This window comes from Notechis scutatus, chromosome Z, assembly GCF_049901735.1.
Source record: "Notechis scutatus isolate UNSWTSFEM ecotype Mainland chromosome Z, rNotScu1.2, whole genome shotgun sequence".
NCBI lineage: Eukaryota > Metazoa > Chordata > Lepidosauria > Squamata > Elapidae > Notechis > Notechis scutatus.
This window is the reverse complement of record NC_142025.1, coordinates 88,390,353-88,678,710: the sequence shown is the minus strand read 5'-3', so window position 1 is coordinate 88,678,710 and position 288,358 is coordinate 88,390,353. Positions and strand designations below refer to the sequence as shown.

Below are 288,358 nucleotides of genomic sequence, written 5' to 3'. Positions count from 1 at the left end.
TTTATTTTTAATTTTTAAATTTTTTTGTTTGTCTGAAACAAAAAAATAATGAATCAAAAAAAAGATCAATTTAAATTAAAAGGTAATTGAAAATATCTAAAAAGAAAAAAATGAACCAATATTTCAAATGAACGCTGGGACCAAGCAAAAAAGATCCAAAAAGGAATAAAAATATATATAACTATACAAAAGGATAAAGGTCCCCTGAGACAGCCTCCCAACACAATGGGAGGTAAGTGCCTCTCCTCCACCTCTGACTCGCTGCGATAATAGAAATTCAAACCAAATAATCAAGGCCAAACAAACACAGGAAGCACAGGGCACGGAGCCACGGACCCCTTAAATCAAAAGGAACTTCAAACAGGCCAGCCGGTCCTGTTCTAAGCCTTCTTCAAGAGTCGCAGCAGGAAAAATTCAAACGGAAAACTTTTACAAAAAAAAAAAAAACAAAATGGCGACCGGCCACGAGGTGGCGCCAAAAAAAAAAATTGCCGCCGGAGTCAACAGATACACAGAGGGGAGGAAAGCCCCTCGAAAAAGAAAGAAAAAACAGGCCAAAAGTAAAAGGCAGTCGAGGGGCCTGAGAGAGCAGAGCTCGCCCTCTCTCTTGCGTTCGCTGGGGGGAAAAGCCACGACGCGCTATACCGCGCGCTAAAACAAGCCGCTGCGAACGATGTGGCTATGGAAAAACAAGGCAGGCACCAGAGTGAGGGGAGTGGGGGGGGCGAAGGGCCCTAACCCCCCCGATCTCCCCTTGAGGGGTGTAAATGCACGACCCCTTCTATCCCAAACACCCCAAATGCGCAGGGACTGGAGGAAGGAAACAAAGAAAACTCAAACCTGGAATTTAATCAAGAAAAATCCCAAATCGGCCAAGGAACAAAGTGAAAAGCTGCCTGCTCTGTCGAGGCTGAGCTAAAAACTGGGGGAACAGCGTGGAGATGTCACGTGGAGGAGGAGGAGCGTTCCTTCAATCAAGCTCAGCCTGACAGAGCGAAGACTAGAGCACCTCCCACTATCTGGATGCTCGCAGCAGCTCAACGGAGAACAGCAGAATACCTTGAACTATTGTGGATTATAAAATACAACTAGCAAAGTAAAGCAGAGGTCTGGGTTAGTTTTGAGACTAAGTGGATGATTTTTTAAATTCTCTTTTCCTTTTTTGAGGTTGGCTTTGGATTATAAATACTTAACAGTGAACTGAGATCTAAAACATCTTGGGAATTTGGTGGGCTAAATACCAACTACTGAGAGAAGAAGAACATCTGTAAATTGTTTACATTGAAGCTTTGGAGATATACAGCGAAAACACTGAAATCCTTTGTTTTGAGATTAAGTGGATTATTTTTCTTTTTCTTTCTTTTTTTCATTTTCTGGTTCCTGGTTTGGCTAGACATTGCAAATAGGGTATTTTGTTCTTTCTCCAAATTCAACACTTTAGGATTATAAGTATAACTAACAGTGAATTGAGTGAATTGAGAACTACAACTCATGGGGAATTGGTGGGCCTTGTGGATTGCAAATATTAATTACTGATAGAAGAAAAACAATCAGTTGCAAAGAATTGGATGGATTGGATGGATTATAAAAGTTATAAGTCTGTGAAATTGGTGGGAAATTGGAAGGAAATGATGTGCTTTCTCTTTGGTTTATCAAAATAGTGGGAACGGGATTAGTGTGGTGTATTTTGCTAAACTAAGTTTTAAATCCACTTGATTATTAGATATAAGCAGAAATGGCAAGTAATCCAAATCTAACTAGGAAAGAAAAGATCTGCACCATCTTCTACTACATCATCTGCAGCATCAAGCCCATAAAATTAAAGGTCCATAGAACATATGCTGCAATTAGAAAAATCAAATTCATTTCAAAAAGACATGAAGATGATGTTCCAATCCCTACAGGAGGCCATAATAAAATATTACAATGAGGTGAAAAGTGAGTTGGGAGAGGTGAAAGAAAAAATACATAATATGGAAAAATACATAACATGGATAAAAGAGTAGGGAATTTCAACAAATGATAGCAAAAATGAGCAAAAGATTCAGATAATAGAAGAAAAATCAGAGCAAGCAGAAGAAAAAAATGAAGGAAATGAATCAAAGCCTCACACAGGAAAATAAAGAGTTGAAGGAAAATGCGGTTTCATTGCAAATGGGAAAAGCTGCCTACTTTCTGAGATTTCAAAACATAGAAGAGAAAAAAGGAGAAGACCTACCTGATATAATGACAGAATTGTTGGCAAACAAATTACAAAACAGAAAATTTAAGCAGAAATTGATGAAATATTTCAAATACACACAAAGTATGTGAGAAGACACAATCACCCAAGACAAGTTCATGTCAGATTTGACAAGAAGATGATCAGAGTTGAAACACTCAAAAAAGTGAGAGATAAACCACTGTAATATAAAGGCAAAGAAATTGTGGTGTTGAAACAGGTGTCAAGAAGAGTAAGAAACCTAAGGAGATAATACCAATTTCTGACAACTGATTAAATACAATCTAAATTTCAGATGGTTGATACCAGAGGAAATTTTAGTAACTTGGAATGAAAAAAATCATAGAATTGACTCATTAGACAAAGCACATGAATTCTATGAATACCAATTTGGCACCATTGAAAAACAGGAAGGGGGGGGAGGGAATAGAACGTAAAAGTCAAAGAGAATCAGTACATGAGGAAAAGACTATATGGCAAGAAGAAAGTAAGGCAGAGAAAATAGAATGAGTAGAACGAGAAGGAGAAAAAGCAAAAGAACAGAAAGAATTAAGATCAACTAGGACAACATGACTTATATATAAATGAGAAGATGGAAGAAGAATTACAGATGTTATTAGTTAACATAAATGGACTAAATTCACCAAAGAAAACGGGGGGAAAACCTTCGCAAAATTACAAAAACTAACGATTTAATTTGTCTATAAGAAGTTCATATCAAAAAACAACATAGTAAGCTTTTAGAATACCCTATAATTGGAAAAGCATATTTTTCATTAGCACAACAAAAGAAAATGGGGGTGGTTTTATATATATATAAAGGAAACAATAAATGCCAAGCAAATTTATACAGATGAAGAAGGAAGAATATTGATGGTGGAGGTAATAAATAAAAACAAGTATTGTTGATAGCAATATATGTGCCGAATAACAAACAAGAATAATTTTATAAAAAACTTCATATGAAAACAATTGAAATGGACTATGAAAACATTTGTATGTTAGGATACTTTAATGCAGTAGTGGATGCAAAACTGGACTATAAAAGCAGGAAAATAGATTAAAAGGCAAGGAAAACACTACCAAGGACTTTTTTTTTAAATGACAGAAGAATTTTCACTCCAAAATACATGGAGAGAAATGAACTTAGAGAAAAGTCAATATACATTTTATTCAGATAGACATCAATCATGGTTGAGAATTGATATGATATAGTGGACACTGGAATTAAGAGCAAACATACAAGAGATAGAAATTGAAACAAACACATGGGCAGGTCATAATCCAATAAAAATAAAATGGAAAGGCCAAAGGAAAAAAACAGATGAATGTTGAATTAAGCAATAGTAAAAGATAAATAATTTATTCAAATAATGGAAAAAGAAATGGATTTCTTTTTTTAAGGAGAACAGAAAAGAAGAGACTTCACTACAAAACATATGGGATACAGCAAAAGCATTCATTCGGGGATTAGTTATAACCTACACAGCAAAAAAAGAACAAGGAAAAGAGGCAAACACAAAAGAAATTGACAGAAGAATATAAAAGACTGGAAACAGATATACAGAAAGAACTGCAAAAAAGAAATTTAAAAAAGCAAATAGAGTTAATAAAATACAAACGTAACTTAATGGAAACAGAAGAATTAGCACAAAAGATTAAAGGAGCAAAACAAAATTACTTTGAAAATGCCAATAAACCAGGAAGATGGTTACCATATAAATTGAAAAAAGGATAAAGAGAAGTTAATCCATAGTTTTTTAGATGAAAAGGGAACCCTTCACTACCAAAATGAAAATAAAAAGAAAATAATTCAGAACTATTATGAAAAATTATATAATCAAGAGAAAATGTCAGAAGAAAAAATAAAACAATGTTTGGAGAAATCTGAAATAGTGAAGGTTATGTTAAATGAAAAGATAACGATGATAGAATTAATAGAGGCGATTAAGAGGTAAAAAATAATAATAAAACACCAGGACCAGATGGATTACTAGCAGAACTTTATAAATACCTACAGGACACTTTAGGTATGACAATGTTGGAAGTTTATAATTAAATATTGTTAGAGGCTAAAATACCAAATACGTGGAGGGAAGCAAATATAACTTATTCTCATATAATTTTTAATTTGCCTTTTCGGTAAAAATCCATTCTGGTCTGGATGTATAAATTCATTCAAGAATCTTTTCAATCTCTCTGCAAATACCGAAAGAAGAATCAGATAGTACACAGATAAAAAATTACAGATATCATTAAAATTACAATATCATTATCAAATGCAGACTACAAGATATATGCTTCAATAATTGCAGAGAGATTGAAAAGATTCTTGAATGAATTATCCTGAACACGTTGGAGTATTATGAAGTACATTTTGAAAAACAAACGGCATTGATATTTTTAGATACACAGAAAGCATTTGATTACATAAATTGGCAATTAATGTTACTACAATTAAAGTACATGGATTTGGAGAAGAAATTTATTATTATGATAAAGGCAATGTACTCTAAACAAACTGTAAAAGTGATGGCCAATGGGGACATGACAGATAACTTTAACATAAGGAAAGGCATGAGGCAAAGATGCCCTCTGTCCCTTTTACTATTTATATTAACATTGGAAGTATTAAATAGAAGTATTAGAAAACACCCAGAAATAAAAGGAATGGAATTAAACACAGAAAAATACAAATTAGAGGCATTTGCAGATGACCTGGTATTCATTTTAGAAGAACCACAGGAAACGACCCAAGCTAATAAAAATGATAACAGAATCTGGTGAAGTGGCAGGACTGAAAATGAATAAAGGCTGGATAAAGCCCCTAGTCAGGTTTTTAACCATGTAGTCTCTCAACTCCCCCATCTCCTTTGGGGTCTTTGAGTACATCTTGAACTTTGGGAGTTTTGCCCCTTGAACTTGATTGCACAGTCTATGGGACATGAGGGTGGGTAGAATGTCACATTCCTTTACACTGAACACTTCCGCTAAGTCCTGGTATGCTTTGGAGATGGTTTACGATTTTGGTGCCAGTTCAGATGCCATTTTTGTGCACCCGAGTCCTCCAGTCTCTTCCCTCTGCTGGTTGGGCTTGCTCTGCTTCCTTTTCTGCTTCCTTTTTTGACCCCACTCTGTAATTGCTATCCATCTCTCTCCCATTCCCCAACACACAAGGGGTTGGTGTTCTATATTAGCATACTTGTAATGCTGCCTTCTGATTGGTCCACCGATACTGCCTACTGATTGGTCCATTTGCCCTATTCTGATTGGCCCATATGGCTACCTTGTGATTGGTCCGCCTGGACGGTGGGAGATCCAAGGAGCTGTGATTGGCCACGAGCCGCGAGCAGCTGCTATAAAAGAGGCTTCTGCGGCTCCACGGTTTGAGCAGATTCTAAGAACTAAATAAAGAGCTGAAAGTCACACTGGTCTCCAGTCTCTTTTTCCCGCGACATAACACTGGCGACGAGAATGGGATACTGAGACAACGGAGACCAGTCGAGCATGTGGCAACGAGTACCGAGCAACCAACGAAATGGCCGGCAGCAACTCGCCACCCGCACCATTCGACCCAACGGCAGAGGACTGGGAATTGTACATCGACCGATTCCTCATGTTCCTCGAGAGCAACGAGCTACAGGTGATAACCGATCAAAGAAAGAGCCGTGTTCCTGATGCACTGTGGGCCCGCCGTCTTCAAAACGGTCAAGGCGTTGGCCAAACCCCTGGATGTTAAACAGATGACATGGCCAGATTTGAACCAGCTACTGAGAGCCCATTATGCGCTGATTGTCTCCAACCTTATCCGGAGACACGAATTCTATAAACGAGACCAGAAAGAAGGTGAGAGCGTCGGGGATTTTGTAACGGCTCTAAGGAACATTGGAGATGCTTGTGAATTCCTCAACCTGGATAAAGCCATGAGAGACCGCGTGGTCCTCGGACTGAGAGATCTCACTTTGCAGAGCTGACTGTTGACCCGACCAAACATCACAGTCACCAAAGCCATCGCTGAAGCCACTGCCGCTGAAGCTGCAAAAAAATCAGCAGCCACCATGCGTCTAATGAATACGGCAGCCCCGGCAACACTGGCAGAGACAAGCCAAACCCAAGAGAAGAAGCCAGAGGGCAACCACAAGACCACCACCACTTCCACGCACCATGAGGACGTCGAATCCCTGTCCGAGACCGACGACGAGGTAGAAGAAATACACAGACTCCTGTCGGAACGAAACAGACAGGAGAGGAAAGAACGTAAGTCGGGGTTCCAGTGCGCTGGGTGCGGAGGAGACCACCCCCGTTCCGAGTGTCATTTCCTTGACGCTGTTTGCAGGCACTGCGAGTGACGGGGACATATAGCAAGGGTCTGCCGGAACCGAAAGAGCTACAGCCCCAGACAACGAGACAGCACTCCCCCCAGGACGAGAGAAAGACAAGCGGGGAGCCGTTGGAGCCGCGAAAACAGAAGCAAGCAGCTCAACAAAACCTACCGGAAGGAAGAGACCCACCAAATGATAACCATTGGTCATTCAAGCGCGACTGATGCCCGAAAGGTACACGTGAAAGTCAACATCGAAGGCCAACAATGCGAGATGGAGGTGGACTCCGGCTCGTACCTGTCTATGGTATCATGGAACACACTTAAAAACCTGATACCAAGCATACGAAGGAAGGAACTAGAGAGCCAAAGACTGACCTTGAAGGACTACCAGGGGAACAGGATCCCTGTAGTTGGACTCGGACACTTCCAAGTTAACTTCAGAGAACACATGGAAATCCTCCCATTAACAATTGTAGACCGGGATCGCCCAAGCCTATTGGGACTCGAATGGTTCACGCCTCTGGGAATCCGAGTGACCGGAATCAACAGAGTCACTGAGACAGACTGGGAGGAGAACCTGATGAGGGATTTCCAGGACGTGTTCGACGGCAAACTAGGCAAGTACCGAGGGTCCCCTATTTCATTTCATTTAAAACCGAACATAGCCCCAATCAGGTTAAAGGCAAGGTGAGTCCCTTTTGCACTAAAACCGAAGATCGATGAGCAATTGGATAAGCTCATCGCGCAGGGGGTATTGGAACAAATAGACCACGCACGATGGGAAACCCCAATTGTGACTCCGATAAAGCCAGATGGGTCCGTGCGCATCTGCAGAGACTATAAGGCCACCCTCAACCACGCGCTACAACAAAGCGCATACCCCGTTCCGGTGGTACAACACCTTCTTCATTCATTGGGGGGAGGAAAAGTCTTCGCGAAGCTCGACCTTGCCCAAGCGTACCAGCAATTGTCATTCGACCCCGAAACAGCAGAGGCACAAACCATTGTGACTCACAGGGGGGCATTCAGATGCAAAAGGCTGCAATTTAGAGTCAGCGTGGCCCCAGGGGTGTTCCAAAGCTTGATGGAGCGCCTATTACAGGGAATCAAAGGGGTGGTGCCATACTTCGACGACATGCTGGTATCAGCTAAGGACAAAAACCAATTGGAAAGCCGCCTCAGGGAAGTTTTACAGAGATTTAAAGAGGCGGGACTCAAAGTAAAAAAGGAAAAATGCCAGCTAGCCACCGAGAAAGTTGAATTCCTGGGGTACCTAATAGATAAAGAAGGAATCCACCCCACTGAAAAGAAAGTCAAAGCTATCAAAGAAGCCCCCAAACCCAAAAACAAAACAGCTACAAGCATTCTTGGGACTCATTAACTTTTATAATGTCTTTTTGCCGCAGAAGGCAATGACGGCAGAACCATTACACAGATTGCTGGATAAGACAGCTACCTGGACCTGGGGGCGACGAGAAGAAGCCGTATTCCAGGGAATTAAAGACTTGCTGACATCCCAATCTGTGCTAATGCAATACAGCGACACCCTGCCTCTGACAGTCACATGCGACGCATCACCATTCGGCGTCGGGGCCATACTCAGCCACATGCTACCCAATGGGAGAGAAGCACCGGTCGCGTTCTCCAAAACGCTGTCCAAGGCAGAGAGAAACTACAGCCAGTTGGACAGAGAGGCGCTGGCAGCGATCACGGGGGTCAAAAGATTCCACGAGTACCTTTACAGTAGGACTTTCTCACTCATTACAGATCACAAACCACTCTTGGGGATACTCGCAGGGGACAAGGCCACCCCAAACATATTGTCACCACGGATGACAAGGTGGTCCGAGTTCCTTGCTGCCTATAGCTACAAATTAATCCACAGGCCAGGGAAGAGCATATCACACGCCGACGCCTTGAGCCGCTCCCCACTACCTGAACTGGAAGACGACCCGGCACCAACCACATCCACACTACAAATTGAGACTCTACCAAACCTACCCATAACCACGGCGGACATTACGAAAGAAACCGCAAGAGAAAAAAGGCTGGTGCGGGTTTTAAACTGGGTAGGTAAAGGGTGTCCAGAAAACAATACGGACGAGACTTGTAAACTGTTCCGAATCAGACAGACAGGACTCTCAATGTTAAAAGGTTGCATACTGTGGGGGGATCGGGTAATCATACTGGAAATACTTCAGGAACAAGTACTGAATATATTGCATGAGGGACACCCGGATATCGTAAGGATGAAAGCCCTGGCCAGGAGTTATGTATGGTGGCCAGGGATGGACAAGGATATTGAGAAATGGGTGGGAACATGCACACAATGCCAAAAATCCAGACCTACACCCCCTGCCGCACCTGTGCTCGACTGGGAAATGCCAAGAGGGCCCTGGTCGAGAATACACATAGATTTCGCAGGGCCGACAAAAGGACACACATTTTTAATAACAGTTGACGCTTACTGAAATTGGTTGGAGGTAAGCGCTATGAACTCCACAACAACAGAGGCCGTCATCAGACAGCTGAGGAAGCTGTTCGCCACACATGGGTTGCTGGATCTATTGGTTTCAGACAACGGGCCACAATTCACGGCATTGACATTTGAAAAGTTCCTCGCCAAACAGGGCATAAGGCATGCCCTGACAGCGCCGGGTCAACCGGCTACGAACGGTCGGGTGGAACGCATGGTTCGGTATACGAAGAGACCATAGAGAAACTAGATACGGGGGACATCCAAGAAAAAAATCTGCAAAATGCTAACCATACAACACATCACACCTAACACCACGACAAATAAAAGCCCAGCAGAACTATTGATGGGCAGAAAATTAAGATCGCACCTAGATAGGTTACACCCCACATACAGCCCTGAAAAACCACCAGACTCTTCCAGTAAGCACCGCACATTTGGAACAGGGGACCTCGTCTACGCAAAAAATCTCATGGGAGACCCACTTTGGATACCGGCTAAAATAACATAGATAACAGGACCCCGATCATACAGACTAGAGACTGAGGACGGAAAAAACTGGAGGAGACACATAGATCAACTGAGATCACGAACACTAGAAAGAAACACTAACAAACCTAGGTGCGAAGGAGAAGAACACACACACCACAGAACCACAGCAAACATTAAAAAATAGTAATAACCAAACCAGGGGGGGGAGACCCCTCAAACGCAAATAAAAGGGGAGGGGGAAACCCTCCACTAACACAAGAAACAACACAACAAACTCCAACAAAAAAACCGCCAACCAACACCACCAGTAGCCCCAGTAAGAAACCACAACTAGTTACCAGGAGATGACTTCAGTAGAAAGGACCAGGCAGCGGAAAGCCAACACGAAGCCATTCTGGAAGGGAACAGCCAAGCTGACTCAACCAGCCCGGGTAGACCAGGCGGGAGCGGCATGGCCGACTCAATCAGCCCGGGTAGACCAGGCAGGAGCGGCATGGCTGATTCACCCTTCCAGGAGGTTCCACGGAGAAGGACAGGAGAAACAGCGATCCCATCCGAACCGGCCGAAGACAACAATGCAACTGAGCTGCGCAGGTCAAGTAGACACCATAAAAGCCCCGCCTAATTACGTGACTACGTAACGTAGGTTGGACTAAACCAAGAGGGGAGGGGTGTTCTATATTAGCATACTTGTAATACTGCCTTCTGATTGGTCCACCGATACTGCCTACTGATTGGTCTGTTTGCCCTATTCTGATTGGCCCGTATGGCTACCTTGTGATTGGTCCGCCTGGACGGCGGGAAATCAAGGAGCCGTCATTGGCCGCGAGCCGCAAGCAGCCGCTATAAAAGAGGCTGCCACGGCTCCGCGGTTTGAGCAGATTCTAAGAACTAAATAAAGAGCTGAAAGTCACACTGGTCTCCAGTCTCTTTTTCCCGCGACATAACAGTTCTCATTTGATAAGCCAAGCTAACCCCAATATTATAGCTTCTGCCATCTTTGGGGCAACCACAAACTGAATGGTCTCTTGGTGGATTCCTAAATTAAGGTGCACCGGTTCTGTTAGGTAGGAGGTGGGCAAGCCCCCTACAATGAAGCTGTCAACCTGTTTGAATATCATGGGTTGGCGTAGCTTTCTCACTCACAATCCCAACTTCCACATTGTCTGCAGGCTGACTGAGCATCAGGTGCACCCTGAGTCCATTAGGGCTTTTATGACCCTCCCCCCCCCTTTGCCCCCAAATGGGATACTACAATCTCCACTTGGGCCGACAAAGGGTGATGGTTTCACTTACCATCGGGTCTTCTTCCACCTTGCAGTCTGTGCTGCCCCAGTGTGGTTGGGGCAGTGTGGTTTCACACTCGGTATGGTTTATGGAGGATTTATTTGTCTTCCCCCAGCAGTTCTTTTCACCTGACTTTAGAATTGTCCCAATCCTAAACCAGCCATGAGAAGCCCAGATTAAATCCCCAGGCAATAGCTAATTAGTCCATAACACAAATAGCCAGCTGCGCAAAGTTCAATTACAAACATAAAGCCCACAAGCAAACTTAAAGTATATCCACATTAGCTCACAGGTTATAGTAATTCAGAGTTTTGGGAAATACAAATGAGCATACAGCCACAATCCACACACGTTGCTTCCAGCAATGCCTCCCTCTGCCTGCTGTGCTAAATAGCTCGTGGTGCAGCCGATCAAGAGGAGCAGGGCCTTTTCTCCAGCAATCTGGCAGACCTCTGTTTTTCTGCCTTGCATGCTCTGAGATAGATCTGGCAGTTCTTCCCATGGCTGGCAGTTCTTCCCATCCTCTTTTTTTCAATTTGTTTTATTTTTAAAAACAAACATACACATACAAAACATAAAAACATAAAACCATCTTCCATTTTACACTGCTCAAAAAAATAAAGGGAATACTTAAACAACACAATGTAACTCCAAGTCAATCACACTTCTGTGAAATCAAACTGTCCACTTAGGTAGCAGCACTGATTGACAATCAATTTCACATGCTGTTGTGAAATAGACAACAGGTGGAAAGCATAGGCAGTTAGCAAGACATCCCCAATAAAGGAGTGGTTCCTATGCTTTCTGGCTGATGGTTTGGTCACTTTTGAATGCTGGCGGTGCTTTCACTCTAGTGGTAGCATGAGACGGAGTCTACAACCCACACAAGTGGCTCAGGTAGTGCAGCTCATCCAGGATGGCACATAATGTGAGCTGTGGCAAGAAGGTTTGCTGTGTCTGTCAGCGTAGTGTGCAGAGCATGGGAGCGCTACCAGAAGACAGGCCAGTACATCAGGAGACATGAAGGAGGCCGTAGGAGGGCAACAACCCAGCATCAGGACCGCTACCTCCGCCTTTGTGCAAGGAGGGACAGGAGGAGCACTGCCAGAGCCCTGCAAAATGACCTCCAGCGGGCCACAAATGTCCATGTGGCTGCTCAAACGGTCAGAAACAGACTCCATGAGGGTGGTATGAGGGCCCGACATCCACAGGTGGGGGTTGTGCTTACAGCCCAACACCGTGCAGGACGTTTGGCATTTGCCAGAGAACACCAAGATTGGCAAATTCACCACTGGCACCCTGTGCTCTTCACAGATAAAAGCAGGTTCACACTCAGCACATGTGACAGGCATGACAGGGTCTGGAGACGCCGTGGAGAACGTTCTGCTGCCTGCAACATCCTCCAGCGTGACCGGTTTGGCAGTGGGTCAGTAATGGTGTGGGGTGGCATTTCTTTAGAGGGCTGCACAGCCCTCCATGTGCTTGCCAGAGGTAGCCTGACTGCCATTAGGTACCGAGATGAGATCCTCAGACCCCTTGTGAGACCATATGCTGGTGCGGTTGGCCCTGGGTTCCTCCTAATGCACGACAATGCTAGACTTCATGTGGCTGGAGTGTATCAGCAGTTCCTGCAAGACGAAAGCATTGATGCTATGGACTGGCCTGCCTGTTCTGCAGACCTGAATCCAATTGAGCACATCTGGGACATCATGTCTCGCTCCATCCACCAACGCCATGTTGCACCGCAGACTATCCAGGAGTTGGGGGATGCTTTAGTCCAGGTGTGGGAGGAGATCCTTCAGGAGACCATCTGGCCACCTCATCAGGAGCATGCCCAGGTGTTGTAGGGAGGACATACAGACATGTGGAGGCCACACGCACTACTGCGCCTCATTTTGACTTGTTTTAAGGACATTACATCAAAGTTGGATCAGCCTGTAGTGTTTTTTTCCACTTTAATTTTGAGTGTAACTCCAAATCCAGACCTCCATAGGTTGCTAAATTTGATTTCCATTGATAATTTTTGTGTGATTTTGTTGTCAGCACATTCAACTATGTAATGAACAAAGTATTTAATAAGAATATTTCATTCATGCAGATCTAGGATGTCTTATTTTTGTGCTCCCTTTATTTTTTTTGAGCAGTGTATATACATACAGTGTGTCAGTTGGTTACATATCTTTTGTGCTATCCTTTTGTAGTCATTTACTCACAAGTTATATCAGTCTTCACATTGTCGAACTAACATATGCTTATATATTTAGCAGTTATTAATCATCCATGACTAAACTATTTATTCCATCATTTTATACGAGATGTTCCAAGTTTTATCTTAAAATTTGTGTTATACTTGCAACCAGTGGTTATATATATCTATATTATGTTTTATATCAATCTATTACATTTCTGTCACAATATTATCTGGTCTATTAGATTACCCTGCCTTTTTATCCAACCATTGATCTTCCCATCCTCTTCAATGGCCTGAAAGCTGTTCCCAGGCGAAGCCTGTTCTGCTGGCACTTCAGGGTCAATGCTTCGTGATGTGCCAGGAATCATCTCATTCTCTTCTGAACCAGCCTCTGAGGAAGCATCGGAGGAGTCGTCCAAAGGAGACACCACACTGTCACTCTCATAGAGAGTCAGCTGGAGATCAACCTCAGTCAGAGGTCCCTGTCCTTCACTGCTTTTGGGGCGGGGGGAGAGGAATCTCTACAACTTGATGTGTCACTTGCAACTTCTCCTTCCCATTTAATCATGTGATTAAAATTCAGATGCTTGGCAACTGGTTCATATTTATGACCGTTGCTGTGTCCCAAGGTCATAGGATCCCCTCTTGCGACCTTCTGACAAGCAAAGTCAATGGGGAAGCCAGATTCACTCAACAACTGGGCTGCAAACTTATAATCTGCAGTCAGTGGTGGGATTCAGCCAGTTCGCAGTTCGCAGGATGCAAGCTTGACACTGATTTTTTTTTTTTTACTGTCTTTCTGGGGACTTTCTGTCTTTCCTTAAATGTGGATGATTTCTTTAAGATGTTTTGTGAGATGAGTGAGACCAGCTTTAAGGAATGGATCTAAGGATTGCTTCTGCTGGGTGGGAAAGTGCTTTGTCAGTTCACTGAGCACAGGAGTCTCTTTATGGAGATTCTTCAGTCATCCAGGTCATGGTTGTCCCAAAGGTGCTTTTTTCAAGAGGCAACTGGATCTCTTAGTTTCCAGAAAGTCCAGTTGCTTGTTTAAAAAGCATCTTTGGGACAGGAGTCTCTTGCATTGCTTTGGAGTGTCCAAGGCACATGATTGCTCACTGATTTAAAGATTCAAAAAAATAGGAGGTAGGGGTGTGGATCCTCCCTCTAATTCAGTTTACCTTTGTCTTATAATAATAAGGCTTAGTAACATGGCACCAAGGTTGGGATTTATTTAGATATCTGTGGCATGTACTAATTTTACTGTGATCCTGACAAATTTGGGAGGGCAGAGACTTGAATTTGGGTCCCCTATATACTTTGTTAATTTGTCTCTTTAGCTCAGCATTTTGTAGTCCAAGTATACCCACCCACTTTCCGGAGAGCTTAAATAAACTCCCTGGTAAAGGGTTTTACTTTATGAGCAAGGTTGGCTGATGATAATTTTATCATTTCATTCCTCAAGGTGCTCAGGCATCCTGCCTGATTTGTAACTCTGTGTTACAGGTATTGCTGATGAAAAGGAAGGTATTCAGAGGGAATGGTTTAGGTTTCCATGATGGCTGTGACTGTCATTGATCTTCAGTGTGTATTCCCCCATTTCTAATCTAATGATTGGTATTTAGGACAGCTTTTTGCAAGCAGAGAAGCTTTTTGTATTTTTGTGCAGGTAATCCTTGACTTACAACAGTTCATTTAGTGACCTTTTAAAGTTACAATGGGATTGAAAAAAGTGACTTATGATCATTTTTCACACTTATGACAATTGCAGCATCCCCACAGTCACGAGAGGCCAGGTGAGGAGAAGCGCCCCTCAACGTAAGTGAAGCCCAGTTGACCACACCCACCCAGTCACATGACCACCCAGCCATGCCTATCTAGCCAGTCTTTAGGGCAGAGAATCAGTTATTAAATTATTTGAATCCCACCAATGACTGCAGTGATTCACTTAGCAAATGAGGCGAGAAAAGTTGTAAAATTGTGTAAAACTCACTTAACAAACAGAAATTTTGGGCTCAGTTGTCATCATAAGTCAAGGACTACCTGTATTTTATGTATGCTCACAAGTCTGTTACTTGTCTCTGCATTTGGAAAATTTGCTTTACCAGAATGGTCTTTATATGAACAAAAATAATAAGCCATAAAGTGCTTGTAGTAAGCAGACTGTTATGTGAAAAAAAAACATGAAGGTGGAAAAATATATTAGATCCCACTGAATCCCATTAAAATAATTTTGTTGCCTTAAGTGGAAATCAGCGTAAGTTGAAAGAACATTACCTTCATTATGAACTGGGATTGTGCCAGCACTTTTGCCCACTTACAATATATTTACAGGGCTGAAAAAAATTCTGATTGTCTTTGGAAAATAATTCCCAAATAAACTTAACATGAAACAGGCTTTCCAAAATACAATACTGAAAGACAAAATTGTTAGTATGTGTTTGTACAATTTTTCAGTGGAATTTTTCAGTGGGGAAAAAAAAATGCAAGGTGATTAAAATACCCTTGTTGCTTTCCTCGTATTATGGAGAACATACTATGGAGAATATAGAGTGGTTCAGAATGAATTATTGCAGCTTGACTCTGCCTAATGCTAGGGGTTACAATGGGTGGCAAGTTGGAGGGGTGTGTGCAGGCCACAGTCCCTTGAGCACACACCACTGAAGTAGTAATAGGTGAGAAAAAGAAAACAAGCACTCCAAAAAAATCAGCTTTCATTAGTTTTCAGCCTGCCATCGCAGATGGTGTCTGTTGAGGGCGTGGGGCTGCAAGAGGTGAAACCCCACCCCACACGTGCACATACACAAACAAACAAAGGTGTGGGTCTGGGAGAGGGCTGTCTGCTGAGAACCACACAGAGGCCTGTCAGGCCAGAGTCCAGGCGCAGAACAACAACAGGGGGAGCTGGCTATGAACTGGTTCGCTCCGATGAGCATGTGGGCCTGCCCACCCGTCCCTGCTCTTTCCTGTGCTTTATGTCTTTTTGTTAGAGCACAGCTGATTCACGCGGAAGAGCAGCTTGTGGCACCTTATCTGTTTTCTTCAGCTGCAGTTGAAGGTAAGTATTAGCTAAAGTAAGTCCATAACAACTTCATAGATCTGGTTCATCATGCCCTTTTGTGCCTCCCTGCAGGAACCAAGAGGGCCAAAGGTTGAACCCACAAGTGATAGGATCATGTTAGATAGAAAACATCTTTTTCACAGGTCAAAAGGAATCCCAGACAATATGGCCAGACGCTGCTCCAATCACCTTCATGGACTCCACCCATCAAGAATCTGAGAAAGTTTATTGTGGAATCTAGCAAATAGACCCGGTTCCATTAATCAGAATCAGAATATTTTAAACCTCACTGATACTGCCTGACTTCAGCAGAGGTTACGCAAACTGTGATTAATAATTAGTATGGATTAAATATTTTCCTTTTTGATTGGTTTCAGACAGAGGTGATATTCAGCAAGTTCTGACCAGTTCTGGAGAACCAGTAGCGGAAATTTTGAGTAGTTTGGAGAACTGACAAATACCACCTCTGACTGGAGGTTTTACAGTCTCCTTCCCCTGCCACGCCCAGCAAGCCACACCCACAGAACCGGTAGTAAAAAAAAATTGAATCCCACCACTGGTTTCAGGTGGCAAAGGTCTCTCTAGTTCAGTGTTTCCTGAAGTTTTGTTTCAGGACCTGTTTCTACTTTTAAGCTTTTTGTTTATATGGGTTATGTTTATCTGAATTCATTATATTTTTAAAAAATCATATTTACAAGTCTGCTCTAAGCATTACTAAGCCAATAGTGCTCCCTTATCTGTCTTTCAGTTGGCATAAAACAGGCTCTGGGTTTGGCTGGTTCAGGACAACTTAAGTTCTCACAGACTGGAAGAAAAAGTGGGACATTGACTTTTAAACGGAGCTGAATTTGAATCCCAGCTTTGAGATTCATTACAAATTGAAAAATACTGAGAGGTAGAAGCAGACTAGAAAAGGCACAGTAGGCAGAACTGAAACTGAATTATGAAAATTAACTTTTCGACTCTCTGGTTTTGTCTGTTCATGAAGCTGCTTCCCCCAGTCCCTCTGCTTCACACATCCATTTTTTTCTTCTGAGAAGAGGAGGTATTTAGCTATGCTTTGTGAAAAAACAGGAAGTAAATGGTTCCAGTCAGTAATTTGCAGAAAAATATGCCCAAAGAGTATGAAATTGAGCATCCCTGAAACAGTTAAAAGGACCTTTGGGGCAATGTCTTATTAATAACTGGATACATTTTTTATATGTGGAATGTGGGTTCGAATTGCCACTTTCTTGATGTGAAGAGTATTGAGTGGCAGGGTAACCTTAGCAAGTATGAAAAGATAATACAGGGTTAGTTATTGTTTTCTTATGGACTTTATCAGGTCAAGTAATGGAAAAATCTCTTGCAGTATCTTCTGCTTCAAACATTCAATGGAAACACTTGATCTGGATTAGGAAAGAACAGACACATATTGTTTCGGAGGAAGGGTTAAATCTGCAAAACAACACAACACAAATTCTGGCCCTTAGTACAAAAGATGGAGCTTGTGTTATGACTTCACAATAAGCCTTTCACTATTTTTGTATTGGAAATAGATGTCTATGCAAACATGGTTCCATTTTGGGCAGCAAAATACCTCTGCCCAGGTCAGTTTTTAGCAGATCCATTTTGAGCAACAAAATACTTCTGCCCAGGTTGGTTTTTAGCAAAGCCCCTGTGCTTGCCAACAGTGACTAGGTCTCTATTTCAAATGTCTATGGAGATTCTCAGTCATCCAGTTCATGGTTATCTCAAAGGTGCTTTTTCAAGAGGCACCTGGATTTTCTAACTTTTCTTTGAAGATGTTTCACTTCTCATCTAAGAAGCTTCTTCAGCTCTGAGAGCTGAAGAAGCTTCTGGATGAAAGTGAAACATCTTCAAAAAATACCAGAAAAGATTAGTTGCCTCTTGAAAAAGAACCTTTGGGTCTCTACTTCAAAAAGGGTTTAAAAAAAATACTTTGGTTTTTGAAATGCAACCTCTGAAGGTTTTCCCACGGACACATGTGTTCACCTAGGAATAAAAACCTCTGCAGCCCTTACCATCCATAATATATCATTCTTCCAACCTGGTGCTTTCCAGATGTGTTTGAATTAAACTCTTGTGAGATTCACCCAGATTTGGCAACTGAAAATGCTGATTGTTTAAAATCAACCCAGCAGGAGGGCACTTGGAGCTGCCATAGACCCAAAACATAATTATTTACAAATAGTTCTGTTGTTCACTGCCCAGGTGGGAAATGTGGTTTCTAAGAAATTGCTTGTGCATATTAAGCTAAAAATATTTCCTCTTCAGAGTTCTGTACTGAAGAAATTTGAAAACACAATTTTTTAATGTTTCTGGAACAAAGAAGTAATATGCTACCTCAAAGTTTGGAAAAAAAGATTACTAGTAAACATTTTTTTATTATTTTGAAAAGTTCAGCATATATGTTTGAAATTCTTTCATAAGGATGCTAGAGACTTTTTTAAAAACATGAGCCTAAAAATCCTAACTGCAAAACTGTAAATCTCAGCAGGAAAGATTGTGTCCTATATAGCTAATATATTCCAGATATTCTCACCATAGCCATCTTGGGAAGGAATTCTGGGAGTATTCTGGAGGGTCCTGGGTTAAAGAAGCTGAAGTAATGGGATGTTAGATATTAGTTTATCAGATTCAATCCTCTTTGCCTAGGCAGTTGGGAATGAGAGCAGGAAACTGCTCTATTAATTAAAAAGATGCCATTTGGGGAAGGGAATGCCAAGCAAACTCAAGTCCAAAAGCCCATCTAGTCACAAATTCATTCATCTTCTCAGCTCTTTTTGCTTCCATTTTTATGGTGTGCTCAAATTGTCTCTGTCTCCCTTCTCCCCGTTTGAATGACTTTGATTCAACTGTCCCAAGGAATCTGGTGGATACTGCTTTTTAGTAGTTTATAGCAGATCGGCTGCAAGCAAGAGATACGCACATTTTTAAAGCTTCTCTAGAGTGGAATTTTTACAGGGGATCCTGGTTGCCCCAAGAATGGGTGTCCCTTTGGTTAAAGTCAGCTGCTGGCTTTTCATTCTTCACACGGATGTTCCCCCAAATCCCACTTCTCTGGTCTGTCTTGGTAAACACCAATGTCTTCATACGTATCGACTAGTTCAACCGTCAGCCCCTGTAGAAGAAGAAAAATGGAACCAGCCAATGAACGGAAAGTGTGCAAGCCAGGGCAACAAAGCGCTTTGTTTGTGGTGGGGAGAGTTAGAATCATGCTGTCCAACTCAATTTTGTTCTTTCTGCACGCCAGTAAAAGAACTGCCCCAAAAATGTCCTACAGGGACATAAAAGGAATCCTCCTTAATGAGACAAAAGGCCCATCCAGTCCAGTTCTTGACTTAGCAGATTGTTCAGCCAGACGTCAAGAATGAAAGAAACTGACTTCTGAACTAGATCCATAATCCATTCAAGGCAGAATTATTTGTTAAACTGGCAGTGGTTCCCCAGAGTTCCAGATAGGGTTTTTCTGGAGAAGAAGGGAATTCAAGATTTCTACGTATAAATAGAGACTCCAGTTCTCTGGCCTGAAGATGACTATCAAGCATGGAATATGAAGAGAAATGCCTACAATTTTAGTGTAGTTAAGGCTAAGAATATCTCACTCTGTTGCTTACCTCGTAAGTATGTTCCTCCCCAGAGGCATCTTTTCTGTCACCCTAAAGTGATAGAGAGAGAGATATAATCAAACTTGAATTAGCTTGACATTTCTTCTGATAATCATTTGAGACCCATTGGCTATGCATTCCTGATCCTTTTCTTTTTAAATTCTTGCTGAACTTATTTATCCAGTAATTGTAATGTTTAATTAAATATACCATATTTAGAAAACACATTATTAATAGACAACAGAAAATGCTGACTAATTGGAGAAGATCCTTTCAGATGAAATGTGATGATTTGGAAGAGAAGTTGCTTCTTGGTCTCTGTGCTCACTTTAGGGTAATGTCTGGTTTTGAAATATTTGAGATTGTTTCTGAAGTCCATTTGATTATGGGCAAACCCAGGAAAACATTATGTTCACCATCTGCTTTGTAAGGTCCTCTTACCCTACCTTCCAGCTTGGGCTTTGTGTTCATATTTTTCACAGAATATATGCTTCATCCTAAGAAATGTACCTGATTTTACCTCAGCCCATTATCTCAGCTTCTGTTTTGATTTGTTTCAGTGTCTGTTCATGATGGGAACTGTAGTCCAGTTACTCTAGAGGATCAGGCTATGGCATCCATAAGCGTGAGTGAGGTGAGGTGAGGTGGGGGGAATCCATGGCTAGAAAAAAGCAAGCTCAAAAGCAGGAGTTTTCTCAGCCTTCATTGATTTAAGCCAAGGGTCTTCAAACTTGGCAAGTTTAAGACTCATGGACTTCAACTCCCAGAATTCCTGAGCTAACATGACTGGAGGAGGAATTCTGGGAGCTGAAGTCTGCAAACCTTAAAGCTGTCAAGTTTGAAGACCCCTGATTTAAGCAGATTTGAGTTTGCTCAATTTGTTGCTTCTGGAGGCAACAATCTTCAAATAATCATTTGCCAGTTTGTATGTTACTGAAATATTTCAAGTGTTTTCTCATTTATTTGTTCATATTTTATATTTGCTCATTTATATAGCAGAACATGAAACAAGAATCAAAATCATGCCGGATATATTATTGTGCTGGTGCTATGTACCAGTGAAACATCCCCAAACATCCTCCAGAAGAGCCAAACCTTAGTAGCTCTCCAGAATGAAAATAAGGAAGAGCCCATCCTTGTATCTGGAGTCAACCGTTCTAGAGGAAAGGATTTGAGAATAAGAAGGTGCACCCTCAGACACTTGCTAGTGGCATTTCCTTGGGGTTAAGTTTGCAAGAAAGCCCACCCCCACTCCTAGATTGCACCTTGAGAAAGCAATCCCACCATCTTGAATTACGTATATTCCTGTAGCGCTTCAAAATGCCCAAAGGTCCCTCCCTTATTCAGGAAGAAGCCACCCACATGCACTCATATCAGAAATCGCTGTTATAGTCTTGTGGTCAGTCAAGGCCCCAACTGAACTGCTATTATGAATGTTTGTTCCACTCACTTACCTTCCCTTGGGTTAGGAACACAGGTATGCTCACAAAAAGGACAAGAAGAATTGTCTGGATTAAGATGATAGCATCTTTCACGTTGTGATGACTCTGCACTTGTTCGTAGGTCCTGATACCTTCAAAACAACAAGATGAGCAAGCAGTGTGATTCAGCCAGTTCTCAACAGTTTACCTGAACTGTTATCTAATTGCTTGTGCAGTTTGGAGAACTGGCTGAAAATAAAGGGCAAGGTTTTTTTTCCCCCTCTCTCCCTTCAGTTAATAGCTCTGGGCAGACAGCCAAGAACCACTTAACAGCTACTTAAGCTACTTAGTTGTGATAACAGCCAACACAGCCTTGGATAAAATCAATAAACAACAGAAACTGACTGGATTAGGGTGGGAAAACACCCAGGAAACCCATCAATCACTCATCTAGGGATGGGATTAACCTCTTCCCTTCAGAAGAAGGACAAGATAGCAAACATTTTCATTATAAAGAGTATTAAGTAATACTTCTGTGATCAGCTGATACTCCTTGGAGTTCCCCAAGACCTTTTATAGTTGCTGTAGTGTTGGTTACTTATTGTTTCTTCCTGGGGGGAAAGATACAGGAGGGGAGAATGATGTAACTTGATCATACAGCTGTGAATTTAATGCATGTGTGATCCAGCCAGCTGTATTGCTTCTGCTGTGAAGCACCCAATTTAGAACATTGAGAACATAGAATAATAGAGTTGGAGGGGTTAATGTCTTTTGGCAGCACACTTTCAACTAGCCTGAGTGGTTGCTCTTAGTTTCCCTCTCAGCTGTGCTTTTGCTTTGGGATTTTGATTTTTTTTTTTTTTGAGGGGAATGGCTGTTTTAAGTTTTCTGCATTGTTTTAGTGGTTCCTGGCACTGTCCTTTTGGGGTGTTCTTCCCTCATTCTTTTTGAAAGCCTCTAGTGATGGAACACCCACAACTTCTGAAGACAAGCTATTCCATTGTTTGGTTGATCTCACCCTTAGGAAATTTCTCCTTAGTCCTAGGTTAGTTAATTTCCATCCATCGTTTCTTGTCATGCCTTTTGGTGCTTTGGAAAATAGATGGACTCCCTCATTTTTGTAAGAGCCCCTCTAATATTGGAACAGTGCTATTTTATTGTGAGTTGTGAACACTATTTTATTGTGAATTGAGATGTTTGGCTAAATTGATTAAATGGAAAAAAGGGCATGGTTTGCTTTTTAAATCCTGTCATCTAGATAAAAAGTGAAAGATCATTGAAAATATCAGCAGTGTTGAGGGACGTCTGGCTGTGTATAGTGGAGTTCAACGTATGGCAAAAGGAGTGGTGCAAAAGGGAAGGCTTTGGTTATATTAATCACAATGTCTGCCGCTAGTCCAATGAAAAACTGTACAAAAGAGATGTTTCACATCCATCAAAGAAAGGGACTGAGTTCCTTGACATTGAATTCACAGATTTTCTGGAGAAACATTTAAATTAAATAACGGGGACAGAGAATTCATTGATATAGAACATTTCTGTCTCCAGCAATCTAGAACTAATAGGGTTATCAATGCATGTAACATAGATACCTGTGTAGGCAAGAGCAGCGGCGTCAGCTTTAGCCGGCCCAGCCAGTGTCTCTGGGCGGAGAGAAAGTTGCACATATCCCCATATTCCACTCGCCACCTCCATGGCCTGCTCACTGCTCTTGCAGCACCTTGCGCAGCACACTTAAACTTAGCGCACTTCAGAATGGGGGAGATGGCATCCCCTCCTTCTCCCGGAGCCTATTACAATGTGGAGCATCAGCTGCAGCTGGCCCAGCCAGTGTCTCGGGGCCGAGCAACCGAGGTGCACACAGCTCCAAGAAGGGCCAGAAGAAGATGCAAGTAAAGGGGTGCTTTCCTCCCACTCTGGAATATGGGGCGAGTCTCCATCCACTGCCGTTGCCCTTCTCTTCTCAGGGCAGGTGAGAAATGAGTGGCAGGGGAGGGCAAGGGGCAGGGCCAGCCAGTGATGGGATCATCCTACAGGAAGCCACAGCAGGGGGATGAAAGAGCCTCATTTATTTTGGAACTTGAAATGACTCTTGATTTATATAGTATGGTAAAAAGCACCCAAAGAAAAAGAAAGAACATCAGCTAAAAAACAACAACCCAATCCTCGCCTGGTTTTGGAAATGGTTCAAGAGGAAACACACACACACATGAGATAGAGACGGAGACAGAGACAGACAGAGACAGAGAGACAGAGACAGACAGAGATACCTGTTTCCCAGAAAAATAATACCAATACCGGGAGCCACGAAACCTGGGTAGGCATTGGTGGGGGGAGGTGATGTGACTGGGTGGGATGTCGAGTTGGCCATGCCCACCCAGGTTTTGTGGTTCCCTGTGTTTTATTTCTCTGGGAAACAGGTCCAAATGGCTGTTTGAGTACTTAAGGTTGCAGACCTGGTCTAGTTTAATGAAAAGAAGGACTCGGGGTGACATGATAAAAATGTTCCAATATCTCAGGGGTTGCCACAAAGAAGGGGGAGTCAAGCTATTCTCCAAAGCACCTAAGGGCAGGACACAAAGAAATGGATGAAAACTAATCAAGGAGAGAAGAACCCTAGAACTAAAGAAAACAATCAGTCGAACATCTTGCCTCCTGAAGTTGTGAATGCTCCAACACTGGAAGGTTTTAAGAAGAAACCATTTGGACAACCATTTGTCTGAAATGGTGTAGGATTTCCTGCCTAAGCAGGGGGTTGGACTAGAAGACCTCCCAAGGTACCTTTCAACTATTCTATTCTATTCTATTCTATTCTATTCTATTCTATTCTATTCATTGCATCTCTAGCTACAACAGGCTGCCAGTATGAACAGAGTCCCAGATATTAGCTGGTACATTATTCTCTGGGAACAGAATGTGTGGCTTTGTGCCAAGAAGTATTGTCCATACATAGTGATACCCAAACATGTAGCATCAGAGAGGGCAATATTTAGAAGATTAAAAATTTACCCATGACTTTGAGTTCAGTACCACATGATGGCTTCAGTAAGTCCCGGTTCATACAATGGTAGATACCATTGTCAGTGTGCTGGAGTTTGTTGATCTGCATCATTACCACTGAATTATTTCTGGTCACATGGACTCTGGAGCTGTTCCTAATCTCCTGGTATTTGTCCTTCTCACTCTCTTTATACCAACTTGCCAGAGAGCCAAAAGAACAGCTAAGAGAAATTCGGGCTCCCCCTCTTGCAGCAATGAAACGTGTATTGATCACATTAATGAAACGGGTTGTATCTGTGCAAAAGAAAAAAAGCCCACAGTAAGGAGAGAAAGGCGGAGAGCAGATGGAAAAGAAGGGTAAATATCTTTACTGGACTTTCTACCAATGTTCTCCAGCCAGGTCCCCTCTAGAAATGCTGCATTTCTGGGCTCATTACACGCAGCCAGTACCTTTGAAAAGTTCCATGGGGGGGGAGAGCTAGTTTTGATTGGGATACATATTTCATTTGTGCCTTCATTCATCTATAGAGCACAGTAGATTGGGACTCTTAACCTATTTTGCTTTGTCTTCACCCTGGAGTGAGACTGACAGGTAGAGCAGGGAACCGGATAGAGTCAGGCATGGTCCTTTCTCAGTTCAGGCTGGCTTTGGGGGATTTGAAGGACTCATCCTCTTACAGAGTCCGTCTCTTTGGATGAAAAGGTAGCCAGATGTGGAAGAGAAGGTATTGGCAAGGCTTTTTAACCAAACACAATACAGGTGGAAATACAGTCCTTAGTTTGGTCCACCGACAAAGAGCCAAAGGTCCACAAGGGCACCCAGTGACCTGAAATAAATTGAACATTGGATTCTTTTACAAAAGCTAAATTGTTCCAAAAATAGCAGCTCTGGTTGCACTCAAAATCAGGCAATCATTTTACAAGTAACAAATAACACAACCTTGGAAAAAAGGATGCTTCAAGAATTAGGAACTGGAAGAGAATATTATCTTGAAAGTACACATATACCTTGTTTTTGAGAAACATTTCTTTCCGTAGAAGCTTTGGTGATTGTCATACCTGGGGAAAGAGGAAAAATGCTCTGGAAAACAGCTACTTTAACCATTCAACTAAAATTGAAATTAGTGCTGTTTGATTTTTTTTTCTGTCTTCTGTGCCTTCAAGGAAAATGATCTAAACAAACGGAGAGAAAGAATGAAGCAACATTCTCCTGGTTTCATTTCCATGACCCTCACAGAGCATTATTATTGCTTAATAATAGTCAAGGTTAGGTGACCTCAAGTTTTTCTGAACCACCAAAGCTGAAGTGGGATTTCCCCATGTTCTCTGAAATAAGCTTTGCTATCAGCACAATGTCGCATACGTACCTTAATGACAATTAAGCTGACCATTCAGAAATGGGGGTGAAGGTCAGGTGTCTATCTGGGCACATTGTCTGAAGTGGCTGATGGGGATGTGTGTCATATGATGAGGACAGAGTGCTTGAAATCATAGTTCCTCTTTCATCCCAGGTCCCCTGCATGGTGTGTTGGCAGCCCAGTTAACAGAACATACACATGGTGGGTGCTAAAACGAGTGATCGACCGTCAGCAGGTCAAACATAATAGTGTGCTGGCTGATAGTCCTCCAGTTTTTCCACTTCAGTGCTTGCTACCTCAACCTTCATGGTCATGAAGAGGGGAACTGGGTCAGCAAGTCTGCAGGGGTGGCAGCAGGTTTTTCATGGATATGGGAGATGTCCTCCCTGTAGCTCAGATACTGCAGGCAACCCAGAAAATTGGCAGGTGCTGAAGAGGGGGAAGGCTCAGTAGAACTGAATAGTACTTCTTATGAACCCACAGAGGTTTCAGCATCAAAATCACTATACTGAATGGCCTGCCTCTCGGCGCCCACTGATAGGCACTGCAGAACAGCAAAAGTACTCCTCAGGGCAATTTTATTGCTCAAGCCCACATCAACCTCTATCCATTCCATGGACACTTGCACCATCTAATGCATGGGATAAAGTGATAGTTTGAGACAATGGTGGGATTCAAATTTTTTTACTACCGGTTCTGTGGGCATGGCTTGATGGGCGTGGCAGGGGAAGGATACTGTAAAATCTCCAGTCAGAGGTGGTATTTGCCGGTTCTCCAAACTACTCAAAATTTTCACTACCAGTTCTCCAGAACTGATCACAACCTGCTGAATACCACCTCTGGTCCTAGTTATATCTAGAGGATTTAAGGACAGCTGGAAAGGAGACTCTCTCTTACTCAATTGATCAACGCCCAATCAACTTCTGACAGACAGCTAAGTCTTCCTCTCTAATCCATTTGTCAGAACCTGCCTCTTCTCTTGGCCCCAGAAGGGCAATTGGATGTTTTTCTCTTAGTCAACATGCAGTGTGGAAATTCTAGTGCTAGCGTCTGAATGGCATCAATTTAGAAAAGCCAATGAATGTAGTTTCTATCTATCTATTTGCTGATTTAGGCCCTACCATTCAATCCAAAAGACAACCAAATTAGACTCATGAGAGAGAGGGGGGAATACATAAAAAAGTGAACTAACATCATTAAGCTGCCTAGGACTTTAAGCCATCTTAAGCAATGGATGTGGCTGCAGGAGATGGAAGAAACCATACCTGTGACTATGAACAAGAGCCCCAGGATGGCCCCAAAGTCCCTGCAAATCCAGAAGGAAGATGCTGCCATAGCTGAGCAAAAGCTGAGATGGAAGGAAGGTATCTTGGATTGGATTCAATCGGAGGTTTGCGAAAACACCTTCAGCCCTCTATTTCTTCTTTCTTTTGACAAAGGGCTGAGGCTCCTGGGCTGTTTCCTGTCCATGTAAATTCAGCTGTCACGGGACAGTCCCTTGGGTGACTTGTGGGCAAGGGAGAGCTTTCAACAGGGTGCAGTCGGTCACGTGCTGAGCAGTTTGATTGGCAAGAGCTGCACTTAGTGACTGTGTGGAAAGTGGAGGAAGTTATTCTGGTTCACCACCATTTCTCTTCATCTTCTTCTCTTTCTCTTGAATTGTCTTATTTTATTTATATCATGCTGTTCCTTTCCAAAGACTCCAGAAAAATATATGGAAGCAAATCACAACTAAGAACAATAAGCAACAGAAAGAAGAACAGTAATTGAGTACAAAAGTTGAAAATAATTAATTATGGCTAACACACAGTGATCCTTTCGACCATTTAAAGGCTTTTCCTTCCCCAGGAGAAAATCTATATTTGCTGAACTGAATTCATGCTGACCATTGAATATAGCATTGAATGCATTTATCCAGCTAGACAGATCCCAGCAGCTGTCCACTGGATGGACTCCTGGGCATGAAAACAAACCTTTTGAATCAGAGAATGAGTGCTGCCTAACTCCTTCTTTGAGTGCCAGAAATATTTTTCTCTTTTTTTGTACAAATTTTATTTCAGTTTTCCACATTTTAAAAACATCTTTTTTTAGTGAACAGCATGATTCCAGGTTTTCACATTTCCATACAAACATGACTTTGATTACATATTCATCTTTCACATTTAGATTCATATCTTAGCATTACTTTATATATTTTCTATTGATTTTCTCAAATATTTTCCTCAAGCTTATTTTATAAATTTTCAATCCATTTCTTGACCTATTTCTTTTAACTTTAAATAATTCTTGTGCTGTCCAGCCAGAGGATGGGAATTGGATAGTTAGGTAGCAATTGTGAGCTGTCCCTTTAAGGGAATGCATCATGGTAAATGTAGTCAATATCACATGACCACATCTGTAATCCTGATTGGTCACTAAATTGACCCTCGAGGGGTTGGGCGAGGTTTTCCTCACTCTTGGCTGAACTCATGGACTCATGGTAACTCTTCTACTTCTATCGCTACAACATGGGGGAAAAAGGATAGAAGATAAATCATCTTTTTACCTACAAGACAGATATACAAAGGATTGGTCATTGTCACAAATGTGAGTTATGAGGATACCTGATGAACCAATAAAAGTACTTTGTTATGGATGTTTTGTGGGGTTTATCTATCTGCATCTGTACAGGATACAGAACAAATTCACCACTGTACAGGATAAAGAATAGTAAAAAGATGATTTGAGGTCCTGAAGCCCATCAGTATAAAGACTGTTAATTTGGATTTGTGATAAAGCAAAGTAATGTTGATGATAAAGCAAAGTAAATGTAGAAGCTAAGCTCTGTGCCTCACTTTGAATTGCAGGGAGGGGCAAGAATCCCCCTCCTTTTCTCTTCAGCGAAAGAACTGCTGTGTCTCAAATTACAACTCCTAACTGGGAAGAGCCAATTTGTAAAACAAAGGGAGGAGCCAGGTTTTACCCATCTACCCTGCTTCTCCCCAGTTACTACCTACAACCTTTTATTTTCTTCAAATGCAGATGAAGGAACTCTAAGTAATCTCTTCTTGTGGTCTAAGAAAATAAGAAACTGCAGCTACAATTCTCAGCAGTTGGAGAGGGTTTGCTTTTTTTCTCTCCCTCCTTCTCTTTCTGTTCCTATGTACAGCAGGAAGTGAGCAATTAAGATACCTTGCATTCCTCATCACCATAGAAACGACCTGCCACAGGGCAGATCCCTTTGTCCCAAAGCTCTTTACAACTGCAGATTTCCCTCCCTCCCAAGATACAGAGCCTTTTGGCTTAAAAAACCTGAAGTATCAACGTAAACTTTAAAAAGCCCGCTTGGCTGCTGGGAGGAATTCCCCCCACCTTTCTCTATCCAACCACAGAGTCTCAGGAAGGCTTGCTCCATTTAAAGTATACAGTCTGTTTGGATTACAGAGAGGGATCCTTTCTTTCTTGAGTTCTACGTTATCTCTGCTGACTTGTTAATGCTTACATTCCAGAAAGGGAATTTTAGCAGGACTCTGTAAGATTTTTTGAAATCAGCAGCCCACAGCAATATCTGGGGGTCAAAGAAAAATCTCCCTGAGTTTTCCAATATGCATTGGCATCGATAATCCCTTTTTGAAACTATTGTGGACAATTTATTCAATTTAATTCAAATGTTCCAAGATTAATTGCAACCTATCCAATGACAATCCCTTTTTGAAACTATTGTGGACCATTTAATTAATTTAATTCAAATGTTCCAAGGTTAATTGCAACTTATCCAATGACAATCCCTTTTTGCAACTATTGTGACAATTTAATCAATTAATTCAAAGGTCCCAAGAGTAACTGCAACCTAACATGGGTGTAGCAACAGCGTCTTCCAGACCCTCTAGTGCCCTCTTGTGGAGCAAGCAACACTAACAGACATATTTCTGCGTTCAGCCCTCAAGTCTTCAGACTCCGCTACGCATATTTTTGCGTTCAGCCCTCTAGTCTTCAGACTTCGCTACGCAACCTCTAGTGCTCCCTTGTGTTGCAAGCTCACAATGCATCCTAGAAACAGCCCTACTGTGTGCTGTGCAAGCATCGCCCAGACTCTGCAGCTCCACCTACGTGCTCAAGTATTAAATCCAGCAGCAATTCAACTTTCTGCTACCAGCTTGCAACGCAACCTAGTACAAAACAGGGAATTGCATGGAAAATCACTAAAAATTTCCAAAGTCACCTTTTACCAATTTGGAGCATGGCAACTGCTTCAGCCATGATGGATGTCCCTGCAGTACCAGAGGACTTGAACACTCCACCCCCCTTTATGTAAACATGGAGCCTGGTTCCCAACAACCGCCTTTAGATGTCCAACCCTCTGGAGAAGCTGCGATACCTCAGAAGGCCTACAACCTCAGACAGCATAGGAAGCTTACCTTAGCCACAGTGACATGCTTCAGAGAGGATTGGGAAAGGCAGTATCTCCATCATGCAGACACATGGACGGAGCTGTTCAAGCTTTGTGACACCCCCAAAAGCAAGTTGCCCCTCGAGAGCCTCTTCCTGATGCAGAAAGAGTTAGAGGAGCACCTCAGATGGTGGAGAGACATTGAAAATAAGCTTAAATACATACAGTCGAACCTGGAAGACCCAGAGTTCCAGGAACACATTCATTGCTTTGAGGAGGAGAACAAAGAACGCGAAGACAGCGTTCGGGAAGGCAGAAACTCCCTTCAGTCCATGATCTTCAATGCACTTCAAAAGGAACAAGAGGCGAGGGAGAAGTCCACATCCAACAGAGATCTTCAATCACGAGCAGCTTCTTCCCAGCAGTCAAAGAAAGCCTCCTCCCTCCATCCCAAATCGGCTACATCGCAGGCAGGTTCTAGTGTCTCGCACCAATTCTCTGCTGCTGGCTCTCACCATCCTTCCAGAACATCCTCCTGTCGTAGCGGTGCATCTAAGGCCTCCAAAGCAGCAAGCTACGCTGAACGGGCTGCAGAAGCTGAAGTAGAAGCTGCAGTAGCAGATGCAGAGCTACACACCACAGAGGAAATAACACAGCAGAAGGCAGCAATAGCAGCTCAGCAGGCTGAAATAGCGGCTCAACAGGGTGAAATAGCGGCTCAACAAGTCAAAGCCCAGGCCAGTCAACAGGCTGAAATGGCCAAATTGCAGGCCAAATTGGAATTGGCCAAATGGCAAAGAGACACTGCAACAAAGATGGCACGTGCCACAGCATGGCGGAAGATGGCCGACAACACCTCCCTCCAATTCAACCTCAAAGAGTTGGGAGAAGAGAGCCCAGATACATGGGTCAAGGCCTACATGGATGAGCAGCACTCACTACAAAATGAGCAGCTGGAACCACCTCAGTTACCTAGCAGTCTCCTACAACCAGGGAAGCACAGGGATGAATCTCAACCACAGACTCTACATGTCAGTTACGCAACTGACATTGTATGACCTAAAGTACGAGATTCACTTCCCACCAACAGCAAACCTTCCCAACTGATGTTGTACATACTAAGGTCTGAGATTCTCTTCCCAACACTAGTATCCCTACTCCAATGTCTCATGGCCTGCCAGGTAAGCAAATTAGCCTACCAGTGCTCTCAACAACTTCTCAACAAGTTGACATGCAACCAATCACAATTGCCACACTCAATCCTCAGGCTAAAGAGTTCTCACCACAACCGCTAAACAATTCTGACGCACAGCGTGGAACCTACACCCAACCTCAAGAGGTACTACCTACATATGTGGGGGAGGATACCGACTTCCTCATAAAATACTCTCTGGCGAATCATGTACCGCCCACAACACATGCCTTCGAGCCAGAATGCCACGCCTCCGATGATGTCATACAAAGAGATGACTTGCCCTCACAAAGAAGTAACAGAGAACTATCACTAAGGTGTGGACGGTTAGACTTAGCAGCCAGCGGTATGTACAAATTCAACGACAAGCCAGGCAGAGAATACCTACTATGGAAGTCTATTTTCACGAGCACTGCCCAAAGCGAACAGCTGCTTCCCAGTGAAGAACTTAAATTTCTGTTGGTGTGGCTAGGACCATGGTCTAGCTACATGGTGAAACATATTTACACAGGCTTACTTAACGACCCAGACACCACTCTATAATGAGCGTGGGATGCTTTGAATCGGAAATATGGCCAAGACACATTGATGGAATATTCACTCCTAGAAAGACTATTGTTTCCCATGTATCGCCATCCACGAAACCTGAAAACTAGAGGACTTTTCCAACATCCCATAAAGTACTCTGTGGCAAACCACGTACCATCCACAACACATGCCCTCGAGCCAAAACGCTATGCCTACGAGGACGTCGTATGAAGAGATGACCTGCCCTCAGAAGTAACAGAGAACCGTCACTAAGGTGTGGAAGGTTAGACTTAGCAGCTAGTGGTGTGTACAAATTCAACGACAAGCCAGGCAGAGAATACCTACTGTGGAAAAACATTTTCACAAGTACCATTCAATGTGAACAGCTGCTTTCCGGTGAAGATCTTAAATTTCTGTTGGCATGGTTAAAACCATGGTCTAGTTACATAGTGAAACACATTTACATAGGCATACTTAACGACACAGGCATAAAAATGAACGTGGGATGCTTTGGACCGGAAATATGGCGAGGACACATTGATGGAATACTCGCTCCTAGAATGACTTAACAGTTTCCCATGCATCGCCATCCACGAAACCCGAAGACTAGAGAACTTTTCCAACATCCTTATGGAGCTGCAAACAGCCAAAGAATGTTCTGACTTACCAGGACTGGCTTGCTTTGATCTCTTCATAATGCAAGAAGCAATCATCGCCAAACTCCCAAAAGAAATATTAGAACAATGGATTGTTTTGTCCTACGCCTTTCTGGCCACGAACCGCAGATGAGACCCACCCTTTGCCTTTCTCCAAGAATTTGTCTTCTGGCAAACAGAGTCCTTCGCCTCAGATGCAGAGTTTACCAACCTAACTGAGACCGCTAACGCAACTCTGGACCTCTCCAGCCTCTACTGCACATCTCTACAGATCATCACCAAACGTCCACACATAACACTGAGATCGACTCCACATCCACACACAGTTGGGGAGAGAACTCATCAGATACAACCCAATTTAGATCTCTGAATACAAGGAGAATACAGTTTTGTCCTAGGCACCACATTCGTCACCTGCTGAACAGCTGCACTAGGTTTGCAGCGAAATCACTGACCCAACGAAGAGTTGCTAAGGGAGTACCAATACTGCTAAAAGTGTTGCAAATCCAAACACCCATCCAAGTACTGCACAGCCAAGGTGCAGTGCGATTTATGCCATAGTGACTAACACCCAACCGCGCTGCATCCAGACTCCGAGCCTCCACTGCAGATATCTCATCGTAACCCTCCTTCAGACAAGGAGCCTCAACGTAACACAGAAGCATGCAGGGGTCCTCGGCAGACTGACAAACCGCAACCAAAACCAAGGATAAGTGTCAACTGCACAGCACTGTGTGCCCTCGTTCGTGTCTTCCCATCTGTTTAGCCAAAGTGTACCCTGAAGGACGCCCTGAAGATGCTGTGAAAATGTACATGCGGATAGACACTCAAAGCACCTGCACCCTGGCCAGACCTGCATTCTTCGACCTCTTTGAGGTGCAACAGGATGAATTTCTCTTCACTGTATCAACGTGCCATGGACCAAGAAGCACGGTGGGGAGGAGAGCTACTGGACTCTGCATAGAGTCATTGGATGGAAGTTCCCAGTTCCCACTGCCGCCCATGTTTGAATGCGATAGGGTACCGAACGATCGCAGTCAGATTGCAACACCTGAGATCATAAGCAGCATGCCAAACCTACAGCACCTGCCTAATCACTTTCCTGCTCTAGATCTGGAGGCTGAGATCCTACTCTTGCTGGGAAATAATGCCCCATGCACCTTTCTCTTCTCTGAGTCAGTCAGTGGCCCTGTAGACGGCCCAGTGGCCATCATCTCCACTAGGATGGGGGATCATAGGAATTATCAGTGACGATCGGGCTCCAACCCAGGCAAATGCCTTAGCACTATCCATTCCAACAGCCTTCCGATGCCCTTTAGCACCATTTGAAAACAAGAATGATGTTCCAGCCTAAAGGCCGCTGGTGATCAGTACACTTTCTCTAGGACACCCTAAACAGCTGCCAACAACCACCAGACGTCCACTAAGATGCTCTACACGGGCATATGCCTCTGCAACACCCTTTCCAACAGCTTCCTGACACCCTTTGACACTGCAGAAGCAAGAATACCATTCCAACCCTAAAAGGCTGCCAGAAGCAACCTCCAGACTTTCACGATTGGTACCAAGAATACCTGTCAACCCTAAAAGGCCACCAGAAGTGACCACCAGACTTTCACCTTTGCCACCAAGAGTACCTGTACCCCCTAAAAGGCCGCCCAAGGTGACCAGCAGACTTGCACCAAGAGGCTGAACTTGAAGATTGAATCTCAAGCTTTGCATGCTTTGCTTTGTTTGATGCTTTATTAATGTCTACTGTTTTTCTTAGTTATATAGCCAACTGTTTATCTTAGTTATATAATTATCTGCTATTCAGTTAGTATTACTGTCTACTGCTTATCTTAGTTTATAGTTAATTTTTTTTCTTCTTTTAATAGTGGAATTTACAATTCCAGGCAGGGAGTGTGCTGTCCAGCCAGTGTATGGGAATTGGATAGTTAGGTAGCAATTGTGAGCTGTCCCCTTAAGGGAATGCATCATGGTAAATGTAGTCCATATCAAGTGACCACATCTGTAATCCTGATTGGTCACTAAATTGACCTCGAGGCATTGGGGGAGGTTTTCCTCACTCTTGGCTGAACTCATGGACTCGTGGGAACTCTTCTACGTCTATCGCTACAACATGGGGGGGAAAGGATAGAAGATAAATCATCTTCTTACCTACAAGACAGATATACAAAGGATTGGTCATTAAAGAAGAACTTTGTCACAAATGTGAGTTATGAGGGTACCTGATGAACCAATAAAAGTACTTTGTTATGGATGTTTTGTATCTATCTGCATCTGTACAGGATACAGAACAAATCCATCACTATACAGGATACAGAATAATTCTCCTATCTTCATATTTGTTGTGCTTTATACTTTTTTTATCTGTCAGGTTTGCAGTTTCATCACATATTCTTATTTCATCATTTCAAAAATTCCATCTCAATTTAAACATTTCAAAAAGTTTCCCCCACAATTACAATTAGAGTGTGCCATCCCTACACCTTATATAACATTTAATTAGTTCCCCTTTAGATCCCTATAATCATTTAACTTTTTAATTATCACCTTAAAGTTAATAACAATAATCTCCTAGCAACTACATAACATATATACCTTTTAAGTCAGATTCTGCATGGTACTTTCCCCTTCCCTTACCTCAAAAACATTTATAATTTAAAAAAGAAAAATTAGTCTATTAAAATCATCATAAAAACTGATATTAGTCTCATTACAACAATCCTCATAATTCATTTCAACTATATTCTATAAATTCATTAAACATAGTCAATAAATTTATCCTAATTTCCCTTTTTTCACATTCCATTTATCTCTATATATAGTTTAACAAAAACAAGTATTCCAATAACAAAAAAATATCAGTTCCAATCGTTCATTTTAATAATCTATATTTCCCTACTTTCTAAATAATTTGTTACTACTAATACATTTATTCTATACCTCATCACTTTGCAGAATCCCTTTTACATTTATAATTTCAAAAAGAAAAATGTATCTATTCAATTCATTATAAAAACTGATACTAATCTCATTACAACAATCCTCATAATTCATTTCAACCATATTCTATAAATTCATTAAACATAGTCAATAAACTTATCATAATTTCTCTTTTTTCACATTTATTCCATTTATCTCTATATATAGTTTGACAAAAAGCAAGCATTCCAATAACAAAAAAATATCAGTTCCAATCGTTCATTTTAATAATCTATAATTTCCTACTTTCTAAATAATTTGTTACTCCCAATGCATTTATTCTACATCTCATCACCTTGCACAATCCTCTTTCTTAATTTTGAATTAACCATTATCTCTATGTCTTTTGAATAAACAATTTCTTTTCATTTTTGTTCGATTTCCATATTTCTTTATTTCCTGGTTCCATTTTTTTTACTTCTTTTTACTTCATTTTTCCCTTTCTTTTCTTGCTCCAGTATTTATTCCCCTCCCTCTTTAAAGCTACCTCTGTAATTCTCTTTTTTGCTGTTTCCTTTTACTTTGTTTTGTTTTCAAAATATTCCCCTTTTTGGTTGCCTCCTCGAATCTCCAGTTTTTAATTTCCATTCTTCTCCCCCTTCACTTTAATATTTGTTGCTCCAATTGTTCATTAAAGATGGCCTCTTCTTCAATCAGCTCCTCCTCTTCTGGCACTCCTCGTTGTTCTTCATGCTCTAAAATCACCATTTCTAAAAATTGTAAGGCAAAACCAAACAACTTGTCTCTTTCTTGTAGCATTTCTTTCATATTTCTTAGTTCCATTTTTAGTTCCAAAAAAAGTTCTGCCATTTTTCAACATTTCTGTTGTGTGTGTGTGTGTGTGTGTGTGTGTGTGTGTGTGTGTGTGTATTCACAATTATCCACTAATTTGATTCAGCCAATATCTATAAAGTTTATTTCCAATGATCAGCTTTTATTAATTCCTCTTCAGGTTTTCCCAGATTCATCAAATAGTCCAATGTCCATAAATTTAAATTTATGCCAAAAATACCAAACAATCCCAAGTTAATTTCTTCCTGCTTCTTTCTTTGTTTTAATGTTCAATATTCCACTTTCGTTTTCCAGGGTCTCTATTTTCTTGTAACAAAGATTCACTTACTTAGTATCAAATCCAACTTTTGAAAAACATGGAGCCAGGTTATAAAAAGTCATAAATAATTTCTTTTGCTACTATATGGCACTCTCTGTTATATCCAAATTCCACCCTTTTTTCCCCTCGCCTTTTCTCTCTATTTTGGGCTTTTAAGATTCAAGATTCCAATAAGTCCAAATATCAATTAATATTTTTTATTTTTTCATTGGCACATTCAAGTTCAGCTTTAGTTATGCCTGTTTAGTGCCAAGATCATATATTTATCCAATTTAAACAGATATCTTTTTCTGGCTTCCTCTAAAAGGAGGAAGTTCAAAGCCACTTTCAGTTGTCAAAAAATGTTTTTCTTCACTTTCTCTGGCCGCCGCTTTAATTATCTTTCTTAAAAATGCCTTAAAATTTTAATTCCGGGGTACCTTGTGTTTAATTGTTGCACGTAGTTAGCCCAGTTTTCATGCTGTCCTCTTCTTCACCACTCCTGCACAATCATGTTCAGGTTAGTTCTTCCTCTTCAGGGTGGCCATATTTGACCACCGCTACAGCCTAGACAGGGAGGGGAAATCTGTCTCCCCTTGACCCAGCTGGCGGTCTCCCCCTTCTTCATCACCCCTACAGGGTGGTTCTGGCCCCAGATGCAGGTGGTCGGGGCCCTCCGACGGGAGAGCATGGATCAAAGCCGCGGACAATCGCGGTCTCCAATCTGTCATTGAGGAAAACATCACCAGAAGTCCCTGGGTGCCAGAAATATTTCTGAAAACTTCCCAAAAGGAGATGTCTGGCTATTCTTCATGAATGCAGCTATCATTTATGAAGTTGTTCCAGTAAAAGAGAGTTGTCATGGATGTTGTGGCAGATGGATGGAAAAGATTCCATTATTTGTTTCTTTCTATAAACTTCAGATTGGTGGCTTCTTCCTTCCTGCATAGAATTCACAGAATGGGAATTTCCCTCCCTCCTGGCTGTTCCTATGGCCATCCCATAGTGGTAGCTGGGCCTCTGCATTTTACTAGGGAGAAGTAAACCAGTCCCTGCAAGGCAACTCTTATCCATACCTGATGCTGATCAAGGCTGCCTGCAAAAGGGTCAGCTTGACATGGCACCTGCTTCCAGTGGGACATCCAGGAGGGTTGGGCTTTGATTCCAAACATCCCTCTACAAAAGATGGAGTTAGATCTGAAGCACATTTCTGGACATGAGGATAAAACAGGTGACTTGGATCGGTGTCTCCTTAAAGCAGCCTTTTCTAATCAGCCTTTTCCAACCTGAAGCTAAATAGAATAATAGACAAAAACACAAATTACATAGAACTGTAAGATATGCTTTACACATTTGGCTCAATATATATTTAATTACAAACAAATCAGCTTTTTCTTTCAAGCTTTATGAATCCAGCCATTGTGATTTATTCCATAAATAATTTTTTGGTCATCCAGAATTTGCCACAATGTGGGAACTATGTCATAAAAAAATCTACCAAGATGGTTCAAAACACTTCTTTCTAAATATATTTGGACATTTCAAATTGTAAGTCATCTAGAAATCACAGGTGTAGGACAGGCTGGGCTCCTGGCCATTGGCTGTTACAACAGGCTTCTTCTCATTCTACACAGAGAAGCTACAGTGGTTCTGAATTGCTTCTATGTGAGCAGAAAATAAGGGTGCCTCTTGGGACTTCTGGTTTGCAAGGCTTCGGTGGCGGCAGGAATCCACGATCGTGCGCGGTTTCTGCTGCGCTCGCCGCTGGAGTGCCCCTGATCCAGCCGGATTTGAGGGCTAATAGTTACCACGTAGAGGTAACTGAAGACAGGGGAGATCCAGCAGGGGTCCGGGGGAATTGCAACCCCCCTCCTCAGCTGGCCTAACTCCCTTTTCCGAAGGCGGTGGAGCGGCGGTCAGCAATGGCCGCCACAAAGAAACTTTCATCTGGATAAGAATGTGCAGGAGGAAGCTGAGAAAGTGAAAGTTCTGGCTGACTGGGATAATAAGTAGCATTTAAATACCCTGGAATTTTAATTTCGTCAAAGATACATTGTTCCCAAAGAAGATTGGGAAAAGCGGCGGATGAAAGTTAAAAGGGAAAGTTTGTTTTTTCTCACTCTCCTTCCTTACGGTGATAGCAGATGGAAATCGGAAAAACCCGTTCTGGCATCAGCAGGTAATTAAATTTGAAAGTTAAAGCCAAGGGGACATTAAAGATTTCTGAACATTGAAAAAAATTTTTTTTTTTTGCTATAAGTGGGAAGGGAGAGGAAAAGAATTAATATTAAGATTTTGCTGGAGGAGGCTGCTTGGAACTTATAAGACTAGAGTTAAATTGTAACAAGACTTCTAAAAGATACATTTTGGAACTTTGCAATTGAACTGTACCCCAGGAAGAGAAAGTATAAAAAGAAGAAAGTGCTAAATGAAACAGACTGTGTGTATTTGGATTGCTTGGTGACTTTGGGACCTTTGGAAATTATTATTTGAAAGACTAAAAACTTTTGGGTTGTTTAAAAAACTTCTTCACAATGGCATTACCTGTTGATGAACTGAAAATGGAATTTAAAAAGCTAAAAGAAGAGGAACAAGAAGGGAAGGGCTCTTCTGGATCTGTTTTTCATTTTTTAGAAATGGCGATTTCTACCTATCAGCAATTACAAGAACAAGAAGGTTGGGATGAAGAAGAAGAAGCCATCTTTAATGAACAAACAACTTTAGTTGGGGAAGAAAAGGAAAGAGGGGAAAGAGAACGGAGAATTTAAGACTTAAAAAACAACCAAAAAAGGGAAAAAAATAGGTGAAAAATCGATACAATGTCAGAAAGCAGCAGAAAAGAGGAATACAGAAGAGGGGGAGATTAAGAGGGTGGAATCAAGAGATGGGGGTAAAAAGGCTAGATTGGAGAAGAAAGGAGGGGAAAAAAGGAAGAGAAGTTACAAAGGTTTGAAACAAGATGTAAAGAAACAGGATTTATTCAGAGATAATGGGTAAAAATATAATTAAAAAAGAGATTCTGCAAAAGTACATAACACTGTATTGTTGTATTTGTATTTGAAGTAATGTTAGAAAACTGGAACACTATATGATTATAAAATGGGATAAAATATTTTTAAAAATGTGTAAAATGCTTAAGATTTAATGATAGAGTTTAATTTGCTATGGATTATTGTTTTAATTATATTATAAACTTATTATTTCCCTATTTTAAAATAAAGTACGTAGCTTTAGAATGTACTAAGCAGAATCAGAATGAAAATTATATATTATTTTAAGTGTTAAATTTAGGGGAAAGATATAAAGGCGTCATACTTCAATCAGTGATTACAGGAGAAATTTTGTGCTAATGAGAAAAGATAATAGATAATTGAAATAGAACAGACAAATGATACAAGCATAATGATTTAAACTGAGAGGAGATAAATAAGATAGAATTAAGAGAGTGAAAAGAGGGGAGAAGCTATATAGAAAATGTAGAATGGTAAATAAGATATGAAATGGTATATAAAGTGAGCATGAATTTGATTTATGTCTGTACAAAAAGATGTAACCCGGGACTAAGCCGCTTTCCAAAAAGAAGTTTTGTTTGTATATGTTTATTGAAAATTAATAAAAAAATTATTTAAAAAAAAGAAAAGAAAATAAGGGTGCCTCCTATTCCTGAAGGCACTGATTGGCTTACAGGATCCAGAAGAAATGGCGAGAAGCGGGGGAATGGATAAATATATGGATAAATATACAGAGGCATTAGACAGCACTGTGAAAATTAGGTGTTCAACAAAATGATGTCATGAAAAAAAACGCTGTCCCTTTATCTAGTTGTTTTGCCATGCAGTGCTCTGTAGCACCATCTCAAGGGGGGGGGGTTTGAAAAAGTTTATGTCCAGGATGTCAGGGGCCTGCAGATATTTTCTTAGCCCTCTTTCTGACCTATGCGATATACAAGTCTTGTATGGAAGGCAGGCTGGTTGCAATTGTTTTTTATGCAGTCTTATCTATCTGCTGGAGTATGTTACCTGTCCTGTTTGGTTGCTGTACCAAACCAGACAGTTCTAGAAGTACAAATGTTAGACTCAATAATTCCTCTGTGAAACTTTATCAACAGCTCCTGTGGCTGTGTGAACTTCCTGAGTTCACACAAGAAGAACATTCTCTTTTGTGCCTTTTTAATGATGCTTCTGAAGGGACGTGGTGGAAAGGTTGGCAGTTTGGCAGTTCGAATCCCTAGCATCATGTAATGGAGTGAGCTCCCGTTACTTGTCCCAGCTTCTTCCAACCTAGCAGTTCGAAAGCATGTAAAAATGCAAGGAGAAAAATAGGGACCACTTTGGTTGGAAGATAACAGTGTTCCATGTGCCCTCAGCATTTAGTCTTGCTGGCCACATGACCACGGAGATGTCTTCAGACAGCGCTGGGTCTTTGGCTTTGTAACGGAGAAGAGCACCACCCCCTAGAGCCAGAAACGACTAACATGTATGTGCAAGGGGAACCTTTACCTTTTAATGATGGTTCTAATGTTAAGCGTCTCTTTTCAAGCCCTGGGAGATTATAAAAACCCAAAGCTTGAAGGATTCTACTGCTGATACTGTGCTGTTCAATATAGTAAGAGATGGTAAAATAGAAGGGCTCCTCCTAAAATCCGCTTTCATCTCTACACTTTAAGCATGCTCAGCTCTAGATTGTCTTGGTTGCACCACAAGGCCTATTATTCAACCTCCTGTCTATATGTAGACTCATCACCATTTCAAATGAGGCCAATGACAATCGTATCATCTGCAAACCCCAGTACTGAGGGGCACAGGACCTGTATTTTGTAATTGGTTAACATAGTTACTTTGCATTTTAATTTGACTTATTTTCTCTCTTTTAAAATGATCTTCAGGCTTGTTACAGACTGGAATGTAGAGAAACTTTTTATCCTTTCACTGTATGGATTGATTGATAGCCTTTAACATTGCTAAACTGAAAATATAAACTGGCTGGAGGCCTGATAAGATGGGTGTTTGGTTTGTATCATTGTGAACTTCAAAAAACCCACCATTTTTCTTACAATTTACAGCCTTTTTGATGTCAGACCTCATTTTAATGAACGTGTGATATTATGGGATGCAAACATGTAATATGTTTGACTACATGTAACTGATTTCCTATGCAAACGGGAAGCTATTTTTGTCCTATTCAGTCAACTTTTCTTTTGGATTTTCTTTGTTGCATTAACTATAAAAATGAATGTAAGATGGGCCTTAAGGCTCATCCTTTTCCTAGGGAGATTCCAATTGATCAGGGTACCCTAATAAACTGCTTTTAAATTATCTTCCGTCTCATTTGCTTATTGGGAAAGTAAACCAAGGCAAAACCCAGGATCAGATTTGGCTATCAGTTGGCAAAATGTCTTAATCTCGCCCGGTTATTTCTTGGACTACAGATCACTATCAATAAAAAAATTAACTTCAAAAGAATTTCTTTTGACGTTGATTTTTATCTGAGGTTTAGGACATTGCTGTTAGTGACGCAAAAGACCTTTGTAGGTAAGATCATGAATTATAAAGGGGCACTAAAAGCAGGAGCAGGAGTCTATCTAGATGAAGTTTATTCAAAAGAAATTTGGTGTCTGTGGATTTGTTGACTTTTCTTTCAGTTCTCTGGTGCGCAATGGCAAGTTCATTAGCTAACCTTGAAGAGATGGAAATCTTCTGAGAAACTATTGTAAAACTATTGGTATTCTAATAAGCAAAAGAAAGTTCATTAGTTGATCCTGGAGAGACAGAAATCTGCATCATAAAACAATTAGGAGCCCCTTGGCGTGGACAGCCATGAAGAAAGAAAAGGTTTGTTCTTCCCCTGCAGGTTTTAGCAGGTAATGAAAAGTTAGAGCCTGTGAAAATGGGAAGTTATAATACAAAACACTCTGATAATTTGGATATGACTTCTGTTCAAAATTATTTGATGTGCCTATAATAATTTTCTTGAAGCCAACAAGACTGAACTGAATTAAATTAAACTGAATCGAAAAAGAGACAGGGCTTGTTAAAATTGGGTACACGTGTATGGTCAGTTGTGAAGGTACCTTTGAATAACAAATTATATTCGCTCTCATAATTGTTTTATAGCATTGTGGAAAATTTAAAGAACATTGGTATGTTCAGCTATTTTTAATTATTAGTAGCAATCCAAAATAATTGCAACATTGCCATCAAGTTGTGTACAGTGGCAACAAAAGACATTCTCTTTTTGTAAATACATCTTAGAGAACAGCTATAACATGTTCAAATCACTTGAATGTTTTACGTGATGTTTCTGTAAAAATTCATTTATCCATGTATAACCCAAATTGGGCAGCTGCAGCTCAAAACAAAAAGAAAAAAAGAAAAAAAAATTGTGTACATGTTTATCCAACCAACAGATTAAGTGAGGTTTTCAGCTTGGCTTAAAACAGTGGGGAACCACCACCACCCCAAAACACACACACCCCTGATTACATTTTGTCTGAATCACTCCTTGCATTTTTACCACTGTCTGGAGAACAATCCATGGGAAATAAAAAGTGGAAATTTAAAGGGACAAAACCTCCATAGATCTGGAAATGATGTTAAATCATGTGTATGTGTCTCTGTGTGTCAATGTTGAGTCTTTTCTAAAGCCTCTAATAATAATAAACAAAACTACAAGGCCTAATTCAAAAACAAAAAAAGAATTGGAAAATGGAGCTCATTGACTTATGGAAAAGCTTCCTGAAAATACTGGTAATAATGATTCTTTTGCCTGGAGAAAGCATTGGTGAGGTATTGGCAATGGTGTGATTCAGCCAATTCTCACCAGTTCAGGAAAATCAGTAGGTAACTTTTGGAGAAATTCAGCAAACTGGCTGTTGGAAGAACTCTCCTTCCAACAGCTTTTTGTTTTTCCCACTTTACGGGGCTATTCTTGTCAGGAAGGAGGCATTCTGGTGTGCTTCTGTGTGTTGTTTCTAGCCTAACCCTGATTATCTTTATTGCTCTGCTTAAGTGTTTCCCAAAACTGCCTCTGTAGTTAAATCTTTTACTTTGTAACAGCTGCTAATGGTTCTTGGCAGCACACCCAGACTTTCTACAGCCTAAGCGATTTCTCTGGAGTTTTTTTTTCCCTTTGCTGATACTCTTATTCTGGGGCTTGACTTTCTTAAAGGGGAAGGGTTGTTTTAAGCTTTTTATTTTGCTTTAGTGGTTCCTGGCACTGTCCTTTTGGGGTGTACTTCCAACATGTCTGAATCCTCTCCCAGCCACTCCTTGCCTCCTCTGTTTCAAATTAAGGATGGGAGGGGGTGATCATGGACCTCTTTCTTCCCTTGATCCATAATATTTTCTAAATGGAGCGATCTGGCTAGTCTTTGGCTTCTTTGTTTGTTTCTTATAAAAAAAGGGGGCTTCAGGAGGTCTTTCCCCCTCCCCCGATGGGAAAGTGATGAGGCAACCTTTTCAGATCGCGCCTGCCTGCCTAATCGAGTTAAGCAATGGCTGAGAGGCAGGATGCAAGTTTGGCAATCTATCTGATTTTTTTACTGCTTTTCTGGGGCCATGTGATCTTTCCTTAAATCTGGATGATTTCCTTAGAATATCTTATGAGGTGAGTGAGATGAGCTGGTATCTTTATGTGGTGCAAATGGATCTAAGGATTGCTTCTCTTGGGTGGGAAAAGTGCTTTGTCAGTTCACTGAGTACAGGAGTCTCTTGTCTATGGGGATTCTTCAGTTATCCACATCATGGTTGTCCCAAAGGTACTTTTTTCAAGAGGCAACTGGACTTTCTTGATTTCCAGATCTTTTGTTTTGTCTGAGAGACTTAATGAGTTAAGTTGATAGTTGATCTATAGAAAACTCATGGAAAGCTATACATTTCTTTAGGTTCCTATAGTTTGGAAGGTAAGAAAAGAGGGAAAACCTCTTTTGATTGTTACACCTCTCCAAAAGAAAAGAAAAGTAAGAGAAGAGAAGAGAAGAGAAGAGAAAAGAAGAGAAAAGAAAAGAAAAGAAAAATGCATTCAGTGTCCCCAACCTTTTCTAATTGAAATGTGTGTGACAAAGGTGGAATGAAAACAAATTAAGAAATTGGTATTAGTGCACAAATTTTGTTTTGAAAAAATTTGTATGTCTGTTAGTCACAAATGGTGCAAATGGATCAAGCAAAAAGGGAATGGAAAAAAGTTTCTGTCCCTATTACTTGTTTTGTTCAATAGGATCAAGCCAAGATAGGATCTAGAAAGGAAGTGGGAAACATCTCACCACAGGCCTTAAACATTAATACCAACTCAGTTCTGCCCTTACGTTTGAATGGCATGTTTGAATGACCTTGGGAGGCAGAGCAAAAAGATGCAGCCAAAAACGGTAAGTTAGCCTGCAGCAGGAATGTGGGTAGGACAAGAGGCTTGGAAGCCATGCTCCCTAGTTTCTTGGGCTATAAAGTGGGTAGGCTTTCAGATGTGCAAGATTCTGACAACTCCTCTGGCCATGTTTCCTATTTGGTCTATCTTGCTAGGTTAACAGGAAACAGAGCAAGGCTGGCAGGAAACTCTGTGGTGGGAAGAAAAATATGGAAAATGTGGGAGATTTAGAACAATGTGTATTGCAATGTTTTGGACCAAATGGTGGTTGTATGGAGGATATAAGGAGACTTTTCCAGGAACTATTGGAGCATTAGCAGTAGTACAGTACACCCATGCCCAATTTAGCAAAGGGGGGAAAAGGCCTGAAACATCACGTGACGCCGTCATGACAATGAGAGTTTGACACGCCTGTTTTAAGGGACATGTTCTTTATATCCTATTCAAGTGCTATGAGGTTGTAAGGATATGGATAGGAAGGAACAACCAGAAGTTGTAGGAATGGGTAATTATCCCTGATGGTTTCCACCTGCTCCACCAGATTTGTGAGATATTTTAATCTGAGATTTTATAATTATTTTACTAAAATTGTTGATGATATAGTGAATGTTTTGAATGTTTGCTCTATTAAAATATATAAGCCAGAACTCAACTGTCAGATTGCAGTGATATATAGACGATAAATAATGTAAACGTTCCTGAACAATTGCCAAGTGTTAAAGGATGATCAATGACTATCCTTTATTCACATACAATGGGAAAATATAACCTAAAAGTTAACATCAAGAAAGGGATAAAATCAGGAAGTAGTGGAGTGATATAATAAGATGATAAATAAGATCTTGGTGACCTGGGAATAGACAAAAGGCAAAAGTAATAAAATAAGAACAAATGATCAGGAGGAAGAGAGATAAAATTGGGAAGTAGTGGAGTGACAGAATAAGATGATAAATAAGATCTGGGTGACCTGGGAAAAGACAAAGTTTACAGATAATAAAATAAGAACAAAGGATCAGAAGGAAAAGGAGTGGCTGGAAAACACTGAAGAACGTTGTTAACTTTGACATGGAAATTAGCAGCACTCTCATCTGTTACACAAAACATCCTCCTCCTGATAATGAGTCATTGGGTGAAAACAACAGACCTGAGGGGGGGGGAACCACAGCAAAATGGGGGGGAGAGATTACTTTGATTTAGGAAGGAAATGATAATAACTTGAAAATGTAGAGTCCAATAAAGAAGCAGATGTTTTGTAAATATTGTTTTCCCCATTTTTGTTTCACTTTTGTCCTAGCTTCCCAAAGTTCCAGAAAGAACCAAAGGTGGGGAAGACAAGAATGTATAATTAATACTGGTGAATTAATAAGATTCACAATCCTCCAAGTAGACAATCAAATAGTTCTATCATATTGCTCACTGAATAATTATCCTGAATTGCTTCCACTCACTTTGTAGAAGCAAGCAAGAATATGGAAACTCATGATTCATATCTCTTCTCTGTGGTGGAGCCAGAGAGTAATAAAAGGAAAGGGATATAAAATTTTGGTTAGAATAATTTGAATTTGAAGGATCTTTTCTTGCTTCCCAGTTTTTGACGCCAATTATCTCAAGTCTTTCAACATAAAAGAATAAGGAAGAGTTCCATTATTTAGGGGAGCAACACAAGAAGAGAGTGGCATATTTACACAATCCTGCTTTAATTGTATCTGAAATGCTTAAATGGTCGCTATTTTATTTGTGGAATACTAGGGAATTGTATTGACACTATTTAATAGTACTCTGAAAAGGGATCAGTATGTATCTTTAACTTTAGATGTAGCAACAGCCATGCTTTTCAAAACTGCAACATCATTTATTTATTTATTTATTTATTTGATTTGATTTGTCAATCGCTTATAAGATAATAGGTATATATATATATACATAGTTATGAATACATGAAATGGGTACATATAAGAAAAATAAAGGAAACAATAGGACAGGGACGGTAGGCACGCTGGTGCACTTATGCACACCCCCTACAGACCTCTTAGGAAAGGGGTGAGGTCAATAGTAGATAGTCTAAGGTTAAAGTTTGTGGGGTTTGAGGAAGAAACCACAGAGTCAGGTAGAGTATTCCAGACATTGACCACTCTGTTGCTGAAGTCGTATTTCCTGCAATCAAGTTTGCAATTAACCTTGAGTTTGTATCTATTGTGTGCTCTTGTGTTGTTATGGTTGAAGCTGAAGTGTTCATTGACAGGTAAGTCATTGCAATGTATGATTTTATATACCATCCTTAGATCAGACCGAACACGGCGTAATTCAAGGTTTTCTAGGTCTAGAATTTCATGTCTGGTGGCATAAGGTATTCTACAACGAGTAGAGGAGTGGAGAACTCTTCTTGTGAAATATTTCTGGACTTTCTCAACTGTGCTAATATCAGATACGTAATGTGGGTTCCAGACTGATGAGCTGTATTCGAGTATTGGTCTAGCAAATGTTTTGTATGCTCTAGTTAGTAGTGTGATATTACCAGAGAAAAAGCTACGTAGGATTAGGTGAACAACTCTTAATGTCTTTTTGGCTATGTAGTTACAGTGGGCTCTAGCACTTAGATCATTAGAGATGAGTATTCCAAGGTCCTTTACAGAGCTTGGATCATCAACAAGGTCTTGACTATTCAGCTTGTATTTTATTTTCTGATTTTTTTTTTGCCAATATGTAAAACAGAGCATTTATTTGTTGAGATTTGAAGTTGCCATTTGTTTGACCATTCTGATACATAGTCAAGATCTTTTTGAAGGGTAGCAGTATTGTCTGTGGTATTGAACAGCTTTACATCATCAGCGAAAAGAACGCAGTTGCTCTTAATATGATCACAGAGGTCATTTATGTAGAGTATGAAAATAATTGGTCCTAGAACACTGCCTTGGGGGACACCACTATTGACAGGTACAGAATTTGATAGGACGCTCCCAATTTTGACCATTTGTTGTCCGCTTGACAGGATTGCTTTTATCCATTTATGCAGGTGTCCAGAGATACCATAAGATTTTAGTTTTAGGAGTAGTTTGTTGTGTACCACTGAATCAAAGGCTTTACAGAAGTCTATGTAGATTGCGTCTATTGTTTTGCCCTGATTAAGTTGTGTAGTCCATATATTTTTGCAGTGTAAGAGTTGCAGATTACAGGATAGTTTTTTCCTGAAACCAAATTATTTATTGGAGAGTAGGTTGTTTGTCTCTAGGTGGAGGATAATGGATTGGTTAATAATTGATTTCATGACTTTATAGATTACGCAGCATAAGGAGATTGGTCTGTAATTTTCAACTAGGCTGGAGTCTCCCTTTTTGAAGATGGGGATGACCGTGGCTTGTGACCATAGGTTAGGCAAGGAGCTGGTCCCGAAGATTTTTCAAAGATTATGCTTAGAGGTTCTGCTATGGCAGTGGATAGCTTTTTAAAGAAGTAGGCACATATTCTGTCTGGTCCAATAGATAGCGATGGTTTTAGATTGCGTAGTGCTTTTTCAACATTGTCTTCTGTAAAATCGATATGTATTAGATCATTGTAGTTTTCTGTAGTTTTCTGTAGTTTTTGGCTAGGAAATACTGGGCATGATCCATTGCTGTTTACAAATACTAAGCCAAAGAATGTGTTAAAGATGTTGGCTTAATGGTGTCGTCGTTGCAGTCTTTACCATTAGGTAAACAAGGGATGTTGAATTTGAAGACAAAACTTTTTTGCCAGTTTCCTTACACTTGTCAATTCTAATCACTTTCTTTCCCCCCAGAAGCTAATTAATATTATTTCCTCTCCCCTAAGAAAAAGTTTCACAGTAAGATTTGACTATCACCTTTCTGGAACTATTTCTGATTTGATTTTTCTCTATTTTTCTTTCATGTTATTTTAACTGGAAAAATGCTGGGTGGGATGTAGAAAGATTTGACTGGCTGCTTATGTGCCATCAAATTATTGACGACTCTCAGAAACCACACAGATCACGGGTGTCAAACTCACAGCATCATGTTGCTGTTACGTGACATATTGTGACTTTTTCCCCTTCGCATTCCCTCCCCATTCCTTGGGGAGGCTTACTGCAAAATCCCACTTCCCCTTCCCATCCCACTAACCTGCTTTCCAGCTCCGTTCTCCTTTGCAGGGCAATAAAAGAAGACCCAGCCAAACAGCTGGGACTCGGGAGGCAGAGAATAGATGGGGGTGGGGCCAGTCAGAGGTGGTATTTGCTGGTTCTCCGAACTACTCAAAATTTCCACTACCGGTTCTCCAGAACTGGTCAGAACCTGCTGAATACCACCTCTGAACTGGCAGTTGGAACAGTTCTTTTCAGGTGGGGAGGGGGTGTAGACTCAGTGTGTGTTAGTTACTGTATAAGAAACACTAATGATCTGATGGACATTTCAAAAAATCCTTTCTTAGTGAGCACCTAGAAGCCAAGAGGAACATATGTGCCAAATTTCAAGTTTGTAGGCTTTACGGCTCTGGAGATTTCATGATGTGTGAGTGGTACTTGGCTTATATATATATATATATAGATTAAATGCTAAGAACGAACAGTTCTGGTCTTGTTTTAGTTATTATTTTTTCTTTTCCTCTCATTGAATAGAATAAAATAACAGAGTTGTGAAGGACCTTGGAGGTCTTCTAATCCAAGGTCAAGTAGGAGATCCTATACCGTTCTAGACATCTGGCTGTCCAATCCCTTCTTCAAAATGTCCAGTGAGGGAGCTCACATACAACTTCTGTAGGCCAGCTGTTCTACTGATTAGTTGTTCTCACTATCAGGAAATGTCTAGGTTAGATCTCTCCTTGATAGGTTTCTATTTGTTATTTCTTGTCCTGCTCTCAATTGCTTTGAAGAATAGGTTGACCCCCCCTTTTTTTCTCTGTGACAGGTTCTCAAATATTGGAAAACTGCTAGCATGCCACCCTTAGTCTTTTACTTTGTTTGTTATGCATACCCATTTTTAACCATTCATTGCGTGTTTTAGCCTCTGGTCCCCTAATTATCTTTGTTGCTCTTCTGTACACTCTAATTTCTAGAGTCTCAACATCTTTTCTTCTATCATGGTGACCAAAACTGGATGCAGTACTCCAAGTATAGTGTTATCAATACAGTACAAAACAGTACAAATACTTCACATGAACTTGCTACTATATCCCTCCTGCTTTTTTGGCAGCTGCAAGACACTGCTGGCTTATGTTTAAGTAGTTGTCCAGTAGGACTCCTAGAGCCTTCTTTGTGCTGTTTTTTTTATATTGTAAACTCAAAGACAGGAACATCTGAATGTTTCTGTTCTGTAAGCCATTCTGTAAGTTTTTCAAGCTAAAGAGTGATGTATAAATTATAAAAAAGCTACAATGGCTGATTATGAGATTTATATTTTAAAAATAGAAATTTTCAACAAGGAGACAGTTTACCTATTGTGCAAGAGCTCTCTTAAATCTTTTAAAGAAAATCCTTTGTTTCCTTTTCTCTCCACCCCATTTTTAAACCATTGTGACTGAATAAACCAAAGATTTCACCAATTGGCCTAATAAAAATATTAGTTTAATGTGTATTATGATCTGTTTTTTCTCTTTTCTGGTTTCCATTGCACCCTGACTCTCTGTTTCTGAGCAATCAGAAATAACCAGCTATTATTACTTAATCAGAATAATAATATTGTACAACTTTTAATATTTATCAGAACTCAATCCAATGACAATCAACTTCTGGGCTAATAGGGCTAATTATCTGGCCTTATTATCTGGTGTCCAGACATTTCATTAGCAACTGTGCCTGGGATTTTCAAAGGTAAACTGATCTGCCATCTAGTGGCCATGTTAAAAAAGTTCTCAAATACAAGAACTTGCATCACTTCAGCAGGAAGTAATAAGAGTTCTTGTATTTGAAACAAATCTAACTAATTGGAACATGTCATCAAAAATCTGGAAAGTCAGTTTATGTTTTGTTCATCCAGGTAAATTTGTAACTGGTCTAATCTGAAGAAGTTCCAAAGGAGCTATTTTTTATTGTCTGCTGTTTAATATTCTTTCAGGCAATGCTACTATAGATTTTATATGGTGTTAATTAATTAAGAATTATTTTACGTCAGCATGACATGCAGCTAGAAATCAGGCTTTATTAAGAGTTTATATTTTTCTTGTTAAAGTTTTTGGGATGTGCAGATTATTTGAAATTACTAGCAATTGTTTGTCTTTGAGTTGAATGTTATACCCATTATGTAGGTATATACATGTTTACCTACCACTGATTGTTCAAGTTGTTTTAGCTAGCAATATCTTTCATCTTCTTTTAGCTAAACATTAGTTTTCCAATATAAAATGTAACTATTGGCAAAGTCTTTTGAAAAGATTTCCTTAATATATATATAACAATCCCTCTTCAGTCAGCACTTTGGTTAAAAGGAAAATCACATCAAAACTGATTAACCTATTATCTAGTAGAAATCTGAGGCTAAGTTTCTCAATGAAGTAGTTGAATCCTGAATATATTATATATGTCAATAAAAGTTTTACAAAATATTTAAAAGTATACACCTAAATGTTTGGTAATGTGATACATAGGAGAACCAATGGCATTCAGGATCAGACATAATGGAAAGATATTTATGGATCTTTGGTGACCCATACAAACCTGAAAAGAAAATTTAATTCTAGTGGCCAATCAAAAAAGGAAAAAGACTTTCCTGGATTCTTTTGTCTATACTCCCATCCACCCACAGGCTTGGCTTGGCTTGGCTTGGCTTCTAATATCTGCTATTACTGCTGCTATGTGCAATTCAATGCAGTAACGGTACTAGACTACTAGTTCAGTTTTCCTTTTATCTTCCTTAAGGCTTCTGTTAGAGCTCATATTTGGGCTACAAAAATTCAGATAATGCTACATATGGTAGCTAGGTGATCTTAAAAATCCTAACTTTTTGCTGCCAGATAGAAATTGATGAGATTTTTGCATGCCTTGGATGTTAATCCTAATTCCGTACATGAGACAGAGGGAGAGAGCAGGATACTTTCATATATTGATGTTGCTGGCTTCATAATTGTGTGTCCCTTTTATATCAAAGAGTCAAAAAAAAAGACAAGCTTATTTTGTTAGCTGTTGATTGATTGGGTTAACTATGCTTCTATGATTTTATTGTATAACAGCTTGTAATTTCTGGTTGCTTTTGAAATTAGAACGTTTAAATTACCTTGTTATTGCCTTGTTGAAAGATATTCCTCCTTTTCTTTCACTAAATTCACTGTAGTAAAAAAGGTTTGTTTTGTTTACTTTAGGGCAATGAATAATCCAGCCATGTTAATCTTCAAATTGATTTATATCTTTCTTTGTTGTGGGAACCTATCCAACTGTACTTTTCCCCCCTTATGCCTTCAAGTTAATGTTGATTTCTGAAAACTGCTTGGATGAACCTCTGCAGTTTTCATGGCAAGGTTTCAGAAACGCTTTATTTTATTTATATATTTCTTTCTTCTTTTATTAAGAAAACTCAAGGTGGCAAACATTATCTAATATTTCTTCCTCCTCCTATTTTTTCCCACAACAGATGAGGTGAGTTGGGCTGAGAAAGAGTGACTGTTTCAAGGTCAACCAGCTGGCTTTTTAGCCTGATGCCTTAACCACTACATTAACAACTACATCAAGCTCTTTGTGGTTTATTAGTGTTATGATATACAGGCTGCAAAATACAAGCACTAAATAGCACACATTAGAATTTTCTGTATTTTGTTCCTGTCCTATAGTTGTCACCCAAATTGTTGCAGTTGAGATGAATCAAGGTTAAGATCATATTCATATCCTCTATTCTTATATCTGAACCTTGCAAGAATAGGGATTTGATATATATAACAAGTAGGAATTGAAACACATGGCCAAAGATAATCAAATCAAATGTTTATTGTCAATGTACAACAAGCGTACAATGAAACTGTAGGGGGCGTGCATAAGCGCACCAACGTGCCTACCGTCCCTGTCCTATTGTTTCTCTTATTCTTCTTTTATTTTTCTTATATGTACCCATTTCATGTATTCACAACTATGTATACACTTATACTTATTATCTTGTAAACAATTGGCAAATCAAATAAATAAAAATAAAATAAATAAATAAATTGAAAAGCTGGTAATTCTCGGGTTTAGTGTGCACCTATTTTTGACACTTTAAAAGAAGAAAAAATCGTGATGCAGCCTGACACAAGGTAGATCCTGAGTTAATAGATTACATGAGCGATACTACGGAAATAATAATAATAATAATAATAATAAAAACTTCTGAACTTTATACGGCATACAATGAGTGCACGGACCTAGCTAGGCCGCCAGGTGGCGGTACAACTGTTCAGAGGTCGCAACAGCCTGGGCGTAGCTTCTGTATGATGGGGGAGTCAACCCCGCCCAATTCCCCTCCTTCAAGATTGACGTGCCTCCAGTAGCAAGGCGGCCGCTCAGGTGTGGGCGTGGCTGCTGTGGAAACCTTCCCTCTCGCTTTTGCTGAGGCTGCCGGTGGTTGCGGTGACCGGTTCGATTTTACACCGCCCGTCTTTCCTGGTCGTCGAGAAGAGTGGCTGCCCGTCCCGCTGGCTTTCTGGCAGCGCCATGGCAGAGCTGGAGAGCCTGGAGTTCGGCAAAGCAGATTTCGTGCTTCTCGACACCGTGTCTATGCCGGAGTTCATGGCCAATCTCCGGTTGAGGTACAGAGTGGATGACGGGGGCGAGAAGCGGGGGGAGAGTTGCCCCTTCCTGCCCCCCATTCCAGGGAGGAGCGGGCGGCAGTGGCAGGTGTTCCTCCCTTTGCTTTCGTCTCTCGTGGAAAGTGAATCGGTTTCATTTCCCATCGCCAGTTAAATGAACCCTACTAAAACGAATGTCCCCTAGCCAGGTGTGACTGGATTGGGAGAAACGCAAAGCAGGGAGAAAAGCTATTTATTATTTGGGTGGGAGATCATCATGAAATCCTACAGCTGCTAGGTAGACCAGGACATTAAGAACCCCAAAAAGGCAAACTACGTCTGTATTACTGCCAAAAAAAAAAATACCTGGATGTGGCTGGGAAATCATTGGTCATAAAGTTCAATCTAACTTTTTTTAAAGGTCTTAACTTAAACATTTGGACCCATGTGATCATTGTTTGTCATAAAAGTAATCTAGCTGAATCAAAAGCAGTGGGATTGCTTCTTGGGACTGTTAAATCCCAGCTGCTACAACTAATGATCAGGAATCCTGGAAATAGTTGTAATCTCTGAAGCAGCCTCCCTCAATTCGTTGCTTTCCAGAACTAGTTAAAGTTGGAGGAAAGGAGGGAGGGAGAGGAGGGTTATGGGTTTGGGAAGAAAGTTAGCATCATCCCTCATTTAAAAGAGTTGCAAGGGTTGAGAGAGAGTTGTTTACCTATGACTTCATTGGGAGCAGAGTTGAAAAATTTGAATTAAAGACTTCCTGATTCATGCCTTAGTTTTTATTCAGTGTGTTAAATCCACTTGGGGAGGTATTTATATCTTTACTAGATTGGGTTTGAATGTGGAAGCCTTGCTTTTAAACAGAGGATATTGACTAATATGGCTACTGTATATTACTCTATTAATTCTTGTAATAACATCACTCACAAAAAAATTTGTTGGCTCACTTTTATAATGTAATCTTCAAGCCTTCCAGAAGTCTATTCATAGAATGTAACTGGAATATCTGCTTTTTATAGGATTGAATTTTGGGGTTGAATCTTGAGTAGCACAACACCTTACCTCAGCTTGATATCTGCCTCAATAAAATCATTCAAATAATGGGTAAAATATCTACAGTGATTTTACTTCTTAGGAGTAGAAATAAGTTTTTATAGTATACACAGAGTCCATTAAGGGCAAGAGGGACGTTGATTTTTTTAATCCCATCATATATTAGAGTCATAAAATTGTCTAAAATTTTCATCTCCAACAGTTTACATAATCCAGATGGACATCACACAGGATAGGTAGATTGCAGAAAAGATCCCAAAGACACCGCCTCCCGTTAGCATGCAACTGTAAATTGGAAAATTAAAATAAATTGGAAAATTAAAATAAAGCCTATTTTTGTTATGAAATGTTTCTATAGAGCACATTTCTACATTTCTACATCTGACATTCTTGATGATTTCTGAGTTTGGAAACTGAATGTATAACCCAGTTTATAAACTGAGTGGGTGAAGAATCCCTGGCCTCCAAATGTTACAAAATGATAAACCAAAGAATGTGACCGTGCTAGCTGGGATTGTTGGGAACAATAGTTTAGCAATGTATGGGCAGCATAGGTTGCTTACTCCTGGTGAAAATCTGTTTGGTCTTCTGTTGATTTCAGTACAATTTTCAAAACAGTAACTTTGTTTTGGATGACATATGAATTCACTTTGATAAATAGCACACATTATAATCTTATTCCTCTTATGCCCTGTCTCATTACGGTTATGGTGCTTTTTTAATTATTTGCCTAAATTTAAGTATGTCACCTGGATATGGAATAGTCATTATGTGGCATGATTTAATGTTCATTCTGGAGGAACTCCATGTATATAATGGCACAAATTATTCAATTAATCAACACAGAATGAATGTTTGTGACATAAATATGCTTGGGTTATATAGGCCTTTAGCCTAATTTATATGAAGTAACCTACAGTTCAGATTTAATACATCTGTTTGCACCATTGTGTTGGTTTGTCTGGGATACGTGTGTTTCAGCTTGCTTTCAATAATCTCTCAACAATCTGTTTCCCATAGACACTACAAAACCAATGTCTTGTCTTTCAGAACCCTAGAAAACCATTTGAAATTCCAAGAGAAATTCTGTCTCTGAAGTCAAGCAAGTACTGTCTCTCTCATGGACCAGTTTGAAGGGGAGGACAAGCCATCCCTACCTACCCACCAGACTCAGCTATTGTGCTGCAAAGCTTTTATAGCTCCTCTTTGCTAGGCAGCTGAGCTGGCTGAGGAGAGGTCTTGAAGGGGCAGGGCACCATCAGCCCAGGTACAAGTTACTTTTAGGCAACCTGCCCTCTCACACTAGAATTGACCAGCACCTGAATAGAAAGCATTTTAATAATGATTGCAATTGCCAGTCCCAAATTCAGAAATCAAATCCACAGGAAGGCTAAAAAAAGCTTTTATTGAAATTAGCTACAATAATGGAATCCTGAAAGTCTGATTATGTTGTACCTCTTCCTTATTGTTCAGTAAATGGGAAGGTGTGCGTTTGAACTAGTTCTGTTATCTTGTTGTTCTGGAGTTTAAAAGTGTGTCAGATCTTTTTATTTAGACAACAGCTTCTGCATACAGATAGTCCTTGACTTACAACTCACAATTCATTAAGCAATTGTTGTAAGTTACAAGAACACTAAGAAAAGAGACTTAACAACCAGTCTTTGCACTTCAGACATTCCCATGGTCCATTATCACAATCTGGGCATTTGACAACCTGCTTGTAGTTACAATCGCAGCAGCATCCCAGGGTCATGTAATTGCCATTTATAATCTTCCCAGCCTTCTGACAAGCGAAGTCAGTGGGGGAAGCCAGATTCATTTCACAACTGCATGATTCACTTAACAACTGCAGTGGTTTGCTTAAGCATTATGGCCAAAAAGATTGTAAAATCAGGCATGACTCATTTAACAATCACTTTTTTTAGCAATGGAAATTCAATTGTGGTCATAAATCAAGAATTACCTGTATCTCTATCAAAAATTTTAAATGCTTAAAATGTAAACCTTTATTACCTGTTGTGCTTACACTACCTGACTTCTCCATGGCAAACAGTTGTGTTGGAGTTATTTCTTGACACAGTAGGTTAGATGAGAATAAAGACAAGATTTCTAGCAGCTTTAGTGCAACAGTATTTTCTTCTTCTTTTGCCTTAACAAAGAAAATACTGTTTTCCATAAGAAGGCCAGATCGTGAAGGTCTGTTAGTGATATTAGCTATGATAAATAGGTAAAGTCTTCCTGTTCAGAAACAAGACTGTTAGGTGCTAAAGGCCAAATGAAAGATCTATTTATTTCATATTTTATTTGAAAATTTTCTTGCTTAAAAATTAAAGCAGGTAACTGAACTCCCTTTCAGTTTACCCAGTATAGCCACATGGAAAGGACATGGTAATGTTGCAATCCAACATCAGGAATGACATGTCACTGATCCTGTCTTAAAGCCATATTTTATTCTTGTGCATAATAGTTGAATTCATGTACATCTGTAAATGTCACTGTATTGGCTACTTGTTCTTCCTACTTGTTATATTTCTAGGTAGTTTTAAATGAAAAGGCTGTTTTTATGGTGAGATTTGACAAGAGCTTATGTTAAAGAAAAGCGTAGGAAATTGCATTTTTAATCATATTTACTTAGCTAGCCTCTTGGTTGGAAGTAAAGTCTATTGGCAAAGTAAGTTCCTTGCTATTTCCTTGAAGGGTGTATTTCACTGAACGCTGCTAGGTCAACATTCAATGTGTGACTCAGAGATGGAAAGGAAAAGGCAACCTTTAAATAGAGCTCTTAACCAGGACAGTTGAGAATTGTATATCATCTTGGATTCTAGAGAGTTCAACAAAATAAATGAATAAAAGTGGATTAACACAAAAAGGTATCAGTAGAATAAATTGATGCATGACTATGAACACTAGGAAAAGTGAATTTCTGCAAGAATTGTCCAAAGTAGGTTTCCCTGTATTGATTTTATTGTGTATCATTCTTTCTACTGCCTCTAAGGTGAAACGGCACCTACTTTCATTGCCTCACTTAATTTGACTTGGGCCTGGGTTCCTGGGATTTTTGTCAAGGGATATCTGGAGGTTGGTTTGTTTATAGTTTTTGCTATTTTATCAATGGTTAAAGTAACAGCTATCACTTTCCCCAACTGCTAGTACAATAACTGTTGTCCTTCTACCCCAACTCACACATATGAACCTATGACCTAATATGATACTTCATTCAGGGCATTTAAGAAAATAGAAAATGGGGTTCAGCAACTGTTTTAGAGGCAAAATTGTGTTTGTGTTATCCCAAACAGTGTCATGGCCATTTAACAATGGGAGGGGAAAAAAGTATTGGGACTCAGGCAGCATACACATTTGATTTTTAAATGTAACTACTTGCTGCCACTATGAAACTAAAATCTCTCATTTTTTCTCTTACACCTGATTATTTAGCTAGAACTCAGTAGTAACCTTGGCATCTACAGTGCTGGTAGGACAGAACATAGCAACCTAACATCTATTCCATTTCCCCACCATGATTGTGGCTGTTATGTTTCAGAACTTTAAAATTGCTTTTATGCACAATGCAAATATACAACCACATCAGCACATAATTACTTTGATTGATCAGTGTTTGATTAAATTTGCTTTTACCTTTTAAAAAACAAAAATGAAGATCTGCCTAAAGCTTGTAGTTACAATCAAGTTTTCACAGTTTTTTTTTAAAAAAATACTGATTGTTGTCTATTTGCTTTTTAAAATGTGGAAAACATACTACTTTTGATGACCAGGTAAAATACTGGAAGAAAAATTATTTGTGATGCTGTTGCTTTTTTAACTGGAACCCCTGGAACATTAGCAGCTAAGTCTCCTGAAAACTGTTTTGTGCCTATGAGGAGAGAGATTTCTGAGGCAGCAAGGAGGGAATTCATTGTACTATTGCCAGTGAAAAGCCAAATTCACCACAAGAATGTCCCTACAACCCCCGTAATTCCAAACATATCACTTCCTTTATGGAAGCATAGACAAATTAGACAGGGAGTTGTCTTAAGATCAGTTAGGCACAAAATTTGCTTTTCCACCCTCTTTTTCTGCCTGGGAGAACAGACCAGCATAAGATGATTTAAATTTTAAAATAATCTAAGGTATCATTTTCTACAAGATTTACAATCCTCCACTTTTGTGTACCTAGGCTTTTCTTCATTTATTAGCAATAGCTTCAACTATCTTCATTTCAGTTAGACTTGTAATGCCTTTATTAATAAAAATGCTTCTATATATCATTATTCCAAACAGCTAACCCCAAATCTAATATATGTTTATGTTTTCCATTGGAGCCACAAAAGTAACCAATTTACACTATAAATTGGTTACTTTTATGGATAGAATAGAAAGCATAGATATATTTTAGACTTTGGGTTAGCTGTTTGGAATAATGATATGATGATTCTCAACTAATCAATTAAAATAATTGTATAATTACCTCAGATCTCTAACAAAGATATAGTTGTCAAATGTGTTAAATCCAATTAAAGGTATCTGGTAGACTATGTGTAAATAGCAATAGTTATAGAATCCCAGCTATTGGGGTAATTTGAGAGTATTTCCAGCAGCGCCAACACAATTTTCTGAGCCTAATCTGTGGATTGGCCTCTCTGTTCTTTTTTGCAAAAGCCAATTGTATAGAACAATTTCAATATGTTGATCCATATTTAGAAACCACTGTAATTTAGATAAAAATAACATATATGCCACACTTGTGGTCAAGTGATTTTTTAAAATCCTTATTTGCATAATGTAGTATCTAGTGAATTCCTAATAGAATATCAACTAGTTACAATTTTCCCATAATATTATTTTTAATGGGTAAAGGGATTAGGTCGGGTTCTAAATTTTGTTCCTGTACTAATTAAAACACACATGTCCTCTTCATTAATCTGAAGATCCTTTTCTGGATGATAGGTGCATGTGTGACCACAACATTTTATTGCACACTTTCATTAATATTACAGTGATCTTAATCACTGGCTAAAGAATTGAAAAATAGGAATGGGCACTGTAATAAGAAAATTAGAATGCTGTAATAGATGCTTATTTTGCTTTGGGCTGAAATTTACTCCTATTTCGTCTAACAAATTGTTTTAACCATATGGACTGATTCACTTTGCTTTGGTGATAAAACTCCATCATAGTCTAGAGAGCAATAATGAAAAAGAAACTTCATTCACTAAGGTACCTTGGCAAGTTCTTTACGTATTTACAGTGCTTATGTTCAGGCAGCAAACAATAAACTCACACATACTGAACACAAAGACTTTTTAATAATTTTCTAATGCTGAATTTTTAAAAGTAACCCTGGTTCTATTTGGAAAATGGCAAGCTATTTTAAATTTCTTTCACTAAGGATTGAAGGAAAATCACCCAGTGCTATAAAACCTGTTGATCCAAAGGTTTCTAATAATCGAAAAACATCAAGCAAGCAATTTTTGAAAGTGATTAGAAAAAGAAGTAATGCAAACTCCATGCCCTTTAAGGCGGTGATCTAGGTGGTGATCTAGGATTGAGCAAGATAGCTATTTCCTCATCTCTCGGAGGTCTAAATCCATTGGACATCACTGTCTCCTCGTGAGAAGCAACTGCCAAGAGCATTTGTGGGCTATCTCAAGTCCTCTCCTCAACCAAAGAGGAATTATGAAAAGTCAGACTTCTTGGCTGGCTCTTCATTCCACCACAGTGGTCGATTGTACTTTTAGTGGAATCATCTTCACTAAAGTCTTTACTTGGAACAATGCTTAACTATGTCCTTGTGACTCAAATGCAGTGGAATCTTTGTCATATTTCATTATATTGCCTTTTTAAAGACATATCAAAAAAACCTTTTGACCAAATTTTCTAGGTCATACAGAACTTTTCTACATCCAACTATCACTGACTGACCAGCATGATTCTATATTTTTGGCAGTGGCCAAAATCTCTTAACAGTGTGCTGCTTTCAATGTTAGAGGCCACATTTTAACCCAGTAAGATAAATACTCTATTCCTGATAAGGAGTTTAGTTTTTCTTTCTGTTTGATTTTATTGGTTTTATCTGTAAAGCACATTTTTCTCATTGTATATATGATCTACAATAATAAGTTGAATAATCAAACAATACAGGTAATCCAATTATGAAAAAAACAGGATTGGAAATGTAAAGGTTAAGTGCACACATGATTTTACCATTTTTTTGCTGCAATCATTAAATGAATCACACACAATTAACCAAATCCAGCTTCCCTCATAGACTGCTTTTAGGAAGTCAGCTAGGAAAGTTGCAAGTGGTATCCCATGGCTATGGGATGCTGTTATCATTGAAATAGTGCAATGATTGCTGAATGCCCAAACCATGATCCCACAACCACAGAGATATTACAACTATCCTAAGTGGAAGGGCCAATTATAAATTACTTTTTTCAGTGGCATTTGTAATTTTCAGTGATTGCTACATGGATAGTTGCAAATCAAGGACTACCTTGAGGAGAGTTTGTACTTAATATTAGGTATACCCTAACTGGGCTGCAAAATCCAGACCTCTCGATGCAAATTTTCTATTATCTCTTTGCAAATTACAGTAAATACATCTATTTCCTGCCTTCAATAATAGCCTGGATTTTCCCATCCTAGGTATATGTCTAATAACTGGGTCAATTTTTTTGTTTCAAAATCTGTTTGTCTTTCCAATCTGTTTGCACTTTCTGTTGCTATTGCTGACGTTTTATGCATGGGTTGTCCTAGGTGCTGATACTGAAGAACTTAGCGGTTTTATAATTGCAGCTTATAGTTGTTGCAATTAGTAACTTTGAACAGGTACTGTCATAAAAGACTAATAATTAACTTTTGAAGCAATTTAATACATTGAAAGGCCTTATATCCTTGAAGCAACCTTTTTATCTTTGGTAAAAGGTGTTCTTCCAACTTACTAAATACAAATCACATGTTAAGGTGTTTTGGTCTTAAAAGGGCCATCCATTTAAGAAACCAATCAGTTTTGAGAAATATTTATGATGTGTAATTAGTATTTTATTTCTCTAAAGTTTCTGTGGGGAGGATGTAACTACAGGAGATGACTCTTTACTTGGCAGGCTTAGTCTATTCTTGACCTCGCCCTCCAAACAGTATCAGTGTTGCAAAAGCAGAACAACTATTTTGCTTTGGGTGTATTCCTTGTCAGTAGTAGTGCTTGTATCTTGTGTATAGTTTTGCAGTTTGTCAATTATTTTTGTGAATCCTTTCCATGTTTGTACACTGCTTTTCAGAATGTACTCTGTTATTCTTAGCCAATGAATTTGTATATATACAGTAACTCAATATATCTGGGGGGCACCACTTGAAGAAACAGTGGCACCTAGACGTGAGATATTGCTTTTTGCTAACTACAAATATCAGGGGTGGGATTCTACTAGTTCACACCTATTCGCTAGAACTGGTTGTTAACATTCTAAGCAGTTCAGAGAACAGGTTGTTAGAAGAAATTACTGGCCTAATCCTGTAAGGAAGGCAGGAAGGAAACATTCTGGTGTTGCTTACAGAAACTGCCTCTCCGTTAACCCTTATTACATTCTTGGCAGTACTAGACTTCCTGTCTCAGGAACTTCTCTGGAGTTTTTTCCCCCTCCTTTGCTGGTACTTTGCTTGTGCGGAGTGACCATTCAAAGTTACAATGGCACTGAAAAAAGTGACTTATGACCATTTTTCACACTTAACAACTGTTGCAGCATCCCCACAGTCATGAGAGGCCAGGCGAGGAGATGCATGCCTTGATGTGAGTGATATTGAGTTGGCCACGCCCAGCCAATAACATGGCCACCAAGCCACGCCCACCAACTAAGCCACACCCACAGAACCAGTTGTTTAAAAATTTGAATCCCACCCCTGACAAACGTACAGTATATTGTTTTGGGATTAGGCTATATTATTCTTAATATAACAACAACAATGCATTTCCCTCCATAACCAACTTTCCTGTGGTGTTTGTAGGTAGCATTCCCTGAGAACAAATGATTCCTTCATATATCTTGCTCGCTATTTTATTACAAAAGCTGTATAGAACTCTATCTCAGATTAATACATTAAAAAATAATGGCGTTGATTTGCTTACTTGAGCAACTGTTTCCACCTAGACAGAAAATGCAGCAATTTATCCCCTGAGGTGTTAAGAGAGGGCAATGCCATGATAAATAGTTTTCTGTAATTAAAAAAAATCAGATCTTAAAGATGAACATAGCTTCTATGGCTACTTTTAGCTTATCCTGGATTCTGAAAAACAGAAATTGATTTTCTTCTGTATGACAGCCTTTCAGATACTGGAGCAGTTCTAGCATTTATTTAAGAAAATTATGGAAATCAAGAGAGCCTTTTATGCCAAGATAAAAAGACAAGAAAGATACATATTTACAGGAAAAATGACACAATTGTATAGAAGAACTACATTTATAAAAGAATGCCAGATTGATGATAACTCTGAAGTCTAGATCAATAAACTAGTCAGACATTCTGGAAAGTGGAAAGTATTGCTAACCACAAAACTGCAGCTATAACGTGGTTTGTATGCAGACTATGGACACAAAGCAGTGGCCAAGGGACTAGAATAGATCAGTTCATATTTCAACATAAAAAGAAAAGCAGTGTCAAAATTTTTGTAAACGATTTCAAACAATTGCATTTATTTCATGTGCTAATATGATAATGCTTCAGATTTTGCAGTCCAGACTTCAACAATACTTAGAATGAGAATTGCCAGATGTACATACAAACTGGATTCGTGAGAGAAAGGGAGAGATCACTTTTTAACATCCAGTGAATATTTTTTTAAAAAAAATAAGGGAATTCCAAAATAAGTATTTACAAAGGCTTTTAATTGTGTAGCCCAAATACATTGGAACTAGCTCTTTAAATCTGGGTGTAACCCAAGTGAATTAGTTACCATATTATTTCATATGCCTATTGAATAATATAGTGACCAAGAAGGAACACCTTAAGAGTGAACAAGTTAGAATGCAGTTTGTAACAAATAAATGGTGAAGGAATGTGGTAAGTCATCTTATTTTAACTTCTTATGAGAAACAATGGACTAAAAAAAATAAAAACTGGAAATAAAGTTTAGGGATGAAATATTAACAATCTCAGATGTGATATTATTTTGATGGTTGAAAGCAAAGAAGACCTGAAGAATCTCAGGCTGAAAAGCACAAAAGCTACTTTGCTTGAAAAACTAAGAACATGAACAGGCAGTTCCAAATCAATTCGGTTCGATAGAAGTGTAGTAACAATATTTCTCTTCGTAAGCTCAAAAATACTAGATGAAATTGAATCAGATTGAACACTGAAAACACCAACAGTGAAACTAAAACCTAGTATCTTGGATATTTAATGTCCATTAAATATGGACATTAAAAAGAGCAGCATGAAAAATGCTTAGAAAAAATGGATACAAGAACTGAAAAGAAGTAGTTATTGGTAAACAATTCAGGTGAAATGAAGTCCACTGAGCCACAAAGAGCAGAGATAACTGAAGGACTGAAGAACCATCATATATTCCTTTTCAGTATATAAGTTGATTGTTCCCAATATTGTGAGCCCCACTATGTAGTCCAAGGCAAGACATCAATTCCACAATAAGACTAAAACCACGTTTATTAATATTGGCTATAAGCAAAGACTCTTAAAAGTCTGACGGTGCTTTACAAGCATTCCTGGAATTAGGGAGGTGTCTGCCTGAGTCACTTGCATATTGCTTGGTAATTGGCTTGGCCCTTCTCAGTAAGGTCGTCTTCCTTATTCTATACAAACATTTTCTTTGCCACTTCATAGAACAAATAATATTAGGCCTTTTTTGAACTTATCACCTTGTAAATACTTGGTAAATCTTTGTTTTCTTTTTTTAAAAAACCCAGTCCATTTAGAGTGATAGCAAGATAAGAATTTGAAAGATAAGTTTGTATAAATTGAGGGATTAACTATAACTATTTTTATATAGTTTACAGTTATATAACTATATAAAAAGTTAACTATATAACTTTTGAAAATATTGAGGCATTGTTGGTATACTCATTGCAGCTCAGTTGTTTGAGGATTTTTCTTAAGAGTTCATCCACTCTCTCTCTTGGAGATAATTCCCAGCTCTGATAGTAAGGCTCACCTGGCAAAATGGAAGAGCACACACCATGGAAGTTTGTTTTCTTTTGCTTGATGATCAATGGTCAGTAGATTCTATTTTATGCCAAAACCTAACTTTGCCGCCGTGATATTTGGGAGTTTAAAAGACCTTCTAATGGTTCATAGGGGAATCAGCTTCAAGAAAATCTTCCACAAGGTCAGCAGCATTTCTTTGGGGGAAGTTTTGATCTCTTCAAGAGCCAAAACCAAAATTTCCATGGAGAAGAAGACACCTTAGCCCAATGAGAGCAGGTAGTCCTATAGTTAGCCAATTGGAGCCCAGGAAGTGATTGATCCTCCAGAGGTGATTTCCTCATGCAACCTAGAATATTTGCATAGATTCCCCCCCATTTCCTGTCAGATTATTTTGATCTGGCTAAAACCTGTCTGAGTGGTGGCCTGGCTCCAAGATGGAAGCTTTTTTGTTTGGACATAACAATGGTAAATGGGTTATTATATTAGAGCTGGGATATGGATAATGTATAGGTAAGCCATTAGATGAAACTAGAAACTAGTTAAATTTCCAAAAGTCACTGTAATTGGTAGGTGGAAGATTCCAAGATTGTATACTGTTATGGTTGGCTGGGTGCTTTCTTGAGAACTACAAAGATGACTTATTCCTTCCAAGCCTTGCTTTTTATGATTATGGATTTTCAGTGCCAACTGTGAAGGAAGAAATACTAACAATCTGCTGTAACTCTTCAGATGTACTGTTCTTAAACAAACAGTAAATGTTTGCTATTTCATGCCTTTGATATTTGATATGATCCTATTTGACAATTCTAGTTAACTTTCTTTTAATCTCTCAATCAAAGGACCAATGTATTGTCCAATTTAAATATAAGTTAATCAAACATGGGTCCCTGGTTGTGTGTGTGTATATTCTCAACTATGTTTCTGGATTTTTTTCAGATAAATTCAGCAGCTAAGATCTAGTATGAATTGATGCAAAATAATCTTCCATTGGATAAAGACCTAGCTCTTAATTGAAATCTGTGCCATTTCTTATCAAAGATGTATTCAGTAGACCTCAGCAAATTTTGAAAAAGGTGCTTCAGAACATGCAGAAACATGTCCAGAGCATATTTTTATTTTAAAAAATTAAATAGCTATAGTGCTTCCTTTTCTAGCATCACATAATTTCTGTGAAAGCTGTTCTCAGTTGTCTATCTGTTTGGTTATTTGTGCATACCATTGTAAATAGTTAGGAGTAGTCTTATAGGCAGCGTGTGTGTATGGAAGATGCAGCTCCTCTATCATTTGAAAAGAGGTGCTTTATACGTACTCAGCTGTGTTTTGAAGGATTTTCACAGCCTTAAAACACACTATTTCTTTTGTTCTTGAAAATTACGGTATGTTAACAACTATTCAGATTAATATATATCTTGAGGTGTGGAAACCAATGTTGGAGTATTATAATACAATTGAATGACAACAACCCACAATGTATAAAAGGGAGGTGGAAAAGCAAGGATTGTACACCTGCCTGAGGCATAAAAGTTTTCCTTAGCTAAAAGTGGAGTGGGCAGTTTCAATTCTGAGGGAGGATGACATGCCAGCTTTAAAAATGTTAGTTTTGCAACTACTCAGGTCTTTGGAATGTTTATGAATAAGTCAAAGTGGGTGGGATTAGGAATAGAAAAGAAACCTTTATCACACTTTGTCTCTATTTTGCAATAGGATCTATAGGGTATAAATTTAACAGTATTGTCTAATATGCTGGCTATCTTTAATAGAACTTACATTTCAAACCTTGTATGTAATTGGTAGGTTGTCATCTAATCAAAAACCTTAAATGCTTGTTTTCTAAAGTAACAACATAACAAACAATTACATACTTAAAATGTTTTTTGAATTTTAATTTTTACTATCTTAAATCTGTTAAAAGATAGGTCTGTTTCATTTTTTTTTTTTGTTGTTACGGGTAGAACACAACTTATGGCCACACTTGAGCCAAAATATTATTAAATGAATGTAGCTTCCCCATTGACTTTGCTTGTAGAAGGTCACAAAAATCGATCACATGACCTGGCACACTGCAACCGTCATAAATATGAACCAGTTGCCAAGTATCCAAATATTAATCACACGATCATGGGAATGCTGCAATAGTCATAAGTGTGGAAAACAGTCATAGGTTGCTTTTTTCAGTGCCATTGTAACTTTGAATGGTCAGTAACAAATAGTTGTAAGTCAAAGACTATCTGTACTTTGAATAAACCTGTTCTTAAGAATATTTATTTCCCCAATTAAAGCAATCTGTACATGTGTGCTGAACTTCCTATAGCAAGAGGAACTTCTTAGACAAGATTTTTCTTGAAAAATTTGATTCATTCCTGTTTTTTGCCTTTTTAAAGGCAGCACCCATTAATAATGGTAATATTGTTTACCAATTATCTATCTTAAAAATGTGGAATCTGATTTTCATGCCTCCCTCCTCTTTTGCTTTTCTTAATGCTAATTATTTTATATCTTACACAGTCTGGTGTAACTGAGGAAGAAATTAATATTAATGCAGGTTATAAACTTTGCTACAGGCAGTTTTACTATGTGGAATCCAGTATATGATTTATTTTTATGTGACGAAGTGGGACAAAGATTAATAGCTGCCACTTAATTATGAAACTTGATTATTTGGGGGAAATTATGAATATGTTCATATATTGAGGGGAAAGTCATGTTTAAACCTTTTTTGTTGCTTATTGTAGAGTGAACTGAGTTTACAGATAATGTTACAATAAATCATGGTTTACCTCAGGAATGAGTAGTTTTGGGGGGTTTAGCCTTGTGATTTTCTGGAAGTTAGCAGGAAGCTGTTTAGTGACATGGCAACATTACTAGAAAAAGCTGAAATATTTTTAACTCATGTTTTGAAGGGGTTGAAGAGGTACGAAGCCCTCAAAGAGTAGTGTGGACTGAGAAAATTGTGGTCATTCAAATTAATTATGGCAATTTGTCTATCACAGCCCTCCTGTTTCTATTCTTGCTCATAATTGCATTGCATATATGTTTGTGTGAAATTTGACCATTTTTGCTGCTGTAGGATATTGACTGAGTGTCAGTGCAGTTTATGGTGGCAAATGGACTCCTGGAGAATCTATGTGAATTGTCTACTCTTGGTTTTCATCCACAGTGTTTAGGTTCAGATTCATGCAGTACTTAAAAACTTCTGTGTTTTTTTATTTATATTTTATCATTATTAGCTCTTTGGATGCTAATAAGTGCAAATTAGCAGTCTGTCTAATTAATTCTGTGCAGCTTATATTGTTACTTATACTGTTGATACGTGTTAAAGAATACCTGCTTTTGAATCATTTTTAGCTGTTATTTCACTATTCTAACGCAGGATATGGAAACAAATGTTAAATTATTTACTACTACTTGTTGATAAGAAGTTGTAGCTTGTTAGGACTTGTCGGATAATGTGTCACCCTCACTTGTTTCCCTGTTGGAATTACATCATTTTTGTACTGTCTTTTTTGTTATTGTTGCTTTTCCCATGTGAGGCAACCAGAACTCAAGTCTTTGCTTGTATGGTCACATATAAGCAGAGAGCAGTTGTTTCATATTGAATAATATCCAGCCTCTCTTGTCCAGAAGAATTATGGAAAAGAACTCCAGAAAAGCATTAGCTCCTTCAGTTAATAACTGAGTATATTTGTACATATTTCAATTACTGCTGAAAGGAATTTTAATGGAAGGAAGACACTACTATATGTTTGGAAACTTGCTGTTAAGGCCTTATTTTCACAAGTACACATAGTGCTTTGTATAATTGACTCCACTTGGATTTTTTTTCTAGAATGAAATACCAAATATATATTTATATCACGTATTTCATTGCTAATGTTGCTGCTTTTATTATAGCCTTGTATGCATGATACGTTAAGGGACTTTTTAATGCATCATATAGCTATCTGAATTAATATATACTTTTGGATGAAAGGAAATGGGCCTAAAATTGATCACTTAAGAAAATGTGGATGCATTCCTTTTGAAAAAAAACATCTTTGTGTTCCCATTTTGTATATAAAATAATTGGCTAGCATTCCAAAAATAAATATATAATTGATTGAATAGTGTTGTTCATTTTAGCTAGATCTACCAGTTTTCCTTTGAAGTTCAAATGTTGAAATTCAGAAACAGTGCTCTACTGTATTTAGAAGTTCTCTGTATTCACAAAGCAACATAGAGCAAGATAAACGTAAAATATTTCTTTATAAGAAAACAGTGAAGCTTCTAATACCATAGCTGCTGACAGCTTGCAACCCATTAACAGCAAGGGAACTGAAGGACTTTTAAGAAATTATGCTTTTTTATTGCTTTGCTTTGACAACTAGAAGAGGAAAATCTATATTTGAGGCAAGTTTCCATGTAACTTTGGAATCTCACTATCAGGAATTATAGCTGTAATAAGCACAGAAGGTAGCTAAAATTTTGGAATTTGACTATCAGGAATTATAACTAACAATCATGAAGGGTAACTAAAAGATTGAATAGGAAATGTGATATTATTCCAGAAATAAAGAAATAACTGTAAGAAATATGTGAGCTGTCTGTTGGAAAAATATTTTCTGTTAAGCAAAACATGTAGCAATATGTAGTATTGCAGATTTTGTATTATTTTATAATAATATTCTATACTGTTCATATAGTAATGAATTCTTTAGTAAACTGATGACTATTGATATATGTAAAATATAAAATAAGTTATCTTTTTTCTTTTCTTTATTTTTTAATGTTTGGAGTTGTCTCCTTTCTCATTCTTATTTTTATTTTTTTTAATATTAAAGATTGTTTTTGTCTTAAGTTGGCAAAAAGTTTATATTCAAGAAGATAAATTATCTGGAAAATACGTAATGATTTAGTAATGCTAGCTTCTCTAGTAAATATCTGGTAAAAATCATTTTCTACTTTGCTCTGACTATACTGATAAGTCCAAACATTGCATTGTTCTGTCTATGTATTTCCTTCTCAACACTGGTAGTCCTCAATTTATGACCACAATCCACCCCAACATGTTCTGTTGCTATTGTTAAACGAGTTTTGCCCCATTTTACAATCTGTCTTGCCACAGTAGTTAAGTGAATTAGTGCATTTATTAGTGTTAAGTAAGTCTGGCTTCCCCATGACTTGGCTTGTTAGAAGGTTGCAGAAGGGGATCTACTTGGGACAAAGCAACAGACATAAATATGAACCAGTTGCCGACATCTGAATTTTGATCACGTGACCATGGGAATACTGAATAGTCATGAATCACTTTTTTCAATGATGTTATAACTTGGAATTGTCACTGAACGAATGGTTGTGAATCAAAGATTACCTGCTTATTGAAATTTATCCACTCAGATTAAAATTGCTACCTATTAAAAAGCTTTTTTTATCTCAACAACTATACTTCATGGTATATAGTTCTCCAATTAAGAGACCAGATTGCTTTCGCTGGAAAGCTGTTGTGCAGCACATGGAATTTAGCCAAGGAAGCATAGTCCAAGATAGCATCCATAGGGAACTAAACACAGGGAATTAAAGTACCTCTGCTCTTTGAACGACATTGATAAGCTTGTTGTGCACTCTGTAATTTCTTTATTGTTCCTGATAATAAATGATTTTATTTCTCTTTTCTTTATTTCATATTAGAGAAATAATACTATTAACAGCACTGAAAAAGTGGTACAAGTAATCCTTGATTTACAACAGTTCATTTAGTGACCGTTCAAAGTTACAGCAGCACTGGAAAAAGTGATTTATGACTGTTTTTCACACCTATGACCCACTGTCTCATAGTTATGATGGTTGCAATGATGCTGGCTCATGGGAAGTCCTCTTTTGAGACTTTCTAGCAAGCAAAGTCAATGGGGAAGCCATATTTACTCAACAGCCATGTTCCTAACTTAACAACTGAATAAAAATGGTTTCATAAAATGGGGCAAAATTCATTTAACAACTATCTCATTTAGCAAAGAAATTTGGGGCTGAATTGTGGTCATAAGTGAAGGACTATCTGCCAATGTGATCATGCTAACAGTTTTCAAAGGAGGTAGAAAACTGGATTCTGGAAAAGAGAATAAGAGATATTTTCTCAGAGAAGTAACAGTAAAGACAGTACTGGCTTAGAAATAAGTCCCACGGAGTGCATAGGTTTTAAAAATAAATATAAAATCTCTTTCAAGTTGAGCTTGATTCCTGGCGATTTGGCTATAATAGAACAATGTCTTGGTATGTCTTGGCATACACATTCCAGAATGTTGTTTTTTTCCTATCTAGCCTACAGTCTTGGTATTTCTGGATATTCTCCCATTTAAATTCTATTTAGGTGTGACTCTCTTTAGCTTTTTTTTTTTAAAAAAATCATCCACCCGCTGCCAAATGCTGCCACCTGGAATTTATTGGATAGTAAAGACACTCAAGGTAGCTATGACGTTTGATTGCTGCTTCCATGCCAATTTCTTGCAATATTGGAGAAATAGTTTGCCACAACCTTCTTCTGGGAATTATTTTTTTTCCTTTTTCTTTGAGTTTCCAGTGTAGCTCACCATTCTGAAAATCTAGGAACTAGAGATCAGGCAACATCATTCAAATGCTATCACTCACATTAAGTATACACAGACTTCAAGCCAAAGACAAAACTTAGGTCCAGTTTGTAGAAATGAATTTCACTATTTTATTTGGAACCTCTTAAATTAATCAGTTTTGCTTCTGCAGGACTTAAATGCACTCCTATAGCAAATTAGGGTTTATGGAATAGCTGATATTTCTTAACTGATATCCAATAAATATGAATTATATTCAGAGCTTTAAAAATGTCAATATTTCTAGAATACATCAGATATCTAAATGATTTGGAGTCTTGAATTCATCACTCCTGAGATAACAAAGAACTGAAGGAGAAAAACTAAATTAATGTATGATTTCCAACATCAGTAGAAAAAATACTATCAGATCCTTCTAACAAATGTTATTAAAAGAAAAATGCTTTTTTGAGCTGTGTCTCACTTCAGCAAATGCATGGAGTGGCTAAACTGAAGTAGAATTTAAATTGGGATGAGGTGGAGAGCTTTCCCTTTAGGGATTGGGTAGCAAGCCCATACTTAAATACAGACAACCCAGCCTGAAGCAGATTTTTAAAAGAAAGAAGAACCAACCACACAACAATGCCAACATGGGAACCAGATCCTGCCACAAACCCAGATGCTCATTTTCTCCTCAGATCTCCTCAAATAGCATCACAGGCTCAACAAGAATCAATGGATACAATTTTAACATCAAGATTCAAGACAAATTTGAGATAATATTAGAATTTTCAACATTCATGGATGTTCTGTTGAAGATCATTTTGAAAAAATGAAGTTTTAACTGCACAATTCAGTAATAATAAATGACTTTAGAATCCTTACAAGCTTTTATCCTCAGCCTAGGTTATCTGGCTGAATAGTATAATCTATTAGTAAAATGAATTCCAAGCACATATTTCTAGATACGTAATTCAGCCTTCTTGTACCAAACATATGTACCTTTTGCTAAATTCAGAAATTTGGTTTGGTTGTTGTCTTGTTTTCCTTTTGTCTACATAACTTTATAAATACAAGGTGACTATTTAGAGAAAGTGAGTTAAAATTCAGGCAGAGAGATGGCAGTGGAAATAGCTTTTGTTGATTTATTGTGTTTTGTAGGAAGTCATTCTATCCTCCATTGCCTTTCTTTTGCCTTGCTCTTCTTTCCTAATATCTATGGATAAAACAGACATTCCAAGCTTATTTTCACTCTACAATGTGGAAGAAGAATGGCTTAGGATGTCTTTTGATGCAAGTAGATAGAAAAGCATTCATGTGTTCCCCTGTTTATGACTTGACTTTTGCTTCTTTCTATCCAAGATTTTTGTTCCATAGTAAATTAAAATTGCGGTGCGTCAGAAAAGTATCTTTTTTAAAGCCTTGTCTTGTGAATTGAAATGCATACTCTAGTAACTAGCTACTTTGCAATAAACACCCATTCATTCATTATCAGTAACATGGAATGGAAATATTGAAAGTAAATAAAAATCAGATCCCTGCATGACTTTTAAATATCTAATTCTAATTTAAATTAAAGAAGAAATTATTTAGGCTTTTAAATAAAATTTCCAACATAAAATCCTTTTTCTTTTGTGAACATCCTTCCCATACCCACCAGTGCTGTCACCATATTTCTTTTTCTCTCCAATATTTCTATGCCACCATAGAATATACTACTTTAACGATTTAATGTGTGTGTGTTTGTGTGTGTGTGTGTGTATATACACACTATGGTATAGGCCAGGAGGATAGTTAACAGTTGGGCCAGTAAAATTTGGGCCTGTTGGCAACCTTTGAATTAAATATGTTTCCTTTCCAAGCTTCCTTTATAGATGAATAATTCGCCCTTTCACTGTCCTTGCTGTTTTGTCCCGTACAGGAAAGGAGGGACACCAAATGTCCACACAATGGCATTTCCTACTGACTGCCCTCAAAACTGAGTTGAAAAATGTATTAAAAATTCAAGTATGTTTCATGATATCAGTAAAAGTGGTATGCCTCCATGGTAGAAAAATTCGGCAGAATTCCCATTTTAAAGCAAAATGTAATACAGAACTTTTGCTTTTGGTAAGATTTTGGTAAAGTTTTTGACAGAAATGCTTTCAACACTGGACATGTGATAAAATGATAATCGTTTGCATTCTATTAAAGCAGAAGGAGGTGCATTTGACAAAGGAAGAAAATTAAAAAATAAAATTGGAAAGGAAGGGAGAAGTGGATAGCTGATATACCTAAAAGGAAAGATAAATAATTTTGGAAGTTCTGGTTACACATTAATTTAATGCTAAATTAAACAAAATTGTAATTCTGATAGTATTTTATTTAATTTAGCAACATACAAAAACACAGCTGAGATATTGTTCTGCCAGATTTACTATTCATCTCCAGAACAAATTTAAAAGAAATTATACCAAATTAACCAAATTTTTCACCATGGTGAAACAGGACTTTGTTGTTTTTTGCCTGTCCCTTTACTCATTTTTTTTCAATGCCATATTTAATGACAATGCATTTAAGTACAATCACCATCTTTCTTGTGAGGATCCAATAATTTTTAAACAAATCTGGTTGAGATTTTTTTTTTAAAAAAATAGCAATCCAGATGTTACATAAATATTATAGGTATATTGTCTTTGGAATTATTGAATCAGTTTATAACTGTTGTGGAGCTGAATAGTGAGTAAGTAACTATTTCAATCATATCTGCATACAGTGAAGATTGGAACCATTCATTTAGCAGCCATTCAAAGACACTGGAAAAGTGACATACTTGCTCGTTGCAGCATCCCTGCAATCAAGTAATCAAAATTCAGGTGCTTGGCAATCAGCATGTACAAATAGTCCTCAATTTATACCAGTTCATTTAGTGACTGTTCAAAATTACAACAGCATGAAAAAAAGCAACTTTTTACATTTATGACCATTGCAGCAGCTCTATCGTCATGTGATCAGAATTCAGAAGCTTGGCAACTGACTCATATTTATGACAGTTGCAGTGTCTCAGGCTCATGGGAATCCTCCTTTGTGACTTTCTAGCAAGCAAAGTCAATGGGGAAACCAGATTCACTCAACAGCCATGTTCCTAACTTAACAGCAACGGTCAGTCACTTAATAACTGTGGCTAAAAAGCTCATAAAATGGGGCAAAATTCACTTAACAACTGTCTCACTTAGCAACAGAAATTTGGGGTTCAATTGTGGCCATAAGTCGAGGACTACCAGAACTTATGATGGTTTCAGCTTCCTGGGGTCATATGACTGCCTTTGTGACCTTCTTAGCTGGCTTCTGACAAGCAAAGTCAATGGGAGAAGTTTAATTCTTTAATAACTGCGTGATTCAGTTAACAATTGCAGTAATACACCCAACAACTGTTGCAAAAAAGGTCGTAAATTAGGGCATGACTCACTTAATAACCACCTTTCCTAGCAGAAGAAATTCCGGTCCTTATTGTAGTCATAAGTTGAAGACCACTTATAACAATTGGGCCTAAAATTTCCATTGCTAAGCAAGACACTTGTTAAATAAGTTGCATCTCATTTTCTGACCTTTTTGTCACAGTTGCTAAGCGAATCACTACAGGCGTTTAGTAAATCACCCAATCGTTAAATGAATCTGGTTTCCTCCATTGACTTTTTTTTTGTTGGAAGTGGCTGGGAAGCTTACAAATAGTGATCACATGATCCCAGGATGATGGAACTGTCACAAAGATATGCCAGCTGCCAAGTGCCCAAATTTTGATCATTGACCATTGTGATAATGCAATGGTGAAAATTAGTCACGAGTCACCATTTTTCAGTGCTGTGGTAACTTTGAATGGTCACTAAACAAACGATTGAAAGCTGGGGCTTTACTGGTTGCACTGGGTTTTGTGTTTCTTTGTCCAATGGAGCTATCAAACAATATTTGTCATATCTTGCCTTGTGACTGATGAAGAACAAGGTGTGTAATGTTTGAGAACAAACAGGACTGAGCTTCCATCAGCCATCAAATCCCATAGAGTTGAAATAGGCTGATGAAGTCTAGAGGTAAAGAAACATTAACAGGTTGTTGTGATGCAAAAACAACGTTGCTTTAAATAAAACAGGAGAAAATATTGCTCCTAACTCAAAATATGTTCTTTTTTATCATGAACCAAATTTAAAAAGAATCACTTCGGTCTAATAGTTAAGGAACCAAGAAAGCGGGAGACCGTGAGTTCAAGTCCCACCTTAGTCATAAAAACCATTTGGGTGCCTTTTGCTAGTCATCCTCTCTCAGCACAACCCACCTCAGAGGGTTGTTGTCATGGAGGGGGAAGATTTGTTGGATATGTTTGGGTCAAACCAATAAAGCTTGGATACAAATAAATAATCTGGAATATTACTTTTCTGTAGTGACTTGGACTCATAGTATACTGGTGGAAAAACTAAATTCCCAGTAGAAAACTAAAGGTTTGATAATGGCATTTTGTAATGTTAAATATCAAAATCTTGGGTTTTTTTCTGAGATTTTTAGAGATTGAATTGTGATGCATTATATATTTAAGCATTACTATTAATAGAGATGCAACTTTAAGGATGTATCTGTGCACACGTTCATGAATAGCCTGAATTTTTAGATGCCCAATCCTGTTTCTACATAAATAAAGGCATACACAATGTACATAATTCTGCCTGAACTTAACATAAAAAATTACTGATGTAATTCTTCAAATACTGCTTACTTACAGTCAGTAAATTCTTTGATTATGAGGAAAAAATATAATGAAATGAGCTTCTCATTAAAGTACAAAGCTCATGTTAGTTATATGATATTAATTGTCTGCTTTTTAACCATTTCTAATTTTTCTGTCACCTTTGTCTTGCACCATTTAGGTTTGAAAAAGGACGGATCTACACATTTATTGGGGAAGTAGTTGTTTCTGTAAATCCTTACAAGAATTTGAATATCTATGGCCGTGATACAGTTGAGCAGTATAAAGGGCGTGAGTTGTATGAGAGGCCACCTCATCTCTTTGCCATCGCAGATGCAGCATATAAAGCCATGAAGAGGCGATCAAAGGACACATGCATTGTAATATCAGGTGGGTCAGAGGTACTTGCTACCTCCTGTCATAGTGATATTTTAAACAAAGCTGGAAGATTAAAGCTAGGTTCTTATATTGTATTGCATTACAAACTGTCTATGTGGTGATTTTGTGTAAAATGTGAGTCCAGCCTGGCTATAATTGAATAAGTTCTATGACTGAGTGAGGGAGTGAGTGGTATTCATTCATTCATTCATTCATTCATCCATTCATTCATGTTAATGGATACCCATCTAGTAGATGTAATCCTGGGCAGCTAACAACACATTAAAACAATAAACATTTATTACTGAAATAAAAAGACAAGGGTGGTCACAGAAGATGAACTCAATAAGACAATACAAAAAGTGGGACTTACCTACCTCCTTGTCCTGGAGCACATCAAGTGCTTAATGGAAGGCCAGCAGAGGTAAGGCCAATCTGATCTTGAGGGAGGATGGTGTTCCAAGCTGCTGCAGCAAAACAAACAAACAAACAGGTTTTCAAGGTCCCGTAAGATGACATTCTTTAATTGAAGAATGGAGCATGGCCCTCCTGCCAGACCTTGTGGGATGGATAAAAACAACCAGTGATAAATGATCCCACAAAAAATGCAGCCCTGTGATATGGAAGGCTTTAAGGGTGTAATAACTAGTACCTTGAATTCTATCTGGAAACACACTGGGAGTCAGTTCAGCTCCCTTAGCAGAAATGTAACATGGATGTACAGTATTGAAGTGTACCCAGAACTTCCAGTGTTTCCAAATTCTGGATCAGCTGCTGCTTCCAGATGTTCCTTAACAGCCACTCCATGTAATTGTATTGCACTCAATACACTTGAGAGGTGACTAAGGCCTGTGCGTTGAATAGTGTCTCTTGATCCAGGAAGGGGTGCAACTGAGATTAAAAAAAAAAAGTTGTAGAGAAGCCTTCTTCATTATAGCTGCCATTATAGCTCTTCAAGAAGAAGTTGTGAGCCCAGGAGGACCCCAAATTGCACGTTGGATCCATTTGGATCCAAAGATGGAAAAACCTTAGATCCAGTCAACCCTAAAATCTACAGCCACTCAGTTTACCAAGGTTAAGCTGAGATCTGTTCTTTCCCATCCAGAGGCTTACAACCTCTAGACACTGAGAAATATTATATATCAAATATGATTTGTAGGTTTTTGTAAATATGACCTATAAAATATTTGCCAGATGCTATCCTGTTCTACTTTATTTATTTTAAAAGTCTAGCACTTCTTTGTCCAATACTATGTACTTTTTTGGCCAACTTTTATAAAGAGTTCAAAGTTTTGCCTAGTTTTCCTCTTGAACTAGAAATTGAGCATGAAGACATAGAGCTTAATATTAATTTCTTGAATGATAAAGAAGCTCAAGAAGCTCAAAGCACGCTTGTTCTCTTTAGCTAGCGAATTAGATGACATTGTGTTTTGATTCCTGTCCTTCATTTGTGCCCTCAGGGGAAAGCGGAGCAGGTAAAACAGAAGCAAGTAAATATATTATGCAGTACATAGCTGCCATTACCAATCAGAGTCAGAGAGCCGAAGTTGAAAGGTAAGGCATTTGCTTTGGAGGAAAAAATGCCTGAATAAATTGAACGCAAAATATAATTGCTCCTTAGGAAAAAAAGTACAAATGAAGGTGCCACAATAGGGTGCAAACTTTTAGTTTCTCAAGAGCTCTGGTAAAAAAAAAAAGACAAAAAGAAGAAGAACACAGAACACATTGTATCAAATGTTCAAGGTACATTATGGGTCTCTAACATCAAATAGTGGCCTAAACCCTTTAACAGCAACTTTCTGTTGTATAAGAGGTGACTAAGACAATGCCAACATCCCAAAAAGTAATTGCCCTTGTCTGGCTTATTATTTTCTGAAAATTTTAATTTAAAGGTTTAAAGTAGATTGAATTTCAGGCCATCTGGATACAACTGCTTTCACTTTTTTCTTGCTGTTTCTGCTGTTAGTCAGGACCCTAATCTCAACAATATAATCTATATATTTTGACAGGATAATCTATTCTCTGAAACCTCTAAGGCCTTGAACATAATTTGGAATGTATAGTTGGCTTCACACAGAGAGAAGGAGTTTTTAATACCTACAATGATGGGAGTGACTTGACCACTGTATTTCTGCTTTCCTAAACATAGAATGAAGCTTGCTATAGATGAAAATTGAGAATTAAGGATCTATTATTTTGCTTGGGATGGCTTTCTGCTGACCACATTTTGAAAGACAGCCCCCTTTAGCCTATAGTACAATGGTCTTCAAACTTGACAGCTTTAAGACTTGTGGACTTCAACTCCCAGAATTCTTCCTCCAGTCATGTTAGCTCAGAAATTCTGGGAGTTGAAGTCCACAAGTCTTAAACTTGCCAAGTTTGAAGACCCTTGCTATAGTAGAACAAACATGGCCATTAGGTTTCTTACCTATAAAAAGCATTATGTCTGACATAGGTTCCTTTACTATTAGTTTTTGGGCATGTGTGTTCTTTAAAGGGTGAAGAACATGCTGCTGAAATCCAACTGTGTTCTGGAAGCTTTTGGCAATGCGAAAACTAACCGTAATGACAACTCCAGCCGCTTTGGAAAATATATGGATATCAATTTTGATTTCAAAGGAGACCCCATAGGTGGACATATCAATAATTACTTGCTGGAAAAGGTAACTAGGGTTTTCATGCTCCTCCACACATATCTTTCAGAAATTAGTAAAATTTACTATATTATAAGCATCTGGATTCATAATAGAAAACTGAAGTGAATTCTTGGGATAATGTTAAGTGTATGAGAAAGTTGGCTTTAACTTGCAAAACTTTCAGTAAATATATTTGTAACAGAGACCATAGTTTTAAATAGATGATCATGTGGTTGTAAGGAAATTTACTATTACATGTTTTGTGGCCTGATGGAAACCTCATTTAAAAATGGAATAGATGATAGGGCAGTTTTTAAGTGCTGTCTAGCTTTCAGTTTTGTGTCTATATGCAGAATTATTTTTTTAAAGCAACATCGTTTGTTTTCCTTAAACATTTATACAGAACATATACTGTATGTTTATCTCCCCTTTCCCCCCTCTCCTCACTCTGCTTTGCTACTCTGTCAGAATGATAATCTTGGAATAGGCACTAAAGCTTGGATGATTTAGAAGTTACTTTACAGGTATTCCCCTCACCTCCCAAATTTAAACCATGCAACAGTTTCTGTTTCAAAATGTTACTGTCAAAAAAGTTACTTACAACCCCTCCTTGAAATTACAATTGCATCATAACCCCCCCACCCCCACTTATGTGACCACATCTCCAGTATTTGACACTTGACTTGCATTTTGTTATTTATTTTTTTTACATTTTCCTGCAATAAATCTCTATCGGTTGAACGGGCTCATATTTACAACCAAATGTTTCACTTAACAGATTAAGATTAATGAAACCTTAACCAGTAGCATTATTGAAGTCCTGCTATTACTTATTGATCTGATTGATCCCAGAAGATATTCTACTCTCGGTCATACTGAATAAAGTGTCTGTCCCTCTGGATTATGGCAGCAGCCTCATAAGGCCTTCCATAGGCTAGTTGCCCTTTGGAGGGATCATCACCAGACTTCCACTGAAATTGGTCCATTGCAAATGGCTGCTATGCCACTATTGTATTGAAAGACCCTCATTATTTGTTTAATTTATGTAAAGGACTTATATGGCTTCCCATCTCTCACATGACTCTGGATGGCTAATAGCCATAGCACTTCAACAGATAAATAAAATATAACAATAACAACATTCATATTTTGTTACATTGCAATAACACAAATTGTGTAATTAGTTCCCATCCCCCTTCTGCCTCCCAATAATTTATTTAAATAGGGCAAGATTAGGTTTAAAAACAACCTGTTTTCAATATTCAACTTAATGCAAACTGTTTGCTTAGGATAGTACAGGTTAAAAAATAAATTAGCAAGCTTATTTTGGTAATGCTCTTTCCTTGTTCTTCTAGTCCCGGGTAATTGTGCAGCAGCTAGGAGAGAGAAACTTTCACTCCTTCTACCAGGTGAGTTGCAACTATGAAATTAGGCACATTATGGGTAATCACTTCTGAGTTCAGAGGAATGCACTCTACTCTTATTTGTAATGTTCTTCATTGTTTTATGCTATCAGTTTGCTACATCCTTCTTTCTTCCCTAGTTCATTCACAGTGCAAAGGACAAGTCTTTGTGTAGCCATTTTGCTTTAGAAGATAATTTATTCCATTCTGAGGCTCAAAGACTGGCTCTTTAGATTTCCTTTATCCAAATGTAATGTTGGTTGATGTTTTTATTTTCCTTGGAAGAGAAGATCATACTGGTTCTAGCCTGCAGATGGAAATAATTTCCATATACTTCATGGTTTTGCCTTCTGTGCCTGCTAGCAATTATAGTAACTGGATGCCTGTCTTGGATACCTCTGAAACAGCTAATAGTGCCTTAGGGTAGCCTTTTACAGAGGACAATGTCTGTTTCTTTTGGAAAGTAGGATTCTGTATACTGTACTTTTATGCCAGGCTACTATGTTGGTAAAGCATCACTGTTTATTGTTTTACTAGAGAAGTGTGAAGATTGTGCCACTGATTTTATTTATTTGAGAAATGTATATGATCACTTACATTATATAAAACAACCTAGATGGCTAGTAAACCCACAAATAATAAAAACACAAAATTAAGATTCCATGCCATTCTTCTTCTTCTTCTTCTTCTTCTTCTTCTTCTTCTTCTTCTTCTTCTTCTTCTTCTTCTTCTTCTTCTTCTTCTTCTTCTTCCTCTTCTTCCTCTTCCTCTTCCTCTTCCTCTTCCTCTTCCTCCTCTTCATCATCATCATCATCATCATCATCATCATCATCAAGCTGGGCTCCCTTCCCATTATGCTTCAGTGAAAGAAGAGCCAGGTTTTAATGTCCTTTCAGGGCAGACCCTCCCCCAATATATTGGTTTAGATGAAACAATGAACCTAAATACATATTTAAAGATTTTGGGATGCTAGCCATTCTGACCCCAGGAGAAACTTTCCTAATCCCGAAAAAACCACAAGTTCTTGAATATGTAATAGTTTAAGATAACTCCATTAAAAGTTGCATCTTTTATAACAGGATTAAAGAAGAGGGAAGGAGAAACAGAGTCTTTAAATGAAGGATGCCCCTTAGCTGAGATTCCAGAAGGAAGGTCCTAAAGACAGATCAAGTATCAATAGCATTGCTGAGTGGTAATGAATAGCACATAGTTGGGGTTGAATGCCACTCAAAGCATATACTTTTTCCTCCCCAAAATAGCCTTATGTAAGAGAGAATCTAACTTACCTGGAGTGACTAGTAAAGGAGTAGCTGTTGCAATGCTTGAAGCCCTCTTCACTGTTGAATATTATATTTGTTCAATGTCCTTTATACTGCATGCTTGAGACATGGACTATCCTATCAAGAAAGAGTCTTTTAGGTGGTAATATTATTAATAATACATAGCACCAAAAAGACAATTGATGTAAGAGGTCTTTGGTGCTCTGTGGGCTTGGTAGTTTCCTTGCAGACATTTCAATACCCAAACTAGGTAACATCATCACCGCTAGTGACTAGGATTGATGATGTAACTCAGTTTGGATAATGAAACATCTGCAAGGAAAAAAAAATCAAGTTAGAGAGCACTAAGGAGCCTAATTTCAACCCTGAGCTACCAATACTCTCCATTGTCAACACAATTGGTTTAAGTAATCGATTTTTATCTTTTTAGCTTCTTCAAGGAGGCTCTGAGCAGCTTCTGCGATCTTTATATCTACATAAAGATTCATCTGCATACAGCTATATTAGTGCTGGAGTACAACCAAAGGTGAGGAAGAATCATTTTTCCCTTTGAAACTATTGCATGGTAAACTATTCTATTTCTTATCAGTCCGTACATTTGGAGATCTTGTATTTGTTTTCTAATATGAGTTTAACCTATTTAATCAATGCTTACAAATAATTTTGATTGGCAAGCTTAAAAACTGCTTAAAAATGAATGTTGCAGTATATTTCCAATATTAATTGGTCAACTTCCAAATCAACTCTTTTATTAAGGTCCCAGATCAGGATTCAAAGGGTGAAACATATTAATTTTAAGAATATAAAATACACAAAGTCAATTACATCTTTAGCAAACTTTTCAGGGCATTCTATGGAATCTTTTACAGTATCTGATTTATTTTAGATGAAGGAACTAAAAATATATAACCTCATTCAATAATTCCAAGGCCACATTTTAACAGCAAAATTTATGGCTAATTTAATAGCAAAATGACTGAAAGGTTTTATTGTGTAATTTATTTTTATTATTACAAAAACTCTGATTCCTGTAATCTTTAAAATGGTAGGACAGGTTTTGAATCAGAATACCTCAAATGAGCTAATATATATACAACATGTCCAAATTCATGACTCTTGACTTACTTCAGTGTAATTGAAATCTGACAAATTTTAAAACATTTTATACCATAGAACAGTTTGTATCATAATGCAAAATGTCATAAAACCTTTCCTGCAGTAATGTTTGACAGTGCTACACAGTTCAACATGGGCTAAGTTCAAGACACATAAAACTCTAGCAGGGGGGCTATGTGAGGATGCTTTTTGTAGATTTTAGTTCTGCATTTAACACAATTCCTCCACATAGGCTAGTGTCTAAACTTCTGGACCTTGGACTTTCTTATTCAATCTGCCTTTGGATTATGGATTTCCTTTCTGGCCACTCACAGAGGGTTGGATTAGGTAATCATACCTCTTCAGCCCTTATTCTTAACACTGGTACATTATAGGGTTGTGTGTTGAGTCCCTTACTCTATACTCTACATGTGCATGACTGCATTCCCACTCATGCTAGTAATACTATTACTAAATTTGCAGATGATACAACAGTGGTGGGACTCATCTCCAGGGGGGATGAGTCTGCCTACCGAGATGAGGTGGACCGGTTGCTTTCATGGTGTGGAGACAATAACTTGGTCCTCAACACCAATGAGACCAAGGAACTTATAGTGGACTACAGAAGGAACAGATCACACACACAGCCCTTGCTTATCCATGGAGACCAAAGTGGAGCAAGTGGCCAGTTTTAAGTTTCTGGGTGTTATCATAAAAGAGGGCCTGACCTGAGATGCTCGCATTGCAGCACTGGACAAAAGGGCCCAGCAGAGATTATACTACCTGAGACTTCTCAGAAAACAACAACTGAATGAAAAACTGCTGGTGATCTTCTGCCGCTGCACCATAGAGAGTATCTTAACTTACTGTACCTCTGTATAGTTTGCCAATTGCGCAGTGGCAGATAGGACAGCACTCCAGAGGGTTAATGTCATTGCCCAGAAGATCATTGGTTGCCCTCACCCCTCTTTGGAAGAGCTTTATAGCTCCCGCTGCCTTAAGAAAGTTCAAAACATTCTCAAAGATCCATCTCATCCTGGGAACCCTTTTTTTTTAACTGTTACCCTCTGGCAGACAGTACAGAATAATAAAAACAAGGACAAATGGGCTGAAAAACAGCTTCTATCCCAGGGCAGTAGCTCTTTTGAATTCTGATGTATAGTGCAGTGTTGATGCCATGTCGGGGGTTTTTGGTTCAATTTGTGGAGTGTGAAGGATGTGTGTTTGTGTTTATTTTCATGGTCATGATATAAACTGAAGATGGTGTTTGATTTTGTTGTATGAGGTGCAATGACAAACTAAACCAAACCAAACCAAACCAAACCAAACTAAACGTATTCCAGCTTTTCCAATTAAGACTCTGTCACTGTTGCAGTCATTGAGGAATCTGGTGGGGAAATAGCTCTGAAAAGATGACCCAAAAGAGCATGCATTACCTAATTATGACTATGAATGTGGATTTGAATTAGACAGGTAACAGTGCTCTGGATATTACAGGTATTTCTTCACAACAGTTGATTCAGTGACTGTTCAAAGTTACAACATCACTGAAAAAAGTGACTTATGACCATTTTTCACACTTATGACTGCTGCAGGATCCCCATGGTCACGTGATCAAAATTCAGACATTTGACAATTGGCTCAAATTTATGACAGTTGCTGTCCTAGGGCTATGGGATCATCTTTTGCAACCTTCTGATAAACAAAATCAGTGGGGAAGCCAGATTCACTTAACAACTGTGTAACTAACTTAAAAAACTGAAGTGATTCACTTAACAACTGTGGCAAGAAAAGTCGTAAAATGGGACAAAAGTCACTTAAATGTCTCACTTAACAATAGAAATTTCAGACTCAATTCTGGTCGTAAGTCAAGAACTACCTGTACTGCATCTCAGATTACCTTACTTGTATTATACTGTATATAGTTACCTATTTTTATTTGGAATTCTGTGCTATGTTCTTTTTTGCTCCTTGACAACAATAATAAAATAAGTTTCCAAATTTGGCCAAATTGGTTTAAAATTCTCCTTGCTATTTTTTTTTTTTAATTGGGGAAAAAATCCAAACTTTTGGCTGAAAATTTTTGAAAAGTTTACCTTATTACGGGATAGCTATCAACTTTACTTTTGCCAACTATTTATCTTCGATTCCTAATTAACATTATTGTGTTTTGTATGACTTTGGCTAACAGGAAAGGATAATTTATATTCTCTCTTGCAGCTTCATTTACTCCTTTTTTCCTTGTTTTCCTCCAAACCCCCGATCACCCCCTAGGGTTTTTTAATTATTAATTTGGATTCATTATGGGTATTTTAACAGATTAAATAGACTTTCTCTTTTGCTTTTCTTTTTTCTATCAGCTAGTTCATGTAATACTTTTTTTTACTACTATTACTAATACTTTATTCTTTGTTTTGGTTGAAGTATTCCTTTGGCTTTCCCATGTAGGGATGAGTGTCTTATTTTCCCTTGCTTAACATCGTATTCTTAGTGTTAAAGCAAGAGAGGGCCTTCATGTTTCTGTTTGATTCTTTTTTAGTGTGCCATTAATGACAGTGCAGATTTCAAAGCTGTTGCTGATGCGATGAAAGTGATTGGGTTTGGACCAGAAGAGATTCAAACAGTGTACAAAATCCTTGCTGCCATTCTGCATTTGGTAAGTGGATCTCTCTGCTGTTAGATTTATGGAAAGAAAGGTATGTTGAAAGGTTATATGAGGAACATCGGGAACAAGAGGGTAATAGTTACATTTTGCATCTATACCAGAGGTGGTATTCTGCAGGTTCTGACCAGTTCTGGAGAACCGGTAGCAGAAATTTTGAGTAGTTCGGAGAACCGGCAAATACCACCTCTGACTGGCCCCGCCCCCATCTAGTCTCTGCCTCCCGAGTCCCGGCTGATTGGCTGGGTCTTCCTTTGTTGCCCTGCACAGGAAAATGGAGCTGGAAAGCAGGTTAGTGTGGTGGGGAGGGAATGGGATTTTGCAGTAACCTTCCCCCAGGAGTGGGGTGGAAATAGAGATTTTACAGTATCCTTCCCCTGCCGTGCCATGCCCACCAAGCCACACCGCACCCACCAAGCCATGCCCGCAGAGCCGATAATAAAAGTTTCTGAATCCCATCACTGATCTATACATGCACATTTATTTGGCTGAGAGACATTAATTCTATTTAAATATATTAAAGATCAAAGATATTCAGATTCCAGGTTTATTTCTAAAGATAGGCAAGCTGATAGAATGAATCAGGTTCCCATGGTTATAAAAAAATACAGGTATTCCTTGACTTACAATTGTTCAAGTTGTGGTTGAAGTTACGATGTGGCTGACAACTTACACTTACAACCATCCACACAGTCACATGATTACAATCTGGGCGCTTGGCAACCAACTCACATTTATAACAGTTGCAGTTTCTTGGAGCCACATGATCGCCATTTGCCGCCTTCCCAGCTGGTTTCCAACAAGCAAAGTCAATGAGGAAGCCAGCAGAGAATGTTACAAGTTGCAATCATGTGTTATCTCAATTAACAACCTCAATGTGGTCAAGTGATGCCTCACTTAACCACTACAACACTTAATCATGAGTTTTCTGGTCTAATTGTGATTGTAGGTAGATGATTACTTGTAGAAACTTCCAATGTTCTTTAGTGAATTTGTTCTTTTATTAATTTTAATAAGTAAGGTGTAATTTATTCTCAGCAAAACAATGTATCAGGAATTTGGTTCCCTAGCAAGAAATGTTTTAGTTTAGGGTGGATATGGAATATTTATTATCCTAGTTTGGGATGAATCAAAGAAATAGCCATAGTTTTCAAGCAGATATAATGCCTAACTTGTGCTTGATGCTGAAATTGTTGAAGAAATGAAAATGTTTCTTCCATATTTTTTCCAGGGCAACTTGAAATTTTCTGTGGATGGAGAAACACCAGTGATTGAAAATAGCAAGCTAGTATCTGTCATTGCGGATCTGCTCTCGACTAAAGCTGATATGGTAGAGAAGACCCTGCTTTTTCGAACTGTAGCTACTGGTCGTGATATCATTGATAAGCAACACACAGAGCAGGAAGCCACTTATGGCAAAAATGCATTTGCAAAGGTGAATATAGATTCCATCCTATCAGTATGAAGTCTGCCTTTTTAGTTTATGATATCTTCATTTTTAAGTGAAAGTTAATATGATTGATTCAAAAAGGTCAAAAGTTGCCATGTAAACAAATCCACACATAAATTATCACTTGCCATTCATGAACAATCTATGTAAGAAGGAAAAAGGTAACTTTCTCTCCAGTTATCAAAAATATTCTGCCTGTGATCAATAATTGCTTTATTTCTTGTGACCAGAAATCAAAGTATTGTTTGAAGTTTGTCTGAATTGCCAGTTATCTTTTTTTTTTTTGGGGGGGATTGGAATTTTCTGGAGATTTATGAAGTCTTTGGAATTCCCTAAGTTTATGGATGATGTAAAAGTCATACTATGAGAAAGTGTGAAATAAGGTGTGAGAAGACAAGTATATTTTTTGTATGGGGGGAGATTGGAATGCACACACTTGTAGCTACTTTTCAGTGAAACACATTGTATATCATCAGTAAAGTTAAGACACTGATGGAGAAGGAATCTGGAACAGGCTGACCTTTTTAATGAACTAAATGTCCTGAAAATAACCCCATTTCAATTTTAATAATGTTACAACAAAAGAACAGCTTTATTTGCAGCTTATTTGTTTAACTCTCATAAGATTTTTACTGCTGCAGTAGTTTAGAACTGGACGGTTCCCAGTTTTCTTTTATAAGGCTACAGGGCCTAACACAAAATACAGGCTTACTAAATCTGAGTTTTAAACCAGCAAATAAAATTGATTGATGTCCTTTGGTTTATAGGCAATATATGAACGCCTTTTCTGCTGGATTGTGATGCATATCAATGATGGGATTGCAGTGAAAGATTACAACAGCACCGTTCATGGCAAAAACACAGTGATTGGAGTTCTTGATATCTATGGCTTTGAGATCTTTGACAATAACAGGTGAAATATCTTGAGACAGTCACGCATGTATTGGTTCACAGGAGGATTTAAGGCATTATTTACCGATTTTTCCTTTTATAGTTTTGAACAATTCTGCATTAACTACTGCAATGAGAAGTTGCAACAGCTCTTCATTCAACTTGTTTTGAGGCAAGAACAGGAAGAATACCAGCGAGAGGGGATTCCTTGGAAGCATGTGAGTAGATTTTACATGGTCTGCTCAGAAACACTCAATGGTTTCCCCAGCCCCAAATTAAGATTTAAAATGCAGAATCCTATGGGGGGGGGGGAATCCAATATGCTTATTTAAAATATCAAATCTAAAGGACACAATTACTAGGAAACCAATTAATAAAGCCTGCAAAAGTCGTAAAGGAAAAGACTGAAAATTGAAAGCCGACAAATTTTATCCAGTTAAGAAGGTAAAGAAAATGGCGATGGTTTCAAGAAAAACTATTTCTGTTATACCTGGATTTGAGGAAAGGGATAAAAATGTGGAACTTCAAGAAAGACTTTTTCAGCTATTATATAGGCTAAGTGAGACTATACAGAAATAATCTTTTAAATACTTTGATCCAAAGGCAAGGTTATAAAGATTATAATCAACACTCTGAGTTATGCCTGGAAGCAGACTGATAAGCAAGACAGTTGCAATATCAATGGTACAGTAGACTATGATCTTTGAGAATACCCTCTGCTCCTGCAGCTATGTATTCATGGATATATATATATTCATGAATACAGAATAGCAATGGTACTTAGAATTACCATTGGTACTTAGAGTTTCACAGTGCTTTACAGCCCTCTTGAAGCAGTTTATAGTGTTAGCATATTGCCCCCAATAATCTGGGTCCTCATTTTACTGACCTCAGAATGATGGAAGGCTGAGTCAACTTTGAGCCGGTCAGAACTGAACTGCTGAACTACTGCATTTTAACCACTGTGCCACTGTGGGTCAGAATATTTCTGTATTCATCTCCCTGTCCACCAACTAAATGGGATCAACTCTTTCCAGATCCCATCCCTATTGGATTATTATCTAATGGGGCCTTAAAAATGGGCATTTTTAATAGCTGCCTATTTCCTTTGAACTTCTTCCTGGCAGAGGTGCAATCAGCTTCATCTCTCTTAGGCTTTAGGAAAATTGTGAAGATTTATCTGTTCCAACTTGCACAGGAAGAAAGTGTATTATAATTGAAGGTGAGGTTCATGTGTGCCTATCATTTGTATTTTTTAATCTTTCTTGAGCTTTCATTGTATCTGGAATTGCATATATTTGGAAACGTTACATATTCAAATTGTTAGCAATGTAGAATCTTGAGAATGAACAGAATACAACCAAAATGAATGTTTTGTGCCAAGTATAAACTTTAATGGGTTTTCAAGGAATGTCCCATGTAGAGGTTATTACAGTAGTATAACAACAACAACAACAAAGAATAGGTAATCTGTTACAGGTTTGTGTACTCCAATAATGGTTATCATTAAATCATGGTTGAATAAGGTATATTCCTATATAATGTAGTTGCTTCTTCAAGGAGATTGCAAGTGCATCTAGCTTTGGTTAAACAGCAACATCTGGCTTATCCTTATTCTCATGCTGGTTCAAGATACCCACACTTAAACACAAGCTGGAAGAAATATATCTGCATACTGATGATATGTTCCCCTAAATCTCTGGGATATGTAGTACATTTCTCAACAGTTTTAGTACATAGAAAATGATATCCTTATATGACACCATGGTACAATACAGATGATAACAAGCCAAAATTCCCAGTATTGCCTTTGGAGACTGGCTTATCAGAAATTTTTGAATTACTATAAGATGGTGCTGTATACCCACCAGTCAGCTCAGGTTGGTCAATGCCACACTAAATAGAATCCCAAACCACAGAACCAGCAGTGGTTTATTCACTCTGTCTAGGTCTCCATTCTCCAATTCCCAAAATAACCAAGGCCTGAACTTTGTCAAAATAGATCTAGACAATCTATTTTGTTTAAATAATCTTTGCAATGCCAAACAACTATCTGATCTTGTGCCAAAAATGGAGATTGAAGACAAATTAATAAATATCTACCTCTTAGAATCTGAGCAGAAGGGGAAAATGTTACTTATTTCAGGCAGGACAAAAATATAACCACTGCTCATGTGTTTAATGAAACAGAGATTGGCAAAGCCCCCTATAATCAGCAACAACTAGCACAGGGAAGCCATATAGTTAATAATTTTTCCCAAGATTCTGAGACTGCGCTCTTAACTTTGGAAAAATAGAGGGTTTTCTATTGTTATTGGTATAAAGTACAAAAAGGAGGTAAAACCTGGAATATACATTCTCAATCACACAGAATACCATATCAATACTTTTTTATTCTTCAGATATCTCTAGATTTAGAAAGCAGTTTTAAAATGTTGCTGAATAGTTTGGCTTACATTTGTTTGAAATATTGTGTATGAATTTAGAATACATCTCACTGAGTTTTAAAGTAGGAACTGCATCTGAAGGAAATTTAAACTTATACCTCCTCATTTCCTTTTGTATTACTGATTCTAATAGCACAGTTTACTTTTTCCTCATGGAGTTCTCTTTAGTATTTCTGCTCAAATATTCTATAGATTGACTACTTCAACAACCAGATTATTGTTGATCTTGTGGAGCTGCAACATAAGGGAATCATAGCCAATTTGGATGATGCGTGCATGAATGTTGGAAAAGTCACAGATGAAATGTTCCTGGAGGCTCTTAATAAGAAGTTGGGCAAGCATGCTCACTTTTCCAGCAGAAAGGTATTTTTGTCTAATCTGGCATTAACTATAATATTGTCACTAGACTAACAAGCTATTTTTTTTTACTTAATTAGCACTGAAATATTTTAACTTTCTTAATTGAAACAGATCAGTTTACACAAAATAGACATTTAGCTTCATATTATACCACTGCTTCTAAACATATGCCAAGGAATTTTGAAAAGCATATTTTTCAGAGTTTATGACTAATTGATTTTTTTTCTTAAAGCATTTTATCCTCCTGAAAAGGATCAAAGAACTGTGTACAATTTAAACTGCATTCTCTAAAAACACGGTACAAAAACAAAAAACACCGTACAAGAACAAAAGATCATAAAAAACAAATCCACACAATATCCTCTTTATTATCAAGTTGACCAAGTCATATTATCAAGTTCAGCAAGTGCCATTTCATCAGAGTGGAAGACTGCTTCCTCTCATGGGCTCAGAGTGTAGAATATGGAAGAAAGCTCGTAACTAGCCTAATGCTGCCTCTTCCATCTTCCCCTCTTCATGGTGTCTTGTTCAGTACATATTTAATCCTATTGGGATTTTAAGAACTAGAACATACTTTTCAATCCATCCAAGCCATAAACTCGTAGGTATTAAGGCTGAGTTGAAAATACATGAATTTTTAGTGCATCCCATTCCATCCATATGTGGATCTGACTTCGATGGTTTGGGGCTCAAACTGAACTATGGTATTTGTTGGCTGATATTGTTATGGTGACACTAGTTGGGGGAAGGAACCAATTGGCATATACAGAATGTATAGCTAAAATTCACAGATCGAGAGATTAAAAAGAAATAATCTCAAGCTTATGGCTTGAAGTACTCCTCTGCTATAAATAATCTTTAAAGCTGTTTCCAAAGGGGAAAAAATTAATATCCAGCAGAGGGAGCCATAGACTTTTCAATGTTAAAGAGAAAAACAGAAACATGAAGCTGGCTAGACCGTGATGTCATTTATAACCAATAGAAGCCCAGTAATGTAATGTTTCTGAACGAGTAAGAGCAGAGAATATGGAGTATGTAGGTTTTTATTTCAGAAAGGTGAAGAGATTCTTTTTGAAACTGTAGTTGAACAATGTTTTTATTAGGAGCAAATAGAATGCAACAAAAGCAAATTATTAGAGCTGTTCAAAAGGCTACTTGTTATGCAAAACACTGGGAAAGAGGAGTGTTAAAGGAAAAAGCTAGCTTTGCTGAAGCCACAAAGTGTTCATTTGGTCACATCCATAAAATAGACTGTAAGATATAATTGCTAGTTTAAATAGATGCATCTGAATACTCTACAGATTTCAGGTTGCCCTTAGGGTTGTTAGGGCTGCCCAGGGATGGGATTCTACCCGTTCGGACTGGTTCAATAGAACCGGTTGATATGATTCTGTGCAGTTCAGAAAACCAGCAAATTGTGCCCCTGTCTGGCCCTGCCCCTCCCTGCCCGCCCCTCCCTGCCCAGTCAGTCCTTATCGCGCATGTGCAACATTGTGCAGCCCAACATTGCTGACTGCATTCTTCCCCACCCAGTCACTCCTTAAGGTGACTAATAATTTTATGTTCCTATAATCAGCTGTGCCGGGATTCCCCTCGCTTACTTACTGCTTCACCCAGGAGGCTTCCCTGAGGCCCAGGAAAGCCAAAAATGGAGGGGGGGTGCAGCTCCCCCCTGCCCCTCCATTTTTTGCCTTCCTGGGCCCCAGGGAAGCCTTCTGGGAGTAAAAGCACCTCCTCAGGAGGCTCCACAGAGGCCCAGGAGGCCCCAAAGCAGAGCGCAGGGGGTTGCTGCATGCCACCCCATGCTCAGTTTTTTTTTCTCCTTCCTGAGCCCCAGGGAAGACTTTTGGGAGTAAAAATGCCCTCCCAAGAGGCTCTGCTGAGGCCCAGGAGGCCCCAAAACAGAGCGCAGGGGTTGCTGTGTGCCCCCCCATGCTCAGTTTTTTTTTTTTCCTTCTGAGGCCCAGGGAAACTTCCTGGGAGCAAAAACACCCCCCAGGAGGCTTCCCTGAGACCCAGAAGGCCCCAAAAATGGGGTGGCTGCAAAAAAAGCCACACCCACCCAGTCACATGGCCATTCCCACCTGGCCAAGCCCACAGAACCGGTTGTTACAAAATTTGAATCCCACCCCTGGGGCTGCCTCTAAGATTGTTAATAGAATAGTTAATCCATTTTTGAAAGTACATCAATTAGCAATTAATAGATTCTGTCTTCTAAGTAAACTGTAGAGATTAAGCACTTTTTCATTATTAACAAATTTAAAGTGGTGTCATTTTTACATTCAGAAATAGTAAAGTTCTTTGTGAATTGGTATAGCTTAGGGAGTACATAGCATAGTTACAGTTCTACTCATTGTTTACCTCTGGGGGGGGAAATATTAATATTATTATCATTATTATTGATATTGATATTTTGATGCATTTTTAAATGTTCAGTTGACTGAGTTTCATGTTTAATGAATAAAGTATATAATAATATAATAATAATAATGAAAGAAATGGAAGGTTTAATAATTGCTGCTCAAGATCAAGCACTACAAACTAATGCCATGAAAGCGAAGATACAAAAATCCACTGACAATCCAAGCAACAAAGTTGAAACTGTTTTACATTTGATATGTGAGTGCAGCAAAATCCCACAAACGGATTACAAAGCTAGACATGATCGAGTTGCTAAATTAATCCACTAGTCATTATGTAAAAAATACGACTTACCTGTATCCGAAAAGTCATTGGAACATAAAGTGGAAAAAGTTGTCGAAAATAAAAAGGTGAAGATCTTGTGGGACTTTCGAATACAGACAGATCGTCGTTTAGAATACAACACACCAGGTATCACAGTTGTCGAAAACTGAAGCGTACAATTTATTGATATCACTGTAGTGAGAGACGCCAGAGTTGAAGAAAAAAAAACTGGAAAAAATCATGAAATATTGCGACCTGTCCATCGAAACTATGCGATTATGGATGAAACATGTAACAGTGATACCCATTATCGTCAGGGTACTTTTTACCATGTCCAAGAATTTTATAAAATACATCAAGAAATTGCAGCTTCCTGCAACATCAGCAGAACTGCAAAAGACTGTGCTACTTGGAACATCATACATCTTAAGAAGATACTTGGTTGATACCTAGGATGCTGGCAGCAACCTGTATCAATCATTAGCGCCAGTCAGTTATATTTGTGATAAATTTTTAAATGTTCAATTGACTGAGTTTCATATATAATAATAATAATCTAAAACTTCATAACTTGGATCAAAAGACAAGAAAACTAATGACAATGCACATTTTCTGCATTCAAAAAGTGATATCAGGGCAGCAGAGGACTCTTACAGTTGAAACAAACTGTGGAAGAGGAAACACATGGCTTAAATGACTACATAAGAAAAGCAAAAAAGCCTCTGCTGAAAGAGGTGAACAAGGATAACTTCTTGAAAATGAGATTGAAAACGGAAGATAGAATTCTTTATTGGCCAAGTGTGAATTTGTCTTGGTGCAAATGCTCAGTGTACATAAAAAAAAAAAAGATACATTCATCAAGAATCATAAGGTACAACACTTAATAATAGTCATAGGGTACAATAAGCAATCAAATCATACTAGGAAACAGTCAATATAGAAAGCATCAAGTTTGAGCATCAAGTTTCTATCTGGAAAAAGAAGCCTATGCACAGTTAATATCTGAAGGACATTAAAGGAAAGGTAGATACCGTGTTTCTCACAAAATAAGGCCGGGCCTTATTTTTTTTTCACCCCCGAAAAAACAGCTAGGCCGTCTTTTCGGGGGTGACTTAATTTCCTCCCCCACCTAGAGCAGCCCATACACACGTACCTCTCCATGAGGCTGTTTCTATCGGCCGATGAAAGCTCCCTGAAGACAGAGTCCCCAGCTGCTTTGGGGCATGGCTGCCCGTGTCCCCTCGCCATTAGGCAGTGTCTTTCGGGCGATGGAAGCTCCCCAAGGGCAATCACCAGCCTCTTCAATTGGCTGGTAGAAGCGGCCTTGGGGTGAGCGCACACGTACACTCCCCTTGCCATGAGGCCGTTTCTACCGGCCGATCGAAGTGGCTGGTGACTGCCCTTGGGGAGCTTCCATTGCCCGAAAGACACTGCCTAATGGTGAGGGGACACGGGCAGCCATGCCTCGCCCTGAAGCAGCTGGGGACTCTGCCTTCTGGGAGCTTCTATCGGCTGATGTTCTATCGGTAGATCGGGGTATTCTAGCCTAGGCTACCTGCAGGGCACTCCTAAAGGCAAGTTTTCTCCCTACCCACCACCGCCCTTCCCCCCCATTTCTCTTCACCTTGTGCAGTTCTAACAAACGATATGAGAAATGGCGGGGAAACGCATGGTTTAAATAGGCCTAAATTTTGGGGGCGGGGCTTAATTTCACCTCATGCCTAGAAATCATGCTGGGCCTTCCTATTGGTGGAGGCTGTATTGTTGGAGAAACACGATACAAAGCTAACATGGAGACGGTTGAATTAGGGGTGCTGAAGAAATAAACTGAATGCTTCATTGTGGCTGTCTAAGAATAAGCCTTGCAGACCAATTCCATGACAGCAAAAATTCAATATGACAATAACAACAATAACAACAACAACAACAACAACAACAAATGCCGTTTATGCAACGAGAAAGATGAAACAGTGGATCACCTTATCTGTGGCTGCAGCAAAATCTCACAAACTGATTATCTACGACATCATGATCAAGTTGCCAAAATCATACATTGGAAGCTTTGCCAGAAGTTTGAGTTCAATGCAGCAAAAATTATTGGGAACACCAAATTGACAAAGTGAGCAGATCAAGATCTTGTGGGACTTTTGAATCCAAACAGACAAGATATGTGACCTACAACATGCCTGACATCACTATTGTCGAAAAGAAAAAAAGTCTGGTTCATTGATGTTACAATATCAGGTGATTTACGAATTGAAGAGAAACAGCTAGGAAAAAATAATAAAATATGGTTTGCAAATTGAACTTGAGCAACTATGGAGGAAGAATAATAGGAGAGAATAATAAGAGCAATAATAATAGGAGCTGTTGGAGCAATACCCAAAGGGTTGCCTAAACATGAAAATTTTGAACTTATTAGACCTGGATATCCTAATTGCAAAAAAACACCCTACTTGGAACTGCCTATATACTACTACCTTAACCTTACCTCGGTCAAGACTTGAACTGTTAAGTTTTTACCAGTCCCAGACTGCAAATTGAATTGAAAATTAACCATAATAATAATAAGCAGTGCTGTACTGGAATATCTGCAAGAAATATCATTTGCCTGCAAGCAAGAACTGGTAGAACCATAAAACAGAGAAAGTTATAGAAAATGAAGAAGCTAAATTGCACTGGGACTTAAGAATTCAAACAGACAAGCACCTGTCACATAACACCCCAGACTTAGCAATTGTCAATAAAAATAAATTAAAAAATCTGGATAGTGGACATGGCAGTATCTGGAGACAACAATAGGGGGAAAAAGAACTAGAAAAGATCATAAAATATAAATAACTACAAATATAAGCAAAGGTAATCCCAATACCCTGTTTCTCCAACAATATGGCCTCCCCCAATAGGAAGTCCCAGCATGTTTTATAGGCATGAAATGAAATTAAGCCCCTCCCCCCAAATTAAGGCCTATATTAAAACATGCAAAATGGCGGGGAATGGTGGGGGGGGCTTGCCGTTAGGAAGTACTTTTGTTGCACACCCGGATATGGTGCTGCCTGCGTTGACCCCGATATGAAGTGCCCCACCAATGCCAAGGTCAACATCCAAGCCATCGCTGCCTGTCCGCCCAAAGATGCAAAGATTAATTCACCCCCAAAAAGACGGCCTAGCCATTTTTTCGGGGCTCAAAAAAAAATAAGACCCGGCCTTATTATATGAGAAACACGGTAGTAATAACAACTTGGCTGCAATCCCAAAGCAATTGGAGCACTTGAACACTGCTAGCATTGACAAATTCACCATCAGTCAATTGCAAAAGGCAGCTTTACTCAGAACAGTTTCCATCCTGTGAAGATATATGTAACACCATCAAACATTTACACCTCCTATCCCAGGTCCTTGGAAAGGACTTGATAGGTAGACAGAAATGTCAAATCCAGTCTGAACATCTAGCTGACTGTACAACAGACCAATAAATATAGTCAATTGAAAAAAGTGGCTTTACTTGGAACAGTTTATATCCTACAACAATATTTTAACATCATTAAAAAACATCATCTCCCTATCCCTGGTTCTTGAGAAGGATTTTGTGGATGGATAAAAATGTCAAATCTAGTCTAAACACCTATTTGATTGTGCGACAAACCATGATAATTAATTTCAATAGCACTTTTAAATTAATGAAACTGTGATTAAATTCTTCATGATAAGATCTAAATGTAAAACAATTTTTAACACGTATTTGCTAAGACTGTCTTCAAATTTAACACAATAGAACTAAGATATTAAGCTTCTTACAGAACAAAAAAGTCCAAGCAAATGTAAAATAAGGAGCTTAATGACAGTGGTAAGCTGTTTTGGTCCACTCCTATGAAACATGCATGAAACCAACCTTTTGAAAGATACTGTATATTTGATTAGTTTGGAGATCATAATTATCAATATCATACTGGACTGATCTTCAAACATACCTGAAATGTGAGATTTTCATTTCCATTTTTTCATGGATGCTTTATCTAAAACTGACAGACTTGTTAAGTAATTTCAAGCTATATATTATAAAATTAGATTCTTTCAAAAATCGTAGTAAAAAATAATCACAATTTTAAACACGATAGCAGACTAAGGTTGGTGAAAACAGACATGAAAGCGTCTTAAATTCTTTTTTGTGCTTGAGCTGGAGGAAACGGGAGGGAGGTACTGTTCATTCGTGCTACAATAAAGAATGGGTTACCATGTTATACAAAACTGATCAGCATAGAACTCAACTGCTCTCATTGTTAAAATTAAACTAAATGAAGGCAATATTATTCAAACTGGAGTATAGTTGAAGATGATTTAACAAGCATTATCACACAATTAAAATGTGTTGATTGATTATTTAATTAAACAGACATGCATAACATTATGCAGAAAATCATCTTCTGCATTAATACTTCTGCACTTAAAAGTATGTTCTGTTTTTAGTGAAAACTGCATGATTGTGATTTGGCAGCACAACTCATTTAGAATTACAGATCAAGCTTGTCTCCTTACTTTTCCAATAATTAGAATTGATGGTTTTAATCATTTCCATTTTTCATCCATCTGCATCTCAGTCTTTGAATTAAAGTGTGGCTTATATCTTTTTTTATTTTTATGGACATATAAATCCTACTTCCATGTATTTCACATTATTTTACTGTGCAGATTTGAATTTTTAAATGCACATTTCTTACCTCTACCACTGCCAGGTCAATTTTCAAACAGTGAAATAGAATGAAGAGTCAGATAGGGTCAATCAAACAGGTTATATTTCAATACCTTACTAAAAGCAATAAGGGAAATATTGAGAAGGCTATATCCATCATCACAGTTCTAGATTAATTGTCATACTTACTGATGTGTGCATATAAAATGTTTGATACTCTTTTGTATTTAGTTCACTGTTTTTTTTTAAACAAAAAAAGCCCTTTGTAAATGTCATGGTTTGTGAAAAAGGCCCTTAGTAAATATCATATTCATTTGTTTCCCATGTGTTTTATCACTAAGTTGTATCAAATCACTAAGAAAGATATTGTCTTGTCTTACAGACAGCTTGTGTAGCACCTGCATTAGGAAGGAACATTTAATGACTAGATGTAGCAATAATTAGATCAGATCTTCATTCAGATCTGTAACCGAAAACCTGCTGAAAGTTACCAGCAGCTGCATTTCAATAATTAGTTTTTAATCCATTTGTTTTTAAGCTTTGTGCTACGGATAAAAACCTGGAATTTGATAGAGACTTTCGGATTAAGCATTATGCTGGAGATGTTATGTAAGTTTGTTTCTCATACTTGTTGCCTGATTCCTATTAAAACAGTGTAATGCATAGTTGCATAATTATAGTTGCACTTTGTTTTTCCTTCTGTGCTTCCTTTTGCTTTTTTGCAATGTAAGAAAACATCTGAAATTATTTCACTATGGTATCCAAATGATTGGTGTAGAGTATATGCTATATTATACTATAAAAAATCTAGATATCTTATTGAGAACATGCGCTCCATTTTCTGCCTTATTGTTCCACACATGATTCTCCTCCTCCTCCTTTTCCCCAAAAGCATAAAATAGATTAAACCTGATTTCATTTTCAACACTGAAATAGATTGGGCTGAGAATGAGAGTAACTGATCTAAAACAGTTCCCAGGATTTAGGTCTCCTTAGTCATAGTAATATATCTTAATTACTATATATAATTCTAAAACAGTAATTTATGAGTTTTGAAAGCGTTGTTGAAAACTAGGGCATTAATTATTGAGAGAATATGTGATTTGAAAATCCAACCCAAATACTTCCCAGAATTTCCAGTTTAAGAATTTGAAAAAGCCTCTGCTGAGACTTAGGATACAATTCATAGAGTTGATAATGCTAAGAAACACAATCCAATACTTAATACTACATAAGATAGTTCTAGTAGTATAACCTTTATACTACGGAAATATAAATATGCCACTCTCCCACCTCCAATTTAAATGTATGCTATGAAGTTAGGGTAAATAAAAAGCAAGACGAAATATGGAAAAAGAAGAACAGAAATACAACTTTGCCATCCTCCAAAGTAGCATAAACAGTCATTTCAGCCAAAATAGCAGCTTTATGACGAACCACAATTTAAGGAATGCTTGATTTTTGTTTTTATTTATTTATTTATTGCTGCACACATGTTTTTCAATGATAATCAAGATTTCTTCCAAGATTTCTAACCATCCCTAAAACCTAATACCATTAACTGGGTAATTCTCCATCAAAATTCCTTCTGTATAGCACAAATTTAGTTTTGCATTTAAAAAAAAATGATTTTACAGATACAGATAATCAGAGTTGGAAGGGACCTTATAGGCCATCCAGTCCAACCCCCTGCCCAAGCGGGAGACCTTACACCATTTCTGAAAAATGGCAGTCCAATCTCTTCTTGAAAGTCTCAACTGACGGCGCTCCCACAACTTCCGAGGGCAAGCTGTTCCATTGGTTGATTGTTCTCACTGTCAGAAAGTTTCTCGTTGTTTCCAGGTTAAATCTCTTCTTGTTCAGTTTCCATCCATTGTTCCTTGTCTGGCCTTTGGGTGCTTTAGAAAATAGCTTGACCCCTTCCTCCCTGTGGCAGCCCCTCAAATATTGGAAGATTGCTATCATGTCTCCCCTGGTCCTTCTCTTTACTAGACTAGCCAAGCCCAGTTCCTGCAACCGTTCGTTGTATGTTTTAGCCTCCAGTCCCCTAATCATCCAGGTTGCTCTTCTCTGTACTTTTTCTAGAGTCTCAACATCTTTTTTATAATGTGGTGACCAAAACTGGATGCAGTACTCTAGGTGTGGTCTTACTAAGGCTTTATAGAGTGGTATTAGTACTTCCCTTGATCTTGACTGTATCCCTCTGTTAATGCAATTTAGGATTGCATTAGCTTTTTTGGCGGCAATTTTGTAATAATGCATTGTCAGTTTAATTGTGGCAAAGACTTTTTTGTGAAGTCATAGTGATTAATTAGAAAACTCTGATGGTACTAAAAAGACTGTTATAATGTGCTCCTTTTTTGGTGTTAGGCTGACAGCTTGGTTTTATATTTAGGTCTAATTCCATTGTATTTCCTGCATTATGCATTGTATTTGGAAAACATTAAGGCAGAGGCATAATTTTGACACTTACTCCCAGGATACACTATAGCTTGTTTGCATGTCATACATGATTAAGAGATATAAATATTTAAAATCAGTTTATGGCTTGTGAAATTCTCAAGCCATTTAATTATTGCAGAGGGAAATTGGATTACTTGAGATTGCAAAATGGCATTTCACTAAAAGTACCTCTTGGTCGTTCACTTTGGCCCAGTTGCATTATAAGTGTTTAAAACTTATTCTTTTTTTTCTCCAAATTTTTTATTGATTTTTAAAAAACAAACATAAACAAACAAAACATGAAAACATAAAACATCTTTTTTGAAAGCAGCTTGATCCCGGGTTACATCTCTTCATACAGACACAAATTCAAGTTCATGCTCATTTTTATATACCGTTCCATATCTTGTTACCATTCTACATTTTCTATATAGCTTCTCCCCTTTTTTAACTCTCTTAATTCTATTTTATTTATTTCATCTCAACTTAAATCATTATACTTATATCCTTTGTCTGTCCTGTTTCAGCTGTCTATTATCTTTTCTCATTAAAACAAAATTTCTCCTGTAATCACTGATTGGAGTATGACGCCTTTATATCTTTCCCCTAAATTTATAACACTTAATATAATACATAACTTTCATTCGGATTCTGCTTAGTACATTCTAAAGCTACACACTATATTTTAAGAAAAGATGAAATTATAAATGCATAATATAATTAAAACAACAATCCATACCAGTTCAACTCTATCATTAAAATTAATATTCATTTAAATCTTAAACATTTTACACATTACTTTTCAAATAGGTATCATGCTTCTATGGGAACACTTATAAATTTTGCGTAGTTCCCCCACATTTCACTTATATTTTAAAACAATGTAATTAAAATGTTCCCATTCCTTCCTAATTCAATTCTCTCATTTATTTCATTTCATTTATTTTGTTCAAAAAAAGTTTCACTAAATTACACTGAGTATTTTTTCCCATTCTTTAATCATATATTGTTCCAATTTTCTAACATTATTTCTAATACAAGTATAACAATACAATCTTATGTACCTTTGCAGAATCTCATTTTCAGTTATATTTTTACCCATTATCTCTGAATAAGTCCTGTTTCTTTACATCTTGCTCCAAATCTTTGTAGCTTCTCTTCTCTTCCCTTCCTTCCTCCCTTGTTTCTTCACTCTACCTTTTTTACCCCCTTGTCTCTCCACCTCCATTTCCCTCTTCTGTGTTCCCCTTTTCTGTTGCTTTCTGACATTATATCCACTTTTCACCTTATTTTTCCCTTTTTTGGTTGTTTTTTTAGGTCTTAAATTCTCCATTCTCTTTCCTCCCCTTTCCCCTTTCTTCCCCAGATAAAGTTACTTGTTCATTAAAGATGGCTTCTTCTTTGTCCCAATCTTCTTGTTGCGCAGTCTTTTTTTGTAGTTTCTCATAGGTACAGATCGCCATTTCTAAGAAATGAAAAATGGAGCCAAAAGTACCCTTCCCTTCTTGTTCCTCTTCTTTATATTTTTTAAATTCCATTTTCAGTTCATCCACAAGTGATGCCATTGTAAAAAAAAATTTAAACAACCACCCAATTGTTTTTAATCATTCAAATATAATTTCCAGAAGTCCCAGAGTCACCAAACAATCCAAATACACACAAGCTGTTTCATTTAAGACTTTCTTCTTTTTTCACTTTCTCTTCCTGGGGTTACTATTTAGTTACAAAGTTCCAGTTAAAATGTATCTTTTAGAAGTCTTATTACAATTTAACTTTAGATTCTTTTAAATTCCAAGCAGCCTCCTCCAGCCAAATCTTGCTCTTATTCTTTTCCTCTCCCTTCCCACTTACAGCAAAAAAAAAAGTTGTTTAAGTGTTCAGAAATCTTTATTGTCCCCTTGGCATTTAATCCAGTTTAATTACCTGTTGGTGCCAAAGCGGATTTTTCCAATTTCTCATTCGTCTGCTGTCAACGTAAGGAAGGAGAGTGAGAAAAAAAAACCTTTCCCTTTTCACTTTCATTCGCTGCTTCCGAATGGGAGCGATGTATCTTTTATAAGATTTAAATTCCAGGGTACCTCAGTTGTTGCTTCTTATCCTGGTCAGCCAAAACTTTCACTTCTTAACTTCCTCCTACACTTTCTTTTCCGGCTGAGTGCTTCTTTGAGGCGGCCATTTTTGACCGCCGCTCTACCGCCTTCAGGAAAGGGAGTTTAGCCAGCTGGGGAGGAAAGATGCGGCTTCCCTCGACCCTGCTGGGATCTCCCCCCTCTTCGCACACCTCTACGGGGTGGCTTAGCCCCGAAGCCAAGTGGCTCGGGATGCTCCAGCGGCGTGCCCAGGCAGAAACCGTGCACAATCGCGGATTCCTGCCTGCCGCTGAAGCCCTGCAAACCGGAACTCCAAGTGTTTAAAACTTCTAAAGATGACACTGAGGATGAAGAGAATGAGGAATATTTACTTCCTTTAAGTATTGGAACTCTGCACAGTGCTTCTTGAGGAGAGATCTTTAAAAGCTTTTTTCCCTTACCATTATGTTTTGAATATTATCCATTTTCATGAGACTTTAGATTTTTATTTTTTGTTGATTTCTATTTATGGGTTGTTTTTTTCTTATTTTCTGAGTCCAGGTACTAATTCTACCTAAGTAGTTACTTAGTAGTTCAGTGCAAACTAATTACCACTTTTTTATATTTATCAGTTATTCAGTCACAGGATTCATTGATAAAAATAAGGACACTTTATTTCAAGACTTCAAGCGTTTGATGTATAACAGGTAGGAATCAATTTAACTATCCATTTGGTTTTTTACCTAGAATAGGCCAAGTACGACTATATTGTTGCCTTTTTAAATTCTTTCTTGTATTTTGTAGTTCCAACCCTGTGCTGAAAAAGATGTGGCCAGAAGGCAAACTGAGTATAACAGAAGTGACCAAGCGGCCATTGACTGCTGCTACACTTTTTAAGAACTCAATGGTTGCCTTAGTGGACAACTTGGCATCCAAGGTAAGAAGTTCCTAATTCAGGAAAGGTGACCTTTGATGACTACCTGTTATTTCATTACTGTGGCTACTTGCCAAGTCACTCTTGCCTTGATTGTATCAGCAACAAAAAATTCAATAGGACATTTTGGGATTAGAATATTAAAGAGTTCATCTTCCTTCTAGCATTGAGAAAACTCCAAGATTACAGAGTGTGATCTGTTTATGAGAAGGGAGTAAGAGCTATGTTCCCAAAGCCCAGATCATGTAAGAACTCAAACCATGATACAAATATTTGGAATAGATAATAATAATGCTAGCTTAGACTATGTATTTTCTGCAAAAGAACACAAAGATCAAACAGGAACAAATCTGTCAATGTAAATTTCTTGATGCAGCATATTTAAAATTTCCCCATAGAATTTTTGCTTAGTGCCACATGTAGAATGATCTAATTGAAAAAAAACAAACATCTGTAGCTATAAACCATGGATGTCAAACTCGATTGTGTCACGTGACATGTTGTGATGTATCGTGACTTTTTTGCCTTTGCAGAGCTGGGATGGGCGTGGCCAGTTTGATATCCCTGCTATAAACAATTGCATTGTTATGAACTTGTAAATGCTGAGGAGAATAAAGATGTTCTTAACATTTGTCTAAATTGTAGCTAAGTCAGTGCATGATTTATTTGTGTGTGTGTGTGAGCATTCCTAAGAATAGGTACTGCAGCAAAAAGCTATTTATGGATGTGGCACAATCTTACTATGATCTCAGTAGTTTCCATGTAGGTACCATATTGTTCTCAGTGTTTTATCCAAGAGTTGATATTCTGAAGATTGGAAAATAACTTACCTGTTATAGTGGCAATCTCTAATGAAGATAATTTGAAGCAGCCCTTTCCTGTTTCCATAGTGTGGTTGGCAACTAAAGCAAACCCAAATATTATTTACCAATGGGAACTTGTGCTAAGACTTTGATTTTCCAGGTATGAGAAGGGGATAAATTAAATATAGTAAAATAAGTACACAAAAGGAATGACAATGAGCAAAGAACAAAAGCCTGAAATAAAAAACATTACTCAAGGCTTTACTAGAGGCTGAAACAGAACATGAAATAGAATTTTTTATTTTAAAGATTGTAGATTGGCACCTCTCAAAATGATTCTTTTTGAGTTTATTCCTTCTGTTTTTGGATACCTTAAGACATACGGTGGCTGAACTCATCAGTTAAATCCATTTTACTTATTTATTTAATAATGAATAATTTGGTTAACTTGCATCCTTTCTTCAGAAAAGTATATTCTTCCCTTTACTATATTTCAGTGACAGATTACTTCTCTTTCACTGATTTCATTTTTTTAAATATCCATATTTGCCTTATGAAGTATTGTAGCCTGTTTACTATTATGAGTATGGGAGGAGGAGATAAATAAGTTACAGTATAGTGTACAGCTTATCCACTTCCCTGTGTCTGTGCTTTTTTGAATAGTGTAATGTTTGATGATAAATATACAATACCATGACACCATGATTTGTAATAAATTTGACAGCTTTACATTTTTGTCAAGAAAAGAGACTCTTGTTCTAAAATAAGAACATAGTAAATCATCTTGTTCTATTGAATAAATCAAACCATGGTCCATCTAACAATACTGCCTACACTAAATGGCAGCAATTCTTCATGTTTCTGACTGATTTATCTCAGTGCTGTTTGGGATGCCTTTTAATGATAGAAAAAAGAGGATTAGAAATATTATTATAATAAATAAATGATTACAATATGTTTTAACAGTAAATTACACATATCTCTTTGGTATGGAAACAGGAATAAGTTTTCTTTAGTAAAGTCTGATTTTTTTTAGGAAATGTCTTATATCCTGGGGTTGAGAAAGAACAGGCTAGGCTAGGTTAGGGATTCAGCCATCTTTTCTATCAGAAATGGCTCTTAAGATCCAAAGGAGGCCCTTTTTTTGAAAATACAGCCTCTATCACAGGTGTATCTTTTTGACATTTAGAAGACAGCCTTCTTCAGTATTGTTCTATTCAACACAGTCCCTGGCACTTGCAGTTGCATTTAGAAAAATCTGTAAATATCTCTTTAACAGTCAGAAAAATTGTAAAAAGACGTAATTGTATTAAACTTTTAATTATTAATTGTATTAATAATTTAATTATTAATTGTATTGATTTCATTATTTTAATTTATTTATTTTATATTTCTATATTCTTTTTATTTTTAAATTTGAGCAGCAACTTTGGGAATTAACCTAAACAAAAAGGCTTAACCTATGAATATGCATAATTTTAAAAAAACAGAGCAGGCTTTCCTTATATAAAAAAAGACAGAAATGTTTGAGGAAATGATTTCAGAAATGAGTATAAACTAGCTTCTTTTTATTTTACCTCAGTTCTTTACTTCAATGTCAGTTGGGAATTTTGCAGGTAGGAGAATTTCTCTACCATCTTTCAACTCTGTTTCCAGCAAAGATCTGTGCTCTCAGTGTAGATACTTAACAGATTTTTTAAAGAGCGAGATAATAACTAGCAAGCTGACATAATTCTCTTTTATTAGGCAGGATGGTTAAAATCTAGAACAGTTGTGGCAAAGGAAAAAATACATGGGTCAAATTTTTTCTTCATCTTCCCTCTCTTCTGTTTTCTTACTGTTATATTATCTCATGGCTGACACTCCTGCTATTACATAGGATGCTCAGTACTTGTCTTTATTTCTAAGAGTTGCACGGCAGGCAAAATTCTGCCAGCTATAGTTTTTATAATTGCAGGCTGGCAATCTTAAGATGACAGTGAATGTTTATGGAGATTCTCAGTTATCCAGCACATGGTTGTCCCAAAGGTGCTTTTTCAAGAGGCAACTGGACTTCAGAGCTGAAGAAGCTTCTTGGATGAGAAGTGAAACATCTTCAAAGAAAAAACAAAAACAAAAGTCCAGTTGCCTCTTGAAAAAGTGCCTTTGGGATGACAGTGAAAGGTAAGAAGTTGTAACAATTGATTAGGATATTAAATTTCATATTGTCTAAGCTAGAAAACCAATTATTTTTTTGCTGGATGCCTGTCTTAGAACTTCTTCTTGTTGAATCTTTTTACTCTTAATGAGTACTGTTATTGGCTGTTTTCTAGTTAGTGTGGAAATGGATTATAAAAATGTGTAGTCAAGAATGAAGACATATAGAATAGAGCTACAATACGAGATCTATTATTTGCATTCTGGAAATTCATTTAATGATGCTCATTGTAACTTACATGATAGATCTTATTGCAGGTGTTTCTAGGAAAAATATAGTCTTGTTTTTCTAATGGAATTTTATAGGAGAAGGTAATTAGGGGGTCACTTTCCACATGGTCACTTTCTACTACTCTTTTATTTTATCTGTTAATTCAAATACTGTTGTTTCTGGTTGCTTTCTTTTAGGAGCCATACTATGTCCGTTGCATTAAACCCAATGACAAGAAGTCACCGCAGCTGTTTGATGAAGAAAGATGCAAGCATCAAGTTGAGTATCTTGGACTTCTGGAAAATGTAAGAGTACGACGGGCAGGATATGCCTATCGCCAAACATATGAAAAATTTCTTCACAGGTAACAATTGATGAAAACTTTGCAAATTTCTTATATTTAACTGTAAAAATATGTTTGTGGTTTGATATTACATAAGCATTCTTACACAAATCACAGTTATGTCTTAAGTAACTTAAGAAAAATATTATCAAGATTAGTGAGACCAGCTAAAGAAAAACCAATTTTATATCCTTTTTTGGTATTCTATATAAATGCACGTGTTTTTTATGGAAGAGCAGGAGTTTCATGGGATATCTAAAGAATTTTACATAAACCTTTTATTAAAATGCTTAATACATTACATCCAAATAAAACAGTTTTTATAAATCCTTTTTCTTGCTCCAGGCTCAATTCACTATATCAAGTAAAGCAAGACCTCTCATATTTATTTAGAATTATTTGGCAAAAGCTAGAACATGCTAAAATTACAATTTGTAAACATAATTAAATTATTCCGCCAAATCCATTTGAATGTTAGATTAATTTAATATCATTAATTCCTTTTAGCTTTGTTAGATATCCAGTCTACTAGAAGGTATTATATATATTTACCAATAAGCTGAAAATTTTAGTTGCTAAAATGCTCTGAAAAAACAAGGGTTATCTTATCTGCAGATGGGCTTATATGCAAACTCAACAATTTAGTTTGCATATCATTTATTCTGCGACTTAAACAATTGTAGCTTGTTCAGTAAACTACTGAATAACAAACAAAGGATTAGTGATATTTCACAGTTATTGCAAATTAGCATTTTGTAATACATGCTTAAGGTTTCTATAATATATAATTCTATATCAAGACTGTATATTTATTTTCTTCCTATTCTTTCTATGGGAAATCTGCTTTGGCAAGATAATATGGGTTGTTGTGGATCTTTCTGCCCTATTACTGACCATCATATTTAATATTGGCACACAATGTTTTTTTAAAATAATTCTTGCATCAATGCAGGTACAAAATAATTCCTGAATTTACTTGGCCAAATCACAAACTACCATCTGACAAAGAGGCTGTGAAGAAATTGATTGAGCACTGTGGGTTTCAAGATGATGTGGCATATGGAAAGACAAAGATTTTTATTCGCACACCACGAACACTCTTCACGTTGGAAGAAATGCATGCCAAGATGCTTGAATGGGTGGTTCTCTTTCTACAAAAGGTGAGAAGCAATATTGAAATTTCTTATAAAGTAATCTACATCTGATATCCACAGATTCACAGAATGGAAAAACACAACTTGTAAAATAAGTTGCTTTTAATCATGTGCTAGTCCTGGTGACTTACATGTACACATGCATATAGTTTTCTTGGCAGTGATAAGGGAGTGGTTTGCATTGCCTTCTTATAGAAAGTTGTTGGTTTTTCCCCCCTTTCAGATCTAGCATATTTCCAATGTTCCTTTAACTCTAAGGAGTTAAAAATAGATGAAAACCAAACTGGATTTGAAAGACCTGTCCAGTCTTGTTCTCTTCACATGTTGGCCATCCAGAGGTCTGTAGGAATCTTACAAACTGAATAATAGCACTTTCCTTCTCATATTTCCCAAGAAATAACCCCAGAGAAACAACGCTTTGCTCACAAGAGGGTTTGCCACTTAAATAATATGCATTAGTGTCTCCTCCTCCATTAATTGGTATCATTGATATTTAAAGCCATTCAGGTGATAGTAATTGATACATCCTGGTGAAGATAGTTAAGCATATGTTGCATTAAAAAGTCTGTCCAATCAGGAACTTTGGATGATCTCTATTCAAATATTATTGAAAAGACAAAAAAAACCCAACAATTCCATCCCTTTGCTTCATATAATGTGTAATAGCTTATTTTTGTGGCATGTTCTCTTTTATGCAATCTTTTTTTCCATGCTAAAAAGTCCCTAATGTTCCTACAACTCCTGGATAATTTTTTCTTGCCAGTCACACACTTCTGCATCAGCTGCTGCTGTGAATCCCCCAACAGTAGTTTTAGCAATTGCTTATTATTGTCAAAGAGCTAGTATTTGTTAAAAAAAACTTTGTAGAGCTTACAAAGCTCTCTGAGCTTGGTTGTTTACTCTCTGAGCTTGGTTGTTTACTTTCAGAGGTTTTATTATCCAACTAGGTAACATCATTAGTGCAGTGTGTGTTTGTGTGTGTGTGTGTGTACACATATGTTGTTTTCATAATTTGATGGTTATATGAGAAAATGAGTAAGACATATTTGAACAAGATGAAAATCCATGGTTAGGAATAGGGGCTAGAATTCTTAATAACACAGGTTCTAATTTGAAGCATCGTGTTATTAACTGATGCTTCAAATTAGAGCCTATGTGATTAAAATTTCCAGAAATGAGAGCTATTTTCATTAGATGACCACCAGAAATAATTGCTGATAAATATTCATTCTTTGTTTTTTAAACACACATACAAACACAGAGTTGTAATATGTTACTCATTAAATAATGCCATTATTTAATTTTATAGAATTAGCTTTAAGACTTTAGACTACTTTTGGCTTGTTCATTTTATTCTTATTGGTACCTTTACTATGAAAAAAGATGGTATCACTGATTAAAAGCTTGTTATAGAAACTAGGCAAAAATAGTTTGAGTGAAGATGAAATAATTTTTTTTCAGTATCACATTTTTTGAATGTCTTTGAATGCACTTTGTTAATTATCTTTTAACAAATCTTTAACTTTAATCTTTAAATTAAAATACTATTTGAATCTTGTATCTTTTTCTTAATTTGCACAAAAATGAACACTTTTGACTCCCTTGATAGTCAAACTGTCAGTGTGAAAGCTTCTCTTTTATACTTGCAATAGTTGTAGGGAACATTGGCAACCTTGCTTTTTTTAAAAAAAAATCTTTACCTTTACATATCATACACCACTCAAAGCTATTTATAATATTTGTTCATAACTGAACTATGATTTTAGTACACCACAAAACATTCCCTGAATTCTTTATGCATTATTTAAAGGTGTTCGCTACATTTCTATATCAGCTTTTGAGATAAGTATCAATAACAGTACATAAAATTTTATTTATTTATTTGTTGAATTTATATTGTCGCCTATTCGCCCATGGCAACTCGAGGCGGCTTACACAATATAAAACCATATTTAAAATAAAAAACAATAAAAACTAACAAAAAGAATCAAATAAATTAATAAAGTACAAACAAAATCTGGGGAAAAAAATCACCCCCAACTCCCACCCCACACCCCGATGATAGCAGATCACATGAGCCATTTAATGGGCTCCATCCCGTTCTGGGTTCCCCAGGCCCACTGGCAGAACCAGGTCTTCAGTGCCTTCTGGAAGGGTATTAGAGAGGGAGCCATTCTACTCTCTAGGGGAATGATGTTCCAGAGAGAGGGAGAAGGCCCTTCTTCTGGGTCCCACCAGGTATACCTCCCTCAGAGATGGAACCCACACCCCACTCTAATAGGTCAGGTAGATGTGACCAGCAGGAGACGTTCCCTCAGATAACCTGGTCCCAAGCCATGAAGGGCTTTAAAGGTGACAATCAGCACCATGAATAGCACCTGGAAGCAAATCGTCAACCAATGCAGCTCCTGCAGGAGAGGTGAAACATGTGCATACTGTGATCTGCACAAAACCATGCGGGCCACTGCATTTTGCACCAATTGGAGCTTCCAGATGTTCTTCAAGGGCAGCCCCATGTAGAACGCATTGCAATAATCAAGACGGGAAGTGACTAGGGCATGAATGACTGTAAATAGGGATTGTTGGTCCAGGAAAGGGCGTAACTGGTGCACAACCTGCAGTTGTGCAAAGGCCCTCCTGGCCATGACTGCCATCTGCTCTTTGAGCAGGAGTTGTGAGTCCAGGAAAACCTCTAGATTACACCCTGGGTCTGTGTGGGGTAGTGCCACCCCATCCAAGACCAAAGGTGGCAATTCTCTCTGAGCCAACAAACCCCAAACCCAAAGCCACTCGGTCTTGCAAAGGTTTAGTTTCAACCCGTTGCTCCCCATCCAGCCCCTAACAGCCTCCAGGCACTGTGAGAGGAAGGACACAGCAACACTTAACTCACCACGGGCCAAGACATACAGTTGAGTATCATCAGCATATTGGTGATACCTCAGTCCATGGTGATAGATGATCTCACCCAGTGGCTTCATATAAATGTTGGGCAGGAGTGGAGAAAGTACTGATCCCTGCGGAACCCTGTAAAGCAGTGGGCAAGGGTTGGATCTCTCCCCTCTTATCAACACTGCCTGAGAGCGGCCGCAGAGGAAGGAAGTGAACCAAGACAGCACAAGGCCTCCCACTCCTATCCCCCAAAGCCGTTCCAGGAGAATCCCATGGTCAATGGTATCAAAAGCCGCTGAGAAGTCAAGTAGAGCAAGGATGGATGCACTACCCCCATCCCGCTCCCGCCAGAGATCATCTAAAAGTGCAACCAATGCTGTTTCTGTCCCAAATCCAGGCCTGAATCCTGACTGGTAGGGGTCGAGATAATCTGTTTCATCCAGAAACCTCTAGAGCTGCTGCACAACCACCTTCTCAATAACCCTAACCCTAACCTTCCCCCAAAATACTGCAAATACCAAAATAATTATTAAAGGTAAACCTAATGCAAAATGAGAAACTAATGCAAAATAAATCAGTCCTAACAACAACAACAAAGTCAGTGAAGAAAGAAGCTTAATATTCTGTTAGGAAGGATATTGGAAAGCCTATATTTTTAGCTAAAATTTGGACAGATTCCTAAACAAGAAGATGGATTACACCTTTTAGCTCTACCTGGAAACTACTGATAGATAGTACAGTTATTGAACTTGTATGACTTTAATAACCAATCAGGTCAGAAATTTGATTATAGTCCACTAACATTTTTCAAAGACAAACCCATGTGAGTGTCACAAGGGCATAGTTTAAGGGTCTAGGACAACTCATCACATCTAACTTGCCATGATCAACTCACCATGATCAACTTGCCACAGTCAACTCGCCACTGCGGGACAACTCAATATAGGTTTAATTTCTTTTATTATTCAACACAGTACTACAGAAGCTGGTAGTCATAGGAATGATTTTCTTTGATGCAATAGATAAAATAATGTGGTAACTAAAACTAAGTGACTCCTGCAGCAAGTTGTCCTGCAGCAAGTTGGCCACGGTGATGTCAAGCTAAGTGACTCCTGCAGCAAGTTGTCCTGCAGCAAGTTGGCCACGGTGATGTCAAGCTCTGGGGAAATCAGGAAATCAAGTTCAACTGAGTATAAAGATTTATTGTAAACTTAAGCTCTCTACAAGAATCTGAGTTACTAACCGTCAAAGCAAACTGGTAGTAGATAAGAGTCAAAGGAATTCAAGATGGACTGGATTTAGATATAATTATGGGCATGAAGGGGACTCAATGACGGATGATGTGTTTGAACCCGCTTTCAGGCTTAGCCTAGTCATCTCCTACAGGTGAGTTGGCCATGGCAAATTGGTTGTGGCAAGCCTGCCATGCTAATTGGCAGGGGTGAGTTCTCCCATGCTATGGTTTTCCGTGGCAGATACAGCAATTTAAGTGAGGGGCATAGTTGCTCTATCAGCCTCTGAGATTTGAAAGCACATGGGCTGTTTGCAATTCTTTTAGTAATAGTTCATTAAATAATTAGTGGGAGGGAAGTAAGAACCATACTCACGTGGCGTTTTTCCAACTGCTTCATATTTTATCAGTTACATAGTCTGGTTTATATAAGGCAGTTTAGTAGAACAACTATAAAAATAAAACCAAGTTGATTTTGGAAATTGTAAACATTCGTTTATGTTAGAACAAATAGGACTGCATGGCTATATTTAAGTCATACTTCTAATGTCTATTTCCCACACATCCTTGAGCTCACAATTTTTGTAAAGCAAACTGAGATAAGTTAGGAAGCTTCCAGCTTAACTTCTCAGATACCCTTTTGTTCAGTTTCCCGAGCCACTTTCTCTGCTTGGAAAGGTATGTGCTTGATTCCATCAAGGTACCTTCGTGGAGAAAAAACATGTCATCTTAAGTTTCCTGGTTCACATAGAGTAGTATCCCTTCCCAAATGTAAATGTGTCTGCCATCCTTCCCAGACTTGTGAGTAATGCTGCTCTGCCTCGCCCCCTCACCTTGAGGCATTCTAGTTTCCCCAGACGCTCCTCTTAGTAGACTTGTCAATCAAATCCCCAGCAGCTGTGGTTGCCATGGCAATGTTTCTGGGCTAAGTGGGAGGGGTGAGTGGGTGAGTGGGAATGAATAGATGAGAGGAGAGAGGAAAACAAAAGCTGAGCAAACTTGTTATAATTTAATATTTTGGTTCCTAATATGTTCTTAAAACGGTCTGTTAGGAATTGTTAGTGGCGAACATACTTCTATGATAGAAGACACCTAATTCATATTTAGTTGCAGACCAGACAGGCTTCAGCATAATGACTTTATCAAAGGTTTTTCATTTACCACCTTTTGAAATCAGATTTCAGTCAGTTGATAAGACCAAATATTGTTTTTCTATCAACATAATGTATTGATTGATAGAAGATTCCCAGCATATGCTTCATATCATAGGGAATCAGAGACCTTACTGAACGGTCCCGTTTAATTGAAAAGATCATTAAGGCTTATATTTAAGCCTCAGAAATCAGTTTCCATTTGGCAAATAGTTTTTAACACTCACAATTAAATAATTCTAAATTACTCTAAGCCAAGTTGTTTTATTTTTCATTTCATTGTTTTACCAAGCTTATATATTCTATTCCAATCATCAAGCAACTTTGAGGACCTCATGTTTCTTTCATGTGTAAACAAAATAATCACAATAAACAATATAGTCATTTTTCTGTAAAAGCACTTCAGATTCTCCTGTCAGATTATGCCAATTGCATCTAGACAAAAGTCTTCTATTTCTAAACTATTACTAAAAGAAAGTATAAATATCAGAAATACGAAGGATGGTGTGCCAGTCCACAGAGTAAATATTTTAATTTTAATACTTACTAAAAAAAGAGGAAAAATTAGGTTTTCCATGGTCATGATTCATTGTTTGTGCAAGATAATGTTAACAATTTCATCAATCCCTTAATTATAACATCTTGTTTTAATTTGTCCCTCAGGGGGCAATCTTTTGAATGGCAGATATTTTTTAGCCTCTTAATAGCCATAAAATAGAAGACTTTTCTGCTGCAATCTTGACCACGGCCTCTGAAAGAACAGATCCTATCTGAGATTTTTTGTTGAAAAAATATAAGAAAGCTAAGTTCCTGGGTGAAAATTATCTGACTCACTTCAGATGGAGTGTGTGGAAAATCAACTTTTATTTGACAGTCTGAAGTATTGTTTGCCAATTAGCTCAAGCAAGTATGAACGAAGTTAATGTGAGAGAGTACATGTCTACATATAATTCAATCAGAATAGATCTGGAAAGGACCTTGAAGTCTTCTAATCCAACCCCCTTTCAAGCAGGAGAGCCTATAGCATTTCAGACAAGTGGTTGTCCAGTCTCTTCTTAAAAACCACCGGTGATGAAGCACCCACAACTTCTGAAGGGAAACTGTTCCCCTGGTTAATTGTCCTCACTGTTAGGAAGTTTCTTTTTAATTCCAGATTGCTTCTCTCCTTGATTAGTTTCCACCCATTGTTTCTTGTCCTGCCTTCTGGTGCTTTGGAAGATAAATTGACCCCCTCATCTTGGTGGCAGCCTCTCAAGTACTGGAATACTGCTATTATGTCAGCCTTAGTCCTTCTTTTGTCTAGAGTTGCTCTTCTCTGCACTTTTTCCAAAGTCTCATTATCTTTTGTAATGTGGTAACCAAAATTGGATGCAGTATTCCAGATGTGGTCTTACTAAGGTTTTATAAAGTAGTACTAATACTTCATGTGATTTTGATTCTATGCTTCTGTTTATACAACTATAGATTGTATTAGCTTTTTTGGCTACTGTCGTTTACTGCTGACTCATGTTTAAGTGATCTTCCACTAGGACGCCAAGGTACACCTCGCAGTTCCTGTTTTAGAGCTAGAAGTACAGATTAGGTTTTGCCTAAACTCTACTTCTATCTTTGGTTTTATGTAGTAAGCACGATCCGTTCTCTAAGGATCTCAGATAGTCCTCAAATGATGATAGTAATTGAGCCCACAATTTCCATCATAACTCATGATGGTCATAAAGCAGGTCCAAGCCTGATTTTATGTCTTTCTTGCTGTTGTCATTAAGTGGATGCTGATTTTTACTGAAAGTAGATTTCCAGCAAAATCATCATAAATTGCTATCATGTGACACAGGAAATGGGTGAACAGATGTCAGAACTTCAAATCCAAGTCAGAAATCTCATTTTCAGGGTCCACTATAAGTTCAAACAATCCCTAAGTGACTGATTGTAAATTGAGGATTACTTGTATAAAGCTGTATTAAGTCCCAGTGACATAAAAAGATTTAAATGATTGTTCATCTTTGTACACTGTTATTAAATTACTTTGTAGGCTAGTTTAGGAGCTGTTTGGAAGCTAATAAAAACTTTTTGTTAGTTTTTATTATTTTAAAAGCTGCTTCGAGTCGCCATGGCAAATAGGCAGAAATATAAATTAAATAAATACATAAATAATACATAAATAATATGGATATTGTTTGCAATGAAATTAGAAATTGAAGTTCTTTATAAAATATACTTCAGACTTGAATTTTCTTTTTGGACAAGATTTCTGGCTTGTGATGGCCAATATTTAATGTTAAATACTTCATTTTGAGCTATGTTTCCATTTTCCTATCTAGTGTTGTGTTTCTCATTATTACCTAATTACTTCAAATATTTATAAATTAATCTCTTTTATCTCTTGTTAAGATGAAAATGCATGGGGAAAGTCTAACCCCCTTTTTTAAAATGATGTTGACATCTCATTGACTCAAAGGGGAAATCAGTTATAAAAAAACTGTAATGTGTGCCAAACACATGCATCTATAAAATAAATAACATTGATCTGTAAGGAAAGCTAAGGAAAAGTCCAACATATGCAAAATAGTGGTTATGCCAATCTAAAGTTCTTCAGCATTCTTTAATAAGACTATATTGGACAGGCAAATGCACTCCACAGCCACATACAGCTCCTTTATATGCCATTTTGCAGCATCCTGTTATCATGCTAACCAGATTAAACTATTTTGCCAGGAATATTTTTAAAGGAGGCAGAGACCTTATGAAGCTTCATATACCTCCCAAGACCTAAGCAGAAATTAGCCTGTTGCAGTTCTCTGGCAAAATGAGATATTTTTTAGGATAACATTTTTGCACTAATGTTCAGCTGAAAAAAACTCCCAGAATAGTTAACAGCTTATTGAAAAAAAAACCTAGATAATTCCTCCCCTTCGGTTTGTAGATTAAAATATGGAACATAAAAGAAAATGAGTAAGAGGAATTTTAAAAAAGAGATGGAAAACAGTTCAAGAACTTGATGAAATGGTTAGAGCCCAGAGACAATGTAAGGAAACAAAAGGCAAAGGCAATTGTTCTCTGTACTGCAGTTGTACATTGTTTATCCTCTCTCTCTTCTACACAAACACACACACACACACGCACACACGCACAAATAAGGAATTAGAACATAGTGAACAGATGAACAGATGACTTACAAAAAATAAGGAAATCAGACTTCTGAAAAATGGGGAAATTACAGAGGGTGGGGAGCACAGCACAAAACATCATGGGCTGTTCCCTGATACCACTAGATGACATCGCTAGGGCTCGCTGCCTTAGAAGAGTGAGGAAAATCCTCAGGGATGACTCACACCCTGCTCAGCACTTCTTCACTCTCTTACCATCGGGTAGGAGATATAGAAGCATAGCCAGCCACACCAACAGGCTGAAGAACAGTTTCTACCCATGGGCTGACAGACTTCTGAATGGAAAATAACTTCATGTCAACATGGTATGATAGACTTGCGGGGCTGGCGCGTTGTGCAACAAGGTCACATAATATAATAAGATTGAGACTGGGTTAGGGACTTCTGTCCTCACTGTGAGTTGTATTGGGGGGTGTGTGTGCAAAGCAAGGCTCAGCCAATCTCATTGTACACATGTTGTACTCTAACAATAAAGGTAATAATAGAATATATTGGCACACTACAATAATAGTACTGGCACTAACCAGGATACTTGTGTGATAAACACATGCAACGTGTGTGTCAGTGAGGGGGAGTTTTATCAGGGTGAAGTTTTAGCAGTAGTTAAATTTCCATAAGAGAGAGTGCATGACAATATAGTGAATTATTTGCTTTCTCCATTATCATTATGACCGTATAAGTGCCCATGTTTGCCTACCCTTTTAATAGTATGGTGGGCAGGAACTGCACACAAAAAAACTGAAGCTAGTAGGACAAATTAAACCTGATGTATGATTATATCACATGAATAACATAATTTATAATAATTTAGTGTACTTAATATATTCCAAGTCCAAACTTAGCTTTGTTCTTGTGTATGTATGTGTGTTCATGTGTATGTGTTTGTAGTAAAATTATATAAAAATAAGTAATTAAAAATTACTGATTAAAATTAATTGCTTGTAAACTAAGGTACACTGTTTATAATATTGATTGATCCCCATCAATTATCCTGTCTTACAAACACATTCTCACACATAGACACACTATACAAACAACAGCTCCATCCCCCAAAAAGAATCAGTTAAAAAAGGATAAAAACAGGATGGAAGGGAAGGGATGTTCATAATAATAAAGGATAGAAAGAAAAAGGAAAGAGCAAAAGGAGATGAAACAATACAAAGTGATAACAGTACAACTAAGGAAAAAATGGAAAGACATCTGGATTGAAAAATAAAGCTTATAAAAATTAAATCATTCACTAAATAAGCAAAGTGGGGTTCTATCCTTGTACACTTTTGTATTACTTTTTGCATTGTATAAATAAAACTGAGCTGTTCTTTCAGTTTACAGAACTTTCTTTTGAAAATTATTTAAAATTATTTAAATCAATTATTAACCAATCCATTATCCTCCACTTAGAGACAAACACCTACCCTCTAATAAACAATTTGGTTTTTAAAAAAACCCTATCCTGTAATCTGCAGCTCTTACACTGCAAAAACATATGGACTACACAACTCGATCAGGGCAAAACAATAGACACAATCTACATAGACTTCTGTAAAGCCTTTGATTCAGTGGTACAAGACAAACTACTCCTAAAACTAAAATCTTATGGTATCTCTGGACACCTACACAACTGGATAGAAGCATAGAAGTCAAACAGATAGAAGTCAAACAGACAACAAATGGTCAAAATTGGGAGCATCCTATCAAATTCTGTACCTGTCAACAGTGGTGTCCCCCAAGGCAGTGTTTTAGGACCAACTCTTTTCATACTCTACATAAATGACCTCTGTGATCATATTAAGAGCAACTGCGTTCTCTTCACTGATGATGTAAAGCTACTACTACCCTCCAAAAAGACCTTGACTATGTATCAGAATGGTCAATCAAATAACAACTTCAAATCTCAACAAATAAATGTTCTGTCTTACATATTGACAGAAAAAAATCAGAAAATAAAATACAAGCTAAATAGTCAAGACCTTGTTGAAGATCCAAACTTTGTCAAGGACCTTGGACTACTCATCTCAAATGATCTAAGTGCTAGAGCCCACTGTAACTACATAGCCAAAAAGGCATTAAGAGTTGTTAATCTAATCCTACGTAGCTTCTTATCTGGTAATATCACACTACTAACTAGAGCATACAAAACATTTGCTAGACCTATACTTGAATACAGCTCATCAGTCTAGAACTCACATCATGTATCTGATATTAACACAATTGAAAAAATCCAGAAATATTTCACAAGAAGAGTTCTCTGCTCCTCTACTCATTGTAGAATACCTTATGCCACCAGACTTGAAACTCTAGACCTAGAAAACCTTGAACTACGCCGCCTCCGGTCCGATCTAATTATAGTATATAAAATCATACATTGCAATGTCCTACCTGCAAATGAATACTTCAGCTTCAATCATAACAATACAAGAGCACACAATAGATACAAACTCAAGGTTAACCGCACCAAACTTGACTGCAGAAAATACGACTTCAGCAACAGAGTGGTCAATGTTTGGAATATTCTACCTGACTCTGTGGTTTCTTCCCCAAACCCCAAAAACTTTAACCTTAGACTGTCTACTATTGACCTCACCCCTTTCCTAAGAGACCTGTAGGGGGCATGCATAAGCGCACCGATGTGCCTACCATCCTTGTCCTATTGTTTTTTATTTTTCTTATAATTATCTATCTCATGTATTCAAAACTATATTTATTCTTATACCTGTATCTTGTAAGCAATTGACAAATCAAATAAATACTGAAATACTGAAAATCCATAATTACATGTCTCATCAATTTATTTATTTTGGTGCAACTTCCCTCTTCATTGAAACTTCTTTGTTTTTCACATACATAATTCTCATTTTAATTATTCCAACAATTCCTACATATGTCTCATCCAAGTTGGATAGTGTTAAACTTATGATAGGGGTGTAATGATATATGTTACAAAAAGGCTTTTTCTTTCCCTCTTTCTTTCCCTTGAGGAAGGTTGGTCTTCAGTTGCTGTAAATGTTGTCTCTCATTGCTTCCTAGGCTGTATTTTACATCTTCTCCTAATTTGATATAACCCACATTTATAGAGGTATATATACAAGAAAGCCTGCTTTTTGACATCTATATAAAATATTGATAGTTATGTTTCTAATTACACTGGATAATTAATTAATCCTAGTATAAATGGAGAGTTTATGCATCTCTAGAGTAAAATGCCAGCTCAAGAACAGAATTTAAGTTCTTCAGCATTTGTGAGGGAAATGGGAGTTATTTGCATACCAGTAGGGGGAACAAAGGCTCCTTTTAAGCTGAGCTGAAGAAGAAACAAATATTATCCCAAGGAAGCAATAGGCAATTTGAATAGAATGTAGCCATTGTGATTGCGTCTTAGAGAACATTACTTTCTAACTGAAATTCAATATGAGCCTCATGGGAGTTTGGAATTCATATTTGTAGAGAGTGAAGGGAACACTATTTGCAGAAATACTACTGATCAGTATAAAGCAAAAAACAACAACAACAACCCCGAACTAACAGGTCTGTATTCACCATATCATATGGGAGACTTTACTTATATTTTAAAAACAACAACAACAACACCATAGCTGCAATTAGAGAAGAGTGTGTCATCAAAATGGAAAATCAGGCTGGAAAATAAGATCAGCATGCTAAGATTAGATGCAAACAAGCTAGAATATGAATAAAGAAGAGAAACTAAAGAACAAGACCAAAGCATATCTGGTCAAGAAATATAACCTGGAAACAAGGAAGATTAAAGATCACTGGAAACAACAAAGCCGTGTAATATAGTCAAGAAGATGAGCCAATACAAAGCTTGAATTTGCACACTATAGGCAGAATCGCCAATTTCAGCTGAATCAGAAATGTTTCTGCTAATCCATCAATGGAAAGGCTACAGTGAACCAGCCAGCACCTGACAAAGAAGAAACAGTATTGTTCTGAGCATAAGAACAATACAACAAGAATACATCTTGGATAGAGGAGTTCATTAAGAATAAAAAAGAAGTTGAAATTTAACAACTAGTAATAACAGCGCTAATAGTGGAGAAAAGGGCCAGGAAAATCAAGAGTTGATCAGCACCAAGTGAAGATAACCTGCATGGGTTTTGATTGATCTATACTCATTCATTGCCAAGCAGTTTAACAACACACTGCAAGGAGGTGAAGATTAGTTAACATTTGGCAAAACTTATCTGATAATGGAAAAGTCAACAAAAGGACAACACCAGGCAACTACAGGCCAATTACCTTTTTCACCAATTTACCTTTATACAACAACTTTCAAATTGCTAACTAATGTGGAAGCTGATACAGGTCAACAGCATCTAGTTGAAAACAATGTCTTTCTACCTGAACAGAAACAGAATACCCAAGTTACAGAGGAACAAAAGAACAGCTACTAATTGACACAACAATTTTGGAAAACTGCAAGAGAAGGAAGACCAACTTGAATATAGCTTGGATTGATTATGAGGAGACATTGACTTCCTGTGCATGATTACATAGTCAGTTGCCTAGAAATAACAGGAATCATTAGAAACACCAGACGTTTGTGCAAAGATCAATGGCATAATGGAGGAGGTGATTGCTGGTCAACAGCTATACACTGTTGAGAGATTAATATCAAGTGAGAAATCTTCCAAGGAGACTCACTACTGTTGCACTGATTCATCTGTCAACAATGCTGAATAAGTCAGGCCATGGCTATCGAACACCAAAAACATTGTCAGGCTATCCCACCTCCTTTACTTGAATAATCTGAAGCTATATGGAAAAAGAGCATCTGAAATAGAATTGCTACTTGACACTGTTCATATTTACAGCCAACTTATTGCAGTAGAATTTTGACTGAACAGATGTCCCACCCTTACCATTAAATGTGGAAAAATAGTAAAAACTGAAGGAATCAAGATATCCTACAAAAATAACTTCAATATCTGGATGAAGGCAATTGCTATAAATACCTGGACATCCTTCCAGCTGATAACATCAAGCATACTGAAGTCAAGAAGGTGGTTAGAAATAAGTCAAGAAGAAGGTTAGAAATAAATACTCAGTAGGGGAAATATCAATGCAATGAGCACCTGGGCAATTCCAGTGTTTATTAAGTATATCATGTGATAATGACTTGCATGTCACATGAGCATGACTTGCAACTTCCTTTTGGCTTCCCCCATTAAAATTTCTTGTCAGAAGCCAGTTCGGAAGTTTGAAAATGGCAATCACACAACTGCAGGACATTGCAGTTATTGTAAATGGATTGTATTGGATGCAATAAATATGTCCATTATATTGAGAGATGTCAATGTGGCCCATTGTATCAGAGGTCTGCTAAAAGGGAGCCCATTAAATTCAGTGCACACTAATGATATTATAAAAATTGCTTTTTGAAGAAATCATAACAATAAGATGTAATAACTGGGGAGGGGGGAACCCATGGATTTCACCCTCTGTAATGGGCAGTATGGAATAACCTGAACAGTCCCAACCCAGGCAATGATCTGATAAAAGATATCTGAATCCAGGACAGAAATGTATTTTGAATGTTTCAATGATCCCATAGTTCTCATGAAACTAAAGAGAGGGGAGGGGGGAAGCACATCCAGATGCACAAGTTTCTGTTGATGTAACATCATAATAAATATTAGCATTCATACCGTAAATCTAATCCACCTTGAAGGGCTGATACTATCCTTTAGGTTAGAGAAAGTGGTCATTTAAATAGCTATTCATGACAAGTTCTAATTTAATTTGCTTAATAATAATTCCTGGAAATGTAACAAATTGGTATTTCTGAATCTTGGCTGCAAACATTCATGTTGGGAAGTCAGATTGTAAAATTTATGTGCGAGATAGCATTTTGGCATGCAATTTATTCAGAAGGGTTTGTACATGCAATTATCTGAGAAAAGGTCTTTTGTGGAAAATTTGTAAAAGGACCAAATGGACGTATATCTATATTTTCATGAAATATAACAAATCAATATGTATCTGTTCCTTGACTTTAACTGCATTAACCACACAGGTTTTCAGACAATCTGCAAATTTATTCTCTTGATTTGCTATTAAAATATTTGACTTAAGTGATTTGTTTTTCTCTTGATGTAGAGAAAATTATCCTATTTAAGAATGCTACCTTTTTACAGCACAAATGAAGAAATTAAATTAATTTTGTATGAAGAAATTATTATTATTGCAATAGGAAGTCAATCCTACTTCTAGCTTAGGAAAGTTAGACCCATTAAACTCACTATATAAAAGTGTTTTATGGTTCTTTTAACTGATACTCCAATTAACAATTGTATATTTTTTATGGAAGTAGGTTGCTTATAAAGGTAAGCTATGGATTGCTTAACTAATGCCACAGTGTAATGATTTCTGAATGGCTACTTCTGTAGGTTTGGAGAGGTACATTAGCTCGACTCCAATACAAGAGGACCCGAGCTTCCCTGAAGATTATAAAGTGTTATCGTCGATACAAAGTAAAGTCTTATATCTGTGAAGTTGCCCGGCGATTTCAAAATGTGAAGTCTATGAAAGATTATGGGAAGCATGTGAAATGGCCTAATCCTCCAAAAGTTTTACGACGGTTTGAAGAAGCTCTACATGCAATCTATTACAGGTAAGAAATGGAGATCCCTGTCTTGAGTTATGGAGCTTGGTCAGGGACACACAGTATCATCAGCGTCTCTCTGTGGAGTTACCTTTGTAGATTGAATAGTACAGAAGCTACTTCAGGATATGTCAACCACATATCCTGAAAGAGAAAGAGTGCCATTGCACATTTCTAATAATATGAGTCAGCTGAACATCTTTTCTGAATGGAAATACTAATATCGATGGATAATTTTGTACTTTTGTTTCACAATCCTTTCCTTATGTCAAAGTCCCGTATGATGTCTTAATTTTTTTCTCAGATGGAGAGCACATGAACTAATCAAAAGTATCCCACCCAAAGATTTGCCACAAATCAAGGCAAAAGTGGCAGCATTGGAGTTGCTTAAGGGCCATCGAGGGGACATTGGATTACAAAGGATCTGGCAGGGCAACTACCTTGCTTTGGTAAGGTAGCAGAACCCTGTCAAAATTCAGTCATTGTTTTTTGCAATACTGTAAAAAATGAAAACGTAGTAAGAGATGAATAGAGAAGTATGTGCCAGTTCTTGTCTAGATAAATTAATGATTTATTAAATTAATTAATATAAGTGGACAAACTGAAATTCCTCCAGACAAAATAGTGATAATATTGTTCAGTAGGCAACCTAATTTGGGTGTATTCTAGTCTAAACTGAACTCCTGAAAATGGAGGTTTGACTTCCATATTCCAACTGTGCTTGAACATTTCTAGAATTGTCTCCAAAGGTTCTGGGCCAGTGGATATGTTTGGAAATTGAAAATCATATTATAGACACTCTTGCAATATGAATGTCGGGAGTATGTTTAGCCAATCAAAAAACACCTATATATCAAGATGGAAGCCTGTGTTGGAATTTTTCTGTATGCCCCTATATCTCCTTAATTTTTGTAATCAGACAGTTGTGGGGGAAATAAGAATAATTGGAATAACCGCAACAACAAAAATTTGGTGCAGCAATCCCCCCATAGGGTTACCACACTGATAACGTTCAGAAAGTCACTGAACATTTTACTATTTTCCCGGCTTTGGGGCATGTCAGTGATTGAACCCTATAGGATGCTATGCTTGTTGTAGAGAGTTTTCCTTTTGCATATCTATGTTCTGTCTCCTTATTTTTATTCCTGATTTCTTTTAACCTTAAGCTAATGGTGGACAATAGCTAGAGTTTTATTATGAATATATATTTGAGATTTTGATTTGGAATGGTAAAGGTGCTCTGGACTTGTTTTAATAATAGATAAATTTCTTATTTCTTAAGAATCCTGGTAATTCTCAGGCTATGGGTTCATTCACCTCTGTTACTTCTGAGCTGCAACGCAAGGACAAGTTCATGAGAATTCTTTTCTCATCTCAAGTTCGTAAGGTAAGCTGGAGAAGATTGGGAAAAATCCTCTCGTACACTAGGTGTTTGGGACAAAAAATAGGCTTTAGGGGAAAATAAAGTCTTTTATGGTTGACAGAAAAAAATGTAAGAGGTATTGGTTAGCACAATAGTAAGTTAGTTCAGTGGTGATGACTTTCTGGGTAATTAGGCCATGGTTTAATTATTTGGTGTCCTGACATTTCACCAATCAATATGGCTGGCATCTTCAGAGTTGAAAGTGTTCTGCTCTGTAACGCACTTAACTCCCTCTAAGTTCTTTTTATTCTCTGCATAACCATGATTTCCATGAGTGGGGCAGTAGCCTAGAGGTGGAGCTCTCGCCTCACAATCAGGAGGCTGTGAGTTTGATCCTAGGCAGCAGCAGATATTTCTCTCTCTCAGCACAAGAAGTAAATATCAGCTGTGAACTCTACATTGGCAACAGGAAGGGCATCTGGCCATTCTGTTACCCCAACTCCACCCTGATGCAAGGGATTATAGGGTCATTAAAAGACAAAAATAATAATAAAAATCATGATTTCCATCAGCCCTATTGTTTGCTTTGCTCAATTCATGTCTTCTAGAGCAGAGGTGTCCAACTCGATTTCATTGATGGCCACATCAGGTTGTGTTTGACCTTGGAGGGCCAGGGTGGACATGGCCAGCTCGATGGCACTCATGTCAGGGGAGCCTGTGCCCTGAGTGCTCTGTCTGCAAAAATGGGCTCCCGAGCTCCGTTTCCAGCTGTGACAGCCTCCTGCAATCTTTGCCAGCAAAAATGGAGCTCCATGCAGCCCTCCCGAACTCAGTTTTTACTGGCAGAGGCACCATGGGCCGGTCCCTTTCTGTTTCTAGAGCAGGCCTGCAAGCCAGATCTAAACAGGATGGAGTGTGACACCCCTATTCTAGAGTGCTGGGTCTCAGAATGTATTCTGCCATGTAACTTGTTTGATGAAAACAGCCTTCTTTTGTTCTTATCATGAATTCCAAAGCCAATGTCTATTATTTTTTGCTGTCATAAAATCCTTTCTATGACTTTAGCTTTCTCACATATTTATCTTTCCTCTTTATTTTTGCTCATTGTCGGTATCAGAAATAAGTCCATGTTTGTTGAAATATAACATGCAAAGCATAGGTACAGACTCCCTACATTCATAATGGATACTCATTGTGTTACTGCTAGTCAATGATTTCTAGGGTGTATCCTTGTGTATTTGTCACAAGCTTTTCTGTGCCTTATGTATTAGTCTTGGATAAATTGCTGGTGTATCATTTGGAACACACTGATGGTACAAAGCACTTGTATAACAGCAGCAATATTTCCAGCTACATTGTTCTGAACATAGAATATGCTAATAGCAATTATTAGAAGACTAGAAAAGAATTAGTTGCCAAGGTAGTGGAATGGTGAAATAGAAAGCCTAATGGAAGCCTAGCTATTTTGGTGCACCTGGATGGTGAAGCAATGAGGATAAATTATGGCTCTGAGGCAGAATTGGCAGGAATCTGTACAACCTGTTGATGTAGTGACTGCTCTGGTACTAGTATATCATGATTTCTGCCAAGCCTAAACAATATCTCAATTTAAAAGCTGTCAGGTAATATAATTTGTTTACCCTTTTACTGAAAACCTTCAGAAAGACTTTTAAATAAGAGTTTAGTGTATTAAGCTGAAAGGATTCTTTGAATAAAAGAGCTGTAGGACTCTTCCTTTTATTAAGACATTGTTCCATTAACATGCTGAGACCATTTTGAAGTAATTCATCAGTAATCTACTTGTGTAGCTTCATTTGTCCTCTAACATTTTATAATTTCTCAAATGATATTTAGAATCTATTTCTATTCTCCCCTTGCTGAACTTTTCCACGAGGCCCCGCAAAACAATGATCAGTAATAATAATCTTAATCTTTTGAAGTGATATTCAGCATGCTCCCTCTGCATGAGCATATTATATTACCAAGCAAAAGGCATGTTGTGATTCACATGACTGCAATGACAATAAATCAGGAAGATACAGATAAAACTAGTATCTGTACCAAGCCTTATTACTGTATATACTGTATATTTTTCTCAGCTTTTTTCCAGGATAGTTGGTTGTATCTTGAAGAACTTCCTTTCTTTTCTTTTCTTTTTTTTAAAACAAATTTTATTAGTTTTTACAACAGAATACACAAACAAACAAGGCATAATAATATAAAAGATCTTTTCTGAAGAAACCAATAGAACATACAGAATAATTCCAAATTATAATATATATATTTACGTTATCTGTTCAACTTCGCATCTTATCCCAACTTCTCTTTATTTCTCCCTTTCATTCTATTATTCAAATTATATTTCTTGCTAATTAAAATTTTATTGCTTTTCAAGAACAATACACAAACAAACAAAACGTAGAACATAAAAACATAAAACATCTTTTCTGAAAGTTGCTTGATCCCGGGTTAAAACTCTTCGTACAGACAGAAATTCAAAAATCATATTCATTTTATATACCATTCCATATCTTGTTACCATTTTCAATTTTCTATATAGCTTCTTCCCTCTTTTATCTTTCTTGATTTTATTTTATTTATCTCATCTCAGTTCAAATCATAATACTTATCATTCTTTGTCTGTTCTATTTCCAGCTATCCATTCATCTTTTCTCTTTAAACAAACTTCTCCTGTACACTGATTGGAGTATGACGCCTTTAACTCTTTCTCCTAACTTAATAATACTTAATATAACACTTAACTTATATTGGGATTCTGTTTAGTACATTCTAAAATTACACAATGTATTTTAAAAGAAAAAAACAGCAACAACAACAAAAAACATATTTATAAGTATATAAGACCACTATCAATGCCATTAAAAAACTAATCATACATATTAATACTCATTTATATCTTAAACGTTTTTTCTAAATACACATATAAAAACACAATCTTATGTACCTTACAGAATCCCTTTTTCAATTAAATTTACCCATTGTCCCTAAATGAATTTTGTTTCTTTAAATCTTGCTTCCCACCATTAAGGCTTCTCATCCCTTCCTTTCTCCCTTGCTTATTCTTCTCCTTGCCCTTTTTACCCCTTTGTCTCTCCTCCTCCCCTTTCTTCTTCTGCTTTCCTCCTTACTGTTGTTTTCTAACCTTGTATCCACCTTTCACCTCATTTTTCTCTTTTTTGGTTGTTTTTTCAGGCCTTAAAATCCCCTTTTTCTTTTCCTCTTTCTCTTCCTCCCCAAATAGGATCATTTGTTCATCAAAGATGGCTTCTTCTTTATCCCAGTCATCCTGCTGCGCAGTCAATTTTTCATAGGTACATACCGCCATTTTTAAAAATTGAAAGAGTGCCCAAAGTATCTTTCCCATCTTGTTCTTCTTTTTTATATTTTTTATATTCAGTTTTTAATTCATCCACAAGCAATGCCATTGTAAAGAGAAAGAGATTTCCGGTCTGCAGCGCTTCGGAGCAGGCAGGAATCCGCGACTGTGTGCGGTTTCTGCCTGTGTTCACTGCCCGAGTGCCCCGAGCCATTTGGCTTTGGGGCTAAGCCACCTCCGTAGAAGGTGGCGAAGACAGGGGGGGTCTGGCAGGGTCGAGAGACATCGCACCTCTCTTCCCTAGCCAGCTAAACCCCCTTTTCCAAAGGCAGCTGAGCGGCGGTCAGCAATGGCCGCCACATAGAAGAGCTCAGCCGGAAAAAGAAAGTGCAGGAGGAGCTGTCAAGAAATGAAAGTGATCTTTGCTGACCGGGACAAAGTAACAGTGAAAGTACCCTGGAATTTAAAGCTTATTAAAGATACATTGTGTCCAGAATGTGTCAAGCGGCAAATGGAAATTAAAGGAAAAACTTTTTGTCTTTTCACTCTCCTTCCGAGCGTGACAGCGATAGAACTTTAAGAGAAATTGGAAAACTCGCATTGGAGGTATGGATTTCTGAATATTTAAAGGAAAATCTTTTTGCTGTAAGTGGGAAGGGAGAGGGAAAAAAATTGGAGCAGAATTTAAACAAGGAGGAGACTGCCTAGAATTTTAAAGAGCTATTGAATATTAATAAGACTTCTAAAAGATATATCTTAATTGGAACTTTTTGATCAAACAGCAACCCCGGAAAGAGAAATGGAAGAAAGAAAAAAGTATTAAAAGAAATAGCTTATTTGGATTGTTTGGTGACTTTGGAACTCTTGGGAATTATTTTTGATTAAAAGCACTCCGGTGGTTGTTTTGGAAAAAAAGAACTTCCTTTCTGTGTTTCTCTGTGCAAAATCATTTTGCACTAAAAGAAAACATAGCATTTAATGGTCTTGGACTCTTCAGGTTCCCCTTTTGTCAAATATATTGGGAAAGAACTACTGGTATGTTCAAAACTTTCCAATAAAGATGCAATACATCATCATTTGAATGTAAGCTTTCTTCTTTTCTTCAGTACAAAGGACAGCTCCTTATATGTAAGTCAAGATGCTGGTATTACAAGAAATTGTGAAGTCCTTGTTTTCTTGGAAGCCTGTGTGAGCATTGGTCATTACATATGATCTATAACTTGATACGATTCAAGTGATAACAATCCAGAGCAAAATAAAAACAATGCCAATAATTACTTGCATGATTTTGCACAAAGTAAGAATTCCTAGATTCAAAAAACTGGAAGATGCTTTTCATGTTACTTCTAGCACATTAAATTTTGAAATTCTTGATATGAACAAGATTAGGGAAACAGGGCCTGTCCCATCATATTCAGTTAATTAATGTAGTATGCAAAGTTACATCCTTTGAATAACTGGATGACAATTAACTGACTCTTTCAAATCTACCTACTCATATATTTAGACAGCCTTGCCCTTGATTTTGATCATGTTTGTTCAATAAATTTGGCCAGAAGATGTACATCTTAATGACATTCAACTAGCACATCGATAGTTTTTTTTACTTCCTCTTTGTATTTTTCCATATTAATTTTAGTAGTAAACATGGTAACGGAAGCAAAGCAAGTTAGATATTAATTAGATACAGAGAAGTAATGGTTGCAAACAAAATACTACACTTGCCTTTTTGTTTGTTGTCAAGGTTCTTTTTCTTGCAACTGAAAAGTTCCTCTTTTTCATCTTTACAAGCATTTTCAAGAATGATTTTAAAGTTACTTCAGGAGAGATCTACTGTTTAAGAAAATAAATTGAATTTTTCTGCCGCCTTTGCACCCAGCGAGACTTTAGAATTCCAGTCAGAAATAGTTCCTGGGTTGCCATTTGCTTAACAGAAGGATTGCCAATACCATAAAAGATAGCCATCAGTGACAAGGAGGTATATTTAAAAAGCAATGCAAAGAAATTGAGAGTAATAGTTGAATGGGAAGGGCATGCAATATCTTTAGAAAAGTAAGAGAAATCAAGGGGATTTTTTCTGCAAAGTTGGGCACACACAAAAAAAGATCCAGAATGCAAAGACCTATTGGAGAAAATTTACAGAAGAAATTGTATTAATATACAGAAGAACTGTGCAGAAGAGATGCCTACTGTGTGTTTCCGTGCAAATACTCCTCCCTCCCTCCCTCTCTCTCTCTCTCCTCCTCCCCCCACCCCCGTGTAAATATTTGATCACTGAATTAGAGACAAATTTTGGAAGTTGGATTAATGGATCCTTGAAAATATTGCTAATATCAATGCTACGAAAGTTGATCAGAGACCAAAAATCAAAGATAATTCAGGTAAAATGTCCAAGACTTGAAAATATAAGATTTGTATTCCGGGTACAAAATGGGGCACTGCTAAAGAATGCTCATATCTAGTTCAACTTATTTTCTACTCAAATAGGACAATTGTTAAGGTTTTGCCATTTATATTCAAAAGCACATGGAAAAATAACTGCTAGGTGTAACAAACAATATTCAGAAGAGGGATAGGACGTAGAGGATGATTCCAAGACATATTTACTGTCTTATTTAGTGAGAAAGCTCAAAAACTAAAAATAAGATTCATAATGGTTGTGGCAAAACAGGCCATGGCACAATATTGTAAAAATTCAGAGGATCCATTATAAGATCTCTGATATGGAAAATGGTTGTAATAGAATATTTACCTTTGATTCAATTTGGGGGGAAATGGTTATTTTTGAAATGCGTAACAGGTCAACAGCCTCTTTTTGTTTAGCATAGTACATATGAAAGTTTCTGTTGCAATCTTCACCTCTTTTTAGATTTTTTTTAAATAGGCATGCTTGTTCTTTAATTAATAAATTATATTAAATATATTAAATATTTTATAAAATAAAAATATACTATTCACTAGGAGCACTTACAATGAAGTTTAGATGTTTTGGACAAGCATGTCAAGTCATTGGAGAAGACTGTGATTTTTGGAAAAGGTTTGGAAGGCAAGTGAAAAAGAGTCTTAACAGAAAAAAGAGTCTGATAAAAGATAAAGTAGCCAGGTGCATCATTGGTGACATAAGCATTGACTCACAAGAACTGAAAGAAACAGTTACTAAAAAATAATTCCAGAAAATTTATGTCCTTTGAGTCACAAAAAGTTGGAAGTGACTAAGTGACTGGACAACTAATTTTCAGGAAAGTAAGTAGCATATAGCAATAACGAGAATGAAAGGTAATAGTGGAAGAGGAATGGGCAAAAAAAACAACAACACAGAACCACAGAGATCTGAGCAGGTTATATTTAATGTTAGGTGAGGATAAACTTGGAAATTGTAATTGGAAGAAAAAATATCTTCCTTAAGGTTCTTTTTTTTTAATTATTAAGTTATAAGGTATTATAAAATACAAAATACAAAAGCAAATAAGAAGATAGTGAGGGGGAAGGGAAAAGGGGAAAGAAAAGTGAGGAAGTATAGGAAAAGAAAAAGAAACATTAACTTCCGACTCTGTCTGTTACAGTAGAATAAGGCATTAACAACAAATCACAACTTTTTGTTTTACCGTAATAGTTTGAACCAGTCATTTCTATAAAAATCTAATATGTAAAACCCAAAATCAAAGTTTTATTCTTTTTTACATCAAGCACACAGTTCAGAAGCGATTTCCATGTGGAAACAAAAGTATTTATGTTCTTTTCTTTAAATAAAGTAGTCAAATTCGCAATTTCATCCTTTCCTTGGCTTCAAAGTAGCAGCAGGCCACAGCAATTTCCCAGAACGGGAACCAGTTACCATAACATATCATACATCCAATAGTGGATCAAGAACATGAAGAGCTGGACAGCAGCTGCCTGAACATGAACCATGCTGCTGGCTAAAGAAATTGACACCTAGCAGCATAGCAGGCTTTCAGTCAAACTGGCCAACACAAGGAAATACAATGCTCATTATGAAAAAACCCCACTAGGGAAGAATACCATCCAATCTGACAATAACCTGCTTTCCCACAACATGGAAAATCCTATCAGACATCATTACTATCCAGTTCTTTCTGCAATTATTAAGCAAATCACAGCAACATTTAAAGCAAACCATGCAGTCATTAATTGAACCTGATTTCAAAAGCTTTTGACTTTGTCAAAAGCCCCCTGGGAAGGTTAGAAATGGTGATCGCATGATCCTGAGATACTGCAAATATTGTAAATACATGCTGGTGGATAAGCATCTTGATTTTGATCATAAAACGTTGGGGATGCTGCAGCAGTTTTAAGTTGAGGACTGGTTGTAACTCACTTTTTTCACATCATCATAATTTCAGTCATTAAAGGAATAGTCATAAGTTGAGAACTACCTATGAGGAGTGTTCTTGTGATGTCCAGCAGAGATAGTACATGCAGCCTGGTCAAATTTAAGTTCTAACAAAATTTCAAAATTGTGATGATGGAGAGATAAAAAACTGCAGTACCCATTTGAAAAGACCTCACACACTGTGTAGCTGGGAACCAATCTTGCTTGATTTGAAGGCTGTTTGTCTCAGATGCACTGGTTAAAAATATGTCTAGTGTTTTTGAAATTGAATGGATAGAGGCTCTCCAGCAAGAGCCCTATAGGGAGCAAAGTTTGACAGGACCTATCTCTAAGAAACTTTGTCCTGCTTCTTTGCCAAATTAGTCCGCCTTGATTGTGGAGTATACAGAAGGCTCTTTGTGGGCAGTGTGTCAGGTATTCCTGCTCCCAATCTACTTGAGACTTTATAAATAGGATCTGAACATCTTGAAATGTGTCACAAAAATAATTAGCAGTTAGAGCAGTTCATGAAAAGCTGGTGTATATCAATAGAGCGGTGCTAGAAAGTAATCTGTCTGCTCTATTTTCCACTAATTACAATTCTCAACATGGAGTCCTCATTATATCCTGTTTCTAAAATACCAGAAACAAAAGTTGGAGTTATTTCCTGAACATGAACTCTGTATGAGGGCCATGGTGTAGGTTTCATTTTCTAGCTTTTAAAGTCAAATACTATATAGAGTTAGCTCCTTTATTTTGGATTAATTCACAGATATTTCTAATAATGAAATGGGGTGAGATTTAAATATGATGCTTTGCTAACAAGGCAGGTCAGTTTATTGAGATTAGAGAAAGTTTCAGAAAACAAGACTAAAATGTTCTGTTCTTTCTCTTTCTCATATCTGACACTCTGTCTGCTAAACAACCATCATTTCACGATAACAGCACACAGTGATTAATCAGTGGCAAAATATTTCCTTCACTCCATTAACTGATGGCCAGATTATTTTAAAAAATCTGTTTTTGGTTAGTCTTTTATTGCTCCCTAGACTGAGCCCTAGAAGAGTACTCCACAGCTGTGTGACCAAAATAAAGAAAATTTGTCAGATCCAAAAATCACAACTTTTGGTGAATGATGATATAAATCTGAAGCAAGTCTAAAGTCTGGGGTAGTTCAGTGTTCTTTATGTCAAAAGAATACCTTAAACTGATATTGTTACAAAAGGCTGAATAAAAAATATACAGATTTGTACTAATTTTTATAATACTATTTTCTATCCATATTGTTGAAATAAAATTCAATTGTTTAAAGCAAAATGTAAACATTTTAAGGAAGCATTTGTCAGATTTCCTTTATAGCAACCTGGACTTCAAAGCGCTAATAAAAAAAAAGTTATCAGAACTCTAATACATGTTGTTGATGTTGAAATAATAAAATTTCAATGTCAACAATTCCAGTAAGCAGTCTTATTTTCAAATGAGATATCTATATAATGCAGATCAAGATTCAGGTCTTTACAACAATAATTCTTTCAGTTTGTGCGTAATATATTGTTTTTAAGAAAATAATTGTAATACTAGTGTGAGTTTTGATTATTTGCAGATAAACCGCTTCAATAAGGTAGAAGATCGAGCTATTTTTATAACTGACAGGCATCTTTATAAGATGGACCCTATAAAGTACTACAAAGTGATGAAAACTATCCCACTGTATAATGTAAGTATTACTCTGTTAGCTTCCTAGATATTTTCTTTGGGATTTATTTTTTATGCATTGTAACTTAATAATTTTTTTGTGGTTATACAACAAGAAAGTTTCCATTTGTTGTACTGTTTTCTTGCTATATATAATTTCCAATGGTTGAAAATTTCAGCATGGTTTAACAGAATGTGATCATCTTAAAATAATGTTGGCAATCCCAAACAGAGAAGTAGATCTTGAAATCCTTATCTAAATTTTGCTTTTAGCTATTGTACCTATTCGTGCATTATGATCTCCATACTCTTCAGCATAATCATATAATATCTACTGACTTTCCCCTGCCATTTCCCATTGTCATGGCAATCCTTTGGTCTGTATTGCTATATTGCTCAGTTTTCCTGCTGTATATTCACACAGTAGCTTAGTGCATGGTGGGTTTTCCCAAGTTAAAAGGTCAGAATTTATTTTAAAGCAAAAACAGTGATATCATCTGCAAGCTCTATTCCTTCATATCGTAAACAATTCTTTCAGGAGCTAGGTGGATGCCTTAGGGTGGGAAATAAATTTCTTCAATTATAATTTATTGTTAAAGTTTCGCCTGTTTTGGGAATGACTTGTCTTGAGTAGTAATTAAAATATGCCAGATTATATTCAAATAGCTTGATTTTTTTGACACTTAAGAGTGAAAATGCTAAGTAGCTGTAAGGGAGAGAGAGGGAGAAGAGAGAAAATGAAAAAATATTTATTTTTAAGATAACTAGGATGGTCCATTTTTGATTCTCAAAAACGTCTACCTCATGATAGGGCTAAAATCTCAGTGTTTATGAGATTTCTCTTGAAGATGCAGATAGACAAATTACTTTAGTTGCAATGAGAAACTTCTTAAATAGTTTCTTCCTTCGTAATAGTTACTTTTGGCTTACTTATGACCAACAGAGAATCAGCTTTCTGTATGCTACATTAACATTCTTACAGTGAAAAGTTTAATGAAATCATCTTATATAGTGGCTTTTCAAAATTAGTCAGACTTTTTTTTTCTTTTAGCATATGTTCATTCCTTTAAGGCAGATATGTGGAGTTGATGCTCCATCAAGCTTACTTCCAACCAATTTATAATTTGTTTAGTTTATATACTGGTCCTTCTTATCTAACCATAACCTTGACTTCCCCCAAGGAAATCTGGAATTTAAATTTAATGAGAACAAGAATTCTTAGAGAAGAAATGAAGGCATTTAAAATATTTAGAACTGCATTTTGGGTGGCTTCACCTAGCTTCATCTTAAGGCTTAAAATTTCCAGTAAAAACATAATTTAGCCATTGCTGGGATCAGTTTTGCTAATTATAAGAATGCATATAGCAGATCCAGTATAACTTGAATAAAAAGCAACTGAGAGGAACAAATGAAATGACTAGCATATTCAAATAAAATCCGTCTTCTCTTCGTTAGTTGGATATGGGAATGTTTTCAATAATGGTTGCTATGTACTCTGTGATACAGCTAGTCTAGTTCCTTAGCATCAATGGGGCACATTTAGCAACACTTATTCTCAGCATGTTGCCCCTAGTGGGTGATTTTGCCCAGTAGAGTGTTTTTTTTTCCTCATTATATTGAAATACTTTAAAAAATCATAATAAACCGCTTCAAGGTTTTAAATTGCTATTAAGTTGAAAAACATCAATCATTTATTTTTATCCACTCTATTTCATAGTATAAATGGTTAATATATTGTTTGTAGCTTTTATTTTTCTGGAGAAGCCCTGGAAATTAGTTTCCTTAGAAATTTTGTGAACAGAATAATATTAAATTATTGATGTCTACTTCTTCCTCTCATACATCTCATTTTTAATTTTAAATAATATACGGTGTCTGTACTGATACCAGTCTTGCTGAGCTTCATTTGTCTATCAACCCATGTCACTATCATGGTTTCTAAAGGTTCCTTGTCAGCATAGCAATATTCCCATGGAACCTGTTGCCATAGCAGGCATCAGCGGATGTCTGGTTCTTCTGCAGCTTGTTTTCTAGCTTAGGAAGCTATACGTGTGACTTCTCACCTTTTTAAAAAGGGATATATCACCAAGGAGAAATATTTATTGGGTTGTCTTTGACTTCTAGAAATTGAAACAGTTGTTTTTGGATGAAGACAATGATGATGTTGTTGTTGTTGCAAGATAAAAATTCCAAGATGGAGGAAATTTTGAAATATGGAAGAAATATGTTCATTTTATATTTAGCCAAGAGTGTGCTATATTTAAAAGTTTTCATTTGCTAATGTATAATTTACTGTTTTTACTGAAAAGAAAAGTTGTACATAGTATTACTATTGCTTTACACAATTTCTGTTAAAATGAGCCAAGATTAATTACTGCAATCAATTTGGTATATTAAGAATGTGGATTAATGTATTATAAAGTATATCACAAAGCAATTAAACTGGCATTTTCTTTTTGAGCTTCAATAGAATCTAATCATGAAATTAGATGTCTCTTTACATTCCTTAAGAAATTAATGGTTGGGATAATCTAAATCAGTGGTCACCAACAGGTGGGCTGGGTACCACTGGTGGTCTACAAGAAAATTTTGGTGGTCTGCAGAAAAATGTCTCCCACAAGCACTCCCCCCAAAGCAATTAATCCAGGCTGCGCGGGAACACAAGGCTGTGCTGCCCACATGGCCCACCCACCCACTGGCCCCCACCCTTTAGCCAGGCGCAAACTTACCTTGAGTAGAGCCATGTGAGCTAGAACTGGAAGGTAAGACCAATGGCAGGGGAGGGAAATCTGCCCCAGGGTGGCTTGCTGACATTGGTGGGAAAGTCGGTCCCATATTCCACAGCTGCAGTAGTCACAAGACTGGTCCTTTGGTCATCCCAGAGCATCTCCTCCAGTCCATGGCAGGCTGGTGCACCTGAGTGGAGGAGCAGTTGCTCCGGGATGACCAAAGGGCCAGTTCTGTGACTATTGCAGCTCTGGAATATGGGACCAACTTTCCCATAAATGTCAGCAAGTCACCGTCAGTCAAAATTCATATTAGTGGTCTGCGGGATTTAAAATTATGAGTTTGGTGGTCTCTGAGGTCCAAAAGGTTGGTGATCCCTGACCTAAATATAGTGGAACACTCTTGTATGTGTATACTTTTGTTATATTTTAACATTGAGGCTTTTGGATAATATTTAACAGCAGTAGTGCAGGGGTGTGAAACTGGTGGCCTAGGGGCTGGATGTGTCATGCGCAGGCCACGCCCACCCCAGGTCTGCAAAGGGGAAAAAGACACGAAACATCACGTGATGGCAATGTGACAGAATGAGTTTGACACCCGTGTAGTAGAGCTAATTATCACTCAAGATCTTCTTATTCATGGACTGGGGACAAGATGGTAAGGGCAATGACAAAGTGACATGGGAAAATTGATATTGTTGGGACACAATTGTTCCAAGGGTGGGATTCTACCAGTTCGCACCTATTCGCTAGAACTGGTTGTTAACATTCTAAGCAGTTCAGAGAACCGGTTGTTAGAAGAGATTACTGGCCTAATCCTGTAAGGAAAGCAGGAAGGAAACATTCTGGTATTGCTTACAGAAACTGCCTCTCCATTAACTTTATTACATTCTTGGCAGGACTAGACTTCCTGTCTCTGGAACTCCTCTGGAGTTTTTTTTCCCTCCTTTGCTGGTACTTTGCTTGTATGGAGTGACCATTCAAAGTTACAATGGCACTGAAAAAAGTGACTTATGACCATTTTCCACACTTACGACTATTGCAGCATCCCCACAGTCATGAGAGGCCAGGCGAGGAGATGCGTGCCTCAATGTGTGTGATATTGAGTTGGCCACGCCCAGCCAATAACATGAACCACAGAACTGGTTGTTAAAAAATTTGAATCCCACCCCTGAATTGTTCTATGGTTAATTACCTGTGGGAATCTGGCCTAAGAGAACCATTGTATGATAGATTTCCTTGAGACACAACAAATACTCTAAAAACCCTTGCCTTTAGTCTATAAAGCACATACTAGAGCATAAAACATCACTAACTTTAACATTCTTGTTTCATGCAGCTAACAGGACTGAGTGTCTCTAATGGAAAGGATCAGCTTGTGATTTTCCATACAAAAGACAACAAAGATCTAATTGTTTGCCTTGTCAATATGCGTTCACTTAATGAAAACAGAATTGGGGAGCTGATTGGAGTCATGGCAGATCACTTCAAAAGGTAAATATGAATATACTCCTCTGAATCTGAAACAAATATGAAAGTTGAAATTTGATTTAGGTAGTCCTTGATTGACAACCATTCATTTAGCAACTGTTCAAAATTACAATGGTACTGAAATAAATCCATTCCTTGCAGTTATGATTATTGCATCATTCTCATGGTCACATGATTGCAATTTGGGCACTTGGCAACCAGCTCACATTTATGACCAGTTACAGCCACATGATCAGGATTTGCAATCTTTTTTGCCAGTTTATGGTAAATGGTAAACCATTTGGAAGAATGGTTTGCACTTACAATCATAAGTGCCGAAACACTAATTGCCAGAACCAAACACCTGGCAGACAAGACACACATAAAGACTGAACTATGCACCCTGACTAAAGTACTGACAGCCAACGGCTTCCACAAAAGCAAAATCACTGGCTTGATCCACAAAAACACACTGAGACATAATGGAGATCTAGAAGATGAACAGATCTATGGAGCAGCTGTCCTGCCCTACATAAGAGGTACTACGGACAAAATCAGTTAAGATACTACACAGGCATCACATCAAGACTGCCTTCAAAACAGACAGAAAAATAGCAGCCATCCTAAGAAACCCCAAAGATAAAATTGACCTGGAAAACCAAGGCATATATGAAGTCCCCTGTGCATCATGCCCTGCCACATACATTGGACAGACCAATAGAAGAATAAGTACCCGCCTAGGTGAACACAAAAATGCAGTCAAAAAGTTGGAACACACTTCCTCACTAGTCCAACACATGAAAGCCACAGGTCATAGCATCGACTTCAATGGCACCAAAACCCTAGCCACTATAGAAAACCCCAGCTACAGAATTATCAGAGAAGCCATAGAGATTGAAAAAATAATTGAAAGCATGAATAGAAGAGATGACTCCACCAGACTGTCAATTATCTGGAAGCCTGCACTCTCAAACAAAAAAATCTCCACACCACAAGCCAGGCAAACACCTGGGCACAAATAGACTCCCCCTCATACCTCCAGCTCAAACACACCCCAACCAGGCACCCAGATGAAACCTAGCTTCCTAATAAATGGTAGCTGTCCATTTACTTGGAGCCAAGCCGCACTAAAAGCCTCCAATACAGCAAACACAATATTGCCAGCCAATCAAGACAAAAAAAGCTACAAAACAGACAGAAGATATTAGAAACACCAATCAAGCAGAACACAGCAAACTCCAAGACCAATAAACACAGACCAAGACTCCCAACCAATCAGGATGAAGAAAAAAACCATTCTGGCACAGTGTAGGCTAGCACCAAACTTAAAACAGAAACGGCTGTGAAAGTCTGACTCACAGACGAACACAATACAGAAGCCTGATGATGGCAGATGAGAAACAGTTCCCATTGGCTAACTTACTGTTATGGCTATCCCAGCTCAAAATTCTTGCACACTGACACTCCTCCCTTTATGACTGGAATAGACATAAAACCGAATTACTCAATATTCTTCCCATGGTGCATTCCACTCAATGGCTTGGTCATTATATCTGCAGATTGTCTTCTGAAGAACAGTGAAGCAAGCTAATTAATTTACATTTTATGGCTTTTCTTACATTACAATATTTAATATCCACATGCTTGCTTTTATTCTTTTCTCTGTCACCTGTTGCCATTTTTATGCAAACAGCATTATCCTCAAACACCATTACAGCTTCATTTACCTTTATGTTTAAATCCTTTTACAGTTGTATGTACCAAGTTACCTCTGAACAAAGCTCAGATAGAACAATAAATTCTGCCTCTGCCATAGAAATGGCAATAGTTGTTTGTTTTCTGGACTTTCAACCAATTAAAGCCCCTCTAAATAATATCACATTCCCAGAATTGGACTTCCTGGTTTTTACATCATTGGCATAATCACTATCAACATAACATTTCAATTTTAATTCTTCAGAGTCCTGTTTTGAAGACCCAAATTCACAGTTCCTTTCAAACACCTGAGAATCCTTTTTACACCCGTCCAATGCAATTGTGTTGGTGCAGCAGTAAAGCGACTTAAAATGATTACAGCACAAGCTATGTCTGATCTGGACCACTGTGATAGATATAACAGGCTTCCTACTGCTGACTGATATATCTCTTGAACACAGGCTTCACTTTTGTCCTCACCTAAATTGTTGTGAAAATCTGATGCTGAAGCAGAATTACAATCTTTCATGTTGTATTTCTCCAACAGCTGTTCAATTTTTCTTCTTTGACTGAGAACATAACCACCTTTCTCAGTTTTTTATATCTCTACATCAAGTTTGTTTTGTATTTCACCCAAATCAATTCAATTTTTTCTCTAATCGATTAGCAAATTCATTTTTCTGTGACAAATCCTTTGCAATGAAATAAAGATCATCCACACATGCTAATAATTGACAATCCCCACCTTGTAACTTTCCAGTATATATGCAACCATCAGCCTTGCAACTCTTGAATCCAAGATCCTTCAGTGCCATATCTAAACAAATATTCCAATTCCTGGCTGACTGCTTCAACCTATAAATGGCCTTCTTCAATTTATACACAATTTATCTTCAATTTATATAGTGTTAAGCTTTTTACTTTCATACCCCGGTGCTTGAACCATGTAAATTTCTTCCTCTAATTCTGCATTGAGGAATGCTGTGGTTATATCAAAATGCTAACTTTTATGGCCACGTGCCACTGCCAATGCTAGTGCAACTTATGCTTTCACTCTTTACAGTTGGTGCAAATACCTCATCATAGTGCACGTTTTTCCTTTGTGAAAAACCTTGTGCCACTAATCTTGCTTCATATTGGATCTCATTGTTGGGTAGCACTTTCTTTTTGTACATGCATTTACATTCTATGGCTTTGCAACCTTGTGGAAAGTCATAGATGTGAACACTTTATGTTCACCCATGATTTCATTTCATTGTCAATGGCTTCTTTCCACTTCACTTGTTTACATTTGGGTAGTGCCAATACTTCCTGATAATTTCTTGGCTCATTTCACACATTACATATCTTTACTTAACTAGCAGAATACCTTTCAGGTGGAATCCTCTTGTTCCATCGCTCTGACCTGTGTGGCATTGACTTCCTTGAGTTTCAACCCTCTCTTGCTTCACCTCCGAGTTACCATCTTCTCCTGACTCCTTTTCTAGTTCTTTTTTAGTTTCTCCTCCCTGAATGCTGACACTTTCACTAAGTGGGTTACCATCACTAAGTGGGCCACTGTCACTAAGTGGATCATTCCAAAAATTGGCATCAATTCTGTTCCAATTTTGCTCTGCAAAAATAGCAGACCTAGAAATCACTATTCTCTTGCTCCCATCACTAAAGCAATAGCTCTTTGAGCCCATAAACCTGAGCTTTCTAGCCTTTGGTTGACCTTTTCTTCTGATTGCTTTTGGAATATGTCCCCTTGCATTGCTTCCAAACACCCTTAAATGTGCCAGAGATGGCTTTTTCCCATATAGTACAGCATATGGAGTACCATTAATAGATGAACTCCATAGCCTATTGATTAAATAATTAGCAATCAACATGGCTTCACCCCAATATGACCTGCTTGGACCAGAATCCTCCAGCAGTGAGTCCTTCATTGTCTGTAAGAGTCTATTCCGCCTCTCGGCTATACCATTCTCAGCTGCTGTGTATGGATTTGTGTGTCTGTGTTTTATTCCTAACTGTCCCAACCACTGTTGAAAACTTGCTGACATGAATTCTGAACCTCTTGTCAGTTTGCAGCTGACATACCTGTTGTTTATATCTCTACAAAGCTTACCCATTGCTTAAAATTTCTGTAGCACATCTATTTTATTCTTTAGTAAATAGCAGAAACCAAATCTGCTGTAGTCATCTACAATGACCAGCACATACTTTGCTCCTCCCAAACTGGCTTGCATTGACCCAACCAAATCTGCATGTACTAGCTCTATAGCCCTTTTTGTCTGCCTTGTGCTACTCTTGCTTACTGGAAATACCTTGGACTTCGATGACTTATATATTGCACAGTCCAAGTATGCCTTATACCCTTTTAAGTTTAACCCTTCTCCAAACTGTTGCATCTTTTGCAAAAACTCTGAAACTGGCATGGCCAAGTTTTCTATGCAAGAGATGAATGCATGAATCATGTTGTGCCATATTCCCAAATGTTTGGGCACATTGAACCTTTTGTCCCTGCAACGCATAAAGATTATCCTGTTTTATGCCCTGTGCACATACTCTCCCATTTCTTCTTATGAGACATTTCCCATTTACAAATGTGGTCTCAAAACCTTGTTTGTCTAGACTAGAGACACTCAGTAAATTATGCTTCATTTCAGTACACATAATATGTTACTAAACTTTTCCTCCAGACATGGAATCAGCACACTGCCTTTACCTGTGACGTTAGCTTTCTGGCCATTTGCTAAGGCTACTGCATCCCCTCCAGATGGATCCATTCTGAAAAACAATTTAGATTTATTAACAATTGTTCGACTTGCCCGTCTGTCTATTAACTATTTGTCTCTGCTATTACAATAGCTAACTTTTGCAACAGTAGCTTTTCCATCTGTTGTTTTTCTTCCTTGCAAACAGTCTTTAAATGAGCCTTATCACCACAAATGAAACATCACCTCTGCTTCTATTCTGTTTCTTTCTTTGTAGAAAATATTTGCTGGGCTGTAATCCGATCTCTTCTATTACTTTGGTCTTTGCAGACATCCTATCTGTTGCTTTTCTCTCTCCCCCCCACCCACCTCAGGAATTTCTCCTCATGGCTTCTTCTAAAATGGCATTTGTTTCCTTCAGAAATCAAAAAGGCTTTAAAGGCTTCCATTTGTAAGTCCTGTTCTGGTTTGCACTCAAAAACAGCTGAAACAATGTCCCATGTTTCATCAAGACTATTTAACACTTAATAGCATTTTCTGAGATTCAGAAATCTGCATTCCACACTGTTTCAACTCAGTAAATAAAGTTTACATGTGCAACAAATGCTTCTCCACACTCTCTTGTGGTAGCAACTGGGCTCTGTATAATTATCTTGATAATTGCACAATATTGCATGCTAATGCACTCACATGTACACTTCTCCATTTCAGCCAAGCCTCCTTTGCAGTTTTTAAATCAGCTACATTCAAGAATTGTTCATCTTCTAGACTTAAAATGATGTAGGCCAGTGCCTTATCATGCTGCTTTGATCTGCTGCTAGTAATGGTGCCTGGGGTGAATTAATAACAATATCCCAGAGCTCCTTAGCCTTCAAGAAGCATTCCATTTTTTTAGCTCAAATAATATAATTCTTCCATCCCAATCAATGCAGAGAGCTCTCCTTCAACTCAACAGCCATTCTGCAAGCCTTCTAAGCCTTGTTCTCTTTTCCTTATAACACAGGCTGTCCCTCAGCTTAATTACAGTTCAATATTACTGTGTGCTTGGTGTGCACTGGGCCCATAATCTGTTAGAGTGTTCAGCAATTCAACCAGCACACAAGTAATTCAGCAGTATTCATTTATAGAAGAAACTTCTTTATATGCAATAATATAAAGTATGATGCATTATACAATACCCAGAAGCCAGAACCAGAACTCAGAATCCAGAAGTCACCAAACAGTTCCCATTGGCTAACTTGTTGTTATGACTATCCCAGCTCATAATTTCTTACACACAGATATTCCCTTCTTGACCCTAACCACCACCATTCATTTTCATATACTGGTTGCTTAGTGACCATTCCAAGTTACCTCTGAAAAGCTGCTGGTGACTCAGTTTCAAAGTTACAGCAGCAGCAACACTCCTGTGGTCAGATGAACAAAATCCAGGCAGATTTGCTTCTTACAATCTACCGCAGGGATGCTGCAGCAGCCCCACACAACTAACTCTCCCCCCATCCTGCCCCTCCAGATCCTACACCCCTCTCCCCACCACCAATAACTCACTTTCTGTAAATGTCCAGAACTCGCATTGTGGAAGGAGAACAGGCTGCTCTATCCCTCAATATCCCTAGACTCTATGGCTCTCTGTTGGAAGTGAGTGCCGTTTTTGGAGCAGCTGCAATAAATTAACACTTAACATCCACACTGGGGATAGCAGAGATGACAGTTGTTAAGTGAAGTGGTCATGTGGATGCCTTACTTAAAGACCATCATGACTTGCAACCATAATAGGCAGGTTCCGTTAAAATTGTACATTGAGGCCTGCCTGTACTCACTTTTTTTATATTCTTTCACATTCCCATTTCCTAAATACATACATATAGAGAGAAGGTGAATAAAATACAGGTAGTCTTCAGCTTACAACAGTTCCTTTAGTGCAGGGGTGGGATGCAAATATTTTTACTACTGGTTCTGTGGGTGTGGCTAGGTGGGCGTGGCCACATGACTGGGTGGGCCTGGGTTTTGTGTTGTTGTTTTTTGCAGCACCCCTCCCATGCTCCTTTTTTTTTTTTTTTTTGCCTCCTGGGCCTCAAGGAAGCCTCATGGGAGGCCGTTTTTGCTCCCAGGAGGCTTCCCTGAGGCCCAAGAGGCAAAAAACGGATTCATATTTATGAGGTTGCAATGTCTTGCGGTCATGCGATCTGCTTTTTTTGTGAAGCGAAGTCAATGGGGGGAAGCCAGAGTTACTTAACAACCGTGTTACTGCCTTAACAACTGCAGTGATTCACTTAACAACTGTGGCAAGAAAGTTCATAAAATGGGGCAAAACTTACAAATGTTTCACTTAACATAAATTTTGGGTTCAATTGTGGTTGTAACTTGAGAATTACCCGTAGTACTATAGTACGGGTCTCCAACCTTGGCAACTTTAAAACTTGTGGACTTCAACTCCCAGAATTCCTCAGCCAGCTTTGCTTTAAAGTGGTACCTAGTTTTGCTGGCTGAGGAATTCTGGGAGTTGAAGTCCACAAGTTTTAAAGTTGCCAAGGTTGGAGACCCCTGCGTATAGTATGCTTTTGTGATTTCTCTCACTTCATCTCAATATAAGATATTGAGTTATTTGTAAAAAATAATGAAAGTTATTTATACAAATAAATAAAACAAAACAAATTTAAATCTGAGAACTGGTTGTGGTTCCCCCTAGCCCTTTTGCCTAGTTGATTGCCTATAGGAATTATTGATAACATGCTGATTACTGAGTTCATAAGTTTTTCTCTGTGCCAGAAGGTACAGTACTGCATGATTTTTTTTTAAAAGTGTTCATGCATACACACATAAAGTTAGTCTCAGGATAAGCAACATTATATCAAGTACAGAATATGAGTAAAAATAGTAAATCAAATAAACCAAATACAGGAAAAAAAGGAAAAGAAGAAAACCTAACCAAATCTGGTTTGTATCAGCACTGTTCTCAGTACTTCTTCATAACGTCTGTCTTTGCATCTGAATAGTACAGTATAACTCCATAGTACTTTGTAATATGACTCTTTTCAATCAGTTACAAAAAAATTCAGCATAATTTTCTTGAAGGCTGCTTTCCATTCATTCACTTGGGAGATTAATTAATAGACTAATGTTTCTTTTTCACACAGAACTTGCAGGCGTTCTTTTCTGCAGGTTTTTTCCATGTCCGTTTTTCTGCTTTCAATACTAACAATAACTATTCTGTCTTGCATTCAAAACCTTTCATCGTTCACAGATCCTTTGTTAATTCTCTCAATCTTTCATCACAGTCAAGTACTGCTTTAGATTCATCTTTGGCCATATTGAAACTAGCTAACCTTTTTCTAACCAGATGCCAAGTAATAATCATTCTCATTCTTCCTTGGCTGAATCACTTTTTCTTTATGCTGTCATCTCATTTCCACCTGCCCATTCTACTTAACTAACAAGATGACTTGCATTCATTCAGAGTACAACTTTTCTTTAGATCACAGTCCTAAGTGGTTAGCACATTTGGACCAGTATGTCTCAATTAAAAGCTGAATTTTACAGCAGATGCACTTAGGTTATTCTGTTAAAGGAAGGAACTCTCATCTAAAATAACCTGAAAGCCAACTTACATTACCCAATATCCCACATGAGGTACAGGAAGCGAACTGACACATTTAGGATACAGAAAGGACGAAAGACACTATGATCTAAGTACCCAGATGCCCTATTTAACCAATGATCAAGCTTGATGTTGAGATGAGCTTGAATATGATATGATGTGGGGGAGGGGACTAGAGGGAGGAAAACTGTCATCACTAAAAACAGTGTCCTTCCCATTTTAAATATGCACAGATAAGCTGTTTGACTGAATGGAAAAAATGCATTTCTACTGTAAAGAATTCTATGCAATGAAATTGCCCTTTAAATAAGATGAAAATTTTGCTCCCATCTTATCCAAAATGACACTGGGCTGTTTTCAATACAGTAAAACCATAAATATAAAAACATCAAAATTAATAAGAGTTAGAATTAGATCAAACTAAGAGCCAAGGGCACAAGCACAGAACTTGTGTTTCAAAGATCAAGGCCATGGCAGAAAAGACTCTTCCCCTAGCTGAATTTCAGCTGAATTTCATTGACCTACAGGACTCCAGCATGCCAAAGCATATGGGACAGGCCAATCCCACTGAGGCAAGACTGTTCCTCAAATATAATTTAGTTATACATTTATTCATTAACTGTCCTTTCCCATATATTAGATAGCCAAACTATCTGCAAAAGGATCTCTCCTACTGATCTTAATAATTAGGTACATTCATATTGGGAGACGCACTCCTCCAGAAAGAGGCACTCCTCAAGAATTATAGTTTTAAAAGAAAAATCACAGAATCCTCAACTCACAACGGTTCGCTTAGTGACCATTTGAAGTTAAAACGGCACTGAAAAAAGTGACTTATGACCATTTTTCACCTTACGACCACCGCATCATCCCCGTGGTCTTGTGATTTACATTCAGATGCTAGGTAACTGGTTCATATTTAAGACAGTTGCAGCTTCCCAGGATCATGTGGTCACCTTTTGTGACAAGCAAATTCAGTGGGGAAGCCAGATTCATTTAACAACTGTGTTACTAATTTAATAACTGCAGCACTTTATTTAACAACTGTGGCAAGAAAAGTCGCAAAATGGGGCAAAATTCAACTAGCAAATGTCTTACTTTGCAACAGAAATTTTGGGCTTAATTGTGATTGTAAATTGAAGATTACCTGTATAACAGATTACGGCATTAGCGCATATAATTCACAAAAACAGCATATAAAATGTGCATTAAAATATAATCACCAGCATCTGAATCATTTTAAAAATGCACAATGTAAATGATGAATAAAGTTATGTATGAGCAGTTACTAGAGTTGTTAAGTCTATGGCTGAATATCTATAACATTTAGCCATTGGACACCAGTGCCTTCGAAATGATGTAATTTTTGCAAGGATCTGGGAATCTTCTGATGGGCCATTCCATTGCAATATGATGTAAAGTTTGTGGGACTTTCCCACAGTCAGAGTTACTATTAACAACCAGCCCCCATTTGTAATGGACACCTGCCATGTCCATTCCAGGTGCCATGCTGTCTCAATATACTGATACACTGATATGCTGAATTAGTCTTCTTTGACTAATTGCTGTCCAAGTTTCCACAGTTGGGTTCCTGAGTGTTTAATTGTCACAGGCCTCGTGTATAGTTAATAATCAGTTTACCTCACATTTTTGCCACTCCCTTTTAAGGTTGATTGTCTTCTAAGGCATGGAGGTGGTATGTTAGATAGAAGTATACTAGAAGAGAGTCTATATCTAAAAAGCAGTGAATGAAAAAGTTAAAGAACATTTAAACAAATCTATTTGAAGCTCTTAACAATAACTGACATTTTGTTCAATCTATGTAATTTGGTGTAATTGGTTACCCCTAGCTCCAGATCCCTTACGACTCCAAAAAAGAACCATATAGATTTATGAGGGATTCTTGTGTTTATTTTCTTCATTTTAAAAGCAGTATGCATGTGATTAAGTTTTTCTGTTTGATCCTTACATTTTCTTTTTTATTTCTGCCTTATATCTATTCTTACTTTTAAAAAATTGTTGCATGTTTAAAAGTATGACTTTCTAAATTTATGAATGAAAAAAATATTTAAATTGTTTTTGCAGAGTTGAAGGAAAGCGGGGAGTAAATAACTATATAAAATGGCTTCATATAGGATTTATAACAAAATTAAAAAATTATTTGGTTTCAAGACAGCCTATTCATGCTGATAAATACTCCCTTGAAATTAACCTGTTTTCCATTATTTTGAAAGAAAGAAAATCAATTCTTAGAAAGCAGGAAGAGTATTAGGAAAAAGCAATTTAAATTAAGAGTTGGGAGTCATCAGTTTAGGACTGCATACATTTTCCTTTATTGCTACATCATTGTTTCCCATCTGAACAGGAGCGTAGAGGAGTGTTTCTAGTACAGTTTATTGACTAAGGGGACTGTTGTATAGAACCGCGCTTGACGTTTGTCTCAGTCTCAAGTATAGCTGAGGCAGCTTCTGTGACCATCTGATAAAGGCCTCTCTGAGCTAAAGTAAATTTTGAAAGCACTCAGCAGAGGGAGCTGGCGAGGTGGCCGTAAATAATGTTTTAAAACATACGGTCCCTTCTTCCAGTTCCTATTTCCTAACCCTAACCCTTTGAACTTCATGGAAATGCCCATTTGTTTTCTTGGCGACTGTACATTTCCCCTGATTCCCCGTTGAAAGCAACAGCATTCAGGCATTTGCAATATTGTCTATGTTCTATGTTCATCCATTATTTTGATATAATAGATATAATAACAGATCAGTTAACACTGACTTAACAGTTGATAGGGTCTTCTGAACCTGAATTGCTACAGATTGAGGCCGATGATTATATCATTGGATATACTGAAGATTGTTGGTTAAGCATCAGTTGTGGATTTTACTTTACAGTTGTGGGAGTTTTTTTTTTTTGTTTGTTTGTTGTTCTTGTTGAAATTACATTGCTTAATAGAACCATGTACAGCCATAAAGCCAGAACAGAAGAAAAATATAGATCTAAAATATGAAATGAAACATATACAGCATCAGCCTTAGATGCATCTGTCATAGTGATTTGCCGTATCTTTTATTTCACTGCAGCTGCTTAAGAAAAGTGTCTGTAGCTGGACATTTCAACAACTTCCATATTACAAATATTAAATGTCAACCCGCCACCTCCCTTTTTAAAAGTATCGTATTGCTTAGCAACCTTAGACAGAGACTGGTTTTGTCCTTTCTTCTTTAGCAGAGCTTAACGTTCTTAATTCAAAACAGGTTCTGATACTTAAATATACATTGCAATTTTAATTGCCCTAATGCCTATTTTGTACAGTTAAAAATCTCATTATGCATTGTATAATGTGCTATCAATGTACCCTTGTTTTTGAATTCTCACCCAATTTAAAGGTCCCACCTATAGGTTTCATATTCTCAGTATAAAAGTTTGCAAACTTAACAGAGAGATAAAATAAAAATGGGCAACAATTTTTTAAAAAATATTTAAATACAAACATGGATTTGTGTAATCAATATACCTTGTTATTTCAGTCTGATTGGGTAAGTTCTGTTATATTCATTCCTGTGATACTCTAGTGAATATGACAAGAAAAAAATATCATTGAATTTGAGATCTGAAACTAATTCTAATATAACAATTTTTTAAAATATAAAACTGAAGAATTTTTGACCTAAAAGCAATAAACACTATATTATATCAGATGAGTAGATATCTCATATGAGGAATGCAAAAATGAGAAACAATGGTTTTTTTAAATGAAGCTGACTATGAGGGTTATCTTGCTCACTTCCATGCTTGAACTCCTTTATTTTATGTTGTATAAATGAAATCATAGTGTTGATAAGGTCATACCTAGAATATTGTGTCCAGTTCTGGCACACATTTTAGGAAGGATTTTGATGAACTGGAGCATGTTCAGAGAACAGCAGTCAAAATTGCAAGGGGTCTAGAAAGAAAATTCTATGAACTGTTGAGGATGTTTAGTTTAAAGAAGACTGTAGAGTAACATGATAGTTGCTTTCAAGTATCTGAAAGGTTGGCATATAGAAGACAAGGCAAAAATCGGTAAGAAATAAGGGGTTAAAATTATAAAGAAGAAGAGTTTGGTTTGGTTAGGAAAATGTTCCCAATGGTAAAGTTGTTCAACAATGAAATGAAATAATAATTTTCAATTGGGCAAAATTGAAATGTATAGAGAACAACTGAACCAAGGTAACTCAAATGGGTTAACGTACAGAATGCTGGGACTCATGATACCTGCAGGAAAGAAATTGGAGGAAGTTGTGGTCACTTTTGTATGACCGCATCTTCCAACTACACTTTGCTGTGTAAGATGTGTGGCATAAGGGAAGATGAGTGGGGTATATCCCCACCCTCTTTCTCACCTTTCCCCAACACTTGTGCCCAATTAGCCAGTGGCAAGGTCTGACCAGCAAGCAGCCGTTGGTTACTTTGGAATAAATGCTGAAATGGAAATTTCTTAACAGCGGTTACTTATGAAGGAAGGATGAGGAAACCTGCTAGGGAGGTAGGGTTGGCTGGGAGACACGAGCAGTCAACAGAGTGAACCCTCTTCCTTCCTGGTCTTTGGGAACATACTAGAATGGGAAGTGGGGGTGGATTTTTCCTTGCACTCCACAGCTCCCTTTGTTCCCCCTTCCCTAACAAATGGCAGGCAGACCATTTTGGTCAGCTGTGGGGGGGGGGGAGGCTTCACTCCACTTTCCTGGAGGTCATGAGGGGAAAGAAAACACCTCTATTAACTTTGAAAAGAATGACCCAACAGATCACACACTGTCTATAGTTTCTTTAAAAAGGCTAACACACGCACAACAACGTGAACCCTCTGCACATGCCCCACCATCTGAATCATAGAAGCTGCACAGGTAAGCCAAGTCTTAGATCACCATACTACTAATTTGAAAAATGTAAGAGCTGAGATGACGTGAGACTAGAAGAGGTGGTGTTGAGTGATTGATCCTGAGGATTTAGCAAAAGGAAATTAATGAACCAAAATGGCAACATTAGAAACAATGGTTGCGATCTACTGTGTATATTGTTCCTTGATGTTTATGAATGCTTTTCTCATTAGCAATCAGAGATATTGTCTATCATGATTACTCTCACTTGTATTGAATAAGAAGATGATATGTTTAATTTTTCTTATCAAAGTTGCGAAAGTATCAATCATATTCCTCTCTCTTAAAATAAAGAACAGAAAACTATGGGTTATTTTCCAGAAAATGGAGCTGGTTTCATATTATAATTAAAACTATGGATCAGAATCCCTGAGTAAAATTTTTGCCTTAATCATAAAGTTCAGTGTTCTAGGCAATGCAAACCTTCAACTGAGATGAAAATAAGATACATTTTGCTTGTAGAAGTGTAAGGATTACAGAGATCCTCAGATATGAAACACTTTGTAATATTAATATTGTAGTCTTTAATATAACCCTCTAGATTGAAAGTAGGCACGATAGGTATTTCTTAACCAAATATCCTTAAAGTACAAAGAATATATCAAGATTCTAAGTATTCATTTTATTACTGTATTTAAATTATATGCCATCATTCTGTCTTTGATGTCACTGAAGAGCTACATCTTGAGGAATTTCTCGATATACTGATCAAGTCCAAATAGCAAAGACATGTATGAGTTAAGTTTTATTTATTTTTCAATATACAAAAAAAGTCACTCACATCCCACAGTCTGCCAAGACATTTTGATTTCTGAGGTAGATTAGCAAATTATTACTCCCGCAGATCTGTTGTTCTCACTTAAGGTCAGTCAGCTTATTTTGACTGAAATTCCCAGAAACATCTCCCACCAGGCCAATTGAAATACGGTAATAACACATTAAGTAGTAAATGTATCTATTTAACCAGGAAGAGCTAGTAGTATTCTATACTTTGAAGCAAATAAAATATAGTTCAGCAAATGCTTAATAATTTTTAAACTTCTGTGTAATTCCCAAATGTTTACAGAGACGTTATCTACCTCCCTGAATCCAATGAAGTAAGCTGTTGCTCCCAAATGTTTATGCCCCAATAAAGTTGATTAGTCATGAATGTGCTACCAGATTTCATGTTTATTTTGTTTCCATAGTCTAAAAAGGCTCTTCTCTCCCATTTATTCCCATTCTCCCAATTTTTGCATAGGCTAAAGTAACTGTTTCATCTTCTTCCATTAAGTATTGCCCTCAACAGTAGCATAGATAACAGGCCACAGTCTTAAATAGTTCCTTTTGAGGGGAAGTTAGTAGGGCAGGTTGTTGTTGTTCTTGTTGTTGTTTGCATGTTAAGAACAGAAGGAGAAGGTCTTGAAAAAAAGGAGCAACCAAATCAGGTGGTGAATAAAAATCCCACCCGATTTTTGAATCGGGTCACAATTCAAAAATTCGGTAGCGAACAAAATCGGTGCAGAAAGATTCCCTTTCTGTGCCGCTTTCCCCTTCTGCGCCATTTTTTTTTACTGTGCACATGCACGGTCGTGCTTCCAGACATGACCAAACTGGGTCACGACCGAAATCCGGGAACGGATTACAATCGCGACCCGACGTTCCACTGTAGACTTAAATTTCTTTTTTTAATGGTGGTTGGCAAATGCATTGCTGAAGAAACAACTTTTGTACAACTTAAGAACACTTTGACTGAAAAGAAGGTATGATTCTAATTGTTACAATTGTTAATTAAAGATTTTGGAAAAACTGTTCCCTCCTGAAAAAGATACTGGACATGCATCCAACAAAACATAACTGATGGGACATTGCCTGCAATTATAACTAGCTCAAAGTTTAAACAGTACTTCCAGGGAAGGGCTTCAAAAAATTTAGCAATGGGTTCTCTGCCTGGTTGCTGGGTGGGCGTGCGCATGGTGGGCATGGTCTACTTGGCCTCCTGCACCATGACAGGGGGGCGTTTTGCCTTCCCCAGGCTCTGAGGCTTTCCTCGAGCCTCCAGGAGGGCAAAGATGGCCTCCCTGGACTCCAGGGGCTCTCTGGAAACCACAATCGGGCCCATTTCCAGCCTTTCCGAACTTCCGGGAGGCCCATTTTTCACCCTCCCTGAGGTTCCACACCTGCCCTGCACTTACCTGCATTCAAAACAGGCCGTGTGGGGACTCCTGGGAGGGATGGGGTGGGGTGGGCAGGGCCAGCCAGGAATCGGATTTGGGGGTTTTCCCGAACTGCACAGAATGTTAGCTAGGGGCTCTCCCGAACCCCTGAGAACCCCCCAGCAGCCCACCCCTGGGTACTCCTGCCTGCAAAGATTTAGATCTGAACTTACAATAATTTAGTGTGCTCTAAATAAAATGTCATGATAGTCAATATAGTGGAGCTGGGTTTTGTGAGTGAATGAGTGAATTTTAAAATCGGTCCACACTAAAGTACTGGTTTCTTTTCTTAGTTTGTTAGGAATTAAATAGTTCACGGACTAGCTATTGAAGAAATTGTATGTTTCAAAGTGAATCTGACTTTAATTGTAGTTTTAATTTTCTTGATTTTCTCAGTAATTCAAATACTGTCAAACATGAACTTTATGATAACTTTAAGCCTTGAGACATAAATGTAGCAGTATTTAAAGATCTTATATCATTTTATTCTGATAACAAATAATTTAAATAAATTGGCCTGAATAGCCTTTTTAATTTCAGAGACCTGTGAAGTTGACATTTACCTGTTTTCTGGATGTTTGCATTATGATAAAGTTAAACAATATGGAACATTTATGTATATTCCTTCCAGCATTGCCATATATAAGGCATGTCAAAATGGATTAGAGTAAGCATTCTATATTGTTTTGGCACAATTATCCTATTTAAATATCTAAATTCATGTTATTATCTTGGGTGTCCCAAAATATTATCCTGAGGTATTCAGTATGTCTTAATTCTGTTTTCCACTTTATATCCTATATTATTTGTCTAAGTAGTTTCTTGGCTTGTTCATACCTGATGTGTGTTAAGAGCCTTGGTGACACAGTGGTTAGAGTGCTGTACTACAGGCCACTTCTGCTGACTATTGGCTGCCTGCAATTTGGCAGTTCAAATCCCACCAGGCTCAAGGTTGACTCAGCCTTCCATCCTTCTAAGATGGATAAAATGAGGACCCAGATTGTTGGAGGCAATATGCTGACTCTGTAAAACCACTTAGAGAGGGCTGTAAAGCACTATAAAGTGGTATATAAGTCTAAGTGCTATTGCTATTGCTAAGCTATTGCTAAGGTTTGACAAAAAGGTAAAATGAGCATTTCCAATGAGGGGGGAATGATTAGGTCAGGGGTGGGCAAACTACGGCCCGAGGGCCACATCCGGCCCGTTGGTCTTTTTAATCCGGCCCGCCGAAGAATTAAGGTTTGATGTGAATGATTGAATGATTGCATTCATTTGATTTTGACTTGTAATGACAGGCATTTCGACACCAGGTAGCGGCCCGTCTGTCAAATTTTAAAAGTCAATGAGGCCCCCGAGCCAAAAAGTTTGCCCACCCCTGGATTAGGTTATACTAATAGTGCTAACCTAAATGGGTGAAACTCTTAATTTCAGTTGTAATTCAATTAAATTAAGCCATTGAATGCATGCATGCATGCATCCATCTATCCATCTATCTTGCTACCCATCTCAATCAAGGACAGTTAAAAATATATAACAAATAAAATAAAAACAATAAATTTTTTGACACAGCCTCCAACTGAAGTTAACTTCCTTGAAATTTAATCATTTCTCTGGTCCAATATAGGAGTCTTAAAAATGAAGTACTGTAATACATTGCCAAGATCTAGTCAAGAATACCTCTTAAAGTTTATATGTAATTTTAAATGCTCTTGCAATGTGGAATGTCCTTCCTTTAGACCTACCATTTTTACAAATGGAATCTAAGCACACCTTTTTCTCATTAGAGAGCTACATATATTTTATCTCCTCTTTATCTGTTGCAATATTTCTTCACATATGTTTATATTTCTTATTTATGTAGATCTTACATAGCAACATACTGGAGATATAGTTTCTTCCATCTTGTACAATTGAATTCCATTAGTACAGGAAAGTTGTAAGTTACCCATTGCAAGGATCTGGTTATATGATTCCCAAGAACTGGTCATGCATTTATTTCCCTCAGCTCCAATACTTATTGCTCCAGGAGTCTTTGTGCACACTCACAGGCACATCGTCTTGATCTTGATACCAATTCACTAGTGGAAGCATCATGGAATTGTCAAAAGATCCATCTGTCCCAAGCAGCTGTCCTAGCATTTTGTTCTCTGTTTGCTTGGGAAATTATAGACGTCATTGTTCTCAGGCAGACTTTTACTTTTGCTGCCACTACCTTTGATCAGAAATAAGGACCATCTGTCTAATAACTTTAATCAGAAAGAGTTTTTCTCCTTCTCTCAACAAGCTTCTACTTTTCAGAAAAAAAGTTGTCAGGGTGTAAAAGTAATTTCTGGCTATTGACAGCGTCTTAGAACAGGGCTCCCCAACCCCCAGATGCGACCTGTTGGGAACCAAGCCACACAAATGGCTGGAGACCACACGGGTACGCGAAGCTGCATTTACGCAAGTGGCATGCACGCATGTGAAACCATCCCCTCTCCCTGCCCCCACTGCCACTGCCGCTGGTCCGCAAAGACAGAAAGGTTGTAGACCGTTACTTTAGATTACTCTATATTTGTGTAAGAAGTTGTCTATCAACTTCCTTATGCCTGTATGATTGGTTTTTAACATTCCAGCAAATAATAATCTTTGCTGATGAATCTTTCAGTTAGGAAATTAAGGCACAACCACACACCAGAATGTAATTGTGAACCCCTGTAAATCAAACAGCTGCCATACTGTGTTGATGGCATTATTTCAAATTATTATTAGCAATATTCTCTACTTTTAAAATAAAAACTAATTATTATGTCCAAATCAGTAAATTAATATTCAGTTTTCCATTTTTAAAACGGGTGCTTCATAAATTACAATTTTAAAACTTTAAAATTAGTGATTGCACACCCTTTTAAAAGCATAATATATCAAGATCATCAGCAATCCCTGTTTTTTAAAGGCAGTTTGAATTTGATACAAATTTGTAGACAAGTAGCTACAAAATTGACATGTATATATTTTCCTTCTGCAGCATAAATTCATTATTAAGAGTAGGCAACAATATGGTTTTGTCATAAACAAACCCAATTGTTCCTGTTGGCTCCTCCCATTTAGAAGAAATTGGTTAGGGTGTGGGCTTATAAACCATAGATTACTCCATCTCATGTTTATCATTTAGGTTATTTAAAGATTCTAGACTGTTCTGAAAGGAATATTTGAAGAAATGGTTCATAGTTAATTTTAGTCTCTTTCTTTAAAAACAGTTAGCTAAAGTTCACAGTACAATTTTTGAAAAAGTCCACTCTTACAAATGAAGAGGACCTTCTTACAATAATTTTTCAATATAAACAGGATTCAGTGAGGCCCAGCAGGTGTGGCCAACATTTCTATTCCCTGACAACTGTATACACATACAATACTTGAAAAATAATGGACTAGTTGTTATCCTGCAGAGGTTGTTAGGCCTCAATTCTCAGCCCAAACTAGAAAGTCTAGTAATGACAGAAGCTGAAAGCTGCCACAACCACATACTGTCTTTCCAAATCTTTCTATTGCTGATTGATTCATGTGAGAAACTTGCAGAAATATATTACGTGATAGATTCAGATTAGAAGAGGACCTTAAATCTCTTGTAAGATGTAGAACTTTTTTTAAAAGATAAATTACATATACTTATATTTCTTTAAAAGCAGAGAGATTACTTTAAATTTTAAAAATAGAGTGCAATAAAGTAACTGGCTCTAAATTTTTATTCTGATGCATGTCATACAAATCTACTATGCAAAGGCCTTTGCTATTTTTGTTTCATCATTAGTCTATTGAAGATATGCATTTCTTGGAATTCAGTAGGGTTTTTTAACTGCTTCGGTTTTTGGAACAGTACAAGAAAAGCACTGTCCTATGGCATTTATTATTTTGGTAAATCCAAGTAGACAAAATGCTTGTTTTCTGTAGTTCTTTTTTCAGCATATCTTCATGATGAACATATAATTAAATCAGTCCTCTTAAAATCTGTTCAGATTTTACTGTACTACTCAATTTTCCTGTATGAGTAGTGACAGGAGATAACTGTCAGAGTATTGATGGTAGTGTTTTGCTTTTGCTGACTAGCTGTACTTTTTGCTGATTGACAGCATTCAATGCAATGTGGCATGGCATATTAAGAGTGTATTATTAAGCATGAAACCTAACAATGCAGCTTTGGTTTCTTCCTCTAGTAAGAAATATGGTGGATATTTTAGTGGGGCAAAGATTATTTGCTGTGTTTGACTGTTACATTGGTCAGTACTTTCTAAAGTATGACAGGTGCTCATCTATCTTCTAGTGGGCTTAAAACGTGCTTTGGTAATAAGATAATCTGTTCTTTCCTTTCAGGCATTTGAAGGCAGTTAGGACTACTGTGGATAGCTTTAAAACAACAGAGCGGAGAAACTGTTGTGATATGTGAAAATATGTAAGAGTAGATTTATGTTGGAGTCTTCTTTTACTCCCCAAAATGCTGCACAGAACAGTATTGTTTTGTCTCCTGGTAAGTTACATTAAAAAGTGTAATGGAGGGGCTAAAATTCAAGATTGAATAACTTGAATACCTTGCTGAAAATGTGTTTAAGCTGTGTCGCTTCTTATTTATCCTTTCTTATATATATACTGATGCCTATATCTTGGTTATCTAGGAAATCCCCTTTCCTCTAATTGGGAGAGTATATATTTTAACTGCTTACTAATTTTGAAAGTCAGAAAATCCATGACACATTAATTATTTGGTAGGAAAATTGTTTCCTGTATGTTTTGGAAAGTTAGAGGGAGGCAGAAAATGTCACACTTGTGACCCTTAAATAATTCCTCATTTCAACGAAGTGTTTTGACTAAACATTTCAGTGTCTAACATAGGTGCCAAAGACTGACATATCTGACACTCTCTGTGATAAGGAGGTTTTCATAAACTTCTACTGTCATATATATATTAACGATCAGTGAATGGACCTGCCTAGGCAAGCCTATTTCCTCTAGTCGTGAAATGGAAATTCCAGGTGTTTTTTTTTAACAATCAGCTGACTGTTCAAGAGATGTTGAGTAGTTCTGTGCAAATCCTCCAACCCCCAATTTCATGTTCTATTTTTATCCCTAAAGATAAAGCCATTAGTATCTAACCTCCAGTGTTTTATTTACTACATTTATAAATGGCAAGGTTCCTAAAAATCAAGCTCCACTTGTGGTTTTAAAAGTTGTTACCAGACAGCAAAGAAAGCAAAGGCAACACCTAGTTTTCATTAGTTGTTTTGTTTGAAAACACATTTGTGATAATTTTTTTGGTTGCTGTTGCAGCTTTATATTTCTACTTGAGTTGTAGAAGTGGTGTCCAAAACAAAGCTGTTTAATTTTAGCTATGAAAGTCGTATTATTAGTAGAAGCTTAGAGGCAAGTGTAGAAGAGGGTTATCTATGCCAGCGGTCGCCAACCGGTGGGCCGCGGCCCACTGGTGGGCCTTGAGAAAATTTTGGTGGGCTGCAGAGAAATCTCACTTCCAGAGCACCCCCCCAAAGTAATTAATCCAGGCTGCGCAGAAACACAGGGCTGCACCGCCCACATGGCCCGCAGGAATGCTCCCACCCACTCACTCCTTACCCAGCAAACTTGCCGGCTAAAATTGCTGTTTTTCCTTTTTTTGACCATCATCTGTTCCGCTGTGCCTGGAGATTTAGATTAGCTAGGAAGCAGAAAATGGTTGGATTTCTTGCTTTCTAGCTAGTCTTTAGATCTTCGGCTCTGCTTCCCTTAGGACTGAAGGTTTGCTTGCAAGCAAATTCAGTGCAGACTCATGGCAAGCAAATTTGAGAGACGATGGCAGATAGATAGATCACTGAATGATTCTCTGAGCAACTCAATCTGCCTGCTTTGCCTGATTTTGGGTAAAAATTGCTTTTTTTAATAAAAACAATTTAATATTTACATACATGATGTGTTGAGTTAATTTTGTGAGTTTGCTTGCTTCCAAATTTTATGAGTTTGCTTACAAGCAAAATTTATGTGACAGACAGAGCTAGCCAATGGCAGATAGATTTCTGAATGAATCTGTGATTCTGTGAGCAACTCAATCTGCCTGCCTGCTTTGCCTGATTTTGGGTAAAAGTTGCTCTTTTTTTATAAAAAATTCAATATTTATATAAATATTTATAATATTTACATACAAGCCATGCCCAGCCAGTCACATGACCACCAAGCCACACCCACAAATTAGGCCACACCCACAGAACCGGTTAGTGGTCCCTGGGATCTAAAATTATGAGTTTGGTGGTCCCTGAGGTCCAAAAGGTTGGCGACCGCTGATCTATGCCTTTGTTATAAGACAATGAGTAATGCCTGGCCGATTTCCTCTGGTGAAAAATCTAGGTTGCAGTTTAACAGACAGAAGAAACAAAAGGCAGTTCATAGTGCAGCTCTCTATAAAAAAGAAGAAAAGCTATACATTTAATTATATACAAGAACTGATTGATTAATGTTCCGGTTGATCTTGCATCAATCTTATTTGGTTCTCTTACTTCAGTTATTTAGGTATCTTTTTTCTGGATACATTTTCTACAGTGTAGATTTTTTCTATGAATATATGATGTAACTTGTATGGATTTGTTAAGTGCTGGGACTACAAAATAAAATATCTATAATTTCTGAACAGATATCATGATTCAGTTATTAATTTCTCTTTAGTTTCCTGGCTTTAGTTTTGGATGAATGTGAAGATAGGAAGCTGCATCTGGGCTACATTTGAGTATCATACCATGAAATTAGCAGCAACATACCTCTATGCTACAGTGATAGATCTCTCCTATACATTGAAGCATTCAAATCATTCTTCCTATTTTGAAGATGGCTGACCCAAAATATCTCTAGTTTAGGTAAAGATAGTAGTAGTTGTGAATTAAGCTATAAGTTTGTACAGTAGAGGCAAAGCACTTTGAAGTAGGTATCAGATTCCAATTTGCTCTGGAGGTTGGGTTCATTTCTGAATCTGATCTCAAGTGAAGGACTATTCCCTTCTTGGTTCTTTTCCCCACAGAACATGCAGAGAATTGCACAAGCCAGGAACATCTAAAACCCTTAGACCTTCTCTGTTTCGTTGTCTTTTCTTTTTCTATGTAGTTTGGCGCAGATTCCCTTAGCCAGCCAGTTGATTAACAGCCTCTCATTTTCTGTGGGCACAACTGATTTTACCAGTAACTGAGGTCAAATAGTTGTGCTGGTCTCCAACAGAGCATCCACACATTATAATAAAACACACTTAGTTTGCAGAAAATCCTTGATTGAACTCTTGACATTTCCAATTAAAAGGTCTTGGGTAGCAGAAGTAGGGAAAACCCACCTTTGTACCCATGGAAAACCATTTATTGTAAAAATAGATTATGCTAGGCAAGGAAGTCTTGAGTCAGTGTAAAGCTGTTTTATATACAGGTTAAAAATATGTGATAGGAAAACAAAAGCATAGTTGTATTTGCTCTGTTCACCTAGAAGGTTGGCTAACTCGAGTTATATAGCATTTCATTCTGCTGATTCATAAGAGGTAGAGACAACATCATGGAATGGCTTCGCTATCTGTGAGAACCAGGTTGGGTGGTGGTACAATTAAGTTCATGACAGATGCCCTGTGGGAACTGGCATTAATCTAGCCCTTGTTAATTTCCACCAGAGAAGCAGTACTTCAAAGCAATTAAATGCTGAGCTGGTAACACTGACAAAAGCCATTCAGTTAATTTGTACTTTTTAATATAATGAGAGTTCCAGAAGGCAGGGGAGGAGGTAATGCCCTTATTGGGGATTGCCACTTCGTCTCATTCCTCACCTTACTCTATACCGAATAAAGGTTTTGAAAATGAGGGGCAGAGATCCTACTTGCATTATTGAATGATCGTATGGAATTATTAAATTATTATAACAATGGACATCACCTTGGACACTTTAAAATCCAAGCTCCACTGAATAATATTTTGATTAGTCCAATTGGATATTTACAAAAGAGTTACAAACTTTCACGTTTTAAGAAGTGGTTATTCAGGCAAGGCAGAAAACAGATTAATTAAAAAAAATGAGAAATTGTGGCTATGCATGCAATTACATTGTTAGATATAGTGATGGAAGCATGGGCAAGCGTGTTGGGTGTTACCAGGTACAAATATGATATTGAACTATATCAAGGAATTTTCTGGAACTTACTGGGAAAAATAAGCCAGCATATTTTTTGAAGTTATGTTTTTAAAAATATAAATTCTAGCTATTTAAAGAGATACCTCTCTTCATCTAAAACAATATCTAAAGAACAGTTTGTCCATATATTAAAGCTAGACATATTACTAGTATTATATTGCTATTAAATTATTAAATTGCTATTAAAATAGTTGCTCTTGTGAAGAGACTTTCTCCATGCTAGTAAACCAGACTGAGAGCACAAGGAAATCTAATTATCTTTACTAATTTTTTACTGTGAAGTTAAGAATAATTAATTTCTGGAAATAGCTCAGTACCTGAACATCTACTTGAATTGACTTTGGAGACCCAATAATTTATCCTCTCCAAAGCCTTTCAACGTTTGTAAGTACAGTACTAGGATTTCAGAAACAGCTATTACGTTGCAGTGGACTAGAGCTTTCCTATCTGCCCTTCTAAAAGAGTGTCATCACATCCTATGAACCAATGGGCTATGGTGGTTCGTGTGATTAAGACACTTGAGTCAAAAGACCGTTTAGAGGTCGACAGCTCAACAGTTCAAAACCTGAGACTGCAAGCCGCATGACAAAATACGTTCCCATCAGTTTGTCCCAGCTCCTGCCAAACTATCAGTTCAAAAGCATGCAAATGCAAGTAGATAAATAGGTACCACTTTGGTGGGCAAATACCAGGACATGAAAGGTGCCTCCTTGGGAGTCCCCTTGGCAGTAGTGATATCACTAGCTAATCCTTTCAATCTGGAAGTGCCTTGGTAGGTGCTTTCGACACGAATGTAGTAGTAGCAGTAGTAGTAGAAGTATGAGCCTACTACACCAATGCTTTTGATTGTTAAATGTGGATGAAAAGTATTCACCTTTAAAATTAAATGAAGCAGGAATATAATTGAAAAAAGTTGTCCTCTACCTCTCTGTACCATGAGTGTTGTTTTAAGATATTTAATACATATGTTCATCTTGTTTGGCTTTAAAGCCCACAGAATTAAGCAAGCTACAAGGATCCTGATACATGTTAGAATGAAGCTACAATGTACTGTGAACTGAACTTGTCAAATGTTTTTCAGAAGGTTGGTCATTATTGAATTATATTTTGGCTCCCCATAAGCTCTATGCTGTGATTAGTGTTGTTGAACTCTATGTTCCCAAAAGATTTGCAGTGTTTTCCAGTGTAGATTTATAATACATATACATATATATATAAATATGATGCTTCAAATAAAGAAGAATAAAAATAGGAATTTGAGTATGTTCAAAGCAACAATAAGGCAAATATGGTGGGTTAAAGCCATGCTTGACCATCGATTTCCCTTTTTTTCAGTCCTCAGAGTTGTCTTTGATCATGACTATTAAAACTGATTTACATTTCCTGCCCCTTAGAAGTGAAAATGGTGTCCCAAAATGTTAAACTCTGTCCTTGATTTTTAACAAGTGTCTATCTCTGCTTTAGAATAATACTCTTGAAAGCCACAAAGGGAGGGGAGAGGGATCTATGTTTTGACCTGGGTATACTCTTTCTTGGTAAAAAAAAAAAAAAAATGCTTCAGGTTTTTTTTTAAAAGAAAACAGACAGCTGTGCCTGGGTCACTTGTGCCCATGAAGTAATTTTATCTGTGCTTTATGGCCCTGTAAAAGTGTCATTCTGACCTGGATAATAGATTTTTGTCTTCTTGTTAGAAAAATAATTTCGCATATGGGATGATTAACAATTAATGTTAGAAAAGGATTGTTCTGATTATGTATTATAATATTTATTCAAAGTAGGAAGGGATGATTTATAATAGATTATTTCAAAAATAGAATTGTTTCCTGAATAAACTGGCATTGAAGATATAGAAGATGATGTAGCCTATTCCATTTGGTAAAATTTTATGAGTTTTTGATTTTTTCGCTGAAACAGTTCAAATCAATCTGTTCCTTATATTTATTTATTTATTTATTTATTGAAAATAGAGGATATGGATTATTTAGATTAAATTAAAGGCCTTGATCTTTTTCCAGAGACCAAGTATTTTATCCGATATCAATTATCCTTTGCCATACAGGGAGATCTACCTTACTTTAAGCTGAAGGACAATTCCTGAAGTACTGTAGGAAACAAACCGCACTGTTTCATTTATAATGAATTAATTGATAACAAGACCTATAGAAACAGACATATGTCTAGACTACATGTTGTGCAATAGAAACTGTGATGTTTAGCATTGTGAATATACAATATTTCCTCTCTGGGAGCCAGTTGCCAGATGACATTGATGATGCTGGCAGAAGAGTCAGTGGGGGATTTCATGCTAATCAGAAAATATATATCTGTATAGTAGAGTACACATTCATTTTAAGATGGCAGTGGGAAAAGTTTATATCTGAAACCCTAGATAATACTGCTACCTATTAATATCTGTTGCAGCATGGCCAACCTCTTGTATATGTTTCTGAGTTCTTACTGGAAAGCAGAATTAATATTGGAAATTTAGCAAATGAGTAATCATTACTTAGTCTTCTATATTGTTTGCATGCTTTGGTGGCATAGCTCATTACTGTATTATCTACTTTCATCCAGCATTTAAACTGATTATGGGTGAGATGTCCTACGTCACTTGGAAAACAGGACAGTAGAAGTGTGATTGTAATCAATGAATCATAGCCTACATAAGCATTTTGATAAAGGGAAAGGAGTCCTGGTTCAGAAAATTTTCCAATACTGGAATGTGAATTTGAAATAAATCAAAGCAAACCAAAAGCAGTAAGAAATTCTGACTGTGAATTGCCAAGTGAACTCTCTGCAAAATATTTTTAAAATGTGAGAAGAATGTTCACTTCCAGTGCTGTGATATCTGACCCAAATTAAAGCTAGGGCCTTCTGAAGTTCCTTTAGGCTATATTTTAATCATGAAATATTCTACTCTAATGCTTTTAATTGTTGTGCATAATTCCCAAACTTTAGCCTGGAGAGTCAAAGCACTTATTCTCACAATTGTATTGCACATACTTTGTAATATACATAAATCAGAAGGTAATAGATCGTACCCCATTTCATCTTGGGTAGGGATAAAAATATATGGGTACTATTGGATCTGACAGTACACAATCAAGCTAATTAAGTCAGAAGAATACCCCATTGGTTTCCTGCACCATGGAGTATTGATTAGTCTTCTTTACATTGATCATTCCCTAAGTGATGCAGTGAGAAGTTACAATAGCAATTTGCCTGCTTCTTGATTTAGAGGAAGAAAGGTCTTATGGGAGTTACTGTTCTGATTCCATGTGACTAGGTTTACATTTAATAACACCCAGGGGTGGGATTCAAATTTCTTAACAACCGGTTCTGTGGGTGTGGCCTAATTTCTGGGTGTGGTTTGGTGGTCATGTGACTGGCTGGGCATGGCTTGTATATACATATTATAAATATTTATATAAATATTGAATTTTTTATTAAAAAAAGAGCAACTTTTACCCAAAAACAGGCAAAGCAGGTAGGCAGATTGAGTTGCTCACAGAATCATTCAGAGATCTATCTTTCTGCAATCAGCTACCTGAGTCTGTCACATAAAATTTGCTTGCAAACAAACTTATAAAATTTGCTAGCAAGCAAACTCACAAAATTAACTCACAACACACTATGTATGTAAATATTGAATTTTTTTATTAAAAACAGAGCAACTTTTACCCAAAACCAGGCAGAGCAGGCAGGCAGATTGAGTTACTCACAGAATCACAGATTCACTTAGAGATCTGTGTTTCTGCCATCTGCTACCTGAGTGTGCACTGAATAATATAAGCTTCAGGCACAGCTTTGCTTTTAGATTAGCTAGAAAGCAAGAAATCCAATGGTTTCCTGCTTTCTAGCTAATCTAAATCTCCTGGCACAGTATAACAGCTGATGGTTGGGGGGGGGGGGAAATAGCAACTTAGCAGGCAAGTTTAATGGCGTGCATGCCTGGTAAGGAGTGAGCGCCAGTCAGTGACACGATTTGCCGGTTCTCTGGCAGGTAGAATCCCACCCCTGGTGAGAATGCGTTTTGCACGTGCGTGTACACCATTTCCTAAAAACCTCAGCTGTGTCACTCGGACAGATGACAAGTGCTACATGTGGGTGTGCAGCATTTGAAAATCCTCTTCTTTCCTGCTTTTTCAACCTCAGCTGTGCCTATAACATTTAAAGAGCCACTGTAAAGTGATAATTTGGGGGTGGTATTTTTTATTTATTTTTTTGTATTTATATAAGTTGACTTTGAGTAGTTTATACCAGGGGTGTCAAACTCACATCATCATGGTGTCATCATGTGGCGTATCAGGACTTTCCCCTCCACACCCCAAACTGGGTGTGGGCATGGCCAGCACGTGATGCGTCTGGCCTGCAGGCCACAAGTTTGACAGCCCTGGTGTTTTCATTCTTGGTGATTTGATTCCAGGTGGTTCACATGTAAATAAGATCAAAAGGAATAATGTAATATAATACAACATGAAAAAATAAAAGGTAGGAACTGGGATAGGAGCAAAAACAAACCCACATTACTAAAGGGACTGTCAGTTACTGTCATCAAGGCCTTCCACCAGCAGTGTGACAGAATGAAATTAAATAAACAAATGTTAAATATCTTCACTTTTCTTCACACCCCCTCCCCAACCAAACTTTGTCTGGTTTCTTTTCTTTCTGAGGTCACAGAAAATCGTTTTTGTTGATAAAACAGAAAGGTATAGTTGCCTTTAACAGGAACATTTTTTATGAAGAAGCTTTGTATTCTATCTCCACAAACCTATATACTGAGTTGAAGAGGGGATAGCAGAGAGAGCGAAAAGCCCTTCATCAGCAGTAACAGCACCTTAGAAAGAAGTTCCTGTGACTCCTAAGAACATGTGCAGGATCAGTTCATTCCCATCAAACTTGACCTCAACATGTCAACTAAATGCATCTGCTGTCATATTTAAGAAAAGAAAGGAACACTCCTATATGAATTGTGGAACGAAACTAGGACATTAGAGTGCCCCAAAACTGCCCTAGATATTTTTGTGGCATTGTTGACTTGATAAAGGGAGAAGTGCTGAACAAAATACTGTTTTTTTGCTGCATGGTAATTACTGCCTTTTCTAGGATACACCTTGCCTTTTATAAGAAAAAAGAAATTTGTTTTTCCACTGTAATAGTAACTGCAGGTACATTTCATTATATTCTGCTTCTCTATCACTGAGAGTAAGACAGCACAGGATGCTTCTCAGGACAGAACAGTTTGATGGAGTATTTTGGAGGCTATTAAATAATTGATGACTGCCAAAACCCAAAAGAACAGCAAGATGAAAAATACCAAGTTGTATATATTTCACACACACACACACACACACACACACACACACACACACACACACACACAATAAGGCAATTAATATAATAATGGTAATTTAGAGTAAAATACTAATAAATAAATAGATGAAAGTCAAAATTTTCAACTATGGAGAACTGTGTAGGGTGACCACCATATTGATAAATCCAGAAAGAATCCTTTTCTGGAACAACTCAGCTCATTTGACCACTCTAGAAAAACTTTTTCTAGTTCCAGAAATATTAGCAATAGCACTTAAACTTATATACCATTTCACAGTGCTTTACACGGTATACACATAGCCCTCTCTAAGCAGTTTACAGAGTCAGCATATTGCCCCCAACAATCTGGGTCCTCATTTTACCAACTTTGGAAGGCTGAATCAACCTTGAGCCTAGTGAGATTTGAACTGCCAAACTGCAGGCAGCCAACAGACAGCAAAAGTAGCCTGCAGTACTGCACTCTAACCACTGCACCACAGTGACCCTTATATGAATTATAAGTTATATATTTTAAATTTTTCCTACAACTTTATATTACGTTGTTGTTATGTTACTATTATTATTGTATTAACCAACACTGCCTGTTGCTTTTTATATACTGCTCAAATTGACTTTCTCCCCTTATTTTTTTCCCAGATTTTGATCTTGTACAAATGTAACATTTAACCAAGTTAATACAAATTGTGGTCTACGATAATATATGTATATCAGGAAAGCACATGACTAAGTATTTGCCAGGAATTCATTGACAGCTAGAAATTTACCGTAGGGTAATTGTACTAGCTGAATACATTATATTATCTCTTTTTCTATCTTAAATGTCTCCAAAGAGAAGGGGATATCCAAGGACATTTCAAGAATATGACAGAGGAAGTTTCTGAGGCAGTTGAAAAAAGGAAGTACTTTTATGTTGGTTTATGTAAGCATGAGAGTAACCTAGTTCCACCCTGCCCCTCCTGCCGACCCCCCCCCCCAAAGTGAGGCAACAGTATGGACAATGGAAGCTGATTTTCAGTTTTCAACACCACAAAGTTACACCAGTAGTAAAATGGGCAGATTTCAGTGATGCGACTTTATAGCACTTTTTTAAGTTTGGGAAGATTTTCCTGAAGATACTTGTTTGCCGCCTAGAAGCTTCTCATTCTTAAAACTTCAAAAGAAGTTCAAGAAAGGGGGTGTTGAAAATGATGCCGACTTGCTCCAGTTCAACCCAACAAGAAAGCTGAAAAATGACAATAAAGAGGCTGCTTGTATGTTTTACCTTTCCATCATAATCCTTCCAGTGACCTCACTATATCACTAGGTGACCCCTGACCCTTCAGAAGATTATGAGGATCAGTTAAAGCCCTGTCCCATCAGCAGTTCTGGTCAACGACCAGCATGTCAATGACATGCAGCATAAATTCTCAGAGAATGTTACAAAAATACAACATTTATCAGAGCTTCCTTATTAATATGGTTGAGTACCTCTGGAAATGCCAATAATCTGACAGGACCAATGACAATTTTTCACACCACCATCTCCACCCCTTGAGGGCTAGATAGTTGATTTCTGTTGAAACAAAAATTGAACTTCTCATTAGTCATCAATTGTGAGTTACTTGTCTCTAGCTATATAAACTTCCAAAACTGTGTCAGTGGCTACGCCCTCCTGTGTTTAAGGCTGAGTTTGCTTGGTTTGTTTTTATTTCAATTCAGGAAATGATAGCTTAGTGGAAAGTGAAATTTCCAGACTATCAGCTTTTATCTGAAAGTTTCAGATCAATGTGTAGGAGTTAACAACTGTGTGGGAGAGTACTAAAAAAATTATCCAGAAAATGTCAGCAGGAGACCTATGAAGGAAGATCTAAGGATTTGTAATATCAGGATTACATGAAGTATAAACGTTAAATCCCTACTTACTTAGTCTGTGAGAAACACGTTCTTATTTGGAGACAAAAATGTTCATGAAAAGAGATGCAAACTCTGTAACATATATTTTCTTTAAAACTGCCATCAAGTTTTTCTGCTGAAATTTAGTAGTACCAAATTGTTTTGCTATTGGTGAAAACCATTTATCACCAAGTTGGTGGATATAATGATTAGAAAAGACTGCTGATTAAAGATTTTTATATTTTCATGTTTTATTTTAGTAGTTGAATAAATTTTCCATAAGTTGTATTTGATAGTACTGTTGTTAGGGATAATCAAAATGGCATACATGTTTTAAGCTCTCCAAAACCATTCAGCTGATTATATAGAATGTAGGAAAAGAAGTAGAAACCATTTCTTCAGGTGCTTTAGGTAGAATATTTCCATTTTTCTATGAAACTGCTCAATGAGGTAAATTAGGCTGAGGGAGAGCAATTGGCCAAAAATAATCCATTGAGCATGTATGGCTGAGGATGGATTTAAACCTGCATCTCCTTGGTGACAACGTCTTAACCAACGTCTTAACCTCCATAACATTCAGCTTGTTTGGGGGAAGTGTGTGTGTGTGTGTGTGTGTGTGTGTGTGTGTGTGTGTACACACACACATACATACACACAGAGTCCAACATCTTAACCTCCGTAACATACAGCTTGTTTGGCGGAAGAGTGTATGTGTGTGTGTGTATACAAATAATTTTCACTCAATAATTGTGTCACTTAATGACCACAATTGGCTCTGACACTTCTGTCATTAAATGAAACATGTGCCCCTACCAGAATTAGATTATAGTTCTACAGTAGTTAAGTCACCTGCAGTCATTAAGCATGATTTCAAACTCACTGCCAGCTTCTCCATTGATTTTTTTCATCAGAAGTTGGCTATGAGGTTCACAAATGGAGATCATGGGGCACTGACCTTTGTAAATGCGGATCAGTTGTGAGGCACCAGCATCATGATCATGTGACTGTGGGGACAGTGTGTGATAGCTGTAAGTTTTGAGGACATAAAGCTACTTTTTCAGCACCATTGTAAATTTGAATGGTTAACAGGGCAGTTATTAACCAAGAAATACCTGTATGTAAAGAAATAAGAAATTGGAAGAGGTGATCTTAATTCCCACATAAGATTTCTACCATTCTTACATGTAAAGAATGACACTATATAAAATGCTGGTAGGTTTTAAATATTCATCATGAAATATTTACCTTAATGGACTACAAGGTTGTAAAAAGGGAGTTTTATAATACCAGTATCATCCCTTCTCCCAGGGAAGGGATTGGTAGTAAGCCAGGATGGGAGACAAAATGCAAAGAATGGAGGAAATCAATTAAAATAGTCATAATAGATTAAATAATTGTTGATGAAATAGATTTACTTTTGGTAGGAGGACTGTTAATGATAGTGGAAGATGCTGCGGTTGAGTGGGGGATGGGGAAGATGTGTTGAGTTTGACAATAATTACAAGTCCAGTGCAGAAGGAAGATCTCTAAGCATGAGTGCTGGTTTCCATAGCAACAACATCAGTAGCTGAATGACTTTCTATCACACTAAGCTGGTGATTTAATGAGTTCATTACTGAATTCCAGTGGAAAACATGAAAGCCTGGGTGAAACATTGCTGCTGTAGCTTGTGAGTCACTGCTCTGTGTGTGTACATGAGAAGAGAGAGAACTGCATACAAACACTGTAATATTTGAAACAAGCTTTATTGTAGCAGAAGCTAAAGGATAGGTCAGCCACCACACAGCTCCTCACTAAATAGTAACCAATACTATGAATCTATAATAGGCTGTAAGAAAATTTGTGTGGGTCTGGCATGAGGAGAGGGGACTTTAAAGAGGAACACAGAGCTGCTTGGATAACCAATGCTTGACTGACCCCCCCCCCCCGCCTAAATAACAATAGCATGGAATGGAAGGCTGAATCAGCCTTGAGCTGGTGAGGATCAAGCTGTACTGCTGGCAATCAGCAGTCAGCAGAAGTAGCCTGCAATTCTGCATTCTAACCACTGCACAAACACTGCTCTCTCTTCCTGTTTTCCAATGGATAAGAAAATCCCTTTGCATCTCCTGCTAGAGTTAGTAACTCTGCGGATGATAGCATATGGATTAAAAACAAAAATATGGAAAAATACAATAACAAAAATTCAAAGGCCCCCCCTTTTTTTTTTTAATTGACGGCTCAGAAGTCTCTGTAACAAAGCAACGTGTGGAAAGATTTGCTGCAGTAATGATAACTAGGAGATTCTTCCACAGTCTTTGTTGGAAATTTTCTAAACATTATTCAAGGTAAGTTCTAGGTGATGAATCCTCCTATCCAGAATTAGCAAAATAAGATATATGCAGGCATAAGCTTGTAAGAAGGAAGCATTTGACTGTGGTGTACAGTATTAGTTTTTGTAAGGGTCTGTTGTTTTTTTAATAGGAATTTTTATTTTTAAAAAACATATACAAACAAAACATAAAACATAAAACCATCTTTCAGTTACATACAGTGTGTCAGTTGGTTACAAGTCTACAAGCGCTACATCTCCGTAGTCCTCACTTATAGTCTGTATAAATTCTCATATTATCCATCATATATATATATCATATGTATAGTATATATATATATGATGTGTGTGTGTGTGTGTGTGTGTGTGTGTTTTCTTAAGTTTTTGCAGGTATTTATATGTATGGTATTCAGCTTTGTTCGGGTATTTTCCCACGTCATTATAGTTGTGCTTTTAAAGTTGTAACAACGTTTCGGCAGAATCTTATCTGCCATCATCAGGCTTCTGTATGGTGTTCGTCGAAACTTAAGAAAACATATACTGTATGTGTATGTGTATGTGTATATATACACACAGTGTGTGTGTATATATGTGTGTGTGTGTGTGTATAAAATCATTAATCATTTATTTGACTATAGCTATTATTCCATCATTTTATGCGAGATATTCAACATTTTAGATTAATTTATATTATAACATTCCTTACCTTGTCATAAATCCATCCAATAATAATACACCGTAATGTTGTATTCTCTATAATTCTATTATCCTTATATTATAAAATTATTGATAATAATTATTGCTTGATAATATTACTCCCAATTAGGCAGGCCAAATCCTCCTCTTATTCTAGCAACTTGCAATAGGTTTAGTTTTGTTCTCGCCTTCTTTCCCTGCCAAATATATTTCAACACTGTTTTATTCAAATCTTCAAAATAATCTTTTCCTAACCTAATTGGAATTGTCTGGAACAAGTATAAAATTCTAGGTAATACATTCATCTTAATGGTTGATATTCTCCCTATTAATGATAGTTGTAAATTTTCCCATTTTGCCAAATCTGTCACAATCTGTTGTTTGAGTTTATAATAATTGTTCTCTTTAAGTGTACCACATCTTACTGTCCAATATATCCCCAAATACTTAACCTTATTTGTGACCTGGATCTTCAAAACTTCCGCCAATTCTTCCTTTCTTTTTGCTAACATATTCTTTGTCAAAATCTTTGTTTTATCTTTATTTATTTTCAAACCTGCTACCTTTCCATATTCCTCTATCTTTTCTATCAACTTAGATGCTGTTTCTAATGGATCTTCTAAGATAAAAACCAGATCATCTGCAAATGCTTGTAATTTATATTCTTCCTTTTTAATTTTCATTCCTTTTATATCTTTTTCTTCTCTAATATTTCTGTGTAGTGCTTCTAATGTTAACACAAACAATAGAGGTGACAGCGGGCAACCTTGTCTTGTCCCTTCCTTTATATCGATACAACCTGTCAATTCCCCATTTATCATTACCTTTGCTGTTTGTTTATGATATATAACTTCTATGGCTTGAATGAATTTCTTTCCAAAGCCCATCTGCTTCAACTGTAATAACATAAATCGCCAATTCACATTATCAAAGGCTTTCTGAGCATCCAAAAATATCAAAGCCATTTGTTTTTCAGCATGTTCCTAGTAATATTCCAAAGTGTCCAGAATTATTCTCATGTTGTCTTTGATTTGTCTTTTTGGCAGAAACCCATTTTGATCAGAATGAATAAAGTTATTCAAATACCTTTTAAGTCTTTCTGCCATTATTGAAGCGAAGATTTTATAGTCTGAGTTTAGCAGGGAAATAGGTCTATAGTTCTTAATTTGTTGTGGATCAGCATCCTCCTTTGGCACAAGTGTAATATATGCGTCTGACCACAATTTAGGTGTCCTCATTTTTGGCATAACTTCATTCATAACTTCTAGCAATGGAAGATTCAACGATTCCTGTAGTGTCTTATAAAATTCCGCTGGCAATCCGTCCGGGCCTGGTGCCTGATTTAAAGATACTCTTTAAATTCTATTATTTGAGAGAACACCCTAAGGGGGTAAAAGAAAAAGTTAAAATTGAAGACAGAAGAGGTTAAGCTTCGAGATTAAGCCTGAAGTCAAACTTAGTGTCTTTTTTTTTATTGCTGGATTTTTCACAAATGCCTTTCAATTTTAAATTGGACTTTTTTTTCCTTATAATCCTTTTCAGGTGATAGATTTTCTTCCATTTTCTTTTTAGTGTTTTATTGTATAGTTTCCAATGAACTTTATTTTTAAAAGTACTTCTCAATTTTCTTTGGATACAAGGGGAAGTAAAAGTAGAGGACAATCAGTAACACTGCCACCCAGATTGTTTTTTTTCTCTCTCTCTTTTTTGAACATTGTTTTTCCTCTCTCTCTCTCTTTTGAGTGTTTGATAAATTTGAATAACAAGAGCTGGTGCTTAACTTCAAGGACTTTGAGCCTATTTGTTAATAAGATAGAGGGATGAGCATGGAAGAATGTTATTACAGGTGCTCCTCTGGGATAAGATCAGTGGCTGGAGTCTGGAGTTGAAGGAAAGCTTGGAGTTGAAAGACAGTAGATTGTAGTGACCTTGGAAAGAGAGCTGTAAAATCTGGAATTTAACAAAAGAGCCTTGGACATTATATAGTGGCAGTGTGTTTTTCTTTCCCTTTTCTGACAGAAAGCCTGTCTTTTTTTCTTTGTCTCTACTTCCCCCCACCCACCCCATTTAATTATTTTCAGGTATAGAAGAACCTGAAGAATTGTATGGATCTGTTAATGGTTATATTATAGCTTTTTTTTTTTTTCAAATGACTTGGATTTTTTTTTAAGTGTAAACATCTCAAATTTTTACTCAATAAAAATTCTGACTAACTTCTAAACAATATGCAGTCTGCCAACAATATATCCCAGTCTAGTTCACCAAATTAGAAAATATTGATTCTGATACTGATTCAATTTTTATAAATATTTAAGACATTATTCTACATTTTTCAAGTCCTCTTTTGGTCTTTTTTCCCCAAAACCTCATTTGTGATTCCTCTCCTTACTTGCAAATTTCAAATCATCTGCAGTGGCAGAACGGCTGGTAAAGCACAATTGAAACACTTGGATGTGTTGATGTGGATAGTGCTACAATATCTCTTTCTGTGTCATTAACTTACCTTTTTCAATAGAATAAACACTGCTGTTCTTCGAAGTGCAGCCCAGTACTGTGCAGGAAGTGAGTGTGAGAGAGACAGCAAAGAACTTCACCAACCCTGACGCTAACTACAAAAGTTAACGGTTGCTTTGTTGAACCCTGGTAATCTTCCCTCCATATCCAGGTATATGCAGCAGGAAGACTATATAGAACATAGAATAATAGAGTTGGAAGGCATGTCAGAGGTCATCTAGTCCAACTACCTTCTTAAGCAGAAGACCCTTTACCATGTTGGGCAAATGACTCTCCAATTTCTTCTTTAAAACTTCCAGAATTGGATGCAACATTCCATGTGTGGTCTCAGCAGCACAGTATAAAACAGTACTATTACGTTGCGTAATTTTGAAACTAACCCTCTGTTGATACAACCTAGGACTTCATTAGCATTTTTTGGCAACTGCAGCACATGGCTGGCTCGTATTTAACTGGTGATCCACTGGGATATCTAGATCCCTCTCACAGTTGCTACTGTTGAGCCTGGTACCATGTATTCTATACCTATTCTATATTTCTTACTAGCTAGTCTGAATAATGTGGAGTTGCTTCCATTTCACATAATAATGAATCTCTCACAATCACCGCCTTTGTCCACCCTCTCATTGGAATATCTTCATTTTGTTGATTCACTTGCAGTTGAAAGTTGTTCCTAATATTTTGGGATAGTAGAATTATGTTCTATTAAAATATTCTCCAGTCCGACCCAACTTTGTAAAGGTTCTGTAAGGGAAAAAAAGAGGAAGTGTTTCAGAGAAAAGTAAAAATGACAGATTCACTCCATTCTTTAAAAAAAAGTATATGCAAATTATATATATGCAAAACCCTGAAGCAAAGATATGTTTGAAAAACTGCAAATATTTTGTAAATAAATGTTTTTCTAGTTTCTTTTGTGGTCTAGTGATTAATGCACTAGGCTAGAAAGCCATGAAGAAAACGGCCCTAGGAACTAAACCAGCTGTGTTACTTTGGCCAATCATTCTCACTCCTAGCAAGCAGCTAATGGCAAACCTCTTCTGAAATCTTGCCAAGAAAACTGCAGAGATTTATCCAGGAGGCTGACAAATTGACTTGAAAGCATACATACATATATTTTTTTATTCAGTACTGTTGCTTGAAAATGCTTTACTTCCAGCAAGAAATATAAAGGAAATATAACATATAGTTTAGCTGATTCAATATAGAATAATATAGTATTAATAATTCATTATATAGTAGAACCACTGGTCACGAACGTTTCTGACCATGACCAAGTCAGGTTCCAACCAAAACATTCACTTTTTTTTTTTTTTTTTGCAGCTGATTTCCCCTTCCGTGCCATTTTTATTTTTTTTTGTTTTTGTAAGCGCCAGATTTCCAAAAGTAGGTTCGGGTCACAACCAAATCGGGTTGGGACCATAGTTATGGAACGAATTATAATCATGACCAGAGGTTCTACTGTATATACACCAGTGTGTCCACAAAAATATAGGTATCTGTCTATACTTAAATAAAAAGATGAAAACAATTTTCATTTTGCTTATCTCCGGTAAAATATTTATTCATATTGTTTTTCAATTGTTCTTCATGCAAATGAATTTGGTTCCTAATACTGTATTGCTACTTGCTTGATATCCCTATTCTAAAATTAACTTAAATACCATGGATCCTAGAAAAGGAACCAAGCCTTCTTGACTAGAGTTCAATGGGTTTTAACAAAAATGCAATCTCTTTTCTGATAACAGTTATAAAGCCTTATATGCATGGTACTGGATTAGAGAAAAATATGCAGGAGTTGTTAAATTATATCAAATGGATCTAGGTTATACTTTGAAGAGTAGATTCAGAATGTACATTTGGTGCCTTTCATTTTGCAAGTTGCAATTAGTTCTATATGTATATAAATTCTTAGAAGATTTGAAATTTGGACAGATTCATTGTGTGGAATTCTGCTTCAGTCTCTTGAGTTGAATATAATACTAAGTCACAGAACTATGGTGCTTATAAAGTAGGACAACGCTTCCCCCAATTACTTTATTGCAATAATTATTGCTACAAAAAAGAATATGAACGTTACAGGAAGTTTCAGGGTTTTGTTCTGTTATTTTCACTTTGCAAAATATGGTTTTGTGGATTGCTGTTCAGATAAGACACACATTGTAACTTGCAGTATGCTAAACAGATTAATAGTCTTTATGATTATATAAAATTTCTATATTTTGTATACATTGTGAAATATTGTATTTTTGTGTTTTCATTCTCCCTAGGGGAGAACATCAAAGTTAGTTTTCTTTGGAAAATTGCAAAACTTCTGTAAATAGAAATAGTTTTCTATAGTAAAGCTTTTTCAGTTTGTGGTGTAAATATTTGCGCCAAGATAGGTGAGACAGGGGTGCAGTTTATCTATTATAGTTTGTTCCTATATTAAAGGATATAACTTTTATCTTTCTTTATTCTTGAATTGATTTATTGTCATAGTCTCATAGTAGCTTATGCTATGCATATTTGAACATTTCCTGCTAATTAGAATGAGTTCTATTATCTTGTTACATAAGAAATTCACACATCTGCATTCTGGACTTGTCATGATTTATAACAGAAAGACTTATGAGATCTCGTTCAGCAGGTTGACATCAGGCCGATCATTTTCTCTTAGTCCTAGAAAGAAGGAAATGACAAAACTATTGCTGAAAAAGTTACCAAAAAAACTGCAGGGACTTGTCCAGGCAATCACCAGGAATCAAAGGTGCAAAAACAAACAAACAAATAATAATATGAAGCAATTCTGAAAAGAGACAGCAAAATTCTCTTGTTTGTACTTTAGACCTAGGATTCCTAATACATTGTAAAATTAAAATAAAGCACATTTGAATGTTGGCCTTGCATGTAGAAAGTTCCTAATCTTGCAGTTAGCCATCATAGGAAAAACAGAAAATATTAAACTAGGCCAGGTGGATAGAACAAAGGGTGTTTTTTTTTTAATTTTCTTTTTCTTTTACTCCTAGTGTTATCATTTCGCTGGTGCTTAATAAATAAACCAGTTAATCTCAGAAAGAGAAGAGAACAATGTTATACTGTATTTTCAGCTGTTCTGCATGAGTTCAGCAACAGCAGATGTCTATTATCTCAACCTTCTTTGAGGTATTTTAAATACAATATAACAACTGGCTTCTCCACCCTATTTTGGGGGCTGCTCCAGTTGGGAAATTAAGTATTTATTCTGATGGAATGGTGTGTCTAAATTGGGAAATGGCTATCTCACTGGAACCTGTAGGAAAATCCTTATAAAATGGGTTTGCTGCTTTCTTGGGAGGAGCTATTTAGGGGGGAAAGATGTCTTTTGATCCATCCAGAACTCTCTTTTTTTCTTCTGTTTATAAAGACAGCAACATTTCCACATTTAATCAAACTTTCCCTGTCATTTCACAATGGATTGAAAATATTCTATTTAAAACAGCTTTAAAAATATAATTTTGAACCTACTCAAGTTCAAAAAAAAATAGTTCTTTTCTTACACCTGCTTTTAAAATATTAAATGATGTGTTTTCTTAATATTCCTGAAATATATGGTTTTAATTCTAGAAATTACCTTGGATATTTCTATTACTATTAGCCAGGTATTGTATAACCTACCATTATTTCTGCCCTTTGAAAGTTAAGACATATGGCAACATTATGCTATTTTCTCTATTGGACATCTTGAAAACATATTTTATGATCCAAAATCTACTGTTAAAAACTGTTTTAATAATAATTATAATATAAATCAAGTTCCACTGCCTTAGGTCAGCACTAATAATACATAGCTTATAACACCTATTATTATGAAGTAAATATTTTATTAGAAGCATTATAATCTTATAAGACATTCTTCACTTTCATACCTTTTTTAATACTTCTTATTTTTATTTATGGACTAAAATTGATGTAGATGTGTGGTATAAAATTTTTACATTTTAGAGTACTAATGCTGAGGGTTAATTTTATATTATATGACATCAACCTATCTCAACTCAACACCTCTATAATATACCAGTTTGGATAAACCTTCCTGTGTAGGTGCTAAACTCTACATTTAGTCTTGTTATATATGCTGCTACATAGATTATTACTTACATGAATGCCAAAGAAAAATCTTGTAAGACATAAGAGTGTCTTATACATATTGATGCATAACTGAGTAGAACCTGTGCATTTGTGTGTTGTCCTGGCCACAGTAGTCTGGATCTAACAGCATGTAACAATTTAGCATCTATCTTTTTGAACATTTAATACATACCTATCAAGAACAAGGAATGTCTCAAACTCATTCTTAAAATATACATTTTGATATTTTTGGGGAAACACTTTGAGGGGAGGTTGAAGCAAGTTAAAGTAGTCTCAACATTTACCTCTAGATCAGGGATGTCAAACTCACATCATCAGGGCAGTGTCACGTGACATATTGGGACTTTTTCCCCACTTCTCTAAACTGGGTGGGCGCGTGGCCAGCACATGACACATCCATCCTGTGGGTCAGGAATTTGACAGCCCTGCTCTAGATACCTCTTAGCCATATATGATTCTTCTTCAACTACATGCAGAAGAGTATACACTTTTTTGAAGAGTGGGACTTCTTTAATTCTTCAGAACCTCCTGGGATCTTACCTTGCAACTCCAGCAGCTTTTATAAAATATGGTAAATAGCATTTTCAGGAAGCACTGAAATACTATAATAACTTTGAAACAAAATGTTAAGCAATTATTCTAGTCAACAGTTTTTCCTTTATAATTCATTTTTCCAATCTTTTGGTGTTATTATTTTTGTGCTTGTTGCTATTTGTCTATTTTTCTTTCAGTTTTTGCTGGAAAAATGCATGAAATTAGATTTTGCTGCTTTTAGAAGTGTTTTTGAAAGGACAAGGAAAATATACCTTAGTGATGTTGCTGAAATAAATTAATTACTGCTAAATTCTTAAAAATTGCACCTAGGAATTCACTGTAGATCTTTGGGCGGGTTACAAAATCCTTCTAGTATCACTTAGTCATAATGATCTCAATTCCTCTGTTCCTGGTTTCCTTGTTAGTATTTTATCCTTTATCCTAGCTTACTCACAGAACAGACTATCTAAAAGAATGTTTCCCCTCTCAATGACTGCAAATATTATTATTTGTCTTTGATTTTATTTAGTTTCAGTGGTAGGTGAATGCAAAGTGGTTTCTCTGGTTCCAAAATAAATTCCCTAAGTGTAGATCCATCAAATTAACTGAGGATATACATCATAGCTAAGTTATGTTCCACTGATATCATGGGTCCAGTAATGGTTAAGTCCAGATCTAACCCATTATATAATGCATTCAATGTAGAGGTTCAAGGACTAAGCTACAAGTCTGGCAAAATTTCACCTCATCCATAAAGTTGCTGGATGAGTTTAAAAAATATCATTCTCTCAGGCTGTGGTCCTTTAATTAGCCTAATTCAAATAATATTTCCCTTAAATGAAATTAAATCCAAGGTGACCAGCCTAAAACCAATGATAGTTACATAATTATACAACTATAAGCAACATATTTCTTTTATTCAGTTTTTTTAATTTCCATTTATTTGTTAGCCATTTATAGGTTGTCCTCAACTTATGACCACAATTGGGATTAAAATTTCAGTCATAAGTCATTGCAATTGCAAGTCAAGGCATCATGTCACCAGACCTCATTTTTTGACCATTTTTATGGTGTTTGTTTAGCAAATCACACAGTGGTTAAGCGAATACACTCTCCTGAATGGGTTTTTGGTTTTTTTGGTAACTGGGAAAACAGGTCACAAATTGCAATCATATGAGAGTGGAATGGTGAAACCAGTTGTAAATGCAAGATGGTTACCAGGCAACCAAATTGTGATCATGTAACCATGGGGGTGAATGGAGGTGACATTTTGTGGGGCTGAAAGTGTTTAATAGCCCAGAATGCACTCTCTGAGACCATCATAATTCCAGAGCATTGTGAAACTAATGGTCATAAATCAAGGACTGCCTGTACTTAGCACAAAACAATGTTTGAATTCAAATTAGATCAGAGTTGGACTTTCATCATTCCCCCATTTCTGCTGCTGCCCTAGAGTTCGGCCTCTAAGATTACATCAAATCTGTATACAGACAAATGGTCTAACAAACGCTAAAACTAATAATTTGAGAGTGCTTCTGGAATCAATTATTCTTTTATATTGTGTTAATAGTTACAGGGTGATTTTTTTCATAGTTTAGGTCAAAGATCAGCTGTAGATATTTTTGGAAAAGACATTTCTTACCACCATTATAATTTTTTTTTGCCATTCAGGACTATGGACACATTTTGTATAGGTCTGCCTCCAGTGATCTGGTGTCAAGTGATCTGGGGAGTGATCTGGTGTCAAGAGTATAATATTTGTTCTCATAATTCTGGTTGATTGTTGAGATAATTGGAGAAATTCTGTCCTATACGTTTATATGCAAGGCTAGGCTTTCCTTAATTATAACTGTCAAACACTGTTCCATTTCTAATCTCTGGAGGCTTGGATTTCACTTATTGTTTATATTACCTGCCTGATATTCCTCAATGTACAATTCAGCATAAGTCCTAAAATTTGATGAGAATGAAGAAGAAAGAGATGAGTGTCCACAAACTGATAGCATATCAATATTAGTAATTGAGCTTAACATGACAAAAGTCAAAAGAATGGAGTGCGTTTCTTTGTTAAATATTTATACTCTGCTTTTCTATTTCAAATTATTTAATAGACAGCATAATGGACTGTGTGACATGCATTCTAACATAGTAAACTGGTTAAAAAACAGTTATAACAGTAATACAGGTAGTCCTCAACTTACGACCACAATTGAGCAGAAAATTTATGTTGCTAAGCAAGACAGTTTTTAGTGAGTTTTATCCATTTTATGACTTTTCCTGCAACTGTTGTTAAGTGAATCACTGCAGCTGTTAGATTATTAGCATAATTGTTAAGTAAATCTGGCTTCTCCATTGACTTTGCTTGTCATAATATTGCAAAAGGTGGTGATAGATCGTATGACTGCAGGACAGTGCATGCCAGTTGCCAATTGCTGTCATTTTGATCATATGACTATGGGGAATGTTGCAACAGCTATAAGTGTGAAAAACAGTCATATGACAGTTTTTTAGTCCTGTTATAATTTCAAATGATCATTAAATGAAAGGTTGTAAATTGTGGACTACCAGTACTTCAAGGATAATATCATAGCATAAATAATACAATATTATCTTGAAGAACGATCAAACAAAATACCTAAATCATCACTTACTGCAAGGGAATCCCTGGTAGATTTGCTTTTTAAAGTATAAACTATCCGAAGTTATTTGGAGACATGAAGATTCTACAGATAAACAAGTAAATGCATATTATTAAAGCTGTTAATGCTCCATAAGCTTCAACTAGGGAACGTGATTAAAACAGACTGCCTCTGTCTAAAGCATGCAAACAATTAGCTCTCACAAATTTAGGTTGAAAGCCTTTTAAGGAAGACGCATGGTTCCTAACGTGATTTTAAGAGCTTTATAATATTTTTAAAAACTTTTTTGGGGGAAACAACTCTATTACCTATCCTTTCAATCCATTATTTTAATAAGCTGAATCAGTATAAAAATGTAAGTCATCCAAAATATCTTTTAATGAATATATTTTCCTTACCACAGATTAGATAATAATCTGTTCTAGTTGTAGAATAAGCCAGCATTTATTCTTAACAGTTAAAATTTTGCTACAGAATATACTGGAACACAGGGCTACGTGAATTTTTCTTCTTCATTCTAAAACTACTAATTTCTGAATTCAGAGTTCTGATTGGGCAAATTTGAAAATGCAATCACTAAACCAGGTCACTACCTTAAAAGAGATGATCTTTGATGGCAAAAAAAATTGCCCTTTCACAAGATTATACCAATTCATAGCAGAGTCTCAGCATGGCAGCTGAAGCAAAAAAGGGCAAGTAGTTTTATTTCACAGATGGTGGTTCAGAATTTGACATTTGCTAAAGTGCATTTGGAGTCACACTTCTTCATTCCACAATGTATAGGCTAAAAATTATATGGTCTTTTAAAAGGAGGTTAGGCCAATTTGGGGAATGGTACTTTATTTATGGCAGCATCTCAACTAACTTCAATTGTAGAGTTTATCAAAAACAAGTATGGGCCAAAGCTATCTGTTCCTGCTACACTCCCCATAAGGAAAATGATTTCCATGGAGCCTAAAATAGGTATCCTGGGAAATAGTTAATATATGTATACACAAATATGTTGATCAATAACTTTATGGACTGGCCAGATAAGTTTGAGTGCCGAGATCCATGATACACTTTAGCCCAGTTTCTTACTTCTAAAAGTAGAGCGTTTTTATCCACTTCCTTTCTTCTCCCACATACAAAGTAGACTTATTTGTGAGCTTCAAAGCAAAGGCGGAAATTTAATTGCAAAAATGTACTGTAAACTGTGGAAAGCATTTATGATGATAAGCTAGTGATAATGTAGATGTAGCACATTGTCTCTCAAATCAACAACAAAACTCCATAGTAGCACATTGTTTGGTTTATTTCCTTGAAGCATAGGCTATAGTACCTGCCATGCAGCATTTATTATGTCTTCCCAGCTCCTTTCATATATTATTTTTGAAGTTTTGCATTATTTTCCCCTCAGGATGGGAGAATTATCTGGTGAGTGTACTGAGAAAAAATGTTATTAGCTTCCAGCTGGCTAGTCATAGTTATTGTGAATCATCTGAGTACAATGGGAAGGTATTGTACAATAACCCCCCCAAAAAGGAGTTGGATCGTGTTTATTCTTCCCATCACAAAAATATGGAAGAAAACCTCAGTACTACTAAATAGTAAATTTCTACTATGATACAGAATTTGTTTCACATGACAGTTATTTTTACAACAAAAGGAAGTTTTAGCTATTCCTCTAGAAATTACTTTATTTTACATAACTTCAAGATTATAATGTTCAGAGTCTTTTTTACATCCTAGTACTCTTATCCCTTGGATGTTGGCTCTTGATGAATCTGTCTGGGGAGCGTGAAAACTAGAATGTTGGCAACTTGTAAAGAACTCAAATGAAATAAGAGGTCAGAAGAAATAAGGACAGATTAACATTTATGTAGCGTGTTAGAACACTGAACTCTCTGAACCCTTATAATAATCATGTTTGCTGGGGATAATCAGAGTGATTCTATGCAGACTTGGAAAGCCTCAACTTGAGGAAAGTTGCTTTAGAACGGTTCTGTAGATTGGTAAGTACATCCATCCCCATATAACAAGTGACAGTGGTAAGATATCAAAACGTAGTTAAATTCATATCATTGGCAAGGTTGGAATCAGACTTCACTGCTTATGGTTCAATATTTTAGCTGTAGTTGTATAATCTTGGTCCAACATTTACTATTAACATTGGGCTTTTTTCATTTGTGAGCGAATCAGGCAAGTCAAATATTAAGCCACACATAGAATCTACCAGATTGTGCTTTGGAAGAATGGAAGTATCTCTAGAGTTCAGGGGACAGGAAGGGAATTAACCTTTCAATTCTTGCATTGCTCTTACTATATCTGCGTAGGATTGAGGTTTATAGTAGAGAGGCTGATAAAAGGGAAGGCTAGAATAAAAGTTGGTTATTGCTAGCCTAGATAATAGAAAAGCAGTCTTGATAAAATCAGAGAGTAGAGAGAACAAAACATTTGAAATGTATCCAGATGTAGTTTTTTAAAACATGCTGATTAAAACAAGTATGCATCTGGACAAACATGGTTGCTAGATCTATCAGACAGGTGCTTCATTTTCATAACTGGTATAACAGGGCTTTCAATAGGAAACTTCTGGAGTTCAACAGATAGGCTGATTCTCAATACACCTGGTCCATCCAGCAACGAGGACTGCGTGCACTGCAGAAGAATAAAGCAGAAAAGCCTCTAGTGCTTCTATTAATAACTACCTCTTTCCTGTTGTATATCCTGTTCAGTAAGCAGGTTTGGATGCTCCAGGATTTGAAATATACAGATATGTATGTGCACAATTGTGTAGATAAACAAGTTAGTTGGAATGCTGTCAGATAGTAAAAATGCATATTTTATAATAAATCTGTGGTTGTGATTGTAAACAAGTATCTGCTGAAAAGGAAACAAACGTATCTTCTTCTAGCTTCCCCTACAAGCCTAATAAAAACATATATGTTGTTTTCATCTTCTGGTTGGCTAGCAATGATGATGTATCAGATTGAATGCTAAAATCAGGTGTTACTATGGTGACTGAGACTGAAAGCTGTAGTGTTTAAAACAATGTTTTTTTCTCTCCAATCTTCGCCACCATTTCGTCAGCTTTACTTTCTTCCTACACGTATGTTTCCTTTTATCTCATTTCATTAGAGCTGTGTGGGTGATTTCCCCCCAGTTATAACTATCTCTATCTTGTCAGGTTTCTTCCATTTTAATCTGGATTATTCAAGACTAATCATACTCACGATACACTGAACTAAACATTAGCCAACCACATATGTGTGCGGATTGTAATACCAGCATCCTTATACAGTTACATTGCAATTTAGGATTCCTTCAGGGTGGGCCCAGAGATTCTAGGAACTAAAGTTAGATTTCAAAGCAAACACCATACTTCTCTGAACTGTGGATAATCAGAAGCAGGCTTTGATTTATGATGGGCAATTCTCTCGGGCATTTGGGAATATTTTTTTTATCTTTCCCTCACATCATGAGTCCCACCAATGATGCTGCTAGGTTTTTCAAAACATAGGGAATTGGAAAATGGTTCTTTTCTGTTTTGGATTACTTTCATGTCCTTCATTTTGGCTCCTAGCTGTCCTCACATAATGCCCATATGCTTGTAGTGTATGTTAAATAATATTTTAATGGAAAGGTTAATATTTATTAATTATTGCTTGCTACTCACAAACCAGACAAATTGCTGGGGAATATTCCATTTTCAAATAAAAGTGATTTTTCTTCAATTGTGTTTATGTAAATGTCATATTAAAGTCTACAATACAGTTTAAATGAGACAAATCTACTATGCGCTACTCTATTACAGTCAGTGGAATTTATATTCATATAAGATGTTCACAACAGATGTACCTATTTATTTTAGATGCCACACAATTCTTGAGAGCTTATAGACAAAACACAAAATAACAACCACAACAATTATCACATTTAATTTTTTTCTCTAGTTGACACCAAGCAGATCTTCTTGGATAGGTAGGTAGGGGTGTCTATCTGTCTATCTACCAATCTATCATTGCAGGTGGCGAACTTGAAGAAAACCCCTGCAGATCATTTTAACCATGAAATCAGAAATGTTTGGAGGAAAAGCATTTTTTTCATACTGTTTGGTCATAAACCATTTAGGACTTTATAGGTATTGGCCAACAGTTTGAAGTGTCCCCCAAACTGTTTGCTAACCTTTGTGCAATAGTAGAATGGGCATGTTAAAAATGGCCAGTTCTCAAGGAAAGCTCCATGTGTATATGTTGTGGTTTTGCAGAATTGCATCAGGCAGATTATATGATATGGTTAAAGGCATGGGAAATTTAAAGCTGACAAGTTATGAGCAGTGAGCATCCCCATATTATGAGCCTACTTCTTATAGTGGTGTCTTATTTCCAGGTAGAGCAGATTGGCCTATTATAACAAATATTATGAAACAAATGTAGTGTAATTTAAATCTCCAGAAATTAGAATTGATTTGTCTAGTAACAAACAGACATCAGGCTGGGAAGTTGTACCAGAACAAGTCAGTTTAGACATCTTACCTTTCCCTCCCACCATGAGAGTATACAGTATTCTCATCTGCATTGCTTGTTGCTATAATTTCACTGTGTCAAGAAGCAAAAGCAAATACCTAGTCATAGAACTGGTAATATGTATCCTTGAAGTTAATTAGTGAAATGTAAACCATAAACTTTGAAAGGTATGGCTGGAAGTGATGAAAGCAATAGTTCAATTGAAAAGCACTATATCAGGGAAGACTATCATAAAGAGCTCTGTCTAGGCTTGAATTTCATTTCTGAAACATCCATTTCCATCATCAAGAATGAAGCAATGTTTCAAAAGTCAGATGTTGCTGAAAGCCTTTTGTGGTTATGCTTATTGTTGCTACAGTTCTTTTTCTGTTTTGCAAATTGTGACCTCGCCTCAGAAATATACATGGATATAACAAACTTTAAAATATGTTTTTTAATTGGAAGGAGCCAAATGCATAAAGTAGAAAAGCAAATGTTTATTTTTCATCCTTACTTCAAGGATAGTAAAGTAACTTTCACCGCTTGTTTTTGTAAACAGGGGAAACAAGTTGACCTGAGACGGAGCAATAGTGGTAAACAGAAAGCTAACTTCTCTTTATGTACATAGGATGATTCACTTCTGAACTCTTGCAAGGCAAGAGCTTACTAACTTGTTTATGGACAAGTGGCTATCTGCAAATGAATCTGCAAAAATTTTCTTGAGAGGACAAAGTGCTTTGTTATCCTGACCTCATTGCCAGTAATTTACATTATATTGTCTCTCTAAGCACCAGTGATCTGTTGTGACTTTAAGGTGCATTTACTGCACCTAAGTCTGCTAATGCTCTGCAAAAATAGCAGATTAAGCAGGGATTTTTGATGCAGCTTAGTGTGGTGTAACTAAAGAAATATTAAACGTGGACAAGGAATGACTTTGCTGTTTTATGTGTCTTCCTCAATTTTTGGTTGTCTGCCAGAGGCCTGAGAGTTTGAGGGTTCTATGCAGTATCTCAGCTGTTCCTAACACTGCACTCTTCCAGATAAAGAGCTCTAATACCATTCCTGGGATCTTTTGGAGCTACTCTTCCAGTTTAGGAGTCACAGCCTCAAGTGCTCCTACCACCACTGGGACCACTTTGGCTTTATCAGCTGTGATGATGCACCGTTTAGAATGCAGTCCTGTAGGTTACTTTGGTTGATTGCCAGCTGCCAGCAGTTTGGCAGTTCTGTTCTCACCAGCTCAAAGTTGGCTCAGCCTTCCATCCTTCCAAGGTTGGTAAAATGATTAGGGGGGGGGCAATATGTTGACTCTGTAAAAGCACTTATAGAGGGCTGTAACGAACTGTAAAACAATATATAACTCTAAGTGCTATTGCTATTTTTAGTTTCCACATACTCACCAGTTCCTCCTTCAGGCCCTGGTACTTCTTCAACTTTTTATACTCCTTTCTAATGTTGCTGTCACTTGGCACATCTATCACCACAATCAGATATTTAATATTAAGAGCACAATGCGATTTAGTCAGAAATGGGCCCATGGAATTTAATGAAACTTTCCACCTAGAATTTTAAACAAAAGTTTTTTTAAAAAAAAAAACTAAGTACCAGGTATACTAGGAAAAAGAATGAAAGCATGAAGAAAAGAATTATAATTTTGATGAAAAGCACAATAATAATAATATACTAGTAATATAGGTCTGGTTTACAAAAGTTAAAAAAAGTGTGAAAGCTTTTTAAAAAGTATGTTTTAAAAGATCTGTTCTCATTTTTCTTTTATTACAACATGTATTCAAAAAGCAATTAAGAAGTTGAAAAAGAAAGGGTCTGTAAAGAAATTAGAGTCAGTTTAAGGGACCAGGCTAAAAACTGGGAGAGTTACTTTAGGTATAAAGCCAGCTGGGTGATCATGGGCCAGTCACCTTCTCTAGGAAGGAGGCAAAGAATCTCCTCAACATCTGGACATTCTGGACTTCTGAATATTTTGCCAAGAAAACTGCAGGGAGAGTTTTCTATACATAGAAAATTGATTTACAAACTGCATAAAATGAAATAGAGATGGTCCACGTTTAGTGACCACAACTGGGATTGGCAACTTGATTGTTAAGTGAAACAGCAACTACGCCTATGATCTTTGCTTCACAGACCTTCAAAGGTGGTAAATTTGAGGATTGGTCATAAAGTTACTTTTTCATCAATGTAACTGAATGGCATCTAAATGAGGTAGTCGCTAAGGTAAGATTACCCATAATCAATATTACAGTAGCATAAAAGTGATTGTGCATCGATTTGGCAATTTAAGGCCATTGTCAAAATCAAATCAATAATCAGTATTAGCCAAGACTACCAACATGCTACTAGCAATTAATAGGACTTTCAGTCTTATCTGAAGAAATATGTCCTTATAACAAATCAGGCAAAATCTTATGATAGGATAAACTTTTGGATGTAGTTCAAGTCCATGTGAAGCATTAAAGTCCATAAATTATTTTCAGGTTCAATTAAATTCAGTGTCATAATTTTTTAAAAAGAAATACAAAATTGATTGTTTTTACATTGATACATATTCCCATAGTTTACTTCACTATTAAGAAGGAATTATATGTAATTCTCAGAAAGAAAGAAACTATTCTAGCAGCTGTTATCATGGACAGGGGCAGCTCTGTATATTTTGTAGGATAACTAATTTTTCTGTTAAGCCCTGCTTAGAAAAAAAACCTGTTTCATCTTGCACTGAAGTATCTTCCCAAATTGTTGAGTTTATAAACATTTCTGCCAAATATAGAAAAATTGTTATTACATTTCCTGCATTTTTGAACATTAATTATTTTGGTAATTAACATTAATTTAAAAAATGAAAAACTGGAATGTATCCATTTTCCCTGAGTAATCCTCTCTTTTTTTTTTTTCAAAAAAATTATAGAAGAGCTTTTAAAAGTTATTGATATTTAATCAACTGATCTGTTGTCTTTTTTTTAAAGGAGACTTTCATTTCATTTTACCCACAGTACTTAAGAAATGAGGTATAAATTATAGGACCAGCAACTAAGTGAAGCGCTCACTAAGTGGGAAATCATTTAACATTCCTGATGGAAAAAGACAAGATTGCAGTACTCAGTTTCACACCTTTGACTTTTGTTGCCATTCTTTTGTTAGCATTCTCCTGCCATTTGGAATGCCTGAATGCCTGCTTCCTATCTTGAATTAAAAGCAGTCCAGTCTTGCTGACAGCCTAGGGTAGGGAAATATGGACAAAATATGCAAACAGGTTGAAATCTCTTTCTCTCCAATTTCTCCAGTCTATGAGGTGTTGGGGGAGAAAAAGGGCAAGTGATTTTTATGGACTGTCTCTCCTTTGACTTTGCCAGTGCAATCACATTGCTTTCAATGTCTAGAATAGCAAACAGCTTACTCTCTTGAAATCCCTTCCACTCTGCAAGGGGAAAAGGGTCAAGCAAAAGAGTAATTGTATTCAGAATCCACTTGATTGTTCGTCTTCTCCCCCTTGCAAACATTTCAAGGGAATCCTGTAAGCTTTTTCATAGCACACTCACAGTGAGGGTGGGGGATATTGTAATTATAATTATTGGAGGTGATGATATGCGAAGAGCCTTGTTCCTGCTCTTTCTGTATGGGTTTTCTGTCTATAATTTTTCGGATCTCAAACCAAGGAACGCTTATGTTACAGTTGTCCAACAACACAAAATGCCAGACCTTATCATAGGGGACTAAAGTAATTCTTCCTTTTTTTTCATTTGCCTAATCTGCTGTAATCTCTGCCTGTTAGTCATGGCCTCCCAAGGTGCTTCTCAGGTTGAAGATAATGATTGATATTTAGCAGTGGTGTTTTCTATAATTATGAAAGCGCACGTGGTATCCCTTGCAACCTTCCCAAGTGTAGATTCGTTGTCTCCTTTTCCCCCTCTACAATATATTCTTGTATAATCCAGACTTCCCCAAAGTTCTGGCTTTGCAGGCCGGTGGTGTGAGGGGGGAGGAAGGGATGGTTCCATGTGAGTGGTGAGCAAGTGTACATGCTCAGCTCCATTTGCATGAGGAGTGGGCTTGCTTGGCCACCATTTGTGCAAATGGAGTGTGCACACTCCCCGCTGCTCACACAAGTGGGAATGCGTGTGCATGCTTGCCCACTTTCACAACCCGGTTCTGAACAGCTCAAAGCCTGGTAGTGGGCCGTAGCCTCCTTTAATCATCTCCCCTTGAGAATTAATCCTTTTTATTTCATTACTCTCTTTTTACCTACAGTGAAAACCGTCATCTGCAAGTAAACGTCACTAACCCTGTCCAGTGCAGCATGCATGGGCGAAAATGCAGCATCTCAGTGAAAACCAAAATTAACCAATCAGAGCCAAACTTCATCAAGGATCGAACAGGTTTCATCCTCTGGGTTCCTGAGAATTAATTTTACTCTTGTCGCTAAGCATCCTTCCACAGTCTACTGATGTCTTCAAACTTAGTGCCTTAAGTTTTATGGAGGGAGGAGTATGAAAGTATTGGTCTGCGACACAAATCTAGACATTATTAATGAACTGAGAACTTGAAATGCTTCCTCCATTAAGCCAACTATGATTTTAAATTATTGTATGATCCACTGTGTACCAAAGTAGCTTTTATTAATGAATTCTCCAGATATATAAAATTATTGTAGAGCTAATAGTTGAGACTGCAATAGAGGAACCAAACGTTTGTATGAGAAGAAACAGAAGGACCCACTCTGGATTTACAAACACCAAATCTTAATTTATAAATGGGAGCTATATTTGGGGGGAAAGAGATTTTCTATAAGATAGTTACAAGAGGCTGGAAATTATTTCCCTGAAAGCTACTCCATCCCTTCAGTCTTTTTTCCAAGGAAGTTTCCTTTGACACTCTGTGTGTATTCAGGTTGGGGATTCATTGTTTTGTTGGGTGGGTCCTATTGTGCAACTCAAAGTCTTGTTGAACTTACACTGTATTCTTATATAATCTCTCGGTGGGTCTGGCTTTTAACATAAACCGGAGACTGTGAGTTCTAATTCCACCTTAGCCATGAAAGCAACCTTGGTGACTTTGAGCCAGTCTCTCTCCCCCACCCCTCTCTCTCTCCTTCCCCCCCTCCTCTCTCTTCAACTCACTTCATAGGTTGTTGAGAGAAAAATAGGAGAAGGGGTGGGATATGTCCGCTGCCTTATTTGTAAAAATAATAAAGGTTACAAATTTTAAAAAAATATGTTTCCCATCCCCCCCTTTCCTTTCAGTATTCAGCTTGGCTCAGATTCTCAATGATTGATTGTTGATGGCACTCCAATTGCAAGCATTGGAGCCCAAAGGTTGGGCCAGTATATCATTAATGTGCTTTGAGCAGCTGGCATTATTCTGGCCAGCTTAGACTTGTAGTTGCCTTTTGCTGCTTGTACAGCCCTCTGCTGAGGTGTAGTTATAGCCTTGTTAACAGGCCTTTGTTTCTTCTTGTGCCCCCCCCCCAAAAAAAACACATGTCTTCAAACATTGATGGAGAGCATCTTAAGGGAGGAGATTGCTATTTTGGGCCGTTTAAAGGTAAATAGTTGTAAACCTGACACTGCTGGACAGGTCAGGACTTAAGTAACTATAACTGCACGCAACCTAAGAATAAAGCAATGATGGTAGAGCTAATTGCTTCAGTAAGCCTGTTTTTGTTTTAAGTGTGAGAAGGCAGCATTTACCATTTCTGTGAGCTGGGGCACAAAATGGCAAACAAATGTTGCTTAACTAGCTAGTTAGAAGAAGTCCTGCTTGCTTCTGAGTCATTCTTAAATATGGCTCATTTCCTAAATAGGATTATCTGCCTCTGCCCAAGATGAGTTACTGCTCTTCTTTTCAAATTAGCTTTTCAATGAACGTTATTACTATCTCTATGCCTTTCTTTTCCCTTTCTTTTTCCATTGATGAGCCCAATCTTCTAGTATCTCCAAGTGCTCTTAAAAGGACTTCTTCAACCAAGTGCCTTCCAGGTAGGGAATCTCATTCTAAATCCCATGATTCCCAGCCCAAAACCATCAGGCTGTTATTTAGGCAGAATGAAATACAGGGCAGGTAGAACTTACAAGCAGAATATGAGTTGCCTTGGAAGATCAATGTAACTGTAGAAATCTCTTCATGTGTTCTCTTCTCCATATCCCCCCAAATGGCAGCACATTCATGATGGAAAGCAAGCGGTAGAGCCTAATCCTCCATTCCAACCAAAAAGCAAGCTAGCTTTTGATCAGTCCATCCAGCTAGACTGAGTATCTGGTCCTATCTCTACTACCAATAGAGAAATGGATTGCCTAAAATCCCTGGTTGCCTTCAAGCGTTTAGTTTCAAAGCAGCTAAATTAGCCTCAGAAGATATAAAATTAGCACTTTTATTTAATATCCCAAAATAAAGGCTGGATTTGAATGATGACCAAATTTATGAAAACTGTATGAAAGATGAAATCTTTCCATACCAAGATACAAATCTATTAAGTTGATTACATAATGTGTAATGAAGTATTTTGATTTAAATGAATTAACAGTATTTCTTTCTTTCTTGATTTGTGTGTATGGTTGTTGGGGGAGCAGATACATTATTCTGTTTGATTTTTTTAAAAAGGTAGTTTCTGCTACCAAAACAGGAAGAGGAAATTCCTCCTCCACATTGTGCTTTGCAGAGCACCCAGTCAGCAGGGGAGCCTAGAGAACTGGGCAAGGGTTTCCAGACGGAAGAAACTCTTAAGTGTATGAGCTGCTCATATGATACTGGATTCTACCTTATATGTGTATTTCTGGATCTTATCTATAAATTAACTATTTCTTAATTGTATGCCTGATCTTTTAAGAATGAGGTAATCATGTAATTAATATTTTTAAATAGTTTACACAGAAATGTGGACACAAGTACTATTCATAATGAAGATGTATTTTTGTTTACGTAATTGAAATAAAAGGACTATCATTTATACCCAACTCCATTTACTTGAGTTTGATTCTGCATTTTCTGAAATGTATTTTGTTTTTCTCTTTTCAGAGAAAAAAAAGAAAAGAAAGCAGTGTCATAATTTCAACTAATCATTGTCATTTTTGCTAACTATGGTAATAGACTTCTTCCCTGTCACTTCCTTTATTGCATGATTACATTAAAAAAAAAATAATCTCCTGGTTTTTATTGATGTTTAAATCATGAGATTTCCAGGCAGTTAGTTAAGATAAATACCTATTTTGTGACTTGATTATGTACTCATTTAAAGTATAGCATCTGAGAGCCCACATCTACGAATCAAAGTAACTGACTCAGTTTTAAGATCACATTGGTTGAAACTTGTCATGTATCAAGATAAATTCAACTGTTTCCCCAAAGCTCCCATTATTTACCACTATTTTCCTTGTCATCTTCCCACCATAGACAGCTTTTTAAAAAATCCTCTGAAAATCATTTGTGTCATGGATGGTCAGTGCATTTTATTTTTAATCAGCAATACAAAAATAAATAAAAATAGGGAGGAATTAAGTTACAGGCACACACAGCTCTTTGACAGTCTTGTCATATTTATAAACCTCATACTTAGAAACACACTATAGTACACATACATACAAAAGACCATTTATAAATTAAGTAATAATAAGCAATACCACCAATTTTGGTCAACAAATATCTACAGAAGGGATTGAACGCTAAAAAAAATCCAAAAACTTTAACATACACAGACATATAGAATTTAGCAGATCCTGCTTTCTTTTCCCCCCACTTTCAAAATGTAGTTTTGAAGAATGTTCAAGTGGAAAAAAAATGGCACACTATTTGTTTTTTTTTTCCTTTGAGAAAAATAGTTTAGAATAATGCTAAACATTAAGAACTGTGTACAGTTAATATCAGAAAATATCTAGAAGTCTTGAGATGAAATACATTGATTTGAAGAAATGAAGGTGTGGATGAAAGCAGTATATCTGCTTGAAATTTGTGGATGGTAAGTTATGTTTCTTTTTTTTTTCTTTTTACAATCAAGTGTTCTAAAGTTTTACCTGCTGTCAAAAGTCACAATGCTGCTTTTGGCATGCACAGTATTACTGTAAAGCAATAATGGAATGACAGAAAAGGATGTTTTCTTTTTCCTCTTGCCATAAGCATAGATTTTGTTCTAAAATGATTCATTTCGTACAGCAGCATATTAAAGTCTCACTCAATCCTCTTCTATATCAAGTACATCAGTTGTCTTCCCCCCACTATAAAACAGTAAATATATAGGTTCAAGCCAAGATAGTTTTGCACATCAATTATACCACCAAGTCACATTTGCTTCCCATGCAGTGCAATCTAAAGCATACCTACTCAGAAATAAGTCTGATTCTTTGAATGCAACTTATTTCCATGTAAACATGCAAAGGATTGCAGCTTTAAGCTTTCATATCCATATAAATACAACTGTGATTTGCTTTTATTTAAAGTCTTTTGTCTTTATTTAAAAGGAGAGGAAGGGCAAAAAAGATTCGCTGTCATTTTTAACAACCAGGGGAATGATGCCCTTTGAGCACATTCCAGAATTTTGTCTGAGCCACTATTGTAAATTATTCCAGAACTCAGCCATAATGCTGAATGAGAAACTGGGGTCTCCAAGGGAGATTGATATGATGATAGATACCACCCATTTCAGAGAAGCAAATAGTTTGCAGGGGAGATCTGTAGAGGAGCCCTCCCTTCCTCTATGATGCTAAGGCTCTATTTTACTTTAGAAACTCAACAGCAAGCTTAACAGTATCTCACTTAATGGCTCAGATTTTGGCCTAGCTTTTGAAGCAGTGACAAGACCTGCCGAACAAACCCAGCAGCTACTTAATCATCATAACACATGCATTTTGGTTCCAATCTACTGCAGCCTCTTAGCTTTGGCCTTTTCAGATTTCACAGCTTTTAGTGTTCTTCTGTATTTTTAATAGTGCTTTGCTGTTTTCTAAGTTAATTGCAAGCTATCCTATTTAAAGACACAATATAGTTCTCCCTCTGGCTATCTGCTAGAATGCCAGCATTCTCAGCAATAGCATTAGAAGAGCTTTCGAGAATATTTCTAACTTATCCTTTTATCCACAGCCTTCTTTACCCCAGAGTATTATTGCCTTTATACTATTTAACTGTCCAGCTTGTGAGAACTTAAAACAGTGAAGGAGATTACCTCCATTCCAAAAGTTCACATGTTCCACAGAACCCTAGATCTGGACTATTGACATTTAATACATATTATTAGTAACTGAGGGAAATTCAGTCTCCCCACTATCCTTTTTTTTTTTAATATACTTTTGACTATCCCTGAAGATTAGAGTATTTTAACCTTTACATACTGTTTAGGAACTAGAGAACTAAACAAAATAAATATATAAGCGTCAGAATTTAACAATCAAATATTTAGATGTTCAACGTGGGGAAAAAATATTGAAATTCTTAGATGGTCACATATAATTGTAAATCTGCAAGGTGGAAGAGAATGTCTCCAAGCATGGGAACAGATTTGTGGCCCAAAAGAACCTTCTGCAATTTTACTCTACAAAATATCTGAATTATTTCGTATCTGCCGCAGGTTTAGATTACAACTTATCTTCACTCACAGTCCTCGGGATTTCCTTGTTGTGCTTATTGTGGCTGTTACTATTTTTCATAAAGTATGAAGAGTTTTGGTTGGCTAAATGTACATCAATTATACTGTTCCGGCTGGGGCAGCAAGGACCCCCTTAGAAGAAAAGCATTTCTACACTGAAATTCAGCACCATTTCTTACATTTATTAACATAAGCCTAAGCATTTTTCAATAAATAATTGAATTGGGGAACTTTATTGCAGATGCTCAGAAAAATCTCAAGGGACTCAAAGTCAGTCTGTTCTGAACAGCAAAGTTATATTATGCAAACATCACCCCCACCCCAAAAGAATTAACCATTTTTGACCAGTCAAATATTAACATGCATTACTTGCCACAAATCAATACCAGCTAGTACCTATTGCCTGGGATTATTTTTGAAATCTCACCTTCCAACCCATATTGTGGCTTATATCTACCTTAGCAAGAAAAGATTGTCAAGTCTCATCTTCATCTTTTGATACTGATATTGAGAGAAAACCTAGAGAGCCTAGGTGGAAGGCCCCCAATGAAGTGGGTGCAAGTGGCAATATCATATACAAATGAGGTGTGTCTCTTGTATATTTCCTGACTTTTCCTTACACACTTTTGTTTCTCAATATAATCACACTGTCATGGAGTAAGAGTCCCTTTTGAAGGCCAGTACTGAGATGATGTCATCTTGTTGAAACTGGTGTACAAAGTAATAATATTTAAATTACTATTTTTAAAAATCCATTCTTTGATCTCTTTTCTAGAATACCAGGTGCTAGAGCATCTACTAGATTTGGTCTTTTTCTTCTTAAGAATTGTAAATACTATGTTCCTCCACTGCCTTCCACTGTGAAGAAGTAAATCCTGCAAGCTAGTTCACCCCAATTCGCAAGGTATTTAGGACAAGCAAAAGGTGAAAGGATGCCATGATCCTGTATCATGGTGCTTGCTTCTCCACTCTATTTTGCCCTCTCCTGGTTTACAAACTGGAAAAGAAGCCATATCCATCACATGCAGCAAAACTGAAAACCAAACAGGCAAACCCATTTCATTTTTTTGTCAGTGGTGATTCATAGAAGCCAAGGTAATAATGGTGGAGACCAGCAGTGGGTGGCTGATTTCTTTCAGGCCTGTCCAGTCTCACCTATGTGTCCTGGCTTGTATAGAAAAGAAACATAACATAAAAACAAGATAAATGAAAGGGTGAATGAGGGGGAGTTTTAGCTCACCGATCCAGGCCAATGAGCAGCCGGTTCTTCTCTTCTTGGCTGCTCTCGTTCTTCAGGTCAGCAAAGACCTGAGTGAAATAGTGTGGGTCAGCATTGATTTGCAACATTTTGGGACTCATGAGGTTGATGATGGAGAGGCAACGATCCCAAAATGCCTCTTTACAGCTCTCTACCAGAAAGGGTTTGAGTGGGTAGGAGATCTCATTGCCCATGTAGGAATAGGAGAGATAGAGGCAGGTAAGTAAGACAGCCTGAAGATCATGGTCCGTGGCTACTTCAGATGAAATGACATCCCGGCAAAGCATGTACAAAAAGACCACGTTGGCTGGAGTGATGAAGCCTTGGTCTTGCCAGCCTTGCAAGAGGAGAGATCGGTCCACACTTCTGAGCCACAATACTGGGTCGGTGGGAGAAAGGTGCTTCAGCCTGTAGCAGCGTCTACAAAGGAATGCCCCCAAGCATCTTAGTAGCTCACTGGTTGAGGCTTGGACAAGGACCCTCTTGGGGGTGCCAGATGAGTTGCAGCTGGGGTGAGGTGTTTTCTTGACAGAAGAAACGGTGCCCTTGGAGCTGGAGATCTGGTGGCTTGGAGCTGTAGGCTGACCACCCTGGTTCTGGGCAAAGGTGGACAGATTGGCACAAGACAGAGATTTCTTTAGGTTCTCATTGTTGAGGTGTGTAATGTTGTTCTGATAACTGCTGTTGGGCTGCACCTTCTTGGAGTTTTTCTTTTTGGCAGATACAGCTGCGATGCGTTTCCAAGGCAGCACTGAAATGATGGAATGGCGCTTCAGGCTCTTATCCTTGGCATTCTTACTGTTCTGGACTGCAGTATAATGCCCCACTGTGGTTGAACCATCCTCAGAGAGGGTGGCTTTCCGGTAACTGGGCGAAAGGCTCAAGACAGTGCCCATGGTGCACAGGGAGCAGGGAGCAGAGTGGACAGAGCTGGGCGCTGTCACCACCAGGGCAGAGAGTCTCTGCTTCAAACCTGCTGGCTCTCCTTTCCGTCACAGCCTCAAATAGGATTCAGAAGTTACCTACCAAAGGCAAAAAGAATTCCAATAAGCCCAGGCAGGGGTTGTTTTCTCCCAGATATACAGCCTCCTGCTTTTCAGTAATACTAACGCCATTCAATTATATTCATCACTAAGAGCATTGTTGTGTTTATTGTTACTTTTATCCATTTCTCCCTTCCAAATTAAACTGTTCTTGGGGGCAGGGAGAAAAGGGGGGGGAGGGAACATAACACCTAATTGTGGACACATGCAAAGACTGCCCTGTGTGATGGGACCTTGAATTTCAAGCCCAAAGCTTTGTAGGAATGTATCTCTGATGACACACACACACACACACATATCAAAGGCTTGGCTTCATTTTCTATAAATGGCCTACATACTACTCCATGAAAGACGAAGGAAAAAGCTAGGTATCTTTAGAGAGGAAGGCTACCGAGATAGCCTTGCCCCAGTGTTTTGCGGGCAAGTGTATATAGGTGTATTAGGGATGCTTTCAAGAGAGGGAGCCATATTAGTTGGCTGCCGCAAAACAAAGAATCTCCTAGCACCTTGTGGAATAATTGATTTATCATGGAAGATGTCAGATGCTTCTCCATCTCTCTAAAATAAAAGGTCTCTTTCCGTCCATACGCATGTAAAGACAGAGGGAGAGAAAGATCAGTCATCCATGTTTTTAATTAGACCCCCACCATGCATATTTCCCCCACTCCTGCCTGCCTACCAAACAGCTAGAAACGGTAGTACCTTTAAGAGGATAAATATTTCTCTTTCACCAAATCGCCTTTCTTCTCTCCATCCAAGCTTTGCTTTTTCCGGGCGCGGGCGCGAGATAGCGCTGGGCTCCCGCACGTCCTCCCACCCGCCGCAATATTGCTGCATTCCTCCCTTCCCCCCCGCGCCTCCCCCTCCCCAAAGGACGCGATGGCGCCTGTCCTCCTCCTCCTCCTCCTCCGTTCCCTTCCGTGCCGCGGTGTCTCCGTGGTACCCACCGCACTGCGCGTCCTCCGGCCACCGTGGTTTCTGTCCAGGGTCCTGCAGCACCGGCTCGGCTCTGGGGGCTGCGGGGAAGCGGCAGAGGGGCGGATGCGAGGCCGTCCAGCTTCCCCAGCCCGGCTCCGCCGAGTCAAACGAGGAAATGCATGCAGAAGTTTGTCCAGTGATGCAGCGGCACACCGAGTGCCGCCCCCAATGCGCCCCCTGGACTGGCCAGTCGCTCCCTCCCGAGAACGGTGCAGGGAGCCCCGACCGGCTGGTGAGCAGCCTTCCTCGGCACCGCCTCAGCTGCTTTGCCGGCTGATTCACCGCGCCGCTCGCCTTAATTCCGACCAGACGGCGCTCGCTAAGCCCGCCTAGCTCCGCCTCCGCTCTCCCTTCTCCTCTCACCGTATCCGCAGCGCGCCTTTAAAGCAGGGCGACCCCCGGCGGACACCGACCCGGCGCGGCCAAATGGCATTCACAGCGCTCTCAGCTTCCCGCCTCCCCGCACTGAACACTGTCGGAGCGCGCCTCTGCGCGAATGCAGAGCGAATCGACGGATTGGTGGCCTAGAGACAGCCGGTTCCTTCTAGGGGAGCGTTTTCTCTCCACTGAAAGGATTCTCTGTAAACCCTCACGCTTCAGCCAGCAACCAGGGCTCTTTTTGAACACCGCACCGTGCGTCCTTTATTAAGCCAGATTAAGCTGAACCCTGGGGCTGTTGGCCTGAATGCTGTGCATCCGCTAAATCGTGGTATTTTGTTCTGCTCATAATCTCTAAACAATAATGGAGGGACTTCTGCTTCAATCTTCCTAGACAAATTACACTGTGACCCAGAACGTATGGAAAGAATAAATAACTGTCACCTATTTTCAAATTCATAACAAAATGGAGTGCCTTGGCAAGCTCTAAAAGCTCTAAGAAGCCCCCTAGTTCTTCCTTGGAGGTTTAACCCTCAGATAACTATTGTCATAAAACATTTTACATCCTTCCATGATAAAACATTGGGGAAGATTCTTGGTGAGCCAAATAATTCATTTTTAATTAAATCAATCAACAATGGAATGTCTAACATCAAATAATTATCCCAGGTAGAAAAATAGGCTCAAGATTTTAATGCTCTTTTTAAAATGGCAACCACTGTGCAAAATGGCAACCACCATGCATTGGGCCAGCATGGGAGAGTCTCAGGTCTCTTGGCCACTCAGCCACAGCCACAGAAGCCCTCTGAATGGCTTTGCCCCAGACTCTTCCTCAGCTCAACCTGCTTCACAAAGTTGTGGAGAAAAATGGCTTTTAAGGGATAGAAGTATGCCCAGCTTTTTTGCTGTCCTCTATGAATGACAAGGTATCAATCAATCAATCAATCAAAGTTAATAAAACTGGACTGTAGCAGAATTCAGAAGAGTATATCTAGAGTACCTCTCACAAAGACAGAGGATATAATTGCTTTCAAACCAGAGTCAGCCCTCAGCTAACTAGCCTGGATTCAACTCTGGACCAACAGCTTTTCAGAATGCTTGGGTCTCTTCAGCATCATTCCAGAACTTTACTTCAAAAACAGCTGATGTCGCAAAGGGGGGAAAAAAAACCCTTCAAAATGAGGAGGCTGTGGCCACAGGGATAAAGACACTGTCACTGGGCTACTTCTTCCTCTTCCAAGCATCCATTTTGGCTGCCTACTTTTAGACCTTGTGCTGGGTACTAGATTTAAAGGAGGGGGTGGGGGAATAACCAAAAACCTTGCCAAGAAAACTGGGGGAGCTTTGTTGCCTTTGAGTTAATGTTGACACCAGCAACTGTTTGGACTAGCCCCTGAAGTTTTCTTAACAAAGTTTAAGGGAAGTGCTGCAAGTGAGTGATCTGCCCAAGCTTCATGTCCAAGAAAGGATTAGAACTCACAGTCTCCCTGTTTCTAGCCTTAATACTACACCAAACTCATTCATTTGCTTAGAAAATGGCAAGAATGACTAGCTTTGAAGACCATGTTAAGCCATGGCTAGTTTTAAACCTTTCATTAAATATAACATGATTGGAACTTCCAGTGATGTCATCCTCATTGACGGACCAAAGACCGCAATCATCCGTGGCTTCGATCCATGCTCTCCTGTCAGAGGGTCCTGATCGACTGCATCTGGGGCCGGAGCCACCCTGTAGGGGTGGTAAAGAAAGGGGAGACTGCCAGCTGAGTTGAGGGAAGCCGTATTTCCCCTCCTTGACTTGGCAAACACTCCCCTCCAAAGACAGTTGTAGCAGTGGTCTAAAATGGCCACCCTGAAGAGGAAGAACTAACTGGGATAAGATTGTGCAGGAGTGGTGAAAAAGAGGTCTGCTTGAATAACTGGACTAGTATGGTGCAACATCTGAATACAAGGTACTCCGAAATTAAATTTTAAAGAGTTTCTAAGAGAATTAATAAAGCAGCAGACAAAGATGGGGGGATTTTTGTGACAGCTGAAAGTGGCTTTGAATACTGAAAGAAAAGACTGAAGAAGATATCTGTTTAAATTGGAGAATATACTATCTTGACACTAAATAGGCAAATCTAAAGCTGAACTTGAATGTGTCAAAGGAAAAACAAAAATATATTAACTGATATATGGACTTATTGGAACTTTTGATTTAGAAGCCCTAAATAGAGAAAAAATGGAGAAAAAAGGGTGGAAATTGGACATAACAGAGAGTGCCATCTAGTGGCAAAATAAATTACTTGTGAATTTCTATAACCTGGATCTTTCAAAGGCTGGATTAGATACAAAATAAGTGAAATCTTGCTACAACAAACAGAGCCCCTGGAAAGCGAAAGTGGAATATTGAACTTTGGGAGAAAAAAGAAAGAAGCAGGAAGAAATTGATTTGGGATTGTTTGACGATTTTGGCATAAATATAAACTTATGGATATTGGATTACTTGATGGAACTGAAAAATCTAAAGAAGAATTAATAAAAGCTAATCGTTGGAAATAAATCTTTTAGACTGAATTAAATCACTGGTTAAAAATGGCAGAACTTTTTTCAGAATTAAAAATGGAACTGAGAAACATGAAAGAAAAACTACAAGAAAGAAGCAAATCATTTGGCTTTGCTTTAAAATTTTTAGAAATGGCGATTTCAGAGAATGAAGAACAACAAGGAGTGCCAGAAGAAGAGGAGGAGTTGATTAAAGAAGAGGCCATTTTTAATGAGCAATTGGAGCAACAAGGTTTAAAGGGAAAAGGGAAAAGAATGTGAATTAAATAGATTTGAGGGGGTAATTAAAAGGGGGAATATTTTGAAAACCAAACAAAGTAAAAGGAAACAGCAGAAAAGCGACCTGCAGAAGGAACTCTTAAAAAGAGAGGGGTATAAAATTGGAGTAAGAAAAGGAGGGGAAAAAATGAAGGGGAAAAAAGCAATAAAAAAACAGAACTAGGAAATAAAGAAATATGGAAATTGAACAAAAATGAAAAGAAATTGTTTATTTAAAAGACATAGAGATAATGGTCAACTAAGAATTGAGAAAGAGGATACTGCAAGGTGTTAAGGTGTAGTATAAATATATTAAAAGTACTAAACTATTTAGAAAGTAGGAAAATATAGATTATTAAAATGAAAGATTGGAACTGATATTTTTTGTAATTGGAATACTGGATTTTTCTTACATTAAATATTGGGATAAATGGAACTACTGTGATAAAAGAGAAATTACGATAAACTTATTATCTAAGTTTGATAAAGTTATGGAATATGATTGAAATGAATTATGAAGATTGTTGTAATGAGATTATAAATGGGGGGAAAATAGAACAAAGAGAAATTATGATAAGTTTAATAACTATGCCTAATGAATTTATAGAATAGAGTTGAAATGAAATATGAGAATTGTTGCAATGAAATTAATAGTCTTTCACGAAGAGTTGAATAGATTATTTTTTCTTTTTTAAATTATAAATGTTTTTGATGTAATTGAAGGGGAAAACACCATGCAGAATCTGATATAAAAGATATATATGTTAGGTAGTTGTTAGAAGATGACTGTTATAAATGTTTAAGGGGATAATCAAGTTAAATGATTATTGGATTTTAAAAGGGAATTCATTAGATGATATATAAGCCATAGGGGTGGCACACTCTAATTGGTATTTGTAGGGGAAATTTTTGTATTAAAATGTTTGAACTAAGGTGGAATTTTTGAAATGATGTAATGAGAATATGCAATGAATTGTAATCATGACAGATAAAAGTATAATGAATATGATGATATGAGAGTTATCTAAAGCTAAAAGAAATAGGAATAGAAAATTTATAAATAAGCCTGAGGAAAGTATTTGTGAAAAATCATAGAATATAAGTAAAGTAGAGATAAGATATGAACTAAATGTGAAAGATGATTAAACCAGGGGTGGGATTCTATCAGTTTGCACCTATTTGCTAGAACCGGTTGTTAACATTCTAAGCAGTTCGGAGAACTGGTTGTTAGAAGAAATTACTTGCCTAATCCTGTAAGGAAGGCAGGAAGGAAACATTCTGGTGTTGCTTACATAAACTGCCTCTCTGTTAACCCTTATTACATTCTTGGCAGGACTAGACTTCCTATCTCAGGAACTTCTCTGGAGTTTTTTTCCCCTCCTTTGCTGGTACTTTGCTTGTGTGGAGTGACCATTCAAAGTTACAATGGCACTGAAAAAAGTGGCTTATGACCATTTTTCACACTTATGACTGTTGCAGCATCCCCACAGTCATGAGAGGCCAGGCGAGGGGATGCATGCCTCGATGTGAGTGATATTGAGTTGGCCACGCCCAGCCAATAACATGACCACCAAGCAACGTCCACTCAGTCACATGACTACCAAGCCATGCCCACCAACTAAGCCACGCCCACAGAACCAGTTGTGAAAAAATTTGAATCCCACCCCTGCTGCAACCTTATATAGCCATGCTTTTAATAAAGATATTAAAATCAACAAGGTTTACATTAATAGTAATTTAACCTTTTGATTTCAATAAATCTACTGTTGGCATGGTTATGTCAAAACATAACACTGTTTTGTGAATGTCAATTATATATGCAATGCATGAATATCATCCAGCTTTCTCAGGTTTCTAGTTAAAGAAGGAAACTATTCTTCCTCTCTAGTTTGACATGAAATCTGTATGCCAACTGATCATGTTGTTAACCTTTATGAGTAAAATATCAACAGTAAAAAAGAAAACAGCTTATGCCATGATTAATCTGTTCAGTTTTAGAAATGCCAAAGAATACTGTTGTTTCCTCTGTAAATAGTGCCACCAAGTGACCACAAATCGTGTAACTTTAACCAAGTTAAATGGAATTGTTTAAATATCTGCTGTTGCAAAGCATTTGGCAAGTCAAGATTTCCCCCTACCAGAGATGGTATTCAGCAGGTTCTGACCAGTTCTGGAGAACCAGAAGTGGAAGTTTTGAGTAGTTCAGAGAACCGGCAAATACCACCTCTGACTGGAGATTTTACAATACCCTTCCCCTGTCAGGCCCACCAAGCCATGCCCACAGAACTGGTAGTAAAAAAAAATTGAATCCCATCACTGCACCCTACATAGAAAACACCATACAGGCTGGATTCACAAAAACTAAGCGCTAGAACTGCATTAACAGAATATTTTTTAACTAACATTCATGCTACCATATCTGGGCTGAAATACCACGAAAAACACAAGTTGACAGTAAAAGTTAGCTTCATTGATCGCTTTGCTGCCACTCAATTCTTTAGAACAGAGCTATACAGGGTTGGGATTCTACCAGTTTGCACCTATTCACTAGAACCGGTTGTTAACATTCTAAACAGTCCGAAGAACCAGTTGTTAGAAGAAATTACTGGCCTAATCCTGTAAGGAAGGCAGGAAGGAAACATTCTAGTGTTGCTTACAGAAACTGCCTCTCCGTTAACCCTTATTACATTCTTGGCAGGACTAGACTTCCTATCTCTGGAACTTCTCTGGAGTTTTTTCCCCCTCCTTTGCTGGTACTTTGCTTGTGTGGAGTAGCCATTCAAAATTACAATGGCATTGAAAAAAGTGACTTATGACAATTTTTCACACTTACGACTGTTGCAGCATCCCCACAGTCATGAGAGTCCAGGCGAGGAGATGCATGCCTCGATGTGAGTGATATTGAGTTGGCCACGCCCAGCCAATAAGATGACCATCAAGCCATGCCCACCAACTAAGCCATGCCCACAGAACCAGTTGTTAAAAATTTGAATCCCACCCCTGGAGCTATATATGTGCCATAACATGATATAGCATACCACAATATGCCCAAACCATAGTATTTCTTAACATAATGGCCAATTCCATACAACATTCTAAAATAATGGCTAAGTTCCCTTTATTTGCTGGTCCACAAACTACTTAAGTTCATTTTAGCCTAAAGTAGGGTGTTGTTTAGCAACTTAGCGAGGGAGTGCCATATTTCTTTTGTAAAAACACAGCCTCCTGGAAAGGTGTAAAAACATGGCTTTGTGGCCTTGCTTGGGACGCCCAGAGGATCATGAATTCATCAGGTTGAGTAGCTCCCTGAAAGCCCTCCTCCTGTCTTTTTAATTGATTTACAAAATTCTTAGCCTCTTTTAAGTTTTACATGCTGTTTCTATGCTTTTTTATATTTTATTGCCCACCATACAGTACCTCTATGAAAGAGATGGGCAGTTCTTAAGCATGATAAGTAAAACAGATGCAAAATAAAATATCTTATAATGTAGCATTAATAAAGTACATTTGCCATTTTTGTATTCCTATTAATGTTTTCAAAATTAATCAAATATGTTATTTACTGAATTTTTTTGTCATTTATCCACTCTTCAGGCTCTTCCAAAGATTTAATGAGAAATCAGCAGGCATTTGCAATCCAGAAACATTTCATTAAATCCTTTCCCAAAATGGCACCCTTCAAGTGTTATGCTAATGGAGAATTTTAGTTATTGGGGTACAGAGGAATTATTGAGTCTATCATCTGTACCTCTGTAACTGTCTGGTTTGGTTCTGCAACCCAACAGGACAGACACAGACTTCAGAGGATAATTAGGACTGAATAAAAAACAATTACTACCCACCTGCCTTCAATTGAGGACCTATATACTGCACGAGTCAAAAAGAGGGCTGTGAAAATATTTACAGACCCCTCACATCCCGGACATAAACTGTTTCAACTCCTTCCCTCAAAACAACGCTATAGACCAGTGGTTCCCGAACTTTTTCAGTCCACCACCCCCTTGGTGCTACAAACTCATCCTCGGTGCCCCCCATCCAGGGGTGGGATTCAAATTTCTGTGGGAGTGGCCTAATTTGAGGGTGTGGCTTGCTGGTCATGTGACTGGATGGGCATGGCTTGCTGGTCATGTGACTGGGTGCGTGGCTTGCTGGTCACGTGACTGGCTGGCGTGGCTTGCTGGCTGGGCATGGCTTGCTGGTCACATGATGGGGTAGGTGTGATTTGGTGGTCATGTGACTGGGTGGGCGTGGCCAGGTGACTGGCAAACCAAATACAAATGGTCCTCACTTAATGGCCGGTTGTTTAGCAAGTGTTCTAATTTATGACTGGCCTCCCCAGAGATACTTGACCCGTTTTTGGAGTTTTGACAGCCATGCACACACATATACACCTACTCCCTTCTAACCCTGCTGGAGCAGGTCATTGCACTAGAATCAGCAAAGCATCTTTGATTAGATTCTAGCAGTAAATAAAATCTAATCAGAGATGCTTTGCCAATTCTTATTGATTTGTTTTATTTGTATCTCATTATTTTATGTTGCTGAATTGCATTGACATGTATGTCCCTTCTTGTGCACAACCCAGAAGCTTTTGTGATTCTTTGCAGCAAAAATTACTGGCCTCTGGCTTTGCTCTACTTTTCAAACATGCCGACACTGCCGCGTTCTAGGTCCCGGCCCCACAGGTCCACCCCATTGAGCCCACCGCACTGGAGGGATCTGCCCAAGCAAGTCAAGTCAATGGGGTGAGCCTGCGAGAGGGAAAGAGAGAGAAAGAAAACAGAGAGAGAGAGAGAAAGGAAGAAAAGAAAGAGAAAAGGAAAAGAAAGAAAAAGGGACAAAGGAAGGGGAAGTGGAAGGAAGGGACAGAAAGAAAAAGAAATAAAGAAGGGAGGGAGGGAGGAGAAAGATAATGAGATATCTATTCTAGTCCAAACACCTGCTCCAGCAGGGTTAGAAGGGAGAGTGTGTGTGTGTGTGTGTGTGTGTGTGTGTGTGTGTGTGTGTGTGCATTTTGGTTTTGCCTTTGTGGAAAGGGAATTTCACGAAGGCAGTAGTGTCACAAAAAACAGGAAAAGCCCAAGGGGAACATCAAGTCAGCCAGAAAACAAACTTACATAGGAAAAGGAATCAAATAAAAAGTATTAAAAAATCCCTATAGACAAAAGCCTAAGTAATTAAGAATACTAGACAAATAAGAAAAGGAAACAAAAAGATAATTTAGAAAATCCTTACAAACACAGTACATACCAAATAAGCAAAACAAACAGACAAAAGACACAAAGTATAAATTACAAAAGGGACAGACAGGAGATTGCCACAGAACAAATATGAAAAACTATCTTAAAGCTAAAAGAGATTACAGAAAACCAATAATTCAATCTGGCCACCCCGCGGAGTTTGCCTTCTGCACCCCACGGAGTTTGCCCTCCAACGGAAATAAAGACAAACTCAAACAGGATTTCAAACATTAGGCACAAATACAAATACTCACACAAAATCAACTTACAAAGGGAGAAAAGGGTATAAAAAACCAGGGGCTTACCATAAGAAGCTAGCTAGCCCAGGAATGCAGACTTCTCGCTGTTCTCCGCCTTCCTGAAAAATAAAAAGATCCAGCTTTCAAGCAGTTGTCTGTATCCTTGCGCCGGAGCTCTCCCAGCGGGAATCTTCAAAAGAAAGGCATTTTGATACCTTTCAACACCTTCTTCAGAATTGACACTGTAATACATTGGGGAAAAGTAATTTTTAGGGTGGAGATCTGGTCCAATGGATCCTGTTTAAAGCCTCAACAAAATGTGAGAGCTTCCTGATAGTCTTGACCATATTTTGTCCACAAAACCTTTAATAGAAGCCAAAGATGTTTCAATGTGCTGGCAAAGATGCTTCAATGTGGAAAAGGGCCTCAGTCTAAACTAGGCCTCATTTCAATAAGATGCATCAGGTCTCACTCTTTCTCTCTCTCTCTCTCTCCCTCCCTCCTTCCCTCCCAGACTGGCTTTGCTCTACTTTCCCAATGTGCCTGCGGGGCTGGCACTTTGAACATGGATAGATGGATGGATGGATAGAGAGAGACAGACAGACAGACAGAGAGAGACAGGTAGGTAGGTAGATAGATTGGTAGATAGATAGGTAGTTAGGCAGGCAGGCAGACCTTTTGGATGGTAGGTAGGTAGGTTAGTAGATTGGTAGATAAGTAGGTAGGTAGGTAGATCTATATTGGTAGATAGGTAGGTGGGTCGGTAGACAGAAAGACAGGTAGGCAGGCTGGTCGGTAGGTAGGAAAGCAGGAAGGCAGGCAGACAGACAGACATTTTGGATGGGTGGAGGGATAGATAGATCTATATTGATAGATGATAGATAGATAGATAGATAGATAGATAGATAGATAGATAGATAGATAGACAGATAGATCTATATTGGTAGGTAGGTAGGTAGGTAGACAGAAAGGCAGACAGACAGGCAGACCTTTTGGATGGATGGTTGGATGGTTGGATGGATGGATGGATGGATGGATGGATGGATGGACGGATGGACAGACAGACAGACAGATGACAGAAAGAAAGAAAGAAAGAAAGAAAGAAAGAAAGAAAGAAAGAAAGAAAGAAAGAAAGAAAGAAAGAAAGAAAGAAAGAAAGAAAGAAAGAAGAAAGAAAGAAAGAAAACGACAGCAGTGGCATTTTGAGAAAGTAGAGCAAAGCCAGAGTGGGAATTGAAGCCCACACAAGTTGCCAAGGTTGAGAAACATGGGCTGAATATATCAACCCAGCCATTCTGGTTTAGAGTTTAGCATGCTGTTTGATTCTGGCTTAGTTAATGAATAAACCATGGCTAAGATCTTCCTGCTCCTTAATGCAGCTGCCCCTTCTGCCCCTTCTGCAGCCCCCTGCAGCTGCCCCTCTGCCCCTTCTGCAGAAACTAAGCAAGCAAGCAAGCAAGCGCAGGACTCAGTCAAAAGAACCGGGCTGTAGAGGGAAGCTAGGTTCTAGGTCCGGGACATCCACATTGAGCCGAAACGAAACAAACTGAGCCACGCGCCTTGGAGAGCCACCCACTGCACCCACCCGAATCCCGCGTGCAGGCCCGGCTGTCTGGAGAGGCGGAGGCCAGGCGGGTGCTGCGCACTCCCTTGTTCTCCAGGGAAGATGGAGCACCCATCTCCATCTCTGGACCATCCACCCCTTCCACTGTGTGCCTTGGGAGGGTTTTGCTTTCGGACCTTCTGGCGCGCCTCCGCCACTTCCACTGGAGAGGGCAGCCTGCAAGCTAAGGTGCCCTCTCTCCACCACCTCCCACCTCTGCCCCCCCAGGCTTGGCAAGGCTCACTGCGGGTTCCACATTCGAGGCACCGGCTACGGAGTGATGAAACAGTCAATGGGCTGTGCGGCTGGCAGTCAGTGAGCCTGCAGACCGACACCTCGAACAACCCCTGACATGTCTTAGCACCCCCCTGCTGGCCCCCTTGCCTCTTACCGCCCCCTAAGGCATCCCACCGCCCCCCAGGGGGCAGTACCACCCACTTTGGGAACCACTGCTATAGACCACTGCACACCAGAACAACTAGACACAAGAACAGTTTTTTTCCTGAAAGCCATCACTCTGCTAAACAAATAATTCCCTCAACACTGTTCAATTATTTACAAAGTGTACACTACTATTACTGTTAATCTTCTCATCACTCCTTATCACCCATCCCCTCCCACTTGTCACTGTATGACTGTAACTTTGTTGCTTGCATCCTTACAATTTATATTGACTGTTTCCTAGTATGATTTGAGTGTTGATTGTACTCTATGACTATCATTAAGTGTTGTACATTATGATTCTTGATTCTTAACGAATGTATCTTTTCTTTTATGTATACTGAGAGTATTTACACCAAGACAAATTCCTTGTGTGTCCAATCACACTTGGCCAATAAAGTATTCTATTCCTATCCTATCCTATCCTATCCTATTCTATTCTACATGGAGGGGTCAAGAAAAATGAGATGGTAGCTATATCTAAAGAATGTAGGCCTGCTCTTAGCTTACATTGCTTGTAACAAATGGGCAAGACTTTGATCTCATGGTCACATCCCCTACTCAGCTCTTTTCTTAACATACCTGTGAACATCTCTCCCTATGGGGAACAGAAATGGCTATCGGAGGCCAATCCCCGAAACAAACACACTGAAGCATGGGCATACACTGACATCAAAGTACCTCCAAATGGCTTGCAGGGAAGTTTGGACATTCAGCAGATAATTTGTGTTGGCATCAAAGGACTGCAGAGGGACAAGGATTTCTTAATCTTCATGTAGAGGCTGGCTGGCTGAATGGAGTAAAATTACTGCTAGATACACACATAAATATATACATACACATACACATGCATAATAGTGTAGAAATCTGTACATGATGTTGGCTTGCCTCCCCCACCAGTTAGAACATTTAACCTGGAGAAAAATTTTGAACGATTTGTTGGCTGCTAGATGTTGCTGATAATCTTCCCTTGTTAATACTTCAGTGAGAGCCTGCAAGAAAATACCAAATCTGGAAGCCAAACAAGGAAATCAAAAAAATATTCCAGAACAAGCAAATCATTCCTATAACTTTGCCAGAAAACAACATGGATGAGATCACTAGGCGCCTAGTTTGTTTCAACAAGCTTCCTTCCATTTTCCCTTCTCTAGTCATTTTCTTTTTACTTTATTTTCCTCTTTAGTCTTTGCTGCCATCCAGTGGTAAGAATAATGAATAGGACAGCAGCCATTTCCCCTCCTATTGTTTTACAAATGTATTATAGTTTACCACAGATCTAATCTCCTCACAAGCACATGTATCAATATTTTCCCTTCTTTTTATAAATGTGCCCAGAAATTATTTTTTATTCCTTCACAGTGTCTTTTCAAGATTAATGCCTCTCTTTTCCCACCCATTCTTTTATTTCTACTGGTGTTGCTTTCTTTCACAGAACTTTAAAGGGAATCTGATAGCATCTTTTCTTGCAAGACCTGTGTTTCCATAGCTACATTTGACTTCATCAGATGTATATAATGTAGCATTTCAAATGAGGTGGTGTGCCGTGACAGGGAAAGGAAGGAGTAGATAGATTGGCTAGGCAGATATAGGTTATAGGTCACAGAGGTTATATGTGAAAGACATAGCAAGTACTTTATCAATTAGGAATTGTAATGTGTTAAAAGCCCATTGTGTTTGCTGAGACCTTCTGTAATTGCATGTTATAAGTTCAGCAACTTCTCCTTCAATGGTACAGGTGGTCCTTGACTTACATTCGGTTAGTGACTTCAAAATTTCAACAGTATTGAAAAAAATGACTTATGAGTCCATGCAGTTATGACCACCATGGTCACGTGATTAAAATTTGGGCACTTGGGATACTTGCATTATCCCAGGGTCATGTGATCAGTTTACTTTCCCACCTGGCTTCTGACAAAGTCAATGGGGGAAGACGTATTCAGTTAATGGCTGAAACAATAGTAAAAAATTTGGGTAGTGACTCACTTAATGGCTACCTTAATAGCTTATTAATAAAGCAGACTTCAAAATTTAAAAGCACCATAGAATGAAAAATGGCAGAACTCACATTGGAAAGTGTCAGTCATAGCTTAAATCAGGGGGTCCCCAAACTTGGCAAACTTAAGACTTGCTGAGTTCAACTCCCAGAATTCTCCAGTCAGCTATAATTCTGAGAGTTGAAGGCCACAAGTCTTAAAGTTGCCAAGTTTGTCTAAGTTTCCTCCCATTTAAATCTTCAATCCGTTTATCCCAGCATTTTGCAAACTTAGCAACTTTAAGATGGCAACATTGGTAACTTTTAACATCTTAAAGTTGCTCAGTTTGAAAAATATTGGTTTAATCCACTCTAGGCAACTGATTAATTGAACTGTAGATTATGAGAGCTTATGTCTTTTAATAAAGTTTGTTGGATGGAAAAAGTTTTCCCCAATTTTTTGTCGTTGCAGACCACCATGGATTTCCTCCTACAAGGAACCTTCCTGAGTGGCTGCTTTTATCCAAAGAGAAAAAATATTACATGAAGCCGTTGTGTAGGCTGGATGAATTTGTCCTTAAAATAGTTCAAATAAGAAGCTTTTTAAGCAAGCAATGCTTTTTCCAGGCCTGATAGAACATGCATTTTTCTGGGCTTAATAGCAGCCAGTACAGCCCAGGATAAGAATCCCAGAAACAGTATTATCTAGAAAGTGCCAAATTCTCTATTCTATTGGATTATGTGAGATTAAAAGACATAACAAGGTAATATACCAGCACTTAGATTTCTACTGCAATATGTTAGAGCTTGTGTATAAAGATTTTTTTAAAAAAATTGTAATTAAGTATAAGATTTCACACTTGAATTGAAAAATCATTACCGATACTTAATGTAGCAAAATAAAAATATATATTGAAATTCAAGTTTGTTTAGAAATAGTCAATATTGATAAAGAAAAAGCCTTCTGAAACTTACGCAAGGATCATTTGTTCTGATTTCATCTAGTCTGATTTATCCTAACTTTAACACCAATACCAGAGTGAATCCTTATGTGGCCTGATTCAAACTAAAGCTACTCCAAAACCTCCAGGAATTGCTTGGTTATTGTGAGATTCCTAATGATCTTTGTCTTCCTTCTCTCCTGGTTTTAGGGAAATGAAAAACCAGAACCTGTTATTAAAAGTTTAAATATCTGGGGCTCTTAACTTAAGCAGGAACACCTGTGATCTTAGCAAATTTTAAAGTGGGAGAGGTCAATCAAATTTAGGACTCACATCCTTTTGAAGTAAGTGTTTCTTTTTCAACAAATGAGCTGACTGATATAATATTCCAGCTGTTTCACTTTAAGCTGCCTAAAAGAAACATATTCTTAAATTACAGTAGTCATACCCTTCTCTTTTGCCGTTCTGTGACTGTCACCCAAACCACCAGCACGGAACTGTGAAACTGTTTTCTTTCTTTCTAGTTTCATTGCAGCATTCCCTTTCTAAATCCCTCTCTCCATCTGGTTTCCCCTACAGTCTGTGATCCATGAACTGCAGCTGCCCTGCATGCATTCCTTCCATATTACCTTGGCTTCTTCTTGTCCTCCATTTCAAAGGGAGGGAGTATAACACAGTGGAATACTCATGATAAACTGAAAACAATGTCATGTTAGTGAGAAGACAAATTTCCCAAGGCTATATATCCAAACTCAGTCCTGAGAAATAGGAAAGGAGAAAGGACAGTGAAATAGAATATCATGGAATAGGCCAATAATTTTTCTTTTAATCAAGATTTTTAAATGAAGTCCATAGAAGATAGTCATGGCTTATGCATCAAGCAAGGCATTGCTAGCCTTTGAAGTAATTTGCAGCCATATAATCAAAAGCATCTGAGAGAAAGTGATAGAAAAGTTGAGACTTGGGATGCTGCTGCTAGTGGGAATAGAGAATCAGATAGTGAGACAAATCACTTAGTCTGCAGAATCAGATATTCACTCTTGCTAACATTTTAAGAGTTGTCTTTTATTTTACATCTACCCTTTTAATTTCTTAAATTACAAATTATTATTGTAATATCCACAGTCAAAAGGTCTGTTTCTATAACTTTATGCAAGTGCTATATACAGTATGTGCAAGAATAACTCCTTCAAAAGTTTTCAATAGTAGAATGGAGGAGGAGGAAGGGGAAGAAGAAGAAATATGTTCTCAGTGTCAACTCTTCCAGATCTCCCAGGTTTCTTCCCTGTTTATTGCAGATTTAATCTTAAATTTGCATTGTCCTGTTCTGTATTTGGCAAGAATCCATCTGCCCTGTATATTTTCTTGTGCGCCCTGCAGAATCTTGTCAGGAAAATTATGCTTGGTCAATCTTTCAAATATAAATAGGAAAAGAGCCTATCTGGCAAAAAGACTGGCGCAATTAACCAGAGTTTTACAGACTGATTACGATGGGGAGATTGTGTTGTGAATAGTGATATTGATATCATAGCTGAATTGCCAGCAGCATTGACTTCAGATGAATGACAATCAGTGTTTTAAGTTGAAGTTTCCTGCTTCATACATAATATTTTCTGCTAGGACAGGGGTGTTAAATTTGCATCGTCACAGCATCATCCTATGGCATATCATGACTTTTCCCCCCTTCGCTAAACCGGACATAGGCATGACCAGCCCGTGACACATCTGGCCTGTGGGCCATGGGTTTGAAAGCCCTGTGTTAGAAGATGGAAAAACTACACCTCACTTTTACCTGAAAATAACAACAGCAAAAAGATGATTAGAGTCAATTGACACAGATTTTTTTTACCTGCAGCTTTTTTCATATCAGTATGACTTGTTCCCCCTTTCCATGTTCCCCCTTTCCTGTAGTCTAAACCAGACATGGTATGACTTGTGGACTTCAACTCCCAGAATTCCTGGCTGGCTCAGGAATTCTGGGAATTGAAGTCCATAAGTCATAAAAGGGCCATAGTTCTCCACCCCTCCAAGTCTACACCAATATTTTTAAATTTAAGATGTTTGGATTTTAATTCCCCAAATTGTTGGCTGGGGAATTCCGGAAATTGAAGCCCACATGTCTTAAAGCTACTAATTTGAAAAAGACTATTCTAAATTATAGGTATTTTTCCCAGCTTTCAAGAATTGGTTTAGACATTTTTCTTTTTGTTAAGATTTTAAGGAAGGCAAATTCTAGCCATTTCAGGAATAAATGTGACCAACTTTGCTTTCTTTCAATGGGCTTCGCCTCTATTTGCAACACGCCAAGAAAAGCCATGACTAGATTTTTTTCCAAAACATGATATAATGTTGTGAAATACAGCAGCATCAGACATTCTGGAGAGCAAATTTGCTACATTCAGGCTAAAAGAAATAACACTGCCAGCTGGGGAGATTAGAGAAGGGAAGAATGTTTGGCAGTTCTTCCCTATAATGGTCTGTTGGATCAAGTTGCTGGGCATTTTCCTGTATAACGCAAAGGGCGAGGCAAACAGAACACACAAAGAGAAGTCACTGTGGGTGTGGTTTTCTTAACTACCAAGACAAAATTGGCTGCCTTTGCAATTCATGTGTCATAAACACAGTTATTAAATAAAGATCTCATTATCAAGTTTGTGTCCTAATCTTTTAGGCATTTTGTTTATTAAGCTTTACACATATTTTTCTGTTCATATCTCATTCGTCTTTTTTTTTTTTTCTTAAATGGAAATATTTAAAAATAGTAGCAAAACTGCCTTGAGTATTGGCTATGAGATGTGCCATACTGACTTTATAAATACCAATTCATGCTATTCACAGTTGAGTTTTGCTGCAAGTATACAGAACTGTGTTACTGTCTCCTGGCTCCTGCATCTACTGTGTTTAACCCTGACAAATATATTTGGACTGAATGCTGTTAGGGAACATTGCTTCATTATTGTACAAATAATTTCTTCCAGTTGCCCTAAGATTTTTTTAAAATGTTTTTTCAACCCATGAATGCATTTTATTGTCTAGGACAGGGGTGTAAAACTAGCATCGTCATGGCGATGTCATGTGACCTATCGGGACTTCCCTCCACCTTTGCTAAACTGGGCATGGGCGTGGCCAGCATGTGTCACATCCGACCTGTGACCCATGACTTTGAGAGCCCTGATCTAGAAGCAGACTATCAGGGATTCTCAGGTAGTCCTCAACTAATGACTGGCCACTTAGTGACTATTCAAAATTATGATAGACCTCACCAGGGCTACTTTTGACCTGGATTCAAAGTTTCAATGACCAGGCTCCCTTTCTGTGGTCACATGTTGGCATTTTGGGCACTTGACAAGCCAAGTTGCACTTACCATGATTTGCAGCATCCCAAGGTCACATGATCATGATTTGTGACATTTTTGAGGCAGAAACTGGGATTCACCATGGGTTTCCAGAAAAACAACAACCTCTACCCTTTGTAGACAATCACTCACTTAACAACTGCTGCAAAAAAGATGTAAAATCGGGCATGGTCACCCATTGATGATCACCACAACTTGCCTGGACTCAGTTATGATAATCATTCAAGCTGTACTTTGATAATTACTTCTCCCTAAAATAAATAATTCCATGATAAATGCAATATGAATTTTGTATGGTTCCCAAATGATCCTGAAGGATAATCTGACCAATTTTAAAAAAAGAATGGTTTGAAAAATAGAAATCAGCAGGAACCAAATTGTTGGAAGTGTGGACAACAACAAGGTACCTTCTTTCATTCTTAGTGGACATGCCCCAAAGCAAAAAATAAATAAATACTGGAAAATGATTCCAGTATCCTTAGAGTTAAGAGTTAAAATTGATTTTGTCCCAGAATTATTTCTTTTAGGAATAATTTTAAAAAACTATAACAGAAAGACAAAATATCTTACATTACATACATTAACAGCAGCAATAATTTCATATGCTCAGTACTGGAAGAAAAACTCCATATCACCTGAAGGCTTAATAATCAAAAAAAATTTTTAGAGTGTGTGGAAATGGAGAAATTGACTATGGAATTAAAAGGGAAAGCAGACACAGAATACAATGCAGGATGGAAAACATGGTTTATTGGGATTGATAATAGATACAAGAATAGAAAATGTAAATAATGTATATAATAGATAAGAGGGTATGAAACTATTGTGTATTGTAAGTTTTGATAGGACACAAACATGTATATATAATGTCACAGTGCTATTTAATAACGATTGGTATTATGTATAAATGGAAAAAAATCAATAAAACATTATAAAAAAAAATCAGGAAAGTTTTGTCAGTCATCCAAACAAACAATATTAGTTAGTGATGTTTGCTGGTGCCTTCTCATTACAAGTGATATGGAGCTTCAGGGTCAAATGAATAAAGTCTAGCTTGTTATGAAGTAAGAAATTCTACAAGGGCAGAATGAAATGTAATGACTGTAATGTTATAAATTGCCAACAGATGGCAGTACTGACAAATTATAAATACTGAAGTGATCATTAGCATTTATTCTTTCACTTTGCTTGGTTAAAAAAAAATGCTGTGAGAAGCGATGGTGCATTCGTATCCTTTAAGAAATGTGGCATGATAGAATTTTTGACTGAGTTCCTTCAACTGAAATCCAATGCTAAATGCATTATTTATGGGGATGACTGTGTTGGTGTGAACACTGTGCATTGCTAGACCCCCCCCCCCAAAAAAAAAGCAAAGATGGTGAACCAGAAAGAGGTGATTTGTATGATCAAGAATGAGGTGGATGAGCTGTGACCAATTTCACAGTAGAAAGGCTGACCAACTGATTCAAAATCAGTATAGAACTCAATGGAAAATTGCTTCAAAAATGTGGAAACATGACACCGCTAAGCCTCACATCTCATGAACCACCCAAGAGCCAATTGTGGAATTGGATTCTCATCCATCTTACCCCACCCACCATACAGTTCACACTTACCACCACACTATTTCTTATTTCCTCCAAACTGAGGAGATGCTTTGATGCAAAGGACTGCTAGAACCCACTAAAGACACCAAAGAGGAAGTCATTGCAGCTTTCGGAAGCTTGTCCATTTTTGGCAGAAGTACATAGCAAATGGTGATGATTATGTGGAGCGGTAAATACAGATAATAAAAGAGCTATTTCCAAGGATTATTTTCCTGCTTCGTTTATTAAAACATTTCTTTAAAATAAAGTTATGGAGGCAGAGGTAATGGTTTTATTTTCAGCTTTAATTATAGCTAAGAGATGAGTTTAAAATAATTGAACAACAAAGTTTATAAACATCAGTGGAAAATTATCATTTTAAAAATCACAAAGCATATAACATAGTTTGCAAAATATAGTAAAACAGAGTTGGGAAGAAACTAGGGGAACAAATTGGTTTTCTTGCAGGGCTAGGTGGGTGCATTCAGACCAGTGAGGGAAGGAAACTAATTCACAGGAATTCCCCATCACCACCAGAGAAGGCGTTCTCTTGCCACAGACAGAGGCCACCTCTGCTTCTCTGACTGCAAGTAAGTACAATTGAGGTACACCTCTGGGAAGATCAATGGTGGTACTGCACAATTGAAGAATCATGGGGGAAAGCTAACCTCCAGCGGCCTTCAGTTACTCAGTTCCCCTTATTATATTTCTCTCCTCCTGCTTCTCTCCTCCTGTGCTTATCCCTCTTTTCATTCTTTCTTTCTCTCTGTACATCTGGCAAATCCATATCTAGCAAGTACAAACCTGAGTCGGGCCTTGAGTCCCCTGAGGCTCCTCTTATAAAAACTATGTGAGCTTAGGTACATTTTTTTCAGCTGAATTTTCCATAACTATAATAACCTACCAACTTATTTAGCCTTGAAAAGTAAAGAAGCAACTTGGGTTACTCTGTCACCCTGTATCTTTTTGACATATCCCATCCATGGGGGTTTGTCATAGGAAGAGAACCCCGAGGGTATATTAGGCAACTTGGCACAGATTGTGCCAGTTTCTAGTAAAGCAGACTTCAACAAAAAGGTGAAAACTGACCCTGGATGTCCCAATCAAAATAGTAAGCTATTGCCTAAAATGCCAGCAAAGCAGAATGGGCCTCTGATTCCTGGTTTATTTCTACTTCTTTCTTAGGTGATGAAAGATCCTTGTCTTCACTGTTTCTTAAAAGCAGGCAGGCTGATCCTTCTGGGCCTTTCTCCTTCATGAATAGTTCCATTGTGTAAACATCATCCTCTATTTCTTCACCCTGGCTGGATCTGAGGCTAGAAACATACTTGAGAAAGAGAGTTTAACACTCCCGCTTTTATTTTGAAGGATAAACCTCTACTTGAAGAGGGAAAGGCAACTAGGAAACAGCAAGCAACAGTGAGCCCATTCTTTCCTTATCCCTTCAGCAGAAAATGCAAAACTGGGGGGAGGCACTTCTTTGCTTGTGGCATCTTTTCTTCAAAGTTAGGACCCTATCCCTTCTAGCCAGAATTTGTGTCAGAGTGGCCAAACGAATACATTTGGAATCTCACCCCTCTCCTCACTCCCAGATCCCTTCCTAGCAATCAATATGAAGCCCTTCAGGCTGTAGGCACATCTGCACAGCCAATGAAATATGCTTTCATGAAGTGCCACACAAATTAGCTCTTTCCCTCGGCAGAGCTCTGTGCCATCTTGTTAACAAAGTAGAGAAGTGCAGCTTCACTGACAGTTTACTGGAGGGCAAGTTAAGGTGTGGCGATTAGTGGATTTGTCTGCCAATTAGTGGATTTGTCTGCCAGTGGAAAAACATCCACCAATTACTCCCCTTGATGTGGGCTAAGAAAGGAGACAGGTTCTAAGAAAGGCTACAATAGCAGGTTTAATAACCTCCCTGAAGTTTTAAATACAAGCACCAGGCATTTATTTCTATGTGGACCTGACATACAAGTCTTCATAGAGAAGTCCTGGTCTGCTGCTTTCTTCAGCAATTTGGGTGCTGCTGTTTCTCTTATCTGGATCTTCATAACTCATCTCTTGGCGTTGTTCTCCATCTACTGGAAGTCCTCCTAGATTAGCAGCTCTTGTTTGATGAGAAGGTAGTAACTGTGGCCAAGAGTATCTTCTCACAGTCACTCATATTTTTCTCACTTCTCAGTTGAACTATTGCAATGTACTGAGGTTAGTCCAGAAAGAAACAGCTGGAGTAGTTATGGGTGTTTTCTGATTTGCCCATAATATAATACCATGATTTTGAAAATTGCACTAGTTCCCAGGTAGCTTTTGGGTGCGTCTGAAGGTTCTGGTTGTCATCTTCAAATCCTTAAATGATTCAGAATGTTGACATCTGTAGGGTTGCTCCCCACCTATTCCTCAATACTCATTCATTGGAAAGTTAAGCAAAACATGACTTTTTCATCACATCTTGGGGGCTGGAATGATACATTTGGTTCTAACAATTTCTAGAAAATTTCTTTGTTTGATGAGTCATACACATATTAAATTCCAAAGCTTATATAGTTAATTTTATGAACATTGTTGTTACTTGTTGTCTTTTGAATAATCTTAACCCAATCTAGAATTGTTGGGAATATATACATTGCTCAGAGTTGCCTTGGATTATATTCTTTTATAAGCCCAATAAACTAAGTAAATAAGTAAATGCCAGCCTAGCACCATAAAGCAAAGTCCTCACGGAGGGAAACTGGCACTAAACAGCAAGGGTGTGTCCACAATGAACCAAAGAGCCAATAGGAGTTGGGTAGGTCTCAGTCTTCACTGCTCCATTACCACAGAAGCAGCACAAACAATGCATATAGCACAGCTTATGTTGCAAACCATGGAAATCAATACTTCCATTCTGAATTTAAAAACAATCCCTAAATCTCCGAGGTGAAGGAAAGGCCACGTGGAGTTGATGTGTCCTTAAAGAACAGTTAATCAGAAATCTTCAGGCCAAAATTATGGGGATGTATGGATCTGCCCTGAAATTCAAGAGGTACTATGCACCGCTCAGTAACAGTTGCTGCTTGCCTAATTTTTCACAAATGTCCTCTTTTAAAACCATCCAAACTGGCTTTCATGAAAAAAGTGCCCTCATGACTCTGAGTTTTAGCAGGAGAGGGAAACTCTTCCTCCACATTATGTCTGCTTTAAGTTGATTTTATACATCTCTGTCATGTCTGCCATTACTTTCTTGCATTCCAAGCTAAAGTGCCTCAATTTGTGCTATTATTTCCCCTATCATTTTAGTAATCCTTTTCTGCAGCTTTTTCAATTTTGAGGAACAATAAGCACCAGACAATACTCCAAAGCATAGTCTCACCACCTTAGGCTTGCTTTGCCACTCACATGGACAGGTAGGAACTGTGGAAGCCATAGAAAACAGCAGCAGCAGCAGCTGCTTCTCTCTTCTGCTTAAAATTTATACAAAGCAACCTGGGGAGAAAGCATTCGGAGGCCTCTCTGCACACCCACTGACCAGATTCACACAACATAGTGAACTAAAGTCATGGTGAACAGAACAGATTAATGATCAAATCAAAGTGCTTGGTTAACAGAGCCAGCAATTTACCCCACCCCCCATTTTCTGTGAATTTTAAGTTCACAGGACCCAACTCAGATTAAACTTCTACAAGGACCACCTGTGTGGTCGTGTTCATCAAGCTTTGGCATAGTGTATCACATGATCTTTGCCACTCTGTTCTGTGGAGGATTGGGCTGGCGATCAATTGAATGTGGGCGTGAGGTAACTGTACCTTTTATTTCTTCTCCCAATGATTTTCAGTACAGGGGGTCATCCCAAGGATTTCTTGGTCAACATTGGATATGGATTTTTGTCCATTCTGTTTTAATAAAGTCCATGGATAGGCTGCTTTTCCTTCAAAATAAAAGTTGCTAGGTTAAGTATCTGGTTATCAGGGAAGACTAATGTATTAATGTGCAGGTGAATTTAGCCTAAATACTGTACTCTGGAATGTTGCTGAACAATAATCTGTTTCCCATAGTAGGCAAACTGCTGGGGTTGCTTAGTATTGTGGTTAACACCATATGGAGGCCATTGCAATTCCTGCCATTGCAATGTTGCTAGCAGGTCCCCAGAGTGTCTTTTCAGATGATGGGGGAGAGGAATGAATACCAAATAATGTCTTCTTTATTTTGGATATATAGAAACCAAAAGATAGATCAGCAAAGTGGCACTTTTGTTGTGAAATTTCCCCAGTACAAACCACTAATGTTAAACAACAACAAAAAAACTGCTCTTCATTCTGCCCAAACAGCATTATTCCTGTCTGTGGCTTTGCAGGTATGACAAACATCCACTGGCCTGTCGTATTAGAGAGTTGCCCCTGTCTGCTGATTGTGCTTTTGGGTTAATCCCAGATACAGCACAGATTTTTTTGACCACTTATTCTGTGGCACAAAATATTCACTTTTCTGAAGTCTAAGCTTTTTCAGTATTTCCTTAATAATAAAGCAATAGTGACCCAGGAGGAGGATTCAAGTCTCTGGATTATTTTCAACTGATTGGCCAGGATTTTTGACTGCCAATTGTTAAAGAGTACAAGCAAAAAATGTTCTCCCCACCCCCATACAGACAATACACTGACCTGTAGAAAGCCTGGGATGTATATTTTGTGAGGGAGACATGTTAGCTCTGCTCAAATGCCACCACCACCCTGTATTCAAAACAAATTTTTGCTGCAGTTCCATGCGATGAGATTTAAAGCAGATCTCCCAAACCTGAAGAAACTTAATCTGGATATAAAATACAGATACAGAAGGGGTGGGTTTTTTTGTTTTTTGTTTGTATTTCAACAAGAGAAATATAAACGGATATAAATAAGACTGTCTTGCTTCGTTTGTTATGAAGATTTAAAAACAATTGTAGGCTTGCAGGGACTCCTCTCCCCCATCATACAGCCACATCGCCTGTTCCCAATTTCCTTCCATGGTTCCCATGTCGTAATCCTTCCTCCCAGCTACACAACAGGCAGAAATCCAACAGATGCATCTTCCGTTCCTAGTGTAAAGGAACATCAAATTAAAATGTCTATGGTTAATTTCCTGTCTGTTGTCAACCGCCGTTAAGGGACCAGAGGAGATACGTGTATCACAATAAGATTCATTTGCAAGAGAAAAACGCGTCCAGCTGACTCTCACGTCCCCCCCATCCCGTGCATCAAGATGGCAGCATTCCTTCTATGCATTCCTCCACTCACCCCCCCTCCTCCTCCTGCTGTTTCCAGCATACAGTTCTTCTATAGCTCAAGATGAGGCAATGCATCTTGGGATTTGTAGTATGCCCTATTTCATCGAGCATTGGCTTCATTTGCAAATGCAGGCTATTTCTACAGGCGTTCCTATTCAACGAAGATTTTCTTTCCTTGTATTTTACTACAATTACTATACTCACAATTTCTGAAGTCAAGCTGTTCCACGGATTAATTGTTCGAACTGTCAAGAAATGTCTCCTTATTTCTAGGTTGGTTCTCTTCCTGATTAGTTTCTATTCGTGGTTTTTTGTTTGGCATTCCAGGTGCTTTGGAGAATAGGTTGATTGCCTCTTCTTTGGGCAGTCCCTCAAATATTGGAACACTGCTACCATGTCGCCCCTGGTCTTCTTTTCATTAAAGATCCTTCTTTAAAGATCCTTCTCTAATGAAGAGTCTGCTTCTGGAATGCTACCTATTCCTGCCAGCTTGACGCCATCTGCAAATTTGATGAGTTCCTCTTCTATCCTTCATCCAAATTGTTTATGAAGATATTGAAAAGTATGGACCTAAGATAGACCCTTAAGGTAGCCCACTGGATTCTTCTTTCCATGAAGATGCAGTTTGCTAAGGACTATATGTTGAATGAGATTGGTCAGCCTATTACTAATCCATCTAGCAGTGATGCTGTCTAATCCACATTTGATACCACTTTATATGGCAACTGTAAGACTGCATTTGGAATACTGTATCCAGTTCTGGTCATCATATACAAAAAAGATGTTGAGACTCTAGAAAGAGTGCAGAAAACAGCAACAAAGATGATTAGGGACCTGGAAACTAAACCATACAATGAACGATTGCAGGAACTAGGGTTTTCTATCTAAAAAAGAGAAGGGGTGACATGATAACAGTCTTCCAATATTTGTGTCACAGAACAAGAGATGGTTGGTCTATTTTCCAAAGCATCTGAAGGCAGGACAAGAAGTAATGGATAGAAAATTATCAAAGGGGAATCCAACCTAGAATTAAGGAGAAATTTCTTATTGTAACAACAATTAATCATGGCTTGCCTCCAGAAGTTGTGAATGCTTCATCCACTGGAAGTTTTCAAGAAGAGATTGGACAGAATGCTTTAGCAGAGAGTTGGAATAGAAGACCTCCAGGATCCCACTCAATTCTGGGTTTTAAATTCTAATAGGAAGAACAACAATATATATACAGTGTCCCCTTAATATTTTTAGCACAGCCCTATCAGTACTCATTATTTATAAGACCCAATTTGCTTACCAATTTTTGGCCAGGTAAAAGGCATGACTGAAGCTTCACTATGTAAAAAATAATGCTGTTATATGCACATGTATGCAGAAATAGAACATGCTCCCTTGGAATTGCTGCGATCTTAATGGTTATACATTTTGCAAAACAATCACAGCAAAACAATATTAGGGCAGAGTTTTCAATCAATCAGTCCACCTGTTACTGGGCAGGATGACTGAAAAGGAGTGTAATTGTTATTCTCCAAGCTAGTCAAAATTAAAAATCCTGCAAACAAGAATCTGGAGGTGAGAGAAAAGGACTGTACCTTAGTTTTATCTCGTCTAGTGTGTTGATTATACACATGCAGGGAATAATTTGCCTTAAGGAGCAATCCATTATGATTTTTTCCCCTTTCTGAGGTGGTACGGTCTAGACCCTGATCATCTAGGCAAAAGGTAAGCCTTTGGCAGGCTTTACCATTGCTATGGTAATTGCTGTAGGATTACATGTGTGCTGCAGTTATACAAATTGTATATTGCTGGTATAGAATTACAGTTGCACTAAGCAGTGGAACAAATCTGGTTCTGTACTGCCACCTGCAGGAAATTATGCAAACAGCTTGTGATTTTTAGTGTCTATTCGCAGTACATGTAAATCTAGGTTGGAGTATTGTTCCATTTTTACTTAGGAATTTTTTTTAAAAAAAGTAAGAATAAGAAAATTTGACCTCATGATTGAATTGCGAACATCTGGTCCTGAAACACTGTTGAAATTAAGTGTAGTCTTATTTGGTAGAAACTCCACAAAATCCTCTCAGCTTGAAAAAGGAAGAAACAGTGATGGCCTTCAATGTCAATAATAATCAGTATTAGGTAACATCTTATTTGTTCCCTACTTGCTTTGCTAATGGTTTTATTTATTAATTAATCAAATTGCTCTTCAAGAAGGAAATTGCATCCAAGACTATCCCGTTTATCCAAAGTCACACCTGATAAACCTTCCCTGGTTCTCTTAATTCAGAAAAGAACCTCCAAAAATCCAGTGTGATTTCAAAACTGCAGATATCTGAGAGTTACATCTGCTACTGAATGTGTTCAAGCAGAAGGGAGCCAGTCTCTATTGTAGAGACTTGACTGAACTTCTAATGTCAGGCTTTAAAGCAGTGTTTATCAAACTTGGCAACTTTAAGCATGGCTGGCTGGGGAATTCTGGGAGTTGAAGTCTACACATCTTAAAGTTGTTGAAGTTGAGAAACACCGTTTTAAAGAATCAGAACTACCACGTGATCTAAAGTATAACTAATGGTGAGACTTAATGAAAAATGCAGCCTGGGACATTTTGAGTTCATCATGTGGGTTATACAGTAGCTGCACTAGGAAGGCAGTAATTATAAAACTCTAAAATAATTTCAGGAATAAATTGTGGATGGCAAGCAATCCCAGTGAAAGGAGGGTGGGATCCTGTATTCAAGATGCAGTTCTACCATCTTGGCTCACAAGAAAAGCAGAAAAGGGCCTCACCTAAAACTCCAGATGGATAATATGTGGTTCATTTTTTTTTATAGTATTACTCTTAGCATTACTCATACTGGCAGAGGCTGCTGGGAATTTTAACTCAAAAGGTGGCCACCTCTGCCTTCAGATTTGATTTAAGACTCAGCAAAGAACAAATGAACAGATATATCACAGTGCCTGAAATCAGTCACCGCTGGGGCTGCTTCTTGTTTCATTTTCCAGCTAAGGACTTCATCTTTCAGAGGGTGAGACTAAACCTGATATTGAAAGGATATCCTGTAAAGCTTTCCAGATGCTGCTGTTCCAAGTCACCTTGCCAAGCCAAAACACAAAAAAAGAATAAATACTGTTCAGGGGGTATTTAAATATACCCTTCCTTGGCTCTTAACCCATCACAGTTCCTGTTGAGCTTCATTGTGGGTGTTCATTCTAAAGTCTAGATGCATTGCAGCATGCCCGTGTTTTCAGTCTAATGCATACTTTCATAGGAATTAATCTTAAACTTAGTGGAGCTAATGAACTACTACTATGTGCAGAATAGGTTTGAAAAAAACGAACCTTAATAAAATCAATGTTGAATCTGAATCCACGACCAACCTTTTATTCCCTACATTAGAGCTATTTCCTTGGCAGGTCTTGTGTGCCCTTGGAAATCCATCAACTCCACTTCATTACATTTACACAAAGGCTTTTGCTTTCATTCAAGCATTCTCAGCCGAACACCCTGCAGATGTCTTAGAGTTGCTACCAAGAATTTCCAACTATATATAGACACCTATTCAAAATTAAGAGACATTAATTCTACAGATAATATAAAATTATAGGTTTTCCATATATGTGTGTGCGCACACACATGCGCATGCACACACAAAACAAAATGGTACCTCCTTACTGCTTCTGTAGCAAAAAAAAACCAACAACCCTGACTTAATATTGGAAAATATCACTAGAAAGTTATTCCTAACTATCCAGATGCAAAATCAAAGATGATTATGCACAGGAACCAGCAGCTAGCAATTTCCCAGCTAACCACTGGACTTGAAAGACCACCTGCTAATCAAAATCTCTGTTGCACCTCTGCATGATAAATCATCCAATCTGTCCAACTTCTATTAGCTCTGCTGGAGATGGATAATCCAGTATCTCTTTCTGTGAGGTATGACTGAGACATTTACAGAACAACAGCCTATTGTTATTTTTGGTTGAGACAATGTTTTGGGCTGGCTGACTTAGATTCTAAAGGAGTAGCCAGTGCTACAGTTTCTGCAGAAACTGAACATGAATACCTTCTCAAGAAAGGTTACAGTTATTTTTATGGAGGATGAGAGTAAACAGAAAAGATGTAACACTTAACAGTATTGCTGTAGGAACACTGAAAGACACAACTTTTAAGAGAGAGATCTACAAAAGTCCCTCAGCTGAATTCGCCAATCTAGTGCTGCCTTGTTATGCTTTATTACAATGCCTATGATCCCTTGAGAACTTTATTGTTAACGCTGCCTTAAGGCTAAAGTACAAATAGCTTGAGAGAACTATGATTGGCTCTCCAAACATGTATGCCTTTATTGCAGAAGGAATAAAAGCTCACTGGTTATGGGGGCCTTTTTGCAGAAAAGAGCTTGTTTTAATCCTCACACTGATTTCTTGATTGAAATGGATTCTTGAAACAAGTATAAACTTCCCTGGATGATATGAGATAACCATCATGGTGGTCTGTCTTTCCTAAACAGTAATTCATAGTAGGCTTGTGTAAAGGAGTAGCAATCTTCTCTCCCTTGTTACTTTCCCAGTTGAATCACAGCCTCCATGCTCAAGCTGCACGTTATTGGGGGAGACACCAATGATCCACAGAAAAAAATGCATTGAAATATTACATATCATGTTAAGCTTTGTTGCTCCTCCTACATCTCCCCAACTTCAAGATGGGTTAGAACAGGAGTGGGATTCAAAAATTTTAACAACCAGTTATATGGGCATGGCTAAGGTGGTGGGTGTGGCTTGGTGGTCATGTGACTGGGTGGACATGGCTTGGTGATCATGTGACTGGCTGGGCGTGGCCCACTCAACTTCATTCACATTGAGGCACACATCTCCTCACCCAGCCTCTCATGACTGTGGGGATGCTGCAACAGTCATAAGTGTGAAAAATGGTCATGTCATTTTTTTCAGTGCCATTGTAATTTTGAATGGTCACTCCACACAAGCATAGTACCAGCAAAGAACGAAAAAAAACCTCCAGAGAAGTTCCAGAGACAGGAAGTCTAGTCCTGCCAAGAATGTAATAAGGGTTAACAGAGAGGCAGTTTCTGTAAGCAACACCAGAATGTTTCCTTCCTGCCTTCCTTACAGGATTAGGCCAGTAATTTCTTCTAACAACCGGTTCTCCAAACTGCTTAGAATGTTGACAACTGGTTCTAGCGAATAGGTACTAACTGGTAGAATCCATGGGTCAGAACTGGGGGAATTCATGAAGTCCCAGCCCATTTAGAAAGCCCCAGATTTGGAAAGGCTGTCCAAAATCAGTAGAAAGGAGAAAAGGGAAACATACTATTAATAGTCCAATTTCAGAATGAACTGTGGATAGAAAAAAAATCAAAGTCAGGTAACTTAAGCAGTTGCCTGATCAGGAATCCTGTTGTTTTATCACTTGCTGGCCACAAAAAGTACAAGCACTTGGAAAGTAAGCCAACATCCTTATGTGAAAAGGAGGGGAGGGGGCAAGGCAGTTGCTGACATTCATTACCTGGAATCTGGTTTACCTCCAAGGCAAAAAACAAGATTAGGAAATGCTGCAAATCCTGAACTGAGAGAAATGGAGATACTGATTTCAAGAAAAAAAAATACTTTTTAATTATTAGTGGATGGATTGCACCAAGGCATGGCTGAGCTAGAGAAGGCAAGTGGATTCATGCTTGTCAAGAAAATTCCAATTCTGCAGACTCTGATGGTAAATACATTCTGAGAGAAGTTGGTAGCAAATCACTTTTGTGCCATTCAGGTGAAGAAAAAAAAGAGCATGAAAACATGCAGTTAGCCACAGAGCTGGAGTTCAATCTAAAAGAAACTTGACTTTTAAAAAAGTTATTTTTAGAGTTTTTTAAATCTCATCTTTATTGTTTTTATAAATAATTCAAGGCAACAAGCCTAATATGCCTTCCTCCAATTTTCCCTCAAAAAAAACAATTCTGTGATGTGGTGACTTGGACTGTGAGAGTGAGTGATAGGCCCAAGGTCACCCATTGCTGTCATACCTAAGGTGGGAACTAGAACTTACAGTTTTATTCCTGTTGCTTTTTAGAGAATCAAACTCGTTTTCTTTGGTGTTGTATCAAACATTATAAGCAAGTTCAAATGTTGGATATCTATTAAGAAATACCCTCAGGAATCTGAATTAAGTAAAACTGGTTGCCTGGTTGCCAATGAATGCATTAAATCTTCAAACAAGCTTTCCTCATTCCTGCATTACAATCTTACTGAGAATGAACATATTTTCCTTTCCTCGGGTGTTTTAGGAACCAGTTTATAGGTCCAAAAGACTGTTTTCCCTGCTGGTTTTATTGTGATTTCATCTGTGGCATTTATTGCTTGGTCCTTGTCTTTTTTATCTTTATTGCATTTATTATTATTATTTTTTATAATAAATTTTTTTATTGATTTTAACGACAAACAAAAACACAAAAAAACATAAAACATAACATAAAAAACATCATCATTCTTCATATATTTACAGACAGTGTATCGGTTGGTTTACCACTCCTTTTTGTGCATCCATTTCATAGTCATCATAATTTATCAATGGTTAGATAATACAATATAATAATAGAATAGTTAGAAATTTAGGAAATAACGAATATACATTTTTTCTTGGTTTTGATAACACTTTTAGAATATTTTATTAAGATAGACTTGGTATGATTTTATGATTTGTTATAAAATAAAGTAACTAAATTACAGTTATCTCGCTTAAGTATGAATTAGTAAAATGATAGTCAAAACGATTGTTTAATAATGATATTAGGATATATAATTGTTGATCAATAATATGAGTTATTATGTAACATTATAATTTTTATTGCATTTATTATTGATGCTGTTGATTTTTATACTGTTTTTATTGTATCCAACAACTATTGGTTCCAAGTTGCATTTTTAAAAACTGACCAGCACCTTGTAGGAAAATATGGTGGGTTGCAAATGTAATAAATCATAGAGCTTTTTATTTCATCCAGGACCGTAATTGGAAAGAAAAAAATTGTCAGTGGCACACTGTGACTCCCTTCTGATGCTTGGTTAGCAAATCATAGCTCAGAGATTCTGAACCTTGGGAACTTTAAGATAGGTGGTTTTAATTGACAGAAATCCTCAGCCGGTATGGCTAGCTAGGGAATTCTGGGAGTTGGGGTCCATCTGTCATAATGATGTCAAGATTGAGATACACTGAATTAGCTTAATTTACAAAAGTAGTTTAAGATCAGTCACTGAAAGGGTGGATAACACTAATATAATTATCACTTCTTTCAACGTTTGTCATTTATGTGGTTCCCAATGTTGGTTTTTCATAGTTTTTAAAGTTTTAATTGGCTATATACATCAAGTTTTGGGATACAGGATAAAAACAAATAAATTTTGTCTCAAGGGTATACTTTTACCTGAATCACTACTGCCTTTTGTTTTGAGGAATCAGTAATTTATTTTCCCTTTCCCTGGATTCTTTAACATCAAGTAGGTTTGTACTGAATGCAAAAGAATAAAAGCTGCTAGATCTAATTAGATTTCAATCAGCCATCTGAGCTGGAGTTTCAAGAGAAGATTTCAACGCTGTTCTCAAGAACTATTATTTTTTAGATAGAAGAGAAAGCTAAACTGATGGAGCAGTTACAAATTAACAAACAGTATTTTTTTTTAATAACAATCATCTCTGAAAACCTATGTTCAGGATTCCCTATCTAGTTAACTCTAGTGATTTGAATTTCACTTTGCACAATCCTCTGGTTAGTAGAAAGGAGATTGCCCAGGGGTGGAATTCAAATTTTTTAACAACCAGTTCTGTGGGCGTGGCTTAGTTGGTGGACGTTGCTTGGTGGTCATCTTATTGGCTGGGCATGGCCAACTCAATATCACTCACATCGAGGCACGCATCCCCTCGCCTGGCCTCTCATGACTGTGGGGATGCTGCAACAGTCATAAGTGTGAAAAATGGTCCTAAGTCACTTTTTTCAGTGCCATTGTAACTTTGAATGGTCACTCCACACAAGCAAAGTACCAGCAAAGGAGGGGGAAAAAACTCCAGAGAAGTTCCAGAGACAGGAAATCTAGCCCTGCCAAGAATGTAATAAGGGTTAACGGAGAGGCAGTTTCTGTAAGCAACACCAGAATGTTTCCTTCCTGCCTTCCTTACAGGATTAGGCCAGTAATCTCTTCTAACAACTGGTTCTCTGAACTTCTTAGAATGTTAACAACCGGTTCTAGAGGATAGGTGCGAACTGGTAGAATCCCAACCCTGGGATTGCCTGACACTCTAAAAATGCAGCACTTTACATCCAGAGATTTTCACTTTAATTCATGGAATCTTTGGCTCTAATGAAGATGGCTTGGTAAATATATCAAAACCTTGGTTTTTTTTTTTTTTTTTTTTTTTAAGTTTAAAGGCATATAAGTACTGTGCTTTGCAGTCAAAGGCCTCAGGTCTTTAATCACTAACAATTCTCAGAATGTAGAATTTTGGTTGATTTGCTAGTTGCCAAGTTTTATTTTCCCAGACATTGCTCCTGTACCTTTAACAGAAATTTTCTTGCCAACTTAAGCAGTAGCCTTTTTGCCATCTCTGTGCCAGGAAAAACTTCCATCCTTCATTTGAACATTACTTTTTTTTTTAATGTACCCATAAATTGGTAGCACTAGTGTTTTCTTACATGGTTGCTTATTTTAAAAAACGTGTACATTTTCCCAGTGCTGAATGTCTTCGCGGTGGTATTTTCCTTAGGAAATTAGCTTGAGGAAAGAAATATGTAAGGAGAATTGGTAGAAGAGGACATTTGCAATGTTTCATTTTTAACTTGCAGTGTTTACTAATCCTTCCCCTAATACTGGGTATAGTGCCCAATTTTCTTAACTAGTTATCATCATGTTGAAGAAAACAATGTGTACTGGTGGTCCTTGACTTATGACTGGTCTATTATCAACCATTCAAAATTCTGATGGCTACCTTGTGGAAAGGCAAGTAGACTAGAATGGTAAATGCAGGGATGAAGCACCAGTGGTCCTCTAGATACAACCTCACTATATAGGCTTGGAACTGTTGCTCAAAAGCAGCTCCTGCTACCTACAAGTACACCTAAAACATGCAAATCACTATAGTGATTGAATAAGACAACCTCTAACCCAGACTAAAGTCACACCACATATTAGACCTTGAAGAAGTTAACTATATTTTAGCCTAATAAATTGGCTAAATACACCATGGCCTTTGAGGTTTATGATCAAATCTGTCATGTGAAGTCAAAACTTTGGGCTCTACAAACCACATTTCAGTTAGTCAAGGAGCAGTGCATTATGCACACATAGTTCATGTGAATGATAAAGGACCTGTGCTCTTTCAAGTGGTGCTAACTACATCTCCCAGACCAGCTGACATGGCAAAAAGTAAGGAATGCTAGATGTTGCAGTTCCTCAACGTATGGGAAGCGACATATTCCCTACCCTTGCCAAATGTGAATACACATACTTTTAAAAAATATTTTATTTCTATACTTGCTACTTTCTTCATGCAACTGTGATGCCAGAGCTTTCCCAAGTGTTACATATATTATATTTTTATACTGTTTATAGGGATCATATTTTTTAAAAAAAACAACTCTTACTACTTTAAAAAACTGGGTCAAGTGGATATTTGTTTTCTCTCTGATGAACTCATTTCCACATGAAGTAAAGTTCTATTAAAAAAAACACTAATGGAATATTTCAAATATTTTTGCATTTCATTTTCTCACAGAGCTTCAAAACTGCTAAGCAATATATAATTGATCTACTACTAATACATTAAAGTCAGAATATCAGCTATGGTGTAAGATCAGATTATTAAACCAAAGCAAGGGAGAACACTTGCAGTGAACCTGGAATGCAAATATTTCCAGAAGGGGATTTTGCAATAGCCATTGCCACTGAAAAAGATCCAGTCTTTCGTTGCCACCTGTTTAATTTCAAAAGGTATGGATATTCTCAGCCAGGGTTCAGATGATAATTGCACTGAACAGCAAGGCTTCCAGTGGGGAGACTATCATGAAGACCTGGGCTCAGGCCTCAAAAACAGCAGTTTGTACTGTGCCCTGCAACATATTTGAAGAAGCAAGTAGACAAAGTTAACATTGGCAAAGTAACAGATAACAGATAATCAGAGTTGGAAGGGACTTTGTAGGTCATCTAGTCCAACCCCCCCCCCCTGCCTAAGCAGGAGACCCTACACCATTTCTGACAAATGGCAGTCCAATCTCTTCTTGAAAGTCTCAAGTGATGGCGCTCTCACAACTTCCGAGGGCAAGCTGTTCCATTGGTTGATTGTTCTGACTGTCAGAAAGTTTCTCCTTATTTCGGACTTCCAGTTTGCAGGGCTTCGGCGACAGGCAGGAATCCGCGATCGTGCGCGGTTTCTGCCTGGGCTCGCTGCTGGAGCGCCCTGAGCCAGCTGGTTTCGAGGCTAAGCCACCCCGTAGAGGTGGTGAAGAGGGGGGAGATCGCCAGAAGGGTTGAGGAGAGCTGCATCTCTCCTCCTCAGCTGGTCAAACTCCCTTTCCCGAAGGCGGTAGGAGCGGTGGTCAGAAATGGCCACCTCAAAGAAGCACTCAGCCGGAAAAGAAAGTGCAGGAGGAAGATAAGAAGTGAAAGTTTTGGCTGACTGGGATAAAAAGCAACAACTAAGGTACCCTGGAATTTAAATTTTATAAAAGATAACATCGCTCCCAAAGAAGAGTCGGAAGCAGCGAAAGAAAGGGAAAAGGGAAAGTTTTTTGTTTCTTCTCTCTCCTTCCTCACATTGACAATGAAGAGAGCTGAATAAGAAATTGGAAAAATCGCTTTTTTGATTGCTTTTATAGGTCTTAAAGTCTCTTTTTCCTTTTTCTCTTTCTCCTTTCCTTCCCCAGCCAAAGTCATTTGTTCATCAAAAATGGCTTCTTCTTTGTCCCAGTCGTCCTGTTGTCCATTCAATTTTACATAAGTGTAGACCGCCATTTCTAAATACTGAAAAAGAGTATCAAAAACATCCTTCCCTTCTTGCTTTTCTTTCTCATATTTTTGATATAAAAGTTTCAATCTGTCCACAAGTAATGCCATTATAAAGAGAAAAAGTTTTCCCAAGCAACCACCCAAGTGCTTTTAATCAGAGATAATTTTCAAAAGTAGTAAAATCACCAAGCAATCCAAGTAGGTTAATTCTTTTAAGCACTTTCTCCTTCACTTTCTCTTTCTGGGATTGGAGTTTGATCACAAAGTTCCATTTAATATATATCTTTCAGAAGCCTTGTTAGTATTTATAGCTCTTTAAAAATCCAGGCAGTCTTCTCCTTATTTTCAAATTCTAATCCAATTTTTCCCTCTCCCTTCCCACTCACAGCAAAAAAAAAAAAAAAAATTTAAAGTCTTTTTTAAAAAAAAATCATTCAGAAATCCTTATCTCTTCAATATTTAATTACCTAGATTTTCAGATTTCTCTTGTTATTCCATCCACTGTCACGTTAGGAAGGAGAGTGAAGAAAAAAAAAACTTTCCCTTTTAGAATTCTGTGTGCCGCTTGTAACTCTCTCTGGAAACAATGTAGCAACTTCTCCGTAACAATTTTCAAGCCCCAGGAAACTTTCTTATCCCTTGACAACTTTATCCTGGTCCAGAAACAACTCTCACAATTTCTCCGATTTTCTTCCTCCTGCACAATCTTATTCGTTTGCAGGTTTCTTCATGGCGGCCATTGCTGACCGCCGCTCCTCCGCCTTGGGAAAAGGGGGTTTTGCTGGCTGGGGAGGGGGTCTGTGACACCCCTTGCCCCCTTTCCAGATCCCCCCTGTCTTCAGCTGCCCCTGCAGGGCCGAAGCCTCGCAAACCGGAAGAGAAAAACAAGATGAAAAAGAGATATTATGTTAGAAGACAACAGAAAGGAGGAAAGCAGAGAAAAAGGGAGGTGGAGAGGTAAAGGGGTAAAGAGGACAGAAAGAAGAATAAGCAAGGGAGAAAGGGGACGAGAAGCCTCAATAGTAGAGAGCAAGATGTAAAGAAACAAAAGAGGCAAGCTTTATTGATAAAGGGATTCTAGAGGTACATAAGATTGTTTTTTATATTTGTATTTAGAAATAATTTTAGAAAGTTGGAAATAATGTGTAATTTAAAGTGTGATAAAATGTTTAATATAACTTAGTGAAACTTGTCTTAAGAAAAGAGGAACATTTTATGAAATAAGGATTTGAGATATGATGTGGGGGAAGGAATAATTGTGGAAAATATAAGTATTCCCAAAAGGCATGTTATTTAATTGAAATGGATAAAATGGTTAAGATATAAAGGAGTTGGAGAGAAAGATATAAATGAATGTCAATATTAATTAGATTGTGTTATTTTAGTGGAATTTTTTTTTTTGAAAGGAGAGATTTGAAGTAGGAGAAGCAGGAATACCTTAATGAAATAATGATTTAAAATATGTGATGTGGGGGAATAATTATGGAAAGTAGGTGCTCCCACAAAAGTATGTTAATTAATTGAAAAGTAATGTGCTAAGTGTTTATGATATAAAAGAATATGAATATTAATGAATAGATTAGTATTGGTATTGATAATATTGTATAATTTTAGAATGTACCAAATAGAATCCCAATGTAAGTTAGGTATTTTATATTAAGTATTATAAATGTAGGGGAAAGAGGTAAAGGTGTTATACTCCAATTAGTGTACAGGAGAAGCTTTTTTTTTTAAAAGAAGAAAGATAAATCGATAGCTGGAAATAAACAGACAAATAATAATAAATATTATGATTTGAATTGAGATGAGATAAATAAAATAAAATTAAGAGAATCTAAGAGAGATAAGAAGCTATATAAAAAATTGAAAATGGTAATATTGATATGGAATGGCATATAAAATGAATATGAATTTGAGTTGGTGTCTGTACAAAGAGTCTTGACCCAGGATTAAGCAACTTTCAGAAAAGATGTTTTTTTTAATGTTTATATGTTTTGTGTTCTTATGTGTTTATGTTTGAATGAGTTAATAAAACCTTGGAGAAAGGTTAGAAAAGGACAATGGAGAGAAAGATAGAAGAAAATAAAGCAAGTTAGAAAGGGAAAATATGTGATTGTAAGGAAATGTGTTAATGTTGTAAAACTTTCAAATAATTTTTAGAAAAAAGGTTTTATGTTTATCTTGTATGTTTTGTATGCTTTTAAAAATTAATAAAATTTGTTTTAAAAAAAAAGAAATTGGAAAAATCCGCTTTGACATCAATAATTAAGCTTAAAATATAATTAAATGCCAAAGGGACAATAAAGATTTCTGGACACTAAAAAATCCTTTTTGTCTATAAGTAGGAAGGGAGAGGAAAAGAATAAGGGCAGGATCTGGAAGGGGGAGACTGCCTGGACTTCAAAAGAATTTAATGTAAAATGTCAATAAGACTTCTAAAAGATACATTTTAACTGGAACTTTGTAACTAAATAGTAACCCCAGGAAGAGAAAGTGAAAAAAGAAGAAAGTGTTAAAAGAAACAGCTTGTGTGTATTTGGATTGCTTAGTGACTTTGGGATTTTTGGATATTATATTTGAATGACTAAAAACAATTGGGTGGTTGTTTAAATTTTTTTTTTTACAATGGCACTATCTCCGGATGAACTGAAAATGGAATTTAAAAAATATAAATAAGAGACACAAGAAGGGAAGGGCTCCTTTGGCTCCATTTTTCAATTCTTAGAAATGGCGATAGTGTTATAACTAGGGGAAAGATATAAAGGTGTCATATTCCAATCAGTGATTACAGGAGAAATTTTGTTTAATGAGAAAAGATAGTAGATAGTTGAAACAGGACAGACAAAGAATATAAGTACAATGATTTGAATTGAGATGAAATAAATAAAATAAAATTAAGAAAGTTAAAAGAGGGGAGAAGTTATATTGAAAATGTAGAATAGTAATAAGATATGGAATGGAATACAAAAATGAGCATGAACTTGAATTTGTGTCTGTACGAAGAGATGTAACCCGGGACTAGGCTGCTTTCAAAAAAGATGTTTTATGTTTTTATGTTTTATCTTTTGTTTGTTTATGTTTGTTTTCAAAAATCAATAAAATTTTCAAAAAAAGAAGAAAGTTTCTCCTTATTTCCAGGTTAAATCTCTCCTTGTTCAATTTCCATCTATTATTCCTTGTCTGGCCTACAGGTGCTTTAGAAAATAGCTTGACCCCCTCCTCTCTGTGGCAGCCTCTCAAATATTGGTCTCCCCGGTCCTTCTCTTCACTAGACTAGCCATGACAGGTTTCTGTAACCGTTCTTCATGTTTTAGTCTCCAGTCCCCAAATCATCCTGGTTGCTCTTCTCTGTACTTTGTCTAGAGTCTCAACATTTTTATAGTGTGGTGACCAGAACTCGATGCAGTACTCTAGGTGTGGTCTTACTAAGGCTTTATAGAGTGGTATTAGTACTTCCCTTGATCTTGATTGTATCCCTCTGTTAATACAACTTAGAATTGCATTAGCTTTTTGGCTGCTGCTGCACACTGCTGGCTCATATTTAGCTGGTTCTCCACTAGGACTCCAAGATCCCTCTCACAGTTACTGCTATTGAGCCTGGTTTCACCCAGTCTATATGTGTACTTTGGATTTTTCTTGCCTAAGTGTAGGACTTTACTTTTCTCTACATTGAATTTCATTTTGTTAGATATGGCCCAGTGTTCTAGTCTGTCAAGATCCATCTGGATCTTGAGCCTATCTTCTTGGGAGTTAGCTATTCCTGCCAGCTTAGTATCATCTGCAAATTTGGTAAGTTCCCCTTCTATTCCCTCATCTAAGTCGTTAATGAAGACATTGAAGAGTACTGGGCCTAAGACAGAATCTTGTGGGACCCCACTGCTTACTTTGTGTTGTGTTTACGTTTGTGTTGTTGTTGCTGGATAGCACTTTCATAGTCATCAGTGCTCAGAAGTAATCCCACACATGAAGCTGTTAAGTTTTATATCAAACAGATTTAAACAGTTATGGAATTCATGTCTTTCACAGTGGGAATAAAACTTCCACACCACATTTGGCATTAGATACCATTGATACCATAGCATGGTGTTTCTCAATCCTGGCAACTTTTAAGAGGTGTGGACTTCAATTCCCAGAATTCCCTAGGATGCTAATAGGGAATTCTGAGGCTTGGTCCACCCGCTTTCACTTGCCAAGGTTGAGAAATACTGCAATAGCAGATAACCAGATAAGTACAAATCAGCACACCAGAGATTTTGCTTTTTTCTGTATTGCTTTCTTGATGTATAGTTGTCCAGATTTCTGCAAACCCAGGTTGGGGAGCCCTCTGTACTTTCAGCCATGATGCCACTTGGGCTTCTAGAGCCCAGCTGGTGTTCAGACTTTGCAGAAGAAAGAGATGAACTATTAACCTGAACAGTAACGAGTGAAACATCTCCAGGCTGCAGGTGTTTGCCTTTTCCTTTTAGTTTATGGAAACAGGATTAGGAGGTAAGCCACCCAGATTATGTGCTTTTGCACATTAAAGAAAAAAAATATTGGCTTTGTTTACAGCAAGTGCATGGTGCCAACTTACTCCCACTAGATAGGCCTCCTTAATTCAGTTTCACATGTCCTTTGTCACTTGCACCCCAAATGACTCCATCTTGAATACCTTATCTCTAATAATTGGATTAAGATGAGCCTGATAAGGCAACCTTTTCAAGTTCAAACTATACTGTGCACATTCGCAGTTAAGGTAATAATTATATATCATTTAAAATATATCATTTTGATAAAAAAAATATTTAAATCTATTTCAACTCATTTCAGCAAAAATTTTCTTTAATCATAAAACTATATCTTACTATTGTTTGTTATAAAAAAAACATCATAAATCTTGCCAGCCCATTGGTTTTTGTAAGCAGAACCATTTCAGGACTCCAAACTGGCCCTTGAGTTTGTTATTAAACCTGTTTGGCTTCCAGGGAGCTGGCATTGGAGTAATTGGCAAAATGGTGATACCATTCACTGTGTTTTAAGCTGTGACTATGGTGTAATTCAAAAGTTCATTAGTCAAAAACCACTATTTCCTTTAAGAGATGAACATTGGGAAATATGAGTAAAACTTCCTTCTTACATTTTACTTGCAAACATAGGAATTTTAAATGAACTCAATGTTATGCCAAATTCCCTTTACCTTAGTCAGGAAAAAAAAAGATCCCAAAAGATTGCACAAACTACACACACACAAAGGTCTAGACTCCTTGTATGTGTGGATTTTTAACCTTAAATTTCAACATTTGAATTCCCATGTGCTGAAAGGCACAAAAGTCTTTCTATGGATAAATGTTGCCAATACCCAGAAGGAAAAAATTTCAGAGACAACGAAACTATTGCCAGATCCACACAAAACTCTACAGCTTCTGCAGCTGTGAAACATATTTATTCATGCCTAACATCAGAAAAAGTTGGGCTGAGAAAACATATATATATATATACTTTTTATAAATATATTCCTCCTAATTATTGAAAATCATGGATATAGTAAAATAATTAGATTATGATTTCAAGACCAAGTTGGGTATTTCTGGATGAAGTAGCGAGTTATTTTGCCTGGCTTCCTCCCATAAGCTATGTAATCAGCCAGACCACTTCCTTTCAGAAGAGCTCCACGGTCTGTTGCCCTGAAGTAGAGATACAAGCAGTATTTCATTCTAGAAGACACAAACTAAAAATTCAATACCTCTCCCTGGTATCACAGTTGGGAGTTCCACCCTTCCTGCAGTTTGGCGGCTGAAGGGGTGTGGATGACATTACAAACACCCTCCCCTAAACAAGGCAGAAAACTGCTTTCTAATTTCTCACAAACTTGGATGAATCTCTCCTCTGGCAGAGGCCGGAAAGCCTCTTCCAAAAACTGCCAAGTCCTCACCTAATCAACCTCCTCCCATTCTCTAAGTAAATATCCTTAGACAACTCAGCCTCCACTAAAGAGCAGTAAGGCTGGTTTATACTTTGGCCTTCAGAAGGCTGATTTTGTCTGGCAAGCTTCACTTGTGGAGTAAACCAACTATCCAACTTTGTCTTGTATTTCCTAGGGGTGTGTGTGTTTGTGTGTGTGTGTGGGGAATTAAGACAATCCTCAATCCAAAGGAATTTGGCTGGTGAAAGGGAGAAGTGAATGGTGGAAAGTAGCAAGGTAGGGAAAGTATCCATGGGACAAATGAAGAAGGGGAGAACAAATGGTTGAAATGGCCTCAGAAAATAGTGTCACATGGCACTCCTGAACCAGGATGTATCCACAACCTGGAATGACCATACGATTCTGGGATCCCAGCTGTGTAAAAGAGCTATCAATCAACTCCTGGGCCATCCTTCCCAGTTTCTCGGCTATCCTGGGAGAGAAAAGCCCAAGCAGCTCGTTTTTATCCGTTAATGCAGACATGTTTCAGTGGCCAATGCAATTCTAGAACATGAAATGTATCTAATCACTGCAGAGTGTTGTGGATTTGGTTGAGAAATCTAGAATGCCCCCTAGACAAGTCCTCCTTGCCATTTTCACAATTAAACTCAGTGTCTGTTGTCTTAATCAATACTTAATCAGTATTTCTAATTGTTAAGGGTTTGAATATTAGCCCATAATTTATAGTCACTACTCCACTCTAGATTCTCTTCCAGAGAGATCAAACTGGTAGGCATGAAGTGAGGCCTTTTTTTTGTCAATATTGCTACACCTTCCTAGGGAAGTTAGGCATGGTTCTTCCAAGTAGAAAACAAAAAGATTTGAATTGTTCCTTACATAACTTAATGGTCAGGATAGAGCTGATCATTTAAAGATAACCAATTTTGTTTTGTATTGGCTTTATTTTTAAATTTTAGTTTGTCTATTTCTGAAAGGACCCCAGTGGTTTATAAGACAAGCCATAAATATTTACAGATTAGTACCTAAACAAAGTTGTCTAATACACTACTAAATACATTTCTTTGCTTTTAAAAATGAGGGACAAATTATTTTTAGGAAGGAAGACAAATATTATGGGAGTATACTATGAAATTGGACAGCATTATGTATATGCCAAGTCTGTGTATGCACCAGAATAGAATAAAATGAAATACAAGTTTTGTGGTAGAGGCAGAAGTTTGTATTCACTAAATCCACTCCTGCATTTTCATAGATTGAATTTATCAAAATGGTAACTTGCTTTTGCAGAGTTAATAGAATAGTGTTGGGAGCACAAAATGATCCCACCTTCCTTAACATTCAACACACACACACACACAAAAAACCTTATCCAGTTGATAGCTTGGATAAAGAGTAAGAACTTCTCCATGTTTTTTATTCTCAATTTCAAATGGGAGTTGCATTAAAAGAAGTTATCATAACTATGGCAGATCCTATGATTGCTTAGATTTTATCCCATCAGCCTCAATTGGCAGTTTTAATAGAAAATGATTCTTTTAAGATTATGATTCCCATAACCAGATTACACTAGGCTACCTGATGTATAAGACCATAGCAGTAGCTTTCATAATGTCTGCATGTACACATGATCCTCTTTATGTTTGCATTATCATGATTGGGGGAGAAGAGAATTAGACTTCCCATAGATAATCTGTCCACATAGTTGAAGAAATTTAGCTAGGCTACTAAACTAAGATAAAGGGCAGAATATCGGGCAAAACTTGTTTTGTAAGATAGGTGGCTATATCAATTTAGCCAACAGAACAAACACAAAGAAAAAAGTCATTGCATACTACTAACTGGGTTGGCCATTGGAAAGCTCCTTTTTTTTGCTGTTCATCTAAATTACAAAGTTGGATAGCACAGCAAAGTCATCTTATCCTATCCTGAACTTTTTAAAAAAGAGAAAGGCGATTTGCCATTTCCTTCTTGAAGAATTACCTAATAATTACTTATTAAAGCAGCAAAAGAATTTGTGGATAAATAGCAAGCAATATCCCTATTAAACATTTTCAGTGACAGAAAACAGCAGTTAGGCCACAGGATCTGAATGCTCCACCTCTACTGCCTTGGGCAGGTATCCTCTGACTCCACAGTATAAAGGTGGGAACAGAGACTTACCATGCAGGTTTGGTGTGGAGCCAAACAGAGCAACTAAATAAAGTAACTTGCTTTGGCAACTCACCCCTTGCCCTCCCCATAATTATAAAACATATAACAAATAAGGAATGCTCTAGATAAATAAAATAACTTTGGGTGACTGTGATGTTTCTCTTTGGTCTTCTATTAGAACCACCACACAATGGCTTAGAACAATCCATCCTTTCCAATTCATATTCCTTTAAAGCAGTATCTAAATGTTGCCTGGAAAAATTATTCACAATATTCTCTGCCAAAAGAAAATATTTTGAATTATTTTTCTAGAAATTACACCAGAATAATTATGCTGACATGACTTTATTTAAACTCTCTTCACCAATCAGGATTTTTTTTTCCAGAATGTGACTATTTTACATGTCCCGTGCCCCATTCCCTCTTTACCAATGTCTCTTCTTTACAAGGATCACAAATTCTGTTTCTGTATGAGTCCGATGAACTTTTAGACATTTTCCTAGGAATGCTGGATATTCTGTGTTATTTTAAAAAACAAATCCCAAACCCATTGATTACACATAATTAAAAAAGAGCACACGCTATATTAGAACTATCTTTAAAAACAGTGTAAGATTGTGAATTTATTCTGATTGAATCACATAAAGTCCTCTTTGTGTGTGTGTGTATGTGTGTGTGTGTGTGCACAGACACATACACTCCCACAATATGAATACAGCATCTTGGGATGGTTTCTGTCCAATTCCACTTATGTCCTCAGAATGTTCAGTTTCATTCTCCCAGTTTAGAGAAATTGTTCTCTTGTTCTCTGCCATGTTCCTTTTCTTTCAAGAGTTTCTGGTTCTCAGCTCTCAACCTGTCCAGTTCCTGTACTAACTCACTTACCCTAGGATCCTCTGTTGAGTCCCCTGCAAATTTCTTGTTCTCCATCTGTAGGCGGTTGTTCTCTTCCTCCATCTTGGAAAGACACTTCTCCAACTCCAAGTATTCCTTGATCAATTCCTGTTTGCTCATATTCTGTAGACTCTCTACATGATATTTCTCATATGTCTCTGAAAAATCTTTCTGAAGGAATTCAGTACCATCCCCTCCCATCCCATCACTACCCCCATCCTCCTCTTCCACAAAATCTTCCTCACTGGTTTCATCTGATTTGGTGGCAGATCTTTTGGGGTAAAGGCTGGTCTTCAAATCTGGTTCTTCTTGATCATGGTCCTCCATCAAAAACTGTGTGGTGTTGTATGGTGCAACAGGCTGTCCTTTAGCAAACATCTCTGCCCGCATCCTGGAAGCTCGTTGACTCTGCTTCTCGTCAAACTTCTTCTTCTCTTCCCAGCTGAGTTTGTAATAAGGCTTCCAATGTTTCTTCTTCTTTGAAGGGCGCCTCCTATGTTTCTTTTTGCCCAACTGTTTTTCCTCTTCTTCACCAGACTGGGATCTGCAACTCTGGTCAACAGTCCCACAGTATCCCTGCTCCTGAAGGTCTGGCTGCTCTCCATCTCCTGCATCTTGGGTGTCTGCAGCTGCACCAAATGTCTGGCCCTCAATCTGATTAATCCCTGGGGCAACCAGAGTTTGGCTTCCTCCAACCACAGGAACTGTGAGATCTGTACCAGAGAAGGCAACATCAGCACCGACTGGCCTGCCATCCTCCTGCTTAACCATCTCTCTCGGTTGCCACCTATCGGCAACCTCTCTTCCTTGGAGCAGTTCCTGGTTAGTGGGTGGAGAGCCAACAAAAGGTCCCCCTCCGCCAGAGTCTCCTCCACCTGCACCCCTGCAGGGGGGGAAAGGTGTTTTGCCATTAGGCTGTTGCCTCAGGTTGGCAGAGAAGGCAGCATCAGCCATAGTTGGTGCTTTTAGCAATTTCCTCAGTCGGAAGGAGATTGTGGGCTAGTAAGTCCGAGGTGTTGACTCCCTCTTCTCTTGAAAGAGGGAGAATTTAATTAGCCGACAGTGTCTTGGGATGGTGCCGGAGCTGCCAGCTTCACACCTTCTGAGAAATCAAATACTTTTTTTAACACTTCAGCCCAACTTGCAAGCCTTTACAGAACTCTTACTGCTTAATCGCAGAATAGTTATCAGGAGTATTAATCTGGAAGCCTTTTTCTCGCTCTTTTTTAAATTTCTAAAGTGTTAAAACATTAAGCTTTGCAGGGGGGGTGGGGGGAAAAAGACCGGTTAGCTGTCTCGGTCAGTCTTTAAATGTTCGTTACCTTCTGGGAAGTGTGGAAGTATCCGGTTTTTTCCCCCTCCAGTCTCTGCTTCTCCTGTTTGTCACACTGTAGAAAAGATGCACATCTCCAATTGCAAAAAAGATTATAGAAGCAAAAAGAGTTCCAGCTAAAGAACGAGCCGCCGCAACAGAGCCGGTATGTCCTTGAAGCACCTTGTAACGCAACAATAATTATATTTTTTAAAAGATGAAGATACGGGAGACAAAAGGCCACTGAAGAGTTAAGCAGCAGGTTCTCCCTCCAGCGTAGATGATGAAAATGTTAAATGTCCAAATCCACACCGTCAAAGGTTAACAGTTCAGGCACGAAAAAGTTCAAGGCAGTGTCAACGTCAAGAGTCTAAGTGTGTAATAGTTCTTCGTTTTTCTCAACAATCCCAAAAATCGCTTGAAAAATATTTCCGTCCCAAGCTTCAGCTATGAAAAAACTCTCCAGTCCCGAACGAGTTAAAAATGGTTCTTCTTCTTCTCCTCCTCCTCGGAGAGGAAAGAGTTAACTAAAGGAAGGAAGGTTGGCTCCTCCACGCACAACCAAAGTTCGAATCTCCCCCTCCCTGCAGTTAACCCCACCCCTCCTTCCACTGCTTTCCTCCCTTACTCAAGCGCCGTCAGTTCTCAACTGCTACTCCTAGCGCGTTTCCTCGCCTTATATAAACGAACCAGCCCCTTCAACGCAGTGCGCAGCCGCTTCTCATTTTCCTAGTCCCAAGGTATCTCGGGAGTTGTGGTTTCTCCTTCCGATCGATTGGCCGGTTCTCTTTTAACACAAAGACTACCCTTCCCAGAATCGCGGCAAGAGACTGTTATTTAGCCAATCAATATTCAAGGAGGGTTGGGACAACAAGGAAGCTCTCTCTGATAGGCTGCCTAAATAACTAAAACATCAATGGCTAAAATAGGAGTCCTTCAATATTAACTGAACCAATCAGAAAAGAATAGTTGGAGGCGGTGTAGGAGGTTGAGTTGGAATGTACCAACTATTTATGAGAATCTTGAACTCTTAACGCGTATTGAACGGGCCTTTTTGAGACCTCCTAGAGTGTATCTTCAAACGAATGTTATCTCAGGTACTTTATGTCATAATAGCGTTGAAGGACAATGGGTTTATAATTTAACCCTCGAGAAAAAAATATGGTAGTGTCCAAAAAGTAGTTCCAATGTAACTATAAAGATTAAAAGGATTTTGTAATGAGTCATTCGTTTAAGATTGAGGGGTTTCAGTAACTATTCGAGAATTTGGGGAGAGCAGTGATGTCATCTAGTGACAAAAGATTTGGACAGGAGAGTTGAGTAGAGAGCTCCTGCTGGCGGAAGGTCACTACTAGTTGTGTAAAAAACCCCAGCTATGTTAACCTATGACGGTGACTAATCTACGTGGAGGGAGTTGTAAACAAACCGAAATTGGAAACTAGTTCCGTCTTAAAGGCGTAAAGGCACTCTTCTCGCTAAATCAAATGATGTAATTGAAGGCCTGGAAAAGGGGTTGCAGTCTAGTGGTTAAAGACTGAGATTTGGACTCTTTTTCTTTCGCCAGAGGAAGATATGCCCAAGTTGCAACAGACCCAAGCGGAAAGAATTTATTAACCAGTTACTGGTTTTCTCTCTGGCTGTGAAGAAAGCAGGGTGGAGAACCGTGACTGAAGAGGCAGCTGCAGAACTTGAGGCCTGCAAGCTCTTCTCTTCTAATGCTTAGAAGCAGGCTCAAGTCATCAGGAAGCAGATGCATTCTGTATATGCTCAGAGACTAATTTACCTTCAGTTCTGTTTCACCCGTTTCGAGCCCAATGGGCTGCCAGGTTAGGCAACCCTCATTTCCACTGAGCTGAAGCTGGGACCCAGATTGCCTCAGTGGAGGTACATATCAGGAACGCCTCTTTTGCAAACCCTCACCTGAAAGGGCTGCTTAAGAGGGAGAGGATTTCCTTTGCCATCCACAACTGCTCACCTCTTCCACCCCACATCCTGACTTGTCTTTCGCTGCTGTTCACATGGTGGAGTTGTAACAGGATAAGCGTTTGGTTAGCTTTTTACAGTGGAAAAAGTGATCCAGGTGCATAACAATTTTGTAAAGAAAGGTAAAAAGTATAAACTGACCGTGTTGGGGTCAAATACTGTAGAGCCTTTGAAAATTAAACCAACCTCTTGAAAGTAACTTCAAATGATAGAAAGTCTGAGAAGTGATTAAATTTAAAATGCCAGCATGTTATCCTTTCCTATGAAAACATATTGGCATGACTGAAATTGCATTAAGCTAATTCTATAAAAGGGACGTGGTGGCTCAGTGGCTAAGACACTGAGCTTGTCGATCAGAAAGGTCGGCAGTTAGGTGGATCGAATCCCTAGCGCTGCGTAATGGAGTGAGCTCCCGTTACTTGTCCTAGCTTCTGCCAACCTAGCAATTCGAAAGCATGTAAAAATGCAAGTAGAAAAATAGGGACCATTTTGGTGGGAAGGTAACAGCATTCCGCACACCTTTGGCATTTATGCTGGCCACATGGCCACGGAGACGTCTTCGGACAGCGCTGGCTCTTCGGCTTTGTAACAGAGATGAGCACCACCCCCTAGAGCCAGAAATGGCTAGCATGTATACGCGAGGGGAACCTTTACCGTTACCTAATTCTATAAAAGGTACAATTTTAAATGGTAGAAAGTAGCGTTTTAGGCATTTTTGAAGTGTTTTAGCAAAAAAATCAAACGGGTGCACCTCAAACTATCGAGGGAAACTAGTTCAAAAGTAATGTGAGAAAGTATTACTTCACAGAAAGAGTAGGGGAAGCTAGGAACCAACTTCCAGCACAAGTAGGTAGTTGATCAGTCATCATTAACTCAGTTTAAATATGTTTGGGGAAAAAACATTCTATCATCCAACGTAAGTAAATAATAAAATAATGGCAAGTCCAATCTGAACATTTGGCTAACTGCAAAAAACTAAAAAGTAAATTTTAAAAAATTGAAAATATTAAAACAAAATAAAACAAAACCCCTGAAAGGGCAGACTAGATGGGTCACTGGCTCTTTTTCTGCAGTCAATTTTCTGTGTTTCTATGCTAGTTTCCTTATTTCAGTTCAGCACAGGCTGCCTTGCTAAGTTTGCTGCAAACGTTCTAAACTAGAATGATTCCTTACTGCTATGCAACATTTCTCTATAATGTAATCTTGAGAATACTATGAAATACTGTACAAAAAACATGAAGCAAGAAATACAACATTGTACAGCCCAAAATGCAAATGTAACTGCAGCACAACTTTCCTGTAAGTCAACATTCTATTTAACTTTTATTTTAAAATACATTTATCATTTGGAGCATCTATAACTTATCACACAATCTAGCGAACCCAAGTTCTTGTCATCAAGAATCAAACATTTTAAAAAGTGAAATATCCAGGTTGAAATAATTGAAATTTCAAAAAGTAAAAATAGTATATTTACTGCTGACTTGTTCCACAGTGGATTTAATACTTTATCAGAAGCATATAAATCAGGACAAACTAAATTTCCATATCATATAGTACAAGTTTAACCTGAAGAGTATAGCTTCTTTTTTGTGATTTTTCTGAATTGCTCTCAATTACAAGTGTGAAATCTATGACAAAATTCCATTCCACTTTGAGGCATACTATACAGCAAGACTATAGGATAACTTTGAAGATTCATGTAACACTGTTAATGTAAGAAATTCTCCAAACTCAGGAAATTACAAAAAGTGTTGTCCCCATTAAATCTATAAAGATGGTTAAGTCCTATGAAAGTAAAATGGAGAAATTTGGCTCAGAAAAATGTAATCGCTTAAGGTTCTCCTCATCCTATGTCAATAGTTCAAGTCAAATTCTAGCTTTGTAGGCTAAATGCCCTTATTACATTAAGCCATAATTTGCTAGAGCAGCTAGGGTCTAATACTGGGTTGAGCTGAATCTAAGTAATGACCTAGATTAGAATCATGTTGAACTCTATCTTCTGCATTGGGACTGAATACAATAATCCAGAAGAATAAGAATGAAAATTCTCAGTACAGAATAATGCATTTCTCATATTTATTATATATCACTTTTTGTACAAGAGCTCATGGTGACCTTACTTAGTGTTTCATCCTCTTTTTCTCTATAACAAGAATTCTGTAAGGTAGAATGGGCTGAAAGAACATGAGTGGCCCAGAGTCATCCAGTGAGTTTCGGTGTAAGAATACATTGGAATTTGGTTTTTCCTACTCCTAGGATAACATCTTAACATTACCATACTGACTGAGATAGACATGATTCCACATTTAGGAACACATTTAAATTGAGAATCATTAAACCTTACTTCTTCAGGCTTCTGTCTTCAGCTCTGTGCTTCTCAGAGTGATGTGAGCTTGCAGCTGCTTCTTCCTTTTAACTGCTAGTGGGGTGTGACTTGATTGGGTGGGGGCTTGGCTGTGTTCTGATTGGGTGGGGCGTGTTCTCATTGGTTGGGGTTTGGCTGTGTTCTGATTGGTTGGGGGGTTGGCCATGTTCTGATTGGCTAGAGGTGTGTTCTGTTCAGGTGGGGGCTTGGTTGTGCTCAGGTTGGTCTTAGTTACTGGGGATTAGAGCTGGTGAGCTGTGATCTTGCTGTTTGGCTTCGAGTTCGTGGTCGTGCTGCATCTTCATGGTGGGGTCAGTTAAGCTTCATGTATGGATCAGGGGTTTGAAGTGGGTAGTGATGCAGCTGCAGTGCGGCTTCTGGTCTGGTCGTGTCTCATCTGTGTGGGTGTGAGTGCTTTTACGTGGAAGTGTGGTGGTGGCATCTTGTGTGGCCCTCGTGGGTGTGGGTCTGGTGTCATTCATCATGTTAGGTACTCGCCTGTTCATGAGGGCGGGTTTCCAAATGGCTGGTAAGCGGGAGGTGTCATCTCTTTTATTCATGCTGTGTGGGCGTTTTTCTATCTCTATGGCTTCTCTGATTATTCTGTTGTTGAAGTGTTCGGTTTTGGCGATAGTTCTGGTATTTTTAAAGTCAATCTCATGTCCTGTGGCTTTGAGGTGTTGGACCAGGGAAGAGATCGGTTCTTCTTTTTTGATTGAGTTCTTATGTTCTTCAACGCGTGCACTTATTCTCCTGTTAGTTTGTCCAATGTATGTGGTGGTGCAGGCGGTGCAAGGGATTTCGTATACTCCTTGGTTTTCTAACTCGATTTTGTCTTTAGGGTTTCTTAGGATGGTGGATATTTTTCTGTTTGTGCATCATGCTGTTTTAATGTTGTGTTTTTGGAGGATCTTGCTGATTTTGTCTGTAGTGCCTTTTATATATGGGAGGAGGGCTTTGCCGTTCTCTTGTTCTCTGTCTTGGATTTTGGTTGGGGTTTCTTTTTGGATTAGGTGGGTAATCTTCTTTCTTTGGAATCCATTGGCTGTTAGTACATTGGTGAGAGCTGAAGACAGAAGCCTGAAGATGATGAATGAGACTTCATCGAAACGTTGCCTAGATACTTCCAATCTTACGCGGGAGAAAACCCGAATAACCAAAGATCCACACACACATATATATATATATATTTATTTATTTATTTATTTATTTCTGAGGTTCTCATGGTATTTGTATGTGGATCTTTGGTTATTGGGTTTTCTCCCGCGTAAGATTGGAAGTATCTAGGCAACGCTTCGATGAAGTCTCATTCATCATCTTCAGGCTTCTGTCTTCAGCTCTGTGCTTCTCAGAGTGATGTGAGCTTGCAGCTGCTTCTTCCTTTTAACTGCTAGTGGGGTGTGACTTGATTGGGTGGGGGCTTGGCTGTGTTCTGATTGGGTGGGCGTGTTCTCATTGGTAGGGGTTTGGCTGTGTTCTGATTGGTTGGGGGTTGGCCATGTTCTGATTGGCTGGAGGTGTGTTCTGTTCAGGTGGGGGCTTGGTTGTGCTCAGGTTGGTCTTAGTTACTGGGGGATTAGAGCTGGTGAGCTGTGATCTTGCTGTTTGGCTTCGAGTTCGTGGTCGTGCTGCATCTTCATGGTGGGGTCAGTTCGCTTCATGTATGGATCAGGGGGTTGAAGTGGGTAGTGATGCAGCTGCAGTGCGGCTTCTGGTCTGTGGTCGTGTCTCATCTTCTGTGTGGGTGTGAGTCTGCTTTTTACGTGGAAGTGTGGTGGTGGCATCTTGTGTGGCCCTCGTGGGTGTGGGTCTGGTGTCATTCATCATGTTAGGTACTCGTCTGTTCATGAGGGCGGGTTTTCAAATGGCTGGTAAGTGGGAGGTGTCATCTCTTTTATTCATGCTGTGTGGGCGTTTTTCTATCTCTATGGCTTCTCTGATTATTCTGTTGTTGAAGTGTTCGGTTTTGGCGATATTTTGGAAACCCGCCCTCATGAACAGACGAGTACCTAACATGATGAATGACACCAGACCCACACCCACGAGGGCCACACAAGATGCCACCACCACACTTCCACGTAAAAAGCAGACTCACACCCACACAGAAGATGAGACACGACCACAGACCAGAAGCCGCACTGCAGCTGCATCACTACCCACTTCAACCCCCTGAGCCATACATGAAGCGAACTGACCTCACCATGAAGATGCAGCACGACCACGAACTCAAGCCAAACAGCAAGATCACAGCTCACCAGCTCAAACCCCAGTAACTAAGACCAACCTGAGCACAACCAAGCCCCCACCTGAACAGAACACACCTCCAGCCAATCAGAACATGGCCAACCCCCAACCAATCAGAACACAGCCAAACCCCTACCAATGAGAACACACCCCACCCAATCAGAACACAGCCAAGCCCCCAACCAATCAAGTCACACCCCACTAGCAGTTAAAAGGAAGAAGCAGCTGCAAGCTCACATCACTCTGAGAAGCACAGAGCTGAAGACAGAAGCCTGAAGATGATGAATGAGACTTCATCGAAACGTTGCCTAGATACTTCCAATCTTACGCGGGAGAAAACCCGAATAACCAAAGATATATATATATCTATATATATATATGCGTGTGCGTGTGTGTAATACTTTCAGCAACTAAATTTTTTGTTAGAAATTTTCTATGGAGCACTTTGATTCTGTGATTATCTTACAAGAAATACAATTGCCAATTAATGAGAGGAGATTTAGTTTTCTAAATCTGCAACTATATCATCCTTGTCTACCTATTAATTTTCAGATTTGGGCAACTTTGGAATATATACTTATAGCACCATTAGTTGAAGGGACAGTATTAGGATCTAAACATTAAAACTCTAGTATTTCTGGAAACAATTGCATCAGTTAGAAAATTAACTAACTAAACAGAGGAATTAGATGAACTTTTTGCTAGTCAGTTAACTAAGGTATGTAGGAAGCATATCACAATAGTAATGGGGAATTTTATTTATTTATTTTTATAAATAAATTTTATTAATTTTACAATTAAAATAAACCAACAACACATACACAAATGAAAGAAAAGGAGAAGAAAATAGAAAGAAAAAATAGAAAGCAATTAAAAACATTCTCATCTTCAACAGTTTGTAAGATCTCTCTTTTTTTTTTAACCCTTAATTTATGCCATATACACACACCTAATCTTTACATATATCTGTATATCACTGCTATGGGTTTATCCTATCCTCTTTTGCCTTATAGTGTAAAATCTATCTTTGGTCCATCCATTTGTACCAGCAGTTCCAGCTATTGTAGTATGTTGAGGTGTCTTTATTTTTTAGTGCCAAAGTTAGTTTGTCCATTTCTGCACAGCTTGAGATTTTTTGAATGATCATTTCTTCTGATGGAACCTGAGGCTGCTTCCAAGATTGGGCAAAAGCTAATCTAGCCGCTGTCAAAATGTGTATTATTATGTATTTCACTTTTTTTTGATATTTGTTTGTCAAAGATCCCTAACAAAAAGGACTCTGGTTTGTATTCGATCTACTCTTTTGTCATTTCTTCCAGCCAAATTTTAATTCTCTGCCATTATTTTTGAGCTTCTGTACAGGACCACCACATATGGAAAAAAGTTCCCTCTTTTTTTTTTTTTTTTTTGCATTTCCAGAAATTCGGAATTATATTGGGGTGCATCTTCGCTAATCCCGAAGGAGGAAGGTGCCATCTATAAAACATTTTATAGGCATTTTCTTTATATGCTACTGATTTTGTAATCTTATTGTTTCTATCCCAGACCTTTTTCCATTCTGTTAAGGTGATGCTATGTCCTACATTCCTACTCCAGGCAATCATGTTCCCTTTTACAATTTCTTCTTCTAATTTGACTTCTAATAAATAATTATAAAATTTTGTTATATTTTTTTTGCCTGATCCTAATAAAATTTTATCTAATTAGCTGGAGTTTATTGTTTATTCCGAATTCTTTCTTGTCCTGTTTGTATCTACTTTGAATTTGAAGATATGCCCACTGATCAATTTTTTGTCCTCGCTCTTGAAGTTCTTGCCTCAATTTCAAATTTCCTTGTGTATCCAATAGGTCCTTATATTTAATCATTTTAGTGATATCCAGATTATTTGGGTGGATCATCGCCTCCATTGTTGTAGTTTTCCCTACCTCCCATAAAAAAGCGTGCCACCCCCTCTGCAAATCATGGCCTTCTAAAAATAATATTCTCTTGTTAGTTAAATTCACCCATTCCTTCAACCATACTAAAGAGGCAGCAATATAATACAACTCCCAGTTTGGAAGTGCCAGCCCTCCCCTGCTCTTCATATCCTGCATTGCCTTTAAATTTATTCTAGGTTTTTTTCCTTGCCAAATAAATTTAACAGTTATTTTGTTGAGTTCTTCAAAAATATTTTTGTGTAGTTTAATTGGGATTGTCTGAAATAGATATAGAAATTTTGGAAGAATATTCATTTTAATGGCAGCAATCCTGCCTAATGAAAGTTGCAGCTTACCCCATAATTCTAAATCCTTCTTTACCTGTTGCATCAATTTATCATAATTATTTTCCTTGAGTGTCTTACAGTGTGCTGTCAACCATATTCCTAAGTATTTAACTTTCTTTGTCACTTGTATTTCCATAACTTCTTCTAACTCTATTTTCTGTTTTTCTGTTAAATTTTTAGTCATTAATTTAGTTTTCTTCCTATTAATTTTGAGTCCTGCTACTGCTCCAAATTGTTCTAATTCATTCATCAATTTTTGTCCTCTTTCTATTGGTTCCTCAATGAAAAAAGTCATATCGTCCGCAAACGCTTGCAACTTATATTCTTCTTTCTTAACCTTTAATCCTTTTATATCTGGGTTCTGTCTAATTCACATTAATAATGTTTCTAATGATAATATGAAGAGCAAGGGTGAGAGTGGGCAGCCCTGTCTGACTCCTTTTTCTATTTTTATTGGGCGGGTATATTCACTGTTTATTATAATATTAGCTTGTTGTGTGTCATAAATAGTTGTTATAATATTTTCAAATTTGGTGCCTAGATTCATATTATAAATTTTTTGGATTAAAAATTGCCAATTTAAATTGTCGAAGGCCTTCTCTGCATCTAAAAACATAAGTGCAATTTGTTTTTCGGGGTGAGCTTCATAAAATTCTTTTTTTAAAAATAAATTTTTTTATTGATTTTTTAAAAACAAACATAAACAGACAAAACATAAAAACATCAACCTTTCTTCCATGAGTATACAAGCAGTGTGTCGGTTGGTTTACAATTTTTTTGTGCATCCATTTCATAGTCATCAATTACAGTTACATTGTATAATAACTCATATTCTCAATCAGAAATTAAATACCCTAGTATCATTATTATTCAATCATTTGACAATAATTTTATTCATTCATATTTTGTGAGATAACTATAATTTACTTAGTATCATTTTGTAACAATTCATATAATCTTCCCAAATCTATCCTAACATTTTTTTATAGATATAGTAAAAAAGAAAGAAAAATACATCTTTATATATTTATTATTTTCTAAGATTCTACGTATTTCATTATTGTATTTTATTATCTAACCATTGATAAAAAAAGGTCCCAGATTTTATAGAATTGTTTATCTTCTTGCTCTCTAATTTCAAATGTCAATCTACTCATTTCAGCACATTCCAATATTTTCTTAATGATTTCCTCCTGCATGATGGTATTTTCTCATTTTTCCAGTTTTTAGCAAATACAATCCTAGCTGCTGTTAATACATTTACAATCAGGTATTTCAAATCTTTGCTATATGTATCAGGTAAAATTCCCAATAAAAATATCTCTGGTTTCAAATCTATATGTTTTTTTGTCATTTTTTCCAACCACATGTGGATTCTAGTCCAGTATTTTCTAGCATCCGCACAAGTCCACCACATATGGTAATATGAGTCAGGTATCTGATGACATTTCCAACATTTTTCGGATTTGTTCTTGAACATTCTTGCTATTCTTGTCGGGGAAAATGCCACCTGTAAAACATCTTATACAAATTTTCTTTATATGCTGTTGACATTGTCATTTTATAATTTTGAGACCACAATTTTTGCCATTTCTCTAAATCAATCCCATATCCAAAATTCTTCCCCCAAGCAATCATAGTTTCTTTAACTTGTTCTTCTTCTAGTTTAGTTTCTAATAAATATCCATACAATTTTTTAATCGCCTTTTCATCAGTACCTGTCAAAATCTTATCTAAGTCAGTCAATTTGTCATAGAATCCTTCTGTTTTAAGATCTTTATCATACCTTGAATGTATTTGCGCATACGAAAACCAATTCATCTTTATATCTTGTTCCTCTAGATTTTTCATCGATTTAAGTTCACCCTTGTCATTCAATATTTCCCCATATCTAATTGTTTGTTCCTTCTTATATATTATAGAATAAGAAAATGCTTCTATAGTCGATAACCAGACTGGAATTTTCAGATAACATTGTCTTTTAGTCTTCTCCCAATTCAACCACAAAGACTCCCGTATATGGTGTCTTCTAAAATATCCCTGTGTTTTAGTCCCCTTGTACCATAAAAAAGCATGCCACCCCAACAACTAGTCATGTCCTTCTAATGTCAACAATCTAGTATTTCTTAATGTTATCCATTCCTTGACCCACATCAAATTTGTAGTTTGGTAGTACAACTCCCAATTAGGCAAACCAAATCCTCTAATTCTAGCATCTTGCAAAAGTTTTAATTTTATTCTCGCTTTCTTACTTTGCCATATATATTTCAACACAATTTTATTTAAATCTTCAAAATAGTCTTTTCCAAGCCTAATTGGAATTGTTTGAAACAAATATAAAATTCTGGGTAATATATTCATCTTGACTGTTGAAATTCTCCCTATTAATGACAGTTGTAGATTTTCCCATTTCGCCAAGTCAAGAGCTATCTGCTGCTTAAGTTTAATATAATTGTTCTCTTTTAATGTACTACATCTTGCTGTGAGATGTATCTCCAAATACTTAATCTTATTTGTGACTTGAATTTTCAATAGATCTGCCAATTCTTCTTTTTGTCTTGATAACATATTCTTTGTCAAAATCTTTGTCTTATCTTTATTAACTTTCAAGCCAGCCACCTTGCCATATGCCTCTATCTTTTCCAGCAATTTGGTGCTGTTTCTAAAGGGTCTTCTAAGATAAAAACCAAATCGTCCGCAAAGGCTTGCAATTTAAATTCTTCCTTTTTAATTTTCATTCCTCTTATACTCTTTTCATCTCTAATATTTCTATTTAACACTTCCAAAGTTACACAAATAGCAAAGGTGATAGTGGGCACCCTTGTCTTGTTCCTTTTCTTATATTAATAGAGTGTCAATTCTCCCTCTATCATTACCTTTGCCGTTTGCTTGTAGTATATGGCTTCTATTGCTTGAATAAATTTTCTGGCAAACCCCATCTGTTCCAACAATAACAACATGAATCGCCAGTTCACATTATCAAGAGCTTCATAAAATTCTAAGACATCTAGTACTGTTCTTAAATTGATCCTGATTTGTCTGGTCGGGAGAAATCCATTTTGGTCTTCATGTATGTGCACGTTTAGCATTCTTTTTAGTCTGCTTGCTATAATAGAAGTAAATATTTTGTAGTTGGTGTTTAACAGTGAAATCGGCCTATAATTTTTATATATTGGGGATCTGAATCCTCCTTCGGGATCAGCAAAATCAATGCTCCCCTCCAAGGGTCTGGCATCCTGTCTACCAATAAAACATCATTAAAAACTTCTACCATAAGGGGTCCAATTTGTTCTGCAATTGCCTTGTACAGCTCCCCTGGAATCCCATCTGGGCCCGGGTTTTTGTTGTTTTTCTGGTTCACTATTGCTGATTTCAATTCCAACCAAGTAATGTCTTTGTTTAATAGTTCTACCATTTCTTCCCCAATTGCTTTATCCTTCACTTCATCTAAATAGTTTCTTATTCTATCCTCATTAACATCTTCCTTTTTATATAAATCTTCAAAATACTTATGAGCAATTTCTTTTTTCTGTTCTATCTCCTGCTGTATATCCCCCTTACCATCTATTAACTGATATATCAATCTCTTTTCTTTCCTTTTTTTTAGTTTATAAGATAGCCATCTTCCTGGCTTATTAGCATGCTCGAAATAAGTTTGTCTAGTCGAATTCAAATTTATAATCATTTTCTCTTGTTCAATTAAATTCAATTTATGTTTAGCTATCATTATCTGATTTTGCAATTTTGAATCCTTTGCGGTACTCTGTAATTGAGTTTCTAGTTCCTTAATTTTTTGTTGCAGTTTATTTTGTTGGGCATATTTTTCCTTATTCCTCTTGGCATTATAAGAGATTGTTATACCTCTTATTACTGCCTTCATTGTATCCCAAATATTTTGTTTCATGGTCACTCCACTATCATTTTCCTTTAAGAAATAATTTAATTCCTCCTTAAGTTTGTTAGTATATTCTTTTTCTTTTATTAATTGAGTATTTAACATTCACCATTTCTTTGGTTTTGCCCTACCCTTCCATATTATCTGAATTGGATTATGATCTGCCCATTCATTAGGTAAAATTTCAATCTCTTTTATCTCATTTGCTATTTCCCCATTCATCCATGCCATGTCAATTCGTGTCCATATTTGATGGGGATTTGAGTAGAATGTGAATTGTTTTTTCTCGGGGTGTAATCTTCTCCATATATCAGTCAAATTTAACTCCTTCATCATTTCCCTACAAATCTTGGGAAGCTCTCTTTCCCCCCCTTTATTCTTCCCCCCATTACTGTGGTCTTTTTGATAATCAGCAATAGAATTGAAATCTCCTATGATACAAATATTTCTTTTTTCCAATCCTACCATTTTTCCATAAAGATGCTTAAAAGCATAGATTACCACTAAGAGAATTGGGATAGCATTGATCCAGATCTGCAAAACCAGAGTTCTTCCCTCAGAATCTGACCATATTAACTCTGCTTTCAAATCCTCTTTAACATATACTGCAATCCCTTTCTTTTTTCCCGTGTCTGCTGGTGCGGTAAATAGCTTCCCTAATTTCAGACATTCTAAGTGTTTTTCATCTGTTTTCTTTATATGAGTTTCTTGTAGGCATATTATATCGGCATTTTGTTTGATTAGTTTAGCTAGTATCCTTTTCCTTTTTATCATCAAATTTAAGCCATTTATATTAATTGATAGTAGTTTTTCTTCTTCTTCCATTTAATTAATTCTGTTTTTCTCTTTGTCTTGTAACGAGTCCGGTCTCTCCTTGTGTCTGATGGTGTGTAGTTTCTTCTGTCTCCTGATGTAAATGAGTATTTCCTTGATTTCCTACAGTTCCATCTTTATTTTTGTAACAACCGTGATCTTCCTGGGAGTTTGTTTCCAGTTCCTCCTTACTGCTCTGGTCTTCCGGACCCACCAGCCGCTCATAGAATTCCTGGGCCTTTTCCATGGAATCTATTTTAATTTTCCTTTCTTTCCATGATACTAACATCCCTTCTGGGATTAGCCATTTGAATGCAATTCTTTTCTGGTTTAAGTAAGCTGCTAAGAACTTGTAATCTCGCCTTTGTTCTCTTACTCTTCTAGGTATCTGTTTGAGAATCAAGATTTCTTTACCTTTGTACGTGATTGTTCCATCTCTGGACATTCTATAAATAATATCCCGGACACTCTTTCTTGTAAATCGTATATGGACTTCTCTTGGGCATTTGTGGCATCTCGCAAAATTAGTGCTAACCCTATAAACTTCATCAAACTCCCTTAAGATGTCATCTTTGTCCTTTTCCAATAATCCAGCCAGTATTTCCGCCATTAGTTGTTCCAGGTCTTCTTTGGATTCCACTACATTTTGGAATCTCAAGTATGTAGCCGCCTTGTCCATCTCTAGGTAGACCAGTGAGTCCTCCATTTCTTTGCTCGCATTCTTTAATTCTTTATCTACCCTTTCTAATTTCCTTTCAGTTCGTTCAGTCCTTTTCTCTACCTCTTTTATTGTTGCTTCATTTTTCTCCAAGGCCTGCTGTAATATTCCAACTTTGTCCTCTACTTTAGAGATGTCCGCTTTCATTTCTGCTTTTAATTTCCCCATCTCCTCTTTTAGTTCATTGATATCTGCTCTCGTCTCGTTATGGTTTTTCATCATTGTTTCTTGCAGCTTCGTCATCGATTCCTGTAAAGTCAGCAAGATTGATTGGATGTTGGCATTCGAGATATTGGCTTGTTTCTCTACTGGTAATGTTTCTTCTATGGTTTTTTGTGCCATGGGCGAGGTTGTTGCCAACATAGTTGTTAATGTTGGGGTGACCTTCCTTCCAGTTTTCAGAGCTGTAGTAGTGGAAGTCACAAGAGACTTCTGGTGGCAAGGCAAGGACGAACAGAGGTGCAGAAGCCCATCCGTGGTTTCAGCTAATCTCTTCTTGCGGTTGGTGCGATCCTTTGAGGGTGCTCGAGTCCCGGAGAGATTCGTGCCAGTGCGGGGAAGACTCGGGCTGCAGTGTGGGGAAGGCAACCCCCCTGCAGCGAAGAGGAAGCCCTCCAGAGCCCAACGAGCAAGAAACAGCCTCCTACCAATGGCGGCTCCGAAGTCCGGACTGCCACCGATGTAAAGAAGTGAGTGAGTGACAGTTTGTGAGATTGTTGGGGAAGAGTGTGGTAGAGAAAATTAGCGGCAGAGAGGAGGATTGGAAAGTCATAGACTTGTATTAGGCTGTTACAAGTGTCTGTCTGGAGCCCTAAAAGAAAGCGGCCAAAAGCGGATGTGAGACAAGTGAAAGTGAACGGGCTTGGCAGACAGAAGAGAAAGTGAGGACATTAATGAGTAAAAAGGGAAATTTATGAGGTTGGGAGGCTAGCATCTGGAAAGAGTCTGGAAGTTGTGGAGGATTCGGACTATTCCATTTGATCTTTATTTGGATAGACTTTACTAAAGCGGAGACGGGAAGAAGATTGAAGTTGACGGAAAAGAGACAGCGCGGCGCTATAGGCGATACTTAGAAATGCTGACGTGGTTGTAACAATATAACTTATTTAACCGATATAAACCACTTAACAGACCTTTGGGAGAATACTGATCCATTTGAGGAGGCGGTTTCATCTGAAGAAAACCAGGACAATTGAACTTAGGAACGTTAAGATAAAAAGCAAAATTGGAAGCTTCCGAATGTGTGGAGATACCGCGTAACTGCAGTCATTATTCAGCATTTTTACCTCCCCACTTCCGGTGCATTTGGAGTGAAAGCTCTTAAATTGAGAGACGGAAAACCAAAATCTTACCTCTAAATTTCCTTCTCCCCTTTTCCCTTTACTCCCCTTTTTCTGTATATATTTGATCAAATTTTTTTTCCTTCCTTTTTCCTTACTATTTGGCGTTATGATGAATTATCTCTCTTTCTTTATTCTCTCTTTATAATGATTATAAATATGCATACTGAGTAAAGGAATATTGATTGTTGTATTAGATTGTTAAATAATTGAATTAATTGATTTATTAATAATAGTGATAGTTATATTTTGACCAGACATATAGGGGAAATAGTAAGAATATTAAGTATTAGTTAATTAATAAGTATAGGGTTCTATATATTAATATTACAAGTTATTGTGTGACCATAATTACGAACGTAATATTGTCTGTGTTTAAGAATATTTAATATTTAAGATAAAGTTAGATAAATACACATATAGATTTATAATATTTAAATATAGTTGGATTTGATATAATATTTATTATATAAATATTTATTACATGAAGTGAAGTATAGGGGTTGAGCACAGATCCTACAAAATTATATATTTGATTTAGAATCAGGATCTAAAATAATATATATATTCCAGTAACCAGTTAAGAACACAGCTACCCAGCAGATAGATAGATTAAGTAATTAGATACCGGTCAATCTTAACATAGAGATTATAACACTGAATGTTAATTTGGGATGATATACTTAATATAGTTCAACAACAGAAACAAATTTTAAAAGTAATGGGGAATTCTAACTACCCTGACATCAACCCGGAGACAAACACTGCACCAAGTGGAAGATCAAACAGGTTCCAGACAAACCTAGCAGACAACTTTGATTTCCAAAAAATAGAAAAAGGTGATGATCAGTCATATTGGACTTCCCACTAACAGAGATGAAATGATAGAAGGTGTTGAAGCTTCAAGAACCTTGGGGAGGGATGATCATGCAATATTGGAATTCAACATTATGCAAGCACAAGTAATAGAACAAAGTCAAACTAGAGTCTTGGACTTTAAGAGAGCTAATTTCAATAAACCTAGAAAGATTTCATGGACGAGAATCCCCAAAGAGTGACTTCCGGGTTGAGCCCTCCTCGCTGATGGACCGTAGATCGTGACTGTCCGCTGCTATGGTCCGTGCTCTTTCGTTGGAGAGCCCCGATCATTGCGATTAGGGGCTGAAGCTGCCTTGGAGGGGTAGTGGAGTAAGGGGAAGCCACAAGTCAGGTTTAGGGGAGCCGCATCTCCCCTCCTGGACTTGATCTTTTCTCCCCCGAAGATGACTGAAGTGGTGGTCCAAAATGGCCACCCCGAAGAGGAGGACTCAGCTGGATTAAGATTTGTGCAGGAGTGAAGAAAGAGGTGGATAACATCTGAGCCGGGACAATTGGGCGAAACAACTAAACAAAAAGTACCCCAGGATTAAGGTAATATTGAACTTTTAAGGAAAGAAGAGTGAGCGGCGAAAATACAAAGGGACAGGAAAAAAAATAAGAAAATAATTTTGACAGCTAAGCGGGGCTTCGAACCGGGAAAGGATGAAGCTGGAACTATTGTTATTTTTATTTTTAAAATAAATGTTAAAGGATTATATTTGAAATAATTGAAATGAAACGAAAAGATGTTTTGATTGAGATTAATGTAAGAGACTAGGATTAATTTGCTTGTTTCTCTCCTTTCTGAAAGTTTGGAATGGAAAAGGTAATAATAGAATTAAGTATGCATATATGAATGTATAAATATTGTCATATTTGTATGTAAAAGTGATGACCCGGAAATATGTTGTCCACTAAAAAGAGCTTTTTGTTTTTATGTGAAAAATTGAATAAAATTTGTTTAAAAAAAAAAAAAGAATCCCCAAAGAGGAAAACAACTCAAAAATCTTGGGGAATTTTAAAAAGTGAGATTATAAAAGCCCAGTCTAGCACAATACCAATACCAATGAAAAATAAATAAATAACAGCTCTCAAAAGAAATCCTATGGCTGCATAAAGAACTCTCTGATAAATTGAAAGACAAAAAGGACAAGTACAAAAAGTGGAAAGGGGCACATAATTAAGGCAGAATATCAGCAAATAGCCCAAGCCTGCAAAGATGAAGTGAGGAAAGCTAAGGTTCATAATGAACAAAGGCTTGATAGAAGTAAAAAATAACAAAAAACCTTCTCCCAACATGTTAAAAATGAGAAAAAAATCAAAGGAAACAATTGGTCTATTGCTGGGAGAAAGTGCAAGAAGGTGACAAACAACAAGGAGAAAGCAGAACTACTTAACTTATTTTTTGCATCTGTCTTTACACAGGGAAGGGATCTTTGAGTCTTAGTGGACAATCATTTAAATATGAGCCAGCAGTGTGCTGCAGCTGCCAAAAAAGCCAACACAGTTCTCGGCTGCATTGACAGAGGGGATAGAATCAGATCATGTAAAGTTATAATACCACTTTATAAGGCCACACTTGGAATACTGCATCCAGATTGAGTTATCATGGTGTAAAAAAGATGTTGAGACTCTAGAAAGTGCAGAGAAGAGCAACAAAGATGATTAGGTGATTGGAAGCTATCTGATGAAAAGAAGGACTAGGGGTGACAAAATAGCAGTGTTCTGATATCTCAGAGACTGCGATACAGAAGAGGGAGTCAAACTATTCTCCAAAGCACCTGAGGATAGGACAAGAAGCAATGGGTGGAAACTAATCAAGGACAGAAGCAACTTAGAATGAAGAAATTTCCTGACAGAACAATTAATCAGTGGAACAACTTGCTTCCAGAAGTTGCCAATGCTCCAACACTAAGTTTTTAAGAAGAGATTGGATAATGATTTGTCTGAAATGATATAGGGTTTCCTGCCTAAGCAATGGGTTGGACTAGAACAGTGGTTGCTAACCGTTGGGCTGGGGACCATGGTGGTCCGTGAGAAAATTTTGGTGGTCTGCAGAGAAATATCCCCCCCAAAGCATACCCCCCCCCAATATAATCCAGGCTGCATGGGAACACAAGGCTGCACCACCCACATGGCCCGCTCACCTGCTGGCCCCCACCTTTCAGCCGAGCACAAACTACCTTGAGTAGAGCCAAGCAAGCTGGAACTGGAAGGTAAGACCAATGGCGGGGAAGGGAAATCTGCCCCAGGATGGCTTGCTGAAGTTGGTGGGAAAGTCGGTCCCATATTCTAGAGCTGCAGTAGTCACAGGACTGGGTCCTTTGGTCATCTTGGAGCAGCTGCTCCTCCAGTCCATGGCAGGCTGGTGCACCTGGGTGGAGGAGCAGCTGCTCCCGGATGATCAAAGGCCAGTCCTGTGACTACTGCAGTCAAAATTCATATTAGTGGTCCGTGGGATTTAAAGTTATGAATTTGGTGGTCCCTGAGGTTCAAAAGGTTGGTGACCCCTGGACTCTCCAAGGTCCTTTCCAACACTATTGGTCTATTCTAAAGTCTTTGGAACTACATACCTAGTACATGGAATTTGACAGACAACATAGATTCTCTACATCCTTGTTATGTCCAAAATACTGATATTCTAGACAATATGGTTGGTATTTTTATTTTTGCATTTTGTTTTTTATTACTTTTTGTACTATTTTAAAAATAATAAATGTAAAAAAGTGCACATTTAGGAACATATGTTCTGAAACCTGAACACATAATACATACGTACAGTAGAATAAAGCAGGGGTCACCAACCTTTTGGACCTCAGAGACCACTAAACTCATACTTTTAAATCCCGAGGACCACTAATACGATTTTTTTTAAAAGCTAATATATTTAATATAATTTTTTATGTTAAATATAAATATAAATTTAATTATATACTGTATATCTACACACACACACACACATTTAATTATAACAAAAAGGTAAATGCTTAATAACAAAATAAAACATCCCAGGCTGGAAGCCTCCCCCCAGGGAGGGGGGGAGCTCTGGAGAGAGGCAAGGAAAGGTGTCCTGGGGGGCACTTCGCTCACTTACACAAACCCAGCCACAGCCAGTGATTATTTGGGGGTGGGGGAGGGGGAGAGAGAGAAAGCATCTCTGCAGCGGCTTTGCCTGCATCTCCGAGGTTTTGATGTTGAGAGAGGCAACGAGGGTTGGAGGAGCCGAGAGCTGCACATGGCTCCATCTCCCTTTCCTTGGCTGCCTGCACGTGGGCATACGTGGGGGAAGGAAAGAGAGAGAGGTGAGAGCAATTCAAAACTAGAGAACTAATGGGGAGAGCTAACAGTGGGTGCTGGAGGAGGGGACTGTTGTTGCTGCTGCCCGCCATGTTGGGAGCTTGTTGGAGCGTGCATCTCAGGGACCTGACTCCGGGGTCCCTCGAAGAGCCGGGAGGCATGAGAACTGTATGGCCCAGATTAATTGCTTTTGGGGGCCATTTCTTCTGTGGCCCACCAAAAATTTTCCATGGCCACCAGTGGGCCACAGCCCACTGGTGGGTGACTGCTAGAATAAAGAACATAAAATGATTTAATAATGCAAGCCTTGAAGTTAATAATGCAAGCTTTGAAGTTATTTACTCATAAAGAATTCTGACTACCTAATTTGTGCTGTTTACTTTGCCGGGATCTATTCACATGCCATACTGGTTGGAGAAATGAGAGTTGTGGTCCAACAGACTTGGTGATTTCAGGTGATGGAATATTGTTTTATTGTTTATTGTCAGTGCAGGATATCATGTAAGGTATGCTGTGAAAAATGAATTTGTCGTGTAGTATCAATGTGTAATTAAAGTAAATAAATATGTTTCAGAGCATGCCAAGAACTCACTCTTCCTCAGCTTTGGTAATGTCTGTTTGACCAAGCCATTTTGGGATTGTACCAACAGAGGTGGTTTGGGGACTTGAAAGTTAGTGTCATGCCCCTGGTGGAAACTGACTTTGAGGGAGAGGAGGAACAGCCGACAGGGAGTGGAAGTGTGGCTCCGGAGGTTGTGGAGGAGGCTGGGGAAGGGCAGAGGCTGGTTTGGCAGTCAGGGCACGCAGGGAGGAGAGGATAAGGGAGAGACATGATCTACTGGGGAGGAGAGGGCCTTGGTCCTCTTCATGGGCTGCAGCTGTGACAACTGGATAAGAGTATGGGCGAGTGCTGGAAACAAAGTGTGGAAATATCTCTAGTTTATTGTTCCTCTCTGAGTTTGGCATCCTTCCCAGTGTGTGTTCTGATATCTGTGGACGTCTTCAAGCCCTTATCTTGCCTGGTTTGTGTTGTTTTTTTACTCTTTATAATTTAAACGGCCTTTCCTCCTTCTTGTAACTGCTTGTGTGGGAGTTTTTTGTCTCCAGTCAAGGATATTTGGAGCTTGGAAGCAAAGTGAAGGAATAAAAGGGGCTTCACCTGTTTTTTGTGACTGTGTTTATTTTGTATCCCACCCTGGGTCATCACAGTTAGGGTTAGAAAAGTCATCTTTCGGATGTGCTAACTGCTTGTTGTGTATAGCAGTGCATAAGAGTATTTTGCACAGTCAATCACCTTGTTTCTTTTGTAAAAAATAGGAATCACAGTGCCATCTGTCTAAATAACATATACATAGTAAGAATATTAAGTATGTGAAAGCTAATTTTTGCAGGTGATAAGAATGGGTTCTTAATATTCATTTTTATAAAGCAAAAATAGCCCTGTTTTTCAGAGATGTTTTTTTCTTTATTTCCAGGAAGCTTTTAGAGATGCTTCTTTTCTCTAGTTCCAGGGAATCAGTTGTATTTTCCTTTCCAGGGGAGCTGAATATTTATATGCAGAATTCCCCCCCACCCACACTTTCTAAGCTGCAACCTGAAATTTGATGCCTGCTGTTGGGACAGTCTGTTCCTTCATTGTATTTGGAAGGCACGCCAAAAAAAAAAAAAAAAGAATTAAACACCACTAGAAAGATAACCCTACAATTGTCTTCTTGTTTTACCCACCTTGCAGATTGTGAAAGTCCTTTTTTACTCAGAGGGGAACGCAAGATCTAATCCTTACTTTCCCTGGGTTGGTTTTTAGTTTGTTATCCCATGGCCTAGCACTACCAACAGTTGCTTAGTGCAGTGCTGGTAGAAGATCAACAAAATTTCTGGGAAGAGGTTTAATTTAGATCCAGAGCCAGATAGAGCTGATCTCTAGCTTTAGAACCTTGTTTTTCAGAACTGACAAAGTTGGAATGAAACCATAACATCAGCTAAGATTTTTAAATGGCCATGGAAAATCAAAACAGAGATAGGCCAGTGTTGTTTTATGTCACAACAAGAGTTTGCTGGGCAGAAATCAACAGGTTAAATTTTTTATAGAAAATACTACTAAAATTACAATCAAAAGGCTCAGTTAGTACGGGAACATAAAGAGCTGGCAACCCCAACTCAACTGGATTTAATTGTTCATAGCCAGCAGCAACAACCTATGTGCAAAAATTCAATTTAGCATAGGTAAAGATGTGAAATTCCATGAATTAGCACATATTCTTAATTTTTATATAGCAAAGTGGTTCCAGATACCTTGGCAATGTGCTTTGTTAAAGATTTCTGAAAATAGCCATGAGCAGAATATAGTAGGAGGTAGATTTGGGTCTTTAAAAAAAATCTAATGACTAACCTTCATTGATGGGGATGCCCTATGACTAAATTTGGCTATGTGATGGAATGTAGTCTGGATTCCCAAGAGAGGGGGGCTGCATTTCAGAGGACAAAGAGACAGCAAAGCTTAAATAATTTGGTCAGGAAGAAGGGAGTTAAGATACTTCCCTAGCCATTCTCAGAGTATATCTATAATAGTGCAAATAATTGCCTTAGTTTGGTAAGATTTCTGTCTATAGGTGAGGAACATAAATGAAACTGCTCAGAAGTAATTCTATGTCTTTTTCTTGGTTCATAGAGCCTCACAGGCTATAACTCATTAAGATTAAGCCAAGTTGACTTTTATCCTTTTATGGAGTAGCTCAACCTCTATTGAAAGAGATTCTATGCATTTGGCAACAGAAAGTAAATGTATATGATTGCAAAACCCACGTAGACAAGCAGTATGTCTTCCCCAAGGACTGTGGTAATATGTAGGTCCTTAAAGTTCAGTATGTTGCATATGTTAATTACCAATATTTTGACCATTGAAAACTACACCTCAGGATTAATTAGTTTAATGGTTACCTTATGGATTAATGTTTAAATATTTTCAGGGCACCTTACAAAATTTATTCCATAAAAGAATAGTAATGAATGTTGTTTTATTTTATTGGCTAAAATAAACCAATTGTATTGTTTTAGTTACAGTAGCAATTTTACCCTAAGCTTTGGGGTGCATCTATATTCATATTAAAGCACTTGATTGCTCTGATTTGAGCAAAATATAACTTTCATTATTTTCTCAAATTCCTAGGCATTTTATCAGAAAATTCTGCAGGATAATCAGCAAATAATTGAGTGGGAGCAAGGATTTGTTGTTTGCCACTCTGAAAGGCTGGACTACAGCCAACAGATTTAATTTATGAACTGTAGGTCTTGGATGAGCCTTAGGAAAATGCACTTTGAGTTAAAAATATAGTTGCCAACCAAAGCAAGTGCTTTAGGAATTGGGGTGAGGGTTTTCTTATCTCCTGACTTCTTATATTATGCATATATGTGTAAGTGTGTGTCAGTGTTGGTCTCCGGTGATGTCTAGACTAGTCCTTGTAGTCTTGATAATTTTCAGAAATGGTTTGCTTTGACTTCTTCCTGGGGCTGGGAGTATGACTGGGTCAAGGTCAGCTGGCTTTGTGTCTTAGGTGGAACTAAAACTCATGGTCTCCCAGTTTCTAGCCTGGTATCTTAACTATTATATCAAACTGGCTCTTTAATATAAATATATTTACTACAGATTACTTCCTGTTCCAATTCTGCTTCTCCAGTGAGAAATGCTAATAGCAAAAGCAATAGCACTTAGATTTATATACCGCTTTGCAGTGCTTTACAGACCTCTCTAAGTGGTTTACAGAGTCAGCATATTGCCCCCAACAATTTGGGTCCTCATTTTACCAGAATCACAGTACTTTAGGCCTCTCTCCTCTGCAAATGGAGGCCTGCATGAGGCCTGCAGCAAAAGGCTTTGCAAATGGAGGAAAGGCCTGAAACATCGAAACTTTCCCTCTGTTTGCAAAGCCTTTTGCCATCTTTGCAAAAAGTCTTTGCAGCCCAAAATGGAGCTCTGCAGCTCTGTTTTTCTGTGTGTAGGCTTCATCTGGCATTTGCAGCCCAAAATGGAGCTCCAGAGGGGTGGGTGCACCACTCTGAAGCTCCATTTTGGTATGGGCAGTCTTGTCTGGCACTTTGCAGCCCCAAATAGAGCTCTAGAGGGGTGTGCACAGATGAAAGGCTAGAGAGGAGACAGCTTGCTACATCTTTGCATGGTAAGGTTGAGTGAAGGGAAAGCAGTTATGGGAGCATGTGGCTCCCCATAACTCTGGGAGTTCAGTGGCTCTGGGAGGCCTTGTGTGGTCTTAAGCAGGTGGCTTGTTTCATCACTACCCCCCAATGGCCTTCCCCATCCCGAGATACTGTACCTTATGTGCACTTAATGAACAGTGCATTTGATTAGTGAATGCGTGGGCAAAATGAGGGCAGGATCCCATTCACGGTGCAAGATTCACTCCCATCAATCCTCGGGGTACAAATGGAATGGGCGGGCTCCATTAACAGATAACAGATAATCAGAGTTGGAAGGGACCTTGTAAGTCATCTAGTCCAACCCCCTGCACAAGCAGGAGATCCTACACCATTTCTGACAAATGGCAGTCCAATCTCTTCTTGAAAGTCTCAAGTGATGGCGCTCCCACAACTTCCGAGGGCAAGCTATTCCATTGGTTGATTGTTCTCACCGTCAGAAAGTTTCTCCTTATTTCCAGGTTAAATCTCTCCTTGTTCAGTTTCCATCCATTATTCTTGTCTGGCCTACAGGCGCTTTGGAAAATAGCATGACCCCTTCCTCCCTGTGGCAGCCCCTCAAATATTGGAAGACCGCTATCATGTCTCCCCTGGTCCTTCTCTTTACTAGACTAGCCAAGCCCAGTTCCTGCAACCGTTCATTGTATGTTTTAGCTTCCAGCCCCCTAATCATCCTGGTTGCTCTTCTCTGTACTTTTTCTAGAGTCTCAACATCTTTTTTATAATGTGGTGAACAAAACTAAATGCAGTACTCTAGGTGTGCTCTTACTAACGCTTTATAGGGTGGTATTAGTACTTCCCTTGATCTTGATTGTATCCCTGTTAATACAACTTAGGATTGCATTAGCTTTTTTGGCTGCTGCTGCACACTGCTGGCTCATATTTAGCTGGTTGTCCACTAGGACTCCAAGATCCCTCTCACAGTTACTGCTATTGAGCCTGGTTTCAGCCAGTCTATATGTGTACTTTGGGTTTTTCTTGCCTAAGTGTAGGACTTTACTTTTCTCTATATTTAATTTCATTTTATTAGATATGGCCCAGTGTTCTAGTCTGTCAAGATCCATCTGGATCTTGAGCCTATCTTCTTGGGAGTTAGCTATTCCTGCCAGCTTAGTATCATCTGCAAATTTGGTAAGTTCCCCTTCTATTCCCTCATCTAAGTCGTTAATGAAGATATTGAAGAGTACTAAGACAGAACCTTGTGACACCCCACTGCTTACTTCCCTCCATGTAGACTTAGACCCATTAAGGACTACTTGTTGAGTACGGTTCGCCAGCCAGTTGCGAGTCCATCTAGTGGTGATGCTATCTATTCCACTTTTTTCTAGCTTACTAAGAAGTAGGTTGTGGTCTACTTTGTCGAATGCCTTGCTGAAATCTAAATATATCATGTCCACAGTATTTTGCTGGTCTACTAATTTAGTCACTGTGTTGAAGAATGAAATAAGATTGGTTTGGCATGATCTGTTTTTAACAAACCCATGCTGATTGCTAGTTATTACTTTACTTGTTTCTAGATGTTGGCAGATCTATTTTTTTATTATCTTTTCCAGAATCTTCCCGGGTATTGATGTTAGGCTGATTGGTCTGTAGTTTCCTGGGTCTGTTTTTTTTCCTTTTTTGAAGATGGGAACCACATCAGCTCTTTTCCAGTCCTCTGGTAGTTCCCCGGTGCTCCAGGATTTTTGAAAGATATGGTGCAGTAGTTCTGAGATGACTTCTGCCAGCTCCTTTAAAACTCTGGGATGTAATTCATCAGGTGATTTGTTTTCATTACATTACATTAGTAACTCAAGGACTACCTGTATTATTCTAGTTTCTCAGAATGTTCCATGCTTTTTCAGTTTTGTCTCTTTCTTCCATTTTATTTTATTTTGAAGAATGCCTATTTGCCTAAAGATATTCTTAAAAAGAAAGTTAATGCTGAAGAGTGGTACTCCTTCGTTTTGCAGAATGCTAATATATTTTATTTTAAAAGACGTTTATATATTTTTTAAAGTCAGGAATGGTAAGAAATCTGATGGATGCAAAGGGAGAGCACCTACACCTGGATGCCTACACAATGGTAGCACCCATGTTGTATGTAGCTTAAATGTGAAAAAACATGTGTTCATTTCCTATTTGACTTTAGACAGGGGCAATGGCATTGCTCATATTTGTTTGTTCATTGTCACCACACCTTCAGTTTGTAGATGACTAATTTCTGAAAACATTCCAAACCATTTTCTGCAAGTTTATTGGAGAATCAGATCGCAAGGGCCATGCATGATTATACACTTGAAGTGGGTTTGCAAATGTCTGGAAATTAGTGGTGAGCTGCCCAAATATCATATTGCTGAAATATAACCACAAAAGAGCACAACCTTTGTATCTTTTGGTACTGCTAAACTTTATAGCATGCATTTTAGTCAAAATCTACCTTGAAACCTGCATAGAAGGGCAAAACATTTCAGTTCTGCCCATTTTTATACATTAGTGCATGATTTGCCAAATACCTCTATGATTAGATGACCCTGAAATGTTAATAATAAAAGTGCAGCTCTCCTGCCATAAACAAATCAACTAATTCTTTTCTAAGTTAAAAGTGATTAATTATAGCATGCGAAGCCATAAATCAGAGGTGATTGATTTAACAATATATAACATAGGGAACATGTGATAACATTGGGTTCTTTTTTCATTTTTTCCCAGGTTGGGGTAATTTAAAAAAATTATGGGGTAATTGAAAAAAAATAATATTTTAGAAATTATTCCTAAAATTGCTAACCGACAACACTGAGAGCATCTGCACCAAAGACAAATTCAAATTCCTTGTGTGTCCAATCACACTTGGCCAATAAAGAATTCTATTCTATTCTAAAAATAACATCACAGGGAAACTGTATTCTGGGGGCTGAAAAAAAAGGAAACAGGCTGCTTGCAGCACAAGAACACTTGTTGCCCTACACTGCTATTAACTATGAGTTTCAAACAAAATGGTTCAACTCAGATTTACTATTCAGAAATCTGAGGTAATCTCTGGAGATGGTAGTGGCATTTAGAGTTGTTTGGAAGTGGTGGGGGGAAGGCTACTTGTACAATGCCGTACTTAGCTCCTGATATTTACTCAGAATCTTTTCTTATAATTTGAAATAGTTGGTACAGGTCCAATCCTCTTGAGCAACATTAAGATAAATGTGTTTCTTCAGCTATATGAGGTTTTTAATATTTTCTTTTTCAGGCGAGATATACCAAATAACTCCCCCAGATTTGCCTTACTGGATTTGAGTGGATCTCTCACTTTCTGGTGTCCTGAATATATTTCATTTTGTTGGCAATCTTATTGTAATCCTCAGAACTGGATGCAGATATTTTTATGTTAACTATATGCATGGCTTCCAAAATGAAGAGACAGATAGTAAGGAACTTCAGTATTGAGGGAAAGGCATCACTGTTCATTCTCAGAGGGATTTTTTGGCCTCTGATTTTAAGTTGAGATATGAGATTAATGATTACCATGTCAAGTTGTCAATCTCTTGTTACTACAATCAATGGTAAGAACCTGATAATCGTAACTGTGAAAGACTCCCTCCATTATGTAATCTTTTCAAAATAGCATGATCCTCACCTTAGGTCCTTGAACTGACCGCTTGACCAACATTCCCAATTTTTGATTCCCTGGTTGAAAGAGGAAGCATAGGCAAATGAACAGAAATCTCTTCTTAGGAATTATTTTTAACCAGTTTTTCTTAAACAAGTATGTATTATAGACAAAGAAGGAGACTGCAGTTTCTTTATTTAGTACAAAACTATTTTTCACAGCTGTAATGGTTTTAAGCTGTAATGATTTTTTTGTCTGGGAGAAAAAAAGACATTTCCACATTCATTTCTCCTTACATATTGGGGAACTGGTAGCTGAAATATTCTTTTCCTGGACTAGTAAAAAGTTTGTTTACCATTCCCATGCATTCAGGTTCCGAATCAAAGCAGAATTAAAGGTTCCTTTTTTAGAAAATCATCACAAAGTTAAAGTCCATTGGCTTATCAGGATATATGTTGTCCCTTAAAGCAGGGGTCCCCAACCGCCGGTCCGCGGACGTCGCACGTCATGAACAAGCCTTACCGGGCCGCTGGTTGCTGGCGCCGCCATCTTTTTGGTAAAAAAGCAATTTTTCGTCAAAAAGATGGCGGCGCCAGCGCTTGGTGAGCTTTTCCGGGTAGAAAGCCATTTCTACCGAAAAAGCTCACCAGAAAGCTGCGCCCTCATTTTGACGAAAAATCACTCGTGACGTCACCGGAAGTGATTTTTCGTCAAAAAAAGATGGCGGCGCCCAGCTGACGCCGGAACCGGGCCGCGGCGTCGAAAAGGTTGGGGATCCCTGCCTTAAAGCATCATTGTTCTTTTGCACCTTTCTTCATGCTGACTGAATAAGAACTCCATACTTAAATTTTCTTTTGTACTCACCTTTATCTTTATTTTACATTTAGTTAGTAGAAAATCAAAGTGTATTAAATATCTTTCATTCTGAACCACAGGATTGTAGCACAATAGATTGATGAATATGAAAAAGCATGGTAAATGTTGGTAGGAGTCTAATGTTTGAAGTTCAAACCCAACTTTTGAGGCATTTCCAGAAGTTTTTCTCCCTTACTTTTATTAAACGACAATAAGAAATTCATCGCTTCTGTCTCTGGAAGTACCAAAGTAGCTGCTGGACAACAAAAGGCCAAGCCAGCAAGAAAAACCAGGTATAAGGAGACAGATGTACAGGCCAACTTGGCAGTTCCTGTGAGATAAAAGAAAAAAATAATGGCAGAGACTGAAGGAAAAATGGGAAGTGCTTGTCAACCTTCTTGGATTCCAGAAATTCAAAACAAAGGAGATGTGCTTTCTTCAATCCATTTAATATTTCCCAGATTAAAATTCAGATAAAATGATTAAGCAAAAGTAATCACTTTTGAAGTTTTATTCATTAATCAAATATTCTTACTGATTAATGGGGATTGATGGTATGGAAGGGGAGGAGTAAATATTTTAGTACTAATATAAAACTTTTGACATCAGCTTAGACAAGTTTTGTGCCTTACTACAATTGCTGTCTATATTTCTCATTTAACGCTGCAGTCCTCTCAGAATTAGCAGCCAATTATCTGATACCAACTACCGTGTTTCTCACATAATAAGGCCGGGCCTTATTTTTTTTTGAGCCCGAAAAAGCGGCTAGCCGTCTTTTCAGGGGTGACTTAATTCCCCCTTTGCATCCTTGCCAATAGCCGCTCCTAACGGGTGATCATGGCGAGCGCAGAGAGCTCCCTACTCCCACCTTTGCTGCAGACACCTTTGGCACCCGCCGCTGTTGCTTTCCCTTCTGCCCATTCCGCCACCACGTTTGGAGCTGGCGCTTCCGTGTTTGGAGTGCCGCCGCCATTTGGAGCTCCAAACGCGAAGTAGCAGCTCCAAACATGACGGTGGGCGATCTTTTTATTTTGGTCCGTGCGAAGTTCAGAGCGAGCAAGAGAGGGAGACTGCGATGCCTCCATCCGAGATGGCAACCTCACTAGTGGATCACAACGTGGCTGGAAGCCCAAATCGGCGGGATACAATGGCAATCTTTTTGGAGCGAGAGGAAAGGGAGAGAAGAGTTGCGAGGCATAATTTGCAGGAGGAAGTGGGTGTACCCCACGGCAGGGAGTCCAAGGAAGAAGGGCGGTAGGCAACGGAGAGCGTCCCGTAGCTCCGGAAGCAGCCTAGAGACGCACCCGGGAAGAGGCACAGATGCTGCCTTGTAGTCCCCAAACCAACTGCGTGTGCCACCTTTAGTTATGTGCGCTCCGCTCTCTGGGCATCTCCGTGTGATCGTGACTCTGTCCTTTCCACCTGGCGCCCTTGCTGCTTTCTGGCTCTTTAGCGACCGGCTTAACGTTTGGAACACGTTCGCGTTTGGAGTTGGTTTGGGGACTACAAGGCAGCATCTGCGCCTCTTCCCGGGCGCGTCTCTAGGCTGCTTCCGGAGCTACGGGACGCTCTCCGTTGCCTACCGGCCCTTCTTCCTTGGACTCCCTGCCGTGGGGTACACCCACTTCCTCCTGCAAATTACGCCGCAACTCTTCTCTCCCTTTCCTCTCGCTCCAAAAAGATTGCCATCGTATCCCGCCAATTCGGGCTTCCAGCCACGTTGTGATCCACTAGTGAGGTTGCCATCTCGGATGGAGGCATCGCAGTCTCCCTCTCTTGCTCGCTCTGAACTTCGCGCAGACCAAAATAAAAAGATCGCCCGCCGTCATGTTTGAGCTGCCACTTCCGCGTTTGGAGCTCCAAATGGCGGCGGCACTCCAAACACGGAGCGCCAGCTCCAAACGTGGCAGCGGAATGGGCAGAAGGAAAGCAACAGCGGCGGGTGCCAAAGGTGTCTGCAGCAAAGGTGTTTGGTGGGAGTAGGGAGCTCTCTCGCGCTTCGCCATGATCGCCCGTTAGGAGCGGCTGGTGGCAGGAATTCCTGCCCGCCGGGCGCTCCTAATGGCAAGTCTCCCACCCTTCCCCCTTATTTTGCATATTTTAAGATAGGCCTAAATTTGGGGGAGGGGCTTAATTTGATTTTATGCCCCCAAAACATGCTGGGCCTTCCTATTGGTGGAGGCCGTATTGTTGGAGAAACACGGTAGATATTTGCTTGTATCAATGCATTTGGAAAAATTCCCACCAGGAGTTCCCATACCTTTGCATCAGATACTTTGGATGGAAGGCAAGATTTTAACGTAGATGTATGGTGCTGAAAGACAGAAAAATCAAGATGTTTGTGACATTCCCCTCACATTCTATTTTCTAAGCAATTTTGTTGAAAGTGTAGTTCAGATATCAGAATGATTGGGAGTAACTTTATACATGGATGGGAGATCAGAGATACATGTAAATTTTTAACAATTTTTAAAATCAGTATCTTTGGCAATTGTATATAATTTTACAACTCTTGCCTATATCCATTTATACAATAATGTGAATTAAGGCAGATGCCTTTTTTGTTCTGTATTTGTTTTAAATATAAATATTTTGTGTTTTTTTACAGAAACATTTGCTTTCTTCTCTTAACAGATTTTGCCACTGCCAGTTAGTGTAAAATCAGGCAAATATCAACTTATCTAGATAGTCAGTAGGGTTATAAAATAACACTGATCATAACAGTACAGAAACATCAGTACAACATGGAGGAGGAGGGGGCTAGGTATGACAGACAAAAATAAAGATAAATGCAGTGGCATTATTGGGACCAAAGGTGAGGATTTAGAAGTATATTGAGAACAAAACAGAATAATAATACAAAGCAGAATTCAACAGCTAAACCACTGTGGCCCTATACAAGACGGTTTGAAAAAACTCCCTGGAAAGTGAATTCAGGGACCCTGATGGAGCCAGTTAAAAAGATCTTGCCCACTTTCTTCCAGAGCAATAGATACAGTTTTGATGCATATCAGATTCTTTTCTAAAGATCCTAATACACAAGCAAGCACTGTACTGCTTGTACTGATGAAGATATTAAGAGCTCCAGCATATGAAAAAATGCACTACAGTACTAGAGGAAAATTAGGATCTTCTATTTGCATTTTTATTCTACTCTAGTTTAGGATTTTATTTTAATAAACTAATGCAATGTGGGCAGCCCTTCAGCACAATAGCACCCTATTGCTCTTTTAAGGCTGAATTAGTTTATAAAGAATTTGTTACAGAGTACTCCGTGCTTACAGTTCTAGAACTGTAATTCTGAAAATTTCCCTGTCATTGTCCCATATTTCCTTTTCTTAGCCACTCCCCTCCCTCTCTTCACTCTATGTCTCCTTATTTCATCAAACATGCTTAGGATTAGGGTTGAACATGTAGAGCTGCAGTTTCCAAAATCTCAATGCAAGAACTCCAAGACTTTTGATGTGCAACTTGTCCCCCACATATTCATTGTTCATACGTTGCTTTTGGACTTTCTGGTTTGTCCTGTTATAAACCAACATGCTAGTCAGCTGTTAAAGGAAGCAATATACCTGCAGAGCTGCCCATGATTCCAAATAGTTGAGTCTTTCCATTACTTTTTTCATATCCTGCTGCAAAGCTTGAATGGTGCTCATCACTTGCAGGGTCATGTCCTTCTGGGTCAAGACACTTATCTGGCTCTCTCTGATAGCTTCAGGGTTTTGGCTGATCTCAGGTGAGACAGTCTGCAGGTGTGTAAGATGAGATGTAGCCAAAAGACCCATTGAAGCTGTAAGAAAAAAAAGGATAATGAGACCTTGCTAGTTTAAATTAAAAGTGTCCCATAAATTAAATCAGCCTGGATACCACATCTATCCTTCTGTGAAAGTTTTAGATGGGAAGGTGGCGAATAAGATTTAAGGGACTTACATGGTTTCATTTGAATGCAGCATTTCTCTCTTTCTTACTTGAGCCTCTTTCCACTTGCAATTATAGGGTGGATAGCCTAAATATAAGGGGTTCCAATGCATCAAAACTAATGCATCAAAACTAATCAAAACAATACTGCTACCCTTCAAAAAGATCTCGACTATGTATCTGAATGGTCAAACAAATGGCAACTTCAAATCTCAACAAATAAATGCTCTGTCTTACATATTGGCAAAAAAAATCAGAAAATAAAATACAAGCTGAATAGTCAAGAACTTGTTGATGACCCAAGCTCTGTAAAGGACCTTGGAATACTCATCTCTAATGATCTAAGTGCTAGAGCCCACTGCAACTACATAGCCAAAAAGGCATTAAGAGTTGTTAACCTAATCCTACGTAGCTTTTTCTCTGGTAATATCACACTACTAACCAGAGCATACAAAACATTTGCTAGACCAATACTCGAATACAGTTCATCAGTCTGGAACCCTCATTACGTATCTGATATTAGCACAATTGAGAAAGTCCAGAAATATTTCACAAGGAGAGTTCTCCACTCTTCTACTCGTTGTAGAATACCTTATGCCACCAGACTTGAAATTCTAGAACTAGAAAACCTTGAATTACGCCGTCTTCGGTCTGACTTAAGCATGGTATATAAAATCATACATTGCAATGTCCTACCTGTCAATGAATACTTCAGCTTCAACCATAACAACACAAGAGCACACAATAGATACAAACTCAAAGTAAACCGCACCAAACTTGATTGCAGGAAATACGACTTCAGCAACAGAGTGGTCAACGTCTGGAATACTCTACCCGACTCTGTAGTCTCTTCTCCAAACCCCAAAAACTTTAACCTTAGACTGTCTACTATTGACCTCACCCCCTTCCTAAGAGGTCTGTAGGGGCGTGCATAAAGCGCACCAACGTGCCTACCGTCCCTGTCCTATTGTTTCTCTTATTCTTTTATTTTTCTTATATGTACCCATTTCATGTATTCACAACTATGTATACGCTTATACTTATTATCTTGTAAACAATTGACAAATCAAATAAATAAATAAATAAATAAATAAATAATGAGAAGTTCATATATTCCACTGAAAATGGCAGAGCCAAACCTTGTTTGGAAGTGATGAAAATAAAGGAAACACTGTTTCCAGTTCCTAATGTTTTAAGCTAATCAAACACAGGGCAATCAACAAAAACAAGGCAAGGGAGTGGCAAAAACTGGAGGGAAGAATAATGATCAGCTGAATCTATACTGGTATGTTACCGTACTAATTAATCTTCCATTAGGCGAAAACTTGAGCTGATGAGGAGAATCCGCCAATATAACCAAGGTAAGAAAGGATATCTCTGCATTATCCGTTTGAACCATATGCTGTACAAGGCCAACCCAATCCTGTTGAAGGATACCGATATTCAGGGTTTGTACATCGTGCTCCAGAAAACCACCATCTCCAACTTCTTGAATAACGTTAAAGTTCCTCAAGGAGGTAATGATTAGTGGTGGATATCTGACTACCAAGCAGTTCTGGTGTTGAGTTTACAAATAGCCTAGCCTAGCCCAGATTTTGGAAGCTGGTAAATATGCCTGTTTTGAGTAGTAAATTCTCATCTATGCTTTTCTCTAACTGGATATTGTCTAAGTGCTTTGAATGTTCTGCTGACTGAAAATTTGGAAGGTATTGTCCTAATATATCTATGAAAGACAAAATTGGAAGATATTATTGCTACAAGAATCAGAAGAGTCCAACAAGAAGTAGAATAAGAACGAGATTTCTGGTTTGTAGTGCTTCGGGGCAGGCAGGAATCCGCGATCGTGCACGGTTTCTGCCTGCGCTTGCCGCTGGAGTGCCCCGAGCCACCCGGCTTCGGGGCTAAGCCACCCCATAGAGGTTGGTGAAGATAGGGGAGATCTGGCAGGGCGGAGAGGAATCGCACCTCTCCCCCACAGCCGGCTAAACTCCCTTTTCCGAAGGCGGTAAGAGCGGCAGTCAGAAATGGCCGCCTCAAAGAAGCACACAGCCGGAAAAGAAAGTGCAGGAGGAAGTTAAGAAGTGAAAGTTTTTGGCTGACCGGGACAAAAGCAACAACTAAGGTACCCTGGAATTTAAATTTTGTAAAAGATACATCGCTCCCTAAGAAGACTCAGAAGCGCCGAATGAAAGTTAAAAGGGAAAGTTTTTTTTTCACTCTCCTTCCTTACGTTGACAGCGAACTTATGAGAAATCGGAAAAACCCACTTTGGCATTAAGAGGTATTTAAACTGGATAATTAAATGTCAAGGGGACAATAAGAATTTCTGAATATTAAAAATTTTTTTTCTTCTTCTTGCTGTAAGTGGGAAGGGAGAGGAAAAGAATTAAAATAAGATTTGGAAGGAGGAGACTGCCTGGAATTTACAAGAATCTGATTAAATTCTAATAAGACTTCTAAAAGATACATCTTAACTGGAACTTTGTAACTAAATAGCCCCAGGAAGAGAAAGTTAAAAAAGAAGAAAGTGCTAAAAGAAACAGTTTGTGTGTATTTGGATTGCTTGGTGACTTTGGGACTCTTGGACATTATATCTAAATGATTAAAAACACTTGGGTGGTTGTTTGAATATTTTTTTTTTTTTTTACAATGGCATTGCTTGTGGATGAATTGAAAATGGAATTCAAAAACTATAAAGAAGAGGAACAAGAAGGGAAGGGCTCTTTTGGCTCTGTTTTTCACTTCTTAGAAATGGCGATTTGTACCTATGAGAAACTGACTGCGCAACAAGGTTGGGACAAAGAAGAAGCCATCTTTGATGAACAAGTAACTTTAATTAGGGAAGAAGGGGGAAAGGGGGGAAAGAGAATGGAGACTTTAAGACCCCAAAAACAACCAAAAAAGGGAAAAATAAGGTGCAAAGTGGATATAAGGCTAGAAAGCAACAGAAAAAAGGAACACAGAAGAGGGAAATGGAGGTGGAGAGACAAGGGGGTAAAAAGGGCAGAGAGAAAAAGCTAGGGAGGAAGGAAGGGAAGAGAAGCTACAAAGGTGTGAATCAAGAAGTAAAGAAACAGGGTTTATTTAGAGATAATGGGTAAAAATCTAACTGAAAAGGTGATTCTGCAAAGGTACATAAGATTGTATTGTTATATTTGTATTAGAAATTATGTTAGAAGATTGGAAATAACATAAGACTAAAAAGTGGGATAAAATACTCAGTGTAACTCAGTGAAACTTTTATGAATAAAATAAATGAAATGAAATAAATGAGAGAATTGAATTAGGAAGGAATGGGAACACTTCAATGATATAATGTTTAAAATAAGCAACTATGGAAAGTTTATAAGTGTTCCCACAGAAGTATGATACTTATATGAAAAGTAATGTGTAAAATGTTTAAGATTTAAATGAATATTAATATTAACAATAGAGTTGAATTGACATGGATTTGTAGTTTTAATTATATATTTACAATTTTTACTCTTTTTAAAATATAGTGTGTAATTTTAGAATGTACTAAGCAGAATCCGAATGGAAGTTATGTATTATATTAAGGGTTATAAATTTAGGGGAAAGATATAAAGGCGTCATATTCCAATCAGTGATTACAGGAGAAATTTTGTTTAATGAGAAAAGATAATAGACAGCTGGAAACAGGACAGACAAAGAATATAAGTATAATGATCTGAACTGAGATGAAATAAATAAAATAAAATTAAGACATTTAAAAGAGGGGAGAAGCTATATAGAAAATGTAGAATGGTAACAAGATATGGAATGGTATATAAAATGAACATGAATTTGAATTTGTGTCTGTACGAAGAGATGTAACCCAGGATCAAGCTGCTTTCAAAAAAGATGTTTTATGTTTTATGTTTTATGTGTTGTTTGTTTATGTTTGTTTCTAAAAATCAAAAAAATTTCAAAAAAAAAAAAAAGAAGTAGAATAAGAACATAGCACAAGATTATCTATCTCTGATGAGTAAAACTTTAACGGAATTATTGTTATATGTTTCCTATCCTTTATTTAAACAAAAGATCCTAGACTGGGAAGACATATTTTCACTACATTTTTTCAAATAAAATGCTTGTAATAAACCATCAAATCAGGAAGGAAAAGTGGTGTATATCTTTCTATAGGAGTGATACTCAATAGAAAAGGACTTTCACATAATGGTTCATTAAACCTCCAAGCTCAGCTCTCACCATATTTTAATACAGCTCTAGTTCCAAATGATCTCAGCCTTGGCATAATTTCCCTCTCTTTTCCACTGATTAATATGTAAATGGAAGTGCATAATAGATTGTGGTCATATTCCTGGTTGGCTCTGGCTGAAATATTTAGTAAAATACAGTAGAACCTCTGGTCATGACCATAATTCGTTCCATAACTTTGGTCACAACCCGATTTAGTCATGACCTGAACCTAATTTTGGAAATTTGGCACTTATAAAAAAAAAAGGTGCAGAAGGGGAAATCGGCCGCGAAAAAAAAGTTGTGAATTTTTTGGTCGGAACCCAATTTGGTTGTGGTCAGAAGCGTTCATGACCAGAGGTTCTACTGTAACTGGGCAGAATTCTACAACATCTCTCATTTGTACTTCACTCCTTCTGAAAATTTATTATAGGATACATAGAATTATTTCTATGGTGGAAACACAACAGAATATACAGTATATTGTGGTTGTCCTTCTAGTACGGTTGCATTCAATTTTGGGGGGAATAAAAACATACATTCTCTACCAAACTTATTTGTTTTACCTTTGCCTTGATTACTCCAGAATGAAAGCAAATTAATTCTTTTTCAGACCTGTTTGCACTCGTGGATGAAACAGGATTTTGTTGCCAAATGCATGAACCACAACATCTATAGGCATGTCTTAGACCTGTCTCTCTGCTTTCTTTCTGAGGCAAAAGATTAGGTGTCCCTTCTATTTACCTTCCTTCTCCAACTAAGGATTCTCTAAAAACTTACATCCTGTTTTCTCTGCAGCTTGATTCCTGGGAGGGTTGCTCAAGGGAAAGCTTTGTTTGCCTGATAGCCTTCTGGCCTATGGGGGAAAGAAAAAGTAAAAACTAGATTTTTAGAATCACTTTTTGCCACTTTGATTACCACAGTTTCCTCTCCCAATTCAAATTAATATGATTATTTGTTAGGAAAGTACCTAGTTTTCTGTTGTAAACCTTACATAATTCCTTAAGAGATTATAAATGTTATTCTGTGGAGAGGAGGGTCATAGTATGGTCCTAGAACTACTGTATCTGAAGTAGGGGGCTTGAGAGGCCAACTGTTCAAGCGGGAGGATTGATCCTCCTTAGCAATGCTGTGGGGGGAAAGAACCCTGTAACCAATTTTTTTTTAATGACAGAATGTGGTAATATATTTTATTAATCATTTTATCATTTTCTGTAAGGCCTTTGTATAACTAGCAGTAAGTCTAGGAGATGTGGGCATTCTTGGTGGGGGTAGGAGTATCTTTGCTCAGAGTGCCTCATTCTGTTTTGATTCTGCCAGTTTAGAAGGAATAGGAAAATGGGTGAAAGTTCAAGGTACAAGATACACAGTTGTGCTTTCTCATGGGACTTTCCAAACTTTCCCATGAGACTTTCCGTGGCTGAATGATCTCACCCTAGCAAGGTAACATCTGGGACTTTCCAAGATTGTGTGTTCTCATGCTGGTGAAGTAATCTCCTGTTGAGGTCATTGTTTTCTGAATATGCATACTGTATTTTGCTTGTGTTTTTTCTCAAAAAATACTGCTACCTGAGTTCTCTCAGGGTTGGCATTTTTCTCAGAGACAGTTCCCTGTGTCTCATTTCAATGTCAAACCACCATAACAGAACACTAAAACCAAACATGAGATGCCTTTTATCTCCCTATTGTTATTTCTAATAGGTTTACAAATTCTACTTCTCACAATTTATATGCGTGTGAATAAGTGAAAATTATAACAACCAAGGGTTTTTATCTCAGTCATCTGCTCAGAGCTTGCAAGCCTTACTGTATTAAAAAAACACCTTTGATACTGTTGCACATTTTATCTTGCCTAAATTCATATATCTAGAAATTCATATATCTTTGCTTTGATTCAACAGCTCAAATTATGCAAGTCACCCATTACATGTCCTCAAAAGCTGGTTCTTTAGATAAACATGGTTTAGGACCATGGGTTGATTAAATGTCTTTTAAAAGAATCTGTGATATAATTAATTAGATATAGCAAAACTGACAAACTGACCCTAACCCTAAACAATTACATTTATCAGTGTAGGATCAGGATATTCTACTCAGAGGACTCCTCTTCATGGTTTCCTAACTATGCTACAGCCCTGGCCCAATGACCATTTTAATGCTGTGTCTTCATATTCTTAATCTCCTACACACCAAAAGTTTAAATCTGCCTTTAATTGTTCCAGTTTTAAAATATTTTTTCCCTCTTTTGCTGACACAATTTTTTGCTGTGGATATGATCCATCAGTGATGTGATTACTGGTGCAGTCAAGAGTGGGATATCCACAGTTTCTACTGGCTTCTTTAGGTTCCTAGAGGTATATCCACTTCCTTCTTGCCCTGAGCATTAACCTCCAAAGCCATCCTTGCTGGAGTGGGGGGGGGATTCCTGAAACATTAAAGTTTATAAACACAGGTTTAATATTTTTCTGGAAGAGGGATAGACTTGTGTTTTTTTTAAGCTCAGGCTTATCCGAACCCTAGTTCTGTGCTGCAGAGGGGTTCATTTAAACTAGGAAAGAGAGTTGGATTCTGCCAATTATGTGTTGCTGTCACAAGGGAAGCATTTTGAGTTCACTCCTGACAAAAGGCAATTTTGGTGGTGTGGTAGTGCCATTTTACCCACTGAATAGGCTAATCCTAGGTGCTGCTGGCCATGGCCACTTGATGGTAGTAGTAGCTGAGATGGAGTTTGCTTATTATTGATCACTCCTTCCTGTTTCATCTGTGGCTTCTCTCCATTCCCATAATTTGGCAGTTGGGTTATTTTTGACATGGGTTTAGCGCTCTTTCAGAAAAGTGCTAGACCTGTGTTTAGAGACAGACAAATTGACAAACAGCATGGGCCATCTCTGGATCTGAGCTGTTTATTTATTTATCAAATTTATACTGTTGCCCATCTCATGAGAATGCTTGGTGGGGGGAGAAACAAAACAGAAGAATCCACCAAGTGCTTGGTGGATTAAAAAAATTAGCTTTACATTCAAACATCTAGAATACCACCAACCATCATATTTGTTATTAAAGCAGAATAGTAATCAGCAGTAAGGGCAACACATTTATGACGGGATAGTTTTCCTTGTATCATTTCATCACCTGATGAGATTCTTCCTGTTCTAGGCTATCACAGAACACCTCATTCTCTGAATCGTTTGTCACTTGGCTGCTCTTCTTAGCTCTGTTGGCAAGGCCAGGTCCTGCAAAAGAAAAATCAGCTCAGAATAAAAATAATAAAGTAGAATCAGAAGAAACAGAGAAGATATATATGATTGTGAATACATGTGCAGATGATTATATCTTACAAAATCTGAAAATTCAGATGTAAGGTGTTATGTCTTTCCCCATAAATTAGGTCTAGTAAGGGAGGCTAAAGTTTTAAGTGTTTAAAATTGTTTTTGTGGGCATATTATTTAAGTTGGCTTTGCAAAATGTCAGGTCCATGAGAGTCAGGTAATTGCTATGGGTATACATTTTATAAAGAAAAATAAATCTGAATTGCATAGGCACCTTATCTGATTTACAAAAGAGAAGGAAAATAATACACAGTGGTCTGCTTTGATCTTATTGCTTAAATTATATACAACACATTAAGATCCAAGAATCAAGCTGGACATCAATAAGCCAATAGGCTGATTTCTAATTTATGACATTAATTTTTAGAAATGGGAAGGATGAGGAAGAAGAAGAAAAGCCATCTTCTTCAAATCAGCTATCTCTTGCTCATAATGAAAACATCAACACATTCTGGTTTTGCATAAAATGAAATCCTAATTGTTATGGCTTCCCTGAAGAAAACCTGAAAGTTTAAGTTTTTTGAGCAAGTCTATAAAGTTCTATCCAAAGATCCAATGTTCCATCACAATTACAACATTGGTTATTTAAAAAGACATTTTCTGAAGAAGGAAGTAATTTCACCCTCTCACTACACACTTAGTTCTTAATGACTGAATTCATAAGGAGCAGGAAATAGGCCACCAGCTCTTCCAATTATACAAATATAATTTCCTCATGGGGTGAATGCTTGCAGTGAAGGCAAAATCTGCCCTCTTCCATGACATGAAGTAGCTTCACTCTGTAACAATAATCCTACAGTAAAAACGGCTGCATTATTCAATATAAAGTGAAAGGAATACACATTATCTACTGGGAATACTTGTAGTATACATAGGGTACATATACCTCCCCCCCCGCATTATAGGGTACATACACAGGGTACATACATTCCCCCATTATAGCATTTTACAAGATGCACTTGCCTTCTTGCTTGTACTCTTCATATATTGATGGATTTGGACAGATTTCAGCAGGCCCATCTAATGAACTGTTTTGCAAAGAGACAGTCTCTGAGTCTGATTTAACTGCAAAAGAGTAGATTTTTTTCAATGTTGATCAGTAGCTTTGGTGTTAGGATTAGTTTTATTATTAGATCTGCAGAAATTATTCAATGAAGTGCTTTGCTGAATCTGTTCTTCAAAGCCAATAAGCTCTCCCGCTCCTTGAAAGGTTGATATGGCTGCTTTTAGGGACCTCAGCAAGGATGGATTTCACATCTAGGCACACATGCCCAGAAACTTTAAGAGAGCCTAACACACTAGTGCCAAGTCTTTGATTATATCTGTTGCCTTGGAAGCTTCAAGGAACCAATCTAGTTCTTGCTAAATGATTTGCATATCCTTGCTTCATACCATGCTTTAATTTAATTTAAGCACAGGAGTATTTTTTATTGAAGTTAATAGCCACAAGGCAAATAATATCCAAACTGGGCATGACTGTTTCCAGGACTCTGGAATTCCAAGTCAAGCACATGATTTAAAATGGATGATTAGCAGAGAGGGGAGTAGTCACAGAGTAGAGCAAACAAAGAACTCTAACTACTCTTACAGTATGTAACAGTTTGGGCAGAAACAACATCTTGGCTCTAAAGATCTTTTCATGTGTTCTTTAAAGAAAGTTCCTAAAAGATAGTTGGAGACTTAAACACATGGCTAAGTGTATAGTACTGATTTAAAGCTTCAAAATATCTCACTTCTCCTCAAGTCCATTATCTGAGACATATTCTAATTAACTAACATTAACTTAAAGACATATTTATTTGACTCCTATCACACTTTTCATTCAGGAGCTGAGGTTAGCATTCCTGAAACTGCCTTTTCCTAATTTTCTTCTTACAATGAAGTTAAGAAATAGGTAAGCTAAAAGAATGACAGGGCCACAATCACCTTGTGAGCTTCTATAGTTGAGTCTAACACTTTACCCAATATGCCATACTAGCTGCCTTATTTTAGCAGAAAAGCTTTTAGAATATATACAAAAGACTTGACTCCAGAAAACACCATCCACTGAGCTAAATGAAGACTTTCACTCTTCCTTGAGTAATTTAAGGAAACCAAAAGGATATAACTATAATTAAAAAGGGCTTCTATGTATCTCTTCTCAATTGTTTGGCAAAATTACAATGGAATTTTTAATAAACATGTATTTTCCCCATAACCATCCTGTGATTTGGGTTGAGTTAGAGAAGGTGAATGGCTCAAAGACACTTGCTGAGCTACCAACAATATAAACAGAAACAATATAGTAGCTGTCTATGTATACAGACCAAAATAGAGCCGTAGCAGGGAGGTACTCCTATGAATAGCTCAGATGTCACTCAAAGGCAGAGAGCATATAGTGCCAAGCCATGCAGTCTATTTGACTGGACAGTTTTCCTGTATAAATTTTGCTAATACAAATGGCATTCAAACTTAGCATGGAAAAAGATCACTCCTAGGCACCTTCACAGTCCTGGCACCCTGGCAAGTTCACCATCTCGCAGGTGCTTGGAAGCCAGATATGCAAACTGCTACTTTTATTTTATCCACAATGTCTTCAAAGTTATTTCACTTTGGGAAATGTTCATCTTAACTTTTAATTGTCTGCTGCTACACTGCTGTATATAAACTGCAGCCAGACCCAGTGGACAGCAGAGAACCCTTTGTTGAGGATCCTCTGAATTTATCCCAAGACCAGTCTGCAGTGTTGCACAGTGAACCATGAATTACTTATCCTATTTTACCTTGAACTAACCCTAATCCTAACCCTAACCCAACTTTTTTTAAACTAACTACTTTTCTGGGTTCATTTAATACATTGAATCATAAACCAAACAAGCTTAATTTGTATTATTGGTCAGCTACAAAATATTGGTCACAGTTAATCCTAACCAAACGTAGTATTGTATGTTTTGATTGAATATCTGCTAGGTCTTTAACTGACCTGCAAAGTGTGTTATAAATCCAGACATAGAGTGGCCTTTGTTCATCACTGCTGGAAGAAGTTAAGAGTTGGGTACAGGCCAAATTTTCTTTTAAGTCAACTGATCCCAAGCTGCTTTGTAGACCTTTTGAGAGCTGCTTCCTGTGCCAAAGTCCCAAACAAGTCAAAGCAGGTTTTCATTGCTTCACTCCAAACTGATGAGCTATTTGAACAATTTGGGAGATAGGTCACAGTATCTAAGATTACGGCTTGGAAGGCCACAAGAAAAAAAAAAACATCTGGTTGAAACTCCCTGGCCCAGAGGACCAATGTTCCATAACCAAACGTATCTATCAAGATCCTTACATTTCCAAGAAGAAAATACTCTGTGCACTAAATTGCCTAGAAGATCAGCAAAGTGACTTCACACGGGAGAAGTCAAGGAGGCAAGAAGGGAGGGAGCAAGGTGACTTTTAAGTTTAGGTCGTGGATCTTGAAATGTAAAGAGGATAGCTATCTAATTGTCAGCGTTCCAATGAAACTCCCCATTTTCAAATTCCAAGGCTGACACTAATCAAAGCTGCTGGCGAAATATCCCAAATGCCTCTCTCTCAATCTGCTTTTGCTACCCACAAGCATACCTGATTTTTTCTTGAAGAAGGATTCAGGGGGTCTGGGCATATCATGGATCACTTTATAGAGGGGTTCAAAGTATACAAACATATCCTCCGAAGCTTCGTCCATCGGCACAGTGTTGATGACCTGCCAGAAAATCTAGAAGTGATCCCAGATGGTACAAGACCATTCCCTGGGTCCCCATGAGAGATCTGGAAGCAATTGCAGTGATGGCATTGTTGAAACAAAGAAAGCAAGACCTGATCTCTTGGGAGGCTCCTGAAATGCCTTCTTGATTTTCATAAAAGAAGAATAGCAGACTCAGTACTTGCACTCAGTAAAGGCATTCCAGCTCATAGCTGGTAAGTTCTCTCCTTGCTTGTTTTCCATTTAAATATTTTTAGAATTAGTTATATTTCCCTAAATTGGGCAGGATACTTATCTTTGAAATACGGAAACAGAAACAATGGATTTTTCTAAGTAGAATGTCTTGAACGCGAAGTCAGAATGACACTCATGCAGCAGTACAGGTGAAACTCGAAAAATCAGAATATCGTGCAAAAGTTCATTTATTTCAGTAATGCAACTTAAAAGGTGAACCTAATATATGAGATAGACTCATTACATGCAAAGTAAGATAGTTCAAGCTGTGATTTGTCATAATTGAGATGATTATGGCTTACACCTCATGAAAACCCCAAATCCACAATCTCAGAAAATTAGAATATTACATGCAATTAATAAAACATGGATTGTACATAGAACAATATCGGACCTCTGAAAAGTATAAGCATGCATATGTACTCAGTACAACCTCATCAAAAGCCTACCAACTGACATTAATATTTTGCATAATTTACCTTCTGGGCTGCCTTCTTCATTTCCATTATGTAAGCAGCCATGGCTTCCTCTTTGGTCATCTTTCCCAAGCTTTTCCAGGCGTCCCTGCCAAAACCCCAAAATATCTCTTATCTTGGGAAAGAGCTTCATTTTTTTTAAAAAGCAGCCAGAGGATGAACTAGTTTGAAATTCAAAATCTCTCAATAATGGATCTTTCTTAAGGATTTCTTATGTGTGTGCACTAGGGATAATCACACAGGGATGACTGTCATCAGTTTGTGTATGCTATGAATCATATTCCCTTTATTTCAATTTCATGAATACTTTAAAATATTTACAGTCCAGTTTGAACATTTCAAGCAGAGGACACTATTTAAAGCAAATATAATTTTTTAAAAACGGATTGGCTCAGCAAGCGGTTCGAATTGAGGTAACTCCATTGACATCGATATGATTTAGATTAATAATGGATCTTCATCAAGTATAATTAAGCCTAAATCCAACTCAGTTAAAAAATAGCAAATAACAATGATAAAAATAATAAAATTATAGAATTGATG

The 288,358-nt window shown here is 37.9% G+C and overlaps 5 protein-coding genes and 1 long non-coding RNA gene across 20 annotated transcripts in view; 2 read left to right on the top strand and 4 right to left on the bottom strand.

Annotated features, from left to right (window-relative positions):
- Positions 1–18,402: 18,402 nt before the first annotated feature.
- LOC148128971 (B-cell antigen receptor complex-associated protein beta chain-like) lies at positions 18,403–26,891 on the bottom strand. The gene is made up of 6 exons (XM_087948284.1): positions 26,705–26,891; positions 25,090–25,140; positions 24,091–24,375; positions 21,115–21,233; positions 19,670–19,711; positions 18,403–19,173 (listed from the first exon to the last, which is right to left on the bottom strand). Exons 1-6 carry the CDS (start codon positions 26,772–26,774, stop codon positions 19,075–19,077), a joined length of 666 nt encoding a protein of 221 aa, XP_087804410.1. The 5' UTR covers positions 26,775–26,891; the 3' UTR covers positions 18,403–19,074.
- A 26,213-nt stretch (positions 26,892–53,104) lies between these two features.
- Positions 53,105–191,100, top strand: MYO1D (myosin ID). Of its 2 annotated transcripts, none has more exons than XM_087946587.1 (22): positions 53,105–53,317; positions 75,939–76,147; positions 77,596–77,689; positions 78,633–78,798; positions 80,127–80,180; positions 81,885–81,980; positions 85,089–85,205; positions 86,443–86,646; positions 87,429–87,574; positions 87,656–87,770; positions 90,192–90,362; positions 98,273–98,343; positions 102,878–102,952; positions 103,050–103,182; positions 106,587–106,753; positions 107,685–107,892; positions 122,729–122,952; positions 123,248–123,392; positions 124,226–124,330; positions 133,577–133,690; positions 137,734–137,888; positions 157,315–157,538. In XM_087946587.1, exons 1-22 carry the CDS (start codon positions 53,223–53,225, stop codon positions 157,385–157,387), a joined length of 2,937 nt encoding a protein of 978 aa, XP_087802713.1. In that variant the 5' UTR covers positions 53,105–53,222; the 3' UTR covers positions 157,388–157,538. The 2 variants fall into 2 exon arrangements, with proteins under 2 accessions (XP_087802713.1, XP_026539459.1); XM_026683674.2 differs by lacking the exon at positions 157,315–157,538 and adding an exon at positions 189,891–191,100 and having other exon boundaries at positions 53,106–53,317.
- On the bottom strand, positions 170,999–198,640 carry CDK5R1 (cyclin dependent kinase 5 regulatory subunit 1). 5 transcript variants are annotated; one of them, XR_015745846.1, is made up of 6 exons: positions 198,459–198,640; positions 196,451–197,490; positions 180,417–180,454; positions 177,980–178,142; positions 173,853–174,607; positions 170,999–172,731 (listed from the first exon to the last, which is right to left on the bottom strand). XR_015745846.1 is itself a non-coding variant. In XM_026683675.2 (4 exons), the coding sequence occupies exons 2-4, from the start codon at positions 197,362–197,364 to the stop codon at positions 178,132–178,134; spliced, it is 963 nt and encodes a 320-aa protein (XP_026539460.2). In that variant the 5' UTR covers positions 197,365–197,490; positions 198,459–198,640; the 3' UTR covers positions 177,902–178,131. The 5 variants fall into 5 exon arrangements, 2 of the variants coding, with proteins under 2 accessions (XP_026539460.2, XP_087802715.1); XR_015745847.1 differs by lacking the exons at positions 177,980–178,142; positions 180,417–180,454; XM_026683675.2 differs by lacking the exons at positions 170,999–172,731; positions 173,853–174,607 and having other exon boundaries at positions 177,902–178,142.
- On the top strand, positions 184,394–186,786 carry LOC148128970 (uncharacterized). Its single transcript, XR_015745849.1, has 2 exons — positions 184,394–184,768; positions 184,846–186,786. It is a non-coding gene; the product is annotated as an uncharacterized LOC148128970 (long non-coding RNA).
- A 43,024-nt stretch (positions 198,641–241,664) lies between the features above and the next one.
- HEXIM1 (HEXIM P-TEFb complex subunit 1) lies at positions 241,665–244,304 on the bottom strand. Its single transcript, XM_026683641.2, has one exon. It carries the CDS (start codon positions 243,177–243,179, stop codon positions 242,103–242,105), a length of 1,077 nt encoding a protein of 358 aa, XP_026539426.1. The 5' UTR covers positions 243,180–244,304; the 3' UTR covers positions 241,665–242,102.
- Positions 244,305–271,281: 26,977 nt separating this feature from the next.
- Positions 271,282–288,358, bottom strand: part of ACBD4 (acyl-CoA binding domain containing 4) — a 21,713-nt gene continuing 4,636 nt past the window's right edge. For 4 of the 10 annotated variants that reach the window (XM_087946764.1, XM_087946768.1, XM_026683634.2 and 1 more), the window contains 9 exons: positions 287,819–287,903; positions 286,985–287,105; positions 284,366–284,467; positions 283,206–283,306; positions 280,854–280,929; positions 275,531–275,748; positions 274,219–274,272; positions 271,886–272,289; positions 271,282–271,564 (listed from right to left, as the gene is read on the bottom strand). In XM_087946764.1, coding sequence (XP_087802890.1) covers positions 272,179–272,289; positions 274,219–274,272; positions 275,531–275,748; positions 280,854–280,929; positions 283,206–283,306; positions 284,366–284,467; positions 286,985–287,105; positions 287,819–287,903 — 868 coding nt within the window. In that variant the 3' untranslated portion in view covers positions 271,282–271,564; positions 271,886–272,178. Of the gene's footprint in view, positions 271,565–271,885; positions 272,664–274,160; positions 274,273–275,530; positions 275,749–280,853; positions 280,930–283,205; positions 283,307–284,365; positions 284,468–286,984; positions 287,106–287,818; positions 287,904–288,358 lie in introns of all 10 variants that reach the window. The other 6 variants (XM_087946766.1, XM_087946771.1, XM_087946767.1 and 3 more) reach the window with 3 other exon arrangements.

Bases quoted from the DNA above. Each gene is read 5' to 3' on its own strand.
- LOC148128971 (XM_087948284.1), bottom strand. From the start codon at position 26,774: ATGGCAGCATCTTCCTTCTGGATTTGCAGGGACTTTGGGGCCATCCTG. The intron at 25,141-26,704 runs GTATGGTTTCTT...CTCTTTCCCCAG, and splicing joins GCTCTTGTTCATAGTCACAG to GTATGACAATCACCAAAGCT. The intron at 19,174-19,669 runs GTAAGCAACAGA...CTTCTTCTACAG, and splicing joins GGGAGGAACATACTTACGAG to GGGCTGACGGTTGAACTAGT.
- MYO1D (XM_026683674.2), top strand. From the start codon at position 53,223: ATGGCAGAGCTGGAGAGCCTGGAGTTCGGCAAAGCAGATTTCGTGCTT. The intron at 81,981-85,088 runs GTGAGGAAGAAT...ATTCTTTTTTAG, and splicing joins GTGCTGGAGTACAACCAAAG to TGTGCCATTAATGACAGTGC. The intron at 85,206-86,442 runs GTAAGTGGATCT...TATTTTTTCCAG, and splicing joins TTGCTGCCATTCTGCATTTG to GGCAACTTGAAATTTTCTGT.
- CDK5R1 (XM_026683675.2), bottom strand. From the start codon at position 197,364: ATGGGCACTGTCTTGAGCCTTTCGCCCAGTTACCGGAAAGCCACCCTC. The intron at 180,455-196,450 runs GTGAGCTAAAAC...ATCAAATTTTAG, and splicing joins CTGCTCATTGGCCTGGATCG to GACTTATGCTGAATTGTACA.
- HEXIM1 (XM_026683641.2), bottom strand. From the start codon at position 243,179: ATGGCTGATGCTGCCTTCTCTGCCAACCTGAGGCAACAGCCTAATGGC.